This window comes from Neovison vison, chromosome X (genome assembly GCF_020171115.1).
Source record: "Neovison vison isolate M4711 chromosome X, ASM_NN_V1, whole genome shotgun sequence".
Lineage (NCBI taxonomy): Eukaryota > Metazoa > Chordata > Mammalia > Carnivora > Mustelidae > Neogale > Neogale vison.
Genome location: NC_058105.1, coordinates 81205514 through 81493871, shown reverse-complemented (window position 1 = coordinate 81493871; position 288358 = coordinate 81205514). Strand labels below are relative to the sequence as shown.

The 288358-nt window shown below is 39.9% G+C and overlaps 2 protein-coding genes across 8 annotated transcripts; one reads left to right on the top strand and one right to left on the bottom strand.

Moving 5' to 3' along the window:
* The first annotated feature begins 103056 nt into the window (after positions 1–103056).
* On the top strand, positions 103057–103290 carry LOC122897230 (signal transducer CD24-like). The gene has a single exon (XM_044235416.1). It carries the CDS (start codon positions 103057–103059, stop codon positions 103288–103290), a length of 234 nt encoding a protein of 77 aa, XP_044091351.1.
* Positions 103291–177051: 73761 nt separating this feature from the next.
* PHF8 (PHD finger protein 8) lies at positions 177052–276888 on the bottom strand. 7 transcript variants are annotated; one of them, XM_044234304.1, is made up of 22 exons: positions 276320–276888; positions 275121–275310; positions 251018–251103; positions 250543–250651; positions 246135–246295; positions 245373–245514; positions 243576–243762; positions 240178–240340; positions 232069–232156; positions 231598–231704; positions 229976–230067; positions 227398–227487; positions 225256–225558; positions 224415–224518; positions 219752–219930; positions 219368–219453; positions 218677–218810; positions 217752–218065; positions 195520–195615; positions 185241–185350; positions 180661–180997; positions 177052–179704 (listed from the first exon to the last, which is right to left on the bottom strand). In XM_044234304.1, exons 2-22 carry the CDS (start codon positions 275216–275218, stop codon positions 179616–179618), a joined length of 3075 nt encoding a protein of 1024 aa, XP_044090239.1. In that variant the 5' UTR covers positions 275219–275310; positions 276320–276888; the 3' UTR covers positions 177052–179615. The 7 variants fall into 7 exon arrangements, with proteins under 7 accessions (XP_044090239.1, XP_044090243.1, XP_044090246.1 ...); XM_044234308.1 differs by having other exon boundaries at positions 276353–276480; XM_044234311.1 differs by lacking the exon at positions 276320–276888 and adding an exon at positions 276234–276305.
* Between the last annotated feature and the right edge of the window lie 11470 nt (positions 276889–288358).

Genomic DNA, 288358 nt, shown 5'->3' with positions numbered 1-288358 from the left:
CGTTCCTCCCTCTGTATGTAAGAAGTCTCTTCCCCCAGCTGCTCTCAGAACTGCTTTCTTGCTTCTAGAATTTGCAAGTTTTACTCTTATATGTGGAGACATTGGACTGTTCTCCTTGATCTTGAGAGAGGTCCTCTTTGCCTCTTGGACACAAATGCTTTTTTTCTTCCCCAGATTAGAGAAGTTCTCAACTAGTATTTGCTCAAATATATCTTCTAGTCCTCTCTCTCCACTCCCTCAGAGATCCCAATAATGCTGACATTGCAACATTTCATGGTGTCATTAATTTCTGTCAGTCTGATCTCTTGGGCTTTTAGGTTTAAAAGGCCTCCTTGGCTTTCTTCTTTTTCTATCATCTTATCTTCTAGCTCACTAATTCATTCTTCTGCCTCATTTACCTTGTCAGGGTATCCAGTTTAGACTGCATCTCATTTGTAGCATTTTTAAGTTCAGCCTGGCTAGATCTCATTTCTGCCCTTAGAGATTCTGTATTGTCACAAATAATTTTCTCAAGCCTAGATATTGACCTCATAATTGCTATTCTGAAATCTTTCTCTGACATCTTGCTTATATCCATTTCCATTAAGTCTGTGGCAGAGGTCATAGTCTCTGGTTCTTTTCTTTGTTGGGGGTTCCTCCTCTTAGTTATTCTGTTGAGGGGTGGTTGAAGGAATGTACAGAGTCCAAAGTATTAACCACGACCCAAGCAAGATGCACCCGTTATTGGGTGCATCTTGGGTCCCCGTTATTGAGACCCTAGGGTAGTCATCCTCTTGTTCTTACAGCCTGTCTTCTGGGGGAGGGGCTTGCTGCACTGTTACTCAGGTAACCCTCCTTGGACAGAGTTGCCCTGCCCCTGTTGGGAGTGGGGTGGCTCAGTGGAAACCGCTTTTTTTTTTTTTAACTTTTGTTCTCTGGCAGCTTTCCCACGTCTTTTCTGAGAGTCAGAGCAGAAATGACTGCACCCAATCCTCTGACCGAGAGCAGAGAAATCATAGTCTGCTCTTCACTGAGCCTTCCAGGACACACAGTCTCCATTCCTGTCTATCTGCACTGCTAAAAACTGCAGCCTCCCATTGTGGTGTGCCCTGCAGGATCTCTCCCAGAGGCCAATCCCAGGGCCTGGCCTGTCTCTGCCTCTTGTGATTTTAAAACTGCAAGCTACCCTGGGTTTTCAGGTGAGCACCTGTACTTCCTGGATCCTGTCTGGGGGCTGTGCCAAAGCCCTTTCACTGCTGTTGCTGGCCTGTGAGTCTGTGCCTAGTTCCCAGTGTGGGATGATTTGCACTCCTGTATTACATTACCTTCCCTGAGCCAGCTTATGGTGGCCCCCTCCCCCTTCTGTTTATCTTCCAATATCTACTCACAGAATCATGACTCTGCCTTCATGACTGCCAGATAATTTCTGCTTGTAGAGATCCAGATATATAGTTTTACATCTCAGGCTGATTTTGTGGGTGTTCAGAATGGTTTGGTAGATATCCAGCTAAATTCAGGGGACCAGTTGAAATAGAGTCCCCTGCTCCTCCTCCATCTTGCCTCTGTCCACCATACATGGTTCTTAGTAAGTGCTCAATAATGCTAATAGTTATAGTTGTCATCACATATAAATCACATATGAGTCATATAATAGTTATAGTTATCATCACATATAAATCATCCCTTATAGTTATCATCACATATAAATACCCTAAACTCTTTGATCATCCTCCATCTCATGCCAACGTGTGTTGTTTACAGAACAAGGAGCCAAGAAGATGCAATCAAGAAAAGTCATTATCCTGGGGCACAGAATGGGATAGATATGGCTCAAGAGGATCAAATGGGGAATAATGAAGAGAGCCCAATACCATCATCTCCTGTGTTATCTTTGTTCTTGCTTGGGGGGACCTAGCCATCTGTCTTACATCAAGATCTGCAATAGGGCTCACATTACCTGGTGAGCTGGGTGCAGGACCACATTCACTGCCACAAAGTCTACTATCTTAGGAACATCCAAATCACACCCCACTTCATCTACTAATGCTGGTGCAGTGAGAGTGAAGTCAACCTCAGAGGTTGCATCAGAGGTTACTCTGGCCTCTCAACTTGGGGCAAACAGGTAGGAAGGGCACCATGCACCCCCAGGCACTGGTTGAGCTAGCCCAGGTGGGCTGTGGGTGAGTGGTACTGCCTGGGTCCTGAGGATGGAAGGACTCAGTGACAGAGTAAAAGCAGGTTCTGCTCACTTCCGTTCTTTCACCTAATCAGCCACTCAGTCTTGACCCATATTTGAATGGCTCCCATGTGCTAACAGCATCTGCACCTCTTTCAGCTTGGCGTTGGCACTTCAGGCCTGCCCAGTTCTGGCTGCTCCTCCAGCCTCATTACAGTGAGCACTCCTCACCTCTGCATGACTGGTTCCCCTCCTCTCCCTCTCACAATTCTGTTCCTTTGCTTCTGTAGTTTCTCCCACCTAGGCTGCTCTCATCTGTCAGCTGGTGACCATAACGTGCCCTGACAGCTGTCCTGATATGACCCATCCTTGAATCTATTTTCTCTCTTACTCAGGGCTGATGCCACAGCCCCCACACCCACTTCAGGACATCCCACTGTCAGCACTCATCCCCTACCAGTTACTGCTCTTTTCCTGTTCTCTCTCCTCCACCCCCTTGCAGGTGCTAGCTCCTGCTCCGTGGTTTGGTCCACGAAGACCTCTCCTGTCCTCTCCTGCTTTCCCAGGCATGTCACTGTGCCCTGGACTCCATCTCTCCCAGTTCTGGCCCACCTCTGACTATGGCATGAATCTCTTCTCTCCGCCAAGCATAGTAACCTGCACATTATGGGCATAGAATAAAATAAAAGCACACATTTTCCTTAGTGCTGGCCCTGTTCCTGGGCTTGTTAATATAGGTATTGTTTTTCCTGGGATGGTAGCTTAGGTAGAACTGATAGGAAATGGTGTACAGGATGGAGAGAGCACTCTTTTATTGGGCACCCGTGCACAGACACAGCACCATCTGCTTCCACATGTGTGGCCTCTTTCAATCTTCACAACAGATCTATGGGATGGGCATTACCATTAACAGTTTATGAAACCCGAGGAAGCTGAGGCCCAGAGAGGAGCAAAGAGCAACCCCAGGTCATGTAACCAGTAAAAAATAGAGCCAGGATTGAAAACCGGACCTTCTGGCCTGCCCCTCAGCATCCCCCCACTGTAGAGGTACTGGTGCCCTAGGCCAGGCACTGCACTGGAAGACCCATTCTCCCTTTCTGTCACTTTCAGACTGGTAGGCTTCCCTTGGTTTGAACTGTGACCTCTGACTTCCACCTCTCTTCCTCCTTAGAGCAGCATCAGAGGGTACCAGTGGCATTATCCTTGCCCCTCAGTCCACCTGCAGCCAAGGGTCTCTACGTTGCAGCCAGCCATGCCCCTAGTAGCACATCTTGGCACTCAGTTTGGATATGTGGCCAACCTCGCACAGTGTGCCTCCCTTGCACACAAATGTGCTCATGTACATCCACATGGCTGGCTCCAATCTTCATGCTCATGGGCGCAGTGCACCATACATGGTTTACAAAGCACTATGACATTAACTATCACCCACAATCAATTACAGTGGCTCTTACCTACTGTGTGCCAGGGATTGTGGGTGCTACTTGTCCACTTTCTAATGTGATGCTCACAGGACCAGGCTTTGTGAGCTAATGCTGTCCCCATCTTACAGACAGGAGATACAAGGCCATAGAGGGGCAGGAATGTGTCTCAAAGCACACAGAGACCATGTAAGGAAGCGGGGGTAGTTTAACCCCTGTCACCTACCTCCCAATCAAGGGCTCCTTCCACCAGAGCACACTGACTGCCAACTCATAATCCATAATTAGAATGTGTGTACACAGTGCCTGTATTTGGGCATACACATGTTTGCCTGTGTCTATGCATTTGTGCTGATGATAATCACACTCCATCTGTGATTGATAACATGTCTATATGCAGAAAAAAGAGTGAATCACTTGCTCATTTGGGTTCCCACAGCTCTTCATGGTTCCTCTCAGCACTAGCATTGTTTCCCTCATTGGATTAGTTGTATCTTAAAAAAAAAAAAAAGATTCATTTATTTATTTGAGAGCGAGAGAGCATGGGGGGAGAGGCAAAGGGAGAGGAAGACAGAGTCCTAAGTGGACTCTGCACTGAGCATGGAACCTCACACCAGGCTCCATCTCATGACCCTAAGATCACAACCTGAACCAAAACTAAAAGCTGATGTTTAACTGACTGTGCCACCCAGGCACCCCATGGACTGGTTATATCTTTCTCTTTCTTTCTTTCTTTCTTTCTTTCTTTGTCAGAGAGAGAGAGAAAACACAAGTGAACAGAGTGGCAGACAGAGGCAGAGAGAGAAGCAGGCTCCCTGTCGAGCAGGAAGCCCAATGTGAGACTCGATCCCAGGACCCTGGGATCATGACCTGAGCCGAAGGCAGTAGCTTAAGTGACTGAGCCACCAAGGCATCCCGGACTGGTTATATCTTGATAATGGGATACCTGGTACACAGGACAGGGCCATGAACACTAATCACAAATGAATGTTTGTTGAATGAATACGTAAATGTCTGAGTAAGTTGAGTGAGTGTCTGTGACAGATTGGGATGCTGTATGGAGCCTCTGACAAGCCCCAACTGGAGAATCAAAACACAAGCCTCTAGAGTTTTGGAACAAAGGTCATGTACTTTGTCAAATAATTACTCCTTTTGAGTAATAACTCCTGACTCCGATGACTAATTTAACAAGGTTACATAACAAATAGCATGGAGGACAAGGGGGGTTAGAGAGGAGAAGGGAGTTGAGAGAAATTGGAAGGGGAGGTGAACCATGAGAGACTATGGACTCTGAAAAACAATCTGAGGGTTTTGAAGGGGCAGGGGGTGAGAGGTTGGGTTAATACCCAGGTGGTGAGTATTAGAGAGGGCACAGATTGCATGGAGCACTGGGTGTGGTGCAAAACCAATGAATACTGTTACACTGAAAAGAAATTTTAAAAAAGTTTAAATTACTGGCCCTGGTAGAGTTTAAACACATAAGCAAGGTACCCCAAGTGACCCTGCAAACTGAGTAGCCCATCCTAGGCTTGGTGCCATCTGATCCACCAACCCAAAAAGTTGGGGAGGTAATAACAACACTCCATTACCAAAGGAAAGTGGTATACACAAAACCAGTATGGAGAAGGTTCTGGAAGAACAAGTGAGTTGAAGGAGGTTTACATTCCCATAGCACCTACTCCTGCTGTAGCTTGCTCTTTGTCAGCTCCTATTTCCAATAACCAGCTTAATGAAGAGGAAAAAACCCAAAAGCATGGTTTTCAGGTGCTGCTGCTTGGTAAGCAGGAACTAGGTGGAAGTTGACAAATGTGATGTTAATAGCCCCATTCAGGTATGACTCTGATGGGAAGTAAGGAAGAGAAATCCTCTTAGGAGGCAAAACTTGGAGCCATGTACCAATGGCTAGTTGGTACATGGCTGACCTCTGGTTGACCACTTTATCCAGAAAGTGACCTGAATAGGTGAACTGATCAATGCTAATTAGAAGTCTGGCCAGATAGTCAGAGATGGAAGGAATGAGATTGGAGAAATGATAGCAATAACAATAATGCAATAAAATACTTAGTGTTTATTATGTACAAAGCATAGTCTACTTGCTTTGCCTGTGTGTGTGTGTGTGTGTGTGTGTGTGTGTGTATGGAGTAAGTGAACAGATCTCTCAGGATGGGCTGAGTATGAGAAGATTTGCATCCCATGTGAATGCTTACCAAAGGGAGCATGATGACCCAATTTGTGGAAATCTCAACCTCTTTCTCCTAACATTGCAGGGCTTGTTTGATGCACCAATGAACAAAATTGCCATAGAAGATATAGATGTTATGCAGGGTTTCAAAATGGATTTATCTTCACTTAAATTGACTTGGCTACCAACACTGCTAAGTGCCCACCTTCTCAACAGCAGAAACCCAAATATGTCATCATTCCCTGGGAATACCAACAAGTGCTTGCGTGACAGAGGGATTACACTGAACTCCTTCCATCATGGAGTGGGCATCAATTTATCATTATTGAAATAATCACATATTCTGGAATGGATTTGTCTTTCCTGCCTGCAGTGTTTCTACTGGCACCATCATCTTTGGGTTTTCAAAATAGTTTATATGCTCTATACACCATTGAAATATCTCATACAATATTTTTTGTGGTCAAGGAACACATTTCACAGTGAAACAGGTAAGACAGTGGTTTAATCACTATGGGCTTCTCTGTTCTTATCCCATACACCATCATCCATAAACAAGTGTCCTTACAAAAGGGTGGACTAACTAAGGAAGATTTAGTTATAGTGCCAGTTAGGAAACAACACTTTGTAAGGTATGAGGGCCATTATACAGAACTCAGTGTATTCTGGGTGTTGAGTTTGGGGAGTTCTTTACAGATCTTGGATATCAACATTTTGTCTGTAATGTCATTTGTGAATATCTTCTCCCATTCCATGGGTTGCCTCTTTGTTTTGTTTACTGTTTCTTGCTGGGCAGAAGCTTTTTATCTTGATGAAGTCCTGAAACTTCATTTTCACTTTTGTTTCCTTTTCCTTTGGAGATGTGTCTTGAAAGAAGCTTCTGTGGCCCATGTCGCAGAGGTGCAATTGCACTCCTGGGAATTTACCCTAAAGATACAGATATAATGAAAAGAAGGGCCATCTGTACCCCAGTCTTCGTAGCAACAATGGCCACAAGCACCAAATTGTAGAAAGAGTCAAGATACCCTTCAACCGATGAATGAATAAAGAAGATATGGTACATATATACCCTGGAATATTATACAGCCATCAGAAAGGATGAGTACCCAACTTTTGTATCAACATGGCTTGGACTTGAGGAGATTATGTTGAGTGAAAGAAGTCAAGCAGAGAAAGTCAATTATCATATGGTTTCACTTACTTGTGGAGCATAAGGAATAATATGGAGGACATTAGGGGAAAGAAAGGAAAAATGAACTGGTGTAAATCAGAGGAGACAAGGCATGAGAGACTGCAGACTCTGAGAAACAAACTGAGGGTTTTGGAGGGGAGGAGAGTGGTGGGATGGATGAGCCTGGTGGTGGGTATTGTGGAGGGCACGTATTGCATGGAGCACTGGGTGTGGTGCACAAACAATGAATCTTGGAACACTGAAAAAAAATAAAATAAAACCAAGATGTTTTTAAAAAAAGAATTCAGTGTATTCTTTGAGTCAGCAAATATATGATTCTCCTCCTATAAACAGAACACAGGTCTAGGAGCCAAAGGGTGGAAATGTGGGTACCACCTCTCATCACTTGACTTAGTGAAACTCTTGCAAAAATTTGATTCACGGGAGTTGAAACTTCTATCTGGCTATTTGGAGCTCCCTGTGCCATTGAACCAATAGACAAAAAAGGGGTGTTTACTATGTGGCTGAAATGAGTGGCCATAATTTTCAAGGGAAAATAAGAAGTCTGCTACACCATGGGTAGGAAAGAACATGTCAGTGAATCCAGGAAATTCATTGAGTTCAAGGCAGATTAGAATAACCCAGTAAAGGTAGGACCTCCAGGAGTTCAGATTCCAGACAATCATTGTGGTGGCAACCTTAAGGTTTCCTTAGGACCATAACTCACAACTTAGCTCCTACAAGGTGTGCTCAGGATTGCTGGGCCCAGTGAAGCAAGGTTTAATCTATTTTCTATATGAGTATGAGTCCCAGGAAATCTTCTGAATTTTTTTTCATAGTCCTTGTTACTAAAATGAGAGGTCATAACTTCATGTGTCAAATCCAAAAATAATTGCCAAAACCAATATCTAGGAGCTTGCCATTTATGTTTTTTTTAGTAGTTTTATGGCTTCAAGTTTTGTGTTGAAGTCTTTAATCCACTTTTAGTTAATTTTTGTGTATAGTATAGGATAGTGGTCCAGTTTCATTCTTTTGCATGTGGCTGATCAATTTTCCCAACACTATTTATTGAAGACACTAGCTTTCCTTATAGTGTATTCTTGGCTCCTTTCTCATAAATTAATTGATCATATATGCATGGGCTTATTTCTGGGTTCTCTATTTTGTTCCCTTGATCTCTGTATCTGTTTTATGCCAATACTACACTGTTTTGATTACTATAACTTTGTAATATAGTTTAAATAAGGAAGTATAATGACTCCAGCTTTGTGCTTTCTCAAGGTTGTTTTGGCTATTTGGGGTATTTTGTGGTTCTATACAAATTTTATGATTGTTCTATGTCTGAAAAATTGCCAGTGGAATTCTGATAAGGATTACATTGAATCTGTACATTAATTTGGTTAATATGAACACTTTAACAATATGAATTTTTCCAATTCATGAGCTCAGAATATCTTGCCATTCATTTGTGTCTTCTTCAATGTCTTTCATTAATAACTTAAAACATTTTATATTAACTTTTAACTTAAATAATTTACTTAGTCTTTATTAACCCTGTATTGACATTTTACAGAATTAAGCTTACTATTTTATGTGTAAGGCACAAATATACATAGTTTTTTTAAAACTATGATATATGATCTATGTAGGGGATTCAAATTTTATAGGGGGATGATTAGAACAAAAATGTCTAAAAAGTTTTCTTGGGGGTAATAATGAAAAATAGGTGGAGGGTGCCTGGGTGGCTCAGTGGGTTGGGTCTCTGCCTTCAGCTTGGGTTGTGATCTCAGGGTCCTGGGATCAAGCCCCACATTGGGCTTTCTGATTGGCAGGGAGCCTGCTCCCCCCACTCTCTGCCTGCTGCTATGCCTACTAGTGATCTCTCTCTCTCTCTCTCTCTCTGTCAAATAAATAAATAAAATCTTAAAAAAAAAGAAAAAAGAGGTGGAGAAAAATGCTCTGGGGCTCTTTCCACTCCTAGCCAAAGAGAGAATACATGACACAATCTATACTTTTTTGAAATTTAATTAATGGCATGATGAAGGGAAAACTGAAATTGTGGGAGTTCATTCATAGCAGCAGTAGTCTCCAAACTCACAAAGGTGGCAAAAACCTGATCTGGAGTAGGTTCTTATTTCTTCTGCTACTTGATCTTCTCTGCTCTGCCTACTCCCACTTGCCTGGAACCAGACTTCATCTCTTCCTCTCTGTCCCACATGCTTTTAGTCCTGACATCAGGGGAACAACGTGCCAGGCCTTTTTGTAGGTACTAGAAACTAAGTGGTGAAGAAGAGCTCTCCTGGAGCTCACATTTTAGAGAAAAGATGACAGACACAAACAATCAAATACATAAAGAAGGTAATTTCAAAAAATCAGAAGTGCAATGAAAACAAAATAGAAGCAGTGTAAAGGCAGTGTGGCTAGGTAGGTATAGGGAACAAGATTAAATTGAGTAGTCAGAGAAATATTCTCTGAGGTGGTGACAGCTGAAACAAGATTGAGTGACAAGAATGCAGTCAGTTCATGAAGATTCAGAGGCACGGTATCCCAGGTAAGGTGAAACACAAGGACAAAGGCTCTATGGTGGGAACCAGCTTGGTATATTCAAGAGAATATATTGGAAAGAATAAGAGGGAAGATTGTACTAGTAGTGGCCAAAGAGTAAGGAATAGATGAGGTAGAAAAGAAGTACAGTAGTGACCATAGAGTAAAGAATAGATGAGGTAGAAAAGAAGTCTTGGAGCAAGCCTGTGTAGGGCCATAACAGCCATGGGAAAGTGTTAGATTTTAACCTAAGTACAAGGAAACTCCAATGGAAGGTTTTGAACTGGGAATGATATCGTCTGATTTATGATCAATCTATCTGATGCATTAAGAATGGATTATAGCAAGGATAAAACTAAAAACAGAACAGTTAGGAGGTTCAGGTTGGAAACCATGATAGCTTGGGCTAAAATAGTGACGGTGGAGAAAGATTAGTGGGCAGATTTAGAATATATTTACCTATTTAGAATATAAGACTGTAGTCAGAGATAAAGAAGGACACTACATCATTCTTAAAGGGTCTATCCACCAAAAAGATCTAACAGTTGTAAATATTTATGCACCCAACATGGGAGCAGCCAACTACATATACCAACTGTTAATCAAAATATAGAGTCATATTGATATGAATACACTAATAGTAGGGAATCTTAACATGCCAATTTCAGTAATAGACAGATCACTGAAGCAGAAAATCAATAAAGAAACAAGAGCTTTGAATGCCACATTGGGCCAGATGGACCTCATAGATATATACAGAACATTCCACCCTAAAACAACAGAATGCTCATTCTTCTTAAGCACACATGGAACTTTCTCCAGAAGAGACCACATACTGGGTCAAAAATCAGGGCTCAACCATTACCAAAACTGAGATTATTGCCTGCATATTCTCAGACCACAATCTTTTGAAACTGGAACTCTACCACAAGAAAAAGTTTGGAAGGAATTCAAACACTTGGAAGCTAAAGACCAGCCTGCTGAAGAATGTTTGGATCAACCAGGAAATCAAAGAACTTAAACAATTCATGGAAATCAATGAGAATAAAGACACATTGTTATAAAACCTCTGGGATACAGCAAAGGCAGTCCTAAGGGGGAAATACATAGCCATCCAAATATAGCCATCCAAGCCTCCCTCAAAAAAAAAAATCCCCCAATACACCATCTCTCTTTACACCTCTTTTTTTAAAATTTATTTTTTATTTTCAGCATAACAGTATTTATTATTTTTGCACCACACCCAGTGCTCCATGCAATCTGTGCCCTCTCTAATACCCACCACCAACCTCCCACACCCCACCCCTTCAAAACACTCAGATTGTTTCTCAGAGTCCATAGTCTCTCATGGTTCACCTCCCCTTCCAAATTCCCCCAACACCCTTCTCCTCTCTAACTCCCCATGTCCTCCATGCTATTTGTTATGCTCCACAAATAAGTGAAATCATATGATAATTGAATCTCTCTGCTTGACTTATTTCACTCAGCATAATCTCTTCCAGTCCCTTCCACGTTGCTACAAAAGTTGGGTATTCGTCCTTTCTGATGGAGGCATAATACTCCATAGTGTATATGGACCACATCTTCCTTATCCATTCATCCACTGAAGGGCATCTTGGTCCTTTCCACAGTTTGGCGACCAAATGGCCAAGTTTGGCCATTGCTGCTATAAACATTGGGGTACAGATGGCCCTTCTTTTCACGACATCTGTATCTTTGGGGTTAAATACCCAGGAGTGCAATGGCAAGGTCATAGGGAAGTTCTATTTTTAATTTCTTGAGAAATCTCCACACTGTTCTCCAAAGAGGCTGCACCAACTTGCATTCCCACCAACAGTGGAAGAGGGTTTCCCCTTCTCCACATCCCCTCCAACACATGTTGTTTCCTGTCTTGCTAATTTTGGCCATTCTAACTGGTGTAAGGTGGTATCTCAATGTAGTTTTTTATTTCCAATTTATTTATTTTCAGAAAAACAGTATTCATTATTTTTTTCACCACACCCAGTGCTCCATGCAAGCCGTGCCCTCTATAATACCCACCACCTGGTACCCCAACCTCCCACCCCCCGCCACTTCAAACCCCTCAGACTGTTTTTCAGAGTCCATAGTCTCTCATGGTTCACCTCCCCTTCCAATTTACCCAAATTCCCTACTCCTCTCTAACGCCCCTTGTCCTCCATGCTATTTGTTATGCTCCACAAATAAGTGAAACCATATGATAATTGACTCTCTCTGCTTGACTTATTTGAATCTCCCTGATGGCTAGTGGTGATGAACAATTTTTCATGTGTCTGATAGCCATTTGTATGTCTTGATTGGAGAAGTGTCTGTTCATATCTTCTGCCCATTTTTTGATATGATTGTCTGTTTTGTGTGTGTTGAGTTTGAGGAGTTCATTATAGATCCTGGATATCAACCTTTTGTCTGTACTGTCATTTGCAAATATCTTCTCCCATTCCGTGGGTTGCCTCTTTGTTTTCTTGACTGTTTCCTTGCCTGTGAAGAAGCTTTTGATTTTGATGAAGTCCCAAAAGTTCATCTTCACTTTTGTTTCCTTTGCCTTTGGAGACATATCTTGAAAGAAGTTGCTGTGGCTGATATCGAAGAGATTACTGCCTATGTTCTCCTCTAGGATTCTGATGGATTCCTGTCTCATGTTGAGGTCATTTATCCATTTCGACTTTATCTTTGTGTACGGTGTAAGAGAATGGTCGAGTTTCATTCTTCCACATATAGCTGTCCAGTTTTCCCAGCACCATTTATTGAAGAGACTGTCTTTTTTCCACTGTATATTTTTTCCTGATTTGTCGAAGATTATTTGACCATAGAGTTGAGGGTCCATATCAGGGCTCAAAACTCTGTTCCACTGGTCTATGTGTCTGTTTTTATGCCAGTACCATGCTGTCTTGGTGATCACAGCTTTGTAATAAAGCTTGAAATCAGGTAACGTGATGCCCCCCATTTTATTTTTGTTTTTCAAGATTTCCTTAGCGATTTGGGGTCTCTTCTGATTCCATACAAATTTTAGGATTATTTGCTCCAGCTCTTTGAAGAATACTGGTGGAATTTTGATCAGAATAGCATTAAAAATATAGATTGCTCTAGGCAGTATAGACATTTTAACAGTGGTTATTCTTCCTATCCAAGAGCATGGAATGGTCTTCCATTTTTTTGTGTCTTCTTCAATTTCTTTCATGAGTGTTCTGTAGCTCCTTGAGTACAGATCCTTTACCTCTTTGGTTAGGTTTATTCCCAGGTATCTTATGGTTCTTGGTGCTATAGTAAATGGAATCAATTCTCTAATTTCCCTTTCTGTATTTTCATTATTAGTGTATAAGAAAGCCACTGATCTCTGTACATTGACTTTGTATCCTGCCATGTTGCTGAGTTGTTGTATAAGTTCTAGTAGTTTGGGGGTGGAGTCTTTTGGGTTTTCCATATAAAGAATCATGTCATCTGCGAAGAGAGAGAGTTTGACTTCTTCATTACCAATTTGGATACCTTTTATTTCTCTCTGTTGTCTGATTGCTGTTGCTAGGACTTCTAATACTATGTTGAACAAGAGTAGTGAAATTGGGCATCCTTGTCATGTTCCTGATCTCAATGGGAATGCTGCAAGCTTTTTCTCATTGAGGATGATATTTGCTGTGGGCCTTTCATATATAGATTTTATGAAGTTCAGGAATGTTCCCTCTATCCCTATACTTTGAAGCGTTTTAATCAGAAACGGATGCTGGATTTTGTCAAATGCTTTTTCTGCATCAATTGAGAGGACCATTTGGTTCTTCTCTCTTCTCTTATTCATTTGTTCTATCACATTGATTGATTTGCAAATGTTGAACCATCCTTGTAGCCCAGGGATGAATCCCACCTGATCATGGTGGATAATCTTTTTAATGTGCTGTTGGATCCTGTTGGCTAGGATCTTGTTGACAATCTTAGCATCCATATTCATTAGTGATATTGGTGAAATTCTCTTTTTTGTTAGGGTCTTTGCCTGGTTTGGGGATCAGGGTAATGCTGGCTTCATAGAAAGAGTCTGGAAGTTTTCCTTCTGCTTCAATTTTTTTCCCAATTTATTTATTTTCAGAAAAACAGTATTCATTATTATTTCACCACACCCAGTGCTCCATGCAAGCCGTGCCCTCTATAATACCCACCACCTGGTACCCCAACCTCCCACCCCCCCCACTTCAAACCCCTCAGACTGTTTTTCAGAGTCCATAGTCTCTCATGGTTCACCTCCCCTTCCAATTTACCCAAATTCCCTACTCCTCTCTAACGCCCCTTGTCCTCCATGCTATTGGTTATGCTCCACAAATGAGTGAAACCATATGATAATTGACTCTCTCTGCTTGACTGATTTCACTCAGCATAATCTATTCCAGTCCCGTCCATGTTGCTACAAAAGTTGGGTATTCATCCTTTCTGATGGAGGCATAATACTCCATAGTGTATATGGACCACATCTTCCTTATCCATTCATCCGTTGAAGGGCATCTTGGTTCTTTCCATAGTTTGGCGACTGTGGCCATTGCTGCTATAAACATTGGGGTACAGATGGCCCTTCTTTTCACGACATCTGTATCTTTGGGGTAAATACCCAGGAGTGCAATGGCAGGGTCGTAGGGAAGCTCTATTTTTAATTTCTTGAGGAATCTCCACACTGTTCCCCAAAGAGGCTGCACCAACTTGCATTCCCACCAACAGTGGAAGAGGGTTCCCCTTTCTCCACATCCTCTCCAACACATGTTGTTTCCCGTTTTGTTAATTTTGGCCATTCTAACTGGTGTAAGGTGATATCTCAATGTGGTTTTAATTTGAATCTCCCTGAGGGCTAATGATGATGAGCATTTTTTCATGTGTCTGATAGCCATTTGTATGTCTTGATTGGAGAAGTGTCTGTTCATATCTTCTGCCCATTTTTTGATGTGTTTGTCTGTTTCGTGTGTGTTGAGTTTGAGGAGTTCATTATAGATCCTGGATATCAACCTTTTGTCTGTACTGTCATTTGCAAATATCTTCTCCCATTCCGTGGGTTGCCTCTTTGTTTTTTTTACTGTTTCCTTTGCTGTGCAGAAGCTTTTGATTTTGATGAAGTCCCAGAAGTTTATTTTCGCTTTTGTTTCCTTTGCCTTTGGAGACGTATCTTGAAAGAAGTTGCTGTGGCTGATATCAAAGAGATTACTGCCTATGTTCTCCTCTAAGATTCTGATAGATTCCTGTCTCACGTTGAGGTCTTTTATCCATTTTGAGTTGATCCTTGTGTACGGTGTAAGAGAATGGTCGAGAGATTGAAGGAGTGATCAAAAATCTCCCAAAAAACAAGAGCCCAGGACCTGACGGATTCCCTGGGGAATTCTACCAAACCTTCCAAGAAGAAATAACACCTATTCTCCTGAAGCTGTTTCAAAAAATTGAAGCAGAAGGAAAACTTCCAGACTCTTTCTATGAATTCAGCATTACCCTGATCCCCAAACCAGGCAAGGACCCTACCAAAAAGGTGAATTTCAGACCAATATCACTGATGAATATGGATGCTAAGATTCTCAACAAGATCCTAGCCAACAGGATCCAACAACACATTAAAAAGATTATCCACCATGATCAGGTGAGATTCATCCCTGGGCTACAAGGATGGTTCAACATTCGTAAATCAATCAATGTGATACAACAAATTAATATGAGAAGAGAGAAGAACCACATGGTCCTCTCAATTGATGCAGAAAAAGCATTTGACAAAATCCAACATCCATTCCTGATTAAAACGCTTCAAAGTATAGGGATAGAGGGAACATTCCTGAACCTCATCAAATCTATCTATGAAAGACCCACAGCAAATATCATCCTCAATGAGAAAAAGCTTGCAGCCTTCCCATTGAGATCAGGAACAAGACAAGGATGCCCACTTTCACCACTCTTGTTCAACATAGTATTAGAAGTCCTAGCAACAGCAATCAGACAACAGAGAGAAACAAAAGGTATCCAAATTGGTAATGAAGAAGTCAAACTCTCTCTCTTCGCAGATGACATGATTCTTTATATGGAAAACCCAAAAGACTCCACCCCCAAACTACTAGAACTCATACAGCAATTCAGCAGCGTGGCAGGATACAAAGTCAATGTGCAGAAATCAGTGGCTTTCTTATACACGAACAATGAAAATACAGAAAGGGAAATTAGAGAATCGATTCCATTTACTATAGCACCAAGAACCATAAGATACCTGGGAATAAACCTAACTAAAGAGGTAAAGGATTTATACTTGAGGAACTATAGAACACTCATGAAAGAAATTGAAGAAGACACAAAAAGATGGAAGACCATTCCATGCTCTTGGATCGGAAGAATAAACATTGTTAAAATGTCTATACTGCCTAGAGCAATCTATATTTTTAATGCCATTCCGATCAAAATTCCACCGGCATTCTTCAAAGAGCTGGAGCAAATAATCCTAAAATTTGTATGGAATCAGAAGAGACCCCGAATCGCTAAGGAAATGTTGAAAAACAAAAATAAAGCTGGCGGCATCACCTTACCTGATTTCAAGCTTTATTACAAAGCTGTGATCACCAAGACAGCATGGTACTGGCATAAAAACAGACACATAGACCAGTGGAACAGAGTAGAGAGCCCTGATATGGACCCTCAACTCTATGGTCAATTAATCTTCGACAAATCAGGAAAAAATATACAGTGGAAAAAAGACAGTCTCTTCAATAAATGGTGCTGGGAAAACTGGACAACTATATGTAGAAGAATGCTTCAATTTTTTGAAACAGCTTCAGGGGAATAGGTGTTATTTCTTCTTTGAAAGTTTTTTTTTTTTTTTTGAAAGTTTGGTAGAATTCCCCAGGGAATCTGTCAGGTCCTGGTTTCTTGTTTTTTGGGAGGTTTTTGATCACTGCTTCAATCTCGTTACTAGTATTGGTCTATTCAGGTTGCCAATTTCTTCCTGGTTCAATTTTGGGAGTTTACAGTTTTCCAGGAATGCATCCATTTCATCTAGGTTGCTTAGCTTATTGGCATATAACTGTTGATAATAACTTCTGATGATTGTTTCTACTTCCTTGGTGTTCATTGTGATCTCTCCATTTTCATTCATAATTTTATGTATTTGAGCTTTCTCTCTTTTCTTTTGGATTAGTGTCGCCAATGGTTTATCGAGCTTATTGATTCTTTCCAAAAACCAGCTTCTTATTTCATTGATACATTCTACTGTATCTCTGGTTTCTACGTCATTGATATCATCTCTAATCATGATTATTTCCCATCTTATGTGTGGAGTTGGTTTGATTTGTTGTTGATTCCCCAGTTCTTTAGGTGTAGAGACAGCTGCTGTGTTCTGGATTTTTCAATTTTTTTGAGGGATGCTTGGATGGCTATGTATTTCCCCCTTAGGAATGCCTTAGCTGTATCCCATAGGTTTTGGACCAAAGTGTCTTCATTCTCATTGGTTCCATGAATTGTTTCAGTTCTTCTTTGATCTCCTGGTTGATCCAAGCATTCTTAAGCAAGGTGGTCTTTAGCTTCCAGGTGTTTGAGTTCTCTTTACACCACTGACCAAACTAATCCAAAAATTTATCAAATTAATAAAATTATGAATGAAAGGGGGGAGATCAGGACTAACATCAAGGAAATAAAAACAATCCTCAGAAATTATTAACAGTTATATGCCAGTATGTTAAGCAACCTAGAAGAAATGGAGGCATTCCTGGAAACCTATTAACTTCCAAGACTGAATCAGGAAGAAATTGACAACCTGAATAGACCAATATCTAGACACAAGATTGAAGCAGTGATCAAAAACTCCCAAAAAACAAGAACCTAGGACCTGATTGATTCCCTGGAGAATTCTATCAAACATTCAAGAAGCGATAATACCTATTCTCCTGAACCTGTTTAAAAAAATAGAAACATAAGGAAAACTTCTAGAATATTATACCTGGACAGCATTATCAACAACTTGATTTCATTGGCATTGTTCACTCTAACAACAAATTGCACATTCTTTTCAAGCTTTTGTGGAACAGTCACGAAAATAGACCATATTCTGGGCCACAAAATATACCTCAATGAATTTAAAAGTGTAAGACTCATACAAAACATGTTCTTAGACCACAGCACAATTAAACTAGAAACCAATAAAATATTGCTGGAAAATTCCTAAATATTTGGAAATTAAACAACATAGAAACACAATGATCTCATGGCTTCATTCATATGTGGAACATAAGGAATAAATCAGAGGACCACAGGGGAAGGGAGGGAAAACTGAATGGGAAAAAACTCAAAGAGGGATACAAACCATGAGAGACTCTGGACTCTGGAAAACAAACTGAGGGTTACAGAAGGGAAAGGGATGGGGGGATGGGGAAACCAGGTGATGCGTGTTAAGGAGGGCACATGTTGTCATGAGCACTTAGTGTTATATGCAACTAATGAATTGTTGAACACTACATCAAAACTAATGATGTACTATATGTTGGCTAATTGAACATAATAATAATAATAAACAAAAAGCAACACATTTATAAGTAGAAGTAGTAAATAAACCAAAGATGTCTCAAGAAAACTAAAAAATGTTTTGAACTAAATGAAAATGATTATGGACATTGGGGAGGTTATGTGATATGGTGAGTCCTATGAAGTGTGTAAGCCTGATTATTTGCCCCAGGGCACAAAACTGTACCCCGGGGAAAATAATACATTATATGTTGATAAAAATAATTAATAAAAATGGTATGTAATCCCCCCATAAAATGAAAATGGATATATAACTACTTAAATCTGTGGGATTGTACAAAATCTCAAACTACCAAAAAAAAGTCTCCTAGAACTGATAAGAAAGTATACCAAGGTTGCAGGATATAATAAGATCAGTATGCAAAAACCAGTTGCTTTCTTATATACCAGCAATTAACAATTAGGATTTGAAATTTTAAAAATGTTAGTTGTAATAACAGCAAAACACAGTGAAATGCTAAGATGCAAGTATAACAAAATATGTACAGGATCTGAATGTGGAAAAGTACAAAACACTGAATAAAGAAATCAAAGGAGTTCTAAATAAATGGAGAGATTTTCCATGTGCATGGATAAGACTTAACATTAGGATGTCAATTCTTCCCAACTTAATATATATACTTAACAAAATTTCAGTCCAAATTCCAGTTAGTTGTGTTGTAGATATAGAGGAAATTATTCTAAAGTTTATGTGGAAAAGTAAAAGACCTAGAATAACCAAACAATACTTAAGAGAAAGAACAAAATTGGAGGATTCACATTACCTTATTTCGAGATAACTACAGTACTATAAGCCGCTGTACACAAGAGAATGGTATTGAAGAAAGAATGGACACATAGATCAATGGAACACACTTGGAGTTGTATCCAACAGAACTTGTTGATTGATGTACAGAGTGAGAAAAAAAGATCAAGAAGGACCATAGGTCCTAGAGAGTAGGAAGATTGGGTTAGAGAACATTTAAATTTTCTTCCAAACTTTGTTTTAATCAAATATTTTAACAGTCTGTGATTCCTTGACTGGTCCCACATATTTTCCCTAAGCCACTACAGCTATACTAGGGGTTGGGTTTTTCCTACTTACAGAAACAATACCTTCATGCTCAGGCCTCCCACTCCCTTTTCCTCTTCTATCAAGGAGTTGCTGAGGGCTCTCTGGGAGTGAGAGTCAATGAGCAGGGCAAAACTGCCTCTAGTTTTGGTATTAAGAGGCTCCAAGCTATGTGTGTTAAATATATTATTACCCTGTAAATAATATGTCAGTGAAGCATAGGGTAGAGTATGGGGAAGAGAGAGAGAAAGAACAGAATAAGAAAAAATGATACAGAGATTAAAAAGGAGAGATGGGGTAGGGAAGAAAAAGGGAAAGATTAAATGATTTTTTAGCAGAAATTGGGGAGAGGAGCAGGCCACAATAGCACGCAGGAGCCCCTAGGAACAGAGTACATCCAGCCCTGCTCTGCTCAGCCTATTTTCTAAGCAAGATCCCCTCCTTATTTGCAGCCCTAAGAGATCAAAGAGACTGTTACATAGAGAAATAACCCTCTTTAGTGACTACATCTGGTCATAGTGGAGGAGTGGATGAAGAGAAGTGGATGGAATTAGAGCAATATGATTAACTTTCTGTTGAGTCACAGACCTGAGAATGTGATGAAAGCTATGGTCTGCACACTCTCCCAGAAAAATGCTAATACACATGGGGGCTTAAGTGGGTAGGAGAAGAATCCATGAAACAAGACGGGATCGGGAGGGAGACAAACCATAAGTGACTCTTAATCTCACGAAACAAACTGTGGGTTGCTGGGGGGAGGGGGGTTGGGAGAAGGGGGGTAGGGCCATCTCCAGATATATGGAGTTCAGAAAAGAAATGTAGACAGGAGCTGTAGAATTGGGAGCCATCAGCATGTAGATGATTATCAGAGCCATAGGAATGGATGAGATCACCCACAGTGGCTGCACATACTGAGACAAGAAAAGGGCCTTGGGGGTGTGGTGATGCAACATGGGGGCTTAAGTGGGTAGGAGAAGAATCCATGAAACAAGATGGGATAGGGAGGGAGACAAACCATAAGTGACTCTTAATCTCACGAAACAAACTGTGGGTTGCTGGGGGGAGGGGGGTTGGGAGAAGGGGGGTAGGGTTATGGACATTGGGGAGGGTATGTGCTTTTGGGTAAATTGGAAGGGGAGGTGAACCATTAGAGACTATGGACTCTGAAAAACAATCTGAGGGGTTTGAAGTGGCGGGGGGGGTGGGAGGTTGGGGTACCAGGTGGTGGGTATTATAGAGGGCACGGCTGGCATGGAGCACTGGGTGTGGTGAAAAAATAATGAATAATGTTTTTCTGAAAATAAATAAATAAGTAAATAAATAACGCTAAAAAAAAAAAGAAAAAAGAAAAGGGCCTTGGACATAACTCTATCAGACACCAACATTTGTGGAAATGACACAGAGAGAGGGGCCCACAAAGGGGACCGAGGAGAAGTGGCCAAAGAATAAAGAGTAGAACCAGGGAAATGTGGTGTCACAGAAACTAAGGACAAGTGATCTTCCAAATGGAGGGAAGGTGTCAACATGTCAGATGTTACATGAACCAAAGTCTGAAAACCATCCACTAGATTTAGCAACAAGGTCACTGGTTCTTTTGCAGAGGACAGGGAATGATATGGGTGGATGGCAAATTACAATGGGTTAAAAAGGAAGGAGTGGAAGACAAAATGAGATGGGTTAAGAATTGACCCAAGGGGGGCGCCTGGGTGGCTCAGTGAGTTAAAGCCTCTGCCTTTGGCTCAGGTCATGATCCCAGGGTCCTGGGATCGAGCCCCGCATCAGGCTTTCTGCTCAGCAGAGAGCCTCCTTCCTCCTCTCTCTCTGCCTGCCTCTCTGCCTACTTGTGATCTCTCTCTGTCAAATAAATAAATAAAATCTTAAAAAAAAAAGAGAGTTGACCCAAGGATAAAAAGACAGATAAGAAAAAAGGGAAGAGGAGGTAAAGAAGTATGGACACAAGTGCAAACAACATTCTCAAGCTGTTTGCCTATGGCAGAGGATAAAGAAATAGGGCAGAAGTTAGAGTGTAATGAGTGGTTAAGTCATTGTTTTTGTTTTTAAGTATCCGTATTGAGGTATAATTACATAGCATGAAACTCACATGCTTTAAATATACAATTTAATGAATTTTAGCTTGTTTACAGAGTAGTACAGCCATCACTAAAATCCACTTTTAGAACATTTATATCATTCCAAAAAGATCCTCTGCGTCCATTTGCAGTCACACCCATCCCACTCCCAGCCCCAGAAAAACACAAATCTATTTTCTGTCCCTCTAAATTTACCCTTTCTTTGGGGGGGCAGGACAGAGAAATTTCATATAAATGGTACCACACAATGTGTGTCATTTTGTGTATATGTTTGGCTTCTTTCACTGAGCATGATATTTTTGAGATTCATTCATGACATAGCATGTATTAGTACTTTGTTGCTTTTTATTATTGAATTGTATTCCATTGAATTTATATACCATATTTTGTATAAATTATTAAACTAAATTTATTTAATTAAGTTTAAATTATTAAATTAAATTGAACTAAATTTGGGTTGTTTCCACCTTCTGGTATCTGAATAATGTTGTAAATATCCAAGAACATGACTTGGTGTGGACGTATGTTTCCATTTGTATAGGTACATAGGAATAGAATTGCTGGGTCACATGGTAGGTTTAATTTTGATGTTACAAGAAACAGAGAGAATGGACTTTCTGGTTTTTTCCCCTCCAAATTCAATTTGTTTAAAGGTTAAGTCAAATAAAGGGAAAAGTGAAGATACAGGAGGAAGCAGATAGATCAAGTTTCCTGAGGAGGTAGAGGGAAATGGGGCACAGAATTCCTATAGAAAGATTAGCCAATAAGGAAAAGGACACCTCCTGCACTGTGACAGGAATCAAAGAGCTAGGAGTGGTCAAGTGTGGATGCTTATAGGTTTGAAGGTAGTTTGCAACAAGGAGTTGAGAACAATGCTATTTGGGGTTTTCTGTTTTGAGTGTAGTTAGGGGTGAAGTGAGAGGGGTAGAGAGGGAAGAATAATAGGAAGGATGAGGAAATGGGGATTTCAAAAGGTGTCTTGGAGTCTTGGAGAACTGAGAAGGGAAGCTGGATTGCCAGAAAGTGTAGAGGACCTAGTAGAGGTAGGGGACCATGGCTTTCTAGTGGCTCCCATGTGAGCAATCATATGAACCTAGGATTGACATAAAAAAGTGGAAAGTTGTATTCATCTAGGGTTGGGGATATGATGGAAGGATAAAAACACACCTGATTAAGGTCATTATTGGCTAGAGAATAGAAGATTGTGCATATTTCTATTTTTCAGGTATGAGGCAAGTCAAGGAGGTGAAAGATCAGTCAGTAAAAATACCAGGGGACAGCAGGGTTCAATTGTAGTGGCAAATGTTAGCTGGCAATGGGGCAACAGACATCACTCTATCAGACCATTTCTGCAGCAAAATCTTTGCTATGTCATGCCATGCCACCCTTGTTTCCTGACCCTGCCCTGTTCTCCAGGCCTGTCTTGGATCCCATGGATTACTTTTGCAGTTTTCTGTTAGTTATGATAGGTAGATTATGCTTTGATGATAAATAACAACCAAATATCAATGACTTAACACATATGTTTATTTTTTGCTCATGCAAAATCTACTCCAACTTGAGGGGCTTTTCAAGACAGCTCCTTTCCAAGTGATAACTCAGAGATACAGGCTGACATCTTGAGGTTCTCTTTTCTACCACCTGAGGCATCCTTAGGTGTCACAACAGAAGAGAGTGCTGGAGGATTGAACTCCAGTTCTTAGCTGCACATCCTATTGACCAGAAGTAGTTACATCATCTCATGTAACTCTAAGAGTACTGGGTAGCATATAAATATTCAGCAAACAGTAAATAACTCTGTCAGGGCTTCCAATAATTTCATTCTCTGCTATAATTAAATAAAGTCATTGCTGATGTTTTCACTCAAGAACCCTGACTAGTAAAGGTTTCAAGGGTTAGAATATTTTAAATATGTATATTTGATTTTTTTCTGATTATAAAGTGATATGTACATGTTATTAAAATATGAATACTACATAAACATTTCATGTAGAAAATGCCCTTTGTCATCTCAAATCCCAAATAACTATTATCAATAGTTTGGTAAATATTATTTACATTTTTTTTCTCTGCTAATAGCAGTACATTTTTTTAAAAAAAATTATTGTCTTTTTTCCATGTTCCAAGATATATTGTTTCTGTGCCATACCCAGTGCTCCATGCAATACATGCCCTCCTTAATGCCCACCACCAGGCTCACCCATCCCTCTAACCCCTCCCTTCCAAAACCCTCCGTCTGTTTTTCAGAGTCCACAGTCTCTCATGGTTCTTCTCCCCCTCCGATTTCCCCCAGTTCACTTCTCCTTTCCTTCTCCTAACATCCTCCATATTATTCCCTATGCTCCACAAGTAAGTGAAACCATATGATAATTGACTTTCTCTGCTTGAATTATTTCACTCAGCATAATCTCCTCCAGTCCCATGTATGCTGATAGAAAAGTTGGGTATTCATTCTTTCTGATGGAGATGTAATATTCCATTATATATATGACCCATATTTTCCTTATTCATTTGTCTGTTGAAGGGCAATTTGGCTTTTTCCACAGTTTGGCGATTGTGGCCATTGCTGCTATGAACATAGGGGTACAGATGGCCCTTCTTTTCACTACATCTGTATCTTTGGGGTAAATACCCAGTAGTCCATTTGCAGGGTCATAAGGAATCTCTATTTTTAATTTCTTTTTAAAAAAATTTTTAATAAACATATAATGTGTGTTTTTTTAAAGATTTTATTTATTTATTTGACAGAGAGAGAAATCACAAGCAGGCAGAGAGGCAGGCAGAGAGAGAGGAGGAAGCAGGCTCCCTGCTGAGCAGAGAGCCCGATGCGGGACTCAATCCCAGGACCCTGGGATCATGACCTGAGCCGAAGGCAGCAGCTTAACCCACTGAGACACCCAGGCACCCATATAATGTGTTTTTATCCCCAGGGGTACAGGTCTGTGACTCACCAGGTTTACACATATCACAGCACTCATCATAGCACATACTATCCCCAATGTCCATATCCCCACCACCCTCTCCCGTCCCCACTCCCCCAACAACACTCAGTCTGTTTTTTGAGATTGAGTCTTTTATGGTTTGTCTCCCTCCTGATCCCATCTTCTTTCATTTTTTCTTTTCCTACTCCCCAAACCCCCCATGTTGCATCTCCACTTCCTCATATCAGGGAGATCATATGATAGTTGTCTTTCTCTGACTGACTCACTTTGCTAAGCATAATACCCTCTAGTTCCATCTATTTTTAATTTCTTAAGGAATCTCCACACTGTTTTCCAAAGCGGCTATACCAACTTGCATTCCCACCAACAGTGTAAGAGGGTTTCCCTTTCTCCACATCCTCTTGGACACTTGTTGTTTCCTGTCTTGTTAATTTTAGCCATTCTAAGTGGTGTAAGGTGGTATCTCAATGTGGTTTTGATCTGAATCTCTCTGATGGCCAATGATGATGAACATTTTTTCATGTGTCTGTTAGCCATTTGTGTGTCTTCTTTGGAGAGCTGTCTGTTCATGTCTTCTGTCCACTTTTTGATGTGATTATCTGTTTTATTGAGTGTTGAGATTGAGTTCTTTATAGAACTTGGATATCAGCACTTTGTCTGTAGTGTCATTTGTGAATATCTTCTCCATTTCTGTGGGTTGCCTCTTTGTTTTGTTGACTGTGTCTTTTGCTGTGCAGAAGCTTTTGATCTTGATGAATCCCAAAAGTTCATTTTGACTTTTGTTTCCTTTGCCTTTGGAGACATGTCTTGAAAGAAGTCGCTGTGGCCAATGTCAAAGAGGTTACTACCTATGTTCTCCTCTAGGATTTTGATAGATTCCTACCTCATGTTGAGGCCACTGGCATTTTTCAAAGTGCTGGAATAAATAATCCTAAAATTTGTATGGAACCAGAAAAGACCCCAAATCACCAAGGAAATGTTGGGGGGAAAAATCAAAGCTGGGGGCATCACGTTGCCTGATTTCAAACTTACAAAGCTGAGATCATCAAGACAATGCTGTACTGGCACAAAAACAGACACATAGACCAAGGGAACAGAGTAGAGAGCCCAGATATGGACCCTCAACTCTATGGTAAAACAATCTTTGACAAAGCAGGAAAAAATATCCAGTGGAAAAAAGATAATCTCTTCAATAAATGGTGGTGGGAAAATTAGACAGCTATATACAGAAGAATGAAACTCGACCATTCTCTTACACTATACACAAAGATAAACTCGAAATGGATAATAGCAGTACATTTTTATCAAAAATGAGGTCATACCATACATACTATTTTATAAGTGTCTGTTCACATAATACTATATATCTGACATTTTTCTTTATTTTATTTTACTTATTTTATTATTATTACTATTATTTTATTATGTTAGTAAACATACAGTACATCATTAGCTTTTTCTTTAATACTTTTTTTAATTTTTAAAATTTCTTTTGTGTTCCAGAATTCATTCTTTATGTACCACACCCAGTGTTCCATGTAATATGTGCCCTCCATAATACCCAACCTCCCACCCCTGCCCCTTCAAAGCTCTCAGATTGTTTTTCAGAGTCCATAGTCTCTCATGGTTCGTCTCCCCCTCCAATTTCCCCCAATTCCTTTCTCCTCTCCATCTCCACATGTCCTCCATGTTATTTCTTATGCTCCACAAATAAGTGAAACCATATGATAATTGACTCTCTCTGCTTGACTTATTTCACTCAGCATAATCTTTTCCAGTCCCATCCATGTTGATACAAAAGTTGGGTATTCATCCTTTCTGGTGGAGGCATAATGCTCTATAGTGTATATGGACCACATCTTCCTTATCCATTGGTCCACTGAAGGACAGCTTGGTTCTTTCCAGTTTGGCGACCCTGGCCATTGCTGCTGTGAACATTGGGGTACAGATGGCTCTTCTTTTCAATACATCTGTATCTTTGGGGTAAATACCCAGTAGTGCAATTGCAGGGTCATAGGGAAGCTCTATTTTTAATTTCTTGAGGAATCTCCACACTGTTTTCCAAAGTGGCTGCACCAACGTGCATTCCCATCAACAGTGTAAGAGGGTTCCCCTTTCTCCACATCCTCTCCAACACACATTATTTAGTGTCCTTTTAATTTTGACCATTCTAACTGGTGTAAGGTGGTATCTCAATGTGGTTTTCATTTGAATCTTCCTGATGGCTTGTGATGATGAACATATTTTCAGTTGTCTGTTAGCCATTTGTATGTCTTCTTTGGAGAAGTGTCTGTTCATATCTTCTGCCCATTTTTTCACAAGATTATCTGTTTTGTGTGTGTTGAGTTTGAGAAGTTCTTTATAGATCCTGGATATCAACCTTTTGTCTGTACTGTCATTTGCAAATATCTTCTCCCATTCTGTAGGAGAAGTGTCATGTGTCTTGTTGACTGTTTCTTTTGCTGTGCAGAAGCTTTTGATCTTGATGAAGTCCCAAAAGTTCATTTTCGCTTTTGTTTTCTTTACCTTTGGAGACATATCTTGAAAGAAGTTGCTGTGACTGATATCAAAGAGGTTACTGCCTATGTCCTCTTCTATGATTCTAATGGATTCCTGCCTTAAGTTGAAGTCTTTTATCCATTTCTAGTTTATCTTTGTGTATGGTGTAAGAAAGGGTCGAGTTTCATTCTTCTACATATAGCTGTCCAGTTTTCCCAGCACCATTTATTGACGAGACTGTCTTTTTTCCACTGTATAGTTTTTCCTGTTTTGTTGAAGATTAATTGACCATAGAGTTGAGGGTCCGTATCTGGGCTCTCTACTCTGTTCCACTGGTCTATGTGTCTGTTTTTATGCCAGTACCATGCTGTCTTGGTGATCACAGCTTTGTAGTAAAGCTTGAAATCAGGTAGCGTGACGCCCCCCGTTTTATTTTTGGTTTTCAACATTTCCTTAGCGATTCAGTGTCTCTTCTGATTCCATACAAATTTTTGGATTATTTGCTCCAGCTCTTTGAAGAATACCGGTGGAATTTTGATTGAAATGGCATTAAAAGTATAGATTGCTCTAGGCAGTATAGACATTTTAACAATGTTTATTCTTCCGATCCAAGAGCATGGAATGGTCTTCTATCTTTTTGTGTCTTCTTCAATTTCTTTCATGAATAGTAGGAGATCTTAACACAACTCTCTCTGAAATAGACAGATCATCGAAGCAGAAAATCAATAAAGAAACAAGAGCATTGAATGACACATTGGACCAGATGGACCTCAGAGATATATACAGAACATTAAACTGGAGTTCAGTCACAAGGAAAAGATCAGAAGGAACTCAAACACCTGGAAGCTAAAGACCACCTTGCTTAAGAATGCTTGGATGAACCAGGAGATCAAAGAAGAACTGAAACAATTCATGGGCACCAATGAGAATGAAGACACTTTGGTCCAAAACCTATGGGATACAGCAAAGGCTGTCCGAAGGGGGAAATACATAGCCATCCAAGCCTCCCTCAAAAAATTTGAAAAATCCAGAACACATCAGCTGTCTCTACACCTTAGAGAACTGGAGAATCAACAATAAATCAAACCAACTCCACACATAAGAAGGGAAATCATCAAGATTTGAGCTGAGATCAATGAGGTAGAAACCAGAGATACAGTAGAACGTATAAATGAAATTAGAAGCTGGTTTTTGGAAAGAATCAATAAGATTGATAAACCATTGGTGACACTAATCCAAAAAAAAGAGAGAAAGCCCCAATACATAAAATTATGAATGAAAAGGGAGAGATCACAACGAACACCAAGGAAGTAGAAACAATCATCAGAAGTTATTATCAACAGTTATATGCCAATAAGCTAAGCAACCTAGATGAAATGGATGCATTCCTGGAAAACTATAAACTCCCAAAATTGAACCAGGAAGAAATTGGCAACCTGAATAGACCAATATCTAGTAACGAGATTGAAGCAGTGATCAAAAACCTCCCAAAAAACAAGAAACCAGGACCTGACAGATTCCCTGGGGAATTCTACCAAACCTTCAAAGAAGAAATAACACCTATTCCCCTGAAGCTGTTTCAAAAAATTGAAGCAGAAGGAAAACTTCCAGACTCTTTCTATGAAGCCAGCATTACCCTGATCCCCAAACCAGGCAAAGACCCTAACAAAAAGGAGAATTTCAGACCAATATCACTGATGAATATGGATGCTAAGATTGTCAACAAGATCCTAGCCAACAGGATCCAACAGCACATTAAAAAGATTATCCACCATGATCAGGTGGGATTCATCCCTGGGCTACAAGGATGGTTCAACATTCGCAAATCAATCAATCAATGTGATACAACAAATTAATATGAGAAGAGAGAAGAACCACATGGTCCTCTCAATTGATGCAGAAAAAGCATTTGACAAAATCCAGCATCCGTTTCTGATTAAAACACTTCAAAGTATAGGGATAGAGGGAACATTCCTGAACTTCATAAAATCTATCTACAAAAGACCCACAGTAAATATCATCCTCAATGGGAAAAAGCTTGCAGTGTTCCCTTTGAGATCAGGAACACGACAACGATGCCCACTCTCACCACTCTTGTTCAACATAGTATTAGAAGTCCTAGCAACAGCAATCAGACAACAGAGAGAAACAAAAGGTATCCAAATTGGTAATGAAGAAATCAAACTCTCTCTCTTTGCAGATGACATGATTCTTTATATGGAAAACCCAAAAGACTCCACCCCCAAACTACTAGAACTCATACAGCAATTCAGCAACGTGGCAGGATACAAAGTCAATGTGCAGAAATCAGTGGCTTTCTTATACACTAACAATGAAAATACAGAAAGGGAAATTAGAGAATCGATTCCATTTACTATAGCACCAAGAACCATAAGATACCTGGGAATAAACCTAACCAAAAAGGTAAAGGATCTGTACTTGAGGAACTACAGAACACTCATGAAAGAAATTGAAGAAGACACAAAAAGATGGAAGACTATTCCATGCTCTTGGATCAGAAGAATAAACATTGTTAAAAAAAAAAAAAGAATAAACATTGTTAAAATGTCTATAGAGCGATTGCTCTATACTTTTAATGCCATTCCGATCAAAATTCCACCAGTATTCTTCAAAGAGCTAATCCAAAAATTTGTATGGGATCCGAAGAGACCCTGAATCGCTAAGGAAATGTTGAAAAACAAAAATAAAACGGGAGGCATCACGCTACCTGATTTCAAGCTTTACTACAAAGCTGTGATCACCAAGACAGCATGGTACTGGCATAAAAACAGACACATAGACCAGTGGAACAGAGTAGAGAGCCCAGATACGGACCCTCAACTCTATGGTCAATTAATCTTCGACAAAACAGGAAAAAATATACGGTGGAAAAAAGACAGTCTCTTCAATAAATGGTGCTGGGAAAACTGGACAGCTATATGTAGAAGAATGAAACTCGACCATTCTCTTACACCGTACACAAAGATCAGCTCAAAATGGATAAAAGATCTCTCCTCTAATCTTGATTATTTCCCTTCTTGTGTGGAGTTGGCTTAATTTGTTGTTGATTCTCCAGCTCTTTAAGGTGTAGAGACAACTGGTATATTCTGGATTTTTTAATTTTTTTGAGGGTGCTTGGATGGCTATGTATTTCCCCCTTAGGACCACCTTTGCTGTATCCCATATGTTTTAGACCAAAGTGTCTTCATTCTTATTGTTTTCCATGAATTGTTTAAGTTCTCTGATTTTCTGGTTGATCCAAGCATTCTTAAGCAAGGTGGTCTTTAGCTTCCAGGTGTTTGAATTCCTTCTAAACTTTTCCTTGTGATTGAGCTCCAGCTTCAAAATATTGCGATCTGAGAATATGCAGGGGATAATCTCAATCTTTTGGTATCAGTTGAGCCCTGATTTGTGACCCAGTATGTGGTCTGTTCTGGAGAAGGTTCCATGTGCACTCGTGAAGAATGAGTATTCTGTTGTTTTAGGGTGGAATGTTCTGTGTATGTATGAGGTCCATCTGGTCCAATGTGTCATTCAATGTTCTTGCTTCTTTATTGATTACCTGCTTGGCTGGTCTGTCTATTACTGAGAGTGGTGTGTTAAGACCTCCTACTATTAATGTATTCATACCAATATGACTATCTTGATTAACAGTTTTCTTATGTAATTGGCTCCTCCTATATTGGGAGCATAAATATTTACAATTGTTAGATCTTCTTGGTGGATAGTCTCTTTAAGAATGATGTAGTTTCCTTCTGTATCTCTCACTACAGCCTTTAGCTTAAAATCTAATTTATCTGATATGAGAATCACTACCCCAGGTTTCTTTTGGGGCCCATTGGCATGAAAGATGGTTCTCAATCCCTTCACTCTCAGTCTGGATGTACCTTTATGTTCTAAATGTGTCTCTGTAGTCAACACATGGATGGATCCTGTTGTTTTATCCAGTATGCAACCCTGTGCCTTTTTATGGGAGCATTTAGGCTGTTCACATTGAAAGTGATTATTGAAAGATAAGTTTTTATTGACATCATGTTGCCTGTGAAGTGCTTGTTTCTATAGATTGTCTCTATAAATTTCTGTTCTATGTCACTCTTGGTTTCTTTCTTCTTTTATAGGACCCCCCTTAATATTTCTTGTAGTGCTGGCTTCATGGTCACATACTCTTTTAAACCTTGCCAGTCTTGGAAGCTCTTTATCTCTCCATCCATTTTGAATGTCAGTCTTGCTGGATAAAGTATTCTTGGCTGCATGTTCTTCTCATTTAGTGCCCTGAATACATCTTGCCAGCCCTTTCTGGCTTGCCAGGTTTCTGTGGACAGATATGACATTATTCTGATGGGCTTTCCTCTGTACGTAAGGAAATCTCTTGCCCCTAACTGCTTTCAAAAGCTTCTGTCTAAAATTATTATTCATCATTTTCACAATCAGTGTCTCGAGGTCTTTCTAGAGTCTATGATCTTGGGGAAGACCCTTGTGACTCTAGTACATGAATGCTGGTTCCATTCACCAGACTGGGAAAATTTTCATGGAGAATTTGGTCAACTATATCTTCTAGTCTTCTTTCTTTCTCCCCCTCCTCAGGGATTCCAATAATTCTGACATTGGAATGTTTCATGGCGTCATTTATTTCCCTAATTCTGTTATCGTGACTTCTAAGCTGTTTGTTCCAGGCTTCCTCCTGATCTTTTTTCTCTGTCAGTTTGTCCTCCAGATCACTAATTCTATCTTCTGTCTCAGTTACCCTAGCTTTTAGAGAAGTTAGATTAGATTGGAACTCATTGAGAGCATTGTGAACAACAACCCTGGTGGCTTTCACTTCTGCCCTAATCAATTCCATTTTGTCATCAAAGGCTTTCTCCAACCTAGCTATTGCCTGGGAAATTGTTAGCCTGAATTCCCTTTCCAACATACTGTTTATGTCCATATCCAAAAGCTCTGATGGAGATGGCTCAGTCTCTGAATTTTTCTTCTGTTGGGCATTCCTCCTCCTAGTCATTTTGGTGATAGATGGCTGAATGGATGTGTAGCTGAATGTATCAACAGTGGTGTAGGCATGGTGCCCTGAGGAACGCTTCTGAGCAATCAAAGTCCCCACCAAAGAGAAAGAAGAAAGAAAGAGAGAGAGAGAGAGAGAGAGAGAGAGAGAGGAAAAAATAGAAAGATAAAATAAAAGAGAAGGCCCAGCCCAAATGGGTCCCAAACATAAGATTTATAAAGTATAGAAACAAAAACAGACCAACAAAAAGACCAACAAAGTAGATGACAAGAGAAAATCAATAAATCAATCAATAAATAAAAAAGAACCCTAAGTATAAGATTTATATACTACCAGGACAAAAACAAATACACAGAAACACTGAAAGAAGAAAAAGTTGGGAGGGTGGTTATAAATTCTGTGTGGATGAGGATGGTTATTTTGATTCTTCCTGGATGTATCTTGATATCTTTGTTAAAGGACTCAACTTTCCTGAGATAAAGGGGGATTAAAACAGGTTTACATATAGGGGTAACATTGATTGGAGAAAGGGGTTTACCTCGAAGGTTATCTCTAAATGAATATTTTTAAAAAATAATAAAATTAAGAAATTAAAAAATAGAAAAGCAAAAGAAAAACACAGGTATATGTATCAAAAAGTTCAGGTTTAAAGGTTATTATGGAATTTGATGTACTGAAGATCTCATTGTGATGGTAAATAAGTTAAAAAATTATATTAAAAAAGTGAAAACAACCAGAATAGTGGAAACGAATTAAAAAGTTGTATCTATGAAGTAGTAGTGGTTGTCCTCTTTTTTGTTGTTGTTGTTGTTGTTGTTTTGTTTGTTTTTTGGGTTTTTTTTGGCTGGCTTTCTGGGGGAGGGGCCTGCCGCGTGGTTTTTCAGGGAGTCTTGCTAGAGTGAAGTCCCCCTGCCCCCATCAAGGGGCTGGGCTCTGAGGAAACCAGTTTTTCAGGCTTTTGTTCTCTGGAGATATTTTTGTTTGTTTGTTTGGTTGGTTTTTCTCCCCTTGATGGCTTTTGATTATTTTTGGAGGTTTAGAGGAAAGCAAACTGCACCCAGACCTCCATCTCAGAGAAGCCTCAGTCTGTTCCCCTGTGGGTGCTCCAGAGCACATAAATTCCCCCTCTGCTACTGGCAGAATAGTCACGGACCCAGTCACGGTCTATGGGGTCACAGGAACTCCCACTTGTACCGAAAACCATAAGAAATACTAGCCGTGGCTGTCTGGGCAGGTCCGGGCACCAGAGAAGTCCCAACCAGAGATAGCACACAGAGATTTTCCACTGGCCCGTGTTGGGAGTGTTCAAACTCTCTGGATCCTAGAGAGCACCGGCTAGCGCCTGCATGGACCTCTCTCAGGGGTGGGTGTGGGGCGATACTCAGACCCCAGTTGCACAGCACACGTGCAGAGTGCAAAAGGCTGTGGTTTGGGGGTGTCTGGGTGGCTCAGTGGTTTAAAACCTCTGCCTTTGGCTCAGGTCATGATCTCAGGGTCCTGGGATTGAGCCCCGAATTGGGCTCTCTGCTCAGCGGGAAGCCTGCTTCTCCCTCTCTCTCTATCAGCCTGACTCTCTGTCTCCTTGTGATCTCTGTCTGTCAAAAAAAAAAAAAAATGTTGTGGTTCTGCCGGCTGGCATCCACCATAGACTCCCTCATGGGCGCTGCCACCCAGACGCTCTCAAGTGCACCAGTGGCTCAGGAACCAAGACCTGGCTTCTTTGCTGTGTTCTCTGCTCTCCTGTCCGCGGTAGCCATCCGGGGTCTGTGGACTAAGTCCCTGTCCCTAACCGCCAAATTCCACCAATTTCCCCCTAAGATCTTTTGCTCATTTTGAGTGCTTTCAACCAGACTCCAAGTTGATGCTGGTCCCCAATCACAGGGCACTCTCTTATTGGGGTATTACTTTCCAATGGGTCGCTTCTGGTGGCTTCCTCCCCCTTTTGTTTATCTTCCGATATCGGTCCAATGTTCCCATTCTGCTTTACCTGACCACTGGCATCTTCTGCCCCCATAGAGATCCAGAAGTGTATAATTCTAATCTCAGGCTGATTTCATGGGTGATCAGAGTTCTTTGGTAGGTAATCAGCTCACTTTAGGGGACAGGTTGAAATAATGCCTCTTACTTCTCTGCCGTCTTGTCTCCCCCTCACATCATTAGTTTTTTTGTTTTGTTTTGTTTTTGTTTTTCTATTTTTTATTTTTTTTTAATTTCTTTTAAGCGTAACAGTATTCATTGTTTTTGCACCACACCCAGTGCTCCATGCAATCTGTGCCCTCTCTAATACCCACCACCTGGTTCCCCCAACCTCCCCCCCCCTCCAAAACCCTCAGATTGTTTTTCCATAGTTTCTCATGGTTCACCTCCCCTTCCAATTTCCCTCACATCATTAGTTTTTGATGTAGAGTTCCAAAGAAATATGGATCTATATTCTTGTTTTTTCCCTTTGGTTTTTAGTTGCACTTACACAAGAAATACATGTGTATTCCTCATACATTTTTAAAGCTCTAACATTAGACTAAAGTTTTTCTTGTTATATCCTAATTCTTATTTCCTGTCTTTTACATACATTTGAATAACTGCACAGAATTTCATTATATGGATGCAAAATAATTTGTTTGGACAATTCGCTATTGATGGACCAAAAAACCTTTCTTTTTTTGTGGCTCGTATACAAATATTTTTTCCAAGTACATTATTTGAGTTTTCTAATAGTGTTATTCATTAATAAGATATTTTTAAAATTATTTAGGAGGGGAAGGACAGAGGGAGAGGGAGAGAGAATCCTAAGCAGGTTTCACACCCAGAGTGGAGCCCAATGCAAGGCTCAATCTTACAACCCTGAGCAGAAATCAAAAGTTGGATGCTTAACCCTATTTTTTTAAAGATTTTTATTTATTTATTTATTTGAGAGAGAACATGAGTGAGGAGAAGGTCAGAGAAAGAAGCAGATTCCCCTTGGAGTTGGGAGCCTGATGCGGAACTCAATGCTGGGACTCCGGGATCATGACCTGAGCCGAAGGCAGTCGTCCAACCAACTGAGCCACCCAGGCATGCCGGATGCTTAAACAACTGAGCCACCCAGACACCCAGGCACCCTGATGTTTAAATTTTTATACAGTTAAATTTACCTTTCTAAAATTAAATTTTATTTTAATAGAGTTATAGTTGACATATAACATAATACTAGTTTCAGGTGTACAGCATAGTGATTAGTTACATGTAGAAATTGTGAAATAGTGCAGTAAGTCTAGTTAACATCCATTACCACACAGTTACAAACTTTTTCTTGTGATGAGAACTTTAAAGATCTACTCTCTTAGCAACTTTCAAATATACAGTATTTACTACAGTTTATTTGTTTATCTATAGTTATATTGTGAAGTTCAGTAAAGTATGGCTAGCATGTTACCATTTGTATAATAAAGGAAAGAATAGGAATAAATATTTATATTTGCTTTACTAAAGAAACACTAGATGAATGAACAAGAAATTAATAAAAATGGTTATTTATAGGGCTCATGATGGAGCGAGTAGAAGGTACAGAGTGTGAGCAATACTTCTCAGTGTGCATCTTTCTATATATTTATATACATTTATTTATATAAATATTTATACAAATTTTATGTATTTATGTTGAACTGTAATGTATTAGTTTCGTACAGCTACTGTAACAAATTACTGGAGACTAAGGGATTTAAAACAACACAAATTTATTATCTTATAGTTCTGGAAGTCAGAAGTATGAAATGGGTCTTCTTGGGATGTGGTCCTTCTGGGTGCTCTAGAAGTGAATACATTCCTTGCCTTTCCACATTCTAGAGGCTGCTTATATTTCTTGGCTTGTATCCACTTCCCCTCTCTTCAAAGCCAACAATACAGCACCTTGAAACCTCCCTCCTCAGTGACTTCTGCTCCCATAATTTCCTTCTTTGGCTCTGACTCTGTCATTATGTTGTCTTCTGTCTCAAATCCTCTCTCCCTGTCATAAGGACTTTAGTGTTTACATTGAGCCCACACAGACAAATGATGATAATCCCTTCATCTAAACAACTTTAACCTTATTTTTTTTTGTTACCATTTTTTGTGTCTGTTGAGAGTGTTTAAGATCTACTCTTTTTAGCAAATTTCAAGTATATAATGCAATATTATTAACTATACTCACTGTCCCATACATTAGATCTCCAGAACTTAGTCATCTTTTAACTGAAAGTTTGTACTCTGACCAGCATCTCCCCAATTCTCTGCACCCACACTCCGGCAACCATTGTTCTCTCTGGTTCTATGAGTTTCATCTTTTTAGATTCTACATATAAGTGGGATCATGCAGTATTTGTCATTCTGTTTTTGGCCTATTTCACTTAGCATAATGTCATCCAGGTTCATTAATGTCACACAAATGGCAGGATTTCCTTCTTTCTTAAGGGTGAATAATATATTATTATTTATTTATTTATATCATATTTTGTTTATCCATTCATCCATCAACATGCAGAGGTTGTTTCTATGTCCTCTCTATTGTAAATAGTGCTGGAAATGGACATGTAGATGCAGATATCTCTTTGACTTGCTGATTTCATTTCCCTCAGATATATACACAGAAATAGGATTACTAGGTCATATGGTAGTTCAATTTTTAATTTGTTGAAGAATCTCCATACCATTTTTTGCAATGAATGTACTGACTTACATCTCCAACAAAAGTATACAAAGGTCCCTTGCCTCTACACCTCTGCTAACATTCACCTCTTGTCTTCTTGATTATAGCCATTCAAACAGGTCTGAGGTGACCTTATTGTGGTTTTGATTGGCATTTCTCAATGGTATTGAAATGGTGTTGAATGGTGTTGAATTGGTGTTGAAATGGTGTTGATTGAATACCATTTCATATACCTATTGGCCATTTATACATCTTTTTTTTTTTTTGAAAATTGTCTATTCAGGTCCTTTGACCACTTTAAAAAATTGCGTTTATTTATTTATTTATTTTTACTATTAAGTTGTGTAATTTCTTTATATACTTTGGGTATTAACCTCTTATAAGATATGGTTTGAAAATATTTTCTCCCATTCCATAGACTGCTTTTTATAATTTTAATGGCTTCTTTGGCTGTGAAGAAGCCTTTGAGATTGATTTAGTCTCACTTCATTCTTTCTTTTTTTTTTCATTCCAACCAGCTTTACCTATTTATTAATTTATTTATTTATATTATGTTATACTAGTCACCATACAGTACATCATTCATTTTTTTTCCAATTTATTTATTTTCAGAAAAACAGTATTCATTATTTTTTCACCACACCCAGTGCTCCATGCAAGCCGTGCCCTCTATAATACCCACCACCTGGTACCCCAACCTCCCACCCCCCCCGCCACTTCAAACCCCTCAGACTGTTTTTCAGAGTCCATAGTCTCTCATGTACATCATTCATTTTTGAGGTAGTGTTCCATAATTCACTGTTTGCGTTAACATCCAGTGCTCCATTCAATGCTTTTCCTCCTTAATACATATCCCCTCATCACCCTCCCATCTAAAACCCTCAGTTTGTTTCTCAGAGTCCATAGTCTCTCATGGTTCATCTCTTCCTCCGATTCCACCCCCTTCGTTTTTCCTTTCCTTCTCCTAATGCCCTCCATGCTATTCCTGATGTTCCACAAATAAGTGAAACCATATGATAATTGACTTTCTCTGCTTGACTTATTTCATTTAACATAATCTCCTCCAGTTCCATCCAGGTTGGTGCAAAATTTGGGTATTCATCTTTTTCAATGGCTGAGTAATATTCCATTGTATATATGGACCATATCTTATTTATTCATTCATTCATTGAAGGGAATCTCATCTCTTTCCACACCTTGGCAATTGTGGACATTCCTGCTATAAACATTAGGGTGTATGTGGCCCTTCTTTTCACAACATCTGTGTCTTTGTGGTAAATACCCAGTAGTGCAATTGCCAAGGCATAATGTAGCTCTATTTTTAGCTTTTTGAGGAGCCTCCACACTCTTTCCCAAAGTGGCTGTACCAACTTGCATTCCCACCTACAGCATAAGAGGGTTCCCCTTTCTCCACAACCTCTCCAACATTTGTTGTTTCTTGCTTTGTCAATTTTTGCCATTCTGACTGGTGTTCAGTGTTATCTCAGTGTGGTTTTGATTTGAATCTCCCTGGTGGCTAATGATGATGAACATTCTTCATGTGTGTGTTAACCATTTGTATGTCTTCTTTGGAGAAGTATCTGTTCATGACTTTTGCCTATTTTTCATCCGATTATTTGCTTTTTGGGCATTCAGTTTTGTAAGTTATTTTTTTAGATTTATGTATTTATTTATTTATTTGACAGAGATAGAGAGGAAGCACAAGTAGGTAGAGCAGCAGGCAGAGGGAGAGGGTGAAGCAGGCTCTCCACTGAGCAGGGGGCCCAATGAAGGCCTTGATCCCAGGACTCTGGGATCATGATCTGAGCAGAAGGCAGCTGCCCAGCTGACTGAGCCACCCAGGTGCCCCTTTAAGCTCTTTATTTGTCTTGGATACTAATCGTTTAACAGATATATCTTGTGCAAATATCTTCTCCCATTCCACTGACTGCCCTTTAGATTTGTTGATTGTTTTCCTCACTATGCAGAAGGTTCTTATTTTGATGTAGTCACAGTAGTTTATTTTTTCTTTTGTTTTCCTTGCCTCAGGAGTCATATCTGGTAAGATGTTCCTATGGCCAATGTCAAAGAGATTACTGTGCTCTTTTCTAGGGTTTTTATGGTTTCTTGTCTCATATTTAGGTCTTTAAATCATTTTTAAATTTTTTTTTTGTGTATGGCATAAAAGAGCAGTTGATTTTCCTTCTTTTGCATTTTGCTGTCCAGTTTCCCCAACATCATTCCTTGTTTAAATTAATTCCTGAGTATTTTATTGGTTTTTTTTGATGCCACTATAATTATTTTCTTCATTTTTTTCAGATAATGTGTTGCTACAATATAGAAAATCAACTGATATTATTTATTGATTTTATATCCTGCAATGTGCAATGTTAGTGAACTCACTTATTAGTTCTAACAATTTCTGTGGGGTCTTTAGAGTTTTCTATATATAAGGTCATATAATCTGTGAATAAGATAATTTTGCTTCTTCCTTTCTGATTGGAATACCTTTTTAAAAGGACTTATTTATTTATTTTAGAGAGAGAGAGCATGATGGGGAGGGGCAGAAGGATAGAGCAAGAGAGTCTTAAGCAGAATCCGTGCTGGGCTTGGAGTCCAGCATGGGGCTTGATCTCATGACCCTGAGACAAGGGCCTAAGCTGAAACAGAGTTGAATGCCAACCTATTGTGCCCCCCTGGTGCCCCTGATTAGAATAACTTTTATTTCATTTTCTTGCCTGCTTGCTTTGGGTAGGACTTTCAGTACCATTTGAATAGGGATAGTAAGAGTGGGCACCCTTAGCTTGTTTTCGGTCTTGGCAGAATAAATCTCAACTTTTCACTCTTGAGTATGATGTTATCTGTGGGTTTGTCATAAATGGCCTTTATTATATTGAGATATATTCCTTCTATACCTAATTTTTGAGAATTTTTATAATGAAAAGATATAGTTTGTCAAATGCTTTTTCTATTCTATTAAATGATTGTATAATTTTAAAAATTTCTGTAAAGATTTTATTTATTTATTCATCAAAGAGAAAGAGCATGAGGGGAGAAGAGAGGCAGAGAGAGAAGCAGGTTCCCCACTGAGCAAGGAGCTCAATACAGGACTTGATCCCAGGACCCTGGGGTCATGGCCTGAGCCAAAGGCAGACACTTAACCAAATGCATCCCTGATTGTATAATTTTTATCTTTTATTATATTAATGTGGTGCATTGCATTTATTGATTTACATATGTTAAATCATCTTTGCATCCAAAGGATAAATCCCATATGTTCATGGTGTGTGATCCTCTTTGTTTGCTCTTGAATTTGATTTATTAATATTTTGTTGAGGATTTTTACATCTATGTTCATCAGGGATATTGATCTGTAATTTGTTTCTTATAGTGTCCTTATCTGGCTTTGGTATTAGAGTAATGTTGGCCTTATAAAATGTGTTTGGGAGTGTTCTCTCCACAATTTTTTTGAAGTTGTAGAAGGTCAACATCTTCTATTTGGTATATCTGCAAAGCCCCATGTTCCTTATAAGGTAACATTTATGGGTTCTGGGGATAAGGACATGGATATCTGTGGGGAATCATTATTCAGCCCATCATACCATGTAAATATCTCACCTAGTCAATAAAAAAAAGCAAATATAACAAAATAAACTGAAATCTTCATCTATCTTTTCCTTTTTAGTTTCTGTGTTTTTTGACACAATAGAAAGCCCTTCCCCACTCTAGATAATAAAAATAGTTAATCATATTTTTCCAATATTTTATGAGTGTCATCACTAATTTTATTGAGGTATAATTTACATACAATTAAATGCTCAGCTCTTAAGTAAAAAATTCAGTTAGTTTTGACAAAACCATAAACCTTTGTCACCCTCTTCTATATCAAGATTTAAAATATTTTCATTAATCTGAAATGTTCCTTCATGACACTTCACATCATTCTTCTCACAAAAGTGTCACTGTTCTGAATTCCCTCACTATGGATTAGTCTTACCTCTTCCTAAACATTGTTTAAATAGGAGCACACAGTATGTGCTCTTTTTTGTCTGGCTTCATTCATTCTTTATAATGATTTTGAAATTCATCCATCCTGACTGAACAAGTTTAAGGAAAGAAAATGAAACTTCAAAACTAAGATATGGAAGCAACCTAAGTGTCCATCAATAGAGGAAAAGATTTAAAAATGTGATATGTATCTATATATAAATTGATAGTGACAACATGGATAGAGCTAGAGGGTATTATGTTAAGTAAAATAAGCCAGAGAGACAACAACAAATACCATATGCTATCATTTAAATGTGGAATCTAAAGAACAAAACAAATGAACAACAGCAAACAAACAGAAACAAACTCAGAAATACAGAGAACAAAGTGGTGGTTGCCAGAGGGGAAGGAAGTAAAAGTATTGGCAAAATAGGTGAAGGAGATTAAGAGGTACAAACTTCCAGTTAAAAAATGAGTAAGTCAGGGGGATGAAAATGTCAATAATATTGTAATAACATTTTATGGTGAAAGATGTAACCATGTTGATGAGCCTTTATATAATGTATAGCATGGTTGAGGGGTGGCCCGTGTAAGTGCCCAGCTCTTGGTTTCAGCTCAGGTCATGATCTCAGGGTCATGGGATCGAGCCCCATGTGGGTCTCTGGGCTCAGCCCGGAGTCTTCTTGATGTTTCTCTCTCCCTCTTCCTCTGCCCCTCCCACCTGTGCTCTCTCTCTCTAAAAATAAATAAATAAATCTTTAAAAATGTATAGGATAGCCAAACCACTGTTGTACACCAAAAACTAATAGAACGTTGTATATCAACTATACATCAATAATAAGAATAGTTTTAAAATTACAATACTCCGTAGAAATGTAAAAAAAAATGCAGAAAGGAATTCCCTAAGTATATCCATTCAATAGAATTTTTGTGGGCATTTAAAAGTTTGTGAAGAGTTCATTATAGATCCTGGATATTGCACTCCTGGGTATTTACCCCAAAGACACAGATGTCGTGAAAAGAAGGGCCATCTGTACCCCAATGTTTATAGCAGCAATGGCCACAGTCGCCAAACTGTGGAAAGAACCAAGATGTCCTTCAACGGATGAATGGATAAGGAAGATGTGGTCCATATACACTATGGAGTATTATGCCTCCATCAGAAAGGATGAATACCCAACTTTTGTAGCAACATGGACGGGACTGGAAGAGATTATGCTGAGTGAAATAAGTCAAGCAGAGAGAGTCAATTATCATATGGTTTCACTTATTTGTGGAGCATAACAAATAGCATGGAGGACAAGGGGCGTTAGAGAGGAGAAGGGAATTTGGGTAAATTGGAAGGGGAGGTGAACCATGAGAGACTATGGACTCTGAAAAACAATCTGAGGGGTTTGAAGTGGCGGGGGGGGTGGGAGGTTGGGGTACCAGGTGGTGGGTATTATAGAGGGCACGGCTTGCATGGAGCACTGGGTGTGGTGAAAAAATAATGAATACTGTTTTTCTGAAAATAAATAAATTGGAAAAAAAATAAATAAATAAATACTAAAAAATAATGAATAATGTTTTTCTGAAAATAAATAAATTGGAAAAAAAAGAAAATAAAAAAAAAGAGTCAGCTACCCATATTTACTATTTTTTAACCGAAAGTGCCCACTCAGGGTCTACAATTCTAGCTCTGGGCCTTCCAGAGCCAAACTCTACCCTTCCTTTTCAAAGTATAGCCCCCAGCAGTCCCTCCTGTTCTCCAGGATGTTCTCAGTCTGGCCCAACCCCTTGCAAAGCCATGATCTAATTTGCTTCAGAGCTTTGCTCGTCCCCTTTCTTTTTTTTTTTCCAATTTATTTTAATTTTTTTTTAAGATTTTATTTATTTGTTTGACAGAGAGAAATCACAAGTAGACGGAGATGCAGGCAGAGAGAGAGAGAGAGAGGGAAGCAGGCTCCCCGCCAAGCAGAGAGCCCGACGCGGGACTCGATCCCAGGACCCTGAGATCACGACCTGAGCCGAAGGCAGCGGCCCAACCCACTGAGCCACCTTTATTTTCAGAAAAACAGTATTCATTATTTTTTCACCACACCCAGTGCTCCATGCAAGCCATGCCCTCTCGTCCCCTTTCATTGTGGAGCCTGACACACATGCAAGTCCTGCCCTTGCTGCTTATTAGGTGGCTAAACCTGTGTAAGTCGCTTCCTCTCCAGGAGTCTCAGGTTTTCAGAGGTGAATGATGATATTAATAATTTCCATATAAAGGAGCTACTTCAAGTGTTAAGAGTTTATGTACAGAGAAACTTGAGCAGGTAACAAGCTCAAGAAATGTTCAAGCTCATTTTCCACCCCATCCCCCATTCCTCTTGATGTCCCCATAGCTTAAGATCACAGTAGGTGTTTAGGATATGACTTCTTCTTTCTTTGCTGCCTTGTCAATTGTTTCTCTAAGACCCGGGTTGGAGGCACAACTCCACTGTTAACTAGTACAAACCTGTTTTCCTAAGTGGATCATGGGAGATATTGGGACAAAGGGAAAAGAGACTTGGAGTTGAACAGAGTTGGAGTCACAGAATAACCATAGTTACCTGTGTGGCTTTGACAAGTCACCTGAGACTCTGTGTGCCTCAGTTTCTTTACCTATAAGGAAGTGGGAAAATAATAGCACCTACCTCAGAGGCCACCCTCACTTTCTATCTCACATCACACCTCTTCTCTTCCAAAATGCCTCACCTTCAGGTTCAGAACTTGACTAGTTTGACCTCATTCTGCAACATCTGACCTACTCCATGCCCCTTCACAGAGAAACCATGCCCTGGAGCTCAGAGGAACCTGCCAGGAACTAGTGATATCTCACAGGCCCTTTAGGCAAGAATGTGCAACCACAGGGCTGAACCCAAATTCCATTCCTCATCCAACCATTCATGCACCTGAATGCATGCAATGACTAGTCACTAACACTTCCTAGGGGGCCAGGTATTGGGCTTTGCTGGAGACAGAATTCCTGCCTTCAGGAAACTTCTGAGCTACTAGGAGAGAGAATGCTAGACATCAGTTCCACATGAGGGAGATGGGGGGAGTTCTGGGGGCTGTGGGACCCCAGAAGATGGGATCCAATCCCACTTGGGAATCAAGGTAGGCTTCTTTTTTTTTTAATTTATTTTTTATTTATTTTCTGCATAGCAGTATTCATTATTTTTGCACCACACCCAGTGCTGCATGCACTCCATGCCCTCCATAATACCCACCACCTGGTTCCCCCAACCTCCCACCCTACCACCACTTCAAACCCTCAGATTGTTTTTCAGAGTCCATAGTCTCTCATGATTCACCTCCCTTTCCAATTTCCCCCAACTCCCTTCTCCTCTCTAACTCCCCATGTCCTCCATGCTATTTGTTATGCTCCACGAATAAGTGAAACCATGTGATAATTGACTCTCTCTGCTTGACTTATTTCATTCAGCATAATCTCTTCTTGAAAGAAGTGACACTTGGAGTTCATCAGGTTTGGGAATTCAGTGTAAAGGCCTTCCATGGGAAGACACCTAGACAAGAGAGAGCCTGGTACATTGTAGTTACCACTTGTCATTAGTTCAGTGGTCAGAGCAGAGTGTGTGAGGCTAAGTGTGGCAAAAGATGAGATTGGAGAGGTTTGGTGGAGGTTGGAACTTTGGATGGCCTTAAGTGCCAAACAAGGAGCTAGAAATTTAATGCTACTTGGATGGGAGGATGTAAAGGAAGAAAGCAATGTGTTGGTTTCTCCATCACTACTCTCTCAATGCTGGTGTGCAAAATAGTAGGTTGAAGATGGCCAGTCTGGAAGCAAGAATCCAGGGAATAGACTTGAGGTTGCTCATATGAGGGATGTTGAGGCTGAATCAAGGTACTGGCAAAAGATGAGAAAAGGTGGGTTTGAGAGACAGAAGGGAGAATCATCTGGACTTGGTGAGGGGATTGGCTGTGATGAGAGAAGGGGGTTTGGGATGCACATAGGCAGAGGACACAGGGGAAATGTATTGTGCAAGTGCCAAGGGGATGATTAAGGCAAATATAATGGCAAGAGGAAGTGTGAGGACTGAGAAGTTAGTATGGGATAGAAAGGCAGAAACACCTTTTTGGACAAGGAGGGATTAAGGCTAAGACTCACCTTGTGACCTTGGCCAGTCATTTTATCTTCCTGGTTCTTTAGAATTCTACCTGCTGGGGGTGCCTATCTGGTTCAGTCAGCAGAGCATGTGACTCTTAATCTTAGGGATGTGAGTTCAAGCCCCACCTGTGGGCATGGAGTCTATTGAAAGAAAGAAAGAAAGAAAGAAAGAAAGAAAGAAAGAAAGAAAGGAATGACTAGATGTCTACCTGCTAACTCAGGAGACAGAGAATGATAATTGTGAGAAATGAATCACATAAAAGAATGTTCAGGAAGTGCCTAGCCCTGTGGGAGATTTGGAGGGGGAGGTGTGTGGCAGCTGGGTTTGGTCCAGGGAGGGCTGAGGCTGGGCTGCCATTTGTGCAACAGCATTGCCATTGGCAGTGGCCACACTGCATACCTGCATAAGAAGAAGGTGTGCAGGAAGGGGAAGTGTGATCTCAACACATGCATGTTGGCTTTGAGAGGGTCAAAGGCCAAGGCAGTCAAATGAATCTTACCCTGGGAGGCTGTATCTTGGCAGTCAGCACTGAAGAGCCTCTCTGAATCATGAACCCGAGAGAGCCACTTTCTCAGGAAGTATCCAGGCCTAGGAGGCCTGAGGCCTCTGGGTTCTGATATCAAGTCAGCGCCCAAGTTGCTGTGCGACCCTGAGTCATTTCTAACCCACTCTGGGTCCCAGGTTTCCCATATGAACAACAGTGAAAGCATGTGTGTGTTGGTGGAAAGGTGGATGAAATGTTTCCAAAGGTCCTCTCCAGGTGTGTTATGCTTTAGTTCCATGACCCTGAGTCCTTTTTTAAAAAGGTCGAATCCTGTTTCCATCCCTGACTTACTGTGTGGCATTGAGCCAGCTGCTGGAACTCTCTGGGTCTTTTTTCACATCTGGAATATCAGGAGATTGAGTAGGAGACCCTCCAATGTCCAGTGATTCTCCCTGGAGGACGTTCACCCTCATCTTCAGCAGAATGCTTCAGACAGATCAGAGGAAAGTGAGGCGCTGGTCACAGACGACCCCCCTTCCAAATCTTCTGACTTCTCCCACTGCCCTCCCCTCCCTACTGTCAGGAGCTTTCAGCACTGGCTCTCTTGCCAAACTTGTTGCCATGACAACGGGTTACAAATAACTCAGATGCAGGCGAAGATTTTAACCCAAGAGCTGCTGGTCCAAGGGCTTCTAGCTCCCTCCCCACACCAGGCTGGGGGAACAATCTGACATATTCTTTGGGTTCAAGTGACTTCCCTTATCACAAGCCTGCTAGGGCTCCTCAGCGTCACAAAAATAAGTCCTGGTGTCTGAGGCTCTCCTAAAACCTAATTCAAATCTTTCCAATCACATTTCCCACTTTAAAGAGACATCACTCCTATTTTGAACACCTACAGTCTGCGAAGGCCTATAGTGGATGCTTTACACACAGTAGCTAAGAAATCTTCCCAGAACTCTCTCAGATAGGCATTATTATTCCCATTTTTGTAGAGGAACAAATTGAGGCCCATGGATGTGACTTGAGTAAGGAGGTCAAAGAGTCAGAATTCAAACTCAAATGCATCAGATTCCCAAACCCAGGCTTTTTCCACTGCCAGTGGTTCACAAATGTTGGTCTACACACTTGGGGATTATCCAGATAATCTGGGGCAGCTAAAAATTCAGATTCTAACTTCCATTCAATAAGGTGGAACATGTCTGTCTCCTCTAATTCCCGAGACGCTATAAAATAAGAATAAAGGAATCATGTACAAACCCTCATATCAAAAAAAAAAAAAAAAGCCGGAGGAGGTCCCATTGATGCAGATGAGATTCTAACAACTTTCTGGGAGCAGAAAGGGGCTGGAATGGAGGTAACAGAAAAAGCAAGACAGAGAGGCACAGTCCACATATGGGAGGGGGAACCGCAAAGGAAAGGCCTGGTCTACCATACAAAATCCTGGTGAGACTCTGGCACAGGAGAGCTATCCTGATGGTAGGCATGAAATGTAGAGCCCCTAACAGGGGGACAATTGAAATTAATGTGTTGAAACAGTTGACATCCCCACCCTCCCTTTGCCCTTCCCCGCGTTTGTTGGCAGAAATTAGAAGAGCCAAGCATCGGCACTTAAACAAAATACAGAGCATTTCTTAAAGAAATCAAACAGTTCCAGAGCAAAGCCTCCACTTTCTGTCCTCTGGCAGAATATGTGGATCCCCACTCAGTCACCTTAAAGGAAAGTCTAATAGTGGACTTGACCAAACTCTGCATCTTACACAGGCTCCCAACCAATCAACTTTCTATTGGTTTCTTAATTCAACGGGCTGGCAGGTTGGAACATCTGTGAAAAAATAGGCTAATAGCGTTATGAACAAGCTGATGAAGCAAAGGGAAAAAACTAAAGTGTGCCCATCTCAAGCAAAAAAATAATACCAAGCAATTATTAAGTACAGGAACACACAAAAAAGCAAAATAAATCCAGGTCATTATAGTACATTTCTTGACTCTGTACCAACTACTGATATATTAGAAATTGGTATATAAACATGCTGAAAGAGTGAAGAGAGGGGATATAAGGATGTGCATGTGGAGGGGGATAAAATCCTCTTCTACTATAAGGAGAGTTGAGATAATGTCTCAGGTTGCTAAGTTAAGAAATAGTAATCATATAATATTGTATGTCAACTATACTTCAATAAAAAAGAGAAATAGTAATATAAGCATATTATATAGAAACACGGTGGTCTTTCAGTTAAAAATCCTTTCAGTTACAATCAACACAAAACCAAACTGACTGGTTTAAACACATATGGCTTTATTTATTCATTCACTTATTTATGTTTCAAGAAGTTAATTTATGACTAATATCAGTGTGGCATGAGTTCAACTGATCAATGATGCCATCAGGGAACCAGGCTCTAACTTTTTCTTTCGTCATGTGTTCCATCTTTATCCTCATGTTCATCCCCTCACAGTCACAAGATTGCTGTCATAGCTCCAGGCAACACGACTATAATCAAGATAGAGAGAAGAAGGAAAGGGACAGAGTCAGCTCTGCGTGTCTCAGAAAACAAATGCCTTTTCAGAGCCCCATCCCCCTGCCCACACTCAGCAAACCTTCCATGGCCATAACTGGGACACATACCAATCTCTAGCTACAAGGAAGCTTAAGAAAGTATCTGGCTCCTTAACCTCTGACTGAGAGATGACAAATGGGAAAGGGGTTGTGAGTGGTGAATGCCAGAAGAAACAGCCAAAGACTGGTACAATCCTTTCATGTAGTTACCTCTAAGAAGCCCGGACTTGCAGTGGGAGGAGACAGCATGTTGCTGGGTTTTCTTATGAGCTCCTAAGCACTACTGTATTTTTTTAACCATATGCAAGGATTATTTGGTGAAAAAATTAAAATTTAGAAATAAAGTGCTGGGATTTTTCTGAAAGAAATGCTTAAAAAAACAACTGTCTTTTTTTTTCCAATTTATTTATTTTCAGAAAAACAGTATTCATTATTCTTTCACCACACCCAGTGCTCCATGCAAGCCGTGCCCTCTACAATACCCACCACCTGGTACCCCAACATCCCACCCCCCCCCGCCACTTCAAACCCCTCAGATTGTTTTTCAGAGTCCATAGTCTCTCATGGTTCACCTCCCCTTCCAATTTACCCAAATTCCCTACTCCTCTCTAATGCCCCTTGTCCTCCATGCTATTTGTTATGCTCCACAAATAAGTGAAACCATATGATAATTGACTCTCTCTGCTTGACTTATTTCACTCAGCATAATCTCTTCCAGTCCCATCCATATTGCTACAAAAGTTGGGTATTCATCTTTTCTGATGGAGGCATAATACTCCATAGTGTATATGGACCACATCTTCCTTATCCATTCATCCGTTGAAGGGCATCTTGGTTCTTTCCATAGTTTGGCGACTGTGGCCATTGCTGCTATAAACATTGGGGTACAGATGGCCCTTCTTTTCACGACATCTGTGTCTTTGGGGTAAATACCCAGGAGTGCAATTGCAGGGTCATAGGGAAGCTCTATTTTTAATTTCTTGAGGAATCTCCACACTGTTCTCCAAAGAGGCTGCACCAACTTGCATTCCCACCAACAGTGTAAGAGGGTTCCCCTTTCTCCACATCCTCTCCAACACATGTTGTTTCCTGTTTTGTTAATTTTGGCCATTCTAACTGGTGTAAGGTGATATCTCAATGTGGTTTAATTTGAATCTCCCTGAGGGCTAATGATGATGAGCATTTTTTCATGTAAAACAACTGTCTTTTGAGCAGTTTTCTCTCTCCAGAAGAAAGGATATCAACTCACCTTGGAAGCAAACTTAGCAGAATAAGTTTGTTATGTAGACGAAAGCAACTCAGGTATCTGACCCCAATCTTAGAGAGAGTTGTTCTATCATCATTAACCATAACGCAACTGGTGGAAACCAGTACAGCACCATGTACCACTTACATGGGGGTGACTGTGGTTAGACAGTCCTGGTGCAATTTCCTGTCTGTCATTTATTAGCTCTGTGAACCTGAGTGAGTGACAACTGGAAACCTCACTTTCCTTCTTCATGAAATGAAGGTAATTCAAGTGCCAGGTACAGAGTAAGCATTCAGCACATGTTATCCACTCTTATTCAAATGTTGAATGTTCTGAGCAGTCACATAATTTGGGTGTCCTTTAACAGCATTATGCTTCCACTGAGTTCATTTTTTATCCCAAACATGGGTTTGGACTGGACTGTCCCTGAAAATTATTTGTTCCTGAGAGATGTGTGTGCATATTTTTGCCCAAGACTTTGCTCAGAGAAGATAACTCTGTTGGGACTACATCAAGAGAGATGCCAGGTTGGATTACTGTTGGCTCCTGTGGAAGGAAAGACTGTAAAAAAGGAACTAGACTGGATTGTCGTTTCCACTGTATATATTATTTAATGTTAAAAGCAATCCACTCTGTGAAATGTGCTGCTGACTATTATGATTTGCCTCATGTAGGCCTGAGAGTGGGGAATAGAACAATGACTTCCTTTCTTTGATGTCAAAGTGAGAGCTGGAGATCTGAGCACATGGCCAAAATTCATCCAGTTGTTGGATGATCATCTTGCCCTCAAATGGTATCAGTGCTAGAGGCTAAGAAGAGGGACATCCAATATGCAGCCCCATTCAGAGAGGCATGGGTGGCATTCTCTTGGAGAGGTAATATCTGATATTTATTTACAATTTTCCTTCCTAGCTTGGCAATTCTCATGTTCCCCAAGACTCCAGTAAAGCTTTATTAAATGTACACAGAAAGTATTGCATCTATAAAGTAGAAAACAGAAAATGTTGTTATGAGAAAGGTAATTTTGGAGAATAAGAGTGCTTTTCTCCAAAAGTACCAAAATGTACTTTTGGAGAATAATTTATTTTAGAAATTTAAAACAATTTCTAAAATAAAAGAGCTCATCCATCCATAGATGAATGGGAAAAGATGATGTGGTATACATATACAATGGAATATTATTAAGCCATAAAAATAATGAAATCTTGACATTTGTAGTGATATGGATGAAGATAGGGTGTATTATGCTATGTGAAATAAGTAAGCCAGAGAAAGACAAGTACCATATGATTTCAGTTATATGTGGAATCTAAGAAACAAAACAAAGTAACAACGAAAAAAAAAAGAGATAAACAAAATAGACTCTTAAATACAGAGAATAAACTGGTGTTTACCAGAGGGAAGGTGGGTGAGGGGATGGGTGAAATAGGTGAAGAAAATTAAGAGTACCCTTATTGTGATGAGTGAGATGATGTATAGAATTGTCGAATCATTATAGTGAATCATTAACTGTATGTTAATCATACTTGAACAAAAAAATAAATAAAATTAAAAATAAATTCCTCTCCCAACATGTTCAGTAGAAGATAAGGTCAAAAAAATGTTCCAGAACACAGAATAAAGAAGAAAGACAAGAGATACTTATATTTTCTTGTCTGGCATGTAAGAAGTTTGGAAGTCATCACTCCATACGTACAAGAAAAATGCTGAACAAACTGAAAATCAAACAATGAATCATGGGACACCACATCAAAAACAAATGATGTACTGTGAAGTGACTAACATAACATAATAAAAAAATGGGGAAAAATAAAGCTCCTCTTGGATTACTCAGAGAACTGTGGTCATAGGGCAACCTTGTGCCCCGCAAATAGAAGAGATAGCCTGACAAGTAAAGAAAATCACAGTTTATTGGACCAGAAACTCAGGATGAAAAAATTGCAGAAAATAGTGCCAAGAGAGGAAAACCTAAACTGTCATTGACTAATTTCTGAAGGTTTAGTGAGGATAAGTTTTATAAGTTAAAAACTCCAGGGCAACATAATAAAGGCCATATATGAAAACACTCATTCCTAATATCATCCTTAACTGGGAAAAACTGAAAGCTTTTCCTCTATGGTCAGAAGCAAGTTAGGAATGTCACCCATATCACTGTTACTTGATATAGTATTGAAAGTCCTCGCCACAGCAATCATACAACAAAAGGAAATAAAATGCATCCAAATCAGCAAAGAAAGAAAGAAATCAAACTTTCACTATCTGCAGGTGACATAATATTCTCCCAAAAGACTCCACCAAAAACTGCCAGAACTGATTCAGTGATAGCCCAGGATACAAATCAATGTACAAAAATCTGTTGCATTTCTGTACACCAATTATGAAGCAGCAGAAGGAGAATTTGAGGAACAGGTCCCATTTATAATTTCACCAAAAACAACAAGATAATTAGAAATGAATTGAATAAAAGAGGTGAAAGGTGTGCTCTGAAAAATACAAAATACTTACGAAAAAAATTGAGAAGTTAAGATGGCAGAGGAGTACAGGACCCTGTTTCTCTGGTCCCTCAAATATAGCTACATAGTTATAGATAATGTTGAACTAGATAGTTATAAAATCATGTCGAATGTGATTTCCCTGAGGGCCCCTGATGTCAGAAGCATGTTCGCTGGAGATTTCCACCAAATTCTCATGAGGTTTCTACCCAAATGGATATCTATTCTCCTGTTCTCCCGAGATTTGGACAGAGAAAGCAATCAGAAAACAGTGTGGAGATTCCTTAAGAAATTAAAAATAGAACTTCCCTATGACCCTGCAATTGCACTCCTGGGTATTTACCCCAAAGATACAGATGTCGTGAAAAGAAGGGCCATCAATACCCCAATATTCATAGCAGCAATGGCCACGGTTGCCAAACTGTGGAAAGAACCAAGATGCCTTTCAAAGGACGAATGGATAAGGAGGATGTGGTCCATATACACTATGGAGTATTATGCCTCCATCAGAAAGGATAAATACCCAACTTTTGTATCAACATGGACAGAACTGAAAGAGATTATGTTGACTGAAATAAGTCAAGCAGAGAGAGTCAATTATCGTATGGTTTCGCTTATTTGTGGAGCATAAGAAATAGCATGGAGGACATGGGGAGATGGAGAGGAGAAGAGAGTTGGGGAAAATTGGAGGGGAAGAAAAACCATGAGCGACTGTGGACTCTGAAAAACAATCTGAGGGTTTTGGAGGTGGGGGGGGTGGGAGTTTGGGTGAGGCTGGTGGTAGGTATTAAGGAGGGCATGCATTACATGGAGCACTGGGTGTGGTGCATAAACAATGAATTCTGGAACACTGAGATTAATTTTAAAAATTAATAAAAATTTTAAAAAATTTTAAAAAGAAATAGGAGAAAATAAATGCTGCAATTCTACAAGTAGTAAAGGAACCACTTTTTGGAAGGTAAGAGGTGCAGAGACTTGAGCCAGGGTGATATATCGGAGGATATGGGAAAGGAGAGGAAGCCTGCTTAAGAAGATTGCTGCAAGGGGCACCTGGGTGGCTCAGTGGGCTAAGCCTCTGCCTTTGGCCCAGGTCATGATTTCAGGGTCCTGGGATCGATCCCTGAATTGGGCTCTCTGCTCAGTGGGGAGCCTGCTTCCCCCTCTGCCTGCCTTTCTGCCTACTTGTGATCTCTCTCTCTCTCTCTCTGTCAAATAAAAAAATAAAAATCTTAAAAAAAAGAAGGTTGCTGCAAAATATTATTAGCATTGGAGGGCAAAGTCAGAACTTTTAGAAGTCTGCTATAGTGGGGTATGTCTCTGGCTTAAAGCTGCTGAGGTGGTGAAACAGGGCGAAATCCCAGTTGTGACAGCATGGTTTCAGGATCCCCAGGGTCACAAAAAGAACAGGGGAGCATGAGAGTAGCAGAGTTCCCAGGCATGGGAGTAGGGAAGCCAGCTGAGAACAGCGAGTCTAGGTGCTGACTTTCTGATCTATGCTGCCATAAAATATGAACTGCTGCATGATCATGTGACCACTATCTCAGGAGGAGTCCAGCAAAAAGCAGAAGTGTTACAAGAGCAACCTCACTCTCCTGTGAGGAACAATGTGGGTCCTTGCCTCAGGAGTTTATAAAATTTGGAGTTTTAAAACTCAGTGGTGAGCCTAAGATAAAAATCACTTGGTCACAGGCTGGGTGAACACAGCTCTGACAGCAACTGGGGAGACAAGAGTGATTGACTGTTTTTCTGTGAGGGTTCACCAAAGAGTGGGGGTTGTGAACTTTCAGCTCTGGGGCTGAAAGAGTTGGGTGAGCATATTCATCAGCCCATTGGTGCTGAAATGTTTCAGGGAGCAAAACATTGCTACATAGTGGAATGTGGAGCCACTTACACTTAGCCCTGTCTCTGCACAAGGGAGGCTCATTTGCCATAGGGCAAGTACCCTTTACAATCAGCACAACAGGCCTCTCCCCAAGAAGACCAATGCAAACAATTGGCTCACACCAAGTTTACATATCATAGAGGGCCATGAAGTTTCAGCTCTTGGGGAAAACAATATATAGCATTCTTTGTTTTTTTTACCCTTAGTCTTTCAGTATTATTTTGTTCAGTTATTATACTTTTTAAATTCTTTTTTTATTATTTAAAAATTTTTATTTTTATATATACATCATAGATATATAAAATTTTTTGTTTCTTTTCATTTAGTTTTTTTTCATATATATATGAATATATATATATGAATATATATATATATATATATATATATATACACACACACACAAGGCTTTTCTTTCTTCCTTATTTTGGGAACTAGTTTCTTTCTTTTTTTTTTTAAAGATTTTATTTTTATTTTTTTGACAGAGAGAGATCACAAGTAGGCAGAGAGGCAGTCAGAGAAAGAGGAGGAAGCAGGCTCCCTGCTGAGCAGAGAGCCCGATGCGGGACTCGATCCCAGGACCCTGAGATCATGACCTGAGCCGAAGGCAGCGGCTTAACCCACTGAGCCACCCAGGTGCCCGGACTAGTTTCTTTTAACAAGCAGGCTAAAACACACCCAAGGTTTAGTTTTTGTGTTTTGCTTTTGTTTTATTTATTTATTTATTATTTATTTTCAGCATAACAGTATTCATTATTTTTGCACCACACCCAGTGCTCCATGCAATCCGTGCCCTCTCTAATACCCACCACCTGGTACCCCCAAACTCCAACCCCCCGCCCCTTCAAAAACCTCAGATTATTTTTCAGAGTCCATAGTCTCTCATGGTTCACTACCCCTTACAATTTCCCCCAAGTCCCTTCTCCTCTGTAACTCCCCATGTCCTCCATGTTATTTGTTATGATCCACAAATAAGTGAAACCATATGATAATTGACTCTTTCTGCTTGACTTATTTCAGTCAGCATAATCTCTTCCAGTCCCGTCCATGTTGCTACAAAAGTTGGGTATTCATCCTTTTTGATGGAGGCATAATACTCCATAGTGTATATGGACCACATCTTCCTTACCCATTCATCTGTTGAAGGGCATCTTGGTTCTTTCCACAGTTTGGCGACCGTGGCCATTGCTGCTATAAACATTGGGGTACAGATGGCCCTTCTTTTCACGACATCTGTATCTTTGGGGTAAATACCCAGGAGTGCAATGGCAGGGTCATAGGGAAGTTCTATTTTTAATTTCTTGAAGAATCTCCACACTGTTCTCCAAAGAGGCTGCACCAACTTGCATTCCCACCAACAGTGGAAGAGGGTTCCCCTTTCTCCACATCCCCTCCAACACATGTTGTTTCCTGTCTTGCTAATTTTGGCCATTCTAATTGGTGTAAGGTGATATCTCAATGTGGTTTCAATTTGAGTCTCCCTGAGGGCTAGTGATGATGAACAGACACATAGACCAGTGGAACAGAGTAGAGAGCCCAGATATGGACCCTCAACTCTATGGTCAAATAATCTTCGACAAAATGGGAAAAAATATACAGTGAAAAAAAGACAGTGTCTTCAATAAATGGTGCTGGGAAAACTGGACAGCTATATGTAGAAGAATGAAACTCGACCATTCTCTTACACCGTACACAAAGATGAACTCAATATGGATAAAAGACCTCAACGTGAGACAGAAATCCATCAGACTCTTAGAGGAGAACATAGGCAGTAATCTCTTCAATATCAGCCACAGCAACTTCTTTTGAGATATGTCTCCAAAGGCAAAGGAAACAAAAGCGAAGATGAACTTTTGGGACTTCATCAAAATCAAAAGCTTCTGCACAGCCAAGGAAACAGTCAAGAAAACAAAGAGGCAACCCATGGAATGGGAGAAGATACATGCAAATGACAGTACAGACAAAAGGTTGATATCCAGGATCTATAAAGAACTCCTCAAACTCAACACACACTAAACAGACAATCATATCAAAAATGGGCAGAAGAGATGAACAGACACTTCTCCAATGAAGACATACAAACGGCTATCAGAAGCATGAAAAAATGTTGTTTTTTCTTTATTTATTCTTTTCTTTCCTGGAAAAAATGATGAGACAGAGATATTCACTCCAAAAGAAAGAACAGGAGATAATACTCACTGCCAGTGATTTAATCAATACAAATATAAGCAAGATACCCAAACTAGAATTTAAAACAAGATTATAAAGATACTAGCTGGGCTTGAAGAAAACATAGAAGACACTAGAGAATCCCTTACTGTAGAGATAGAATAAATAATATCTAGTCAGGGTGAAATAAAAATTGCTATTACTGAGATGCAGTCCCAAGTGGAGGCTATAAAAATGAAGATGATTGAGGCAGAAAAGCAAATCAGTGATATAGAGGATAAAATGATGGAAAATAAGGAAGCTGAAAAAAAGAGAGAAAGAAAACTATCAGATCACAAAAGGGAGACTTAGAGATTTCAGCAATTATATAAAGTGAAATAATATCTGAATAATAGGGGTCCCAGGAGATAAGGAATGGGAGAAAAAGGTAGAAGGTGTTTTGGAACAAATTATAGCTGAGAACGACCCTAATCTGGGGAAGGAGACAGGTATTCAAGTCCAGGTGGAACAGAGAACCCCCGCAAAACCAATAAAAGTAGTCCAACACCCTGGCATATAATAGTGAAGCTTGAAAATTTCAGAGATAAAGAGTAAATCATAAAAGCAGCTCAGATCAAGAGGTCCTTAACCTACAAGGGAGACACATAAGGCTGGCAGCTGACCTGTCCAGAGGGAAGTGACAGGCCAGAAAAGACTGGAATGATATAATCTAAGTGCTAAATGGGAAAAATATGCACCAAGAATATTTGGTCTAGCAAGGCTGACATTCAGAGTAGAAGGAGAGGTAAAGAGTTTCCAGGGCAAATAAAAACTAAAGGAATTTCATGAACACTAAACCAGCCCTGCAGGAAATATTAAGGGGAATCCTATGAGTGGAGAGAGGGCCCAAAAGTCACAAACCAGAAAGGCGCAGAGACTAACTATAGGAACAGCAAACTTACAGGTAATACAATGGCACTAAATTCATATCTTTCAATAATTATTCAGAAAGCAAATGGATTAAATGCTCCAATTGAAAGACAAAGGGTATCATAATGGATTAAAAAAACAAAAGGAACAAATATACAGTGGAAAAAAGACAGTATCTTCAATAAAGGGTGCTGGGAAAACTGGACAGCTATATGTAGAAGAATGAAACTCGACCATTCTCTTACACTGTACACAAAGATAAACTCAAAATGGATGAAATACCTCAATGTGAGACAGGAATCCATCAGAATCCTAGAGGAGAACATAGGCAGTAATCTCTTCGATATCAGGCACAGCAACTTCTTTCAAGATATGTCTCCAAAGGCAAAGGAAACAAAAGCGAAGATGAACTTTTGGGACTTCATCAAAATCAAAAGCTTCTGCACAGCCAAGGAAACAGTCAACAAAACAAAGAGGCAACCCACGGAATGGGAGAAGATATTTGCATATGACAGTACAGACAAAAGGTTGATATCCAGGATCTATAAAGAACTCTTCAAACTCAACACACACAAAACAGATAATCATATCAAAAAATGGGCAGAAGATATGAACAGACACTTCTCCAATGAAGACATACAAATGGCTATCAGACACATGAAAAAATGTTCATCATCACTAGCCATCAGGGAGATTCAAATGAAAACCACATTGAGATATCACCTTACACCAGTTAGAATGGCCAAAATTAGCAAGACAGGAAACAACATATGTTAGAGGGGATGTGGAGAAAGGGGAACCCTCTTCCACCGTTGGTGGGAATGCAAGTTGGTGCGGCGACTTTGGAGAACAGTGTGGAGATTCCTCAAGAAATTAAAAATAGAGCTTCCCTATGACCCTGCAATTGCACTCCTGGGTATTTACCCCAAAGATACAGTGTCGTGAAAAGAAGGGCCATCTGTACACCAATGTTTATAGCAGCAATGGCCATGGTCGTCAAACTGGAAAGAACCATGATGCCCTTCAACGGACGAATGGATAAGGAAGATGTGGTCCATATATACTATGGAGTATTATGCCTCCATCAAAAAGGATGAATACCCAACTTTTCTAGCAACATGGACGGGACTGGAAGAGATTATGCTGAGTGAAATAAGTCTAGCAGAGAGAGTCAATTATCATATGGTTTCACTTATTTGTGGAGCATAACAAATAGCATGGAGGACATGGGGAGTTAGAGAGAAGGGAGTTGGGGGAAATTGGAAGGGGAGGTGAACCATGAGAGACTATGGACTCTGAAAAACAATCTGAAGATTTTGAAGGGGAGGGGGTGGGAGGTTGGGATACCAGGTGGTGGGTATTAGAGAGGGCACGGATTGCATGGAGCACTGGGTGTGGTGCAAAAAACAATGAATACTGTTACACTGAAAATTTAAAAAAAAGATCAATTAATATGCTTCTCATTTTAAATGCAAAAACATCTCCAAATTGAAAGTGACAGAGTGGAGAACCATCTATGATGCTAATGGACATAAAAAAAAAAGCTGGAATAGCCATCTTTATATCACACAAACTGATTTTTTAAACCAAAAATTATAATGAGATGAAGAAGGGCACTCACTATATCATAATAAAAGGAACTATCCAACAAGAAGATCTAAAAATTATAAATATTTATGTTCCCAAATTGGAACAGACAAATATAGAAACCAATTAATAATAAAATTAAAGAAACTCATTGATAACATACAATAATAGGGGACTTTAACACCTCACCCACAGCAATGAACAGATCATCTAACCAGAAGATCAGTAAGGAAACAAGGTTTTTGAATGACACACTGGCTGGATGGACTTAACAGTTATATTCAGAGGATTTCATCCTAAAGCAGCAGAATACACATTCTTCTTGAGTGCACATGAAACATTCTCCAGAATAGATCATGTATTGGGTCACAAATAAGGTCTCAACAAGTACAAAAGAGTTTGAGATCATACCATGCGTATTTTCAGACAGCAATGCCATAAAACTTAGAGTCAATTACAAGAAAAATTTGTAAGGACCACAAACACATGGAGACTAAAGAGCATCCCACTGAAGAATGAATGGGTAGACTAGGCAGAAGATATGAACAGACACTTCTCCAATGAAGACATACAAATGACTATCAGACACATGAAAAAATGTTCATCATCACTAGCCATCAGGGAGATTCAAATTAAAACCACATTGAGATATCACCTTACACCAGTTAGAATGGCCAAAATTAACAAGACAGGAAACAACATCTGTTGGAGGGGATGTGGAGAAAGGGGAACCCTCTTCCACTGTTGGTGGAAATGCAAGTTGGTGCATCCTCTTTCCACACTGTTCTCCAAAGAAATTAAAGAAATTAAAAATAGAACTTCCCTATGACCCTCACTTGCACTCCTTGGTATTTACCCCAAAGATACAGATGTAGTGAAAAGAAGGGCCATCTGTACCCCAATGTTTATAGCAGCAATGGCCACGGTCGCCAAACTGTGGAAAGAACCAAGATCCCCTTCAACGGATGAATGGATAAGGAAGATGTGGTCCACATACACTACGGAGTATTATGCCTCCATCAGAAAGGATGAAGTATTATCAGAAATGATGAATCAGAAAGGATGAATACCCAACTTTTGTAGTAACATAGACTAGGGAATTAAAGAAGAATTTTGGGGAGTTGGGGGAAATTGGAAGGGGAGGTGAACCATGAGAGACCATGGACTCTGAAAAACAATCTGAGGGTTTTGAAGGGGCGCGGGTTGGGAGGTTGGGGTACCAGGTGGTGGGTATTATAGAGAGCACAGATTGCATGGAGCACTGGGTGTGGTGCAAAAATAATGAATACTGTTATGCTGAAAATAAAAAATAAATTAAAAAAATACATGGCATGGAGGACAAGGGGCGTTAGAGAGGAGTAGGGAATTTGGGTAAATTGGAAGGGGAGGTGAACCATGAGAGACTATGGACTCTGAAAAACAGTCTGAGGGGTTTGAAGTGGCGGGTGGGTGGGAGGTTGGGGTACCAGGTGGTGGGTATTAGAGAGGGCACGGCTTGCATGGAGCACTGGGTGTGGTGAAAAAATAATGAATACTGTTTTTCTGAAAATAAATAAATTGGAATATATATATATATATATAAAAATACATGGAAGCAAAAGAAAATGAAAACATGACAGTTCGAAACCATTGGGATGCAGCAAAGGTGGTCCTAAGAGGGGAGCATCTAGCAATACAGGCCTTTATCAAGAAAAGAGAAGTCTCAAATATACAAGCTAACCCTACACCTGAAGGAGCTGGAAAAAGAACAGCAAGTAAAACCTAAATCCTGCAGGAGAAGAGAAATAATAAAGATCAGAGTAGAAATCAATGACATAAAAATTAAAAAAAAAAAAAACAGTAGAACAGATCAACGAAACTAGGAGCTGGTTCTTTGACAGAATTAATAAGATTGACAACACCCTAGCCAGACTTATCAGAAAGAAAAGAGAAAGGACCCAAATTTAAAAATCACAAATAAAAGAGAAGCAATCACAACCAACACCAATGAAATACAAGCAATTATAAGAGAATATTACAAGAAATTATATGCCAACAAAATAGGCTATCTGCAAGAAATGGATACATTCCTAGACAGATATAAATAAATGACCAAAACCAAATGAAGACGAAATGGAAAATCTGAACAGACCCATAACCAGCAAAGAAATTGAATCAGTAATCAAAAATCTCCCAAAAACCAAGATTCCAAGGGCAAATGGCTTCCCAGAAAAATTCTACCAAACATTTAAAGAAGAATTAATACCTATTCTCCCAAAACTGTTCCAAAAATAGAAATGGAAGGAAAACTTTCAAACTCATTCTATGAGGCCAACAATACCTTGATCCCAAAACCAAAGACCCCACTAAAAGGGAAAATTACAAACCTACATCCCTGATGAACATGGATGCAAAAATTCTCAAGAAGATACTAGCTAATAGAATTCAACAGTACATTAAAATGATTATTCACCATGATCAAGGGGATTAATTCCTGGACTGCAGGGGTTGTTCAACAACTGCAAATCAATTAATATGATACACCACATTAATAAAAGAAAGAACAAGAACCATATGATCCTCTCAATAGATGCAGTAAAAGCATTTGACAAAATACAGCACATTTTCTTGATAAAAACTCTCCTCCAAGTAGGAATAAGGGGAACATACCTCAATATCATAGAAGCCATAAGTGAAAAACCCATAGTGGATATCATCCTTATTGGGGAAAAAACTGAGAGCTTTCCCCCTAAAGTCAGGAATAAGACAGGCATTTCCATTCTCACCACTGCTGTTTTTTTTTCCCAATTTATTTATTTTCAGAAAAACAGTATTCATTATTTTTTCACCACACCCAGTGCTCCATGCAAGCCGTGCCCTCTATAATACCCACCACCTGGTCACCACTGCTGTTTAACACAGTACTAGAAGTCGTAGGCTCAGCAATCAGACAACAAAAAGAAATAGAATGCATCCAATTGGCAAAGCAGAAGTTAAGCTTTCCCTCTTTGCAGATGACTTGATACTCTATGTAGAAAACCCAGAAGAGTCATAGGACATAATATCAATTTACAGAAGTTAGTTTCTTTCTATACACTAACAAGGAGAAAGAGAAATCAAGGAATCGTTCCCATTTCCAATTGCACCCAAACCCATAAGATACCCAGGAATAAACCTAAACAAAAAGGTAAAATATCTGTACCCTGAAAACTACAGAACATTCATGAAAGAAATTGAGGTAGACAAAAAGAAATGGAAAAACATTCTGTGGTCATGGATTGGAAGAAGAAATATTTTTAAAATGTCTTTGCTACCCAAAGCAATCTACACGTTCAATGCAACCCTTATCAAAATACCATCAGCATTTTTCAGAGCTGAAACAAAAAATACTGAATTTTGCATGAAAACAGAAAAGACCCCAAATAGCCAAAGAGATGTTCAAAAGAAAGCCAAAGTGGGAAGCATCACAATTCTGGACTTCAAGCTGTATTACAAAGCTGCAATCATTAAGGCAGTATGGTACAGACACAAACACAGACACATAGATCAATGGAACACAATAAAGAACCCAGACACGGACCCACAACAGCTTGGCCAAGTAATCTTCCACAAACCAGAAAAGAATATACAATGGGAAAAACAATCTCTTCAACAAATGGTGTTGGGAAATTTGGACAGCTGCATGCAGGAGAATGAAAAAGTACACTCAAATGGATGTAAGACTGAAGTGTGAGACAGGAATCCATCAAAATCATAGAGGAGAACACAGGCAGCAATCTCTTTGACCTCAACCATAGCAACTTCTTCTAGACACGTCTTCAAAGGCGAGGAAAACAAAAGCAAAAATGAACTATTGGAACTTCATGAAGATAAGAGCAATGGAAACAGTTTAAAAAAAACTAAAAGACAACCTGCAGAATGGACAGAAGATATTTGCAAATGACTTTTCTAATAACCAGCTGGTATCAAAAATCTATAAAGAATTTGTCCAACTCGGGGTGCCTGGGTGGCTCAGTGGGTTAAAGCCTCTGCCTTTGGCTCAGGTCATAATACCAGTGTCCTGGGATCGAGCCCCGCATCCGGCTCTCTGCTCTGCAGGGAGCCTGCTTCCCTTCCTCTCTCTCTGCTTTCCTCTCTGCCTACTTGTGATCTCTCTCTGTCAAATAAATAAATAAATATATAAATCACTCAATCAATCAATTAATCAAGGACTTGTCAAACTCAACACCTAAAAACCAAAATATTCAGTGAAGAAATGGACAGAGGGCACAAACAGGTATTTCTCCAAAGAAGGCATAGATATGGCTAACAGACACATGAAAAAAATGGTCCACATCACTGGGCATCAGGGAAATACAAAAGAAAACCACAATGAGATACCAGTTCACATCCATCAGAATGGCTAAAATTAGAGTCAGGAAATAACGGTTGTTGGAGAGGATGCAGAGAAAGAGGAACTCTCTTACACTATTGGTGGGAATGTAAACTCCTGCAGCCACTCTGGAAAATAATATGGAGTTTCCTCAAAACGTGAAAAATAGAGTTACCCTATGATCCAGCAATTGTATTACTAGGTATTTGTTCACCGGATACAAACATAGTGATTTGAAGGGACATATGCACCCCAACGTTGATAGAAGCAATGTCCACAATAGCTAAAATATGGAAAGGGTCCAGATGTCTATCAACAGATGAATTGATAAAGATGTGGTATATATACACAATGGAATATTACTCAGCCATCAAATAAAATGAAATATTGCCATTTTCAATGAATTGGAAGGAACTACAAAGTATTATGTTAAGTAAAATAATTCAATCAAAGAAAGGCATATACCATATGATTTCACTCATATTTGCAATTTAAGAAACAAACCAGACAAACGTTGGGAAAGGGAAGGAAAATTAAAGTAAGATGAAAACAGAGAGCAGCAAACCAGAAGAGACTCTTAACTGTAAGAAACAAATGGAGGATTGCTGGAGGGGAGGTGAGTGGGGGGATAGGATAATTGGATGATGAGCATTAAGGAAGGCACTTTATATAATGAGCACTGCAAGTTATAGGCAACTGATATACCACTAAATTCTACCCCTGGAAATAATAATATAGTACATGTTACCTAAATTGAATCTTAATAAAAAAATTTTTTAAAAGAAAATGAAAAGCTGGGTATTCGTCCTTTCTGATGGAGGCATAATACTCCATAGTGTATATGGACCACATCTTCCTTATCCATTCATCCATTGAAGGGCATCTTGGTTCTTTCCACAGTTTGGCGACCGTGGCCATTGCGAATACCCAACTTTTGTAGCAACATGGACGGGACTGGAAGAGATTATGCTGACTGAAATAAGTCAAGCAGAGAGAGTCAATTATCATATGGTTTCACTTATTTGTGGAGCATAACAAAAAGCATGGAGGACATGGGAGGTTAGAGAGAAGGGGGTTGGGGTAAATTGGAAGGGGAGATGAATCATGAGAGACTATGGACTCTGAAAAACAATCTGAGGGGTTTGAAGTGGCGGGGGGGGTGGGAGGTCAGGGGTGGGTATTATAGAGGGCACGGATTGCATGGAGCATTGGGTGTGGTGAAAATAATACTGTTATGCTGAAAATAAATAAATGAAAAAAAAGAAGTAAAAAAAAGAAAGAAAATGAAAAGCAAAGTTGGATGCATCATAATTCAATCTTTGTATTTTATTACAAAGCTGTAGTAATCAAAACAGTATCATTCTGTCAGAAAAATAGACACATAGATCAGTAGAAAAGAATAGAAAACCCAGAAATAAACCCACAAGTAAATGGTCAACTAATCTTTGAAAAAGCAGGAAAGAATATGTAAATGGGAAAAAGTCTGTCTCTCTAATATATGGTGTTGGGAAAACTAGATAGTAACATGGAAAAGAATGAAACTGGACCATTTTCTTACAACAAATACAAAAATAAATTCAAAATGAATTAAAGATCTAAATGTGACAGGAACCATCAAAATCCTAGAACAGTACACAAGCAGTAAGGTTTAAAAAACATTTTTAATTTAATTTTATTTTTTCAGTGTTCCAAGATTCATTGGTTATGCACCACATCCAGTGCTCCATGTAATACGTGCCCTCCTTGATTCCCATCCCCAGGCTCACCTCCCTCCCCTCCAAAACCCTCAGTTTGTTTCGCAGAGTCCATAGTCTCTCATGCTTCATCTCCCCCTCCAATCTACCCCAATACAGTATTCCTTTCTTCCTCCTGATGTCCTCCATGTTATTACTTATGCTCCACAATTAAGTGAAACCATATAATTGACTTTCTCTGCTTGATTTATTTCATTCAGCATAATCTCCTCCAGTCCTGTCCATGTTGTTACAAAAGTTGAGTATTCATCCTTTCTGATGGAAGCGTAATACTCCATTGTATATATGGACCATATCTTCTTTATCCGTTTATCTACTGAAAGGCACCTTGGTTCTTTCCACAGTTTGGCGACTGAGGCCATTGCTGCTATGAACATTGGCATACAGATGGACCTTCTTTTTACTACATCTGTATCTTTGGGGTAAATACCCCAAAGATCAATTGCAGGGTTATAGGATAGCTCTATTTTAAATTTTTTGATGTTGGCCAAAGCAACATCTTTCTAGATATGCCTCCTTAAACAAGAGAAACAAAACTGAAATAACCTATTGGGACTTCATTAAAGTAAAAAGCTTTTGCACAGTGAAGGAAATAATTTTTTTAAAACCCTAAAAGACAGCCATCGGAATGGTAGAAGATATTTGCAAATGACACGTCTGATAAAGGGTTAGTTTCCAAAATATATAAAGAACTTATAAAAGTGAACATCCCCCAATACAAATAATCCTGTTTAAAAATGGGCAGAAGTTGGCTTGCCTGGCTCAGTCTGTTATGCATCTGACTTTTGATTTTGGCTCAGGTCATAATCTCAGGGTTGTGAGACTGAGCCCCACATAGGGCTCTCCACTGCGCATGAAACCTACTAAAGATTCTCTCTTTCCCTCTCCTTTTGCCCCTCCCTCCTCTGAAAAGATGGGCGGAAGACATGAATAGACATTATTCCAAAGAAGTCATCTAAATGGCCAGCAGACACATGAAAAGATGCTCAACATCACTCAGCATTAGGGAAATACAAATCATCATCACTAGCCATCAGGGAGATCCAAATTAAAACCACATTGAGATACTACCTTACACCAGTTAGAATGGCCAAAATTAGCAAGACAGGAAACAACATGTGTTGGAGGGAATGTGGAGAAAGGGGAAACCCCTTACACTGTTGGTGGGAATGCAAGTTGGTGCAGCCACTTTGGAGAACAGTGTGGAGATTCCTCAAGAAATTAAAAATAGAGCTTTCGATGACCCTGCCATTGCACTCCTGGGTATTTACCCCAAAGATACAGACGTAGTGGAAAGAAGGGCCATTTGTACCCCAATGTTTATAGCAGCAATGGCCATGGTCTCCAAACTGTGGAAAGAACCAAGATGCCCTTCAACGGACGAATGGATAAGGAAGATGTGGTCCATATACACTATGGAGTATTATGCCTCCATCAGAAAGGATGAATACCCAACTTTTGTAGCAACATGGACGGGACTGGAAGAGATTATGCTGAGTGAAGCAAGTCAAGCAGAGAGATTCAATTATCATACGGTTTCACTTATTTGTGGGGCATAGTAAATAGAACGGAGGACAAGGGGAGATGGAGAGGAGAAGGGAGTTGAGGGAAATTGGAAGGGGAGGTGAACCATGAAAGACTATAGACTCTGAAAAACAATCTGAGGGTTTTGAAGGGGCAGGGGGTGGGAGGTTGGGGGAACCAGGTGGTGGGTATTATAGAGGGCAGGGATTGCATGGAGCACTGGGTGTGGTGCAAAAACAATGAATACTGTTACACTGAAAATAAATTTAAATTTTTTTTTTAAAAACTACAACAAGATATTACATCTCACCTATCAGTATGGCTAAAAGGAACAACACAGTAAACAACAGGTTGTTGGTGAGGATGTGGAGAAAGGGAACCCTCTTGCAGTATTGGTGGGAGTGCAAACTGGTGCAGCTACTCTGGAAAACAGAATGGAGGTTCCACAAAAATAAAAATACCCTATAACACAACAATTCTACTGCTAGGTATTTACTTAAAGAATACAAAAATACTAATTCAAAGGTATATGTGAACCTCCATGTTTATAGCAACACTGTCTACAGTAGCCAAATTATGGGAACAGCTCAAATGTTGGTCAATTGATGAATGGATAAAGAAGATGTGTTCTCTATGGAGTATTATGCCTCCATCAGAAAGGATGAATACCCAACTTTTGTAGCAACATGGACGGGACTGGAAGAGATTATGCTGAGTGAAATCAGTCAAGCAGAGAGAGTCAATTATCATATGGTTTCACTTATTTGTGGAACATAACAAATAGCATGGAGGACAAGGGCCATTAGAGAGGAGAAGGGAATTTGGGTAAATTGGAAGGGGAGGTGAACCATGAGAGACTATGGACTCTGAAAAACAATCTGAAGGGTTTGAAGTGGCGGGGGGGGTGGGAGGTTGGGGCACCAGGTGGTGGGTATTATAGAGGGCCCAGCTTGCATGGAGCACTGGGTGTGGTGAAAAAATAATGAATAATGTTTTTCTGAAAATAAATAAATTGGAAAAAAAAGAAGATGTGTTTTGTGTGTGTGTGTGTGTGTGTGTGTGTGTGTGTGTGTAATATTACTCAGCCATAAAAAAGAATGAAATCTTGCTATTTGCAATGACATGGATAGAGTATTATGTTAAGTGAAATAAGTCAGTTAAAGAAAGACCTGATTTCATTCATATGTGGAATTTAAGAATCAAGACAAGCAAGGGGGGAAAAGAGGGAGGGAAGGAAAGAGGGAAAGAGAGAGAGATAAGGAGAGAGAAAGGGATGGAGAGAGGGAAATCAAGAAACAGACTCTTAACTATAGAGAACAAACTGATAGTTACCAGAGAGGTGGTGGATAGGAAAAGGGGTTCAACAGGTGATAAGTATTAAGGAGTGCACTTGTTGTGATGAGCACTAGGTGTTGTATGAAAGTGCTGAATCACTATATTGTACACCTGAAACTAATATTACACTGTATTTTAACTAGCTGGAATTTAAATAAAATCTTACAAAAAATCTTCAGGGAAGCTTAGTGTTAGTGGTCTCTGACACTCCCTAGATTTAATTTCAGGCACCCTACCAGGTTCTCATTGTGAAGCTTGGGGGAAAATTCTCTCCTGCATCTGTTATGAGGAGAGAAATAGTGGTCATTTTAAATATGTTCACAACATTGTTCTCCTAAACAAGGCTTACTCTTAAGAGGAATGATTTTACCACAGATACTAGCTGATCTGATAGAATGAAAACACCAAATTCCAGCCCTTTGTAGTCCTCCTGTCTCACTTAGGGAGGAAAACAAAAACAAAACTGAGAATCACTTTTGAAGTTCACAGTCTAAGGGCCAGGTCAATAACAGAAGGAGATCTCACCCCTAGGAATACAGAACAATTCTCCTCACCTGACACCTTGGCACAGAACTCCATATAATAATAGAAGAATACAACTGACCAAACTGTACACCACATACATTACTTAAGAAAAGTTTTCAGGGGCACCTGGGTGGCTCAGTCCATTGAGTGACTGAATTTAGCTCAGGTCATGATCTTGGGGTCCCAGGATGGAGCCTCTGGGGGGGGGGGTCCTAGCTCAGCAGGGAGTCTGCACGTCTTTCTCCCTCTCCTTCTGCCTCTCCCCCTGCTCATGGTCGCTCTCTCTCTTTCTCTCTCAAATAAATAAAATCTACAAAAGAGAAGAGATTTCAAGGGAAAACAAAAGGCAACAGGGAGACAAAAAACATGAACAACAGAGGAAATTTTGTCTTCTGACTCCTAAAGCTGCAGGAAGCCCTGTAAGCACAGGTTAACCCCTTGCTAGGTAAACACAAAACTCACATTAAAGGCCTATTTATCTCAGTTCATTTTACTCAGTACATTATTTTGGCTTTCTACACACAAAAAAAATTCCAAGGTATACTAAAAGACAAAAACACTTAGAACAAACACAGCAGACATTGAAACAAGAATCAGATATAGTAGAGCTATTTGAATTATCAGACAAGAAAAATAAAATAACTATGATTAATATGCTAACAGCTTTAATGGAAAAATGGACAATGTACAAGAACAGATGGGTAATGCAATCAGAGAAAGTTTAAGAAAATGTAAAAGGAATGCTAGAAATCAAATACACAGAGATGAAGAATGCCTTTGATGGCTTATCAATTGACTGGAAATGGCTGAAAAAAGAATCAGGAGCTTGAGGAGATGTTAATGGAAACCTCCAAAACTGAAATGTAAGAGAGAATAAGTGAAAATATATAACAGATTATCCAAGAACTGTGAAACAATTAGACGTGGTGTAACATATGTGTAATGGGACTACCAGAAGGAGAAGACAGAGAGAAAGAAACAGAGGAAATACTTGGAGTAATAATGACTGACCAAATTAATATCAGACACCAAGCCACAGAACTGGGGAAATCAGAGAACACCAAGAAGTATAAATACCAAAAGCAACAAAACAAAACAAAAAAAAAGAACACCTGGACACAATAGTCACATTAAAGAAAATCAAAGACAAAAAAATCTTGAAAGAAAACACTGAGGGGAAATATTTATTAATAAAGACACAGTTGAACTGAATGCCACTGCATTTAACTGACATCTATAGACTATTTCCTCCAACAACAGTAGAATACATATTGTTCTCAAGCTGAAGAGGAACATTCACAAGATAGATCACATTCTGAGCTGTAACATATGTTGACAGACTTGAAAGAATAGAAATCCTACTAAATATGCCCTAGATCACAAGGAATTAATGTAAACATATCTGGAAAACCCCCAAATACTTGAAGATTAAACACCACACTTCTTGAAAGCACATAGGTCACAAGAGAAATTTTAAAGTAATTCAGACCAAATGAAAATGAAAACATACATTACTAAAATCTGTGGGTTGTAACAAAAGCTCTGAACACATTGTCATTTATAGCTTTGAATGCATATATCAGAAAATAAGGAAGATCTAAAATCAATCATACAAACTTCCACTTTAGGAAAGTAGAAAAAGCTGAACAAATGAAATCCAAAATAAGCAGGAAAAAAAAGAAAAGTTCTAAAAAAGAAAAGTTAAATCACAAATAAATTAAATTGAAAATTGTAAATCAACAATGAATAATCAATGAAAGCAAACCCAGATTCTTTGAAAAGATAAATAAAATTGATTATCCAAGAGGCACCTGGCTGGTTCAGTCAGTTAAGCATCCAACTCTTGGTTTAGGCTCAGGTCATGATCTCATGGGTCATGGGATTGAGCCTCACATTGGTCTCTACACTCAGGGGGGAGTCTCCTTGAAGATTCACTGCCTTTGGGCACCTGGGTGGCTTAGTTGGTTAAGCAATTGTCATCGGCTCAGGTCATGATCCCAGAGCCATGGGATTGAGTCCTGCATCAGGCTCCCAACTCCACAGGGAGTCTGCTTCTCCCTCTGACCTTCTCTGACCTTCTCTGACCATGCTCTCTATCACTGTCCCTCCCCCAAATAAATAAAAATCTTTTTAAAAATCTCTGCCTTTGAGGTAAAAAGATGGCGGGGGAGTAGGAAGAGGCACCTTTTCAGCTGGTACCCCAAAGTGAGCTGATTACCTACCAAAGAACTCTGATCAACCATGAAATCAGCCTGAGATCAGAATTATACACGTCTGGATCTCTACAGGGGCAAAAGACGCCAGTGGGCAGGTAAAGCGGAATGGGAATGGCGGACTGATACCGGAAGATAAACAAAAGGGGGAGGGAGCCACCAGAGGCGACCAGTTGGAAAGTAATACCCCAATATGAGCGAGAGTGCCCTGCATCTGGGGACCAGCATTAACTTGGAGACTGGTTGAAAGCACTCCAAAAGAGCAAAGGATCACGGGGGAAATTGTGGGAATCGGGGCGGCTAAACAGGGGCTTAAGTCCCCGGTCCCAGACAGCCTCCCCGGCGCTGAGGCAGAGAGAGTGCGGTGGAGAAACCGCTCTTGGTCCCTAAGCCACCAGCGCGCCCGAGAATGCGTGGGTTCTAGTTCCTGTGAGGGGATGGGAGCCGCGCCGGTCTGCAGAACGTGCGCTAGCCCTACCACAAAGCTCGAGATACGCGCGCACATCCCTCTGCTCCCCTGAGTTACAAAGGCCCGGCCAGCGCTCTTTGACCCGCGCCATTGTTTCAAAGCCTAAGCCGCGCACCCGAAAATCTTCCCCTGACAGAGGCGCGCAAAAGCCCAGCCTGGGGCTTACGGACCAGCTCCCCGTTCTCAGTGCCCCAGACGCGCACCCGACCCATAGCCGCCTCTGAAAAGAGGTGCGCGCAAGCCGGGCACTCCCAGCCCCGGCCAGCGGCAAAATCTCAGTCTGCGATTGCTGCTTGGAACCTCTCTGGCGGTCGGGAGCTCCCAGACAGCCGCCACTGCCTTGGCTTTTGGTACGAGCAAAAGATCCTGCGCCCCCAGGGTCTGCAACTTGGAACCTGCTCTGCCAGCGGCCAAGGGGGAACTTATTCAGCTTCTACACCCAGACTGAGGCTTCTCTCTGAGAGGGAGATCAGGGTGCGGTTTGATTTCTTCTAATACTACAAAAACCATCAAAGGCGGTCAAGGTGAGAGGAAAAAAAGTGAACAAGCATAAAAACCGCCAGAGAACAAAAGCCTGAAAAAAACCAGTTTCCTCAGAGCCCACCCCCTTGAGGGGGGTGGGAGGACTCAACTCAAGAAACATCATTGACTGATAACCCACGTGGCAGGCCCCTCACCCAGAAAACAAACCAAGAAAGGAAAAAAAAAAGACTACAAGAGAACAACCACTACTTCATAGGAAAACTTGTATTGTTCACTTGTTCCCACTATTCCGGTTCATATTTTTTTTTTTTACACATAGGTAATTTTTTTAACCTATTTACCATCACAGCGAGCTGTACAGTACCTCAAATTCCATAATACCTTTCTAACCTGAACTTTTTGATACATACACCTATATTTTTCTTTTGCATTTTTATTTTTTGGGAATTCCTTTTATAAAATTTTAGTTTAGTCTAGTTTATTCCTTTTTATTTTTATCCTCTAATATTCATATAGAGTTAAACTTCAAAGTAATCCCCTTTCCCCAATCAATACTACCCCTATAGGTAAAACAATTTTTTTTTCAATTTATTTATTTTCAGAAAAACATTATTCATTATTTTTTCACCACATTTTTTAATCCCCTTTATCTTAGGAAAGTTGAGTCCTTTAACAAAGATATCAAGATACATCCAGGAAGAATCAAAACAACCTTCCTCGCACACACTGAGAATTTATAAGAACTCTCATGCCTCCATCAGAAAGGATGAATACCCAACTTTTGTATCCACATGGACGGGACTGGAGGAGATTATGCTGAGTGAAATAAGTCAAGCAGAGAGAGTCAATTATCATATGGTTTCACTTATTTGTGGAGCATAACAAATAGCATGGAGGACATGGGGAGTTAGGAGAAGGGAGTAGGGGGAAATTGGAAGGGGAGGTGAACCATGAGAGACTATGGACTCCGAAAAACAATCTGAGGGGTTTTACGTGGTAGGGTGGGTGGGACGTTGGGGTAACCATTGGTGGGTATGGATGGTGGTGGGTATGTATGGTGGTGGGATTGCATGGAGCACAGGGTGTGGTACAAAAACAATGAATACTGTTATGCTGAAAATAAATAAAAATAAATTTTAAAAAACTTAAAAAAAAAAGAACTCTCCCATCTTCTTCCACCAGTGTTTCTGTGTTTGTCCTGATAGCATATAAATTTTACACTTGTGGTTCTTTTTGACGAGGTTCTTTCTTTATTTGCATATATATATATTTTTTCTCTTGCCATATACTTGTATCGGACTTTTTATCTCTTTTTGTTTGTCTACTTCATAATACTTACCTTGGGGCCCATCTGGGCTGAACCTTCTTTTTCATGATCCCTTTCTTTCCTCTCTCTCTCTCTCTCTCTTTTTTCTTTTTCTTTTCTTCTTCTTCTTTTCTTTTTTTCTTTCTTTTTCTTTTTCTTTTCTTTTGTCTCTCGTTTGGGTGGGGAATCCTGATTGCTCAGAAGTGTTCCAGGGTACACCTTGACTGCACCAGAGTTGATACATCCAGCTACATCTATTCAGTCATCTCCCACCAAAATGACTAGGAGGAGGAATGCCCAACAGAAGGAAAATACAGAGGATGGACCTTCTGCAACAGAGCTAACGGCTATCAACATAGACAATATGTCGGAAAGAGAATTGAGATTAACAATTATCCAGGCAATAGCTAGGTTGGAGAAAGCCACGGATGACAAAACACAATTGATTAGGGCCAAACTGAAAGCGACCAGACAGGATGTTCACAATGTTAGGGCGGAGCTTAAAGCTACCAGGGAGGAGGTTCACAATGCTCTCAATGAGTTCCAATCTAATCTAAACTCTCTCAAAGCTAGGGTAACTGAGACAGAAGATAGAATTAGTGATCTGGAAGACAAACAGATAGAGAGAAAGGATCAGGAGGAAGCCTGGAACAAACAGCTTAGAAACCACGAAAGCAGAATCAGGGAAATAAATGATGCCATGAAGCATTCCAACGTCAGAATTATTGGAATCCCTGAAGGGGAGGAGAAAGAAAGGAGTCTAGAAGATATCGTGGAACAAGTCCTTCATGAAAATTTTCTCAATCTCGCGAATGAAACCAGCGTTCATGTACTAGAGGCTGAACGGTCTCCACCCAAGATTATACATTCCAAAAAAAATCACAACACCTGATAGTCAAATTGAGGAATTATAATTGTAGGTATAATCTCTTGAAAGCCGCCAGGGCAAAGAGGCTCCTTACTTACAGAGGGAAGCCCATCAGAATAACGTCAGTCCTGTCCACAGAGACCAGGCAAGCCAGAAAAGGCTGGCAAGATATATTCAGGGCACTAAATGAGAAGAACATGCAGCCAAGAATACTTTATCCAGCAAGACTGACATTCAAAATGGATGGAGAGATAAAGAGTTTTCAAGACTGGCAAGGCTTAAAAGACTATGCAACCACAAAGCCGACACTGCAGGAAATATTAAGGGGGGTTCTATAAAAGAGGAAAAATTCCAAGAATAGCATTGAACAGAATACAGAAAGAAAGACTTCAAAGGTAACTCGATGTCAATAAACACGTATCTATCAATAATCACTTTCAATGTGAATGGCCTAAATGCACCCATAAAACGGCACAGGGTTGCAGATTGGATAAAAACGACAAAACCCATCCATATATTGTCTACAAGAGACCCATTTTGAACGTAAAGATACACGCAGACTGAAAGTGAAGGGGTGGAGAAGCATCTTTCATGCCAATGGGACTCAAAAGAAGGCTGGGGTAGCGATTCTCATATCAGATAAATTAGACTTCAAACTAAAGACTGTAGTCAGAGATATAGAAGGACACTACATAATCCTTAAAGGGGACTATCCACCAAGATGATCTAACAATTGTAAATATCTATGTCCCCAATATGGGAGCAGCCAATTACATAAGAAAACTGTTAATCAAGATAAAGAGTCATATTGATATGATACACTAATCGTAGGAGATCTTAACATGCCTCTCTCAGAATTAGACAGATCATCGAAGCAGAAAATCAATAAAGAAACGAGCATTGAATGACACATTGGACCAGATGGACCTCATAGATATATACAGAACATTCCACCCTAAAACAACAGAATACTCATTCTTCTCAAGTGCACACGGAACCTTCTCCAAAATAGACCACATACTGGGTCACAAATCAGGAGTCAACCAATACCAAAAGACTGAGATTATTCCCTGCATATTCTCAGATCACAATGCGTTGAAACTGGAGCTCAATCACAAGGAAAAGTTCCGAAGGAACTCAAACACCTGGAAGCTAAAGACCACCTTGCTTAAGAACGCTTGGATCAACCAGGAGATCAAAGAAGAACTGAAACAATTCATGGAAACCAATGAGAATGAAGACACTTCGGTCCAAAACCTATGGGATACAGCAAAGATGGTCCTAAGGGGAAAATACATAGCCATCCAAGCCTCGCTCAAAAAAATTGAAAAATCCAGAACACACCAGCTGTCTCTACACCTAAGAGAACTGGAGGATCAACAACAAATCAAACCAACTCCACACATAAGAAGGGAAATCATCAACATTTGAGCTGAGATCAATGAGGGAGAAACCAGAGATACAGTAGAACGTATCAATGAAACTAGAAGCTGGTTTTTGGAAAGAATCAATAAAATCGATAAGCCACTGGCTACACTAATCCAAAAGAAAAGAGAGAAAGCCCAAATTCATAAAATTATGAATGAAAAGGGAGAGATCACAACTAACACCAAGGAAGTAGAAACAATCATCAGAAGTTATTACGAAGAGTTATATGCCAATAAGCTTAGCAACCTAGATGAAATGGATGCATTCCTGGAAAAATATAAACTACCAAAATTGAACCAGGAAGAAATCGACAACCTGAATAGACCAATATCTAATAACGAGATTGAATCAATGATCAAAAACCTCCCAAAAAACAAGAGCCCAGGACCTGACGGATTCCCTGGGGAATTCTACCAAACCTTCAAAGAAGAAATAACACCTATTCTCCTAAAGCTGTTTCAAAAAATTGACGCAGAAGGAAAACTTCCAGACTCTTTCTATGAAGCCAGCATTACCCTGATCCCCAAACCAGGCAAGGACCCTAACAAAAAGGAGAATTTCAGACGAATATCACTGATGAATATGGATGCTAAGATTCTCTACAAGATCCTAGCCAACAGGATCCAACAACACATTTAAAAGATTATCCACCATGATCAGGTGGGATTCATCCCTGGGCTACAAGGATGGTTCAACAATCGCAAATCAATCAATGTGATACAACAAATTAATATGAGAAGAGAGAAGAACCACATGGTCCTCTCAATTGATGCAGAAAAAGCATTTGACAAAATACAGCATCCGTTCCTGATTAAAACTCTTCAAAGTGTAGGGATAGAGGGAACATTCCTGAACCTCATCAAATCTATCTATGAAAGACCCAAATATCCGCAATGGGAAGAAGAATGCAGCCTTCCCGTTGAGATCAGGAACAATACAAAGATGCCCAATTTCACCACTCTTGTTCAACATAGTATTAGAAGTCCTAGCAACAGCAAACAGAAAACAGAGAGAAATAAAAGGTATCCAAATTGGTAATGAAGAAGTCAAACTCAATCTCTTTGCAGATGACATGACTCTTTATATGGAAAACCCAAAAGACTCCACCCCCAAACTACTAGAAATCATACTGCAATTCAGCAACGTGGCAGGATACAAAGTCAATGTGCAGAAATCAGTGGCTTTCTTATACATTAACAATGAAAACACAGAAAGGGAAATTAGAGAATTGATTCCATTTACTATAGCACCAAGAACCATAAGATACCTGGGAATAAACCTAACCAAAGAGGTAAAGGATCTGTACTTGAGGAACTACAGAACACTCATGAAAGAAATTGAAGAAGACACAAAAAGATGGAAGACCATTCCATGCTCTTGGATCGGAAGAATAAACATTGTTAAAATGTCTATACTGCCTAGAGCAATCTATACTTTTAATGCCATTCGGATCCAAATTCCACCGGCATTCTTCAAAGAGCTGGAGCAAATAATCCTAAAATTTGTATGGAATCAGAAGAGACCCCGAATCACTAAGGAAATGTTGAAAAACAAAAATAAGGCTGGCGGCATCACCTTACCTGATTTCAAGCTTTATTACAAAGCTGTGATCACCAAGACAGCATGGTACTGGCATAAAAACAGACACATAGACCAGTGGAACAGAGTAGAGAGCCCAGATATGGACCCTCAACTCTATGGTCAATTAATCTTTGACAACACAGGAAAAAATAGACAGTGGAAAAAAGACAGTCTCTTCAATAAATGGTGCTGGGAAAACTGGACAGCTATATGTAGAAGAATGAAACTCGACCATTCTCTTACACTGTACACAAAGATCAACTCAAAATGGATAAAAGACCTCAACGTGAGACAGGAATCCATCAGAATCTTAGAGGAGAACATAGGCAGAAATCTCTTTGATATCAGCCACAGCAACTTCTTTCAAGATACGTCTCCAAAGGCAAAGGAAACAAAAGCGAAAATAAACTTTTGGGGCTTCATCAAAATCAAAAGCTTCTGCACAGCAAAGGAAACAGTAAAAAAAACAAAGAGGCAACCCACAGAATGGGAGAAGATATTTGCAAATGACAGTACAGACAAAAGGTTGAATCCAGGATCTATAATGAACTCCTCAAACTCAACCCACACGAAACAGACAAACACATCAAAAAATGGGCAGAAGATATGAACAGACACTTCTCCAATCAAGACATACAAATGGCTATCAGACACATGAAAAAATGCTCATCATCATTAGCCTCAAGGAGATTCAAATTAAACCACATTGAGATATCACCTTACACCAGTTAGAATGGCCAAAATTAACAAAACAGGAAACAACATGTGTTGGAGAGGATGTGGATCAAAGGGGAACCCTCTTACACTGTTGGTGGGAATGCAAGTTGGTGAGGCTCTTTGGAGAACAGTGTGGAGATTCCTCAAGAAATTAAAAATAGAGCTTCCCTACGACCCTGCCATTGCACTCCTGGGTATTTACCTCAAAGACACAGATGTCATGAAAAGAAGGGCCATATGTACCCCAATGTTTATAGCAGCAATGGCCACAGTCGCCAAACTATGGAAAGAACCAAGATGCCTTCAAAGGATGAATGGATAAGGAAGGTGAGGTCCATATACACTATGGAGTATTATGCCTCCATAAGAAAAGATGAATACCCAACTTTTGTAGCAACATGGATGGGACTGGAAGAGATTATGCTGAGTGAAATAAGTCAAGCAGAGAGAGTCAATTATCATATGGTTTCACTTATTTGTGGAGCATAACAAATATCATGGAGGACAAGGGCATTAGAGAGGAGTAGGGAATTTGAGTAAATTGGAATGGGAGGTGAACCATGAGAGACTATGGACTCTGAAAAACAATCTGAGGGGTTTGACGTGGCGGGGGGTTGGGTGGGAGGTAGTGGTATCAGGTGGTGGGTATTTTAGAGGGCACGGCTTGCATAGAGCACTGGGTGTGATGAAAAAATAATGAATTATGTTTTTCTGACAATTAATAAATTGGAAAAAAAACCTATGGGATACAGCAACGGCGGTCCTAAGGTGAAAATAAATAGCCATCCAAGCCTCCCTCAAAAAAATTGAAAAATCTAGAACCCTCCAGCTGTCTCTACACCTTAAAGAAATGGAGGATCAACAGCAAATCAATCCAACTCCACACATAAGAAGGGAAATCATCAACATTTGAGCTGAGATCAATGAGGGAGAAACCAGAGATACAGTAGAACGTATCAATGAAACTAGAAGCTGGTTTTTGGAAAGAATCAATAAGATCGATAAGCCACTGGCCACACTAATCCAAAAGAAAAGAGAGAAAGCCCAAATTCATAAAATTATGAATGAAAAGGGAGAGATCACAACTAACACCAAGGAAGTAGAAACAATCATCAGAAGTTATTATCAACAGTTATATGCCAATAAGCTTAGCAACCTAGATGAAATGGATGCATTCCTGGAAAAATATAAAGTGTCAAAATTTAACCAGGAAGAAATCAACAACCTGAGTAGACCGGTATCTAATAACGAGATTGAATCAGTGATCATAAACCTCCCAAAAAACAAGAGCCCAGTTTGGGGAAACTGGACAGCTATATGTAGAAGAATGAAACTCGACCATTCTCTTACACCGTACACAAAGATCAACTCAAAATGGATAAAAGACCTCAACGTGAGACAGGAATCTATCAGAATCTTAGAGGAGAACATAGGCAGTAATCTCTTTGATATCAGCCACAGCAACTTCTTTCAAGATACGTCTCCAAAGGCAAAGAAAACAAAAGCGAAAATAAACTTCTGGGACTTCATCAAAATCAAAAGCTTCTGCACAGCAAAGGAAACAGTCAAAAAAACAAAGAGGCAACCCACGGAATGGGAGAAGATATTTGCAAATGACAGTACAGACAAAAGGTTGATATCCAGGATCTATAATGAACTCCTCAAACTCAACCCACACGAAACAGACAAACACATCAAAAAATGGGCAGAAGATATGAACAGACACTTCTCCAATCAAGACATACAAATGGCTATCAGACACATGAAAAAATGCTCATCATCATTAGCCCTCAGGGAGATTCAAATTAAACCACATTGAGATATCACCTTACACCAGTTAGAATGGCCAAAATTAACAAAACAGGAAACAACATGTGTTGGAGAGGATGTGGAGAAAGGGGAACCCTCTTACACTGTTGGTGGGAATGCAAGTTGGTGCAGCCTCTTTGGAGAACAGTGTGGCGATTCCTCAAGAAATTAAAAATAGAGCTTCCCTACGACCCTGCAATTGCACTCCTGGGTACTTACCCCAAAGATACAGATGTCGTGAAAAGAAGGGCCATCTGTACCCCAATGTTTATAGCAGCAATGGCCACAGTCGCCAAACTATGGAAAGAACCAAGATGCCCTTCAACGGATGAATGGATAAGGAAGATGTGGTCCATATACACTATGGAGTATTGTGCCTCCATCAGAAAGGACGAATATCCAACTTTTGTAGCAACATGGACGGGACTGGAAGAGATTATGCTGAGTGAAATCAGTCAAGCAGAGAGAGTCAATTATCATATGGTTTCACTCATTTGTGGAGCATAACCAATAGCATGGAGGACAAGGGGCGTTAGAGAGGAGAAGGGAATTTGGGTAAATTGGAAGGGGAGGTGAACCATGAGAGACTATGGACTCTGAAAAACAGTCTGAGGGGTTTGAAGTGGCGGGGGTGTGGGAGGTTGGTGTACCAGGTGGTGGGTATTATAGAGGGCACAGCTTGCATGGAGCACTGGGTGTGGTGAAAAAATAATGAATACTGTTTTTTCTGAAAATAAATAAATTGGGAATAAAAAAAACAAGAGCCCAGGACCTGACAGATTCCCTGGAGAATTCTACCAAACCTTCAAAGAAGAAATAACACCTATTCTCCTGAAGCTGTGTAGGGAATTTGGGTAAATTGGAAGGGGAGGTGAACCATGAGAGATTATGGACTCTGAAAAACAATATGAGGGGTTTGAAGTGGCGGGGGGGGTGTGGGAGGTTGGGTTACCAGGTGGTGGGTATTATAGAGGGCACGGATTGCATGGAGCACTGGGTGTGGTGAAAAAATAATGAATAATGTTTTTCTGAAAATAAATAAATTGAAAAAAAAAATTGAAGCAGAAGGAAAACTTCCAGACTCTTTCTATGAAGCCAGCATTACCCTGATCCCCAAACCAGGCAAGGACCATACCAAAAAGGAGAATTTCAGACCAATATCACTAATGAATATGGATGCTAAGATTCTCAACAAGATTCTAGCCAACAGGATCCAACAGCACATTAAAAAGATTATCCACCATGATCAGGTGGGATTCATCCCTGGGCTACAAGGATGGTTCGACATTCGCAAATCAATCAATGTGTTAGAACAAATGAATAAGAGAAGAGAGAAGAATGACATGGTCCTCTCAATTGATGCAGAAAAAGCAATTGACAAAATACAGCATCCGTTCCTGATTAAAACTCTTCAAAGTGTAGGGATAGAGGGAACATTCCTGAACCTCATCAAATCTATCTATGAAAAACCCACAGCAAATATCATCCTCAATGGGAAAAAGCTTGCAGCCTTCCCGTTGAGATCAGGAACAATACAAGGATGCCCAATTTCACCACTCTTGTTCAACATAGTATTAGAAGTCCTAGCAACAGCAAACAGAAAACAGAGAGAAATAAAAGGTATCCAAATTGGTAATGAAGAAGTCAAACTCAATCTCTTTGCAGATGACATGACTCTTTATATGGAAAACCCAAAAGACTCCACCCCCAAACTACTAGAAATCATACTGCAATTCAGCAACGTGGCAGGATACAAAGTCAATGTGCAGAAATCAGTGGCTTTCTTATACATTAACAATGAAAACACAGAAAGGGAAATTAGAGAATTGATTCCATTTACTATAGCACCAAGAACCATAAGATACCTGGGAATAAACCTAACCAAAGAGGTAAAGGATCTGTACTTGAGGAACTACAGAACACTCATGAAAGAAATTGAAGAAGACACAAAAAGATGGAAGACCATTCCATGCTCTTGGATCGGAAGAATAAACATTGTTAAAATGTCTATACTGCCTAGAGCAATCTATACTTTTAATGCCATTCGGATCCAAATTCCACCGGCATTCTTCAAAGAGCTGGAGCAAATAATCCTAAAATTTGTATGGAATCAGAAGAGACCCCGAATCACTAAGGAAATGTTGAAAAACAAAAATAAGGCTGGCGGCATCACCTTACCTGATTTCAAGCTTTATTACAAAGCTGTGATCACCAAGACAGCATGGTACTGGCATAAAAACAGACACATAGACCAGTGGAACAGAGTAGAGAGCCCAGATATGGACCCTCAACTCTATGGTCAATTAATCTTTGACAACACAGGAAAAAATAGACAGTGGAAAAAAGAGTCTCTTCAATAAATGGTGCTGGGAAAACTGGACAGCTATATGTAGAAGAATGAAACTCGACCATTCTCTTACACCGTACACAAAGATAAGCTCAAAATGGATAAAAGACCTCAACGTGAGACAGGAATCCATCAGAATCCTAGAGGAGAACATAGGCAGTAATCTCTTTGATATCAGCCACAGCAACTTCTTTCAAGATATGTCTCCAAAGGCAAAGGAAACAAAAGCGAAAATAAACTTTTGGGGCTTCATCAAAATCAAAAGCTTCTGCACAGCAAAGGAAACAGTCAAAAAAACAAAGAGGCAACCCACGGAATGGGAGAAGATATTTGCAAATGACAGTACAGACAAAAGGTTGATATCCACACTGTTCTCCTCAAACTCAACACACACGAATCAGGCAAACACATCAAAAAATGGGCAGAAGATATGAACAGACACTTCTCCAATCAAGACATACAAATGGCTATCAGACACATGAAAAAATGCTCATCATCATTAGCCCTCAGGGAGATTCAAATTAAAACCACATTGAGATATCACCTTACACCAGTTAGAATGGCCAAAATTAACAAAACAGGAAACAACACGTGTTGGAGAGGATGTGGAGAAAGGGGAACCGTCTTACACTGTTGGTGGGAATGCAAGTTGGTGAGGCTCTTTGGAGAACAGTGTGGAGATTCCTCAAGAAATTAAAAATAGAGCTTCCCTGCGACCCTGCAATTGCACTCCTGGGTATTTACCCCAAAGACACAGATGTCATGAAAAGAAGGGCCATCTGTACCCCAATTTTTATAGCAGCAATGGCCACGGTCGCCAAACTGTGGAAAGAACCAAGATGCCCTTCCACGGATGAATGGATAAGGAAGATGTGGTCCATATACTCTATGGAGTATTATGCCTCCATCAGAAAGGATGAATACCCAACTTTTGTAGCAACATGGACGGGACTGGAAGAGATTATGCTGAGTGAAATAAGTCAAGCAGAGAGAGTCAATTATCATATGGTTTCACTTATTTGTGGAGCATAACAAATAGCATGGAGGACAAAGGGCGTTAGAGAGGAGAAGGGAATTTGCGTTAATTGGAAGGGGAGGTGAACCATGAGAGACTATGGACTCCGAAAAACAATCTGAGGGTTTTGAAGTGGCGGGGAGGGTGGCAGGTTGGGGTACCAGGTGGTGGGTATTATAGAGGGCACGGCTTGCATGGAGCACTGGGTGTGGTGAAAAAATAATGAATAATGTTTTTCTGAAAATAAATAAATTGAAAAAGAAGTTAATGGTGGCCTCATGGAATGAGTCAGGAACTTTTTTTTTCCTGTTTCTATTTTTTTAAATAGCTTCAGAATAATAGGTTTTATTTTTTCTTTGAATGTTTGGTAGAATTCCCCAGGGAGTACATCAGACCCTGGACTCTTGTTTTTTTGGGAGGTTTTTGTTTTAAATCTCATTACTGGTTATTGGTTTATTCAGGTTTATTCTTCTTGTTTCAATCTCATTAGTTTATAGGTCTCCAGGAAGACATGCGTTTCTTTCATGTTGCTTAATTTATTGGCATATAGTCTCTTTTTTTTCAATTTATTTATTTTCAGAAAAATAGTATTCATTATTTTTTCACCACACCCAGTGCTCCATGCAAGCCGTGCCCTCTTTAATACCCACCACCTGGTACACCAACCTCCCACCCCCCCCCGCCACTTCAAACCCCTCAGATTGTTTCTCAGAGTCCATAGTCTCTCATGGTTCACCTCCCCTTCCAATTTACCCAAATTCCCTACTCCTCTCTAATGCCCCTTGTCCTCCATGCTATTTGTTATGCCCCACAAATAAGTGAAACCATATTGGCATATAGTTTCTGATAATAATTTCTAATAATTGTTTCTATTTCTTTGGTGTTAGTAGTGCTATCTCCTCTTTCACTCATAATTTTATTAATTTGGGTCCCTTCTCTTTTCTTTTGGAAAAGTCAGGCCTGTGATTTATTGATCTTATTAATTCTTTCAAAGAACCAGCTTCTAGTTTTGTTGTTGTGCTCTACTGTATTTCTGGTTTCTAATTCATTGATATCTTCTCTAATCTTATTTATTTCTCTTCTTCTGTTTGGCTTAGTCTTTGTTTGTTGTTGATTCTCCAGGTTTTTTTAAAGATTTTTTTTATTTATTTTACAGAGAGTGAGATCACAAGTAGGCAGAGAGGCAGGCAGAGAGAGGGGGAAGCAAGCTGCCTGCTGAGCAGAAAGCCAGATTCAGGGCTCGATCCCAGGACCCTGGGATCATGACCTGAGCCGAAGGCAGAGGCCTTAACCCAATGAGCCACCCAAGTGCCCAGATTCTCCAGTTCTTTAGAGTGTAAAGTTAATTTGTGTATTTGGGAATTTTTTTTTGAGTGAGGCTTAGCTGGCTATGTATCACCCAAGTGCCCAGATTCTCCAGTTCTTTAGAGTGTAAAGTTAATTTGTGTATTTGGGAATTTTTTTTTGAGTGAGGCTTAGCTGGCTATGTATTTCCTCCTTAGGACTGCCTTTGCCATATCCCATAACTTTTGGACCAATGTGTGTTCATTCTCATTGGTTTCCATGAATTGTTTAAGTTCTTCTTTGATATCCTGGTTGACCCAAACATTCTTTATCAGGGTGGTCTTTAGCTTCCAAGTGATTGAATTTCTTCCAAATTTTTTCTTGTGATTGAGTTCCAGTTTCAAAGCATTGTGGTCTGAACATATGCAGGGAATAATCTCAATCTTTTGGAATTGGTTGAGCCCTGATTTGTGACCCAGTATGTGGTCTATTCTGGTGAAAGTTCTATGTGCATTCGAGAAGAATGACTATTCTGTTATTTTAGGGTGGAATGTTCTGTATATATCTATGAGGTCCACCTGGTCCAGTGTGTCAGGCAAAACTCTTGTTTCTTTGTTGATTTTCTGCTTAGATGACCTGTCTATTGCTGAGAATGGAGTGTTAAGGTCTCCTACTATTAATGTGTTATTATCAACATGTCTCTATTTTGGTTAACAGTTGGCTTATATAGTTGACTGCTCCCATGTTAGGTGCATAAATATTTACAACTGTTAGATCCTTTTGCTGGATAGACCCTTTAAGAATGGTATAATGTCCTTCTGTATCTCTAACTACAGTTTTTAGCTTAAACTCTAATTTGTCTGAAATAAGAATTGCTGCCCCAGCTTTCCCTTGAAGTCCACTGGCATGAAAAATGGCTCTCCATCCCTTCACATTCAGTCTGAATGTACCCTTAGGTTCAAAATGAGTCTCTTGTAGACAGCATATAGATGGGTCCTGTATTTTTATCCAGTCTGAAACCCTGTGCCATTTCATGGGAGCATTAGGCTATTCACGTTGAGAGTGATTATTGAAAAATAATTTTTATTGTCATCACATTGCCTGTGAAGTCCTTGTTTCTATAGATTGTTTCTGTATATTTCTTTTTTTCCCCCAATTTATTTATTTTCAGAAAAACAGTATTCATTATTTTTTCACCACACCCAGTGCTCCATGCAAGCTGTGCCCTCTATAATACCCACCACCTGGTACCCCAACCTCCCACCCCCCCCGCCACTTCAAACCCCTCAGATTGTTTTTCAGAGTCCATAGTCTCTCATGGTTCATCTCCCCTTCCAATTTACCCAAAAGCACATACCCTTCCCAATGTCCATAACCCTACCCCCCTTCTCCCAACCCCCCTCCCCCCAACAACCCACAGTTTGTTTCGTGAGATTAAGAGTCACTTATGGTTTGTCTCCCTCCCTATCCCATCTTGTTTCATGGATTCTTCTCCTACCCACTTAAGCCCCCATGTTGCATCACCACTTCCTCATAACAGGGAGATCATATGATAGTTGTCTTTCTCCGCTTGACTTATTTCGCTAAGCATGATACGCTCTAGTTCCATCCATGTTGTCGCAAATGGCAAGATTTCGTTTCTTTTGATGGCTGCATAGTATTCCATTGTGTATATATACCACATCTTCTATTCTATATCACTCTTGGGGTCTTTCTCCTTTTATAGAACTCCATTAGTATTTATTGCAGGGCCAGCTTAGTGGTCACATATTTTTTCAGTTTCTGCCAGTCCTGGAAGCTTCTTACCTCTCCATCCATTATGAATGACAGCCTTGCCAGATAAAGTATTCTTGGATGCATGTTCTTCTCATTTAGTACCCTGAATATGTCTTGCCAGCCCTTTCTGGCTTCCCGGGTCTCAGTGGAAAGGTCTGACTTTATTATGATGTTCCTCCCTTTGTATATAAGGAATCTTTCCCCCCTAACTGCCCTTAAGATGGTTTCCTTGTTTTTAAGAATTGTGAGTTTTACTACTACATGCCTTAACATTGGTTTATATTTCTTGATCTTGGGAGGTGTTCTCTCCACTTCTAGAACACAAATGCTTGTTTCATTTCCTATATTAGGGAAATTCTCAGCTAGGATTTGCTCATATCTATCTTCTAGTCCTCTCTTTCTCTCTACACCCTCAGAGATCCCAATAATTCTGACGTTGGAATGTTTCATGGCATCATTTATTTTCTAATTCTGTTTTTATGGATTCTAAGCTGTTTGTTCCAAGCCTCCTCCTGACCCTTCTTTTCTATGACTTTGTCTTCTAGATCACTAATTTGTTCTTCTGTCTTATTTACCCTAGCTGTTAGAGTATCTAGATTAGATTGGATCTCCTTGGTAGCATTTTTAAGTTCTGCCAGATAAGCTCTCACTTCTGCCCTTGAGAATCTATGTTGATGTTAATGGTTTTCTCCAACTCAGCTATTGTCTGCATAACTGTTACCCTGAAATCTAACTCTGACATCTTGCTTATATCCATATCCATTAGTTCTGTGGCAGAGGTCACAGTCTCTGCATTTTTCCTATGTTGGGGTTTCCTCCTCTTAGTCATTCTGTTGAGAGGTGGTTGAGGGAATGTACAGAGTCCAAATTATTGACCACAACCCAAGGAAGTTGCACCTGTTTTATAGGGACCTTAGGGTTGTTGGCCTTGATCTTTCAGCCTGTCTTCTCAAGGATGGGCCTGATGAGCTGTTACTCAGACAACCTTGTCTGGGCAGAGTTGCTCTGCCCTCTTGGAGGGGGATGGGCTCAGTGAAAACCGGTTTTGGGGGGGCTTTTGTTCTCTGGGTACTTCCCCTGGTGGCTTTCCATGTCTCTTCCAAGAGTCAGAGCAGAATTGACTGTATCCAAACTTCTGTCTCAGAACTGAGAGATCACAATCTGTTCTCCAGTGAGCCCTCCAGTCCTCACTGCCTCTCTTTTTGTCTCTGCTGCTAAAAACCACAGTGTCTTGTGTTGTGCACCCCCACATCAGCATTCTTACATCTCAGGCTGATTTTGTGGGAGTTCAGAGTGGTCTGGTATATACCCAGTTCAATTCAGGGGACCAGTTGAAATAGGAATCCCCTACTCCTCTCCCATGTTGCCCCCTTATTTTGAAAACCGGTTTGGGGGTTGTTTAGTTCTCTGGCGGCTTTCCCTGCAGCTTTCTGCATCTCTTATGAGAGTCAGAGCAGAAGTGACCATATCCAAACCTCTGTCCCGGAACAGAGAGATCACAGTCTGCTCTTCACTGAGCTTCCCAGGGCACAATGTCTCCATTTCTGTCTATGTTGCTAAAAACTGCAGGGTTGTGTTGACCCCACCCCCACCCCATAGCAGCACTCCCGGCCCTTGCTCCCAGGGCTGGGCATGTCTCTGCCCTTTGTGCATCTAATACTCCAAGCTATCCTTAGTTCATACGCACAAACCTGTAGCTCCAGGTTTCAGTCTGGGGAGATGCCCTAAAGTCTTTCCCCACTGCTACCTGTCTGTGAGTGTGTGCCTGGCCCCCAGCTCAGGAGGCTTTTGCTTTCCTGTTGCAAATTCATGGAGGTTTCCTCCCCCTTCTGTTTATCTTCTGATATCTGCCAGTAGAATCATGGCTCTGTTCTTCATACCTTAAGACCAACCACCAGAGATATTCTGTTTGTAGAGATCTAGATATATCTTTTTGCATCTCAGGTTGATTTCATGGGTTTTCAGAATTGTCTGGTGGATATCCAGCTCAATTCAGGGGACCAGTTCAAATAGGGTCCCCTACTCTTCCACCATATTTTCTCCCTCTAGAGGAAAGCTTCTAAATACATTTTATGAGGCCAACAGTATCCTGACACCAAAACAAAACAAAAAACACACAAAAAAAAAGAAAGAAAGAAAACTACAGGCCAATATCTCCAGGGAATATATATGCAAAAACTCTCAACAAAATACTAACAAGCTGCATCCAACTTTACATTAAAAAGATCATTCACCATGATCAAGTGGTATTTATTGCTGAGATGTAAGGATGGTTCAACATTCAGAAATCAAAAAAATCATGATACACCACATCAGCAAAATGAAAGATAAAAATCATCTCCACAGATGCAGAAATAACATTTGACAAAATTCAACATCTGTTCACATTAAGAACTGTCAACAATGTGGGATTAGGGGGAACAGATCTGAACATAATAAAGGTCATTTATGAAAAACCCACAGCTAATATCATACTCAATGGTGAATTACTGAGAGCTTTCAGTAATAAGACAGGAATGTGCACTCCTGCCACTTTTATTCAACATAGGACTACAAGTCCTTACCACAACAATCAGAGAAGGAAAAGGAATAAGGGACATCCATATTAGAAAAGATATTAAACTGTCACTATTTGTAAACGACATGATATTATACATAGGATCTCCTGAAGACTCTTCAAAAAAACCAGTAGAAATAGTAAGTGAACTCAGTAAAGTTGCAGGATACAAAATTAACACCCAAAATTTGGTAACATTTCCATACCCTAATAATGAAGTAGCAGAAAGAGATTCAAACCTAGAAACCAATAAATGTAGAAAAATTGGAAAATTCTGAAATGTAATAGTTAAACATACTTTTCAATAAATAGTGAGTCAGATAAAAAAATTGCAAGGAAAATTAGAAAAACCTTGAACCAAATGAAAACAACAAAACACACCAAAACGTACAGGGTGTAGTAAAAGCAGTGAGAAGAGAAAATTTTATACTGTAAAGCCATACCTTAAAAAAGAAGAATGGCCTGAAATCAGTAGCAGTTTTAGACCTTATGGAACTAGGAAAAGAAGAACAACCAAAGCCCACATCTTGGGGCACCTGGCTGGCTCAGTGGATTAAGCCTCTGTCTTTGGCTCAGGTCATGATCTCAGGATCTGGGATCGAGCTCCACATCAGGCTCTCTGCTCAGCAGGGAGCCTGCTTCTCCCACACCTGCTTGCTTCTCTGCCTGTTTGTGAACTCTCTCTCTCTCTCTTTAATAAATAAAAAAATAAATAAAAAAAATAAATAAAATCTTTTTAAAAAAGTCCATGTCTTGCAGCAGGGAGGAAATAATAAAGATTAAAGTGGAGACAAATAAAAAGAGAATAGAAAACAACAGGAAAAAATCAAGTATACTTAAAATTGATTCTTTGAAAATATCAATTATCTAAATTGATGAATAGAAAAGAGAGAACAATCAAATTACTATAATCAGAAATGAAAGTAGCAACATTACTATTAATTGTATAGAAGTAAATAGGATTTTCAGACTAAATAGAAATAAGAGATTCTATGACGGTACTGCAAACAGTTGTACACCAACAAATTAGATAATCCAGGTGACATGGACAAAGTCCTAGAGAAAATCAACCTTCCAAGACTGAATCATAAAGAAACAAAAGATCTGACTAAGGAGACTGAATCAGTAATGAAAAACTTCCAAAGAAAATAGCTAGACCAGATGGCTTCACTGGTGAATTTTATCAAACATTTTTAAAAAATTAGTAATTCTAGAAGGAATTAGAAAAATTGCAGGGTACAATTCTATAAATATTCAGCAAAGTTGTAGGATACAATTCTTTTCAAACACTTCCAAAAAACTGAAAAGGAGAGGAAAATTATTAACTCATTCGACAAGGCTATCATTTACCCTGCCACCAAAGCCAGAAAAAGACACTACAAGAATACTTCAAACCAGTATTCTTTATGTGTATTAATGCAAAAATCCTCAAAAATAATAAAAAAGTGAAAATAAACTTTTGGGACTTCATCAAAATCAAAAGCTTCTGCACAGCAAAGGAAACAGTCAAAAAAACAAAGAGGCAACCCACGGAATGGGAGAAGATATTTGCAAATGACAGTACAGACAAAAGGTTGATATCCAGGATCTATAATGAACTCCTCAAACTCAACACACACAAAACAGACAATGATATCAAAAAATGGGCAGAAGATATGAATAGACACTTCTCCAATGAAGACATACAAAAGGCTATCAGACACATGAAAAAATGTTCATTATCACTAGCCATCAGGGAGATTCAAATTAAAACCACTTTGATGGATTCCTGTCTCACGTTGAGGTCTTTTATCCATTTTGAGTTTATCTTTGTGTATGGTGTAAGAGAATGGTCGAGTTTCATTCTTCTACATATAGCTGTCCAGTTTTCCCAGCACCATTTATTGAAGAGACTGTCTTTTTTCCACTGTATATTTTTTCCTGTTTTGTCGAAGATTAATTGACGAATGGATAAGGAAGATGTGGTCCATATACACTATGGAGTATTATGCCTCCATCAGAAAGGATGAATACCCAACTTTTGTAGCAACATGGACGGGACTGGAAGAGATTATGCTGAGTGAAATAAGTCAAGCAGAGAGAGTCAATTATCATATGGTTTCACTTATTTGTGGAGCATAGCAAATATCATGGAAGACAAGGGGTGTTAGAGAGGAGAAGGGAGTTGGGGTAAATTGGAAGGGGAGGTGAATCATGAGAGACTATGGACTCTGAAAAACAATCTGAGGGGTTTGAAGTGGCGGGGGTGTGGGAGGTTGGGGTACCAGGAGGTGGGTATTATAGAGGGCACGGCTTGCATGGAGCACTGGGTGTGGTGAAAAAATAATGAATACTGTTTTTCTGAAAATAAATAAATTTTAAAAAATAAATAAATAAAACCACTTTGAGACATCACCTTACACCAGTTAGAATGGCCCAAATTAGCAAGACAGGAAACAACATGTGTTGAAGGGGATGTGGAGAAAGGGGATCCCTCTTCCACTGTTGGTGGGAATGCAAGTTGGTGCAGCCTCTTCGGAGAACAGTGTGGAGATTCCTCAAGAAATTAAAAATGGGGGGGGGACAAGATGGCGGGGAAGTAGGAGGAGGCGACTTTTCAACTTCTACCCCAAAGTGAGCTGATTACCTACCAAAGAACTCTGATCAACCATGAAATCAGCCTGAGATCAGAATTATACACGTCTAGATCTCTACAGGGGCAGAAGACATCAGTGGGCAGGTAAAGCGGAGTGGGAACGGCGGACTGATACTGGAAGATAAACAAAAGGGGGAGGGAGTCACCAGAGGCGACCATTGGAAAGTAACACCCCAATACGAGAGAGAGAGAGTGCCCTGTGTCTGGGGACCAGCATTAACTTGGAGACTGGTTGAAAGCACTCCAAAAGAGCAAAGGATCGCAGGGGGAAATTGTGGGAATCGGGGCGGCTAGGGACAGGGGCTTAAGTCCCCGGTCCCAGGACAGCCTCCCCTGGCGCTGAGGCAGAGAGAGTATGGCGGAGAAACCAGTTCTTGGTCCCTAAGCCGCCAGCGCGCCCGAGAGCACGTGGGGTTTCCTGTGAGGGGATGGGAGCCACACCGGGCGGCAGAATGAGAGAGCCCTGCTATAGAGCCTGAGATACTCCCCTGAGAGAGGTATAAAGGCTCAGCCGGTGCCCTTTGATACGCGCCATTGTTTCAGAGCCTGCACCAAATTCTCCCCCCAGAGAGGTGAGTGAAGGCCCAGCCTGGTGCTCTCAGACCTGCGCCCCGTTCTCAGAGCCTGAGACCCGCACACGAACCTCAGCCTCCCCTGAAATTGGTGCGCGCAAGCCGGGCGCTCTTAGACCCAGAAAGACCAGGCACTCCCAGCCTGGGCCAGCAGGAAAATCTCAGTGTGCGATTGCCACTTGGAACCTCTCTGGCGGTCTGGAGCTGCCCAGACAGCCGCCACTGCCTTGGCTATGGGTACAAGCAAAAGATCCTGCGTACCCAGGGACCGTGACTTGGAACCTGCTCTGCCAGCAGCCAAGGGGGAACTTATTTAGGCTCTGCAACCAGACTGAGGCATCTCTCTGAGAGGGAGATCAGGGTGCGGCTTGTTTTCCTCTAAAACTATAAAGACCATCAAAAGCGGTCAAAGTGAGAAAAAAAAAAAAGTGAACAAACATAAAAACCACCAGAGAACAAAAGCCTGACAAAAAAAAATTTCCTCAGAGCCCACCCCCTTGAGGGGGGCGGGAGGACTTAACTCAGGGAACATCACTGACTGAAAACCCACGTGGCAGGCCCCTCCCCCAGAAAACAAACGAAGAAAGAAAAAAAAAGAGAGAGAGAGAGAAAACAAAGGACTATAAGAGAACAGCCACAACTTCATTGGAAAACTTTTATTTTTCTTTTTTTTTTAATTTTATTTTTTTTCCAATTTATTTATTTTCAGAAAAACATTATTCATTATTTTTTCACCACACCCAGTGCTCCATGCAAGCCGTGCCCTCTATAATACCCACCTCCTGGTACCCCAACCTCCCACCCCCCCGCCACTTCAAACCCCTCAGACTGTTTTTCAGAGTCCATAGTCTCTCATGGTTCACCTCCCCTTCCAATTTACCCAAATTCCCTACTCCTCTCTAACGCCCCTTGTCCTCCATGCTATTGGTTATGCTCCCCAAATAAGTGAAACCATATGATAATTGACTCTCTCTGCTTGACTTATTTCACTCAGCATAATCTCTTCCAGTCCCATCCATGTTGCTACAAAAGTTGGGTATTCATCCTTTCTGATGGAGGCATAATACTCCATAGTGTATATAGACCACATCTTCCTTATCCATTCATCCATTGAAGGGCATCTTGGTTCTTTCCATAGATGGCGACCGTGGCCATTGCTGCTATAAACATTGGGGTACAGATGGCCCTTCTTCTCACGACATCTGTATCTTTGGGGTAAATACCCAGGAGTGCAATTGCAGGGTCATAGGGAAGCTCTATTTTTAATTTCTTGAGGAATCTCCACACTGTTCTCCAAAGAGGATGCACCAATTTGCATTCCCAACAACGGTGCAAGAGGGTTCCCCTTTCTCCACATCCCCTCTAACATATGTTGTTTCCTGTCTTGCTAATTTTGGCCATTCTAACTGGTGTAAGTTGGTATTTTTCTTTTTTTTTTTAAATAAATTTTTTTAATTTTTTATAAATATATATTTTTATCCCCAGGGATACAGGTCTGTGAATCGCCAGGTTTTCATACTTCACAGCACTCACCAATGCACATACCCTCCCCAATGTCCATAACCCTACCCCCTTCTCCCAATCCCCCTCCCCCCAGCAACCCACAGTTTGGTTCGTGAGATTAAGAGTCATTTATGGTTTGTCTCCCTCCCAATCCCATCTTGTTTCATTTATTCTTCTCCTACCCACTTAAGCCCCCATGTTGCATCACCACTTCCTCATATCAGGGAGATCATATGATAGTTGTCTTTCTCCGCTTGACTTATTTCGCTGAGCATGATACGCTCTAGTTCCATCCATGATGTCGCAAATGGCAAGATTTCATTTCTTTTGATGGCTGCATAGTATTCCATTGTGTATATATACCACTTCTTCTTTATCCATTCATCTGTTGATGGACATCTAGGTTCTTTCCCTAGTTTGGCTATTGTGGACATTGCTGCTATAAACATTCGGGTGGACGTGCCCCTTTGGATCACTACGTTTGTATTTTTAGGGTAAATACCCAGTAGTGCAATTGCTGGGTCATAGGGCAGTTCTATTTTCAACATTTTGAGGAACCTCCATGCTGTTTTCCAGAGTCGTTGCACCAGCTTGCATTCCCACCAACAGTGTAGGAGGGTTCCCCTTTCTCCACATCCTTGCCAGCATCTGTCATATCCTGACCTGTTGATTTTAGCCATTCTGACTGGTGTGAGGTGATATCTCATTCTGGTTTTGATTAGTATTTCCCTGATGCCGAGTGATATGGAGCACTTTTTCATGTGTCTGTTGGCCATCTGGATGTCTTCTTTGCAGAAACATCTGTTCATGTCCTCTGCCCATTTCTTGATTAGATTATTTGTTCTTTGGGTGTTGAGTTTGCTAAGTTCTTTATAGATTTTGGACATTAGTCCTTTATCTGATATGTCGTTTGCAAATATCTTCTCCCATTCTGTCAGTTGTCTTTTGATTTTGTTAACTGTTTCCTTTGCTGTGCAAAAGCTTTTGATCTTGATGAAATCCCAATAGTTCATTTTTGCCCTTGCTTCCCTTGCCTTTGGCGATGTTCCTAGGAAGATGTTGCTGTGGCTGAAGTCGAAGAGGTTGCTGCCTGTGTTCTCCGCAAGGATTTTGATAGATTCCTTTCTCACATTGAGGTCCTTCATCCATTTTGAGTCTATTTTTGTGTGTGGTGTAAGGAAATGGTCCAATTTCATTTTTCTGCATGTGGCTGTCCAATTTTCCCAATACGATTTATTGAAGAGGCTGTCTTTTTTCCATTGGACATTCTTTCCTGCTTTGTCGAAGATTAGTTGACCATAGAGTTGAGGGTCTATTTTTGGGCTCTCTATAATGTTCCATTGATCTATATGTCTGTTTTTGTGCCAATATCATGCTGTCTTGATGATGACAGCTTTGTAATAGAGCTTGAAGTCCGGAATTGTGATGCCACCAACTTTGGCTTTCTTTTTCAATATTCCTGTGGCTATTCGAGGTCTTTTCTGGTTCCATATAAATTTTAGGATTATTTGTTCCATTTCTTTGAAAAAGATGGATGGTACTTTGATAGGAATTGCATTAAATGTGTAGATTGCTTTAGGTAGCATAGACATTTTCACAATATTTATTCTTCCAATCCAGGAGCATGGAACATTTTTCCATTTCTTTGTGTCTTCCTCAATTTCTTTCATGAGTACTTTATAGTTTTCTGAGTATAGATTCTTAGCCTCTTTGGTTAGGTGTATTCCTAGGTATCTTATGGTCTGGGGTGCAATTGTAAATGGGATGGACTCCTTAATTTCTCTTTCTTCTGTCTTGTTGTTGGTGTAGAGAAATGCAACTGATTTCTGTGCATTGATTTTATATCCTGACACTTTACTGAATTCCTGTACAAGTTCTAGCAGTTTTGGAGTGGAGGCTTTTGGGTTTTCCACATAGAGTATCATATCATCTGTGAAGAGTGATAATTTGACTTCTTCTTTGCCAATTTGGATGCCTTTAATTTCCTTTTGTTGTCTGATTGCTGAGGCTAGGACTTCTAGTACTATGTTGAATAGCAGTGGTGATAATGGACGTCCCTGCCGTGTTCCTGACCTTAGCGGAAAAGCTTTCAGTTTTTCTCCTATGAGAATGATATTTGCGGTGGGTTTTTCATAGATGGCTTTGATGATATTGAGGTATGTGCCCTCTATCCCTACACTTTGAAGGGTTTTGATCAGGAAGGGATGCTGTACTTTGTCAAATGCTTTTTCAGCATCTATTGAGAATATCATGTGTTTCTTGTTCTTTCTTTTATTGATGTGTTGTATCACATTGACTGATTTGCAGATGTTGAACCAACCTTGCAGCCCTGGGATAAATCCCACTTGGTTGTGGTGAATAATCCTTTTAATGTACTGTTGAATCCTATTGGCTAGTATTTTGGTTAGAATTTTCGCATCTGTGTTCATCAAGGATATTGGTCTATAGCACTCTTTTTTGATGGGATCCTTGTCTGGTTTTGGGATCAAGGTGATTTTGGCCTCATAAAATGAGTTTGGAAGTTTTCCTTCCATTTCTATTTTTGGAACAGTTTCAGGAGAATAGGAATTAGTTCTTCTTTAAATGTTTGGTAGAATTCCCCCGGGAAGCCGTCTGGCCCTGGGCTTTTGTTTGTTTGGAGATTTTTAATGACTGTTTCAATCTCCTTACTGGTTATGGGTCTGTTCAGGCTTTCTATTTCTTCCTGGTTCAGTTGTGGTAGTTTATATGTTTCTAGGAATGCATCCATTTCTTCCAAATTGTCAAATTTGTTGGTGTAGAGTTGTTCATAGTATGGTCTTATAATAGTTTGTATTTCTTTGGTGTTAGTTGTGATCTCTCCTCTTTCATTCATGATTTTATTTATTTGGGTCCTTTCTCTTTTCTTCTTGATAAGTCTGGCCAGGGGTTTATCAATTTTATTAATTCTTTCGAAGAACCAGCTCCTAGTTTCGTTGATATGTTCTATTGTTTTTTTTGGTTTCTATTTCATTGATTTCTGCTCTGATCTTTATGATTTCTCTTCTCCTGCTGGGCTTAGGGTTTCTTTCTTGTTCTTTTTCCAGCTCCTTTAGGTGTAGGGTTAGGTTGTGTACCTGAGACCTTTCTTGTTTCTTGAGAAAGGCTTGTACCGCTATGTATTTTCCTCTCAGGACTGCCTTTGTTGCGTCCCATAGATTTTGCACTGTTGTGTTTTCATTATCATTTGTTTCCATGATTTTTTTCAATTCTTCTTTAATTTCCTGGTTGACCCATTCATTCTTTAGAAGGATGCTGTTTAGTCTCCATGTATTTGGGTTCTTTCCAAACTTCCTCTTGTGGTTGAGTTCTAGCTTCAGAGCATTGTGGTCTGAAAATATGCAGGGAAGGATCACAATCTTTTGATAGCAGTTGAGTCCTGATTTAGGACCGAGGATGTGATCTATTCTGGAGAATGTTCCATGTGCACTAGAGAAGAATGTATATTCTGTTGCTTTGGGATGAAATGTTCTGAATATATCTGTGATGTCCATCTCGTCCAGTGTGTTGTTTAAGGCCCTTATTTCCTTGCTGATCTTTTGCTTGGATGATCTGTCCATTTCATTGAGGGGAGTGTTAAAGTCCCCTACTATTATTGTATTATTGTTGATGTGTTTCTTTGATTTTGTTATTAATAGGTTTATATAGTTGGCTGCTCCCACGTTGGGGGCATAGATATTTAAAATTGTTAGATCTTCTTGTTGGTCAGACCCTTTGAGTATGATATAGTGTCCTTCCTCATCTCTTATTATAGTCTTTGGCTTAAAATCTAATTGATCTGATATAAGGATTGCCACTCCTGCTTTCTTCTGATGTCCATTAGCATGGTAGATTCTTTTCCACCCCCTCACTTTAAATCTGGAGGTGTCTTCGGGCTTAAAATGAGTTTCTTGGAGGCAACATATAGATGGGTTTTGTTTTTTTATCCATTCTGATACCCTGTGTCTTTTGATTGGGGCATTTAGCCCATTAACGTTCAGGGTAACTATTGAGAGATATGAATTTAGTGCCATTGTATTGCCTGTAAGGTGACTGTTACTGTATATTGTCCCTGTTCCTTTCTGATCTACCACTTGTAGGCTCTCTCTTTGCTTAGAGGACCCCTTTCAATATTTCCTGTAGAGCTGGTTTGGTGTTTGCAAATTCTTTCAGTTTTTGTTTGTCCTGGAAGCTTTTAATCTCTCCTTCTATTTTCAATGATAGCCTAGCTGGATATAGTATTCTTGGCTGCATGTTTTTCTCATTTAGTGCTCTGAAAATATCATGCCAGCTCTTTCTGGCCTGCCAGGTCTCTGTGGATAAGTCAGCTGCCAATCTAATATTTTTACCATTGTATGTTACAGACTTCTTTTCCCGGGCTGCTTTCAGGGTTTTCTCTTTGTCACTAAGACTTGTAAATTTTACTATTAGGTGACATGGTGTGGGCCTATTCTTATTGATTTTGAGGGGCATTCTCTGAACCTCCTGAATTTTGATGCTCGTTCCCTTTGCCATATTGGGGAAATTCTCCCCAATAATTCTCTCCAGTATACCTTCTACTCCCCTCTCTTTTTCTTCTTCTTCTGGACTCCCAATTATTCTAATGTTGTTTCGTCTTATGGTGTCACTTATCTCTCGAATTCTGCCCTCGTGGTCCAGTAGCTGTTTGTCCCTCTTTTGCTCAGCTTCTTTATTCTCTGTCATTTGGTCTTCTAGATCGCTAATTCTTTCTTCTGCCTCATTTATCCTAGCAGTGAGAGCCTCCATTTTTGATTGCACCTCATTAGTAGCTTTTTTGATTTCAACTTGGTTAGATTTTAGTTCTTTTATTTCTCCAGAAAGGGCTTTTATATCTCCCAAGAGGGTTTCTCTAATATCTTCCATGCCTTTTTCAAGCCCGGCTAGAACCTTGAGAATTGTCATTCTGAATTCTAGATCTGACATATTGCCAATGTCTGTATTGATTAGGTCCCTAGCCTTCGGTACTGCCTCTTGTTCTTCTTTTTGTGGTGAATTTTTTCGCCTTGTCATTTTGTCCAGATAAGAGTATATGAAGGAGCAAGTAAAATACTAAAAGGGTGGCAACAACCCCAGGAAAATATGCTTTAACCAAATCAGAAGAGATCCCAAATCGTGAGGGGAGAGAAAGGGGATAAAAAGAGGTTCAAAAAAAAAGAAAGGAAAAAAAAAAAAGAAAAAAATAGGAATTAAAAAAAAGAAAACGAAGAAAGAAAAGTATGAAAAAGAAAAAATATATATATTAGATAAACTAGTTTAAAAAAAGTTAAAAATGAAAAGGGTAAAAGTTAAAAAAAATTTTAAAAAATTTAAAAAAATTAAAAATTTTTTTTAAAATTTAGCAAAAGTAGAGAAAAAAATGAAAAAGAAAAAAATTACTTTAACTGCAAGACTAAAAAGTCACAGGGAGAAAGCCATGAGTTCCGTGCTTTGCCTTCTCTTCCTCTGGAATTCTGCTGCTCTCCTTGGTATTGAAACCGCACTCCTTGGTAGGTGAACTTGGTCTTGGCTGGATTTCTTGTTGATCTTCTGGGGGAGGGGCCTGGTGTAGTGATCTCAAGTGTCTTTGCCCCAGGCGGAATTGCACCGCCCTACCAGGGGCCGGGCTGAGTAATCTGCTGGGGTTTGATTTCAGGAGCTTTTGTTCCCTGAGCGCTTTCCGTAGAGTTCCAGAGGACGGGAATACAAATGGCGGCCTCCTGGTCTCCGGCCCGGAGGAGCTGAGAGCCCGGGGCCCCACTCCTCAGTGCGCCCTCAGAGAACAGCGCCCAGTAATTCCCATCTGCCTGACCTCTGGCCGAGCTCCGAGCTCACCGAGCCTACGGCCGGTTCAATGTAACCCCAAGCTGCGAGCTCACTGTCGGCTCTGTCTCTGCAGCCAGCTTTCTTGCTCCAATACCTGCAAGCTCTGCAACACTCAGACACCCCCGATCCTTCTGTGACCCTGCGGGACCTGAGGCCACGCTGAACCCGCGTGGGCTTCACCCCGGTTTAGCCTCTGGAGCGATGTCCCTCAGCGGAACCGACTTTTAAAAGTCCTGATTTTGTGCTCCGCTGCTCCGCCGCTTGCCGGGAGCCGGCCCCTCCCCCCGGGGTCTATCTTCCCGTCGCTTTGGATTCACTTCTCCGCCAGTCCTACCTTTCAGAAAGTGGTTGTTTTTCGGTTTCTAGAATTGCTGTTCTTCTTCTCTTCGATCTGCCAATGGATTTGCAGGTGTTTGCAATCTTTAGATAAGCTCTCTAGCTGATCTCCTGCTAGCTGAAGTAGTCTCAGCCTGCTACTTCTCCGCCATCTTGACTCCTCCCCTTTTTTTCGGAAAACTTTTATTTTTCATTCATTCCCACTATTCTGGTTCATTTTCTTTTTATATATAGGTAATTTTTAAAACCTATTTATTATCAAAGTGAGCTGTCCAGTACATCAAATTCCATAATAACCTTCTAACCTGAACTTTTGGATACATACACCTATGTTTTTCTTTTGCATTTCTATTTTTTGAATTCCTTCTTTTTTTTTCCTAGAAATTCTTTTTTTTATTTAATTTTTTTAATTTTTTATAAACATATATTTTTATCCCCAGGGGTACAGGTCTGTGAATCGCCAGGTTTACACACTTCACAGCACTCACCAAAGCATATACCCTCCCCAATGTCCATAACCCAACCACCCTCTCCCTCCTCCCCTCCCCCCAGCAACCCTCAGTTTGTTTTGTGAGATTAAGAGTCACTTGTGGTTTGTCTCCCTCCCAGTCCCATCTTGTTTCATTTATTCTTCTCCTACCCACTTAAGCCCCCATGTTGCATCACCACTTCCTCATATCCCCTATGACCCAGCAATTGCACTACTGGGTATTTACACTAAACATACAAACGTAGTGATCCAAAGGGGCACATGCACCCGAATGTTTATAGCTGCAATGTCCACAATAGCCAAACTATGGAAAGAACCTAGATGTCCATCAACAGATGAATGGATAAAGAAGATGTGGTATATATACACAATGGAATACTATGCAGCCATCAAAGGAAATGAATTCCTCCTTTTTTAAAAAATTTTAGTTTAGTTTAGTCTAGTTTATTCCTTTTTATTTTTATCTTCTAATATTCATATAGAGTTAAACTTCAAAGTAATCCCCTTTCCCCAATCAATACTACCCCTATAGGTAAACTAATTTTTAATCCCCCTTTATCTTAGGAAAGTTGAGTCCTTTAACAAAGATATCAAGCTACATCCAGGAAGAATCAAAACAACCTTCCTCGCACACACTGAGAATTTATAACCACTCTCCCATCTTTTTCTTCCACAAGTGTTTCTGTGTTTTTGTGTTTGTCCTGATAGTATATAAATCTTCACTTGGGCTACTTTTTGACGAGGTTCTTCCTTTATTTGCATATATTTTTTTCTCTTGTCATATACTTTTATCAGTCTTTTTGTTTGTCTGTTTTTGTTTGTCTACTTCATAAATCTTACCTTGGGGCCCATTTTGGCTGAACCTTCTCTTTCATCTTCCCTTTCTTTCCTGTCTCTCTCTCTATCTCTTTTTTTTTTCTTTTTGTTTTGCTTTTCTTTTGTCTCTCATTTGGGTGGGGAATCCTGATTGCTCAGAAGTGTTCCATGGTGCACCTTGACTGCACCACAGTTGATACATCCAACTACATCTGTTCAGTCATCTCCCACCAAAATGACTAGGAGGAGGAATGCCCAACAGAAGAAAAATACAGAGGATGGACCTTCTGCAACAGAGATAATGGCTATCAACATAGACAATATGTTGGAAAGAGAATTCAGGCTAACAATTATCCAGGCAATAGCTAGGTTGGAGAAAGCCATGGATGACCAAACAGAATTGATTAGGGCTGAGCTGAAAGGGACCAGACAGGATGTTCACAATGTTAGGGCGGAGCTTAAAGCTACCAGGGAGGAGGTTCACAATGCTCTCAATGAGTTCCAATCTAATCTAAACTCTCTCAAAGCTAGGGTAACTGAGACAGAAGATAGAATTAGTGATCTGGAAGACAAACAGATAGAAAGGATCAGGAAGAAGCCTAGAACAAACAGCTGAGAAACCATGAAAACAGAATCAGGGAAATAAATGATGCCATGAAACATTCCAACGTCAGATTTATTGGAATCCCTGAAGGGGAGGAGAAAGAAAGAAGTCTAGAAGATATAGTGGAACAAGTCCTTCATGAAAATTTTCCCAATCTCGCGAATGGAACCAGCGTTCATGTACTAGAGGCTGAACGGTCTCCACCCAAGATTATACATTCCAAAAAAACATCACGACACCTGATAGTCAAATTGAGGAATTATAATTGTAGGTATAATCTCTTGAAAGCTGCTAGGGCAAAGAGGCTCCTTACTTACAGAGGAAAGCCCATCAGAATAACATCAGACCTGTCCACAGAGACCTGGCAAGCCAGAAGAGGCTGGCAAGATATATTCAGGGCACTAAATGAGAAGAACATGCAGCCAAGAATACTTTATCCAGCAAGACTGACATTCAAAATGGATGGAGAGATAAAGAGTTTCCAAGACTGGCAAGGCTTAAAAGACTATGCAACCACCAAGCCGACACTGCAGGAAATATTAAGGGGGGTTCTATAAAAGAGGAAAAATCCCAAGAATAGCATTGAACAGAAATATAGAGACAGTCTACAGAAAGAAAGACTTCAAAGGTAACTCAATGTCAATATAAAAGATTACTATCAGGGCGCCTGGGTGGCTGAGTGGGTTAAGCCACTGCCTTTGGCTCAGGTCATGATCTCAGGGTCCTGTGATCGAGTCCCGCATCGGGCTCCCTGCTCAGTAGGGAGCCTGCTTCCTCCTCTCTCTCTCTCTCTGCCTGCCTCTCTGCCTATTAGTGATCTCTCTCTGTCAAATAAATAAATAAAATCTTAAAAAAAAGGTTTCTATCAATAATCACTCTCAATGTGAATGGCCTAAATGCACCCATAAAATGGCACAGTGTTGCAGATTGGATAAAACGACAGGACCCATCCATATGTTTTCTACGAGACCCATCTTGAACCTAAAGATACACACAGACTAAAGTGAAGGGATGGAGAAGCATCTTTCATGCCAATGGACCTCAAAAGAAGGCAGAGGTAGTGATTCTCATATCAGATAAATTAGATTTTAAACTAAAGACTGTAGTCAGAGATACAGAAGGACACTACATAATCCTTAAAGGGACTATCCACCAAGATGATCTAACAATTGTAAATATCTATGTCCCCAATATGGGAGCAGCCAATTACATAAGAAAACTGTTAATCAAGATAAGAGTCATGTTGATATGAATACACTAATCGTAGGAGATCTTAACACGCCTCTCTCAGAATTAGACAGATCATCGAAGCAGAAAATCAATAAAGAAACGAGCATTGAATGACACATTGGACCAGATGGACCTCATAGATATATACAGAACATTCCACCCTAAAACAACAGAATACTCATTCTTCTCAAGTGCACATGGAACCTTCTCCAGAATAGACCACATACTGGGTCACAAATCAGGACTCAACCGATACCAAAAGACTGAGATTATTCCCTGCATATTCTCAGATCACAATGCTTTGAAACTGGAGCTCAATCACAAGGAAAGGTTCCGAAGGAACTCAAACACCTGGAAGCTAAAGACCACCTTGCTTAAGAATGCTTGGATCAACCAGAACGTCAAAGAAGAACTGAAAGAATTTATGGAAACCAATGAGAATGAAGACACTTCAGTCCAAAACCTATGGGATACAGCAAAGGCGGTCCTAAGGGGAAAATATATAGCCATCCAAGCCTCGCTCAAAAAAATTGAAAAATCTAGAACACACCAGCTGTCTCTACACCTTAAAGAACTGGAGGATCAACAACAAATCAAACCAACTCTACACATAAGAAGGGAAATCATCAAGATTAGAGCTGAGATCAATGAGGGAGAAACCAGAGATACAGTAGAACGTATCAATGAAACTAGAAGCTGGTTTTTTGAAAGAATCAATAAGATCGATAAGCCACTGGCTACACTAATCCAAAAGAAAAGAGAGAAAGCCCAAATTCATAAAATTATGAATGAAAAGGGAGAGATCACAACTAACACCAAGGAAGTAGAAACAATCATCAGAAGTTATTATCAACAGTTATATGCCAATAAGCTTAGCAACCTTGATGAAATGGATGCATCCCTGGAAAACTATAAACTCCCAAAATTGAACCAGGAAGAAATTGACAACCTAAATAGACCAATATCTAGTAACGAGATTGAAGCAGTGATCAAAAACCTCCTAAAAAACAAGAGCCCAGGACCTGACGGATTCCCTGGGGAATTCTACCAAACCTTCAAAGAAGAAATAACACCTATTCTCCTGAAGCTGTTTCAAAAAATTGAAGCAGAAGGAAAACTTCCAGACTCTTTCTATGAAGCCAGCATTACCCTGATCCCCAAACCAGGCGAAGACCCTAACAAAAAGGAGAATTTCAGACCAATATCACTGATGAATATGGATGCTAAGATTCTCAACAAGATTCTAGCCAACAGGATCCAACAGCACATTAAAAAGATTATCCACCATGATCAGGTGGGATTCATCCCTGGGCTACAAGGATGGTTCGACATTCGCAAATCAGTCAACGTGATGCAACAAATGAATAAGAGAAGAGAGAAGAACCACATGGTCCTCTCAATTGATGCAGAAAAAGCATTTGACAAAATCCAGCATCCGTTCCTGATTAAAACGCTTCAAAGTATAGGGATAGAAGGAACATTCCTGAACCTCATCAAATCTATCTATGAAAGACCCACAGCAAATATCATCCTCAATGGGAAAAAGCTTGCAGCCTTCCCATTGAGATCAGGAACAAGACAAGGATGCCCACTTTCACCACTCTTCTTCAACATAGTATTAGAAGTCCTAGCAACAGCAATCAGACAACAGAGAGAAATAAAAGGTATCCAAATTGGTAATGAAGAAGTCAAACTCTCTCTCTACGCAGATGACATGATTCTTTATATGGAAAACCCAAAAGACTCCACCCCCAAACTACTAGAACTCATACAGCAATTCAGCAACGTGGCAGGATACAAAGTCAATGTGCAGAAATCAGTGGCTTTCTTATACACTAACAATGAAAATACAGAAAGGGAAATTAGAGAATCGATTCCATTTACTATAGCACCAAGAACCATAAGATACCTGGGAATAAACCTAACTAAAGAGGTAAAGGATCGCCCCACCTTGCCTGCGCCCGCCCGGAGCCAGCGGTTCTCCACTCACCCCGCATCCAGTGAGACGCACCGCGCACCAACGCCGACGTAGCGGACATGGGCAGAGGGATGGTGGCCAGGCTCGGACTGGGGCTGCTGCTTCTGGCGCTGCTCCTACCCACGCAGATTTATTCAAATACAACAAATATGACAGCTGCAAACAACTCCTCCCAGAGTACCTCGACTGCTCCCAATCCAGCTAATACCACCACCACACCAACTGGCGGTGCTCTGCAGTCAACAGCCAGTCTCTTTGCAATCTCGTTCTCCCTTCTACAGCTCTACTGTTAAAAGACTCGGGCCAAAAACATCTATACTTCCCCATCTTCTAAACCCAGTCCAAATGGCGTCTAGACATCCAGTGTGACAAGGAAAAACAGGTCTTCATCGTATCTGCTAATTCCACACCTTATTTTATTGACACTGAAAATGTTTGAGGATCCCAAATTTGATTGGTTTGAAGAACATGTAAAGGGTTTGACTAGATGATGAATGTCTATTAAATCTGCTGGAGTTCCATGTACAAGATGAAGAGACAACATCCAAGATTAGTTAAGAGATAATTTCTTTAAATGTGGCTTAAGAAGTATGGACATGTAAAATTCTACCTTGAAAACGAGACTAGATTTTATCTTACCTAGATGTAAAAGATGAGATGTGAACTCATTCAGTTTTCATTCGGTTCATTAAATCTTCAAGGCCATTGAAAACAGTTAATACAGAAAGCTTCCCTCATTCTATTTATTCGTACATTAGAAGGAACTTCCAGGAGTTACTGTAAATCCTCAATGCATTGTTTTAGCAGTACTAACTTAATGCCTGTGTACTCTAGATAAAAAGTTTTACCTTGTTAAGCTATCACTGTTTCTTGGGAACTGAACTCTTTCCTCTGAGTCTTTGAATTTGATATTGCATTTGATTTTTTTATATATTAATTGACATGTTTCAGGGCAATGATGGATTGGAATCTACCCCCCGATTAACATAATGAGTAAATTTTGCTTATATACTGATCACTTACTCGTATTCAAGAGTGCCAGAGTCATTTAACTAAACTGATTCCAAAGAGTAGAGGAACATTGACCTCCGCTAACTTCAAAATGCTTTTCATTTCTGCATATGTTGAATATTTTGTAATTTAAAAAATGATCTGTTTTGAAGGTAAAATCAACAAATCTTGAAATTAAAAAGGCAAAATGTGCGCAGAAGCCAAAATTGTAAATCAAGTATTTGGGAAGTGAAGACTGGAAGCTTACATTAAATTTGGGAAAATTTTATACTCTTTTCTGTAAATACTTTTTTTTTTTTAAACTCTGAATCAGAATACCCACATTTGGAATACTTTCTGCTAGTCAGTATCTTTAGATAGTTAGAACCTGGTCCTAAGCCTAAAGTGGGCTTGATTCTGGCAAGTAAATCTTTTTACAACTTCCTCGATGCACAGAACGCTTTTTAAAAATAGACACTCTAAGGTCTTTTGTTCGCATGGTCACACACTGATGCTTAGGTGTTCCAATATTTAATATGGCCGCAGTAGTCTTGATAACCAAAGTCATTTTTTCCCATCTTTAGGAACCTTTACCAGAACAACAATATTCAACTGATCACAAGCTACTGTGTGTGTGAATGAACATTCCATTTTGTTTCATACCTGAATGCTGTACATCTATTTTGGATTGTATATTGTGTTTGTGTATTTATGCTTTGATTCATAGTAACTTCTCATGTTATGGAATTGATTTGCATTGAACACAGACTGTAAATAAAAAGAAATGACTGAAAAAAAAAGAGGTAAAGGATCTGTACTTGAGGAACTATAGAACACTCATGAAAGAAATTGAAGAAGACACAAATAGATGGAAGACCATTCCATGCTCTTGGATCGGAAGAATAAACATTGTTAAAATGTCTATACTGCCTAGAGCAATCTATACTTTTAATGCCATTCCGATCCAAATTCCACCGGCATTCTTCAAAGAGCTGGAGCAAATAATCCTAAAATTTGTATGGAATCAGAAGAGACCCCGAATCACTAAGGAAATGTTGAAAAACAAAAATAAAGCTGGCGGCATCACCTTACCTGATTTCAAGCTTTATGACAAAGCTGTGATCACCAAGACAGCATGGTACTGGCATAAAAACAGACACATAGACCAGTGGAACAGAGTAGAGAGCCCAGATATGGACCCTCAACTCTATGGTCAATTAATCTTCGACAAAACAGGAAAAAATAGACAGTGGAAAAAAGACAGTCTCTTCAATAAATGGTGCTGGGAAAACTGGACAGCTATATGTAGAAGAATGAAACTTGACCATTCTCTTACACCGTACACAAAGAACAACTCAAAATGGATAAAAGACCTCAACGTGAGACAGGAATCCATCAGAATCTTAGAGGAGAACATAGGCAGTAATCTCTTTGATATCAGCCACAGCAACTTCTTTCAAGATACGTCTCCAAAGGCAAAGGAAACAAAAGCGAAAATAAACTTCTGGGACTTCATCAAAATCAAAAGCTTCTGCATAGCAAAGGAAACAGTCAAAAAAACAAAGAGGGAACCCAAGGAATGGGAGAAGATATTTGCAAATGACAGTACAGACAAAAGGTTGATATCCAGGATCTATAATGAACTCCTCAAACTCAACCCAAACGAAACAGACAAACACATCAAAAAATGGGCAGAAGATATGAACAGACACTTCTCCAATCAAGACATACAAATGGCTATCAGACACATGAAAAAATGCTCATCATCATTAGCCCTCAGGGAGATTCAAATTAAAACCACATTGAGATATCACCTTACACCAGTTAGAATGGCCAAAATTAACAAAACAGGAAACAACATGTGTTGGAGAGGATGTGGAGAAAGGGGAATACTCTTACACTGTTGGAGGAAATGCAAGTTGGTGCAGCCTCTTCGGAGAACAGTGTGGAGATTCCTCAAGAAATTAAAAATAGAGCTTCCCTATGACCCTGCAATTGCACTCCTGGGTATTTACCCCAAAGACACAGATGTCATGAAAAGAAGGGCCATCTGTACCCCAATGTTTATAGCAGCAAAGGCCACGGTCGCCAAACTATGGAAAGAACCAAGATGCCCTTCAATGGATGAATGGATAAGGAAGATGTGGTCCATATACACTATGGAGTATTATGCCTCCTTCAGAAAGGATGAATACCCAACTTTTGTAGCAACATGGACGAAACTGGAAGAGATTATGCTGAGTGAAATAAGTCAAGCAGAGAGAGTCAATTATCATATGGTTTCACTTATTGGTGGATCTTGTTGAGAATCTAAGCATCCATATTCATCAGTGATATTGGTCTGAAATTCTCCTTTTTGGTAGGGTCCTTGCCTGGTTTGGGGATCAGGGTAATGCTGGCTTCATAGAAAGAGTCTGGAAGTTTTCCTTCTGCTTCAATTTTTTGAAACAGCTTCAAGAGAATAGGTGTTATTTCTTCTTTGAAGGTTTGGTAGAATTCCCCAGGGAATCCGTCAGGTCCTGGGCTCTTGTTTTTTGGGAGGTTTTTGATCACTGCTTCAATCTCGTTACTAGATATTGGTCTATTTAGGTTGTCAATTTCTTCCTGGTTCAATTTTGGGAGTTTATAGTTTTCCAGGGATGCATCCATTTCATCAAGGTTGCTAAGCTTATTGGCATATAACTGTTGATAATAACTTCTGATGATTGTTTCTACTTCCTTGGTGTTAGTTGTGATCTCTCCCTTTTCATTCATAATTTTATGAATTTGGGCTTTCTCTCTTTTCTTTTGGATTAGTGTAGCCAGTGGCTTATCGATCTTATTGATTCTTTCAAAAAACCAGCTTCTAGTTTCATTGATACGTTCTACTGTATCTCTGGTTTCTCCCTCATTGATCTCAGCTCTAATCTTGATGATTTCCCTTCTTATGTGTAGAGTTGGTTTGATTTGTTGTTGATCCTCCAGTTCTTTAAGGTGTAGAGACAGCTGGTGTGTTCTAGATTTTTCAATTTTTTTGAGCGAGGCTTGGATGGCTATATATTTTCCCCTTAGGACCGCCTTTGCTGTATCCCATAGGTTTTGGACTGAAGTGTCTTCATTCTCATTGGTTTCCATAAATTCTTTCAGTTCTTCTTTGACGTTCTGGTTGATCCAAGCATTCTTAAGCAAGGTGGTCTTTAGCTTCCAGGTGTTTGAGTTCCTTCGGAACCTTTCCTTGTGATTGAGCTCCAGTTTCAAAGCATTGTGATCTGAGAATATGCAGGGAATAATCTCAGTCTTTTGGTATCGGTTGAGTCCTGATTTGTGACCCAGTATGTGGTCTATTCTGGAGAAGGTTCCGTGTGCACTTGAGAAGAATGAGTATTCTGTTGTTTTAGGGTGGAATGTTCTGTATATATCTATGAGGTCCATCTGGTCCAATGTGTCATTCAATGCTCGTTTCTTTATTGATTTTCTGCTTCGATGATCTGTCTAATTCTGAGAGAGGCGTGTTAAGATCTCCTACGATTAGTGTATTCATATCAACATGACTCTTATCTTGATTAACAGTTTTCTTATGTAATTGGCTGCTCCCATATTGGGGACATAGATATTTACAATTGTTAGATCATCTTGGTGGATAGTCCCTTTAAGGATTATGTAGTGTCCTTCTGTATCTCTGACTACAGTCTTTAGTTTAAAATCTAATTTATCTGATATGAGAATCACTACCTCTGCCTTCTTTTGAGGTCCATTGGCATGAAAGATGCTTCTCCATCCCTTCACTTTAGTCTGTGTGTATCTTTAGGTTCAAGATGGGTCTCGTAGAAAACATATGGATGGGTCCTGTCGTTTTATCCAATCTGCAACACTGTGCCATTTTATGGGTGCATTTAGGCCATTCACATTGAGAGTGATTATTGATAGAAACCTTTTTTTTAAGATTTTATTTATTTATTTGACAGAGAGAGATCACTAATAGGCAGAGAGGCAGGCAGAGAGAGAGAGAGAGGAGGAAGCAGGCTCCCTACTGAGCAGGGAGCCCGATGCGGGACTCGATCACAGGACCCTGAGATCATGACCTGAGCCAAAGGCAGCGGCTTAACCCACTCAGCCACCCAGGCGCCCTGATAGAAATCTTTTATATTGACATCGAGTTACCTTTGAAGTCTTTCTTTCTGTAGACTGTCTCTATATTTCTGTTCAATGCTATTCTTGGGATTTTTCCTCTTTTATAGAACCCCCCTTAATATTTCCTGCAGTGTCGGCTTGGTGGTTGCATAGTCTTTTAAGCCTTGCCAGTCTTGGAAACTCTTTATCTCTCCATCCATTTTGAATGTCAGTCTTGCTGGATAAAGTATTCTTGGCTGCATGTTCTTCTCATTTAGTGCCCTGAATATATCTTGCCAGCCTCTTCTGGCTTGCCAGGTCTCTGTGGACAGGTCTGATGTTATTCTGATGGGCTTTCCTCTGTAAGTAAGGAGCCTCTTTGCCCTAGCAGCTTTCAAGAGATTATACCTACAATTATAATTCCTCAATTTGACTATCAGGTGTCGTGATGTTTTTTTGGAATGTATAATCTTGGGTGGAGACCGTTCAGCCTCTAGTACATGAACGCTGGTTCCATTCGCGAGATTGGGAAAATTTTCATGAAGGACTTGTTCCACTATATCTTCTAGACTTCTTTCTTTCTCCTCCCCTTCAGGGATTCCAATAAATCTGACGTTGGAATGTTTCATGGCATCATTTATTTCCCTGATTCTGTTTTCATGGTTTCTCAGCTGTTTGTTCTAGGCTTCCTCCTGATCCTTTCTATCTGTTTGTCTTCCAGATCACTAATTCTATCTTCTGTCTCAGTTACCCTAGCTTTGAGAGAGTTTAGATTAGATTGGAACTCATTGAGAGCATTGTGAACCTCCTCCCTGGTAGCTTTAAGCTCCGCCCTAACATTGTGAACATCCTGTCTGGTCCCTTTCAGCTCAGCCCTAATCAATTCTGTTTGGTCATCCATGGCTTTCTCCAACCTAGCTATTGCCTGGATAATTGTTAGCCTGAATTCTCTTTCCAACATATTGTCTATGTTGATAGCCATTATCTCTGTTGCAGAAGGTCCATCCTCTGTATTTTTCTTCTGTTGGGCATTCCTCCTCCTAGTCATTTTGGTGGGAGATGACTGAACAGATGTAGTTGGATGTATCAACTGTGGTGCAGTCAAGGTGCACCATGGAACACTTCTGAGCAATCAGGATTCCCCACCCAAATGAGAGACAAAAGAAAAGCAAAACAAAAAGAAAAAAAAAAGAGATAGAGAGAGAGACAGGAAAGAAAGGGAAGATGAAAGAGAAGGTTCAGCCAAAATGGGCCCCAAGGTAAGATTTATGAAGTAGACAAACAAAAACAGACAAACAAAAAGACTGATAAAAGTATATGACAAGAGAAAAAAATATATGCAAATAAAGGAAGAACCTCGTCAAAAAGTACCCCAAGTGAAGATTTATATACTATCAGGACAAACACAAAAACACAGAAACACTTGTGGAAGAAAAAGATGGGAGAGTGGTTATAAATTCTCAGTGTGTGCGAGGAAGGTTGTTTTGATTCTTCCTGGATGTAGCTTGATATCTTTGTTAAAGGACTCAACTTTCCTAAGATAAAGGGGGATTAAAAATTAGTTTACCTATAGGGGTAGTATTGATTGGGGAAAGGGGATTACTTTGAAGTTTAACTCTATATGAATATTAGAAGATAAAAATAAAAAGGAATAAACTAGACTAAACTAAACTAAAATTTTTTAAAAAAGGAGGAATTCATTTCCTTTGATGGCTGCATAGTATTCCATTGTGTATATATACCACATCTTCTTTATCCATTCATCTGTTGATGGACATCTAGGTTCTTTCCATAGTTTGGCTATTGTGGACATTGCAGCTATAAACATTCGGGTGCATGTGCCCCTTTGGATCACTACGTTTGTATGTTTAGTGTAAATACCCAGTAGTGCAATTGCTGGGTCATAGGGGATATGAGGAAGTGGTGATGCAACATGGGGGCTTAAGTGGGTAGGAGAAGAATAAATGAAACAAGATGGGACTGGGAGGGAGACAAACCACAAGTGACTCTTAATCTCACAAAACAAACTGAGGGTTGCTGGGGGGAGGGGAGGAGGGAGAGGGTGGTTGGGTTATGGACATTGGGGAGGGTATATGCTTTGGTGAGTGCTGTGAAGTGTGTAAACCTGGCGATTCACAGACCTGTACCCCTGGGGATAAAAATATATGTTTATAAAAAATTAAAAAAATTAAATAAAAAAAAGAATTTCTAGGAAAAAAAAAGAAGGAATTCAAAAAATAGAAATGCAAAAGAAAAACATAGGTGTATGTATCCAAAAGTTCAGGTTAGAAGGTTATTATGGAATTTGATGTACTGGACAGCTCACTTTGATAATAAATAGGTTTTAAAAATTACCTATATATAAAAAGAAAATGAACCAGAATAGTGGGAATGAATGAAAAATAAAAGTTTTCCGAAAAAAAGGGGAGGAGTCAAGATGGCGGAGAAGTAGCAGGCTGAGACTACTTCAGCTAGCAGGAGATCAGCTAGAGAGCTTATCTAAAGATTGCAAACACCTGCAAATCCATTGGCAGATCGAAGAGAAGAAGAACAGCAATTCTAGAAACCGAAAAACAACCACTTTCTGAAAGGTAGGACTGGCGGAGAAGTGAATCCAAAGCGACGGGAAGATAGACCCCGGGGGGAGGGGCCGGCTCCCGGCAAGCGGCGGAGCAGCGGAGCACAAAATCAGGACTTTTAAAAGTCGGTTCCGCTGAGGGACATCGCTCCAGAGGCTAAACCGGGGTGAAGCCCACGCGGGTTCAGCGTGGCCTCAGGTCCCGCAGGGTCACAGAAGGATCGGGGGTGTCTGAGTGTTGCAGAGCTTGCAGGTATTGGAGCAAGAAAGCTGGCTGCAGAGACAGAGCCGACAGTGAGCTCGCAGCTTGGGGTTACATTGAACCGGCCGTAGGCTCGGTGAGCTCGGAGCTCGGCCAGAGGTCAGGCAGATGGGAATTACTGGGCGCTGTTCTCTGAGGGCGCACTGAGGAGTGGGGCCCCGGGCTCTCAGCTCCTCCGGGCCGGAGACCAGGAGGCCGCCATTTGTATTCCCGTCCTCTGGAACTCTACGGAAAGCGCTCAGGGAACAAAAGCTCCTGAAATCAAACCCCAGCAGATTACTCAGCCCGGCCCCTGGTAGGGCGGTGCAATTCCGCCTGGGGCAAAGACACTTGAGATCACTACACCAGGCCCCTCCCCCAGAAGATCAACAAGAAATCCAGCCAAGACCAAGTTCACCTACCAAGGAGTGCGGTTTCAATACCAAGGAGAGCAGCAGAATTCCAGAGGAAGAGAAGGCAAAGCACGGAACTCATGGCTTTCTCCCTGTGACTTTTTAGTCTTGCAGTTAAAGTAATTTTTTTCTTTTTCATTTTTTTCTCTACTTTTGCTAAATTTTAAAAAAAATTTTTAATTTTTTTAAATTTTTTAAAATTTTTTTTAACTTTTACCCTTTTCATTTTTAACTTTTTTTAAACTAGTTTATCTAATATATATATTTTTTCTTTTTCATACTTTTCTTTCTTCGTTTTCTTTTTTTTAATTCCTATTTTTTTCTTTTTTTTTTTTCCTTTCTTTTTTTTTGAACCTCTTTTTATCCCCTTTCTCTCCCCTCACGATTTGGGATCTCTTCTGATTTGGTTAAAGCATATTTTCCTGGGGTTGTTGCCACCCTTTTAGTATTTTACTTGCTCCTTCATATACTCTTATCTGGACAAAATGACAAGGCGAAAAAATTCACCACAAAAAGAAGAACAAGAGGCAGTACCGAAGGCTAGGGACCTAATCAATACAGACATTGGCAATATGTCAGATCTAGAATTCAGAATGACAATTCTCAAGGTTCTAGCCGGGCTTGAAAAAGGCATGGAAGATATTAGAGAAACCCTCTTGGGAGATATAAAAGCCCTTTCTGGAGAAATAAAAGAACTAAAATCTAACCAAGTTGAAATCAAAAAAGCTACTAATGAGGTGCAATCAAAAATGGAGGCTCTCACTGCTAGGATAAATGAGGCAGAAGAAAGAATTAGCGATCTAGAAGACCAAATGACAGAGAATAAAGAAGCTGAGCAAAAGAGGGACAAACAGCTACTGGACCACGAGGGCAGAATTCGAGAGATAAGTGACACCATAAGACGAAACAACATTAGAATAATTGGGAGTCCAGAAGAAGAAGAAAAAGAGAGGGGAGTAGAAGGTATACTGGAGAGAATTATTGGGGAGAATTTCCCCAATATGGCAAAGGGAACGAGCATCAAAATTCAGGAGGTTCAGAGAATGCCCCTCAAAATCAATAAGAATAGGCCCACACCATGTCACCTAATAGTAAAATTTACAAGTCTTAGTGACAAAGAGAAAACCCTGAAAGCAGCCCGGGAAAAGAAGTCTGTAACATACAATGGTAAAAATATTAGATTGGCAGCTGACTTATCCACAGAGACCTGGCAGGCCAGAAAGAGCTGGCATGATATTTTCAGAGCACTAAATGAGAAAAACATGCAGCCAAGAATACTATATCCAGCTAGGCTATCATTGAAAATAGAAGGAGAGATTAAAAGCTTCCAGGACAAACAAAAACTGAAAGAATTTGCAAACACCAAACCAGCTCTACAGGAAATATTGAAAGGGGTCCTCTAAGCAAAGAGAGAGCCTACAAGTGGTAGATCAGAAAGGAACAGGGACAATATACAGTAACAGTCACCTTACAGGCAATACAATGGCACTAAATTCATATCTCTCAATAGTTACCCTGAACGTTAATGGGCTAAATGCCCCAATCAAAAGACACAGGGTATCAGAATGGATAAAAAAACAAAACCCATCTATATGTTGCCTCCAAGAAACTCATTTTAAGCCCGAAGACACCTCCAGATTTAAAGTGAGGGGGTGGAAAAGAATCTACCATGCTAATGGACATCAGAAGAAAGCAGGAGTGGCAATCCTTATATCAGATCAATTAGATTTTAAGCCAAAGACTATAATAAGAGATGAGGAAGGACACTATATCATACTCAAAGGGTCTGACCAACAAGAAGATCTAACAATTTTAAATATCTATGCCCCCAACGTGGGAGCAGCCAACTATATAAACCTATTAATAACAAAATCAAAGAAACACATCAACAATAATACAATAATAGTAGGGGACTTTAACACTCCCCTCAATGAAATGGACAGATCATCCAAGCAAAAGATCAGCAAGGAAATAAGGGCCTTAAACAACACACTGGACGAGATGGACATCACAGATATATTCAGAACATTTCATCCCAAAGCAACAGAATATACATTCTTCTCTAGTGCACATGGAACATTCTCCAGAATAGATCACATCCTCGGTCCTAAATCAGGACTCAACTGCTATCAAAAGATTGTGATCCTTCCCTGCATATTTTCAGACCACAATGCTCTGAAGCTAGAACTCAACCACAAGAGGAAGTTTGGAAAGAACCCAAATACATGGAGACTAAACAGCATCCTTCTAAAGAATGAATGGGTCAACCAGGAAATTAAAGAAGAATTGAAAAAAATCATGGAAACAAATGATAATGAAAACACAACAGTGCAAAATCTATGGGACGCAACAAAGGCAGTCCTGAGAGGAAAATACATAGCGGTACAAGCCTTTCTCAAGAAACAAGAAAGGTCTCAGGTACACAACCTAACCCTACACCTAAAGGAGCTGGAAAAAGAACAAGAAAGAAACCCTAAGCCCAGCAGGAGAAGAGAAATCATAAAGATCAGAGCAGAAATCAATGAAATAGAAACCAAAAAAACAATAGAACATATCAACGAAACTAGGAGCTGGTTCTTCGAAAGAATTAATAAAATTGATAAACCCCTGGCCAGACTTATCAAGAAGAAAAGAGAAAGGACCCAAATAAATAAAATCATGAATGAAAGAGGAGAGATCACAACTAACACCAAAGAAATACAAACTATTATAAGACCATACTATGAACAACTCTACACCAACAAATTTGACAATTTGGAAGAAATGGATGCATTCCTAGAAACATATAAACTACCACAACTGAACCAGGAAGAAATAGAAAGCCTGAACAGACCCATAACCAGTAAGGAGATTGAAACAGTCATTAAAAATCTCCAAACAAACAAAAGCCCAGGGCCAGACGGCTTCCCGGGGGAATTCTACCAAACATTTAAAGAAGAACTAATTCCTATTCTCCTGAAACTGTTCCAAAAATAGAAATGGAAGGAAAACTTCCAAACTCATTTTATGAGGCCAAAATCACCTTGATCCCAAAACCAGACAAGGATCCCATCAAAAAAGAGTGCTATAGACCAATATCCTTGATGAACACAGATGCGAAAATTCTAACCAAAATACTAGCCAATAGGATTCAACAGTACATTAAAAGGATTATTCACCACAACCAAGTGGGATTTATCCCAGGGCTGCAAGGTTGGTTCAACATCTGCAAATCAGTCAATGTGATACAACACATCAATAAAAGAAAGAACAAGAAACACATGATATTCTCAATAGATGCTGAAAAAGCATTTGACAAAGTACAGCATCCCTTCCTGATCAAAACCCTTCAAAGTGTAGGGATAGAGGGCACATACCTCAATATCATCAAAGCCATCTATGAAAAACCCACCGCAAATATCATTCTCATAGGAGAAAAACTGAAAGCTTTTCCGCTAAGGTCAGGAACACGGCAGGGACGTCCATTATCACCACTGCTATTCAACATAGTACTAGAAGTCCTAGCCTCAGCAATCAGACAACAAAAGGAAATTAAAGGCATCCAAATTGGCAAAGAAGAAGTCAAATTATCACTCTTCACAGATGATATGATACTCTATGTGGAAAACCCAAAAGCCTCCACTCCAAAACTGCTAGAACTTGTACAGGAATTCAGTAAAGTGTCAGGATATAAAATCAATGCACAGAAATCAGTTGCATTTCTCTACACCAACAACAAGACAGAAGAAAGAGAAATTAAGGAGTCCATCCCATTTACAATTGCACCCCAGACCATAAGATACCTAGGAATACACCTAACCAAAGAGGCTAAGAATCTATACTCAGAAAACTATAAAGTACTCATGAAAGAAATTGAGGAAGACACAAAGAAATGGAAAAATGTTCCATGCTCCTGGATTGGAAGAATAAATATTGTGAAAATGTCTATGCTACCTAAAGCAATCTACACATTTAATGCAATTCCTATCAAAGTACCATCCATCTTTTTCAAAGAAATGGAACAAATAATCCTAAAATTTATATGGAACCAGAAAAGACCTCGAATAGCCACAGGAATATTGAAAAAGAAAGCCAAAGTTGGTGGCATCACAATTCCGGACTTCAAGCTCTATTACAAAGCTGTCATCATCAAGACAGCATGATATTGGCACAAAAACAGACATATAGATCAATGGAACATTATAGAGAGCCCAAAAATAGACCCTCAACTCTATGGTCAACTAATCTTCGACAAAGCAGGAAAGAATGTCCAATGGAAAAAAGACAGCCTCTTCAATAAATCGTATTGGGAAAATTGGACAGCCACATGCAGAAAAATGAAATTGGACCATTTCCTTACACCACACACAAAAATAGACTCAAAATGGATGAAGGACCTCAATGTGAGAAAGGAATCTATCAAAATCCTTGCGGAGAACACAGGCAGCAACCTCTTCGACCTCAGCCACAGCAACATCTTCCTAGGAACATCGCCAAAGGCAAGGGAAGCAAGGGCAAAAATGAACTATTGGGATTTCATCAAGATCAAAAGCTTTTGCACAGCAAAGGAAACAGTTAACAAAATCAAAAGACAACTGACAGAATGGGAGAAGATATTTGCAAACGACATATCAGATAAAGGACTAATGTCCAAAATCTATAAAGAACTTAGCAAACTCAACACCCAAAGAACAAATAATCCAATCAAGAAATGGGCAGAGGACATGAACAGACGTTTCTGCAAAGAAGACATCCAGATGGCCAATAGACACATGAAAAAGTGCTCCATATCACTCGGCATCAGGGAAATACAAATCAAAACCACCATGAGCTACCACCTCACACCAGTCAGAATGGCTAAAATTAACAGGTCAGGATATGACAGATGCTGGCAAGGATGTGGAGAAAGGGGAACCCTCCTACACTGTTGGTGGGAATGTAAGCTGGTGCAACGACTCTGGAAGACAGCATGGAGGTTCCTCAAAATGTTGAAAATAGAACTGCCCTATGACCCAGCAATTGCATTACTGGGGATTTACCCTAAAGATACAAACGTAGTGATCCAAAGGGGCACGTGCACCCGAATGTTATAGTAGCAATGTCCACAATAGCCAAACTATGGAAAGAACCTAGATGTCCATCAACAGATGAATGGATAAAGAAGAAGTGGTATATATACACAATGGAATACTATGCAGCCATCAAAAGAAATGAAATCTTGCCTTTTGCGACAACGTGGATGGTACTAGAGCGTATCATGCTTAGCGAAATAAGTCAAGTGGAGAAAGACAACTATCATATGATCTCCCTGATATGAGGAAGTGGTGATGCAACATGGGGGCTTAAGTGGGTAGGAGAATAATAAATGAAACAAGATGGGATAGGGAGGGAGACAAACCATAAATGACTCTTAATCTCACAAAACAAACTGAGGGTTGCTGGGGGGAGGGGTGTTGGGAGAAGGGGGTGGGGTTATGGACATTGGGGAGGGTATGTGCTTTGGTGAGTGCTGTGAAGTGTGTAAACCTGGCGATTCACAGACCTGTATCCCTGGGGATAAAAATATATATAAAAAACAAAAAAATTTATTTAAAAAATTTCCAAATTTTGAGTTGAAATTGATGTAGTGTTTTATCGCAACAGAACCTACCAATTTTTTTCCATTTATTTATTTTCAGAAAAACAGTATTCATTATTTTTTCACCACACCCAGTGCTCCATGCAAGCCGTGCCCTCTATAATACCCACCTCCTGGTACCCCAACCTCCCACCCCCCTGCCACTTCAAACCCCTCAGATTGATTTTTAGAGTCCATAGTCTGTCATGGTTCACCTCCCCTTCCAATTACCCAAATTCCCTACTCCTCTCTAACGCCCCTTGTCCTCCATGCTATTTGTTATGCTCCACAAATAAGTGAAACCATATGATAATTGACTCTCTCTGCTTGACTTATTTCACTCAGCATAATCTCTTCCAGTCCCGTCCATGTTGCTACAAAAGTTGGGTATTCGTCCTTTCTGATGGAGGCATAATACTCCATAGTGTATATGGACCACATCTTCCTTATCCATTCATCCGTTGAAGGGCATCTTGGTTCTTTCCATAGTTTGGCGACTGTGGCCATTGCTGCTATAAACATTGGGGTACAGATGGCCCTTCTTTTCACGACATCTGTATCTTTGGGGTAAATACCCAGGAGTGCAATTGCAGGGTCATAGGGAAGCTCTATTTTTAATTTCTTGAGGAATCTCCACACTGTTCTCCAAAGAGGCTGCACCAACTTGCATTCCCACCAACAGTGGAAGAGGGTTCCCCTTTCTCCACATCCTCTCCAACACATGTTGTTTCCTGTTTTGTTAATTTTGGCCATTCTAACTGGTGTAAGGTGATATCTCAATGTGGTTTTAATTTGAATCTCCCTGAGGGCTAATGATGATGAGCATTTTTTCATGTGTCTGATAGCCATTTGTATGTCTTGATTGGAGAAGTGTCTGTTCATATCTTCTGCCCATTTTTTTGATGTGTTTGTCTGTTTCGTGTGGGTTGAGTTTGAGGAGTTCATTATAGATCCTGGATATCAACCTTTTGTCTGTACCTTCATTTGCAAAATCTTCTCCCATTCCGTGGGTTGCCTCTTTGTTTTTTTGACTGTTTCCTTTGCTGTGCAGAAGCTTTTGATTTTGATGAAGTCCCAGAAGTTTATTTTCGCTTTTGTTTCCTTTGCCTTTGGAGACGTATCTTGAAAGAAGTTGCTGTGGCTGGTATCAAAGAGATTACTGCCTATGTTCTCCTCTAAGATTCTGATGGATTCCTGTCTCACATTGAGGTCTTTTATCCATTTTGAGTTGATCTTTGTGTACGGTGTAAGAGAATGGTCGAGTTTCATTCTTCTACATATAGCTGTCCAGTTTTCCCAGCACCATTTATTGAAGAGACTTTTTTCCACTGTCTATTTTTTCCTGTTTTGTCAAAGATTAATTGACCATAGAGTTGAGGGTCCATATCAGGGCTCTCTACTCTGTTCCACTGGTCTATGTGTCTGTTTTTATGCCAGTACCATGCTGTCTTGGTGATCACAGCTTTGTAATAAAGCTTGAAGTCAGGTAAGGTGATGCTGCCAGCTTTATTTTTGTTTTTCAACATTTCCTTAGCGATTCAGGGTCTCTTCTGATTCCATACAAATTTTAGGATTATTTGCTCCAGCTCTTTGAAGAATGCCAGTGAAATTTGGATCAGAATGGCATTAAAAGTATAGATTTCTCTAGGCAGTATAAACATTTTAACAATGTTTATTCTTCCGATCCAAGAGCATGGAATGGTCTTCCATCTTTTTGTGTCTTTTTCAATTTCTTTCATGAGTGTTCTGTAGTTCCTCAAGTACAGATCCTTTACCTCTTTAGTTAGGTTTATTCCAAGGTATCTTATGGTTCTTGGTGCTATAGTAAATGGAATCGATTCTCTAATTTCCCTTTCTGTATTTTCATTGTTAGTGTACAAGACAAGGATGCCCACTTTCACCCCTCTTGTTCAACATAGTATTAGAATTCCTAGCAACAGCAATCAGACAACAGAGAGAAATAAAAGGTATCCAAATTGGTAATGAAGAAGTCAAACTCTCTCTCTTCGCAGATGACATGATTCTTTATATGGAAAACCCAAAAGACTCCATCCCCAAACTACTAGAACTCATACAGCAATTCAGCAACGTGGCAGGATACAAAGTCAATGTGCAGAAATCAGTGGCTTTCTTATACACTAACAATGAAAATACAGAAAGGGAAATTAGAGAATCGATTCCAGGGTTTTTTTTTAAAGATTTTATTTATTTATTTGACAGAGAGACACAACAAGAGAGGTAACACAAGCAGGGGAAGTGGGAGAGAGAGAATCAGGCTTCCTGATGAGCAGAGAGCCCAGTGCGGGGCTTGATCCCAGTAACCTGGGATTATGACCTGAGCTGAAGACAGACACTAATGACTGAGCCACCCATGGGCCCCTTGAAAACCAGTTCTGACAGACATTTAGATGGGGTTCCTTGGGTTGTGAAGAGGATGCTCCAGTCAAAAGAAGATTTAGAAATAAGGCTGACCCTGTAGTTGGGCAAAGTCCATGGCCTAAAGATGGTTGCCTATCTGGGGACTGGGGAACACTTTTTACAAAAACAATTATTATTATGTTCAATTAGCCCTCCTTAATACCCATCATCTGGTTATCCCATCTCCCCAGCCTCCTCCCTTCTCTAACCCTCAGTTTGGTACCCAAAGTCCAGAGTCTCTCATGGTTTGTCTCCCTCTCTGACTTCTTCCCATTCAGTTTTCCCTCCCTTCTCCTATAGTCCTCCACACTTTTTGCTGGGATCTTCTACCCTGTTGAAACGTGCACTTTGGTGGTTTTTTTTTTTTTAATTTTCTGGCATTTGCATTTTTTTCCACATGCAAACTCTACCAAATATTTCTCTTTCTTTTTTAAGTACATCATAAGTTTTTAATGTAGTGTTCAATGATTCATTGTTTGCATATAATACCTAGTGCTCATCACAACACATGCCCTCTTTAATACCCATCACCTGGTTACCTCATCCCTCCACCACCCCCATTCTATAACCCTCAGTTTGTTTCCCAGGGCCCAGAGTCTCTCATGGTTTGTTTCCTCTCTGATTTCTTCTCGTTCAATTTTCCCTCCTTTCCCTTGCAGACATTTTTTTTCTTCTTTTAAATTTAAACTCAGTTGGGCAACATATAGCCCATTAGTTTCAGATGTAGAGTTTAGTAATTCATCAGTGGCTTATAACACCCAGTGCTTATTACATCATGTGCCCTCCTTAATGTCCATCACCCAATTACCCCATCACACCACCCATCTCCCTTCTAGCAACCCACAATTTGCTTGATCCCAGGACCCCAAGAAGACGAAGGCAGACATTTAACTGACTGAGCAATCCAGATTTCCCCTCTACCAGACATTTAAAGAGGAATTCATATTTATTCTTCTCAAACTGTTTCAAAAAATAAAATGGATGGAAAACATTGAAACTCATTCTATGAGGCCAACATTACCTTGATTCCAAAACCAGACAAAATTCCACTAAAAAGGAGAATTACAAAGATACAGATGTAGTGAAAATAAGGGGCACAAGCACCCCAATGTTCATAGCAACAATATCTAACTCATTCTATGAGGCCAAAATTACCTTGATTCCAAAACCAGACAAAATCCCACTAAAAAGGAGAATTACAAAGATACAGATGTAGTGAAAAGAAGGGGCACAAGCACCCCAATGTTCATAGCAACAATATCTACAATAGCCAAACTGTGGAATAAGCTGAGAGGTCCTTTAACAGATGAACAAGTAAAGATGTGGTCTGTATACCTACAATTACGATTCCTCATCAGAAGGGATGAATACCTACCACTTGCACTGACATAGCTGGAACTGGAGGGAATTATGTTAAGTGAAATAAGTCAAGAAGAGAAAGAAAATTATCATATGGTTTCACTCATATGTGGTATATAAGGAATAGTGCAGAGGATCACAGGGGAAGGGAGAGAAAGCTGGGAAGAAATCAGAGAGAGACAAGCCATGAGAGACTCTGGACTCTGGAAAACAAACTTAGGGTTACAGAAGGGAGGGAGGTGTGGGGATGGGGTAACAGAGTGATGAGTAGTAAGGAAGGCATGTGATATGATGAGCACTGTGTGTGATATGCAACTAATGAATCATTGAACACTACATCAAAAACTAATGATGTTGGTTAATTGAACATAATAAAAAATAAAAAGAAGAATTTCAGGCCAATATCCCTGATGAACATAGATACAGAAATCCTCAACAAAATACTAGCAAATCAAATTCAACAGTACATTGAAAGGATTATTCACCATGATAAAGTGGGATTTATCCCCAGGCTGCAGAGGTGGCTCAATATCTACCAGTTAATCAGTGCAACACACAACATTAATGAGAGAAAGGATAAGAACCATATGATCCTCTTCATGGATGAAGAAAATCATTTGACAAAATACAGCATCCTTTCTTGATAAAAACCCTCAATAAATTAGGGATAGATGGAACATAACTTAACATCATAAAGGCTATATACAAAAGACTCACAGCTAATATCATTCTCAATGGGGAAAAAACTGAGGGCCACTCCCCTATGGTCAAGAACAAGACAAGGGTGTCCACTCTCACCATTACTACTTAACATAGTACTGAAAGTCTTAGCCTCAGCAGCTGGACAACAAAAAGAAATAAAAGGCATCCAAATTGGTAAGGAAGAAGTCAAAGTTTCACTTCTTACAGAAAACATGATACTCTGTGTAGAAAACCTGACAGACTCCACCAAAAATTTGCTAAACCGAATAGAAGAATTCAGCAAAGTTGCAGGATGTAAAATACATCAATCAACATGTTGCATTACTATATGCCAATGATGAAGCAGCAAAGAGAGAAATCAGTGAATCAATACCATTTGCAGTTGCCCCCCAAGCCATAAGATACCTAAGAATAAACCTAAACAAAGAGGTAAAAGATTTGTACTCCAAAAACTATAGAACACTTGTGAAAGAAATTGAAGAAGCTCAAAGAAATGGAAAGATATTCTATACTCATGGATTGGAAGAGCAAATATTTTTTAAATATCTCTACTACTCAAAGTAATCTATACATTCAATCCAATCTCTTTCAAAACAACACTAGCATTTTTCACAGAGCTAGAACAAACAATTCGAAAATTTGTATGGAACCAGAAAAGACCCTGAATAGCCAAAGCAATGTTGAAAAAGAAATCCAAAAGTGGAGGCATCACAACTCTGGATTTCAAGCTATATTACAAAGCTCAGCATTGAGACAGTATAGTACTGGCATAAAAACGGACACATAAGTCAGTGGAACCCATAAATGGGCCCACAACTCTATGGTCAACTAATCTTTGACAGAGCAGAAAGAAAAATCCAATAGAAAAAAGACAGTCTCCTCAATAAATTGTGCTGAGAAAATTGGATGGTGATATACAGAAGAATGAAACTGGACCACTTTCTTACACCATACACAAAAATAAACTCATAATGGATGAGAGACCTAGATGTGAGACAGGAAATCATCAAAATCCTAGAGGAGAACACTGGAAGTAACCTCTTTGACCTTGGCTGTAGCAACTTCTTACTAGACATGTCACAGGAAGCAAGAGAAACAAAAGCAAAATTGAATGATTGGGACCTCACCAAGATAAAAGGCTTCTGCACAATGAAGGAAACAGTGAACAAAACTAAAAGACAGCCTACGATTCTTTCAAAAAAACCAGCTTCTAGTTTCATTGATACATTCTACTGTATCTCTGAGGTAGAAACCTCATAGATCTCAGCTCTAATTTTGATTATTTCCCTTCTTATGTGTGGAGTTGGTTTGATTTGTTGTTGTTCTCCAGTTCTTTAAGGTGTAGAGACAGCTGCTGTGTTCTGGATTTTTCAATTTTTTTGAGCGAGGCTTGGATGGCTATGTATTTCCCCCTTAGGACCGCCTTTGCTGTATCCCTTAGGTTCTGGACCGAAGTGTCTTCATTCTCATTGGTTTCCATGAATTGTTTCAGTTCTTCTTTGATCTCCTGGTTGATCCAAGCATTCTTAAGCAAGGTGGTCTTTAGCTTCCAGGTGTTTGAGTTCCTTCGGAACTTTTCCTTGTGATTGAGCTCCAGTTTCAACGCATTGTGATCTGAGAATGTGCAGGGAATAATCTCAGTCTCTGGTATAGGTTGAGTCCTGATTTGTGACCCAGTATGTGGTCTATTCTGGAGAAGGTTCCATGTGCACTTGAGAAGAATGAGTATTCTGTTGTTTTAGGGTGGAATGTTCTGTATATATCTATGAGGTCCATCTGGTCCAATGTGTCATTCAATGCTCTTGTTTCTTTATTGATTTTCTGCTTCGATGATCTGTCTATTTCTGAGAGAGGCATGTTAAGATATCCTACTATTAATGTATTCATATCAATATGACTCTTTATCTTGATTAACAGTTTTCTTATGTAATCGGCTGCTCCCATATTGGGGGCATAGATATTTACAATTGTTAGATAGTCCCTTTAAGGATTATGTAGTGTCCTTCTGTATCTCTGACTACAGTCTTTAGTTTAAAATCAAATTTATCTGATATGAGAATCGCTACCTCAGCTTTCTTTTGAGGCCCATTGGCATGGAAGATGCTTCTCCATCCCTTCACTTTCAATCTGGGTGTATCTTTAGGTTCATAATGGGTCTCTTGTAGACAACATATGGATGGGTCCTGTCATTTTATCCAATCTACAACCCTGTGCCCTTTTATGGGCGCATTTAGGCCATTCACATTGACAGTGATTATTGATAGATACGTTTTTATTGACATCGTGTTACCTTTGAAATCTTTCTTTCTGTGGATTATATCTATATTTCTGTTCAATGCTATTCTTAGGATTATTCCTCTTTTACAGAACCCCCCTTAATATTTCCTGCAGTGTTGGCTTGGTGGTTGTGCAGTCTTTTAAGCCTTGCCAGTCTTGGAAACTCTTTATCTCTCCATCCATTTTGAATGTCAGTCTTGCTGGATAAAGTATTCTTGGCTGCAGGTTCTTCTCATTTAATGCCCTGAATATATATTGCAAGCCCTTTTTGGCTTGCCAGGTCTCTGTGGACAGGTCTGATGTTATTCTGATGGGCTTTCCTCTGTAAGTAAGGAGCCTCTTTGTCCTAGCAGCTTTCAAGAGATTATACCTACAATTACGATTCCTCAATTTGACTATCAGGTGCCTTGATGTTTCTTTGGAATGTATAATCTTGGGTGGAGACCGTTTGGCCTCTAGTACATGAACTCTGGTTCCATTTGCGAGATTGGGAAAATTTTCATGAAGAACTTGTTTCACTATATCTTCTAGACTTCTATCTTTCTCCTCCCCTTCAGGGATTCCAATAATTCTGACCTTCGAATGTTTCATGGCATCATTTATTTCCCTGATTCTGTTTTCATGGTTTCTAAGCTGTTTGTTCCAGGCTTCCTCCTGATCCTTTCTCTCTATCTGTTTGTCCTCCAGATCACTAATTCCATCTTCTGTCTCAGTTACCCTAGCTTTGAGAGAGTTTAGATTAGATTGGAACTCATTGAGAGCATTGTGAACCTCCTCCCTGGTAGCTTTTAACTCCACCCTAACATTGTGAACATCATCTCTAGTCGCTTTCAGCTCGCCCCTAATCAATTCCGTTTGGTCATCCATGGCTTTCTCCAACCTAGCTATTGCCTGGATAATTGCTAGCTTGAATTCTCTTTCTGACATATTGTCTATGATGATAGCCATTAGCTCTGTTGCTCTGTTGGTGGGAATGCAAGTTGGTGCAGCCACTTTGGAGAACAGTGTGGAGATTCCTCAAGAAATTAAAAATAGAACTTCCCTATGACCCTACAATTGCATTACTGGGTATTTACCCCAAAGATACAGATGTCGTGAAAAGAAGGGCCATCTGTACACCAATGTTCATAGCAGCAATGGCCACAGTCGCCAAACTGTGGAAAGAACCAAGATGCCCTTCAACCGACGAATGGATAAGGAAGATGTGGTCCATATACACTATGGAGTATTATGCCTCCATCAGAAAGGATGAATACCCAACTTTTGTAGCAACCTGGATGGGACTGGAAGAGATTATGCTGAGTGAAATAAGTCAAGCAGAGAGAGTCAATTATCATATGGTTTCACTTATTTGTGGAGCATAACAAATAGCATGGAGGACAAGGGGTGTTAGAGAGGATAAGGGAGTTGGGGTAATTTGGAAGGGGAGGTGAACCACGAGAGACTAAGGACTCTGAAAAACAATCTGAGGGGTTTGAAGTGGCGGGGGGGTGGGAGGTTGGGGGTACCAGGTGGTGGGTATTATAGAGGGCACGGATTGCATGGAGCACTGGGTGTGGTGAGAAAATAATGAATACTGTTTTTCTGAAAATAAATAAATTTTAAAAAAACAATCTAAGGGTTTTGAAGGGGCGGGGAGTGGGAGGTTGGGGTACCAGGTGGTGGGTATTATAGAGGGCACAGATTTCATGGAGCACTGGGTGTGGTGGAAAAATAATGAATACTGTTATGCTGAAAATTTAAAAAAAAAGACAGCTTATGGAATGGGAAAAGATATTTGCATTGAGATACCTGATAAAGGGTTAGTATCCCAAAATCTATGAAGAATTTATTAAACTCAGCACCCAAAAACCAAACAATCCAGTTAAGAAATGGACAGCAGTCATGAATAGACACTTTTCCAAAGAAGACACCCAGAAGACCAACAGACATACAAAAATATGGTCAACATTACTCATCATCAGAGAAATACAAGTCAAAACCACAATAAGATACCACTTCACACCTGTCAGAATGACTAAAATTAACAACACAAGAAACAACAAATATTGGTAATGTGGAAAAAGGGGAACCCTCTTGCACTGTTGGTGGGAATGCAAACTGGGGCACCCAGTGTGGAAAACAGTATAAAGGTTCCTCAAAAAGTTAAAAGTAGAACTACCCTATGATACATCAGTTGCACTACCAGGTATTTACACAAAGGATACGAAAATACAGATCTTAAGGGGTATATGCACCCTGATATTTATACCAACATTATCAACAATATTCAAGCAATGGAAAAAGCCCAATGTCCCTTGACTGATGAATGAATAAAGAAGTGGTATATATATAATGACATTATAATAATATATGATATATATAATATATATAATGACAATATAATAATATAATATAATAACATAATATAATTATAATATGTGAGATATATAATATATATTCTGTATATATAATGGAATATTGATCTTATTATATCTATCTATATATAACAGAATATTAACTCAGCCATCAAAAAGAATGAAATCTCCCTTTCTCAAGAAACAAGAAAGGGCTCAGGTACACAACCTAACCCTACACCTAAAGGAGCTGGAGAAAGAACAAGAAAGAAACCCTAAGCTCTTCAGGAGAAGAGAAATCATAAAGATCAGAGCATAAATCAATGAAATAGAAACCAAAAAAACAATAGAGCAAATCAACGAAACTAGGAGCTGGTTCTTTGAAAGAATTAATAAAATTGATAAACCCCTGGCCAGACTTATCAAAAAGAAAAGAGAAAGGACCCAAATAAATAAAATCATAAATGAAAGAGGAGAGATCACAACTAACACCAAAGAAATACAAACTATTATAAGAACACACTATGAGCAACTCTACGCCAACAAATTGGACAATTTGGAAGAAATGGATGCATTCCTAGAAACATATAAACTACCACAACTGAACCAGGAAGAAATAGAAAGCCTGAACAGACCCATAACCAGTAAAGAGATTGAAACAGTCAAATCTCCAAACAAACAAAAGCCCAGGGCCAGACGGCTTCCCAGGGGAATTCTACCAAACATTTAAAGAAGAACTAATTCCTATTCTCCTGAAACTGTTCCAAAAAATAGAAATGGAAGGAAAACTTCCAAACTCACTTTATGAGGCCAGCATCACCTTGATCCCAAAACCAGATAAGGATCCCATCAAAAAAGAGAGCTATAGACCAATATCCTTGATGAACACAGATGCGAAAATTCTCACCAAAATACTAGCCAATAGGATTCAACAGTACATTAAAAGGATTATTCACCACGACCAAGTGGGATTTATTCCAGGGCTGCAAAGACGGTTCAACATGCGCAAATCAGTCAATGTGATACAACACATCAATAAAAGAAAGAACAAGAACCATATGATACTCTCAATAGATGCTGAAAAACCATTTGACAAATTACAGCATCCCTTCCTGATGGGGTTTGAAGTGGCGGGGGGGTGGGAGGTTGGGGTACCAGGTGGTGGGTATTATAGAGGGCATGGCTTGCATGGAGCACTGGGTGTGGTGAAAAAATAATGAATACTGTTTTTCTGAAAATAAATAAATTGGAAAAAAAAACTCTTCAAAGTGTAGGGATAGAAGGCGCATACCTCAATATCATCAAAGCCATCTATGAAAAACCCACCGCAAATATCATTCTCAATGGAGAAAAACTGAAAGGTTTTCCGCTAAGGTCAGGAACACGGCAGGGATGTCCATTATCACCGCTGCCATTCAACATAGTACTAGAAGTCCTAGCCTCAGCAATCAGACAACAAAAGGAAATTAAAGGCATCCAAATCGGCAAAGAAGAAGTCAAATTATCACTCTTTGCAGATGATATGATACTCTATGTGGAAAACCCAAAGGACTCCACTCCAAAACTGCTAGAACTTGTACAGGAATTCAGTAAAGTGTCAGGATATAAAATCAATGCACAGAAATCAGTTGCATTTCTCTACACCAACAACAAGACAGAAGAAAGAGAAATTAAGGAGTCCATCCCATTTACAATTGCACCCCAAACCATAAGATACCTAGGAATACACCTAACCAAAGAGGCTAAGAATCTATACTCAGAAAACTATAAAGTACTCATGAAAGAAATTGAGGAAGACACAAAGAAATGGAAAAATGTTCCATGCTCCTGGATTGGAAGAATAAATATTGTGAAAATGTCTATGCTACCTAAAGCAATCTACACATTTAATGCAATTCCTATCAAAGTACCATCCATCTTTTTCAAAGAAATGGAACAAATAATTCTAAAATTTATATGGAACCAGAAAAGACCTCGAATCGCCAAAGGGTTATTGAAAAAGAAAGCCAAAGTTGGTGGCATCACAATTCCAGACTTCAAGCTCTATTACAAAGCTGTCATCATCAAGACAGCATGGTACTGGCACAAAAACATACACATAGATCAATGGAACAGAATAGAGAGCCCAGAAATAGACCCTCCACTCTATGGTCAACTAATCTTTGACAAAGCAGGAAAGAATGTCCAATGGAAAAAAGACAGCCTCTTCAATAAATCGTATTGGGAAAATTGGACAGCCACGTGCAGAAAAATGAAATTGGACCATTTCCTTACACCACACACAAAAATAGACTCAAAATGGATTAAGGACCTCAATGTGAGAAAGGAATCCATCAGAATCCTTGCGGAGAATACAGGCAGCAACCTCTTTGGTCTCAGCTGCAGCAACATCTTCCTAGGAACATCGCCAAAGGCAAGGGAAGCAAGGGCAAAAATGAACTATTGGGATTTCATCAAGATCAAAAGCTTTTGCACAGCAAAGGAAACAGTTAACAAAATCAAAAGACAACTGACAGAATGGGAGAAGATATTTGCAAACGACATATCAGACAAAGGACTAGTGTCCAAAATCTATAAAGAACTTAACAAACTCAACACCCAAAGAACAAATAATCCAATCAAGAAATGAGCAGAGGACATGAACAGACGTTTCTGCAAAGAAGACATCCAGATGGCCAATAGACACATGAAAAAGTGCTCCATATCACTCGGCATCAGGGAAATACAAATCAAAACCACAATGAGATATCACCTCATACCAGTCAGAATGGCTAAAATCAACAGGTCAGGATATGACAGATGCTGGGGAGGATGCGGAGTAAGGGGAACCCTCCTACACTGTTGGTGGGAATGCAAGCTGGTGCAACCACTCTGGAAGACAGCATGGAGGTTCCTCAAAATGTTGAAAATAGAACTGCCCTATGACCCAGCAATTGCACTACTGGGTATTTACCCTAAAGATACAAACGTAGTGATCCAAAGGGGTACGTGCACCCGAATGTTTATAGCAGCAATGTCCACAATAGCCAAACTATGGAAAGAACCTAGATGTCCATCAACAGATGAATGGATAAAGAAGAAGTGGTATATATACACAACGGAATACTATGCAGCCATCAAAAGAAATGAAATCTTGCCATTTGCGACAACGTGGATGGAACTAGAGCGTATCATGCTTAGCGAAATAAGTCAAGTGGAGAAAGACAACTATCATATGATCTCCCTAATATGAGGAAGTGGTGATGCAACATGGGGGCTTAAGTGGTTAGGAGAAGAATCCATGAAACAAGATGGGATAGGGAGGGAGACAAACCATAAGTGACTCTTAATCTCACGAAACAAACTGTGGGTTGCTGGGGGGAGGGGGGTTGGGAGAAGGAGGGTAGGGTTATGGACATTGGGGAGGGTATGTGCTTTTGGGTAAATTGGAAGGGGAGGTGAACCATGAGAGACTATGGGCTCTGAAAAACAATCTGAGGGATTTGAAGGGGCAGGGGGGTGGGAGGTTGGGGTACCAGGTGGTGGGTATTATAGAGGGCACGGCTTGCATGGAGCACTGGGTGTGATGAAAAAAATAATGAATACTGTTTTTATGAAAATAAATAAATTGGGAAAAAAAATTATCCCAGCAAACAAGACTCTAGGGATGGATGGCTTCCCAGGGAAATTCAACCAAACATTTAAAGAAGAATTATTATCTATTCTTCTGGAGCTCCTCCAAAAAATAAAAATGGAAGGAAAACTTCTGAACTCATTCTATGAAGCCCCCATTACCCTGACCCCAAAATCAGACAAGGACCCCACCAAAGACAATAATTACAGACCAATATCCCTGATAAATATGGGTGCAAAAATTCTCCCCAAGATACTAGCCAATAGGATACAATAGTGCATTAAAAGGATTATTCACCATGACCAGGTGGGATTTATTCCAGGGCTGCAGGGATGGTTCAGCATTTGCAAATCAATCAATGTGATAGACTACATAAATAAAAGAAGGGACAAGAGCCATATGATTCTTTCTAGAGATGCAAAAGAAGCATTAGACAATATATGGCCTCTTTTCTTGAGTAAAACTATCCTTCGTATAGGGATAGAGGTAACATACCTCAACATCATAAAAGCCATCTATGAAAACCCCACAGCGAATATCTTTCTCAATGGTGAAAAACTTTAAGGTTTTTTACATTTTTAAACATTTTTAAACATTTCCTTTAAGGTCAGGAACATGACAGGGATGTCCACTCTCACCATTGTTGTTCAACAAAGTTCTAGAAGTCCTTGCCTCAGCAATTAGACAACAAAAAGAAATAAAAGACATCCAAGTTGGCAAAAAAGAAATCAAACTTTCACTCTTCACAGATGTTATGATACGTTATGTGGAAAACCCAAAGACTCCACACATAAATTGCTAGATCTCATACAGGAATTCAGCAATGTGGCAGAATATAAAATCAATGCACAGAAATCAGTTACATTTTTATACACTAAGAATGACAGAGAAGAAAATGAAATTAAAGAACTGATTCCATTGACAATAGCACCAAACACCATAAGATACCTAGCAATAAACCTAATTGAAGAGATAAAGGATCTCTACCCTGGAAACTATAAAATATTCATGAAAGAAACTGAGGGAGACAGAAAGAAATGAACTAATGTCCTACATTTGTGGATTGGAAGAACAAATATTGTTAAAATGTCTGTGCGTCCCAGAGGACTAGAAACCTTCAATGCAATTCCTATCAAAATACCACCGATATGTTCTCAGAGCTAGAACAAATAATCCTGAAATTGTTTGGAATCAGAAAAGACCTTGAATAGCCTAAAGAAAGTTGAAAAAGCAACTGGGTGATGGGCATTAAGGCAGACACATGAAGTGATGAGCACTGGATGTTATACACAACTAATAAATCATTGAACACTACATCAAAAATTAATGATGTACTGTATGTTAGCTAATTGAATTTAAATTTAAAAAAGAAGATAAAAAAGAAAACCAAAGCTGGTGTCATCACAGTTCTGGACTTCAAGCTGTAGTACAAAGCTGTAATCATCAAGATAGTGTGGTACTGGCACAAAAACAGACACATAGATCAGTGGAACTGAGTAAAGAACCCAGAAATGGAACCTCAATTCTATGGTCAACTACTCTTTGACAAAGCAGGAAAGGATATTGAAAGGAAAAAAGTCTCTTCAACAAATGGTGTTGAGGAAATTGGACAGCCACATGCAGAAGAATGAAATTGGACCATTTTCTTACACCATAAACATAAACATACTCCAAATGGATGAAAGACCTAAATGTCAGACAGGAATCCATCACAATCCTAGAAGAGAACATAGGCAGCAACCTCTCTGACCTTGGCCACAGCAACTTCTGTCTAGACACATCTCCAAAGGCAAGATGAACTATTGGGAGTTCATCAAGATAAAAAGCTTTTTCACAGCAAAGGAAATAGTCAGCAAAATCAAAAGACAACCCACAAAATGGGAGAAGATAGTTGCAAACATCTTATGAGATAAAGGTTTAATACCCAAAATCTGTAAAGGATTTATCAAACTCAACACCCAAAGAACATATAATCCAGTCAAGAAATGGACAGAAAAAATGAACAGACATCTCTCCAAAGAAGACATGCAAATGGCCAACAAACACATGAAACAATGCTCAACATCACTCAGCATCAGAGAAATACAAATCAAAACCACAATGAGATACCACCTCACAGCAGTCAGATGGCTTAAAATTAACAAGTCAGGAAATGGAAAATTTTGGCAAGGATACAGAGAAAAGGGAACCCTCTTACACTATTGGTGAGAATGCAAGTTGGTACAGCCACTCTGGAAAACAGTATGGAGATTTTTCAAGAAGTTGAAAATAGAACTTCCCTATGACCCAGCAATTGCACTATTAGGCATACACCCCAAAGATACAAAAGTAGTGATCCAAAGAGGCACCTGTACCCCAATGTTTATATCAGCAATGTTCACAATAGCCAAACTATGGAAGGAGCCCAGATGTCTATTGACAGATGTGGGATGGATACACACACACACACACATGCACACACACACACACACACACACGCATACACACACACATACACATACACACATGCATGCACATTGAAATATTTTTCAGCCATGAAAAAGGAAATCTTGCCATTTCCAATGATGTGGATGGAACTAGATGGTATTATGCTAAGCAAAATAGGTCAATCAAAGAGAGACGATTATCATATGATTTCACTTATACATTAAATTTAAGAAACAAAACAGAAGAGTATAGAGGAAGGGAGGGAAAAGTAAAATGTAATAAGACGTAATAAGAGAGGGAGACAAACCATAAGAGATTCTTAACTATAGGAAAGAAGCTGAGAGTTACTAGAGGGGAGGACTGTGGGGGGATGGGGTAACAGGGTGATGGGTGTTAAGGAGGACATGTGATGTAATGAGCACTGGGTGTTATGCACAAGTGATGAATCACTGAACTCTACTACTGAAACTAATAATACACTATATGTTAATTAATTGAATTTAAATTAAAAAAATAAAATTTATTGATCAAAATGTATGTGCTAAGCATTGTGGAAACACTGGGAAAACAGTCATGAGCCATGGTACCAGCTACCATAAATTAGAAGGGAAGGTAGATGTGTTGAAAGGAAACAGTATAGTGGTGCTATAGGAGATGTACGGGGGTACAGAAACATAGTTGTAGCAGGGATAGTCAGAAAACTGTTCCTGTAGGAACTGGCTGACAAACTTAGACCTGAAGCATCAGAATGAGTTAGCCAGGCAAAATAAAGGAAAGGGGGTATTTTCTGCTGAGTAAATGCCATGTATGGAGGCAAGGAGATGAGAAAGAAAAGGAAAGGTAATTAAATAAATTAAAGAATGAGTCTGTCTAGAAATGTATGATTATAGATATATCCTTCTAACATACTACAAAACTCCTGAACATGTTAGACAAAATGGAGCAAACATTCTTTCAAAATATAACTGAAGTCACAAACAGACTAAAGCATATATACAGAGGCTAAGAATAAAAGGAAACCAAAACACAATGCTGTAAGCACAAAAGCTGACACCATAGCTTCCCTGAGGGAGGTTAGTGATCCCAGTAACATAGCATTTGGGATTCAATGACCATGTGAAGATGAGAGACAAGGCCTTAAATGTACTCCCAGGCTGATGAGACTTTGGTCTTTTTGCCCACCAGGAGCAAACACAAAACTTCTCTGGAGGGGCATTCTCTATAGGACTCACAAGGCCCTGCCAAATAGAAGACCAAATTCTAAAATCACAAAACACGGGAAGAAAGACTCTCCCATGAGCAAGAGTCAACAAACACAACAAACAGCACAATTAGACCCCTAGAAATTTCAGCTAATAGAATGACAATATGGAGACTTAGAAATAGTGTATTTAAGTAAGGACATAAAAGAAGAAGTGTAAAAGTAAGAAAAGAGCAAATTATTATTTTTAAAAGATTGATGTGAAAAGAATCAAAAGAAGCTTCTAAAATTGAAAAATATAGTCATTGAAAATGAAAACCTAATACTCAGTTTAAACAGACCATAGCCTGGTTATGGGTATTAAGGAGAGCACGTATTGCATGGAGAACTGGGTATTATACACAAACAATGAATCATGGAACACTACATCAAAAACTGATGATTTATTGTATGGTGACTAACATAACATAATAAAATTTTTAAAATGGACCATTAACCTGAAAAGAGAAACAAAGACCTAGAAGATAGATTTGATATGCTTAACCAGAACACAGCAGAAAGAGTATAAAGAGGGATACAATGAAAGAGATGTGAAGATAAGTGGAAGGAAGACTTAGAAGGGCCAATATGCATCTAAAATATGTTCCAGAAGAGAGTCCAGAGAAAATATTTTAAAGGTTAATGGCTGAGAATATTTCAAAATTGCTGAAAGACATAAGTCCTTACATGAAAGAAGCACAAGCCCTAAGCTGGGTTTAAAAAAGGAAAAAAAAGAGAAATCTATAACTCGGTATATTGTAGTAAAACTACAAAACATCAAAGACAAGGCAGACAGAGTGATAATGGAGATTACCACTGTGGAATGACAATCAGACTGATGGAAGCTTTCAGGGGGAACAATAGAAGTCAGGAGACAATCTGGAAGCACATACGCTATAATATCATTTAAGAGTGAGACCAAAGTAGGAATTTAAAGCAAATAGGGATTGAAAGAACTTTTAAACAGATACTACTAGAGGAAAAAAGTTGTACCCAGATGCAGGAACAAGTGTTAAAGAAACAGAATGCACTAAAATTAATTGCAAACCATCATGTTTTATTTGTGTAAAGACAATTAAAAAAAAAAAAACTCTGGAGGTCTGTTGAAGAAAGAGTCTTTTGAATCACCATCCACTGAAATTTAGTCCCTGCCATGACTTACCCTGGGTCAATTAATAGACCTAGACTCCCTCACATTAAGGTAAATCCAGGGAATGAATGAAAATGTATAATGTGAGGGCACCTGGGTAGCTCAGTTGGTTAAGTGACTGCCTTCAGCTCAGGTCATGATCCTGGAGTCCCAGGATTGAGTCCTGCATTGGACTCCCTGCTCAGCTCTCTCTGACCCTCTCCCCTCTAGTTCTCTCACACACACACTCTCTCTCTCTCTCAAGTAAATAAATAAGATCTTTTTTAAAAATGTATAATGTGAACCATAATTCTAATATTTCTCCAAGGGACATTTAGATAAGTGTATATGCACTACTGAAGAGGAAATATTCACACTTTTTAATGCTTACTAGACATTGACTTACAGATGATATTAATGCCTTACAATGCAGAATGGTCCATCAGCCAGAGGGAAGCTAATGATGGCCAGACGATGAATTTTGAATGGGAAGAAATGGAAAAAATCTCCATGTTGCCTCTGTTGCACATGGAATAAGAGCTATTGTACTAAGAAGGGCTAAAAAGTAACTAAATTGTTCCCTCCCTAACAAGATACTAAATGAAAAGTGATATCACATGCTTGTAGAAATATCAGATAATTTGTGCCACCAACTGAGTATTATAAGATGCAGAGATAGTGATTTATATCTCATTCCGATTCTAATTTTATTCAGTGTAAGAGATGGATGGTCCTTGGAGCATGAGTGGGATTATCATAAATATAATCAGGTGGTGACTCCAAAACAGTTGCTTTCCCAGATGTGGCCTTCTTCCTGAAATAAACCAATCCTCTTTTCTAGACTGCAGTTAGCAGAGAACACTGAAAGCAGTTTGCTTTCTTGGGCATAGAAAATTCTATACTTATGTATATTGTATCTCCAAGTCTGAGCTCCAGTTTAGTCTTTGGAGATTTTAACTACACCACCATCCAATAGGAATTATGCTAGTCCATTTTTTATGACATCATCCTGATAGAATCTAGAGAGGATAAAGGAGCAAGTACCTTAGATACCTTGGAAAGGATCATGAGGTTCCAGAGGTTTTGAATCAAATCCCTTGAAATGATAGGATCCTACGTCTGTGAAATTGCTTAGGGGTCTATTGATTTAGATATGTCAAGTAATCCCTTCCAATGTGGAGGACAATTTGCTTCAATTTTTTTCCCTTATCAGTAATGAGGCACAATGCTTGCTGGGCCAACTGGAATTTTAAAGATAAAAATTGTCATATTCTGTAATGTGTCAGGATACAAAATTAATGCACAGAAATCAGTTGCTTTCTTATACACTAACAATGAAAATATGGAAAAAGAAATTAGAGAATCAGTTCCATTTACTATAACACCAAGAACCATAAGATACCTGGGAATAAACCTAACCAAAGAGGTAAAGGACCTCTACTCGAGGAACTACAGAGCACTCATGAAAGACATTGAAGGCACAAAAAGATGGAAAAGCATTCCGTGCTCATGGATCAGAAGAATAACCATTTCTAAAATGTCTATATTGCCCAGAGCAATCTATAGTTTCAATGCCATTCCAATCATAATTCCACTGGCATTTTTCAAGCTTCTGGAACAAACAATCCTAAACTTTGTATGGAACTAGAAAAGATGCCGAATAGCCAAAGAAATGTTGAAAAAGAAAAACAAAACTGGCAGCATCACATTGCCGGATTTCAAGCTTTACTACAAAGCTGTGATCACCAAGACAGCATGGTACTGGCACAAAAACAGACACATAGACCAGTAGAATAGATTAGAGAGCCCAGATATGGACCTGCAACTCTATGGACAAATAAACTTTGACAAAGCAGGGAAAAATATCCAGTGGAAAAAAGACAGTCTCTTCCTAAATTGTGCTGGGAAACTTGAAGAGCTATGTATAGAAGAATGAAACTGGACCATTCTCTTACACCATACACAAAGATAAACTCAAAATGAATAAAAGACCTCAACGTGAGGCAGGAATTCATCAAAATCCTAGAGGAGAACATAAGCAGTAGCCTCTTTGACATCAACCGTGGCAACTTCTTTCAAGACATGTCCCCAAAAGCAAAGGAAACTAAAGTGAAAATGAACTTTAAGGACTTCACCAAGATCAAAAGCTTCTGCATAGCAAAGGAAACAGTCAACAAAACAAAGAGGCAACCCATCGAATGATAGAAGATATTCGCAAATGACACTACAGACAAAGGGCTGATATCCAAGATCTATAAAGAAGTCCTCAGACTCAACAGTCAAAAAACAGATAATCATGTCCAAAAATGGGCAGAAGACACGAACAGACACTTCTCCAATGAAGACATACGAATGGCTAACAGACACATGAATAAATGTTCATCATCACTAGCCATCAGGGATATTCAAATCAAAACCACATTGAGATACCACCTTACACCAGTCAGAATGGCCAAAATTAACAAGCTAGGAAACAACAAGTGTTGGGAGGATGTGGAGAAAGGGGAACCCTCTTACACTGTTCGTGGGAATGCAAATTGGTGCAGCCACTTTGGAAAACAGTGTGGAGATTCCTTAAAAAATTAAAAATAGAGCTACCCTATGACCCTACAACTGCACTACCGGGCGTTTACCCCAAAGATACAGACGAAGTGAAAAGAAGGGTCATCTGTACCTTCAATGTTCATAGCAGCAATGAACAATCACCAAACTGTGGAAAGAGTCAAGATGCCCTTCAACAGACGAATAGATAAAGAAGATATGGTCCATATATACAATGGAATATTACACCTCCATCAGAAAGGATGAATACCCAACTTTTGTATCGACACGGACAGGACTGGAGGAGGTTATGCTGAGTGAAATAAGTCAAGCAGAGAGAATCAATTATCATATAGTTTCGCTTACTTGTGGAGCATAAGGAGTAACATGGAGGGAATTAGGAGAAGGAAAGGAAAAGTGAATTGGGGTAAATCAGAGGAGGAGAAAAAGCATGAGAGACTGTGGACTCTGAGAAACAAACTAAGGGTTTTGGAAGGGAGGAGGGTGGAGGAAATGGGTGAGTCTGGTGGTGGGTGTTAAGGAGGGCACTATTGCATGGAGCACTGGGTGTGGTGCATAAACAATGAATCTTTGAACACTGAAAAAATAAAATAATTTTTTAAATCCATATTAGGTTGTCCTGCTCTAACCCGTTTTGTAGATGACAAGAAAAACAGCCAGTACTGAGTGTGGCCCAGAGCAAATGAAGGCTCTTTGACTCTCTTGGGCTCCAAGTCAAGCAGCTCTGCCATTAAGCCCTTGTGACTCAAGAAATTGAACAGTGCTTGAAGCATCTATAGCAGATCATGGTGCCATATAGAGTCTGCAGTAATCCCTGGTAACAGAATTATATTAGTAGAGCCTAGAGTTGAAGTAAACCCATGGCTCCATCAGCAAGTAGCTATTGTTTTTTAAAGAAACTATTCCTAGCTTGCTATGGGCACTGGTAGAGACTGACCATGAGAAGAGAGGTGATTGTGTGACTTCAGTTCCCCAGCACACACTGGGTGTTGACTAATCTACTAAGCCATTAAGTCTAGTGTAGCTAGTAGGACTTCATCACCAAAGATAAATGGTATATACAAAACTGGGTTTTTATTCCTCTCTCTGCTGCCATCTGTTCCGCAACCCACATATGTGAGTTTAATGGGAGTCTCTCATGATCTGGTGACTGAGGAGAAAGACTCTGTAGTCTGGTTTAATGAAGGGTTCTATAAGATGTGCTGGAACCATGTGGATATAGGCTTCTGTGTTATTACAGTAATAATTAGATGTGGACCTAAGCACTGTGGGAGAAGGAAAATCAAAACAATGAGGGAAACTTTGATAAATGCATGATATGCATGATACTCTTTTTCCTGAAAAATACAGAAGTCTGAAATCAGGACTTGCACCGATGTATAGGGCTGTGGTTAATAATAGGAAGATGCAATAAGACTAGCGAAACTGTAAAAAGACTTGAGGAGTTGAGGGTCCATATCAGGGCTCTCTACTCTGTTCCACTGGTCTATGTGTCTGTTTTTATGCCAGTACCATGCTGTCTTGGTGATCACAGCTTTGTAATAAAGCTTGAAATCAGGTAAGGTGATGCCGCCAGCTTTATTTTTGTTTTTCAACATTTCCTTAGCGATTCGGGGTCTCTTCTGATTCCATACAAATTTTAGGATTATTTGCTCCAGCTCTTTGAAGAATGCCGGTGGAATTTTGATCGGAATGGCATTAAAAGTATAGATTGCTCTAGGCAGTATAGACATTTTAACAATGTTTATTCTTCCGATCCAAGAGCATGGAATGGTCTTCCATCTTTTTGTGTCTTCTTCAATTTCTTTCATGAGTGTTCTATAGTTCCTCAAGTACAGATCCTTTACCTCTTTAGTTAGGTTTATTCCCAGGTCCATATACACTATGGAGTATTATGCCTCCATCAGAAAGGATGAATACCCAACTTTTGCAGCAACATGGACGGGACTGGAAGAGATTATGCTGAGTGAAATAAGTCAAGCAGAGAGAGTCAATTATCATATGGTTTCACTTATTTGTGGAGCATAACCAATAGCATGGAGGACAAGGGGCGTTAGAGAGGAGTAGGGAATTTGGGTAGATTGGAAGGGGAGGTGAACCATGAGAGACTATGGACTCTGAAAAACAGTCTGAGGGGTTTGAAGTGGCGGGGGGGTGGGAGGTTGGGGTACCAGGTGGTGGGTATTATAGAGGGCACGGCTTGCATGGAGCACTGGGTGTGGTGAAAAAATAATGAATACTGTTTTTCTGAAAATAAATAAATTGGAAAATAAATAAATAAATAAAAGTTTCCTATGGAAAAAAAAAAAGACTTGAGGAGGAGGTATGTGAATGGAACCTCTCCAGATGGGCCCAGAATTTGAGAATATTTGTGTCCCATGTGAATGCTCATAGAAGGGCAACCACTGTAAAAGAGGCTCTTACTGATTAGGTGAATTATAGGGGACTGTCTCTCTTTTTTAAAAAGATTTTTTAAATTTATTTGAGAGAGAGATCACATGACCAGTGGGGAAAGGCAAAGAGAGAGGGAGAAGTAGACTCCCCACTGAGCAGGGAGACTGATGTGGAGCTTGATCCCGGGACCCTGAGATCATGACCTGAGTTGAAGGCAGATGATTAACTAACTGAGCCACCCTGGTGCCTCTTTTACAGGAGCCTCTATGCAAGCAAGTCAGCCTTTTTCCGAGGGCTTGAACAACACTGCAGTGAATACTTCTACATATCTCCTTTGACATGTGTAAAGAGATTCTGTAAGACAGTGTTTAATATTGTTAAAATATCTATACTATCCAAAGCAATCTACACATTTAATGCAATCCCTATCAAAATACCAACATCCTTTTTCATAGAACTAGAACAAACAATCCTAAAACTTGTATGGACCCACAAAGACCCTGAATAGCCAAAGCAATTTTGAAAAAGAAAAGGAAAGCTAGATACATCACAATCCCTGACTGCAAGTTATATTATAAAGCTGTAATGACACCCCTTCCCCCAGCAACCCACAGTTTGTTTCATGAGATTAAGAGTCACTTATGGTTTGTCTCCCTCCCTATCCCATCTTGTTTCATGGAATCTTCTCCTAGAAGGGGGGTAGGGTTATGGACATTGGGGAGGGTATGTGCTTTTGGGTAAATTGGAAGGGGAGGTGAACCATGAGAGACTATGGACTCTGAAAAACAATCTGAGGGGTTTGAAGTGGCGGGGGGGGTGGGAGGTTGGGGTACCAGGTGGTGGGTATTATAGAGGGCACGGCTTGCATGGAGCACTGGGTGTGGTGAAAAAATAATGAATACTGTTTTTCTGAAAATAAATAAATTGGAGAAAAAAATAAAGCTGTAATGATCAGAACAGTATGGTACTGGCACAAAAACAGACACATAAATCAATGGAACAAAATAGAGAGCTCAGAAATGGACCCTTAACTCGATGGTCAACTAGTCTTTGACAAAGCAGAAAAGAATATACAACGGAAAAAAGACAGTCTCCCCAACAAATGGTGTTGCAAAAACTGGAAAGTAAATGGAGAAAAATCAAACTTTCCTTCACCATACACAAAAACAAATTCAAAATGAATTAAAGATATAAATGTGATGACTGAAACCATAAAAAGTGCTAGAAGAGTGCACAGGTACTAATTTCTCTGACATCGGCCATAGCAACATGTTTCTAGATATGTCTTCTGAGACAAGGCAAATAAGAGCTAAAATAAACTATTGTGATTACATCCAAATAAAAAGCTTTTGCAAACATTTTTGACAGAGACCGCAAAAAGAAATACATTTTGTATTATGCCTTGGAAATCACAAATAGATATACACATACTTATTATACATATAAGGAGTCATATATGTGTATAAATGAAATAAAATCTTCATAAAACATTACTTATGCATTATGTATTGCATGGAGCACTAGGTGTGGTGCATAAACAATGACTCTTGGAACACAAAAAATTTTTTAAAATTTTTAAAGTAATTAATTAATTAAAAAACATTACTTATGCTTAGTACATGCAATGAAATCTGATATTTTCTATTCTGTTTTCCTCAAGTTAATTTAACAATAGTCACAACCCACTACATTAATTTCACAACACATTCACTAAAGTATTGTAGCCAGCAATTTGAAAAAGTATTGTTCTATGATATACACCTAAAAGTAGAATTTGCTGGATCATAGATCACGGGCATCTTTGACTTTACTAGGTTATTCTAAATACCTATAGTTATATGGTATATATCAATCATATATAATATTGTATATGTATATAATACATGTTCCTGATATGAAACAGAGTTTAAAAGTGGTTAAGAAAGTAAAAGAAAGCCAGTAATGCTAATCTGGAGATTGAGGAGGACCAAGGCTGAGATGAGACTAGAGAAGTAATCAAGGTTCACATCACTTAATGTCTTTTAGGCCCTGTAAGGAGTTTGGACTTAACTCTAAGTTAAGTAGGAAACCACTAGAGAGAATTAAGCAAAGGGATGGCCTTGATCAGATACATTTCTTTAGAAACACTATTGCTGGTTTTGGAAAAAGTACTGGAGATGTGCCAGAGGAGATGTGTTAAGAATGATTTTCAGTAGTCCAAGAGATAGATGCTGTGAAGTTAGACTGGAGAGGTAGCAGCATATATGGAAATATTGGAGAGATATTTAAGAAGTAGAATTGACAACATTGGGTAATAGGATATTGGGGTGTGTAGGTGCAGAAGATTCAAAGGAAACTCATGTGTTTCTGACTTAGACAACTGAATTGATGGTGTGAAAAGTTACTAAGATGGAGGAGACTGGGGCGCCTTTGTGGCTCAATGGGTTTAGAATCTGCCTTCAGCTCAGGTCATGATCTCAGGATCCTGGGATTGAGCCCTGCATCTGGCTCTCTGCTCAGTGGGGAGTTTGCTTCCCTCTCTCTCTCTCTCTCTGCCTGTCTCTCTGCCTACTTGTGATCTCTTTCTCTCTCTCTCTGTTAAATAAATAAATAAAATCTTTAAAAAAAGATGGAGGAGACTGAAAGAGTTTAGTGAAGAGAGGGGTGCCTTGGTGGCTCAGTGGGTTAAACGTCTGCCTTCAGCTCAGGTCATGGATGCAGGGTCCTGGGATTGAGTCCCGTGTTGGGCTCCATGCTCAGCCAGGAGCCTCTTTCTCTCTCTCACTCTCCCTCTGTCACTCTCCCTGCTTTTGCTCTCTCTGTGTCAAATAAATAAATTGAAAGTGTTCAAAAAAAAAGTTTAGTGAAGAGGATCATGAATTCACTTATGTTCATTTTGAGGAGTGGGCATCACCGTAATTCTTTCAGCTGCTGATACCAATGCAGATGCCAACAGAATGCCCAGTTAGGGGTAGTTGAAACAAACAAGACCTAAACTTTCACAAAATGAAAGGTCTTGTTGTGAAGATGGTTGTTGGAGTTGGTTCAGTGATTCAAAATGTCAATGCTGACATCCCTGTAATTCACTTGGCTTTTTTCCTCATGGCCACAAATGCTGTTCAAGCAGGAGAAGTTTTTCTTCCTTCAAAACTTCATCATTTTGTACAAAAAGGGAAGTTTCTCCCTGGAAAAATTCCTCTTGTATCACATTAGCCACCTTTGCATGCCCACCCTTAGGCCAATCAATAACTAAGAGGATTCTGAACACTATCACTCATTTAGATCAATTCTCACTTCCTCCTTGAAATCAAGGGATCTCTGTGAAATATCTGCTTCAAAAAGGTGAAGCAGGAAATTGTTGTGGGTAGGCCAAGGACAGTGGTTGCCACAACATAAAAGGGGGGATATTGATGACTCTATTAGTTATATGAATCCAAAGAACAAAGTGAAGTCCAGACTGGAAATATAAACTATGCCATCAGCTGCCAGGAAAAAACACGGTGGCATAGAGTCAAATCACAGAACTTCCCTCCTCCTATGCCTACTAAAGTGAACTCCAAAGAAAAATAGCAAAATCCAGCAAAAAGCACACAAGGCACAACAAAACAATGAAGGAAGATAACCTCATGCCATAAATTTGAAAAACGTTAGAGCCCCGACCCTCTGAGTGACTACTCACCACCACCACTATTACCACCATTCTGTGAACCCTTGAGCTACAGTGAGATGGATCAATAGACACACATCCTACAGTGTAGTCCTGAGAAGGGGGAGAAAATTTTCCAGATAAGCTAAATACGAGTGTGGGAGAATTGATCTACTGCATATCAGAGAAAATAGCAGACTGAACACGGCTTTCAATTTAAGTATAAGCATCATGAAAAGAAACAGGCTATTATGCTAACATAGTAAAATAAAAAAAAGTAAACAGGAACATAAAATGCAAAGACAGGTTTAAAAACACGTTTGAAGGAAAACACAACCCAAGGGACAAAAGATAATTGCCCACTAGTTCATTATCTTCTAGAACTTAATGACATTTTCTCATGCATTGGGAGATGTCTGAAATGATGTTCACCTGATGTTAACGATGGCTGATTTGGAGTGTGGCATTTTAAGGTGATTTTTTTTTTTGCTTTCTTCTTTGTACTCTTCTGTATTGCTTGGATTTCTTATAATACGCACTTTTTATCAGTACTCAGGTGGTACTTAGATCCATAGGTGTGTGAGAGATTTTTTTTAAAAGGGATAGTATAAAATGCAGAAGACTTTTAGGAGATATCTCTGAGGAATTTTTGTATTTAATGGTTACATATAGTGAAAGTTCATAGCAAAATAGGCTTAGAGTAGTAACCAGAGAACAAGAGGATAATGCAGTATGTTGTGGGTGATGTTTAGATGACAAGAGGGAAAGATAGGAGGATGGGGCAAATGGAAATAGGTTTATAGATTTAGTGGTAGAAGGTAAGTCTCATCTATGTTTTAGTATGTTTCAGTACTTCATCTGTTTTTATGTCTAAATAATATTCTATTGTATTGGTATAACGCATTTTTAAAACCCATTCATTCATTGATGGACATTTGGCCATTGTGAATAGTGCTGCTATGAATGTTCATGTATCAGTAGTTGTTTAAATACCTGTTCAATTTTGGGGGTTATATACTAGGAGTGGAATTTCTTTGTCATATCGGAATTCTATATTTAACTTTTTGAGGAACTGCCAAACTGTTTAATACACTGGCTGAACCATTTCACAGTCCCATCAGCAATATACATGAATTCCAATTTCTCTGTATCATTGGCAATAGTAGTCATTTTCTGTTTTCTGTGGGGTTTTTTAAAATTATTATAGCTATCCTGGGCTCCTGGTTGGTTCAGTTGGTTAAGCATCTGACTCTTGGCTTTGGCTCACATCATGATTTTATGTGTTGTGAGATCAAGTCCCACGTCAGGCTCCATGCTCAGTGGGGAGTCTGCTTGAAGATTCCTTCCCTCTGTCCCTTACCCCACTCACTCTCACTCTCTGCCTTAAAAAAATATTAAAAATATTATAGACATTCTAGTGGGTGTGAAGTGGCATCTTATTGTGCTTTGGATTTATAAAACCCCAATGACTAATATTTAGCATCTTTTCATGTTCTTATTGGCCATTTGTATATCTTTTTTGGAGAAATATCTATCTATTCAAGCACATATCTTAATAGGGGTTGTCTTTGTTGTTGGATTATAAAAGTTTTTTTTTAATATCCTGGATATTAGACCTTGTCAGATATATGATTTGCAAACATTTTATCACATTCTGTAGGTTTTCTTTTCACTTTCTTCATGGGGTTCTTTAATGTATAAGCTTTTAATTTTGATTAATATCATTTTATCTTTTTTCTTCTTTTTTTAATATTTTTTTAATTTTTTATAAACATATATTTTTATCCCCAGGGGTACAGGTCTGTGAATCGCCAGGTTTACACACTTCACAGAACTCACCAAAGCACATACCCTCCCCAATATCCATAACCCCACCCCCCTCCTCCCAACCCCCCTCCCCCCAGCAACCCTCAGTTTGTTTTGTGAGATTAAGAGTCACTTATAGTTTGTCTCCCTCCCAATCCCATCTTGTTTCACTGATTCTTCTCCTACCCACCTAAGCCCCCATGTTGCATCACCACTTCCTCATATCAGGGAGATCATATCATAGTTGTCTTTCTCTGCTTGACTTATTTCACTAAGCATGATACAGTCTAGTTCCATCCATGTTGTTGCAAATGGCAAGATTTCGTTTCTTTTGATGGCTGCATGGTATTCCATTGTGTATATATACCACTTCTTCTTTATCCATTCATCTGTTGATGGACATCTAGGTTCTTTCCATAGTTTGGCTATTGTGGACATTGCTGCTATAAACATTCGGGTGCACGTGACCCTTTGGATCACAACGTTTGTATCTTTAGGGTAAATACCCAGTAGTGCAATTGCTGGGTCATAGGGCAGTTCTATTTTCAACATTTTGAGGAACCTCCATGCTGTTTTCCGGAGGGGTTGCACCAGCTTGCATTCCCACCAACAGTGTGGGAGGGTTCCCCTTTCTCCGCATCCTTGCCAGCATCTGTCATTTCCTGACTTGTTGATTTTAGCCATTCTGACTGGTGTGGGGTGATATCTCATTGTGGTTTTGATTTGTATTTCCCTGATGCCGAGTGATATGGAGCACTTTTACATGTGTCTGTTGGCCAACTGGATGTCTTCTTTGCAGAAATGTCTGTTCATGTCCTCTGCCCATTTCTTGATTGGATTATTTGTTCTTTGGGTGTTGAGTTTGCTAAGTTCTTTATAGATTTTGGACATTAGTCCTTTATCTGATATGTCGTTTGCAAATATCTTCTCCCATTCTGTCAGTTGTCTTTTGATTTTGTTAACTGTTTCCTTTGCTGTGCAAAAGCTTTTGATCTTGATGAAATCCCAATAGTTCATTTTTGCTCTTGCTCTCCTTGCCTTTGGCGATGTTCCTAGGAAGATGTTGCTGCACCTGAGACCAAAGAGGTTGCTGCCTGTGTTCTCCGCAAGGATTCTGATGGATTCCTTTCTCACATTGAGGTCCTTCATCCATTTTGAGTCTATTTTTGTGTGTGGTGTAAGGAAATGGTCCAATTTCATTTTTCTGCATGTGGCTGTCCAATTTTCCCAATACGATTTATTAAAGAGGCTGTCTTTTTTCCATTGGACATTCTTTCCTGCTTTGTCGAAGATTAGTTGACCATAGAGTTGAGGGTCTATTTCTGGGCTCTATATTCTGTTCCATTGATCTATGTGTATGTTTTTGTGCCAATATCATGCTGTCTTGATGATGACATCTTTGTAATAGAGCTTGAAGTCCGGAATTGTGATGCCACCAACTTTGGCTTTCTTTTTCAATAACCCTTTGGCGATTCGAGGTCTTTTCTGGTTCCATATAAATTTTAGAATTATTTGTTCCATTTCTTTGAAAAAGATGGATGGTACTTTGATAGGAATTGCATTAAATGTGTAGATTGCTTTAGGTAGCATAAACATTTTCACAATATTTATTCTTCCAAACCAGGAGCATGGAACATTTTTCCATTTCTTTGTGTCTTCCTCAATTTCTTTCATGAGTACTTTATAGTTTTCTGAGTATAGATTCTTAGCCTCTTTGGTTAGGTTTATTCCTAGGTATCTTATGGTTTGGGGTGCAATTGTAAATGGGATGGACTCCTTAATTTCTCTTTCTTCTGTCTTGTTGTTGGTGTAGAGAAATGCAACTGATTTCTGTGCATTGATTTTATATCCTGACACTTTACTGAATTCCTGTACAAGTTCTAGCAGTTTTGGAGTGGAGTCTTTTGGGTTTTCCACATAGAGTATCATATCATCTGCAAAGAGTGATAATTTGACTTCTTCTTTGCCGATTTGGATGCCTTTAATTTCCTTTTGTTGTCTGATTGCTGAGGCTAGGACTTCTAGTACTATGTTGAATGGCAGCGGTGATAATGGACATCCCTGCCGTGTTCCTGACCTTAGCGGAAAACCTTTCAGTTTTTCTCCATTGAGAATGATATTTGCAGTGGGTTTTTCATAGATGACTTTGATGATATTGAGGTATGTGCCTTCTATCCCTACACTTTGAAGGGTTTTGATCAGGAAGGGATGCTGTACTTTGTCAAATGCTTTTTCAGCATCTATTGAGAGTATCATATGGTTCTTGTTCTTTCTTTTATTGATGTGTTGTATCACATTGACTGATTTGCGCATGTTGAACCGTCCTTGCAGCCCTGGGATAAATCCCACTTGGTCGTGGTGAATAATCCTTTTAATGTACTGTTGAATCCTATTGGCTAGTATTTTGGTGAGAATTTTCGCATCTGTGTTCATCAAGGATATTGGTCTATAGCTCTCTTTTTTGATGGGATCCTTATCTGGTTTTGGGATCAAGGTGATGCTGGCCTCATAAAATGAGTTTGGAAGTTTTCCTCCCATTTCTATTTTTTGGAACAGTTTCAGGAGAATAGGAATTAGTTCTTCTTTAAATGTTTGGTAGAATTCCCCTGGGAAGCCGTCTGGCCCTGGGCTTTTGTTTGTTTGGAGATATGACTGTTTCAATCTCCTTACTGGTTATGGGTCTGTTCAGGCTTTCTATTTCTTCCTGGTTCAGTTGTGGTAGTTTATATGTTTCTAGGAATGCATCCATTTCTTCCAGATTGTCAAATTTGTTGGCATAGAGTTGCTCATAGTATGTTCTTATAATAGTTTGTATTTCTTTGGTGTTAGTTGTGATCTCTCCTCTTTCATTCATGATTTTATTTATTTGGGTCCTTTCTCTTTTCTTTTTGATAAGTCTGGCCAGGGGTTTATCAATTTTATTAATTCTTTCAAAGAACCAGCTCCTAGTTTCGTTGATTTGTTCTATTGGTTTTTTGGTTTCTATTTTATTGATTTCTGCTCTGATCTTTATGGTTTCTCTTCTCCTTCTGGGCTTAGGGTTTCTTTCTTGTTCTTTCTCCAGCTCCTTAAGTGTAGGCTTAGGTTATGAACCTGAGACCTTTCTTGTTTCTTGAGAAAGGCTTGTACCGCTATATATTTTCCTCTCAGGACTGCCTTTGTTGTGTCCCACGGATTTTGAACCGTTGTGTTTTCTTTATCATTTGTTTCCATGATTTTTTTCAATTCTTCTTTAATTTCCTGGTAGACCCATTCATTCTTTAGAAGGATACTCTTTAGTCTCCATGTATTTGGGTTCTTTCCAAAATTCCTCTTGTGGTTTAGTTCTAGCTTCAGAGCATTGTGGTCTGAAAATACGCAGGGAATGATCCCAATCTTTTGATAGCAGTTGAGTCCTGATTTAGGACCGAGGATGTGATCTATTCTGGAGAATGTTCCATGTGCACTAGAGAAGAATGTATATTCTGTTGTTTTGGGATGAAATGTTCTGAGTATATCTGTGATGTCCACCTGGTCCAGTGTGTCATTTAAGGCCTTTATTTCCTTGTTGATCTTTTGCTTGGATGATCTGTCCATTTCAGTGAGGGGAGTGTTAAAGTCCCCTACTATTATTGTATTATTGTTGATGTGTTTCTTTGATTTTGTTATTAATTGGTTTATATAGTTGGCTGCTCCCACGTTGGGGGCATAGACATTTAAAATTGTTAGATCTTCTTGTTGGCCAGACCCTTTGAGTATGATATAGTGTCCTTCCTCATCTCTTATTATAGTCTTTGGCTTAAAATCTAATTGATCTGATATAAGGATTGCCACTCCTGCTTTCTTCTGATGTCCAATAGCATGGTAGATTCTTTTCCACCCCCTCACTTTAAATCTGGAGGTGTCTTCGGGCTTAAAATGAGTTTCTTGGAGGCAACATATAGATGGATTTTGTTTTTTTATCCATTCTGATACCCTGTGTCTTTTGATTGGGGCATTTAGCCCATTAACATTCAGGGTAACTATTGAGAGATATGATTTTAGTGCCATTGTATTGCCTGTAAGGTGACTTTTACTGTATATTGTCCCTGTTCCTTTCTGATCTACCACTTGTAGGCTCTCTCTTTGCTTAGAGGACCCCTTTCAATAATTCCTGTAGAGCTGGTTTGGTGTTTGCAAATTCTTTCAGTTTTTGTTTGTCCTGGAAGCTTTTAATCTCTCCTTCTATTTTCAATGATAGCCTAGCTGGATATAGTATTCTTGGCTGCATGTTTTTCTCGTTTAGTGCTCTGAAAATATCATGCCAGCTCATTCTGGCCTGCCAGGTCTCTGTGGATAAGTCAGCTGCCAATCTAGTATTTTTACCATTGTATGTTACAGACTTCTTTTCCCGGGCTGCTTTCAGGATTTTCTCTTTGTCACTAAGGCTTGTAAATTTTACTATTAGGTGACGGGGTGTGGGCCTATTCTTATTGATTTTGAGGGGTGTTCTCTGAACCTCCTGAATTTTGATGCTCGTTCCCTTTGCCATATTGGGGAAATTCTCCCCAATAATTCTCTCCAGTATACCTTCTGCTCCCCTCTCTCTTTCTTCTTCTTCTGGAATCCCAATTATTCTAATGTTGTTTCATCTTATGATGTCACTTATCTCTCGAATTCTGCCCTCGTGGTCCAGTAGCTGTTTGTCCCTCTTTTGCTCAGCTTCTTTATTCTCTGTCATTTGGTCTTCTAGATCACTAATTCTTTCTTCTGCCTCATTTATCCTAGCAGTGAGAGCCTCATTGATTGCACCTCATTAATAGCTTTTTTTATTTCAACTTGGTTAGATTTTAGTTCTTTTATTTCTCCATAAAGAGCTTTTAGATCTCCTGAGAGGGTTTCTCTAATAACTTCCATGCCTTTTTCGAGCCCGGCTAGAACCTTGAGAATTATCATTCTGAACTCTAGATCTGACATATTACCAATGTCTGTATTGATTAGGTTCCTAGCCTTCAGTACTGCCTCTTGTTCTTCTTTTTGTGGTGAATTTTTCCGCCTTGTCATTTTGTCCAGATAAGAGTATATGAAGGAGCAAGCAAAATACTAAAAGGGTGGCAACAACCCCAGGAAAATATGCTTTAACCAAATCAGAAGAGATCCCAAATCGTGAGGGAGGAGAAAGGGGATAAAAAGAGGTTCAAAAAGAAAGAAAGGGGAAAAAAGAAAATTAAAAAAAGAAAATGAATAAAGAAAAGTATAAAAAAGAAAAAATATATATCTTAGGTAAACTAGTTAAAAAGGAAAAGGTTAAAAGTTAAAAAAAATTTTAGCAAAAGAAGAAAAAAAAAGGAAAAAGAAAAAAATTACTTTAACTGCAAGACTAAAAAATCACAGGGAGAAAGCCATGAGTTCTGTGCTTTGCTTTCTCCTCCTCTGGAATTCTGCTGCTCTCCTTGGTATTGAAACCGCACTCCTTGGTTGGTGAACTTGGTCTTGGCTGATTTTTTGTTGATCTTCTGGGGGAGGGGCCTGGTGTAATAAGTCTCAAGTGTCTTTGCCCCAGGCGGAATTGCACTGCTCTTACCAGGGGCCAGGCTGAGTAATCCGCTTGGGTTTGCTTTCAAGAGCTTTTGTTCCCTGAGCGCTTTCCATAGAGTTCCAGAGGACGGGAATACAACTGGCAGCCTCCTGGTCTCCCGCCCAGAGGAGCGGAGAGCCCGGGCCCCACTCCTCAGTGCGCCCTCAGAGAACAGCACCCAGTATCTCCCATGTGCCTGACCTCTGGCCGAGCTCTGAGCTCACCGAGCCTGCAACCGGTTCAAGGTAACCCCGAGCTGTGAGCTTACTGTCGGCTCTGTCTCTGTAGCCGGCTTTCCCGGTTCCAATACCCGCAAGCTCTGCAACACTCAGACACCCACAATCCTTCTGTGACTCTGCGGGACCTGAGGCCACGTTGACCCCGCGTGGGCTTCGCCCCGGTTTAGCCTCTGGAGCGATGTCCCTCAGCGGAACAGACTTTCAAAAGTCCCAATTTTCTGCTCTGTTGCTCCGCCACTTGCCAGGAGCCGGCTCCTCCCCCCAGGGTCTATCTTCCCGTCGCTATGGATTCAGTTCTCAGCCAGTCCTACCTTTCAGAAAGTGGTTGTTTTTCTGTATCTAGAATTGCTGTTCTTCTCTTTGATCTGCCGATGGATTTGCAGGTGTTTGCAATCTTTAGATAAGCTATCTAGCTGATCTCCTGCTAGCTGAAGTAGTCTCAGCCTGCTACTTCTCCACCATCTTGACTCCTCCTCCTTTCTTTTTTTTTTTTGCGAGAGAGGGCACACACAAGAGTGGGGGTAGGGTGGCCGAAAAGGGAGAGAGAGAATTCTGAGCAGACTCTACAGTTAGGGCAGCGCCTGACACAGGGCTCAATCACACCATCCTTGGATCATGACCTGAGCTGAAATTGAGAGTTGGACACTTAACTGAGCTACCCAGGAGCCCCTCTATTTTTTTCTTTTGATGTTTATCTTTTTCGTGTCATATCTCAGACTCTATTGTCAAATCCAAGGTCATAAATATTTACTCCCATGCCTACATTTTCTTTTAAAAGTTTTATATTTTTAGTTCTTAAATTTAGTTTTTTGATTCATTTTAAGTTAGTTTTTGTATATCGTGTGCAACTTTATCTTTCTGCATGTGAATATTCAGCTGTCCAAGCACCATTTGTTAAAGAGTATTCTTTGCAGTTGAATGGTCTGGAAACTCTTATTGAAAATCAATTAACCATAGGGGTATGAATTTATTTCTAGACTCTCAATTTCAAATATTATTTATTTATTTATTTGATAGAGAGAGAGATCACAAGTAGGCAGAGAGGCAGGCAGAGAGAGAGAGGAGGAAGCAGGCTCCCTGCTGAGCAGAGAGCCCAATGCGGGACTCGATCCCAGGACCCTGAGATCATGACCTGAGCCGAAGGCAGCGGCTTAATCCACTGAGCCACCCAGGCGCCCATTTCATTGGCCTATATGCCTATATTTATATTATGTTTTAAAAATAGGAAAGTGGGGTACCTCGGTGGCTCAGGGGGGTCAGCCTCTGCCTTCAGCTCAGGTCATGATCTCAGGGTCCTGGGATCGAGTCCCACATCAGGCTCTCTGCTTGGCAGGGAGCCTGCTTCCTCCTCTCTCTCTCTGCCTGCCTCTCTGCCTACTTGTGATCTCTGTCTGTCAAATAAATTAAAAAAATCTTTAAAAAAAATAGGAAAGTGTGTATGTTCTGTCTTTGTTCATGTTAAGATTGTCCTGGCTATTTCTGGTCCCTTTCAATTCCATATCAAATTTAGAATTAGCTTTTTGTATTTCTGTTGAAAAGGTCATTGGGATATTTCAGATACTTCTGGAAGTGGTGATGAAAGGGGGGCTAAAAACAGACGAATTGCATGAGTGTTGGTTTAAGAAGCACTTAGATTTCCATATTCCCTTGTCATTCTGTGAACTAGGTGATTTATTTCCTGTGTCCTGACCAAAGACTGAAGAATTTTTCTTAGGAGAGGGTAAACCAGAGGGTCTCTGGAATGGGCGACTCTAGACAAAACTGAGGTTAGGAAACCTATATTGCAATAGGGAGTTAAGGGAACATGTTTAAGACTATCAGTCACTTGAGGAAAGTCTGAACATGAAAACGAGGGATGGGAAGAAACTTGAAGGAAAGTATGCAGTAAGAAGAAAGCTTTGTTTAAAAGCTATTAACCATTTCTCAGAAGTAAGATAAAATATTTATGAAACAAGAACAAAACACAATTTTTTAAACAACAAAATGTGCTCTTTGAAATTAAAAAATACAGTTGACCCTTGACTAACTCAGAGGTGGAGGACTGACCCTGGTGGGGGATATGAGTGAAATAGGTGATGGGTATTAAAAAGAACACTTACTGCGGGGCACCTGGATGGGTCAGTGGATTAAGCCTCTACCTTCAGCCCAGATCATGATCCCAGGGTCCTGGGATCGAGCCCTGAATTGGACTCTCTGCTCAGCGGGGACCCTGCTTCCTCCTCTCTCTCTGCCTACTTGTGATATGGGTCTGTCAAATAAATAAATAAAATCTTAAAAAAAAAAGAATACTTACTGTGATGAGCACTGAGTAATGTATAGAATTGCTGAATTACTGCATTGTACACTTGAAAATATCATAACATAGTATGTTAATTACACTAGAATTTTTTAAGTAATTAATAAATAAATTTTTAAAATCTGTATATGGGGCACCTGGGTGGCTCAGCCACTTAAGTGTTTAACTCTTGATTTCAGCCTAGGTCATGATCTTATGTTGTGAGATTGAGCCCTGTGTCAGGCTCTGTGCTGAGCATGAAGTCTGCTTAGAATTCTCTCCCTCCCTCTGTCCTTCCCCTCATCTGTCTCTAAAAAAAAAAAATCTAAATATAACTTTTGACTCCTCTGAAACTTAACTACTAATAACCTATTGTTGACCGGAAGTCTTACTGATAACATAAACTGTCAATGTATGTCACATATGATATATACTGTATTTTTATAATAAAGTGAACTACAGAGAAAGTTATTAAGAAAGTCATAAGGAAAATACATATATTATACTGTGCTGTATTTACCCCCCAAAATGCATATAAGTGGACCCCCACAGTTCAGACATTTATTTTTTAGGGTCAATTATATTAGCAGAAATGAAAAACTTGTTGAAAGGGTTGGCTGATACATTTGAAGAAATACTCAAGGAAGTAAATCCAACCAATTAATATGGAGAGAGAGAGAGAAGAAATAAGAGGTCCAGACCAGAAAAGCTAATTTCTAATTAATAGGGATTGCTGATAGAACAGGAGAAAGCAGAAAGAAAGAATCAAAAAATGAAGAAAAATCTCCAGAACCACGGGTTATAAATTTTTAGCTAGAGCAAGGGCAGGAGGAGCATGCATGGCAATTTTAAGGAACAGTAAGGAGGCCAGTGTGGCTAGACTAGCATGAACAAAGGGACAGTGGGAAAAAAGGTCAGAAAGTTGTTATGGGTGATATGGGAAGGCCTGACAAACTAAAGATTTGGACTTTTACTCTGAGTAAAGTGAGGAATCTTTGCAGGATTTGGAGCTGAGTAATGATATAATTTGACTTGCATTTTTAAATTTTTTATTTTAAAATTATATTTTAAGACCATTGCAGAGACAGTTTAAAGGAGTCCCATGTTCACCCTGTTTCCTTTAATGGATGGATTTTATACAATTATAGTACAATATTATATTGCACTATGTGTGTGTGAGTGTGTGTAACCGGGAATTTGATGTTTTTGTTGTGTTGTGTTGTGTATTATTCTGTTATTTTATCACATGTGTAGATTCAGGTAACCACCACAATTAAGACACAGCATTATTCCATCACCATAAAGATCTTCCTCATGCTTTCCCACTGTTATAGTAACACTCCCACTTCCCTTACAACCATCCCTAATCCCTGACAACCAATAATCCTTTTTTCCTTTTCTATAATTTTGTCACTTAAAGAGTATTATATGTCTCTTACACAGAGCAAAATTTGATTAAGTCCAATTTGTCAATATTTTTATGGACATGTTTTTGGTGTCATGTCTAAAAATTCTTCACAAAGCATTAGGTCCTGAAGATATTCCCCTGTGGTATAAGTTTTATAATTTTACATCTTACATTTAAATTTATTATCTATTTTGAGTTAATTTCTGCATAAGCTGCAAAGTCTAGGTTGAGGTTCACTTTTGCTTATAGATATCCAATTGCTCCAGCACCTTTTTTGTTGAAAAGATTTTTACCCCTACCAACAAACAAGAGTCCAGGGCCAGATATCTTCCCAGGGGAATTCTACCAAACATTTAAAGAAGAATTAATACCTATTCTTCTGAAACTGTTCCAAAAAATAGAAATGGAAGGAAAACATCCAAACTCATTCTAAGAGGTGAGCATTACCTTGATTCCAAAACCAGATTCCAAGCTCACTAAAAAGTAGAATTACAGAGTCCATAGTCTCTCGTGGTTCACCTCCCCTTCCAATTTACCCCAACTCCCTTCTCCTCTCTAACACCCCTTGTCCTCCATGATATTTGTTATGCTCCACAAATAAGTGAAACCATATGATAACTGACTCTCTCTGCTTGACTTATTTCACTCAGCATAATCTCTTCCAGTCCCGTCCATGTTGCTACAAAAGTTGGGTATTCATTCTTTCTGAAGGAGGGGTTTGAAGTGGCGGGGGGGTGGGAGGTTGGGGTACCAGGTGGTGGGTATTATGGAGGGCACGGATTGCATGGAGCACTGGGTGTGGTGAAAAAATAATGAATACTGTTTTTCTGAAAATAAATAAATTGGAAAAAATTGTAAAAAAAAGTAGAATTACAGGCTAATATCCCAGATGAATATGGATGCAAAAATTCTCAACAAAATCCTAACAAATCAAATTCAACAGTACATTGAAAGGATTATTCACCATGATCAAGTGGGATTTATCCCCAGGCTGCAGGTGTTGTTCAATATCTGCCAGTCAATCAATGTGATACATGACATTAATAAGAGAAAAGATAAATACCCTGTGATCCTCTCTATATATGCAGAAAAAAAATTTGACAAAATACAGCATCCTTTCTTGATAAAACCCTCAACAAAGTAGGGATAGATGGAACATACCTCAACATCAAAAAGGCCATATATGAAAGACTCACAGCAAGTATCATTCTCAATGGGAAAAAAATGAGAGCCCTTCTCCTATGGTCAGGAACAAGACAAGGATGTCAACTCTCACCTTTACTACTTAACATAGTACTGAAAGTCTTAGCTTCAGCAGCTGGACAACATAAATAAATAAATAAATAAATAAATAAATAAATAAATAAAAGACATCCAAATTGGCAAGGAAGAAGTCGAAGTTTCACTCCTTACAGATAACATGATACTCTGTATAGAAAACCTGACAGACTCCACCAAAAAATTGCTAGACCTAATAGAAGAATTCAGCAAAGTTTCAGGATGTAAAATACATCAATCAACCTGTTGCATTTCTATATACCAATAATAAAGCAGCAAAGAGATAAATCAAGAAATCAATACCATTTGCAGCTGCCCCCCAAACCACAAGATACCTAGGAATAAGCTTAAACAAAGAGGTAAAAGATCTATACTCTGAAAACTATAGAACACTTGTGAAAGAAATTGAAGAAGCACAAAGAAATGGAAAAATATTCAATACTTATGGATCGGAAGAGCAAATATTTTTAAAATATCTCTACTACCCAAAGTAATCTACACATTCAATCCAATCTCTAGCAAAACAACACCAGCATTTTTAATAAAGCTAGAACAAACAATTCTAAAATTTGCATGAAACCAGAAAAGACCACGAATAGCCAAAGTAATGTTGAACAATTCATGGAAACCAATGAGAATGAAGACACTTCAGTCCAAAACCTATGGGATACAGCAAAGGCGGTCCTAAGGGGAAAATATATAGCCATCCAAGCCTTGCTCAAAAAAATTGAAAAATCCAGAACACACCAGCTGTCTCTACACCTTAAAGAACTGGAGGATCAACAACAAATCAAACCAACTCCACACATAAGAAGGGAAATCATCAAGATTAGAGCTGAGATCAATGAGGGAGAAACCAGAGATACAGTAGAACGTATCAATGAAACTAGAAGCTGGTTTTTTGAAAGAATCAATAAGATCGATAAGCCACTGGCTACACTAATCCAAAAGAAAAGAGAGAAAGCCCAAATTCATAAAATTATGAATGAAAAGGGAGAGATCACAACTAACACCAAGGAAGTAGAAACAATCATCAGAAGTTATTACGAACAGTTATATGCCATTAAGCTTAGCAAACTAGATGAAATGGATGCATTCCTGGAAAAATACAAACTACCAAAATTGAACCAGGAAGAAATCGACAACCTGAATAGACCAATATCTAATAACGAGATTGAAGCAGTGATCAAAAATCTCCCAAAAAACAAGAGCCCAGGACCTGACGGATTCCCTGGGGAATTCTACCAAACCTTCCAAGAAGAAATAACACCTATTCTCCTGAAGCTGTTTCAAAAAATTGAAGCAGAAGGAAAACTTCCAGACTCTTTCTATGAAGCCAGCATTACCCTGATCCCCAAACCAGGCAAGGACCATACCAAAAAGGAGAATTTCAGACCAATATCACTGATGAATATGGATGCTAAGATTCTCAACAAGATCCTAGCCAACAGGATCCAACAACACATTAAAAAGATTATCCACCATGATCAGGTGGGATTCATCCCTGGGCTACAAGGATGGTTCAACATTCGTAAATCAATCAATGTGATACAACAAATTAATATGAGAAGAGAGAAGAACCACATGGTCATCTCAATTGATGCAGAAAAAGCATTTGACAAAATCCAACATCCGTTCCTGATTAAAACGCTTCAAAGTATAGGGATAGAGGGAACATTCCTGAACCTCATCAAATCTATCTATGAAAGACCCACAGCAAATATCATCCTCAATGGGAAAAAGCTTGCAGCCTTCCCGTTGAGACCAGGAACAAGACAAGGATGCCCACTTTCACCACTCTTGTTCAACATAGTATTAGAAGTCCTAGCAACAGCAATCAGACAACAGAGAGAAATAAAAGGTATCCAAATTGGTAATGAAGAAGTCAAACTCTCTCTCTTCGCAGATGACATGATTCTTTATATGGAAAACCCAAAAGACTCCACCCCCAAACTACTAGAACTCATACAGCAATTCAGCAACGTGGCAGGATACAAAGTCAATGTGCAGAAATCAGTGGCTTTCTTATACACTAAAAATGAAAATACAGAAAGGGAAATTAGAGAATCGATTCCATTTACTATAGCACCAAGAACCATAAGATACCTGGGAATAAACCTAACTAAAGAGGTAAAGGATCTATACTTAAGGAACTATAGAACACTCATGAAAGAAATTGAAGAAGACACAAAAAGATGGAAGACCATTCCATGCTCTTGGATCGGAAGAATAAACGTTGTTAAAATGTCTATACTGCCTAGAGCAATCTATACTTTTAATGCCATTCCGATCAAAATTCCACTGGCATTCTTCAAAGAGCTGGAGCAAATAATCCTAAAATTTGTATGGAATCAGAAGAAACCCCGAATCGCTAAGGAAATGTTGAAAAACAAAAATAAAGCTGGCGGCATCACGTTACCTGATTTCAAGCTTTATTAAAAAGCTGTGATCACCAAGACAGCATGGTACTGGCATAAAAACAGACACATAGACCAGTGGAACAGAGTAGAGAGCCCTGATATGGACCCTCAACTCTATGGTCAATTAATCTTCGACAACACAGGAAAAAATATACAGTGGAAAAAAGACAGTCTCTTCAATAAATGGTGCTGGGAAAACTGGACAGCTATATGTAGAAGAATGAAACTCGACCATTCTCTTACACCGTACACAAAGATAAACTCAAAATGGATAAAAGACCTCAACGTGAGACAGGAATCTATCAGAATCTTAGAGGAGAACATAGGCAGTAATCTCTTCGATATCAGCCACAGCAACTTCTTTCAAGATACGTCTCCAAAGGCAAAGGAAACAAAAGCGAAAATAAACTTCTGGGACTTCATCAAAATCAAAAGCTTCTGCACAGCAAAGGAAACAGTCAACAAAACAAAGAGGCAACCCACGGAATGGGAGAAGATATTTGCAAATGACAAATAGGTTGATATCCAGGATCTATAATGAACTCCTCAAACTCAACCCACACGAAACAGACAAACACATCAAAAAATGGGCAGAAGATATGAACAGACACTTCTCCAATCAAGACATACAAATGGCTATCAGACACATGAAAAAATGCTCATCATCATTAGCCCTCAGGGAGATTCAAATTAAAACCACATTGAGATATCACCTTACACCAGTTAGAATGGCCAAAATCAACAAAACAGGAAACAACATGTGTTGGAGAGGATGTGGAGAAAGGGGAGCCCTCTTCCACTGTTGGTGGGAATGCAAGTTGGTGCAGCCTCTTTGGAGAACAGTGTGGAGATTCCTCAAGAAATTAAAAATAGAGCTTCCCTACCACCCTGCAATTGCACTCCTGGGTATTTACCCCAAAGATACAGATGTCGTAAAAAGAAGGGCCATCTGTACCCCAATGTTTATAGCAGCAAAGTAATGTTGAAAAAGAAAAGCATTAAGGCTGCACCAACTTGCATTCCCACCAACAGTGGAAGAGGGTTCCCCTTTTTCCACATCCTCTCCAACACATGTTGTTTCCTGTCTTGCTAATTTTGGCCATTCTAACTGGTGTAAGGTGATATCTCAATGTAGTTTTTTTTTTTCCCCCAATTTATTTATTTTCAGAAAAACAGTATTCATTATTTTTTCACCACACCCAGTGCTCCATGCAAGCTGTGCCCTCTATAATACCCACCACCTGGTACCCCAACCTCCCACCCCCCCCGCCACTTCAAACCCCTCAGACTGTTTTTCAGAGTCCATAGTCTCTCATGGTTCACCTCCCCTTCCAATTTACCCAAATTCCCTACTACTCTCTAACGCCCCTTGTCCTCCATGCTATTGGTTATGCTCCACAAATGAGTGAAACCATATGATAATTGACTCTCTCTGCTTGACTGATTTCACTCAGCATAATCTCTACCAGTCCCGTCCATGCGATGTAGTTTTAATTTGAATCTCCCTGAGGGCTAGTGATGATGAACATTTTTTCATGTGTCTGATAGCCATTTGTATGCCTTTATTGGAGAATTGTCTGTCCATATCTTCTGCCCATTTTTTGATATGATTGTCGGTTTTGTGTGTGTTGAGTTTGAGGAGTTCATTATAGATCCTGGATATCAACCTTTTGTCTGTACTGTCATTTGCAAATATCTTCTCCCACTCCGTGGGTTGCCTCTTTGTTTTCTTGATTGTTTCCTTTGCTGTGCAGAAGCTTTTGATTTTGATGAAGTCCCAAAAGTTCATCTTCACTTTTGTTTCCTTTGCTTTTGGAGACATATCTTGAAAGAAGTTGCTGTGGCTGATATAGAAGAGATTACTGCCTATGTTCTCAAGAAATTAAAAATAGAACTTCCCTATGACCCTGCCATTGCACTCCTGGGTATTTACCCCAAAGATACAGATGTCGTGAAAAGAAGGGCCATCTGTACCCCAATGTTTATAGCAGCAATGGCCACAGTCGCCAAACTATAGAAAGAACCAAGATGCCCTTCAACGGATGAATGGATAAGGAAGATGTGGTCCATATACACTATGGAGTATTATGCCTCCATCAGAAAGGATGAATACCCAACTTTTGTAGCAACATGGACGGGCCTAGAAGAGATTAATCTGAGTGAAATAAGTCAAGCAGAGAGAGTCAATTATCATATGGCTTCACTTATTTGTGGAGCATAATAAAAAGCATGGAGGACATGGGGAGTTAGAGAGAAGGGGGTTGGGGTAAATTGGAAAGGGTCTTGAACCATGAGAGACTATGGACTCTGAAAAACAATCTGAGGGGTTTGAAGTGGCGGGGGGGTGGGAGGTTGGGGTACCAGGTGGTGGGTATTATAGAGGGCACGGATTGCATGGAGCACTGGGTGTGGTGAAAAAATAATGATACTCTTATGCTGAAAATAAATAAATGAAAAAAAAAGAAAAGCATTTAGGAGGGCACGTGTTGTGATGAGCACTGGGTGTTAATATGCAACTAATGAATCATTGAACACGACATTGAAAACTAATGATGTACTATATGTTGACTAATTGAACATAATAAAAAATAAACTTAAAAAATAATAAAGAAGTCAAGCAGAGAGAGTCAATTATCATATGATTTCACTAATTTGTGGCGCATAACAAATAGCATGGAAGAATTGGGGAGATAGAGAGGAGAAGGGAGTTGGGGGAAATTGGAAGGGGAGGTGAACCATGAGAGACTATGGACTCTGAAAAACAATCTGAGGGTTTTGAAGGGCGGGGGGGTGGGAAGTCAGGGTACCAGGTGGTGGGTATTATAGAGGGCACGGATTGCATGGAGCACTAGGTGTGGTGCAAAAATAATGAATACTATTATGCTGAAAATAAATTTTAAAAAATTTAAAAAATAATAATAATGAAGAAAAAAATAAATAAAATAGAGCTACCTTACATCCCAGCAATTGCACTACTATGTTTTTACCCCAAAGATACAGGTATAGCGAAAAGAAGCGGCACATGCACCCCAATGTTTATAACAGCAATGGGCACAATAGCCAAACCATGGAAGAACTGAGATGTCCTTCAACAGATGAATAGATAACGGTTTAGTTCAAAAGACTCCACCCCCAAAAGACTCCACCCCCAAACTACTAGAACTCATACAGCAATCCAGCAACGTGGCAGGATACAAAGTCAATGTGCAGAAATCAGTGGCTTTCTTATACACTAACAATGAAAATACAGAAAGGGAAATTAGAGAATGGATTCCATTTACTATAGCACCAAGAACCATAAGATACCTGGGAATAAACCTAACCAAAGAGGTAAAAGGATCTGTACTCAAGGAACTACAGAACACTTATGAAAGAAATTGAAGAAGACAAAAAAGATGGAAGACCATTCCATGCTCTTGGATCGGAAGAATAAACATTGTTAAAATGTCTATACTGCCTAGAGCTATCTATACTTTTAATGCCATTCCGATCAAAATTCCACCGGCATTCTTCAAAGAGCTGGAGCAAATAATCCTAAAATTTGTATGGAATCAGAAGAGACCCCGAATCGCTAAGGAAATGTTGAAAAACAAAAATAAAGCTGGCAGCATCACGTTACCTGATTTCAAGCTTTATTACAAAGCTGTGATCACCAAGACAGCATGGTACTGGCATAAAAACAGACACATAGACCACTGGAACAGAGTAGAGAGCCCAGATATGGACCCTCAACTCTATGGTCAATTAGTCTTCGACAAAACAGGAAAAAATAGACAGTGGATAAAAGACAGTCTCTTCAATAAATGGTGCTGGGAAAACTGGACAGCTATATGTAGAAGAATGAAACTCGACCATTCTCTTACACCGTACACAAAGATAAACTCAAAATGGATAAAAGACCTCAACGCGAGACAGGAATCCATCAGAATCCTAGAGGAGAACATAGGCAGTAATCTCTTTGATATCAGTCACAGCAACTTCTTTCAAGATACATCTCCAAAGGCAAAGGAAACAAAAGCAAAAATAAACTTCTGGGACTTCATCAAAATCAAAAGCTTCTGCACAGCAAAGGAAACAGTCAAAAAAACAAAGAGGCAACCCACGGAATGGGAGAAGATATTTGCAAATGACAGTACAGACAAAAGGTTGATATCCAGGATCTATAATGAACTCCTCAAACTCAACCCACACGAAACAGACAAACACATCAAAAAATGGGCAGAAGATATGAACAGACACTTCTCCAATCAAGACATACAAATGGCTATCAGACACATGAAAAAATGCTCATCATCATTAGCCCTCAGGGAGATTCAAATTAAAACCACATTGAGATATCACCTTACACCAGTTAGAATGGCCAAAATTAACAAAACAGGAAACAACATGTGTTGGAGAGGATGTGGAGAAAGGGGAGCCCTCTTCCACTGTTGGTGGGAATGCAAGTTGGTGCAGCCTCTTTGGAGAACAGTGTGGAGATTCCTCAAGAAATTAAAAATAGAGCTTCCCTACCACCCTGCAATTGCACTCCTGGGTATTTACCCCAAAGATACAGATGTCGTGAAAAGAAGGGCCATCTGTACCCCAATGTTTATAGCAGCAATGGCCATGGTCGCCAAACTGTGGAAAGAAACAAGATGCCCTTCAACGGATGAATGGATAAGGAAGATGTGGTCCATATACACTATGGAGTATTATGCCTCCATCAGAAAGGAGGAATACCCAACTTTTGTAGCAACATGGACGGGCCTAGAAGAGATTATGCTGAGTGAAATAAGTCAAGCAGAGAGAGTCAATTATCATATGGTTTCACTTATTTGTGGAGCATAACAAATAGCATGGAGGACAAGGGGTGTTAGAGAGGAGAAGGGAATTTGGGTAAATTGGAAAGGGAGTTGAACCATGAGAGACTATGGACTCTGAAAAACAATCTGAGGGGTTTGACGTGGCGGGGGGGTGGGAGGTTGGGGTACCAGGTGGTGGGTATTTTAGAGGGCACGGCTTGCATGGAGCACTGGGTGTGGTGAAAAAATAATGAATACTGTTTTTCTGATAATAAATAAATTGGAAAAAAATAATGAATACTGTTATGCTGAAAATAAATTAAAAATAAATTAAAATAATAATAATAATAATAAAGAAAAATTAAATAAAATAGAGCTACCTTACATCCCAACAATTGCACTACTCCGTTTTTACCCCAAAGATACAGGTATAGCGTAAAGAAGCAGCACATGCACCCCAGTGTTTATAACAGCAATGGGCACAATAGCCAAACCATGGAAGAACTGAGATGTCCTTCAACAGATGAATAGATAATAGTTCATATATGCAATGGAATATTACTCAGTTACCAAAAAGGATGACTACCCATCATTTGCATCGACATGGATAGAACTGGAGAAGATTATGCTAAGTGAAATAAGCCAAGCAGAGAAAGACAATTATCATATGGTTTCACTCATATATTGAACATAATGAATAGTCCAGAGGCCCACAGGGGGAGGGAGGGAAAACTGAATGGGAAGAAATCAGGGAGACAAACCGTGAGAGACCCTGGACTCTGGGAACAAAACTGAGGGTTACAGAAGGGAAGTGATTGGGGGGATCGGGTAACCGGGTGATGGGTATTAAGGAGGGCACATGTTGTAATGAGCATTGGCTGCTAAATGCAACTTATGAATTATTGAACACTACATCAATAACTAATGATGTGCTATATGTTGGCTAACTGAACATAAAAAGAAACCAAAACAGGAAAAAATATCCAATGGAAAAAAGTCAGTCTCTTCAACAAATGGTTTTGGGAAAACTGGATGGTGACACACAGAATCATCATTCTGGCCCAGAATGAAACAACCACTTTCTTATACCACACACGAAAATAAACTCATAATGGATTAAAGACCTAGATGTGAGACAGGAAATCATCAAAATCCTAGAGGAGAACACTGGAAGTAACTTCTTTGACCTTGGCTGTAGCAACTTCTTACTAGACATGTCACAGGAAGCAAGAGAAACAAAAGTAAAAATGAATGATTGGGACCGCATCAAGATAACTTCTGCACAATGAAGGAAACAGTCAACAAAACTAAAAGACAGCCTATGGAATGGGAAAGGATATTCGCATTGACATATCTGATAAATGGTTAGTATCCAAAATCTATAAAGAATTTACTAAACTCAACATCCAAAAAACAAACAATCCAGTTAAGAAATGGGCAGAAGACATGAAAAGACACAAAACAAGAAACAGAGAGGGAAGAAAACCATAGGCGAGTCTTAACTATAGAGAACAAATTGAAGGTTGCTTGAGGGGAGGTGTGTAGGGAAATGGGTTAAATGGGTGATGGGCATTAAGGAGGGCACTTGTTGTGATGGAGAACTGGATATTATATGTAAGTGATGAATCACTAAATTCTACCTCTGAAAACAACACTAACACTATATGTTAACTAATTTGAATTTAAATAACTTGGGGAAAAATGACTATCTTTCCTCCATTAAACTGCTTTTGCACCTTTGTCAAAAAATGAGTTGGCTATATTTGTTTGTACATAGTTTAGCTGTTTTTGAGTTCTTGTTTTATTGATTTCTGTGTTCATCTTTCTGCAAAACCGCACAGTCTTTATCACTGTGGCCATAAAATTTGTTGAAGTCAAATAAAATAATTCTTCCTAATTTTCTCCTTCCCCAGAATTGTGTTAGCTATTGTCTTAGCTTTCCATTATCTATTATAAGTTATCTATTACTGGCTTGGCCCCAACACAAATTTATTCTCTAACAGTTCTGGAGGTCACCTGTAGAGGTGTAGGGTTGCCCTCTCTCCAAGAGTGATAGTGGAGAATGCTTCCTTTCCTCTTTCAACTTCTGGTGGCTCCAGGTGTTCTTTGGCTTGTGACTGCATAACTTCAATCTTTGCCTCCATCTTCACATGCCTTATCCTTTGTGTTTTTGTCATCTCTTTTAAGGACAGTTGTCATTACATTTAATGTTCACTCAGATAATTCAGGATGATCTCAAGATCCATAGCTTAATCATATTTGCAAGGATCCTTTTACTGAATAAAGTCATATTCATAGATTTCGGATGTATATTTTAGGGGACCAACATTTTCAACCCATTTCAATTATTCTTGTTCCTTTGCCTTTCCATATAAATATTAGAATAATCTTATCTACAGAAAAATCTTGCTGGGTGTTTGGTAGGAATTCCATTAAATTTATATATCATTCTAGGAGAAAAAATACCCTTACTATGGTGTGTCTTCTAATCAATGAGCACAGAATGTCTCTGTTTATTTAGATCTTTGATATCTTTCATTAGCATTTGGTAGTTTTCAGCATACAAGTCTTATACATGTTTTGTTAGATTTACATATAAGCACTTTGTTTTTTAAGTAATTGTTCATTTTAAATTTATGTTTTAATTTATATAACCTTAATTTTATGCTAGTATATAAAATACAATTGATTTGGTTTTTGCATGTTGATCTTGTATGTAAATAAGGCCTAGCTGAAGTCAGTTTTCAGTTCCAGGAACTGTGTTCAACTGGGTCATTTCTATTCTATCTTCAGTTTCTCTGGTTATTCTCTCATTTGTTTTCATTCTGCTATTGCAACCATCCACTGTTTTTAATTTTAGTTATTTTATACCTTAGTTCTAAAATTTCCATTTGGTTCTCCATCCATGGTTGGTTAAGCATCTGCCTTTGGCTCAGGTCATGATCCCAGGGTCAGGGAATCAAGTCCCACATCAGGCTCCTTGCTCAGCAGGGAGCCTGCTTCTCCCTCTGCCTGCCACTCCCCCCTGCTTGTGTTTTCTCTCTCTCTGACAAATAAAATCTTTAAAAAATAGAACAGATCCCCCTAAAGAAATAGAACAGAGGAGCCTGCTTGGGTTAGTTGACAGAGCATGTAACTCCTGTCCCACACTGGGTGTAGAGCTTACTTAGAAAAAAAAAATGCCTGGACATTTTCAGTATTACTACATGAGACTCTGGACATTAGTTAAATCTTCTGTTTGAGCTGACCTCTTTGAGAAGGCTCTGGCAGGGGAAGGTGTGGTGTCAACTCATTACTGCCAGGTAGGGGTGGAAGTCCTAGTTCTCCACTTGGCTTTCTCGGATACTACCTTGATGATGGGTGGAGGGAGGTTGGAGACTCTGATCACAACCCAAAAAGTGTCTAGACTCTTCACTTGGTCTTTGTGGGAGGGTGTGGGGGTGGGGTGGGAGCCATAGCTTTTCTGTGGTTTGCTGCAGTAAAATAGTCATTCCTAAAAGTTTTCTATATTGCTAGGTTGCCCCTTTATTGGTCCTTTGACTAGAGAAAGCAGGATATTCTTGTCTGCCTCTGTTGGTGTTTGTGGGTTGCTGGCTTCTCCAGTATTCAGTTTAGGTTGTATAAGGCAAAAAGTAAACCAAGGAATTTACTACAGTGTTGTTCCTCAGGTCCCAATGCTCTAAATGGATCTGACTTCTACCATTCAAAGTCCTATACCTGTTTTCAGTATAATATCCAGGGGGCTTAGTTGCACTTAGTGGATGGAATAGGGAAAGGTATTATCTTCTTTATCTTCTCTGAAATAGAAGTCTCCCAACATTTTATTTATTTATTCATTTTTAGTGAGAGATCAAGTGAGCAGGAGGTGCAGGCAGAGGGAGAGGGGGGAAGAAAATCTTAGGTAGGTTCCATACCCAGCGTGGGGCCTGAAGTGGGGTGGGGGGGCTCAATTTCATGACCCTGAAATCATGACCTGAGCCAAAATTGAAAGTTGGCCATTTAAACAGCTGAGCCAACCAGTTGTCCCACCAACATTTAAAAAAAATATTTCTCTTGATTCTGTGTTGAGATTAGACTACAGGGGATAAAAATGGAGGAACAGCGAGATGAGTTAGTATGGTATTTGTAGTTTTCCAGGTAAGAAATGATGATGGTTCTGGCCAAAGTGACAGCAGTGGAGATGGTAAGAAGTGGTCAGATTCTGGAAACATTCTGAAGGAAATCCAACAGGATTTCCCTACAGCTTGGATACAGATTGAGAGAGAACGATGAGTCAGGGATTATCCAAGTTTTTGACTTGAGCAACTGGAAGGATGAAATTGCCATCTACTACTACTGCCATCTGTTATGAGGGAGGGCAGAGGAGAAGCAAGTTTGGGAAGGGGAGATCAGGAGTTACATTTTGGATATATTTCCAGGTGAAAATATTGAGTAGATGGTTGTACATTACTTTCCCCCCTTACCCCTATTTATTCCTTCTGCAATGCCAGTTACTCGTTTATGAGAACTTCTCATTGTTTTCCACATATTCTAACCTCTTACCTTCTTCCTCTCTCTTACTCTATGTGCCATTTGCTGAGTAATTTCCTAAGATCTGTCTCCCAGTTAAATGATCTATTCAACAGTGTCTGTTTAATTCATTCATTATTTAATGTCAATTATTGCATTTTTCACTTCCAGAAATGTTTTTATTCTTTTTTTGCATTTGCCTGTTGTTTTTAAATAGTGTTTTGTAGAGGGAAATTGGAAGGGGAGATGAACCATGAGAGACTATGGACTCTGAAAAAAAAATCTGAGGGTTTTGAAGGGGCGGGGGGTGGGAGGTTGGGGTACCAGGTGAGTGAGTATTATAGAGGGCACGGATTGCATGGAGCACTGGGTGTGGTACATAAACAATGAATTTTGTTATGCTGAAAAGAAATTTTTAAAAATAGTGTTTTGTTCTTTTATGTTTTTAACTTATTCTTTTATATCCATAATCAATTTTAACATACTTTATTGGATTCCTTTATTATCTGAAGTTCATGGAAGGTTAACTCTACTATTTGTTGTGTTTGCTCTTGCTTATTGTGAATTACCTTATGTTCAACTGAGTTGTATTCTTGTTCAACCTGGTTTACAGACATGTTCATACCGAGAAGTTTGGTGTTTGCTTTTGCCAGATGCCCCAGAGAGACCATTTTTTCTGTACATTTCATAAGTTGTGGATTCTGGAACCCCATGAGCAGCTTGAATCACAAACCTATGTGAAGCTTCATTACCTGATTAAGAATTCACATAGGAGGGGCACCTGGGTGGCTCAGTGGATTAAGCCGCTGCCTTCAGCTCAGGTCATGATCTCAGGGTCCTGGGATCGAGCCCCGCATCGGGCTCTCTGCTCAGCAGGGAGCCTGCTTCCCCCTCTGTCTCTACCTGCCTCTCTGCCTACTTGTGATCTCGCTCTCTGTCAAATAAAATAAGTAAAATCTTTAAAAAAAAAAAAAAAAGAATTCACATAGGAGAAAAATTTGTCCCCTTACAAAGCCCAGGCCAAGACAGACAAGCTACCTCATTGTGTCCATATGCCAGTGGGAAGTCTATTTTAGAGAATATACCTTTCCCTGAGGATATAGATCTTTGAGGACTTCCTCATCTCAAGTGGGTCCGTGAGCTTATCTCCTATGTCTTTTTTTTTTTTTGAGTATATAATACATGCACTATATTGATGAATTCAAGTAACATAATTTGAGACATAAATTTATAAACAGCAAGTTTTAACACAGAGGTTTAAATCAGTGGAGAAAGAAGAGAGCAATTTATTTTCTAAGAAATATGTTGGAAAATTCAGTGAAGAGGTGACACTTGGAGTGAGTCTCAAGGATGAAAGAAATTTTTCCTCTAAGACAGCAAGGCAGAGAATTAAGGGATTTCATCCACTTCAGGCCCTATAGTCCTTCCGTGCTCTGTTGAGACTGATTACAGACTGCAGACACTTGTTCAATCCTGTTTTGTGTAAAGCACTGTCAGATGTTTAAAAAAAAATCTATTCTTATACACACATGTTTACACAGAAAGCTACAGATTTTAAAAGCTTAGTATTATAGATACTGTTCCCTATTTGGTTACATTGATACTAATTTTATTACACAAAACAAAATATACAACAGTGGAGCTGTTACTTGGCAAAATTCACAAGTCAATTTGTGTGTGTGTGTGTGTGTGTGTGTGTGTGTTGTCCTAAACTGATTATATTATTGTTCCAATTTATTCTATTTATTATTGTTGTTCCTATTCTATTTGTCAAGCCATTGGCAGGAAATTTGGACTAAGATATTTTTAGGTAAATCCTCTCTCTCCCCCAAGGAGAAAAGCATATAGATTTTTCATCCTTTAATTACTGTCAATGGGTATTTACCCCAAAGATACAGATGTCGTGAAAAGAAGGGCCATCTGTACCCCAATGTTTATAGCAGCAATGGCCACAGTCGCCAAACTATAGAAAGAACCAAGATGCCCTTCAACGGATGAATGGATAAGGAAGATGTGGTCCATATACACTATGGAGTATTATGCCTCCATCAGAAAGGATGAATACCCAACTTTTGTAGCAACATGGACGGGACTGGAAGAGATTATGCTGAGTGAAATAAGTCAAGCAGAGAGAGTCAATTATCATATGGTCTCACTTATTTGTGGAGCATAACAAATAGCATGGAGGACAAGGGGCGTTAGAGAGGAGTAGGGAATTTGGGTAAATTGGAAGGGGAGTTGAACCATGAGAGACTATGGACTCTGAAAAACAGTCTGAGGGGTTTGAAGTGGCGGGTGGGTGGGAGGTTGGGGTACCAGGTGGTGGGTATTATAGAAGGCACGGCTTGCATGGAGCACTGGGTGTGGTGAAAAAATAATGAATACTGTTTTTTCTGAAAATAAATAAATTGGGGAAAAAAAAAAGAAAGTAAAATTTGCCATTGGCCAATTGCAGGAAAAAAAGTAACCTGTGACACTCTCCTATGTCTTTTGTGTTAAGATTCAATCCCCTAGGTGCTACTTATTATGCTTTTTGAACTGGGTAATGATTACACAGATGTGTTCGCTTTGTAACAATTCCTCAATCAGTACATTTGGAGTCTGTGCCCTTCTCTGTATGCATATTATATACTTCAATTAAAAATTATATAAAAATCTACAAGTATTTAAAAACCTGAAACATGTTAATTCTCTCCAAATTGATCTACAAATTTAATCCAATTCCTTTCAAAATACCAGCAAGGTATCTGTAGGCACAGAAAAGCTTTTATTCTAAAATATATAGGGGCCCCTGGGTGGCTCAGTGGGTTAGGCCACTGCCTTCGGCTCAGGTCATGATCTCAGGGTCCTGGGATCGAGTCCCACATCGAGCTCTCTGCTTGGCAGGGAGCCTGCTTCCCTCTTTCTCTCTCTCTGCCTGCCTCTCTGTCTACTTGTGATCTCTCTCTGTCAAATAAATAAATAAAATATTTGAAAAAAATTATATAAAAATCTACAAGTATTTAAAAACCTGAAACATGTTAATTCTCTCCAAATTGATCTACAAATTTAATCCAATTCCTTTCAAAATACCAGCAAGGTATCTGTAGGCACAGAAAAGCTTTTATTCTAAAATATATAGGGGCCCCTGGGTGGCTCAGTGGGTTAGGCCGCTGCCTTCGGCTCGGGTCATGATCTCAGGTTCCTGGGATCAAGCCCCGCATTGGGCTCTCTGCTCAGTGGGGAGCCTGCTTCCCCCTCTCTCTCTGCCTGCCTCTCTGCCTACTTGTGATTTCTGTCTGTCAAATAAATTTTAAAAATTTAAAATACATATAAAAAGGCACAGGGCCTGGGATAGCTTAACAATCTTGTAAAAGAAGAACAGAGTGGGAGGAATCACTCAACTTGATATTAAGGTTTACTATATAGCTACAGTAATCAAAACAGTGTGGTATTGGTAGAAGGATAGAAACATATGATCAATGGAACAGAACAGAAACTCCAGAAATAGACCCATACAAGTACAGCTACCTGATTTTTGACAAAGGGGCAAAGGGAATGGAATAGATAAAAGATAATTTTCTCAACACGTGTTGTTGATAAAATTGGATATTTCATAGGCCAGAAAAGAACCTTGACCTAAACATCTTACAAAAATTATCTAAAAATGGATCACAGATATAAATGTACAACATAAAACTGTAAAACTTTTAGGACACTGGAGAAAATTTTCATGACCTAAGGTTAGTCAAAGAAATTTTAAGCATGACAATTTATAAAATAAATAAAATTGATAAATTAGAATGTCAAAATTAAAAAGGTTTGCTCTACAAAAGATACTAAGAGAATAAAAGGATAAGCTACAGTCTGGGGAAAATATTTGCAAAGAATTTATATCCTAAATACATAAAAAGTTCTCAAAGTTCAATTATAAGAAAACAAACAGGCCAATTAGAAATATCAAAAAAACTTGAACAGGCACTTTCTACCCAAGAGGATATATAGATGGCAAATAAGCACAAGCAGAAGCAATGTGTTGTGTGCTGTCACCTTGTAACCATGAAGATGTATCCAAAGGCAAAGTTAATACACACATGAGGGCAGAACTGAGATAATCAGAACCAAAGCTCTGATTAAACTGTGCCTAAAATCCACATACTTCTAGACTTTGCAATTACATGAGTTAATGTTCCATGGTTGACTTTTCTGTTATTTGTAATTTAAAACATCTTTATGCCTACCAATCTTATTATCAAAGTAAACAAACTTCAAGAATTAACTCCTCTCACCTCCAGGAAAATTTTCATGGCTGCTAAATGCTCCTTTTCCCTTTTTTCTTTTGAGCTCCTCCAGTCCCAGGAGTGTAACATTCACCTTTTCTTTCCCTGTTTCCCGGTCCCCTCTCTTCTACAAACATATGCACATACACTGCAAACCCTTGTGGCATTTATGTTTTACCTCATTTTCCATTCTCTCCTGTTACAACACTGACCGCGGTGCAATGCAACATTCAACATTTGTCACACTGAATTGTGACCATGAGTGTTTGTCTCCCCCTGCAAGATTGTTAACTCCTGAAGGCTTGGCAGTCCCATGGCTCCACTCTTCTCTGCTTCACTCTTTCATGTACTGACCTATAAAGATGAGGCTCTGTAGGGGGATTGGAGAGGTAGCAAGGCATCCATTCAAGCCTGTTTACTAGTGCTCATTGCCTTATGACTTCACTGGAGAGGGAGCCACTCAGGCTCTCTCCACCTGGATCATCTATTTTCACACATTTCAAATCCTACACATTCAAACTCAAGGGCTATTCTGGAAGGGGGAAGGGCTATGATTGACTGGGAAGGGACATGTGGGAACTCCCTGGGTCAAGGATAATGTTCTGCATCTTGATAGGAGTGTAGGTTAATACACTTATCAAAACATATGAAACTATATTCTTAAGATAGCTGCATTTCATTTTATGGAAATTTTAGCTAAACAAATTACAAATGTACATTCAACTCTAGTTAATGACATGCATGCAGAAGTGTTCAGGGGACATATACAAATGTCTAATTTGAAGTACATAAAAAATAAGATGGGTTGATGGAGAGATAGAAGGATGAATATCATGCTAATTGTAAAATCCAGATGGTGGATATATATATAGGTATTCACGGAACAATTACTTTTTTGCCCAAAACTTTTATTTATTCAAGAGAGAGGGAGAGCACAGAGGAGTGAGAAGCAGATTCTCTGCTAAGCAGAGAGCCCGATGTGGGCTTGACCTCAGGACCCTGAGATCATGACCTGAGCTGAAGGCAGATTCTTAACTGACTGAGCCACCCAGGCGCCCTTACTTCAACTTTCTGAATGTTCAAAAATGTTCACAGTAAAATGTCAGGGGTAAAAAGGGAGTGTGGTTTAACGTCTCTGGTATCTTCACAGCCACTACCCTCGTTCAGACCTCATTGCATCTTAACTGGGATCTTGCAACACCTTTCACACTGGCCTCCACACTAATCCACTTCTGTCTCTCCTGCCCCAAGGATCACCAGAGAAAACATCCATGATCAGATCCCTGCCAACCGCCTTAGCCTCACTCCCTAACACTTGCCATCTTACTCTAGCCTTTACACCAGCCTACTCAAGGGCTTATAGCTCCACCCACACAACAGGCTTCAACTTTCCATTTTTGCTTATGCTATTCCTTTTGCTTGGAATGCTCTATTCCAATACATTCTTCTGCCTTCCCTTGCCTAGTGAATGCCCTTCTATATTCAACTCAGAATTTCTAAGTCTTGTCTGCTTCTCAGACAGGGTTTGATCTCCTTTTTTCATGCTTCAATAGCACCCCATATTTATTTGTAACATAATATTTATCCCAGCATGCTGTACTTGGGTTTCCAAGTCTGGGTACTAAAACTTTTGCTCCTTGAAGACCGAACCCTCCAAAGGCGTGCACAGGGACAGACACAAAAGGGTTTAATAAACCATTGTAAAACTGAACCAGTGATAATTGAATTAGCATGGATGATACTCTGGCACTTTTCACCAACTTCATGTCTTGGACTTAGTTGTATCTCCTCTACAGGAGTGTAAAGCTCGCCACGTTTATTGACTCAGTCATTTCTCTCTGTCTTTCAAGCACTTTCATATGAAGCCAACTCATTTTCCTGCCACGGTCTGGAATATTCTCTTCAATTCCTTTGAAGGCTTTTATATTTCTGTAATCTTTATAAGATTATAGGATTTATTGGGAAAATTTTAAGTGGGTAAAATTCACTGATCACCTGAGTGTCAGATGTTGAATTAAGTTCTTTAAAGAAACTAGGTAATTTAATTCCTCCCAACAACCCTGTGAGGTAAGAATTATATCTTTATTTTACAGATGATGAAACTGACTCAAGGAAATATAAAGTAGCTAGCTCAAGATCACATAGGTGGTAGAGCTGGAATTCAGTCATTGGTCTTTTCAACTTCCAGGCACATCCTTCTACCACAGACCATTGTCTTCAGGTTGGGCCAGGTTCTGAAAAGCCTTGAAACCCAGAAGGTATAATAAGCAGCAGGAAGCCAGGAATGCTCTTGTGCAGGATGGGATGATGAAAAGAGGACTTTCAGGAGATAACATTGAATGATATGAATGGAATGTGAGGGAGGCTTGCTGGGCTCCTGACAAGAAAAATATAAAATGGGTATTGTAGATCCCTTACCACATTCATAGGTGTATGCTGGCATTATGTTGTGGTCGTAAGGGGAAGGAGAGGGCCTTAAAGGGTGAGCTATTTTGAGAGCTAAAAAGCCAGAAGGGGGATAAAGGAGTGCAACTTCTGTCTTGTGTGTTGTATGAGTGGACAACTCCATGGGTCTGCCTCCTGGAAATAGCCTAGGATATCTGACCTTTATGAGATGTATAAGTCTAAAAAAAGGGTCAGAATTGACTTGACAGTCGGGTGAAGGCTACCTTAGGGAAGTGGCATTTTATGGGGCATTAGAAGATAAGATGGTGCCCTCCCTGCCCCTTCTTCAGTAACTTCCTCACTGGTCTTCCTGACTTCATCTTGCTTCCCCCGAATCCACTCCTGAGTTGACTGATAAAGGGATATTTTTAAAAAGCAAGTTGGATCGGGGCGCCTGGGTGGCTCAGTGGGTTAAAGCCTCTGCCTTCGGCTCAGGTCATGTCCCAGGGTCCTGGGATCGAGCCCCGCATCGGGCCCTCTGCTCAGCAGGGAGCCTGCTTCCTCCTCCCTCTCTCTCTGCCTGCCTCTCTGCCTACTTGTGATCTCTATCTGTCCAATAAAATAAATAAAATCTTTAAAAAAAAAGCAATTTGGATCATGTCATTTTCTGCTTAAAACCCTTTAGCGGTTCTGTTATTCATGGGATACAGTTAAATCTTTCGACTAACATCAAAATTACATCTCCTCCAATTACCTATCTGATATTAAAAATAAATATCATGCCTAAAAACTAATCAACTTTGATCATGTCTTCTCCAACTACACATTACCTCTTGGAGATTCTTCATGATGATCCCCCAGGTGAAAGTCACAGCTGCAGTTATACTAAATTGCTTGTCCTCTATACACACGTATGCCCCCCTCCCACCTGTTTTTATTCATGCTATTGCCTTGGCTTGAACTATTCTTCCCACTGTTCTCCACCAGACTGGCTAATCACTTTAAATGCTTCAGCTCAGGCATCACCCCTGACAGGAAGACCTACCTGCTTCCTGAATTCCCTGCTTTTCCTCAGGACAGATTCCCTGACTAGCATCCTGTGCTCATCTCTATCACCACACTGTACCATGTGGTGCTCTTCTGCTACATTCAGTTTAGTGGAGAGCAAATGCCATTTCAGTCAACTTGGCATGAACAGGGTCCTATTGGAAAGGGAAGGGGGTGTGTACTTGAGGCAGGGAATGCAATATGAACAAGCAGAATTGGGGATCTGTTTTGGTTTGAGAATCAACAGTATCCAGAAAGTTTGGGGGTGACCATGCTTCTAGAAGTTTTCATAGTTGAAATAATTCCATCTGGGCAATGTAGAAACTGAGATCCAGACAATGAGAAATATCACCCAAACTACTTGGTCACTGAGAAGGCAGGCTCTTAGTGACAAGTCCTATGTACTTTTCTACTCCATATTGGAAAGAGGAAAGATTGAAGTTGGGTGCTCTTGTTTTCCTAATTTTTAGACAGGAGCCTCTGATCTGGTGGCACTTCTGCCTAAATGAGAAGGTGACCAAGACTCTAGTTTATCCTTTAACCTGAGGCTGGTGACAGTGCTTTGGGTCCCTCCCTGGGAAGGGTGGGTTGGGAGCTGATGACAAGGGGAACCCACCCCACCATTCCTGCAAAGGCTCTGAAATCCCTCCCCTCTTTTCTGAAGCATTTCTACCAGAAGACACAGCTCCCCATGGCCCAGAAAAGCACCTTTGCTCTTTAGATCCTAATACAAAGATTCAGATTGAAAGAGTGGGAGACCATTTAGCCAGTAGGTGTCAAACCCAGAGAGTCATCCCAGACCCACAGTAGTAGAATCTCTAGGATAAAGAAATTCTCATTGGGTCCAAACTCCTTTTACAGTGAGTCTCAGACAGTAAGCAGTCTATCCTGGGTCACACAGAGTCAGGACGGTAATGGATCTAGAACTGAGGCTCCTGACATTATCCCAGTGGGCTCTTTTTGGGACATAATTCTCAATGCTACATTTTGCACACAACAGGTACTCAATAAACATCCGTTGGGTCATTGATCCGCAGAAGATTTTCTAAGACAGTGAGGGTAAAGAACATTAGTTTTGGAGTCAGACAGATCCTTCTGTGGAAGACCACTGGCAAACTTCAGTCTCCTTCACTGTAAAATGGGACTAACAACCATCTTAAAGGTTGTCAGTGAGAATTAAACGGGATATCCTAGTAAACCCCAAGCCCATGCCTGGCACAGAAAAGTCACTTAATAAATAGTAGTGGCTATCAGTAAGCTGTGGTATAGTGATAAGAACACAGACTCTGGAACTAGGCTAGCCCCACAACTTAAGATGTTTGATGCTGCAAGGTTTCTTTGCCTCTGTTTCCTGCATCTGCAGAAATGAGGATGTCAGTGAAGACAAAATGAATCAATATACACAGAACACTAAGAGTAGTGTCTAGCACAAGGAAACGAGCATGTCATGTTAGCTCTAATAATTCTATTCTATCCCTTGAACTGGATCTAAGCATATTAATCAAGTTTAGCCTGGAGGAGCATTTCAGAAAAAGAGAGAGGGAAGAAAAACAAAACCCCCAAACTCCACATTTAAAGAGGATACAGGTGTAGCTACTAAAAATAGCCCATGGGAGATATGGAAAGGCTTCCCAACAAACTTGTCAGGCCACTCTGAATTGTTTGCCCCCTTTGTTTTCTGTTCACTGTACTTCTTTTTTTTAAAAGACTTTATTTATTTGACAGAGAGAGAGAGATCACAAGTAGGCAGAGCAGCAGGCAGAGTGAGAGGGGGGAAGCAGGCTCCCTGCTGAGCAGAGAGCCTGATGTGAGGCTCAATCCCAGGACCCTGAGATCATGACCTAAGCCGAAGGCAGAGGCTTAACCCACTGAGCCACCAAGGCGCCCCTCACTGTACTTCTGATGATCTGTTTCTGGTGTGTCAACTGTATCTCTCATGAAGACTGGGATTCTGTCCCTTCCCCACCTCAGTTGTAAGTTTGTGCTGAGTTCATGAAAGGGAGGGACAGAGAAAATATAAAGAGAAGGTGGCACTCCTGGACCCATCCCACCACTCACCACCCACTACCCACTACCCACCACCACCACCACCACCAAAAAAGAATTCCAAGCAAAGCAATTGCCAAGATAAATCACTTTTATCTCTATAGGAAAGGGAGGATCTAAAAAAAATATAAATTACATTAGTAACACAATATAAGAAAAAAACAGGGGGGAAAAAACAACAGAGAAGTCTGTATGATGCTATTCTAACCTGTTTATAAAAAGGCCCTGCATCAGAAATTCACAATCCTACCCACTTCTAAAAATATATTTAGACATGTACAGAAGCGGTGGGCTTGTTTTTAAATTGTTTGCTTTTTTTGTAAAAATATATTAAAGGTGAATAGAAATCCTCTCTCCCTGCCCCCTATCCAACCCCCAGCTCTGTGCTGGGGATTGGAGACCAGAGGTAACTCTCACCATGTTCTACACCTTAGTTACTACCACTCCCAACCCCTCCCCAACTTACTTCATCACTTAGAACCTGATAACAGTAAAAAAAAAAAAAAAAAAAAAAAAAGCACACTAGCCTCTTTGGAAAAGCATAACTCTGAGGGTAAACTTGCTTTTCATTTAAAACACAAAACAACAAACAGGAGGCTCTGAGAGCCCATCTAAACTAAATGGAAACCCCGTCTAATGGAGGTTGGGTTTCAGCTCCACAGAAACTTCTAACAAAGAAACAGAGGGGAAAGAGGGCCGGAACCAGGGGGATTTGCTAGCAATTAGCTGCCTTTGAAAGATCAAGGGGGTGGGTGTTAATGGGCAGAAGGGCTGGGGTCCTGGTCTGGTTACAGCAGTCAGGGCCTAGTCAGGTAGTTGCCTACACAGGGACACAGGCTGCCCCCCTTCCCTCCCCTCACTACCCTCTGCTGCCTTGAAATCCCCAAGAAAGCAAAGCTGGGTGGAAACAGAGGAGAGGGGAGTGGGGACCTCACATGCTAGGGGGGAGGTAGCCAGGCTTTTTGCCTTTGGTGTGACTAGATGGAGGACTGCATGGCCCCTGGAGTTCCCAAAACTAAAAAAAAAAAAAATAAAAGCAGATGGTTTTAAGGGACCTCTGATTCCAAATAAGAAGAGCAGATGTGGGCTGTAGAGAAAAGGGAGACAAATTGGAGATACAAAGACGACATGGGAAGCCTCACATACTCCTGTGGCCTGCATGGTAGCTGTTAAGTTCCCCAGAAGCACTGGGCAAACTGGGGTGAGGTCGAAGTGGGGAGTAGAGGGCAAGGATGCGCTCTACTTGCGCAGTACCAAAATGGAGGGACATTCTCCATCCAGTCCAGGGTGCCAGGGAGGCAAGACAAGCAGAGGTGGAGGGAGTTAGGAGGAGAAGGAAGAGGGAGAGGGGTTGGGCATTGTCTGGACAACAGAGACATCCACAAGGGGAAGACAGGGAGTGGAGGATCAGAAGATCTGCTCCTTTACAGATGGGCATCACCTCTCCCAGGCTCAGGCTCCCGAGTAGTGTATCTGCACTCTGCTTGGGCGTTGACCTGATGTCTGGGAGCACAAAGGCCAAGAAGTGAAGATGTGAGTTCTGAGGTCTTCTTCAGACCAAGACCTCAGGTGGGGAAGGAAGCAGGGAGGCTCCTGATGGAGAACCCAGGGGTGAGCTCTCCTGTCACATCCTCTCCAGAAGGTCCTGACTGAGCTCTGTGGTACAGGTGAAGAGAGCAGGCTGTACATAGGGCCAGGGTTATCTGCTTAAGTGGCAGGAACTCTCAGACTTTTGGAAGATAGTTTTTCACCTGTTGGGGCCCAGCTACAGCCAAGTGGATAATGTTCTGTGGGACCTCAAAATCCAGGCAAATCCCTGAAGCTCACTCTGGGACAGGGGACCTCATCTGTAGCCACCCGAAAGTAGCTTCCTCCAATGGGCTCCAAAGTCATGGTCAAAGGCTTGGGTGTCAGTCCTCTCCCCACCTTGAGAAGTGATAGAAATCTCTCTTCTTCCCAAAGGTGAGTCAAGTCAGCCCATAACCTTTCAAGTCCACCTCTGAAAATGGCCCATGGTGGGGCAGGAAGGAGACTCTGGAATCTCCTCTTTATTTTCATGAAGCATTTGGCAAGAGGGGGCAGAGGCTAGACCCTTCTCTCAAGAACAAGTCTGGAATGGGACATGTCCACTAGGCTAGGGGGGAAGAAGGGGAAGGAAATATGGGCAGAGGGGGACAGGCTTCTGGAGACAGTGGGAGCTGCAGCAAGTGTTGAGCGCTGGGCATCCCACTTCATGACTAGGGAAAGAGCAAGGGACCCAGGCTCACTTTATGTCTCTCCTGATCCTGTCTTCCAGCTTTAAGTAGGGATAAGAGTAAAGGGCAGACAAGGCTGGTAAAAAGGAAATGGGCTGGAGCAGCAGAAAAGAGGGTTCTAGTCAGCCGAAACCTCTCCCATTCACTGCTACTCAGAGGTACGGAGAAGGAAGGCAGGATGCTTTAGTGGAAGTAGGGAAGGGAGTTAGGGGAGTTGGTGCAGGAGCCCGTTGGGGAGTCCGTGCCTTTGGTCAGTTCCAAGAAAGCAGGACAATGCGCCTCAGCACCTTGTCCGGGGCAGATAGGATCCAGGAGTGCCCCGAGAGGTGACAATGGAGAAGGCAATGGGGGTGAAGGGGTGAGGGGCAGGACACGAGGGGGCTCACAGAAGTAGTTTGCCATTTCTGTGGATTTTCAGGATACGGCCAAGTCTCTGCTTTGCTGTGGCCAGACCCTTTTTAGGACGCTTTCCTGTGAGGAAAAGAGAGGTAAATAAAAGGCTGTGTCACAGGCTTCAGTAGCAATTCCAGCATCAACTATCTTCAGTCTACCCCTCTCCTCTGTTCCTCTGCCCACAGAGTCTCCCCCACCCCTTACGCTGGCTCCAGCACATATTGGGCAAGAAGGCTTCCTTAACCACTTCCGTCCAATACCACATGCCTTGGTTCTTCCTATGACCTTCTGCAGCAGCTATCAACCCCCTGGTTAGTCTGTCTGGTTCCTTTTCCTCAGATTTCTTTGGTCCCAATCATTTTTCTTCCTAAATTCTGTGGAGCTGTGGTTATGCCTCCCTGTCCTCTTATCCTGAGCACTGTTATTAGTTAAAAGCCTGGTTAGTGATTATATTTGGTGTCCCAGAAGGTGCTATCCCCAAGGCCTTTTTTCATTAGAAACCCCCATCTTCAAAAAAAAGAAAGAAAACCTCATCCTCATTACCTAAGGCCACACTGACCTCACTACCCTTGAGCTGAATGTTCCAGGGACTGGGCTTTGAGGGCCAAAGTAAGGAAAAGGGGGGATTAAGCCCTCCTCCCATTGCTTCTTCCTCTCTCTCCACACATCAAATCACCTCTCAGGTCCCATGTGACCTCCTCCATATTTGATCAATTTATCCCCTCCCTCTCTGTTCCCTCTGCTATAGCCTCAGCCTCTCTTCACTGTAGCCTGAACCTATGTATATGCCTCCTCCCTAGATTTCCCACCTGCAGCCCATCCTCTGGTTACCAGAAGGCTCCTTCTAAACCCACACCTGAAATTCCTCTGTTTAGCACCAGTTAATGTCTCTTCATGGCCTAAGAGATCAAATCCAAGCATCTGAGGTTGGCCATCAGTATCCCTCCCAGGTATTACATCTACCAGAGTGCTTAGGGTTTGGAGCTGGTGACCCTAAGATCCTTCTCAGTTTTGCAACCATATGGCCATCATACCTTGTCCTGCTTGATTGCTCTGGGAGCCAACTGAAGGGCGCCGCTGGGTCAAGAAGACACCAGGGGCCATGGGTGTGGTGCTGCGGTTCGCCTGGGCCATACCAAAGGCATTGGGACGAGCAGTATATTCATGGTCAGCAAGACTCCCTGAGAGGGCCTCTTGTTTAGGCTCAGGAGGAGGAGGGGGCGAGGAGGAGGTGAGAAGCTGGGGTGTAGTGGCCAGAGTTGGAGCTGGTGCTGCCACACTGAGAATGGACTCCTGAGGGCGAGGCTGTTCTACCTCCTTCAGTAAAGGCTTCTTCTTGATATATTTCTTCTTTTGGGCTTTCTGCAGCTCCTGAAATACAAGCCAAGTGGAAGGAGAAAATTCAGAAGTGGAGAAAAGAAAAGAATTGCCCAGAAAGGAAACTAGACACTGGTCAATGTGGTACTGCAGCCCACCCCCACCCCAAGTCTAGCCTGGATGTATGTACACACAAGGCACAGGCCTTCTAACACCTAAGATCATCTCTTTGGTACCTTCCATCCTTAAGTTACCACTGCCATGAATCAGTACAGTGGTAACAAAAGGGTAAATGAATTCAGAGACTTGGGTTTTGGTCCTAGCACTGCCATTTATGAGGTGGAAAATGGACACTTCTAATAAGAATAGCTGAATTTATGACAGCAGCTAAGGCCCTTTGTACAGTTGACCCTTGAAAAACATAGGGGTTAGGGATACTGCTCCCCCATGTGGGTGAAAAATCCACATTTTAACTTTTGACATCCCTAAAACTTAACTACTAATAGCCTACTGTTGATTGGAAGCCTTACTAATAACATAAATGGTTGATTAACATATATTTTGTTATGTTAAATGTAATATTATAATAAGGTAAGGCAGAGAAAAGAAAATATTAAGAAAATCATAAGGGAGAGAAAATACATTCATAATACTACTATAATTTAAAAAATCTACTACTATAATAAAAAAAATCTATGTTTGAACCTACATAGTTCAAACCCATGTTGTAAAAGAGCTAACTGTATACTTCATTTATTCCTCATAGTAGCCATGAGAAGGAAAATCCCTCAGGTTATAGAGGAGAAAACTGAGGTACAAGGATAAGCCCAAAGCCTCACAGGTGAAAAGTTGTTGGGTCTAGGATTCAGCCAGGTCTATCTGAATACCCACCCTGCACACTTCTCAAAAATGGACCTCTGGGTGTGAAAGAGTAGTAGCTTTGGAATGAAAGAAACTTGGGTTCAAATCTAGGTTTGTGTTCCCTAAGTGGGATGACCCTTGTCAAGTTACTTACTAACCTTTGTGAATCTCAATCGCCTTATCTGTAAAATGGGCAAAATAAATCTGTTTTTTTAGGGTTGCCAGAAAGATTAAATAATGATGTAAAAACTTATAGCACATAATAAGTACTCAACAAATGGAAAGCTATTATTCTATGTTCATCTCTTACAATGGTTTCTCTTCCTCTTGCTGGTCTTTTCTTTTAATAGAGGACTTGGCAATCCTCCAGGTCACTGGGTCTTAAAAACCTCAATTCTGAATGGGAGGGATGAATAAGGAGTTGTGTCAATTCTCCCAATATCTTGGATTCCATCCATCCATTGCTTTATGGATCTACTATCCACTGTGTAGTGGGTACCTGTATAGTGGGCATCTGGAGCCCTTAGAACCTGGAAAGGTGGTGCTGAGAGCATGTGAACGACTTCACCTTCTGAAATGCTACACAGCCACACAGACCAACTCAGTGATTACATTTCCTTGCCTTGGCAACACGGGCCTACTCCTGCCTTCGGAAGATCTGACAGGCTGTGGCTATCATAGGAATTTCTGGGGGATAAGAATAATAATATTAGTAATACATGCCAAGTACTGTTCTATAATTTAACTCATTTAATACTCAGAAGTATGAGAAGAAAGAATGAAAATCCCATTTTTAGGAGAAGAAACTGTGGCACAGGGAGATTAAGTCATTTTTCCAAGGTTATAGGACCAATATGTGACCAAGCTTGGATTCAGACCTAAGCCATCCGGCTTCAGAATCTCTTTTCTCAACGACACTGCTATTCCACCCATACCAGAAAGTACATTTCTGCCCCCATTTCTCTCACCTGAATCCATAAATTATCTATTCACACCTCGATCACATAGCCTAAATTTTTCTATTGTCATTGCCAATCTCCTTGTATAATTTATCCAGATTCCCTCACTGAAGACTAGACCATCTTAGGACAGGACCACTTACACCTTGCCAATCCTTGCTCAAAAACCTGTTAGCATATCTGACATTCATGTTTGGTCATTCATACTTACCCAATCCATAATGATAACAAAGTACTAACACATCTATAGTACTTTGCTCTGCAGCAAGTGCCATGCTCACAGCTTTCCCACACATTCCCTCATCTAATCCTCAAAGTTTATGAGGATACTGAGGCACAGAGAAATCAAGTAATGTGCTAAAGTGGTAGAGTGAGGATTCGAACTTAGGCAGGCTGGCTCTATAGTCCCTTTTTAAATCTGAATCTATCTTACTCCAGTTTCCAACATGCAGCCTCCAACGCAGAAAGATCTGCTCATTCATTCATGCATCCATTCACTCACTCACCCAACACGGATTAAACACATGTTTAGTACAGTGGGGATATCAAGTTAAATTAGATATACCCCCACCCTTGAGGCACTCACAGTTTAATAAGGGACACAGGAAAGCATACTTACAAGTACCATGAGAGAATACTACAGAAGCATAGAAGGCCACTGAAATAAACTGGTGGTAGGTGGTATGAAAGAGTGTTAGGTAAGACATCTGAAAGGGATGATCCCCAATGGGCAGAGGGAACAACCTGTGCAAAGGCACAGAGGCATGAGACAGTGTGATGTACACAAGGTGAACTACAAGCACCACAGTGCAGTAGTATGGCTGGTGCAAAGCACGTGCATGAGGGGCTGGTAGGAGGTTAGGGAGGAGAGGTGAATACAGACCAAATTAATAGGACCTTGGGTGCTTTGCCAAGGATTTCCCTTCTCCTGGGATGCCTCCTGTTCCTTCTAAAAGCTGAGCCTGCCAAACCACTTCCAAATTTCAAATTCTCTTCTTTGAGGTCACCCCTGACCAAACCGAACAGAAGTGAACTCCTTAGGAGGCACTAGTAGTTTTGACACCTTTAATTAATTTATCTGTTTATTTAAAAGAGTAAAACCCCCCTCCCTCCCTTTTATCCCAAATTACATCTTAGACGGTACCAGGACATACATAACAGAAGTTCTGGTCAAAGAAGGCCTGCCTGGTCTGCTTGGTCTCTGCTGGCTCCCAACAACAGCCACTGAGACATTTCTAAGCAACTCTAGAGCTCCATATAACAGCATATTAAAAACATCATTTTATTAAATTTTACTTAAATAGGATATAATTATTAAATTATATAAACATTTAACTATTTTATTGAAGTAGCAAGTAACAGAAAATTTGAAGTTAGAGGATATGAGTTTGAATCTTGTCTCCTCCATTTACTGGCTGTATTATCCTGGACTAGTCACTTAAAGAGAGTCTCATTTTCTTCACCTGCAAAATGATGAAAATATCACCTATTGAACAGGGCCACTGGCAAGATTATACAAAACATTGTACATGAAAGTACCTAGCAGAAAGCAGATGCTCAGTAAATGCTCTACGCAATAGGATGTTGCCTAAGGGATGTTAATAAGGAGAGAATCAAAAAATTCAACTCTAACTGTTCCCAGGGTTGCTGAGTACAGTATACACATTAAAGAACTTTGCAAACTGTAACCTGCTAGGAGGTCATGTTGGTTCTAGTGAAGTGACCCCTTAAGACAAAAACCAGTGGGTGAAGTTTACTTGGAAAGTAGGGGGGTAAATATTAAGGTAGTAATATTTGGTATACTTTTAGTTCTTTCTTTTGTTGTGAATTCCTCCTTCTAGTCATTTTGCCCAGAGAAAAATGGCTGAACAAGAGAACAAAATAAAAAATGTCAACCATGACCAAGCAAAATACTCATACATGGATTATAAGAACTAGCATAGAGGATCATATAGGAAGGGAGGGAAAACTGAATGGGAAGCCATCAGAAAGGGAGAAAAACTATGAGAGACTCTTACCTACAGGAAATAAACTAAGGGCTGCTGGAGAGCAGTTGGATGGGGGAATGGGGAAATTAGGTAATGGGCATTAAGGAGGGTGTACATGATATGATGAACACTGGGTGTTAAACGCAGCTGATAAATTACTGAACACTACATCTGAAACTAATGATGTACTCTGTGTTGGCTAATTGAATTTAAACTAAAAAAATAATATTTGGTATAGAGGACAAGGAAAGCCTCTCCCCAAAAAACAAATTCTGATACTGATTGGGAGGCTGAGAATTCAAATATACTCAGCCGGTAACCTCCTCAGGGCTTCATCTGAAGGCAAATGTTCTCATTCAAGGACAGAGAGAAGTTGGCCTGCTTGGTCTCCGCTGGCTCCCAATGACAGCCTCTAAGACATTTCTAGTTTTTGTCCTAAAGGCAAACTGGGATCAGTAGCAGGGCCACTGCCTGGGTGTCAGCACCTACCTGCTGGGCTAGCTTCGCAGCTGCTGCAGCCAAGCCTGTCTCAATGGAAGCTACCCGGGTCCCCTCACGCACAGGACGGTCCTGCTTTGGTAGAGTTGGGGTCACACGGGCTGCAGAGGAAACAGGATGAAAACAATGATCTGAATGTCAAGCATATTCCCTACCTCTGAGCCTCCCCCAAAGGTGGTCTCATCTGTCTCCTAGCTTCTAGCTTTTTACAAAGTCTGATTTTGTTTCCCATCAGGTAAGAAGCTAATTTACAAATGCTCAAAGTATACAAAGCATACAGTGATTATAGGATAAAAGTTAAGTTTCCTAAACTGGCATTTAACGTTGTCCATGTCTTGCTCCTGGCTTACCCACCTCCTCAGCCTTATTTCTACATCCATACTCTCAGCTTTTCTAGACAGAATGGATTCCTTATTCTATCTTCAGAATATGTACAGCTCATCCTCTTTCTACTTTCATCCTCACCATCCACATTACCTACAGTACCCTCTTTCCTTTGGCCACCTCTTCAAAACCTGACTGTCCTTCAAAGGTAAGCTGAAATCAACCTTCTGTAAACAAACCTCTAGGACCTGTCTTGTTCACATTGGTCTCTCCCTCTCTGAACTTAAGATGTATACCAGTCACTTCATATATAGCACCACACCATCCTGTCTCATTCCCTAACTGTGAAGTGCTGTTATGCACATGTTATTTTGCCAGCCCAACAGGCTATGAGCTCCTGAAGAAGACTGTCTTCTTGTATAACCCTTTTATAGTGCCTTAGCAACCTTGAATCAAAAAGGAATTATTTTTTAAAAAATATTTATCCCACATTTTACACAGCAAGTATATTTTACCAAACAGCCCCAGATGATGAAGGAAAGCTGCTATTTACAGAAGAATGCCAGCTAATTAATGTAGAAAGAATGACAAAATTGGAAAATCACAGGTTTGTAAGCCCTAATAAAACAACTGATGCTATAGACCGGTATAGTAACACAATACCAAACTATTACATACATACTATTTGCTAGTCTCAACAAGGAAAAAACTAACTTTACAATGGTGAGATCATATCACCTCCTTAACTAAGTATTAACTTGATTATTACTAATAGTGAGACAGCTGACTTCATGCACTGCCTGATACAATGCAATATGAAATTCACAGCATCACCTTGGAAGTAGTTTTGCCAAAGATCTAAAATCAAATAAGTGGTTCATATCACTTCCAGTTTTGGGGAAACAGAGATAAGAGAAGGAGTTAAATGATACCATGAGAAAACAATCAGACATTCTACAAGATAACTGCCCTAGCTTTATTAAAAAGACAATGTCTCAAAGAAGTAAACAAATCTAGAAGGTGGGATGGGTCATTGGACAATTCTATTACTTTTTATAAGAAATAAATAGCACAAAACAAAAAAAGGGAGTATGCTCTAGATTAAGAGAGACTCAAAAGGCATGACAGCCAAATGCTATGCGAACTCTGCTAGAGCCTTATGTAAACAAATCCACTGTAAAAATACCTTATTATGGTTACACAATTGAGGAAATTTTATTATGGATTTAGGATTAGATAATGTGCAGGAATTATCAAATTATTGCTAATTTTTTTATGTATGATAACAGGATTGTGGTTATATGAGAAAATGTATTTTTTAGAGATGTACATTAAAGTACATTGAGAGCAGGGAATGACAAAATATGTAGGATATGCTTTAAAGAACAATTTTGATGTGGTCCATATACACTATGGAGTATTATGCCTCCATCAGAAAGGATGAATACCCAACTTTTGTAGCAACATGGACGGGACTGGAAGAGATTATGCTGAGTGAAATAAGTCAAGCAGAGAGAGTCAATTATCATATGGTTTCACTTATTTGTGGAGCATAACAAATAGCATGGAGGACAAGGGGCGTTAGAGAGGAGTAGGGAATTTGGGTAGATTGGAAGGGGAGGTGAACCATGAGAGACTATGGACTCTGAAAAACAGTCTGAGGGGTTTGAAGTGGCGGGGGGTGGGAGGTTGAGGTACCAGGTGGTGGGTATTATAGAGGGCACGGCTTGCATGGAGCACTGGGTGTGGTGAAAAAATAATGAATACTGTTTTTCTGAAAATAAATAAATTGGAAAAAAAGAAAAAGAAAGAAAGAACAATTTTGAAAAAAGGGAACTAATAGATGAGTCAAATGTGGCAAAATCTTGATAACTATTGTTAGTGGTGATTGTATGGGAATTTATTGTATATTCTATTTTTAATTAATGAAAAAAGTCAATGTCACAGGAAAAAAGAGGTGGTAGTGGTACCAACCTAGATTTGAAGATTCCTTGGTTGGTTAGCTGCTGCTGCTGCTGCTGCTGCTGTTGTTGCTATTGTTATTATTAAAATATTACTATTATTATTACTTTAATTATTAAAACCTTTCTGTATAAGTAGTATGCAGATTCTAGAATAAGCAATTCAGGAGGCTTAAGTCCCCTCTTTAAAGGCGGTATTTGTTCAAAAATGATCTGAAGCAAAAAGAACAAAGGGAAAAAGGGGTAGTAGGTTTGTTTATTTGAACAAATTATAGCTGAGAACTTCCCTAATCTTGGGAAGGAAACAGGTATTCAAGTCCGAGAGGCACAGAGAACTCCCTGCAAAATTAACAAAAACAGGCCATCACCAAGAAATAACAGTGAAACTTGAAAAATACAAAGATAAAGAGAGAATTCTGAAAGAAGGTAGGGATAAAAGCTTTTTAACCTACAAGGGTAGACACATAAGGTTATCAGCTGACAATGTCCACAGAAACACAGCAGGCCAGAAATAAGTGGCATGAAACATTCAAACTGCTAAGTGGGAAAAATATGCCAAGACTACTTTATCCAGCAAGGCTGTCATTCAGAATAGAAGGAGATATAGAGAGTTTCTAGGACAAGCGAAAACTAAGGGAGTTCATGAACACTAAACCAGTTCTGCAAGAAATATTAAATGGGACACTTTGAGCAGGAAAAGAGAGACTGAAGGCAACAAAGACTAAAATGGAACAAGAACATTACAGGTAATGCAATGGCAACCAAAATCTTATCTATCAATAATTACTCTGGATGTAAATAGACTAAATGTTCCAATTAAAAGACACAGGGTATCAGAATGGATTAAAAAAATTAAGAGCCATCAATATGCTCTTTACAAGAGACTCGTTTTAGAACCAAAGCTAATGGAAAGATGGAGTAGCTATCAGACAAACTAGATTTTTTTGGAGGAGGGGGAGGGACAGAGAGAGAGAAAGAATCCCAAGCAGGCTCCATGCCCAGCACAGAGCCCAATGTGGGGCTTGATCTCACAACCCTGAGATCATGACTCAAGCCCAAAATCAAGACTAAGTCACCAGCTCAACCAGGCATGCCCAGACAACCTAGATTTTAGACCAAAGATGTAATAAGAGATGAAGAAGGGCACTATATTACAATAAAGGTGTCTATCCAACAAGATCTAACAAATGTAACTATTTATGCCCCTAAATCGGGAGTAGCCAAATATGTAAGTGAATTAACAACAAAATCAAAGAAACTTACGGACAATAATGTAATAATATTAGGGGACTATAAACCACCCCACTCACAGCAATGGACAGATCATCTAAGCAGAAGTTCAACAAGAAAACAATGGCTTTGAGAGGCAGGCTGGACCAGGTGGCCTTAACAGATATATTCAGAGAATTCCATCTTAAAGTAGCAGAATACACATTCTTCTTGGGTACACATGGAACATTCTCCAGAACAGAGCAAACACTGCGTCACAAATCAACCTTCTACCAGTACAAAAAGACTGAGATCATACCATGCATATTTCAGATTACAACACTATGAAACCTGAAGACAAGCACAAGAAAAAATTTGGAAAGACCACAAACACATGGAAGTTAAAGAGCATCACACTGAAGTATGACTGGATTAACCAGGAATTAAAGAAGAAATTTAAAAATACATGGGAGCAAAGGGAAATGAAATCATGATAGTCCCAAACCTTTGGGACATAGCAAAGGCAGTCATAAGAGGGAAGTATATAGCAATATGGGCCATCCTCAGTAATAGAGAAAAGTCCCAAATACACAACCTAACCTTAAACCTAAAGGAACTGGAAAAAGAACAGCAAATAAAACCTAAGGCCAGCAGAAGGGAAATCATTAAGATCAGCGCAGAAATAAGTGATATAGAAATTTTAAAAAACTGTAGAACAGATAAGCGAAATGAGGATCTGGTTCTTTGAAAGAATTAACAAAACTCATAAACCCTTAACCAGGCTTATCAAAAAGAGGAAGGACCCAAATACATAAAATCACGAATGAAAGAGGAGAGATCACAACTAACACTGAAGAAATATAAACAATTATAAGAAAATATTATGAGGAATTATATGCCAACAAATAGGGTAATCTGGAAGAAATGGATACATTGCTAGAAACATATAAACTACCAAAAGAGAAACAGGAAGAAATAGGGAAGCTGAACAGACCCATAATCAGCAAAGAAATTCAATCAGTAATCAAAAATCTCCAAAAAAAAACCAAAAAACAAAAAACCAAAACACCAAATATCATATGATCTCCCTGATATGAGGAAGTGGTGATGCAACATGGGGGCTTAAGTGGGTAGGAGAAGAATCCATGAAACAAGATGGGATAGGGAGGGAGACAAACCATAAGTGACTCTTAATCTCATGAAACAAACTGTGGGTTGCTGGGGGGAGGGGGGTTGGGAGAAGGGGGGTAGGGTTATGGACATTGGGGAGGGTATGTGCTTTTGGGTAAATTGGAAGGGGAGATGAACCATGAGAGACTATGGACTCTGAAAAACAATCTGAGGGGTTTGAAGTGGCGGGGGGGGTGGGAGGTTGGGGTACCAGGTGGTGGGTATTATAGAGGGCACAGCTTGCATGGAGCACTGGGTGTGGTGAAAAAATAATGAATACTGTTTTTCTGAAAATAAATAAATTGGAAAAAAAAAAAAAAAAACCAAAACACCAAGAGTCCAGGGCTAGATGGCTTCCCAGGGGAACTGAACCAAACATTTAAAGAATTAATACCTATCCTTCTGAAACTGTTCCAAAAACCGGGGATCAAGGGAAAAGTTCCAAACTCATTCTACAAGGCCAGCATTACCTTGATTCCAAGACCAAAAACTCCACTAAAGAAGAGAATTACAGACCAATATCTCTGTTGAACACGGATGCAAAAATTCTCAACAAAACACTAGCTAATGGAATCCAGTAGTCCATTAAAAGGATTGCTCACCATGATCAAGTCAGACTTATTCCTGGACTACACGGGGTGGCTCAATATTCACAAATCAAGGTGATATACTGCATTAATAAAATAAAGCATAAAAAAACATACGATCCTCTCTATAGATACAGAAAAAGCACTTGACAAAACACAGCATCCTTTCTTGATAAAAACCCTCAACAAAGTAGGGATAGAAGGAACATACCTCAACATTGTAAAGTCTACATACAAAAGACCCACAGCTAATATTATCCTCAATGGGGAAAAACAGAGATTTCCCTAAGGTCAGGAACATGACAGGGATGTCCACTCTTACACTGTTGTTCAACATAGTACTAGAAGCCCTAACCTCTGTAATCAGACAACAAAAAGAAATAGAACACATCCAAACTGGCAAGGAAGAAGTCAAACTTTTACTCTTCATAGACAACATGATACTCTGTAGAAAACCTGGAAGACACCATCAAAAAATTGTGAACTGATACAAGAATTCAGCAAAGTCACAGGATATAAAAACAACATACAGAAATCTGTTGCATTTCTATACACCAATAATGAAGCAGGAGAAAGAGAAATCAAGAAATAATCCCATTTATAACTGCACCAAAAATCATAATGTAGCTAGGACGAAACCTAACCAAAGAGGCGAAGATCTGTATGCTGAAAACTACAGAACACTTATCAGAGAAATTGAAGAAGATAAAAAGAAATGGAAAAACATTCCATATTCTTGGATTGGAAGAGCAAATATTATTAAAATGTCTATACTACCCAAAGCAACCTACACATTCAATGCAATCCCTATCAAAATAACACCAGCATTTTTCACAGAGGTGGAACAAACAATTCTAAAATCTGTATGGAACCAGAAAAGACCCCAAATAGTCAAAGGCATGTTGAAAAGTAAAGCGAGAAGTATCACAATTCCAGACTTCAAGATGTATTACAAAGCTGTGATCATCAAGACAGCAGGGTACTGGCACAGAAACAGACACACAGATCAATGGAACAGAATAGAGAACCAAGAAATGGACCCACAACTGTATGGCCAAATAATTTTCAACAAAGTAGGAAAGAATATCCAATGGAAAAAAGAATGTAAAGAATGAAACGGGACCGCCTTCTTACACCATACACAAAAATAAATTCAAAATGGATGAAAGACCTAAATGTCTTTCAGGAAACCCTCAAAATCCTAGAGGAGAATGCAGGCAACAACCTCTTTGACCTCAGCTGCAATAACTTCTTAGTAGACATGTCTCCAGAGGCAAGGGAAACAAAATCAAAAACTAAGTATTGAGACTTCATCAGGATAAAAAGCTTCTGGACAGTGAACGAAACAACTGACAAAACTAAAAGGCAACTGACGAAATAGGGGAAGATCTTTGCAAATGACATGTTGTATAAAAGGTTAGTATCTAAAATCTACAAAGACCTATTCAAACTCAACACCCAAAAAACAAATAATCCAGTTAAGAAGTGGTCAGAAGACAAGAATACACACTTTTCCAAAGAAGACGTCCAGATAGCTAACAAACACATGAAAAGATGCTCAACATCACCCATCATCAGGGAAATACAAATCAAAACCAACTGTGCCCCACAAAATGTCTTTTTTTTAAATTTAAATTCAATTCAGTCCTTGAATAGAATCTGGTTTGAATAAGCAAATAAGATATTTTTGGTACAATTTTGGGGGGGGAATTTGAATAAGGATTTGGTACCAAATGATATGAGAAAATAAATGCTACTTTACTCAGGTGTCATAAAACGGTACTATGGTTCTAGAAGAAAATGTCATTTTCATATAAATGCATACTGAACTATTTAGTATGTTATGATGGATGACAACAGCAAAAATGACAAAGTTAAGGATCTCCAAACACTCATTCCTGAATTAAAACAATGAAAAATCTGGTAAAAAATGTCAGAATAAACTTTTTCAGAACTCTGGAAGCTAAAGGCTTACGGCAACCCTCCAGTGGAGAATTCTAGTGGGGAAGTGAAGGCTGTGGAACAGGGGTGAGAGGGAAAGATTTACCATATACCCACATATAAGTTTCGTCCTTTTGGAATTTAGTGGGGATCCATCCTAAAAATAATCAGAGAAACCAACACATATAAATATGTTCACCCCAAATGTGAACTTGGCAATAGACTAAATGCCTCACATTAAAGAAGTTAGGTAAATAAGGTATATCCACGGATAGAATATCTGGTGGCCATTAAAATATTTAAAACAATGGCATAAGGACATACTTATGAAATAATATTTAAAAGGCCAGGTATATGTATTGGTTTTCAACTTTTATAGTCAACCCCTAGTTAATATAAAGTATTAATCACAAGGCAATATAATGCTAACAACCTTGACAATGTAAGGGAAAATGTGCAGTTCACAGAAGGTCAGAAGAAAGAAAGAATAGTGTTCTAATGTCTGTATCTTAGAAAGTGGGTAATCAAGAGAGAGTGACAGAGCTGAGAGAAAGAGAAACAGAGACTAAGTTGATACATCAAGAAATAGTGGTATAAACCCTACCATCTTGAGTTTTGGAGGTAATGACCAGAAAAAAAAAAAAAAAACCAGAAGGTTGACTCTTAGGCATGGAATTGGAGGTGAGGAAAGCAGAAGTGAAGACCACTGCATTTCATCCTAAACTCCTCTGTGATATATGATTTGCTACCAAATGTACACATTAATTTGATTAAAAGTCAATAAAGCAAGATATAGGATTATATACACAACCATAAAAAGAGATACATAGGAAAAACAGATCTGAAGGAAACATGTCAAAACATTGACACAGGGGCTGCCTCTGGGTAGCAGAATCATGGGTGGTTTCTTCCTTATACATTCTTCTATTTTCTGTATTTTCCAACTCTTCTATTTTGCTAATCAGCCAGAAACTATAGGAAAAAATACAATAAAAAAATAGTGGGATGCCTGGGTGGCTCAGTTGGTTAAACGGCTGCCTTCAGCTCAGGTCATGATCCCAGCATCCTGGGATCGAGTCCCACATCGGGCTCCTTGCTCAGCAGGAAGCCTGCTTCTCCCTCTGCCTCTGCCTGCCACTCTGTCAGCCTGTGCTCACTCTCTCTGACAAAAAAAAAAGTAACATTTGCTGACTGACTCACTAAGAGAACACTTTCAAGGATTACCCTACCACCCCATTCCCCTGATCCCCAGCAAATAGCAGAAAGGCAGATAAGGATGGGTGGGACCACAATAGCCAAACTATGGAAAGAACCTAGACGTCCATCAACAGATGAATGGATAAAGAAGATATGTGTGTGTGTGTGTGTGTGTGTCATGGAATACTATGCAGCCATCAAAAGAAATGAAATCTTGCCATTTGCAATGACATGGATGGAACTAGAGGGTATTATGCTGAACGAAATAAGTCAATCAGAGTAAGATAATTATCATATGATCTCTCTGACAGGAGGAATTTGAGAGGCAGGGTGCGGGGATCATGGGGGATAGGGAGGGAACAAATGAAAAAAGATGGGATCAGGAGGGAGACAAACCATAAGAGACTCTTTTTTTAAAAAGATTTTATTTATCTATTTAACAGAGAGAAACAACCAGAGAGGGAACACAAGCAAGGGGAGTGGGACAGGGAGAAGCAGGCCTCCCACCAAGCAGGAAGCCCAATGTGGGGCTTGATCCCAGGACACTGGGATCATGGCCTGAGCTGAAGGCAGATGCTTAATGACTGAGCCACCTAGGTGCCCCCATGAGAGACTCTTAATCTCATGAAACAAACTGAGGATTGCTGGGGGGTTGTGGGGGAGGGATAGGGTGGCTGGGTTATGGACATTGTGGAAGATATGTGCCATGGTGAGTGCGGTGAAATGTGTAAGCCTGATGATTCATAGAACCCACCCTGGGGCAAATAAGACATTATATGTTAATAAAAAAATAGGATGGGTGGAATCAGCAGGGGATATCCTGGGGACCCATGGGTATGGAGGTACCAGCACCCTCTGCAGCAGACTGTTGCAGTAGTAGCTTTCAACTTGCTCACATCTCCCTACATGCAGAGGAGAGCTCTGCAGTTCCCTCTCTCGAGAGGTGTAATCCATACCTCCACCCCTGGAATTGAGGCTTGACCATGTAACTTGCTTTGGCTAGTGGGACAATGGAAAACATGACACCAGCAGAGGCTTGAAAAGTGCTTGAAAACTGGGGCTTTCCCTCTCTTGCTAATGGACATGTTTCTGCTTTCCTGTGAAAAAGTTTATGCTGGCTTCCTGGTGGACTAGGAGAAACCACATGGAGAGAGGCATTAGCCACCCCAAATTAGGTCTAGACTCCTGAAGATCTGTTTAGACCACCCAGCCCAGGCCAAGCCAGTCCAGACTAGAACAATAGCTTAGCCAACCTACAGAATAATGAGAAATGATCAGCTGTCATTGTTCTAAGCCACGAAGTTTGGGGTAGTTTGATAAGCAGCAAAGGCTAACGGACACGCCCTCCAATGTGAAAACCACCCAACCAGAGAGATGAATAAAATTCTTGTATTACACTCTAAATTCCACATTCAACTCAATGATCATTCTTTCTTCCCTCCTCAGAGCTGGCCTCTCAGGCAGTACATGTGACAGTCTAAGGAGCCTTGGGCCTTGTGAAGTTCAACAGTCAGCAGAATTTCCCTCATTTGGCAAAGTATTACCAAAGGTCTGGGATGATGGTAGCTTCTCAGAAGCCTCAGAGTGCTAAGTGGAATCTGCTCAAGGCCTTCTTTTCACCTCAAGCCATATAACATCAGAAGAAACATGCTCCATCACCTCTGACTTTGCTGAGCTGAGTGCATGAAATGTGTCTTATCCACTATTTTTGCTCCAGCACCTAACACAGTACCCTGGCACACAGGTGGTACTCAACAAATGTTTGCTGAATAAACAAATGAGTGACTGAATCATATCTTCTTATGTTATGTATCCCAACTACCCCCAGCCTATTTTCCCCAAACCATACCTACAGAGTTTAAGGACAGAATACTGGATCACCTTTAGGACTCCATGGAGCATCATCTGAATTCTTCTTTTTCTTGGGCCGAGATTTCAAAGCAGGGTCATCATCATCAGACTCCAGGGAAGGGTAAACTGCAATGAGAAGGAAAAGCAGGGTAAACTGATATTTCATCCAGAAGGGTGAAGACGGAATGATGCCTACACCTCAGCTCCTGCCACTCCCCCACCAGTAGACCCTTTACTTAATCCACACTCAAATGCATGAATCCCTGAATATGCCACATACTTTTCATGTCTTTCTACTTTTGTACCTTTGCTGCAAATGTCCTTCTCCAAGCATCACCTAATTCTGATTCACTCACTCAACATCCATTTAGTGAGTCACCTCATGAATTACTTTACTGACCTTGCAAAACTCAGCTCTAGATTCACTTCCTAAGAAGCCTTCCTTGTTCTAACCTGATTCAGATGGCTTCTCAACTCTCCAGAGTATCCTGGGTATACCTCTACTGGAGTTATTTATTATATAGTATTTGAGAGTTGAAAAGTAAATAAGTCACCCCTAACTTACTGTGAGGGCACGGATAAGTATTACTTGATTTCAAACTAACTAAGGGAGCCTAACACAATGCAGAGTAGGTACACAATAAATGTTGGCTGAAATGGAAAAAGAAATGCTATACACATTATCACACAAAGGGAACAAAAAGACCACTTGGGCTGAACTGACAACAAGATTACTGCAACTGAATGATCTGAAAGGCAAAACACACATATACAAGTATCTCAAGCTATACACATACACACAAACATCCAGTTTTATCACACTCTGCTCACAATCCAAATGTAACACCTATAGGATTTAATGGGATAATGATGTAGATAGATCCTACTGATGAAGTCAAATTCTGTGTCTACTGCTTCTAAACCTGAAAGAGAAGCAAGTGAGAGTGAAACTTCTTCCTAGTGATTCTACTCATCCAAATGACCATACTCAAATTTCTCTAGAATTATCCTTCATCAGAGGAATTCTAGTCACATACTTCCTTCTAGTAGGACCTCTTTATAGGAAAATGAGTTCATTTTTCAGGCCTTCTTTTCTTGAGCAAAGAGGTAAAACTCCTGCCTTCTGACTTTGAAAGAATCAAAAAGACGGGTCACTGATTGTCCCTCAAAAGAAATAGCTGCTGGTAACAATTGTTTGAGAAAGATCCCATCCTTAATAGTCCCAGTGGCTGTTAATATTATTTTGTTGGGTCTGAAAGGGTTTGCCATCTCAAGGAAAGTAGTATGGTATGGTAGAAAAACCGTGAGTCTAGGGATCAGATGTTACTTTGAAATCCTGGACTGACCCACTAGCTTTGTGACTTAGGAAAACTTCTCTAGGTTTCACTATCTTCACCCATAAAGTTGAAATAATACTACCTGCCTTTAAAAGTTGTAAGTATTGAGAGATTTAAGTAAGTGTAGACATTAAAAGAAAATAGAAGTTAAGATACACATATTAAAAATGTAAAGGTAGAAAGGAGTGATGTCCCCCAAACGGAGTTAGGAGCTCCAAGTATTTGTCCCTCCACTGCAGCAACTGTTGAGGTAGCAAAAACTGTAAGAATAAACATTTTGGGGACTCTGGAATACAATCAAAAACTTAGAAGGAAAATGCTTAACAACAACAAAAAAGTCTGCTTAGTTTGGCATTTAAGTAAATTTCTATCAAGAAATCTCAGTTGACCACTGAGGCTACAGAACAGATACTTCAGTGACCACATACTAAAGGACACTGTCTATAAAAAGCCTTTGGAAAGTCACTGAATAAACATAATTGTAGTTCACAGTAAGCAACAACAGAAAACTCTGGGGAGGGAGGAAAATATGACTTCCAGCGTTACCACATTATATAATATTCAAAATGTCTCAGCTTCAGAAAATCTTATGAGGCATGCAAAGAAACAAGTGTGTTTTACTCACAGAAAAAAAATTGATAAAAAAAACTCTCCATGAGGAAGCTGATATTGGAATTACTATACAAAGGACTTTGAATCAACGGTCCTATGTGATCAAAGAGAAGCATGTTTCAACAAAAAACAGAGTATCAATACAGAGATAGAAAATATAAAAAGGAACCAAATAGAAATTCTGGAGCTGAAAAGTACAATGTGGTTGTGAAAAATTCACTACAGGGATTCAGTAGCAGATTTTGAGCAGGGAGAAGAAATAATCAGTGAATGTGAAGAAAGCACAATTAAAATTATCCAGTCTGATGAGCAGAAAGAAAGAAGAAAAAATGAACAGAGGCAAAGGGACCTGTGGGATGCTAACAGGCTTACCAATGTATTCATATGGGAGTCCCAGAAGGAGAACAGCCAAAAAATTTCCAAACTTTATGAAATACATGAAGATAAACATCAAAAAACTCAATAAATTCCAAATAGGATAAACTCAGAGATCCACACTGAGCTACATTATATTCAGTCAGTAGATAAAAAGAATTTTGAAAGCACCAAGACACAAGCAATTTGTCATCTCACAGGATCCACAATAAGATTAACAATCAATTTCTAATCAAAAACAAAGGAGACCAGTGGGCAGTTAGGTGATCTATTTAAGACACTGAAATAAACAACTGTCAACCAAGAATAATATATTGGGTAAAACTGTCCTTCAAAAATGAAGGCCAATTAAGACATTCTCAAGTAGACAAAATCTAAGAGAGCTTGTCATTAGTAAACCTGCCCTTTAAGAAATACTGAATAGAGTCCATCAGGCTGAAATGAAAGGATGTTAGAGAGTAACTCAGTTACAAAGCAGGTAAAGAACGACAAAACCTGGGGTGCCTGGGTGGCTCAGTGGATTAAAGCCTCTACCTTCGGCTCCGGGCATGATCCTAGGGTCCTGGGATCAAGCCCCACATCGGGCTCTCTCCTCTGCGGGAAGCCTGCTTCCTCCTCTCTCTCTGCCTGCCTCTCTGCCTATTTGCGATCTCTGCCTGTCCAATAAATAAATAAATCTTTAAAAAAAAAAAGAATGACTAAACCCATCACCTCCTCAAGATAAAAACATTCAGAAAACTAGAAAAGGGTACTTCTTCAATATAGTAACAGGCACTTATGAAAACCCACAGCTAAAATCATACTTAAAGCGGGGGGTGGGAGGTTGGGGGAACCAGGTGGTGGGTATCGGAGAGGGCATGGATTGCACAGAGCACTGGGTGTGGTGCAAAAACAATGAATACTGTTACGCTGAAAATAAATCTAAATAAATAAATAAATAAAATTGAGTAAGCAAGAAAGAAAAAAAAAAAAAAGTTAAAGACTAGGGGTGCCTGGGTGGTTTAGTGGGTTAAATGTCTGCCTTCAGCTCAGGTCACAATCCCTGGGTCCTGGGATAGAGTCCGCGTCCAGCTCCCTGCTCAGCGTGGGGCGGGGGGGGGGGGGGGGCGAAGGGGCTGCTTCTTCCGCTCCCTCTGCTGTGACCCCCACTTGTGCTCTCTGTTAAAGAAATAAAATCTTCTTAAAGAAGAGACAGTGAGAGAGAGAATACAAGCAGGGGGAATAGGAGAGGGAGCAGCAGGCTTCCCAGTGAGCAGGCTGCCCAATGTGGGGCTCGATCCCAGGACCCTGGGATCATGACTTGAGCTGAAGGCAGACACTTAACAACTGAGTCACTCAGGCCTCCTAAATAAATAAAATCTTAAAAAAAAAAGAAGTGAAAGGGGCGCCTGGGTGGCTCAGTGGGTTAAAGCCTCTGCCTTCGGCTCAGGTCATGATCCCAGGGTCCTGGGATCGAGCCCCACATCGGGCTCTCTGCTCAGCAGGGAGCCTGCTTCCCCCCTCTCTGCCTGCCTCTCTGCCTACTTGTGATCTCTGTCTGTGAAATAAATAAATAAATAAAATCTTAAAAAAATAGGAAAAAAAGTGAAAGAATAAAAGCTTTCCCTGAAGATCAAGAATGAGGCAAATATGCCTACTTTCACCACGACTATTCAACAATGTACTAGAAAATTCTATCCAGAACAACTAGGCAAGAAAAAGAAATAAAAGGCATCCAAATTGGAAAGGAAGAAATAAAACTCTATTTGCAGATGATCTTATTCTATGTACAGAAAATCCTAAAGAATCTTCAAAAAACTATTAGAGCTAATAATAAAAATCAGTAAAGTTGCAGGATATGAGATCAATGTAAAAATCAGTCGTATTTCAGGATGCTTGGGTGGCTCAGTCAGTTAAGTGTCTGCCTTTCACTCAGGTCATGATCTCAGTCCTGGGATCAAGTCCTGCATTGGGCTCCTGGCTCAGCAGGAAGCCTGCTTCTCCCTCTGCTTGTGCTTGCTCTCTCTCTGACAAAAAATAAATAAAATCTTTTTAAAACTCAGTTGTATTTCTATACACTAGCAAAGAACAATCTGTAAAGAATACTAAGAAAACAATTCCATTTACAATAGCCTCAAGAAGAATTAAGCAAGTAAGAATAAATTTTAACCAAGGAAGTATGGGAATAATATACTGAAAACCACAAAACATTATTGAAATTAAAGCCCTAAATAAATGGAAAACCAGCCTATGTTCACTGACTGGATGTCTTACTATTGTTAAGATAGCAAGAATACCCAAAGCATTCTATAAATTCAATGCAATTCCTATTAAAATACCAATGGCATTTTTTGCAAATACAGAAAAGCTGACCCTAAAATTCTAATGGAACCCAGAATAGCAAAACAATCTTGAAAAAGAACAAAGTTGGAGGATTCCATTTCCCAATTTTAAAACTTACTACAAAGCTATAATGATCCATACCTTGTAGTACTGGCATAAAGATAAACATACAGATCAGTGGAATAGAACTGAGAGTCCAGAAAAAAAACCCTACATCTATAGTCAACTGATTATTTTTTTTTAGAGAGAGAGCAAGAGAAAGAGAGCCTATGTCTGCAGAGGGGTGGGGAGAAAAGGGCAGAGAAAGAGAGAGAGTGGGAATCTTAATCAGGCTCCAAGCACAGTGCAGAGCCCAATGAAGGGTTTGATCGCACGACTCTGATGTCATGATCTGAGGTGAAATCAAGAGTAGGATGCTTAACCAACTGAGTTACCCAGGCACCCCTAGTCAACTGATTTTTGACAAGGGTACCAAAACTATCCTATGGGGACAGGACAGTCTCTTTAAAAACTGATGTTATACAGGGGTACCTGGATGGTTCAGTCAGTTACAGTATCCACCTTCAGCTCAGGTCATGACCTCAGGGTCCTGGGACTGAGTCCCACACCAGGATCCCTGCTCAGCGGGGAGTTTGCTTCTTCCTCTGCCCCTCCTCCCTGCTTGTGCTCTCTCTCTCTCTCTCTCAATCTCAAATAAATAAATAAAATCTTTAAAAATAAACTAAAAAAAACTGGTGTTATACAAAGAAAAATAGTAAAATTTTAACTCAATTAATTAAAATCCAACATTAAAGTTTATTTAAACAATTCCAATGAGGGGGAGAAATGAGAAAGAGAGAAACAAAAAGCAGAGGAAACAAATATAAATGACATAATAGAATGGTAAGCCTTTATCTGAACATATCATTAGTTACATTAAATGTAAATGGCCTAAAAATAGATTATCAATAAGGATTTTTTCTAAAAAACGTAAGATTCAACTAAATGCTGGACACAAAAAACCCCACATTAAATAAAACCATACAGGTAGTTAAAAATAAAAGGATAGAACAGTCACTTAAATTTCCCCTGAAAAATATCTAGCATTGTGTGCATTTTTAATTTGTCAAAATGTCATTGTTTCTTAGTTTCTTATTCAGTGCTACATCTGAGATCTGTAGGTTTCTGTGTGTAAATCTAGCTCATTATTTCTGACTGTGCTAACATTTACCATCCTTGACTTCTCCTTCCCCCAAGGGATGGGCCTCAAGGACCCCTACAGGAATATTGGCATACTTATCTCCTGATGGATTTGTGGAAGACACTGTCTGGGCTACATGTTCCACAGTAAGATTTCACAATTAATGTTCCTCTCACCAGACTGCACCGGCCTGGTCCTACCACCTCCCCGCAAGCACCAAAGTCAGAATTTTTATGTGGTTGTATCCATCTGCATTTTCCCGCTGAAAAGTGAGGTATATAGGTGTTTCCTGACCTCCACTGAATGAGTCAGTTCAATCTTAGAAGCTTATTTTCCTTTCTTTTTTTCAAATAGTGAATACCAGTTTCCTCTTGGATTAGTTGAGAGAAATGAGGCCTCATCTTATTCTAAATTATTTCAGTGAATAGCACTGAGAACAGATTCAAGCTTTTCTCCCCTCTTTATTCTGTGTGAATGTGAATCGAGTATCACTTGGGAACCAAAGATGAATGACACAGACTGAGTTCTGGGCCATGATAAATATAAATTAATGAATGAATAAATGAACAAATAAATCAATGAGGATATAAAAAGATATACCATACCAACATTAATTTAAGAAAGCTGGATTGACTATTAAGTAACTTTACACCAAGGAAAATTACCTGGGATAGGAAATAACATACTAACATAATGACAAGAAGACATAACCATCAATCAACTTGATCTAATTGAAATTTATAGAACACTCAACCCAACACTAGTAGAATACACATTCTTCTCAAGTTCACAAAGCAAAATTATCAACACAGACTAAACCCTGAGTGATAAAACATGGTGGTAAATATTAAATAAAACCATAAGCAAGTCTTTTGAGAAGATTCATTAAATTGATAAAATGCCAGCAAGAAGGACAAAGAAAAAAGACAAGACACAAATCACTAATATCAAGAACAAAAAGAGAGATATGCTAAAGACATCATAGACATTAAAAGGATAATAAGGAGTATACTACAAACAACTCTGCACCCATAAATTCTACAACTTAGCTGAAATGCATCAATTCCTTGAATGACACAAACTATCAAAACTCACCCAAGGAGAAACAGATAACCTGAATAATCCTATACCTACTAAGGAAAATAAAACCATAGTTAAAACCTGAAAAAGAAATCTCTAGGCCCAGGTAGTTTCACTCACAAATTCTACCAAACATTCGAAAAAAAAAAAAAAAAAAAAAGAACTGCTAATTCTACAAAACTGCTTCTACAAAACAGAAGAGAAGGGAATACTTCCTACCTCATTCTTTGAGGCCAGCACTGCCCTGACACCAAAACTAAAGTCAGGGAGCAAAAGAAAAAATTACAGACCAATATCCATCATAAACATAGACACAAAATTCCTCAGTGAAATTCTAGTAAATAAATCCAGTAATATATAAAAAGAATAATATCTAAGGTCTATACTATAATTTTAAGTCTGGTTCAATATTTGAAAATCAATCAATATAACCTACCATACTGACAGACAAAAGAAGAAAAACCATGTGACCACACCCATTGTTAGAAAAAAACACTGGACAAAATTGAACACCCACTCATAAACAAACCCTTAGCAAAATAGTAATAAAAATGAACTTCCTTAATCTGATAACCTACAGCTAACATCGTAAGAGTGAAAAAACCGAATGCTTTCCTCCTTAGATTGGAAAGAGGTCAGGGTGTTCACTCTCACCCCATTTTGCTGAAAGTCCTAGCCAGAACAAAAAGGCAAGAAGAAATAAAAAGACTTACAGATTAGAATGAAATGAATAAAATTGTCCATGTTTGCACAGGACATGATCATCTATACAAAAAATCCCAAGAATATATTTTAAAAGCTCCTAGAATAAGTGAATATACCAAGGTTGCAGGATACAAGGTCAACATACAAAACCAAACACATTTATGTATCCTATCATAAAACAATCAGAAACCAAAAGTTAAAAAAGGTACCATTCAGATCTCCAAAAAATACAGAACTCTGGGATAAATCTAACAAAACATGTGCAGGATCTGCATGTAAAATCCATAAAATACTGATAAAAGATATTTTAAAAAGACTAAACACAAAGGGAATAACATACACATAAAACACTCAATATCTAAGATGACAACTGTCTTGAAGTTATTGTAGAAACAGTCTGATGATTTCTCAAAGAGTTAAACACAGAATTACCATACGACCCAGCAATGTGTCTCATAGGTAAATGCCCAGAATGAATGAAAACATGTCCACACAGAAACAGATGCAAATGCAGCATTATTCATAATGGCCAAAAGATGGAAATAACCCAAATGCCCATAAGCAGATGAACAGATAAACAAATTGTGGCATATCCATACAATGAAATAATATTTACCCATAAAATGGAACAACATACTAATATATGCTACAACTTATATGAACCTTGAAAACATTATGCTAAAGAAGAGAAGTCAGACACAAAAGGTCACATATTGCATGATTACTCTTATATGAAACATCTATAATGGGCAAATTCACACAGACAAAAAGCAGATTAGAGGTTACCAGAAAACAAGGAGGAGAGGGAGGCATGGGTAATAATCACTTAATGGATATAGGGAGTTTTTCCAGGGGTGAAAAAAAAATGTCTTAGAAAATGCATTAAGTGCCACTGAATTGTACACTTTAAAATGGTTAAACTACATGTTTTGTGAATTTTACCTCAACAAAAAATAAAGATGCCAATTCTCCCCAGATTGATGTATACATTTAAACACAATTCCAATCAAAATCCCAGTAGAAATTTTTTGTGGATTCAGACAAATCAATTCTAAAATTTACATGGAAAGGCAAAATTGAAGAACTCATACTAACTGATCTTAAGAATTGCTATGAAGCTACAGTAATCAAGACACTGAGGTACTGGCAAAGAGATAGATACATACATCAATGAAAAAAAAATAAAACAATCCAGAAACAGATCCACACCAATATGGCCATTTGATTTTTTACGAAGATGTAAATGTAAGTCAATGGGGAAAAGAAAGAGTCTTTTCAACAAATGGTCTTGGAACAAATAGACATCCATATGCCAAAAAAAGGGTAAACCTCAACCTAAACATACCTTATGAAAAACTTTAGCCAAACTATGTCATGGTTAGAAATGTAAAACAGGAAAACTGTTATGACCTGAGTTTACATAAAGAATTGTTAAATGAGACACAAAAAGCATAATCATTAAAAGATAAAATTGATACATGAGACTTTTTGGAAAATGAAAGTGCTTGCTTTAAGAAAGGAAGTGTTAAGAATGAGAGAAGCTCAGACTAGTAGAAAATAATATGTATCTGACAAGAGACCTGAACTCAGACTATATAAAGAATTTTCAAAGCTCAACATTTAAGTAAAAAAGAAAAAACAATTAAAAAATGGGCAAAAGTTGAAAGATGGAGGAGTAGGAAGTTCCTGAGCTCACTCTGTTCCAGATAACAGCCACTTACCCTGAAAATGACACAAAGACTGGCAGAACAGACGTTACAAGGTTCATTATAGACAGGAGGCCACACTGAAAAGGGTAGGAGGGATGGAAACAAAACTAACCTTAAACACAAGGGGACAATACAAGCACAAAGAAGTGAGAGGATGAGACCCCACTCTAGGCACCCCAGGCACAGAAGACCCACGCTGGGAAGACAAATTTCCATAACATTTGGTTTTGAAAACAAATGGGGCTTCATGTCAAGAGTTTTTCAATTAGCAGGGTTTATCCCTGGGTGCTTTAAAAATCAACAGGCTTAGATCCTAGAGAAGGCTTGGAACCTGGTAAGCTGGGGAACAACAAGGAACTGGGTCCCAGCCCTTTATGGGCCAGTGTTACAAATAACCCAGCCAAGATAAAGCAGAGAAACAGCAATCTGAAAAGCACCTGGGGTATACTGAAGATTTATTTACTAATCGCAGAACTTATGCTGGAGGGGCACGGGTTTTTAGGAGACCTCTCCAAGAACAAAACTGCCGGTGGGCACCATTTCTCTTCCCCAATCCCCAGCCTAGAGAGGCCACTTGTGGAAACCAGTACAAACACTGTCCACCTATCTTGCTAGCACCATGTGCCTTAACCCCATGCTCTCCTGCCACTCAGCCCATCCAACCTGCCCAAATCAGGAAGCAGGCTTCCCTCCAAAACTACTCCTGTCCCAACATACCCTGCAAGCAACCCCAGCAGGGAAGAGTGCCACTTCAAAGTAACTACTGCCCTGGGGAGAAGGGAAGATAACCAAACACATCAGAATGCCCTCAATACCAGCACCCAAACCTTATAACTGGCAGCACAGAGATAGTGCTCTGCCCATCAGTCCTGGAATGGAGGCAGGCATCTGGTCCGTCAGCCCCGCCAACCAATGAAAGCCTTCCAGAGTACAACATAAGAAGACTGCCATGCAGGTCAATGTGACTGCAGCCCCAGCAGATGGGCTGAGGGCAAGCAAGTGTCTAACTACTGATACCACCCAACTACAAGCTTGTAGCAACTCCAGACAGGCCCTTTAACATCACAGGAACCAAACTGTGCCCTTGTGCCCACCCAAAGTAGGCAGAGAGGGCTACTGCAACCAACTGGACTGAAAGCAAACACAGATTAACTACAACAGTAGGGCACATGCACCAACACAGGAGATACCCCTCCGGACGCCAATTGCCTGGTTCTGGTGAACAGGGGGCATTGTGCTACATGGCACTCTAAGATCTCTTCTTCAAAAGGCCACTATTTTCAAGATCAGGAGCTGTAGCCTTATTTCCTAATACACAGAAACAAAGACAGTCAGACAAAATGAGAAGACAGAGGAATATGTATCAAATGAGGGAACAAGACAAAGCCACAGCAAAAGAGCTAAATGAAATGAAAATAATTAATATTCCTGATAGAAAATGCAATGTAATGGTCATAAAAATACTCACTGGACTTGAGAAAAGAGTGGAGAATCTCAGTGAGGCCGTCAACAAACAGAAAATATAAAAAAGAACCAGTGAGACATGAAGAACTCAATAACTGAAATAAAAAAACACTAGAAGGAATCAATTATAGATTAGAGGAGGCAGGAGAATGGATCAGCAATTCGGAAGACAAGGTAATGGAAAGAAACCAAGCTGAACAGCAAAAAGAAAAAAAAAATGAGAATAGATTAAGGTACTCTGTGATATCAAGTGTGATAACATTTACATGAGAGGGATTGCAGAAGAAGAAGAAGAAAAGAGAGAGGAGAGGGCAGAAAACTTATTTGAAGAAATAATAGCTGACAACTTCCCTAATCTGGGGCAGGAAACAGATATGCTGATCCTGGAGGCACAGAGAGCACCCAACAAAATTAACCCAAGGAGGTCCATTCCAAGACACCTAGTAATTAAGATGGCAAAAACTGATGATAAAGAGAATTTTAAAAGCAGCAATAGAAAATAAAACAGTTACATACAAGAGAAACCCCATAAGGTTATCAGCTGATTTTTCAGTGGAAACTTGTCCAGCCAGAAGGGAGTGGCATGATACATTCAAAGTACTGAAAGGAAAAAACTTGCAACCAAGAATACTCTACACGCCAAGGATATCATTCACAATAGAAAGACAAATAAATAGTTTCCCAGCTAGGGCCATCCAGGTGGCTTAGTCGGTTAAGTGTCTGACTCTTGATTTCAGCTCAGGTCATGATCTCAGGGCTGTGAGATTGAGTGGTGTGCATCAAGCTCCTCACTGCACATGGAACCTGCTTAAGATTCTCCTCTTCCTCTCCCTCTGTCCCTCTCTACTCCCTCTCTTTAAAATAAAAGTTTCCCAGCCAAACAAAGGTTAAAGGAGTTCATCACCAATAAACTGGCCCTCCAAGAAATGTTAAAGGGAATTCTTGGAGTGGAAAGAGAAAGTCATAATCATGAGTGATCAAATGATGGGGAAATTTTTCACAGGTAAAATGCAAACACAAAATAAAAGTAGTACATGAATCACTTATCAAACCAATATGGAAGTTAAAGCACAAAAACGGTAAAATCAACTATATCTACAAAATCAGTCAAGGGATTCACAATAAAAGGATAAAAAGGATGACATTTTATACATAAAACATGGGGAGTGGTAAAAATTTAATGCTTTTAAATGGCTTCAAACTTTAGTGACCATGAATTCAATTCAGACTGCTATATGTATAACATGTCATTACGAACCTAATGGTAACCACAAATCAAAAATGTATAATACATACACAAAACATAAAGGGAAAGGAAGCCAAGCATAACATGAAAGAATGCAATTACGCTACAAGGGAAGCGAGCAAAGAAGTATAAAAAAACCTGAAAAATAACAAAATGGCAGTAAGTACATACCTACCAATAATTACTTTAAATGTAAATGGACTAAACTCTCCAAACAAAAGACACAAGGTGGTGGAATGGCTAAAAGAGTAATAAGACCTAACTGTATACTGCCTACAAGAGACTCGCATCAGACCTAACACATATGCAGACTGAAAGCGAAAGGATGGAAAAATGTTTACCACACAAATGGAAGCAAAAAGAAAGCTGGGTAGTTATACTGAAATCAAACAAAATAGACTTTAAAACTAAGACTGCACAAGAGACAAAGAAGGACACCACCTAATGATAAAGAGAACAATCCAACAAGAGGATAGAAATATTTATGTACCCAACATGGGAGCACCTAAAAACATAAAGCAACCATTAACAGACAAAAGAAGAAAGTGACAGTAATATAATACGGGACTTCAACACCCCAATTATGTCAATGAAAAGATCATCCACACAGAAAATCAAAAGGAAACAACAGTTTTGAATGACAAGTTTGACCAGATGGCCCTAACAGATATATTCAGACTGCTCCACCTAAAACAACAGAATACACATCCTTTTTTAAGTACATGTGGAACCTTCTCCAGAATAGATCACACATTAGGCCATGAAACAAGCCTCAATAAATTAAAAAAGCACAAAATTCTACCATATATCTTTTCTGATTACAACAGTATGAAACTAGAAATCAATCACAAGAATAACTCTGGAAAGAGCATGAATAAATGGAGGCTAAATAACATGCTACTAAACAATGAATGTGTCAACCAAGAAATCAAAGAAAAAATTTAAAAATACAGGGAAACAAGTGAAGATGAAAACACAATAGTCCAAAATCACCTGGATGCAGCAAAAGGTCTTTTAAGAGGCAAGATTCCAGAAATACAAGCCTACTTAAAGAAATAAGAAAAATCTCAATAAACATCCTAACCCTACACCTAAAGGAGCTAGAAAAAGAAGAACAAAGGCAAGCTGAGAAGAAGGAAGGACAAAATAAGGTGTAGAGCAGAAATAAATAAAACAGAGACTAAAAAAACAATAGAAAAGATCAATGAAACAAAAGAACTGGTTCTTAGAAAGCATAAACAAAATGGATAAACCTTTAGCCAGATCCATCAAGAAAAAAAGAACTCAAACAAAATCAGAATGAAGGAGGAGAAATAACAACCACACCACAGGAATACCATGGATTTTAAGAGAATTCTATGAAAAATTATATGCCAACAAATTGGACAGCCCAAGAAAAAAATGGATAAATGCCTAGAAACATATAACCTTCCATAACCGAATCAGGAAGCAATAGAAAATCTGAACTGACTGATTACCAGCAATGAAATTGAATCAATAATCAAAAAACTCCCAACAAACAAGTCTAGGACTAGATGGCTTCACGAGTGAATTCTACCAAACCTTTAAAGAAGTGTTAATACCCACCTATTCTTCTTGAATTATTTCCAAATTATTTAAGAGGAAGGAAAGCTCCCAAATTCATTCTACAAGGCCACCATAACCCTGATACCAAAACCAGATAAACACACTAAAAAAAAAAAAACCTATAGACCAGTATCTCTGATGAACACAGATGCAAAAATCCTTAGAATAGTAGCAAACTGAATCCAACAATGTATTTAAAAAATCATTCACAATGCTCAAGTGGAATTTATTCTCAGGATGCAAGGGTGGTTCAATATTTACAAATCAATCAACAGCATACATCACATCAATAAGATAAAACCATATGATCATTTTAATAGATGTAGAAAAAGCATTTAACAAAGTACAACATCCATTCATGATATAAATTCTCAACAAAACAGGTTTAGAAGGAAGATATACCTCAACACAATAAAGGCCATCTATGAAAAAACCACAGCAAACATCATACTCAATAAGGAAAAACTGAAAAAAAAAATAAGGAAAAACTGAGAGCTTTTCCCCTAAGATCAGGAACAAGGCAAGGATGTCCACTTTCACCACTTTTATTCAACATAGTACTGGAAGTTCTAGCCATAGCAGTCACACAAGAAAAAGAAATAAAAGGTATCCAAATTGGTAAGGAAAAAGTAAAAGTTTCATTATTTGCAGATAGCATAATACTATAAATAGAAAACCCTAGGGATGCCTGGATGGCTCAGTCAGTTAAGTGCATGCCTTTGGCTCAGGTCATGATCCCAGGGTCCTGGGATCAAGTCCCACATCCGACTCCTTGCTCAATGGGGAGCCTGCTTCTTCCTCTGCCTGCTCTGCCTGTTCTGCCTGCAGCTCTCCCTGCTTGTGCTCTCTCTCTCTCTGACAAATAAAATTTTAAAAAATCTTAAAAAAAAGAAAGAAAGAAAACCCTAATGACACCACCAAAAATCGATGAGAACTGATAAATGAATTCAGTAAAGTTGCAGGAAACAAAATTAAACACACAGAAACCTGTTGCATTTCTATATACTAAAAATTAAGTAGCAGAAAGAGAAATTAACAAATCAAGTTACAATTGCACCAGAAATAATAAAATGCCTAGGCGTGAACTTGATAAAGCGAAAGACCTATATTTAAAAAAAAAAAAACTATAAAACGATGATGAAAGAAACTGAAGATTACACAAACAAATAGAAAGATATTCTATGCTCATGGATTGGGAGAACAAATAATGTCAAAATGTCCATACTAACCAAAGCGATCTACAGATTTAATGCAATCCCTTTCAAAATACCAGTAGCATTTTCTCACAGAATTAGAACAAATAATACTAAAATATGCACAGGACCAAAAAAGACCCTGAATAGCCAAAGCAATCTTAAGAAAGAATAACAAAGCTACAAAACTGGAAGTATCATAATCCCAAATTACAAAATATATTATAAAGCTGCAGTAATCAAAACAGTATGGTATGGGCACAAAAATAGACACATCAATTAACCAGAAAGAATACAGAACCCAGAAATAAGTGCATACTCATACAGTCAATCAGTCCACAACAAAGGAGAAAGAATATACACTGGGGAAAAGACAGTCTCTTCAATAAATGGTTACAGGAAAACAGGACAGCTACATGCAAAAGAATGAAACTGGACCATTTTCACTGGACCATACACAAAAATATACTCAAAATGGATTATGGATCTAAATGTGAGACCTGAAACCATAAAACTCCTAGAAGTAAACATGGGCAGTAATCTCCCTGACATTGCAAGTAGGAACATTTTTCTAGATAAGTCTCTTCAGGCAAGGGGAACTAAAGCAAAATTAAACTATTTGGACTACACCAAAATATAAAGTTTTGCAGAGCAAAGGAAACCATCAAAACAAAAAGGCAACCTATGGAATGTGAGAAGATATCTGCAAATGATATATTCAGTAAGGGGTTAATATCAAAAAATATTAAAAATTTATATAATTCAACACCAAAAAAATAAATAATCTGATTTTTAAATGGGCAGAGGACCTAAAAAGACACTTTTCCAAAGAAGACATACAAATGGCCAAGAGACACATGAGATATGCTCAATATCACTAATCATCATGGAAATACAAATCAAAACTATAGTGAGATATCATCTTACATCTGTCAGAAGGGCAAAAATCAAAGACAAGAATTAACAAACGCTGGCAAGGATGCAGGGAAAAAGGGAACTCTTGTGCACTTGGTGGGAATGCAAAATGGTGTGGCCACTGTGGAAACCAGTAGGGAGGTTCCTAAAAATTAAATTACCACATGATTCAGTAACTCCACTACTGGGTATTTACCCAAAAGAAAATGAAACAATAATTTGAAAAGATATATACACTCCTATATTTATTGCAGCATTTATTTATAATAGCTATGATATAGAAGCAACTCATCCACAGATAAGTCCTTCCACAGATGAATGCATAAAGAAGATACAAGACAGATATGTCTATATATCTATCTACATACATACACACACGCACTAGACTATTTATTACTCAGCCACAGAAAAGAATGAGATCCTCACATTTGCACCAATGTAGAGGGACCTACAGGGTATAATGCAAAGTGAAATAAGTCAGTAAGAGAAAGACAAATACCCTATGATTTCAAGTATTTAAGAAACAAAACAAAGGAACAAGCAAACAAAAAAACCAGAATCTTAAATACAGAGAACAAACTGCTGGTTGCCAGGGGAGGTGGTTAGGGGGAATGGGTGAAATAGAAAAAGGGGATTAAGAGTACACGTATCTTTTTTAAAAAAGATTTTATTTATTTGACAGAGAGAGAGAGAGAGAAAACAAACAAGCTGGGGAGCAGCAGCCAGAGGAAGAAGCAGACTGCCCCCTGGGCAGGGAGCCTGATACACAGCTCGATCCCAGAACCCTGGGATCATGACCTGAGCTGAAGGCAGATGTTTAACTGACTGAGCCACCCAGGCACCCAAAAGTACACTTATCTTGATGAGCAATGAGTAATGTACAGAACGGTTGAATCATATACCTGAGGCTTATATAATACTCTATGTTAATTATACCTCAATAATAAATATAGTCGAAAGTCATTCAAAGTGTCTATTTAAAGACATCTCAGAAAAGAGGATGCATGCATGAACAGACAGTAGATACACCATTAGCCATTAGTCAAGCCATTAAATGAGCTATTCACTATATGCTTATTAGGATGGCTAAAATAAATACAATGACAATACCAAGTGCTGACAAGCATGTGGAACTGAAACTCACACATTACTGATAGGAACATAAAATGACACAACCACTCTGGGAAATACCTTTGCCATTTCTTATACACTGACCAGACAGTCCAGCAATCCGATTCTAAGGCATTTACCCAGAGAAATGAAAACTCATGTTTACACAAAAGCCTGCATGTGCATGTTCGTAACAGTTCAACTCATAATCACCCAAAGTTGGAAACCATCCAAATATCCTTCAGTGAGTGAATGGATAAAGAAACTATGGTATACAATGGACTACAGCAATAAAAAGTTACAATATATTCAAAAACAACAACATGGATGAATCTTAAGGGCATTATGCTGAGTAATTGAGGCTAATCTGAAAATATTACAGTATTGTGCAACTCCATTTACATGACATCCTGGCAAAGGCAAAAACCACAGGGATGAAGAGGACCTCAAGTGGCTGGCAGGCCTTAAGGGTGGAGGGAGGGCATGACTACTAGGGGACAACATACGCTCATTTTGGTGGTAGTTATTAGAATCTAAACGTGTATAACAACAAAGCCGATCTTATTTTGGGTTAATTTAAAAAAATAAATTTTAAAAAGCCCTTTATCAAAAGGGAAAACAGACTGAAAATAAAGGAAAAGAGCTTTCAATCTAAGATGTTATACAAAGAACACTTAGAGAAAGGAGTGAAATAAAACCAGAAATTAACAGTAAACAAACAAGATGATTAGTAATCAAATGAACTAAACAAAACTGCTAAACATTAGGATCAAGTACAGCCAATCCCAATACGGAAATGTCAACTCAAAAGCAGTAATTGTGGGACGTCTGGGTGGCTCAGGTCATAATCCCAGGGTCCTCAGACTGAGTTCCACATCTGGCTCCTTGCTCAGCAGTGAGCCTTCCTCTCTCTCTCTCTCTCTGCCTTTACCTGCCACTCTGCCTGCTTCTGCACACGCTCTCGCTCTCTCTGACAAATAAATAAATAAATAAATAAATAAATAAAATCTTTTTTAAAAAAGCAGTAATTCTTACTGTAAACCACCATTAACAAATTAACAGAGAAAAACTATGTATTTATAATCAAAAGATGTCAAAAACCATTTGCTAAAACCTAATTTCATTTCTGATTTAAAAAAAAAACCTCTCAAACTAGAGATAGATATTCCCCTGAAGTTCATGAACATAGCCTATCAGAGACCTACAGAGCCCAATGTATTAAGTGGGAAAACACTGGCAGCATTACCTTCAAAGTCAGAAACAAGACAAGGACTATTCAACACCCTAAGAAAACTAGAAAAATCTAGACATATGAATACCTGAAAGAAAAGGGGTATTATGAACGAATTCTGTCTCCCAACACCCCCCCCATTCATATGTTTAGTTCCTAACCCCCAGTACTTTAAAATGTGACTTATTTGGAGATAAGACTTTCAAAGAGATGATTAAGTTAAAATGAGGCCAAAAGAGTGGGCCCTAATCCAACTTGACTGTGTCCTTTTAAGAAGAGATTAGGATATACACAAGGACATCAGGGTCCTCTGTTCACAAAGGTAAGATCAGATGAGGAAGCAGCATAAGGATGGTCATCTGTAAGCCAAGGAGAGGCCTCAGGGGAACCCAACACCGCTAGCACTTTGATCTTGGACTTTCAGCCTCCAGAATTATGAGAAAATAAATTTCTGGCATTTAAGTCATCCAGTCTGTGGTATTTTGTTATGGCAGCCCTAGCAAACTTAAGGAACGTAGATCACCTCCTTCAATAGCCCAAGACAATTAACTGAAAAATTAATAGAACCAGTAAGAGTATATAGTAAGAACCAAGATGCCCTTCAACGGATGAATGGATAAGGAAGATGTGGTCCATATACACTATGGAGTATTATGCCTCCATCAGAAAGGACGAATACCCAACTTTTGTAGCAACATGGACGGGACTGGAAGAGATTATGCTGAGTGAAATAAGTCAAGCAGAGAGAGTCAGTTATCATATGGTTTCACTTATTTGTGGAGCATAACAAATAGCATGGAGGACATGGGGAGTTAGAGAGGAGGAGGGAGTTGGGGGAAATTGGAAGGGGAGGTGAATCATGAGAGACTATGGACTCTGAAAAACAATCTGAGGGGTTTGAAGTGGCAGGGCAGGTGGGAAGTTGGGGTACCAGGTGGTGGGTATTATAGAGGGCACGGTTTGCATGGAGCACTGGGTGTGGTGAAAAAATAATGAATACTGTTTTTCTGAAAATAAATAAATTGGAAAAAAAAGAGTATATAGTAAGGCAGTCTGATACAGGATCAAAATAGAAAACTCATACATTCCTCCATACTTGCAATAGCCAAATGGAAAATGTAATAGATAAAGTATACATACATTCCATTATAGCAGATAAGGCTTCTGATGAAAGATGATAGTTTCCATAAATTTATCTACAAATGCCATACAATCTTAATTAAAAAAATCCCAGGATTTTCCATGGAATTTGACAAACTGATTCTAAAATCCATCTGGAATAGAAAAAAACCTCAATAATGGCCTAGAAATTCTGGAAAAATAAGAATAAATAGGTTGGCATCTCCTTCTTATTAAACTGCCTTTCTCATGTCACTAGGCAAACCAGGAAGCTGAGGGGAGTAGTTAGACCAGGGGCAGATGTTTTAGCTGTAGGTTGATGCGACTGTCTGCTGAAGGTAGGGTGAGTAGCCAGAGGAACTTGGCATGCCCTTAAGATCAATCACAGCTCCATTCAGAGATGATGGGCTTGCTGAACACCTGTGATCTCCCTAGGTCTAATGCCAAGTTCTGCAAAGGGGATTTGCCCTACCAGATACAAGGCCTATAGTAAGTAACCAACGCAGTATCCCAACAGAAAGGGACAAATTTTATAGAAGAGAAAAATACTAATAATATCTAACACACAGCCCTTACCACGTGCTAGGCAATGTCCTAAGTGCTTTATGTGTATTGATTCATTCAATCCTTACAAAAACCTGTGAATAGGTACTGTTCTAACAGAGAAGCACAGAGAGGTTGCCCAATTCACATAGCTATTAAGGGACAGAGCTGGGAACAGAGTAGAAAAACAAATCCACATTCACATGGGAATTTACTTTATGACAAAAGAGGAACTTCAAACCAGGGGGATAATGATGAACTAGTGAATAAACGGTGTCAGGGAAAATGACTAACCATATGGAAAAAATTAAGTTAGATTCCTATCTCCCACAATTCATAAAACTTAATTCCAGAGAAAGAGGTAAAATTTTAATGTCTATATATACTTTTGACAAAAATATGAGTCTTCTTACACAAGACAAAATAAAAAAAATTGATAAAGGTAACTATGCAAAAACTGAAATCTACATGCTAAAAGATACCATAACTAAAATTAAAATATAAGCAGTAGATTAAAACATTTTGCAACATTTCCAGAATATATTAACAAAAAAACCCCCTAAGAAATCTATAATTTAGGGGCACCTGGGTGGCTCAGTGGTTTAAGCCTCTGCCTTTGGCTCAGGTCATGATCTCAGAGTCCTGGGATCGAGCCCCACATCGGGCTCTCTGCCCAGCAGGGAGCCTGTTTCCCCCCTCTCTCTCTGCCTGCTGCTCTGCCTACTTGTGATCTCTGTCAAATAAATCAATAAATCTTTAAAAACAAAAATCTAGAATATATAAAGAACTACAAATCAATAAAAAAAAATCACAACCATCCTAATAGAAAAAAATGGTTGAAAGATTGAATTAATTAATTCACAGAAAAGAAATAAAGAAGGGGTGCCTGGGTGGTACAATCAGCTAAGTGACTGACTCTTAATTTTGGCTTGAGTTGTGATCTCAGGGCTGTGGGACTGAGTCCCACATCAGATACCACACTCAGTGCACAGTCTGCTTGAGACTCCCTCTCCCTCCCTGTGCTCACTCTCTCTCTAAAATAAATAAATCTTTAAAAAAAGAAATAAAAAAGAGCCAATAAACAAATAAAACAAACTCAAACACCATTTTTTGCTATCAGAGTTCCAAAAATTAAGAAGACTGATAATATCCACTGCTGGTAAGGTTCATACACTGCTCATACACTGGCCCTTTCAGAGGGAAACTTGGCACTATTAACATTTATTTTGTACATACCCTTCAATCTAGCAGGTCTACCTACCCTAAAGAAATGTTAGCTGCCACATGGGCACAAAGAGTTATTTACAAGAATTTTCTTTACAGCGTTGTTAGTCAAACTATAAAATTAGAGACAACCTCAATGTTAATCAGTAAGGAATGGTTAAAAATACAATGGCACATCAATGCTATAGACTACTACACAACAGGTAGATTTCAGTGTGGTGATGCAATAGATAGATCTCTATGTAATGATGCTGAAAGATGTCCAAGCAAGTTGTAGAACCATGAACACTACACAAAACTGTATCTATTTGTGTCTACATGTGGTTGTAAGTACAAAATGAAAGTTATGTATCAACTGGTTAACACAATTTACCTGGTTAACACAATTTACCTCTGGGTAACCTGCCTCAGAGAAAGAAGAGTATTAGTCAAAGGGCACTTTTACTTTCTCTGTCTTGTTCAAATCTTAGTCAATGAGAATTAATTTAAAGGTGCTATATGCAACTAATGAATCATTGAACATTATGTCAAAAACTAATGATGGCTAATTGAATTTAATAATATGTTGGCTAATTAAAAAATAATATTAAAACCCACATTAAAGTCAGTTGCACTACACAAAAAGGTGCATTATGTAATGTAGTACTTAACAAATCTTAGCTTAAAAAAAGGTTATCTCTTAAATGCAAGAAGTCTGCCAAAAGATCATTATATACCTTTGCAAGGGATGAACCAAACAACAGAGAAGGAAATGGAAGTGACAGAAATAAAACAGGCAAGAGGGTTTGAAAAAAATAGTTTCTAGTAAAGAAGGTTAGACAATTTTAAAAATGGATGACAGCTGGGGCACCTAGGTGGCTCAGTCAGTTAAGCACCTGACTTTTTATTTCAGCTCAGGTCATGATCTCAGGGTCATGAGATCAAGGCCTGTGTTGGGCTCCACACTCAGTGTGGAGTCTGGTTGAGATTCTCTCTCCCTCTACCCCACCCCCACCACATTCTTTCTTTCTCTCTCTAAAAAATAAATAAATCTTTTAAAAAATGGATAGCTAATTATTTTCTGAGGGTCTTCCATACGTAAGACAATGTGCCAGGTGCTCTGTACAAGCACCATCTCTAATTCTTGCATCAACCTGTAGATATTTCCACTTTATAGATTAAGAAAACATGACTCAGAGAAACCAAGTATCAAGCTTAAGGTAAGGTCTTTGCTCATTATTGTCACAGGCTGTCCTGGACAGGGAGTGGGTTTGAGACTGGGGTGAGGGGGAGCACTTCTGGCCTGGACCCAAGTGCTTGGCGGCCCTTACTATACTCTGCATCCTTGAAGCATGCTCCCAAGCTGTCCTGTTCATCCAGACTGGCATTCTCTTCCTCCTCCTCACTCTCAGTTCTCCAGTATGCTGGCCGCTTGATGGGCCGCTTCCCTGGGGTGCGCTGGGAAGCAGGACTGCTGGACACTGTGCCCAGTCCACTGCTGGAGCTCCCACTGCTTCGGTCCTGGCCCCCAGTCCACCAGGCCTGCAGGCTGGAGGTAGCTGGTGAGGATGATGAAGACTGAAGGTTGGCCATGCACAGCATGCCCTGGATGGCCTCCTGAGTGCTGGGAGAGGCAGGGGCCTCGCTGCAAGGGACAGAAGAGAAATGCTTGAGGGAGTTCTCTAGCTGTCGGAGTAAACCAGTCATCAGAATAGTCAGGGAGAAGGGACAATAGCTACGGGAGTTAGGGTGGGAGGAAGGAGGAGAGGACAATTCCAGATAAGAAACCAGAAATTAAACCAACAGATCAAGATAGTACCCCAAAGGCTGTTTTCATGTAAAGGTCAGTCTTTCCTGCCCCAAGTCTTTCCACAGACAGCAAGGAAGGTGGCAAAAAAAGGGGTGCACTTCCTTCCCTGTTCACCCATGCCGAATTCTTCCAATTAAAAAAAAAAAAACAGGGCCAGAAAAGGCTCGGCTTTCCTTCCATGCCTCTTCTAGCCCCTCTTCCAAATCCCAACGTACCCAAAACCAATCCCCTTAAAGTTTATACATCTACTCTCCATCAGGTCTTAAGTTCCTCAGGACAGATTTCATGTCTACTTTATTCTTTCAGCCCGAATGCCCTTGCTAAGTGTTTGCCCCTTTAAATGGCTCAATAAGTATCTGTTGATTGGCTCATCTAACCTTTTAGGTGGGGGTGGGAGGGTGTGCTGTCTGATCGCCTGGAAAGGGGAGAGCAAAGCCAGTACTCACGTGAGGGCAGCATAGTCAGGTCCCCCCACCTGCCTGCTGGCCTTAAGCAGATCAAGAATTCCACCAGCACCACTCCCATTCCCAAGCTTGCCTTCGACCCCTTCCACCATATCCTCATCTGTTGTATAGTCCTCCTGTTGGGGAAAGAGGGTATCACCTCAGCTGCTGAGGGCTGGTCCGGTAAGGTCCCAGTACAATGTTGACATTTTCACTCTGGATGCTAGTATCTCCTGAGCACCAAGTACAGATCAAACACTAAGCAGAATATTCACTCTTTCATTTTAATCTCCACAGCATCTTTGTGAGGTAGGCATTATTATTTTGTGTGTGTGTGAGGTAGGTATTTTAATTCCTGTTTTACAAGTAAGGAAAGTAAGGTTCAGGAAAGTAACTAAGTTGTGTAAGGTCATAACCAGATATTCCAAATCATATACTCTTTCTGCTACATCACAATGCCTTTTATTCTACCCTGCATTAAAGGATTTTTAAAATATTTCAACTCAATTATGGTCTTCCAGTTATATGCTCAGGTGCACTGCCCTTAGCACATAATCATTCACTTAATAAATATTTTAGGAATTGAAGGCATAGGGTATCTTCCCCAACCCCCCACCCCCACCTAGAATGACAATCTGTCTCCTGTCTCTGTAACCAGAATGGCAGAAGACCAGACAACAGGGCAGGCTCCTACCTCAATGTCAAACTCAACTTCTCCTGGTTCACGAACTCGGTTGGGGTCAGAGCAAGGCTTCGCACGGGGTAACTTTCGGGGAAATTCTAGAAAATAATGAAATACACATATTGTGAAGATTAACATCTGAGCCAAACACCCAGGGGAAAAAAGTCAGAATATAATTTTCCTAAAAGTAATGACCACAGACACAGGCCACAACTAATTTAGGGAGGTTAGGAATTGGTTTATAAATAAATCTCTAGAGCAAAGAATACATGGAAGCCTAAAGAGCTGGTAAGTCAGAATGTCAACAAGCTCAGGCCTAAGGCCTTTGGTCTATCAGGAGGACCCAAAACAAATGTGAAATAGGCAGGAAAGGAACAAGAAAGAACAGGTACATACTTGGTCTTATTATCAGGGTTGCCTTCTCCTTTCCCAATCTCTCATCAATCTGCAGTTCGTCATCGGAATCCAAGTCAAATTCATCCTCCAACACCTGTTCTGCCACCAGCCTAGCCTTGTCTGCCTTCTTCGTGAGCTTGGCTCGCCGAGACTTGGATAAGGGTTTTACCCTCTTGGTACTAAAAAGAAAGAGAAGAGCATAAAGATAGTCACTTTCAATATTATTAAAATGGCAACTCCCCCCAAATTGGTCTATAGATTCAATGCAATCCCTATAAAAATCCAGCTAATTTCTTTTATAGAAATTAATAAGCTGATCCTAAAATGTATATAGGCACACAGAGGACTTAATATGGCCAAAAGAATTTTGAAAAAGAACAAAGTTGGAGGATTTATCTGCTAAATTTCCAAAATTTACTAAAAAGCAACAGTAGTCAAGGGAGTGTGATGCTAGCAAAAGATAGACACATACATCAATGGAACACAGCTGAGTCTAGAACCAACCCTTTAATTTACAGCCATTGATTTCTGCCAAAGATGCTAAGGCAGGGGCACCTGGGTGGCTCAATGGGTTAAAGCCTCTGCCTTCGGCTCAGGTCATGATCTCAGGGTCCTGGGATCAAGCCCCACATCGGGCTCTCTGCTCAGCAGGGAGCCTGCTTCCCTTTCTCTCTCTGCCTGCCTCTCTGCCTACTTGTGTCTGTAAAATAAATAAATAAAACCTTTTTTAAAAAGATGCTAAGGCAAATCATTTAAAGAAGAGTGAATCTGAGGGGTTTGAAGTGGCGGGGGGGTGGGAGGTTGGGGTACCAGGTGGTGGGTATTATAGAGGGCACGGATTGCATGGAGCACTGGGTGTGGTAAAAAAATAATGAATACTGTTTTTCTGAAAATAAATAAATTGGAAAAAAATTTAAAAAAAAATAGTAAATTAAAAAAAAAAAGATGCTAAGGCAGTTCAGTGGGGAAAGGATGGTCTTTTCAACAAATGGTGCTGAGATAACTAGATATCACATACAAAGAAATGAATGTGGATTCCTAACTCACATCACACACAAAAACTAACTCAAAATGGATCCTATATCTAAATGTAAAAAATAAAATTATAAAACTTCTAGGAAAAAATAAAGGAAAATATCTTTAATGACCTGGAATTAGGTAAAATTCAAAACATTTGTGCTTCAAAAGATACCACTAAGAAAATGAAAAGACAAGCCATAGAAAGACTGGGAGGAAATATTTGCAAATCATTTATTTGGAAAGGATCTGCACCCAGAATAGTTAAGTAACGGTTAGAACCCAATAATAAGACAAACAAGGCAATTTAAAAATGAGCAAAAGATCTGAAAAGACATTTCTCTAAAGATGATATACAAATGGCCAATAATCACACAAAAATATGCTCAATATCATTAGTTACTAGGGAAATGCAAATCCAAACCACAATGAGATACCACTTGATATCCATTAGAATGGCTATAATAAAAAAGACAGACAGTAACAACTGTTAGCCAGTATATTGCTGGTGGGAATGTAAAGTGGAATAGACACTTCAGAATAAATTTTGGCGGGTTCTCGAAGAGTTAAGTATAAAGTTACCATGTGACCCAAAATTTCACTCCTAAGTGAAAAACGGAAACATATCCTTAACAAAAACTTGTACATGAATGCTCATAGCACCATTATCCACCACAGCCAAAAGTGGAATCAATCCAAATAACTGTCCACTAGTTAATGTATAAACAAAATGTGGTATATCCATACAATGGTGTACTATTCAAAAATAAAAAGGAGTCAATTAACGATAAACACTACACCATGAATGAACCTCAAAAACATTATGCTAAGTGCAAGAAGCCAGACATAGAAGACCGCATGTTATGTTATTCCATTTATATGGTATGTCTAGAAAAGGCCAGTCTAGGGAGACAGAAAGTAGATTAGTGGTTGCTTGGGCCTGGGGAAGAGAACCAAAGCTGTAAGTGAGTATGAGTGATCTTGTGGTGATAGGAATGTTCTAAAATTGGACTCTGATGATAGTTGCGCGTTCTTTAAATTTACTAAAAGTCATTTAATTGTATACTTAAAGCAGGTTAAATGTATGGTATGTAAAGTATACCTCAAAAAAGCTGTTAAAAATATATAAAGGAAATGGGAAAAATTAAGAAATGGGCTTATGTAATCCCATTAGATATGGTAAGCAGTATTAACCAGTACAAACTGATGAAATAAACCTTATAGTTAAAAAAGAAACAAGCTTTTGGCAAATCAGTCTTCCTGATACATACATTCAGCAAGCAGTCATCTGGTGAACCGGCTTTCAGTAAACTGGCTGACATTAAACTGACCTGTGTTCTACATCACAGGGTTTTAGGAGGATTGAATGAGCTAATGCAGAAACTAACACATGGCAAGCGCCCAACAGTAGCTAACCTTATAATTAAGTTCTCTAGGCCTCAGTTTCCACATTAATAAAATGGGGATAACAACACTTACCTTTCAGGGTTGTTGTGAGGACTAAAGAAAATAATGTACTAAACAGCTAAGATAAAGTCTGATGCAGAGCAGGAGCTCAATAAATGGTAGCTATTTATACACTGATCTTTTATTAACTTTTAAATATGAAAAATGTCAAACATACAAAAATATAAAAGTATAACTAACTCTCATGTACCTTCCACCCAACTAAGTTCCAGCAATTATCAACATACAGCCAATCTTGTTTCATCTACACTTCAGTCCTTGCGAAACACTGGGTGATTTTGGAGAAAAGCCCAGACATAATGTCATATTGTCTGTAAATATTTCTATATCTTGTCTCTCTAGGTTCACTTAACTACAGTCTCTGGCAGCTGCAGGAGGTAACAGAAGCGGCATAAAGACTAGTGGGAAAGGGGAAAATGTCTCATGTCCTCAACAGCCGTTACAGGCTGGACCCTTCGGACTCTGAATTTTCTCCTCCCCAGGAGACCAACGATGGCCCAAGGCAATGCTCAACAGTTGCTCTACTATTGTTTAGTAACTAGGTCCGAAACCCCAAGAATAGCCGTGCTGCTTTCAGAATCTGCCCTACTCTCACACTCCCTTTTTTCCTTATCTCCCAGCCAGGTGGACCTACTGCACTTGCCCTTGGGATACAAAGACCTTTTCCCACAAAAAGGTTACGAAGGTATTCTTGGCACTTGTGTTCCTATACTATTGGTACTCTGCTTGACTCTGGACTGCTCCTGTCTGGTGCTCTGAGTGTCCAGATGATCACTCTCACTGTCTTCCTCTGCCTCTCTACATGTTCCAGGGTTTCTGATGATCCACTTAGCTTCTGGCTATACCCATACCATCTTCACCACCACTACCAGCATCTCCTTTCATCTTCAACATTTTAGTGAAAGAGCTACCACCAATTAAGCATTTACTATGTGCCAGGCCCTGTGATAAGCACCCTACATACATTATCTCATTTAGTCCTCCAACAACTCTAGGGTAAAAGCTTTATCTATAGAAGAGATATAATGAGGACACTGAGGTGCAGGGTTAATTAATCTGCCAAGGTCACACAATGAATTCGTGTCAGAGCTGGGACCCAAACTCAGGATTGTCTGCTTCGAAGCCTGTGCTTTTTGTGGTGAACGCTTAGATTTTATTCTTTAAGAAAATGTTCTGTTAGAAATTATTTTAAGAAAAGCAATACATGCTTATTGTACAAAATTCAAATGCTACTGAAGTGAAAATTTCCTCTCCTGGCTCCCTTTTCCTACTTTCCAGAGATAACTACTCTTACAAGTTTGGTGTGACAAGTATAAAATATATAACAAATACATTTATTTGCATAAATATGCATGATTATCCCTAGAAGAAAAATCATTGACACTAGTTGTCCATGGGGAAGGGAACTGGGGAACAGAGAGGGGTGGGAACAAAATTTTTCACTCTGTACTGTTGCATACTTTTTAAATTTTAAACTGCATATATTAAATTTTAAACCTCTTCGAAAAAGTTTTATTAAAAATAAAGAATCTATGCCACTTTTCTACACAAGCATACATACGCACATGCACACACACCCTTTTTAAAAATTAAAATACAACTATTACTATGTATTATTTTGTGACCTGATTTTTTCACTTAAGAATATATCTTGGACACCTTTCCATGCCAACAGATTTTAAACTCATTTTCTCTAACAGCTACAGGGTATTCTATTCATTTAACCAACTCTTATTGACAAACATATTTCTAATTACTTACTATTACAAACAACGATGCTATGAACACTGTACATTTCTCATAACACACCTTTGCAAATATTTCTGCAAAATTCCTAAAAATCTAATAGCAAAAGGTATATAAAAAACTAATGCTCTTAATCAGCATGCTATATTCCCCTCTTATTTCTGCCAGTGGTTCTGACCCACTGACTTTCTGAAATTTCTAAAACTCATATAAAATTTTTCTCAGACTGCCAATTAGATTCCAGGCCTCTCCCCCAATGCTACCATGGTTCTCTGAACTAAGCAATGAAACCTGATAATACCTGGGTATTTCCCCAAGTACAGTCCCTCCCCCACCCATTTCCAAGACCCAGGTCTCAACTCCATGCCCTGTTTCAGTGACATGTTGCCACTGACAGTCCCAGTTATCTCTGTGTTCCTTCTTCCCACCTCACCTGCCATTAGACATCAACAGGGCCAGCGGGCCCTCATTCCCATCAAGGTCCAAGTCTGGCGAGTCATCATCTGAGTCATTCAGGCAGGTGCCAGTGATGTTGAACTGCAGAAGGAGGAGGCTCAGTTGTCACCTGTCTGGGACTTGCAAGTGAATCCTGATGACCAGTTCCTTCCGGTTTCACTGGCTGAGTTCACTGTTAAAACCACCTGAACCAAGGCTTCCTGCTACACTGTCCCCCAGCCCCACCCCAAATGATCGCAAATGATCACAGGTTGAGAATGTATGGCTACCTCAGGGGAAACCTATCAATCTTGTAAAACGTGTTCCCTTTTGAAGAGGGAGAGCACCACAATCTTGAAGCAAGGTGGAACCCTGGAGAAGGGCTTTACTTAAAGACCTGTTCAAGACTCCAACCTGACACTCATATACCATGTTCTTAAATGTCATTCCCATCTAGCACTTCAAGATTCAGCTGAAGTGTCATGTCTTCTGAGAAGAACTGCTGACCATCACTCCTACCCAGATAAACTCATCCCCCCTCTGTGTCTGAGGGTCCCCCACACACCCTTGATTATGGCATCCTCCATACCTCATTGCACTCATTTGTTTTTATGCCTGTCTTTCTCACTAGCCTGCCAGTCTCTTGAGGGTAACATTCACAGCACCTATCACAGTGCCCAGCACAGACAAGGTCTCAATAAACGCCTGTTAAATGAGTGGTACTGGTAGCCAAACACCAGGGGCGCTAAGGGAGGTGGGAAGACAGGACAATCCTTTTGATCCCCTGATCTTCCAAGGGACCCAAAAGGGCTGGGCTGAACCCATGGGCCAGCACCCACCTTTGCTTTCTGGGAAGAGCCTGTCTTCAGTGCCTGATGATTGTATGGGTCCATGAGATTATAGCTCAATTGGCCAGCAGGCCCCAAGGCTGAGCTCTCCTTGCCCTTTCGCTCTGCCTTCTTGAAGAGTTCCTTGGGCTTCAGGCCTTTCTTCTTTGAACCACTTTTGGAGGGCAGTGACAGCCTGGACATGGATACTGAAGTGGAATGGACTGGCCTGGTTAAGGGAATGGAGCCAGCTGGGAAGATCCTCTGCAGCCCAAAGATATTGCTCGTCTTCCCAACGTTCTGTTGGAAGATATCCTACAAGAGTATTAGTACACGACGGGGTTAGCGCTTACTCCAGGGTTCTCTCTATGCTAAGAGCAGAGGTCTGTTCATGGCACTGGCAGTACTGCCATGGAAGTGTCTTACAGATGCTCCGCATCTAGATGCACAGCCTAGATTTTTCACAATGAGTCATCAGGAATTTACTGGGTGGCATTTCTTTACCCAGCCACTGACAAGTAAGGAGAAGACGAGCAGAAAAAAAGCCCAGCACTACTGTCAAAATTGGAGAAAAGACTCCAAATGCAGCTGGCATGAGAGAGAAAATACTTGAGTACTAAACTGTGTGGTCCCAACCCTAAGGACTGCAGGATTTGAGACAGGGTCTGGTCTGAAGTCTGTTGCTACTAGCTAGCTCTGTGACCTCAGGTAAGTGATCTGACTACTGTTTGTTCGACTATAAAATTAAAGGAGCAGACTGTAAAAGTGGTTGTCAGAGGTGCTCTGTGGCTCCTCTGAACTTCTTGGGAGGATCCCTGAAGACTGGAGGTAGGTGGAAGGCAAACAAGAGGAACATGTGGAAGTCGAAGCCTCTTGCCTTCCACCTTGTTGACAGCAGCTATCCTCTGATTGGTTGTATACTGACCTTCCAAGTAAGATTTCATTTGACAAAAAAAAAAAAGGTTCCATCACTTTAAAACACTTGAAAGCCAGTGGACCAGACATGATCCATCTCTCTAAGTCCTTTTCCAATGAACCCAGAGTTTTGTATATACAAAACTGGCTTAAGCGGAAAGAGCCAGAGAAAAGGTAGGCCTTGTAACTAAACCCTGAAGGATTCTGACAGATGGGAATGGAGGAAAGGGAGGTAGGAGGTGGACAATGTAAGCTATGGTGTAGGCAGTGAAACATGCTGCAGGCGGTGCGGCTAGAAGCCCAAACTCCCAGTAACTCACTCTGACCACCCTTTAGCTCAGACGTAGTGCCTATATCCTGAGTGCTAAATGGAAATTGACAGCTCCTGAGCTAAATGAGAGTTTAAGCTTCCTTAAGTCCAATTCTCCTCTGGTGCCTCTGCTACTTCACCAGCCCACACCAAGTTCTCTCTTTGCTGCAAAGTCTATTAAAAACAATGGCTCGCATTTATTGAGTACTTACTCTGCCAGGCACTGTGCGAGGGGCTCTACATACATTAGCTCTTGAGCCTAACAGAACTCTGAAAAGGTGGTGTTATTCCCCTTACAGACAAAGGTACTAAGGCTCTGAAAGGCTTGCAAGTGATGGAGCAGGAACCGAAATCCAAGTTTCTCTGAGTCTCTTACCATCTACACTTACTGCCTCGTGGTATAAGCCACCTGTTGAAAGATGGCTTTGTAATCAGGTTTAATCTGGGAGAACTGTCATTTTGTAGAACGCAGAGACTGAGTCAAAATATTAAATACAGCAACTACTACTATGACCTCCACCACCCACCACTACCATGACCCACCATCAGAACTTACTGAACACTTACTATGTGCCAAGTACCATTCTTAATGCTCAGCCTGTATTACCTTATTTAACCCTTTTAACAATCCCTGAGTAGGTATAATTATCCCCACTTTAGAAATAAGGAAACTGAAGTTCAGACAGTGGACTTTCCCCAGGGTCCTCTAAAAGATTTTGAGTTGTGGACAATAAATTATTTATGAATTATAAGCACCTAGCCTAATGCGAAGCACACTCGAGGCACATAATAATTATTTAAATTATTGGAGTCCTTGATGGGGTTTTCCCAACCCTTCCCCTGGACTCTCAAGCCAACTGAAGAAGCCTGACCTGCCACTTGAGCCTTGAGCCCTTCCCAAACGCCTCCCCTGCTCCCCTGCTTCTTACTTCCACCAGGCGGATCTCCCTAGCCAGATCTTTAATGAGCTGTACAGTCCGCACTGTCTCCGGAATCTCATCCTCGTGGTCTGGCAGAGCCTGTCAAACAAAAGGCATGAAGAATAGACCCACACATAAATAGACAACTGATTTTTGACAAAAGTACCAAGGTTATTCAACGGAGAAAGGGTAGTCTCTTTAACAACTCATATTGGACCAAATGGATACCCATATGTAAAAAAAGAAGCTCAATCCATATCTTGCACCACACACACACACACACACACACACACAAAATGGATCAAAAGCCAAAATGTAAACTCTAAAACTATAATCCCTTTAGAAGAAAACAGAGGAGAAAATCTTTGGAACCTTAGGTTAGACACCAAGATTTCTAAGGACACAAAAGGCATGAGCCTTAAAAGAAAAGTAAATTGGGCTTAATAAAAAACAAACACTTCTCTTTGAAAAACACTGTTAAGACAAACCAGAGACTGTGAGGAAATATTTGCAAAACCTGTCTTAGATAAAGGACAGTGTCAAGGCGTGTGAGTAACTCAGTGGTGGGCTTGGGCCATACCCCTCAAAAAGTCAAGAACCTGGAGGAGACCCCTGAGGACAACCTGGCCTCTCTACTTGTAAGGACAGAGCTCAGGTCTGAGAAGCTACAGGTCCAGTGCTAGCTCCACAGCAACCCCAGCTGAGACCTCTTGGGTGTCTCACTTTAAATTTATTTGCAATCTTTTTGAGTCCTCAAGATTTACATCTTTATGTAGACAGAGCTCTCAGGCTTTTCCCTTGTGATTTCTTCCACCAGTTTTCACTTCACTTCTGAAGAAGTTTTCACAAAACTTCTTCAGCATTACCTTATTTTTTTATTCTTTTTTCCTTTAATTCTTTTAAGCCATCTGGAATCTATTTTGGTGGCTGGACAGGGGTGGGGGTCTGAGAACCCATGTGATCCAGCTGGATAAATTTAATAGCTCCCTCCTCCTGGCCCAGGGGCTCTGGAAAGGTGAGGGAGCAAGAACCCCCCATAGAAATCATCTTCATTTCACAAAAGACTATGTCCATGAGATGAGAATGGGCTCCTCAGATCTGTGTTCTACTCTTCTCCAGCTCCCTCAAGCTATTTGGGGCCATCCTGGCTCACAGCATGAGTAATCAGGACTCACTCCCCTCCTTTTTGTTGTTCCTGGAGCAGAGTCACTCTAAAGTTCACTTCATTGAACTTTCATTGAACATTTTTAGAAATGAAACCTAAGGTAGCCACACCTGAGGGATATGGAGAAACAGAAGACTAGGCTAAGGCCCAGGTGTAGGTATGTTCAGGGAGAAAAGAAGGCCCAAAACATGAAGTCCAAGGATATCTCAGGGAAGGTCGGCAACGGGAATGGGGAGATTGTGCAAGTTAAGCCTACAATGGCTGAAAGGTCTCCTTAAGCCATTGTATGCAAGGGGATAATCTGTAAAGAATACCAAAAGCATAAGGAAATATATTGATATTTCTTCTTTTACTTTGTTGCATTTCTTAAAATTTTTTTAAAGTCAACATTTTGAGTAGGTAATCCATTTACATAGCTCAAAAATTGAACAATATAAAAAGATACACATTGAAAAGCCTCAAAATATATTTGTCCCTGCCATAAGTGTCATTACCCCACACCCACAGGTAACCACCTTTATTTCTGTCTTCTGCATACCTCCAGATTGTGTCTGCAGGCAAATACAAGCACATAAAAAATACTATTCTTGTTTTCCCCCCCACCTTTTAACACATAAGGTGGCACATCACACACATGGTTGTACACGTTTACTTGACAAATTCTAGAGATCTTTCCAAGTCAGTACAGAGAAAACTTCCTTAATCTCTTTTATAGCTGTTTCATATTCAATTGGATAGATGGATATTGGTGTTATTTCTAAAAAGCCATTTTGGCAGTATGCGTCAAGAGCCTTACATTTTTTCATATACTTTGAGTCAGTAATTGCTCTTCTAGGAATCTATCCTGAAGAAACAATCAAAAGATGAGGGACAAAGGTTGGTGCAAGCACACAGTCACTGCATGATTTGCTGTAACTACTCCCCCAAATAAATAAAGCAACAATAGACAAGTGGTGAGGTAATAAGGATGGTACATCCTTGCAAAAGAATATCATTTAACTACTAAATGTTTGTGGAGAACTTTGAGGACACAGGAAAATGAACATAAGCCAACAAACTCAGATATAAAACTGAATGTACAGAGTGATATCAATCATGTTTTTTAAATGCATAAAAAAAGACCAGAAGAAAATATAACCAAATGTTAATGTTAATTCCAAGTGTTAAAATTACAGGTGATGTTTTTCCCTCCTTATAATCTTCTTCATTTTTTCTAATTCTCTAGAATAAGCATGTGTTACTTTTTAAAATCAGAAAGAAAGGTTTAAAAAATGTTATCCGGGAGTCCTAGTTCAGTCCTCCATTCTAACCCCAGGAGCCCACAGGCCTCCCTGGTCTCTTCCACCTCCCTGAAGCATCTACCCAAAGCAAGCCTCTACTGAGGGCAGAACTCTAGAGGAAGTAGAGAAAAAGTGTATTTACTTCTTTCCTTGTCCAGGCTCTAAAGGCCAAGTTCAGAGCTTTGCCACCATGGACCAGATAGGATGCTGGGTGCCTCCTATTCTCTCGCAAACCTAAAAGGGGAAAAAGGAAGGCAGAAGGTCAATGAAGCCATGCGGGGAAGTGAAGGACTTGTTACTTTTTTTTCAGGCAACCAGATAAAGTACGCAACGTTCTAAGCACAACTCCAGATCTCAGTTCTTATAATAGTGTTCATTTAATAAATACCTACTATATGCCAGGCATTTAATATCTACTATCTCAGTGAATCCTTATACCCATCCTCTAAGCCAAGTATCATTATCCTCACTTTACAGTTCAGGAAACTGAGGCTCAGAGAGGCAAAGAGAATTAACCAAGGGGACATACCCAGTAAGAGCCAGAGCGAGGACCATGAATCTGAGGCCTGAATCTGAATCCTTCTACCACATTGGAAGTGCTCTGCCTGTTGGGTTTCAAAATGCAACCACACTCAGGAAGACCTTGATTGCCACCTACACAGAGCTGAAAGGCCATTAACAAATGCTCTTATTCTGAGTTACTCCAGGAGGAGGTTATAACAAATAGCTGGATTTCGGCTCAATACAGAATCTTCTACTGAACTGAGCTGTTCTGAACAGGTAATAACTGGTTAGTCATCTAGCCTCTGATTGAACACATAAGTGACAGCCTGTCTAGGTAGCAGAATAAGGGCATGAAGTAGTGGGTAGGAGACTGTACTCATTGGCCTCTGAGATCTTTTTTTAGATTTAATTTAACTTATTCATTTATTTGAGAGAGAGAATGTGTGTGCATGCAAGCAGGGAGAGGAACAGAGCGGGAAGGAAGGGGAAAGAATCTCAAGCAGACTCCACACTGAGCACAGAGCCGAACACAGGGCTTGATCTCATGGCCCTGAGGTCACAACCTGAGCTGAAAACAAGAGTCAGATGCTTAACCCGACCGAGCCACCTATGCACCCCTGCCCCTGAGGTTCTTGGTAACTCTAAAATACTGATTCCTCATGGCCAAGTTACCTTCAAGAATCTCAGGTCTGAGCAAGGGAGCTGCTCTAATTCAAAACAGACCAGAAAATCCCAGCAGTTTTGCTTCTATCTGGGCTGATACCTGGGAACCAACACAATGATGCCAGGCTGGTAAGGACTGGGCCTTGTCCCCATTCCATAGGAAGCACTTTCAGGAAACTCTGAGATTGTCCAGATTGAGTTTTACTTTAATTATCAGGAACTAGGGATAATTTCATTGTGATGCAATTTTCTTAGCCACCTTTGCTAAATAAAATTAAAATCCATTTTCTACCTTACATTATACTTAGTAAAAGAGCCAATCTTAAAAGTTCACACACTATAGGATTCCATTTTTATAGCACTCTTGAAATGACAAAATTACGGAGATAGAAAACAGATCAGTGGTTTCCAAAAGTTATGGATAGTGCAAGGGGAAAGAATGAGTGAGACGATAAAGGGGTAGCACTAAAGGGTCTCTGTGGTGATGGAACAGTACTGTATCTTCTTTGAGGTGATGGTTACATGCATGTACACACATGTGCATGTGCATGCTCAGGGAAACAGGCTAAAAGGGGCAGCTAGTAAAGGGATCCATACCTCGAAAGATGTCCAGGATGTGCTTTCCCACATACCAACAGATGGTCTCAAAGTTAGGAAACTTGAAGAGGTCTGCTGTGCTCAGCCGTTTCTCAATCTCATAGGCTCTAGAAGAAGTAGGCACAACAACAATGATGATAACAAGGATCCTGTTTACTGAGCACCTAATAGATATGGGGTTATGAATGCTTTGTACCCACTACCTATAATCCTCACAACTACCCTGTAAAATCCAACTTTGTGGGTTAGGGAACTGGAGCACAAAGATTATGTGACTTGCCCAAAGTCACATAAACAACTAAGTGAGGAAGGATTATTCATCCCCACACTGATCATTATAAGGAACCAGGATCTATTCCTTTCTGATCATCTTGCCTCCTCCAATGCTGCACTTCTCACTATAAAGGAGAACCCAAGGACTCTAGCAGATGGGAATGGTCAACTTGGGATCACAACAGCTTCAACACTCACTTGAGCTGCATTTCGATGTTAAGGCTGTGTAAGAAGTTCCCTCCAAAGGCAAGGCAGTCCACTGGGGTCAGCACAGCATGGATCCATCCTGTAGTATAACATGGAAAAATCAAAGCTGGCAGAGGGCCTTACTTCCTCTGGACATCACTGCCCCAACTCAGCTCAAACACAACTTCTCAGAACACCCAACCTGGCAGTGACTCAGAAAGTTCTAGTTCCTCTACTCTCCAAATATCCATTCTGCCACCATTATAACCCTGAACTGGACCAATTTATGGGGTTATTAAACTCCTTCTACTTCCTTCCTCTCAACTTCAAATTTCTCTGCTGTTTTGTCCATCTGCTCTCTCATCTCTTAGAAGGGCATTACCTCCTTGCCAAGTCTCCCCCTTCTAACTTTACTCTAGGTAAAACAAAGAGCTTTTGTGTTGAACAAACCTGAGTTTGAAGTCTGCCATTTTCTAGCTAAACATCTACTTCAAAGGTTGGTTGTGAAGTCTGCACCTAGTTAGAACTCAATTAGTTTCCTTGCCCTTGACTCTACACTGCCTTCTGAGACCTTCTAATTTTTCTTCTTAAACCTCTTTCATATTCATCTCCCTTTCCCCATCCATTCATTCTACCAATGCCTTGGTTCAAATCGCTCATTACCTGTCACCTAGGCTATTTGCAACAGCCTCCAAACTGGCTCCTCTATACCAGAAGTTCCCAAGGTATGGTTCAGGAAATCCTGGGGCTCCCTGAGCCTCCTGGAGAGCACGTGTAAGGTCAAAACTATGCTTGTGATGATACTAAGAAGCTATTTGTCTTTTTCACCCTCATTCTCTCACAGGTGTACAGTGTATTTTTCCAGAGGGTAAATGACATGATAACACAACATGCAGAAGCAGACTTGAGAATCCAGTTATTTTCTATTAATCCAGACATTAAAAAGGTTTGCAAAAATGTAACTGTCACTCTTCTCCCTACATTTCTTGATTTGAAAAGTTATTTTTCACAAAAATTATTATTCATGCTAACATGTAATGAGTTTATTACTTCTCAAATGAGTTAAACAAATATTTTTAAATTTTCTCAGTTTTCATTTATAATGTAAATATTGATGAATATAAACCACATAAATAAAAGCCTTGGGGTCCTCAATAATATTAAAAAGTATAAAGGGGTCCTGAGTCCAAAGTGCTTACAAACCACTGCTCAATACCAATCTCAATCTCTGAAGTCTATCCTCCACATCTTGACTCTAAAATACAAATCTGCCCATGTCATCCCTGCTCAAAATACTTCAATAAAATGTACATCCACAGGAGAATGGATAAATTGCCATATACTCATACAATGGAATATTGGAAAGTAAGTAAAATGAGTGAACAAGAACCAAAATGAATCTCACAATCACAGTGTTCAGAGAAAAAAGCAAGTTGGGAAGAATTACCTAATATGATTCCATTTATATAACATTCAAAAACAGTAAAACAATACTAACTATTGACTTGATGAGCCATGACCTGTATAATAAAGGAATAGAAATGCATGAGGATAATAATTGCCAACTTCAGAACAATGTCTAGCTCAGAGAGGGAAAAATGGGAATGGAATTGAGGAGAGGTATATGAGAGGCTTCAAATATATTTGTAATATTTTATCTTTTTAGTTGGGCTATAAACACATAAATGTTTATTACATTATTCTTTATATCTTTTGCTACATAAACAAATAAAACTTCAATGGTTCTCCAGTCACCTCTGGAGTAAGTTCAATCTGCCTATCTTTTCAGCTTCACTTCCTCCTTGACCTCTAGGCTCCTGTATGCATGAACTACTTCATATGGCCTTGCTTTGCTTATGCCTTTCTCTATGTCTGAGAGGACTCTTCTGCCTTTCTTTCCTTGGTCAGTCCATACTTACCTGTGAGGTGTCACTCCTCTGAGAAGATTTTCACAAACTTCCAGCTAGACTAAATGCTCTTCTCCACACTCCCACAGCTTGTGGTAAATGCCTCTATTATGGCTATTAAAACATGATACTGAAATGGCCTACTGACCTTTTGTCTCTAGCACCTAACCCCATGTGGGTGTACTCAGTAGACATGCAATACTTGTGGAACTAAGTAGAGTTTACCTAGTTCATGGAACTTCATACCAGTAAGTGAATTAATCCAACTCAAATCTCTGGTAGGCAAATTCAATTCATCAAACAGTTATTAAATGCCCAGTATAGAAAAGGTATTATATGACACTCTATTAGGCAAAGGATTAAAAGATTAATAAATGAATTAATAAATGCCTGGGCACAGAAAAGAGAAAAGTGGGTGGGTATGGGGGAAGGTAACGTGCCTCAGCACATATTAAACATTGTATATAAAATCAATGTAATCAAATCAACATGATAATTGATATATGAACAGATAAATAGCTCTGTGCAACAGAAAAGAAAATCCAGCATTATACAGTATCATATCAGACAAAGATGTGAGATCTATATGGCAGTCTTATTTTATTTTCTTAAAGATTTTATTTATTTGAGAATGAGCAAGCGTACTAGTGGAGGGAGGCAGAGGGAGAAGGACAAATAGATTCCCCATTGAGCAGGGAGCCCGACCTAGGGCTCGATCACAGGACCCTGGGATCATGACCTGAGTTGAAGGCAGTTACTTAACCAACTAAGCCACCCAGGCACCCCATCTGACAATTTTAAAGGAGCTATCATAAGAATGTTTCAGTGAACAATTATAAACATGTTTGCAACAAAAAAAAAAGAAAAAGAGAAGATATAAATAAGAAACAAATGGAAGTTTTAGAACTGGAAAGTACTGTATCTGAAAAAAATAATGAAAGAGATGGACTCAACAGAAGAATAAAGACAATGGAGAAAAGAATCAGAAAACTTAAAGACAGAATAGAAAGTATTCCACATAAACAAAAGAGAGAAAACAAAAAAATAAATTCAGGGACCTGTGGGATTACAAGAAAATATATATAGCATTCATATAATCAGAGACACAAAAGAAAAGAAGTTAGAGTATGGGACTGAAAAAGCATTAAAAAATAACAGCTAAAAATTTCTTCACTAATATGACAAAAAATATAAACCTACACATTCAGGAAGCTCAATGAACACATTTATTGTAAACCCAAAGGAGTACACGCCAAGACACATTATACTCAAACTGCGAGAAACTAAAGAAAAAAAGAAATAACAAATAGCAAGAAATGACACATATAAGGGAAAAAACAATTTGAATGACAGCCAAAATCTCATCAGAAACCATGGAAGTCAAAAGGAAGCAGCACAATATTCTTCCAAGTGCTTAAAGGAAAGAACCATGAACCCAGAATTCTATATCCAGCAAAAATATCCTTTAGGAATAAAAGGGAAATCAAGACATTTACAGATGAAGGAGAACCAAGAAAATCTATTGCCAGCAGACCTACCCTAAATTCTAAACAGGGATACCTGAGTGGCTCAGTTGACTAAGCATCTGACTCTTGATTTCAGCTCAGATTGTGATCTCAGGGTTGTGAGATCAAGCCCCATGTCAGGCTCTGTGTTGGAAGCCTGCTTAAGATTCTCTCTCCTCCTCTCCCACCTGTCACACTCTCTCACTAAAACAAAACAAAACAAAAACAAAAACAACAAAAAAACACATACACACACACTAAACAGAGAGGAAATGGTAAGAATCTTGGAACCCCAGGAAGAAAGAACAACAGAAAAGTAAAAATACAGATAAATACAATAGACTTTCCTTCACCTGGATATTAGAAATTATGTTTGACAGTTGAAACAAAGACTGAAACACTGTATGAGGGATCCCTGGGTGGCTCCGTTGGTCAAGCATCTGGCTTCGGCTCAGGTCATGATCCCAGGGTCCTGGGATCAAGCCCCACGTGGGGCTCTCTGCTCAGTGGGGGGCCTGCTTCTCCCTCTGCCTGATCCCCCCCCACTTGTGCAATTTCTATTTCTCTCTCTCTAATAAATAAATCTTTAAAAAATACTGTATGATACGGTTCTCAGTATATGTGGAAGAAATATTTAAGACAAATAAATATATTATAAATGGGAAGGGCAAAGGATGTGAACAGAGGTAAGGCTTCAACCCTTCCCCCCAACTGGTAAAATGTCAATTAAAATGTTAATACCAGTAGCTTACGATAAGATGTATCTATCTTATCTATTATACACATAAATTAAAACTAGAGCAACTACTAAGTATCTATACAAACCAGAAGCTACAAATTCATATGAAAATTCAAGGAGCCCAGAACAGCCATAATAATCTTGAAAAGGAAAAACCAAGTTTGAGGGCTGATACTTCCTGACTTCAAAATTACTACAAATGCATTTATAATGTATTTATTTGTCTTAAATATTTCTTCTGCACATACTGAGAACCATATCATATAGTGTTTTTTTTAAAGATTGTTTATTATATTAGAGAGAGAGAGAGTAATTGAAACAGTATGATATAAGGATAGACATACAGATCAATGGAACAGAATTCAAAGTCCAGAAATAAACCAATACATCTATGGTCAACTGATTTTTGAGAAAAGTGTCAAGACAATTCAAAGGTGAAAGAACAGCCTTTTCAAATCGTTCTGGGACAACTGGGATAGCCACACGAAAAAGAATGAAATTGGACCCTCACCTCACACTATATACAGAAGTTGACTTGAAATGGATAAAAAACCTAATGTAATAATCAGAACTACAAAACTCTTAGAAGAAAATATAAGTGTAAATCTTCATGACCTTAAATTATGAATTAGGCAATGGTTTCCTCTATATGACACCAAAAGCACAAGCAAATAAAGAAAAAAGTCGATAAACTGGACTTTCGTTCTTCATAGGACACTCTCACTAAAGTGACAAGAGAGAAAATATTTTCATATCACATATCCGACAAAGTCTAATGACCAAAATATATAAAGAACTCCTACAACTCAACAATTAAAAAAATAAATTACCTGTTACCCTGTTACCTGGGTAACAGTTTTGAATTCATACTCCTCCATAAAAAGATACACAAATATCCAATAAGCACATGAAAAAATGTTTAACATTAACAGTCATTATGGAAACACAAATTAAAATCTCAGTGAGCTACCACTTCACATGCACTAGGATGGTTATAATCACAAAGACAGAAAAGAACAAGTGTTGGGGAGGATGTGGAAAAATTGAGACCCTATAATGGTGGGGGTGCTTTAGGAAACAATTTGGCATTTCCTGAAGAAGTTAAAACACAGAGTTAATATATGACTCAGCAATTCTTTTCTTAGGTATGTTCCCAAGAGAAAAGAAAATATACATTAACACAAAAACTCGTACATGATTGTTCATAGTAGCATTATTCAGTATATTCAAAAAATGAAAACAACCCAAATATCTATTAAGATGATGAAAGGATAAACAAATGTGGTATATCCACACAGTGGAATATTATTCGGCCATTTAAAGAATAAGTACTGACAAATGCTAACACATGGATGAATCTTTTTTTTTTTAATATGGATGAATCTTAAAAATATTTTGCTAAATAAATTGGAAAAAAAATTAAAAAAAAATATTTTGCTAAAAAAATATTCTGTTGAGTGAAAAAGCCAGGTACAAAAGACCACATATTGAATGACAAATATGCAGAACAGGCAAATCCATATACAAAGAATGGACAAAAGTGGTTGACAGGGGTGGGAGAAGGAGTGGAAGGAATGAGGGGTGACTGCTAATGGGCACAGGATTTCTTTTTGAAGTGATGAAAATTTTCTGGTATTAGACAGTGGTGATGGTTACACAACCTTGTTTAAAAAAATGAATGGCACTGAGGCACCCAGGTGTCTCAGTTGGTTAGGTGTCTAACTCTTGATTTCGGCTCAGGTCATGATCTCAGGGTTGTGAGTGTTCTACACTCTGTAGGGTTCTACACTCTGTTCCAGGCCTGCTTCAGATTCTCTCTCTACAACCCCTTCTTCTCTCATTCTCCCTCTCTAAAAAAACAAAACTGAACTGCACCCTTTAACATGGTAAGTTTTTTTCTTTTTAAGATTTTATTTATTTATTTGACAGAGAGAGAGAGAGAGAGAACACAAGCAATGGGAGCAGCAGAGAGAGTTCAGAGAAGCAGGCTCCCCACTGAGTAGGGAGCCTGATGCGGGGCTCAATCCCAGGACCCTGGGGTCATGACCTGAGCAGACACTTATCTGACTGAGCCACCCAGGCGCCCAGTGGTAAGGTTTTTTTAAAGATTTATTTATTTATTTATTTTTAAAAAGATATTATTTATTTATTTGACAGAGAGAGACACAAGCAGGGGGAGTGGGAGAGGGAGAAGCAGGTTTCTCGTGGAGCAGGGAGCCCAATGCAGGGCTCAATCCCAGGAGCCTGGGATCAGGACCTGAGCTGAAGGCATATCCTTAACAACCGAGCCATCCAGGTGCCCAAAGATTTATTTTTTAAAAGATTGTATTTATTTATCTGTAAGAGAGAGAAAGAGAGAGAGCAAAAGCAGAGGGAGCATCAGGCAGAGGGAGAAGTAGGCTCCCTGCTGAGCAAGAAGTCTGATGTGGGATCTGATCCCAAAACCCTGGAATCATAATCTGAGCTGAAGGAAGATGCTCAACTGAGCCACCCAGGTACCCCTAAAGATTTATTAATTTGAGAGAGAGAGAGCAAGCACAGGCAAAGGTAACAGGGAGGGGCAGAGGGAAAGGGGAGAGAGAATCTTAAGCAGACTCCCTGCTAAGCACAGAGCCCAACTCAGGAGCTTATGATGCCGAGATCATGACCTGAGCCAAAATCAAGAGTCCAATGCTTAAAGGTGCTCGTAACATGGTAAAGTTTTACGGTGTGTGAATTACATCCCAATTTTTCTAAAAATACATTTAGCTAAATGAAAATGAAAACACAACATATCAAAATATGTGACACAGTTCAATCAGTGCTGAGGAGGAAATTTATAGCACTAAATGCTTACACTAGAAAAGAGGGAAATCTGAAATCACTAATCTAAGTTCCTGTCTCAAGACTTGAGAAAGGGAAAAAAAAAAAGACTTGAGAAAGGAGAAAAATATACCCCCAGCAAGCAGAAGGAAGGAAAAACAAAGATAAAAGCAGAAATCAATGAAACTGAATAAAAAGACAACAGAAAAACCTGTTGAAACAGAAAGTGGCTCTTTAAAAAGTTTGAAAAACTGGCAAACCTCCATCAAGACTGACACAGAGTAAGAGAAGGCACAAATAACTAGTATCAGGAATGAAGCAGAGGATATCACTAAAGACTTGGAAGGCATCAAAAAGATAGTAAGGAAATATTATGAACACCTGTATACATTTATAAATTTGACAACTTAGATAATATGGACCAATTCCTTGAAAACACAACTATCATAGCTCACCCAGTATGAAACAGATAATTTGAATAGCCTGCTAAAGTTTAAGGAAATTGAATGTTAATAAAAACTTCCTTAAAAATCTCCAGATCCATGTGACTGCACTAGAGAATTCTACCAAAGTTTTGAGAAAATTAAACATTAATACTGAAAGCAAAGAATGAAAATTAAATCAAGGAAAATCTAAATAAATGGAAAGACATACTGGGTTCATGGAAGACTCAACATGGTAAAAATGTCAACTTCCCCAAATTGAGACAACCGGGGGCACTTTTTCAAAACAAAAACTCAGATCCCACCCCAAACCTATAAATTCATAATTCAAGGGGTGAAGCCTAGGCATATATTGTTTTGAAATATATATGACCCAAGTCATTCCGATTTATAGACTGCAATGCCAGCCTCCAGTCACTATCCCTAGAGTCATGGGGTGGAAAGACCTATTCTCTCTCTGTCCACCAAGCTGACATCAGTCTAGTGCAAGGGAGTCCATTAACCTCTTCCTAGACCTTCCCATTTGCAGCTTCATGAAGTGACCATGATGCCCACTGGCCATCATGTGAATTTTCCTGTGGTCCAGTCTGAGTTACCAGTTGATATGAGAGGGATATCCCACATAATCAGATCAATACATCATGGAAAGGGGCTGACTCTGGTGCCACAACCTCCCTTCCACTTCCTGCCCTTCTGAAACCCTCCCAGAGGGGCCCACGGAAGACCTGTAGGAATGAAAAGTGTCTGTCCTTGCTTCACGGAACACTTATAGCACTTGTCCACCTGGTCCCCAAAGAACATCTCGTTCTGGTTAGAGGAGCTGCTCCAGCACTCAAAGAGAGTCAGGTTGGCATTTGTTGGGCGGATCAGGTAGAAGATCTTCTCACCCTGAAACAAAAAGAGGTTGAAGTGCCAAAAATATCAGGTTTTCCAGAAAAATATTCCACAGGATCTCCGAAAGGATATTCTCTCTCTCATGCTCAAGACCATGTAACATGACAGAATTCTTTTCCAACCCCATCCAAGAATCATTTTCACGTGGATTTGAAAAGCTTTAAAAGGTCCTTTTGAACTTTGTATTTTTAAGCTTCTATAAGATTGACAAAACGACTTGGAAAGGGCATCTCAAACAAAATTGTTCGGCTTAGGACAAATGTACACCAAAAGATCCTATTTTAGATGCAACCAGGCCAAATGAGAAATGGCCTCTATAGATGAGTAGATCAATACTAGTAGCCCTAAGAGAATTTAAGGCCACATTACTGATGAAAAGAAAATTGAATTTGCCTTTAAATGCCATTTACAAAGAGTGTTCCTTCTCACACCTGCAATCAAAGCTAATAAATGTTTAAAAGTTCAGTAATTGCCAAAGGACTTCTAGAAGATTATATGTTAGGCGATTATCTGTTAGAAAAACATTTTATTTCCTAATTATGTTCTGCCTGGACAATCACCAGATAGATTATTTGGCAGAAAAGAAACAAAAGCATACAAAAACATCCCCAACTGACACTTGATTAGTTTAACTGGTATTTCATGATAATAAATTTCAGTGTAGAAAAGCAACAACACTAGAAATTATCTACTGTAAAATTGGAAAAATTTGAATCAGATCAGTAGAGTAGATAATAGTATTATATATAAATCAACATTAATTTCCTGATTTTGTAACTATACTGTGGTTATATAAAAGAGAATGCTCTTATTTTCAAGAAATACACCTGATTACAAGATAAAGAGAAACCATGTCTGTAACTATTCTCAAATGTTTCAGAAAAAAATATATAGAGGAAACTATTTTATTATTTATTATGTTTACTTCAGAGGAAGAATATAATGAAATGGTAAGTAACATTAGGAAATCTAAGTGAAGGGCACACAGAAATTCTTCCTACCACTCTGCAATTTTTCTATAAAAACTATTTTATATATAAAATATATATGTATTTCTATAAAAATTATTTTAAAATAAAAGAGTTAGGGGCACCTGGGTGGCACAGTCAGTTAAGCGTCTAACTCTTGGTTTTGGCTCAGGTAATGACATTCATGGTCATGAGACCAAGCCCCACATCAGGCTCCATGCTCAGCACAGAAGTCTGCTTGAGATTCTCTCTCCCTCTTCCTCTGCCCCTCCCACTTGTGCTCGCTCTCTCTCTCAAATAAATAAAAGAAAAAAGTTAAACCTCACATTTGAGTAACAGTGATCTACATTCTCCAATTTCATGCTAAGCCAGTGGAAACAACTAGTTTAGGATTCACAATCATTTGGACAATAGCCACATCCAAGTTTTTGGCTCTTTCCTTGGCATTTCTGTTAAGAAAATTAAATAGCATGATGGTGAAAAAGAATCAAAATTATTTTCCAGACCTCAAAAGTCCTTCATAGTCACTAACAATCCATATGCTAATTACAAAAAAAATTTTTTTTTTAGAGATTTTATATATTTATTTGACAGAGAGAAATCACAAGTAGATGGAGAGACAGGCAGAGAGAGAGAGGGAAGCAGGCTCCCTGCTGAGCAGAGAGCCCGATGTGGGACTCGATCCCAGGACCCAGAGATCATGACCTGAGCTGAAGGCAGCGGCTCAACCAACTGAGCCACCCAGGCACCCCTAATTACAAAAATTTTACAACCACTAAATAGGAAACTACCCATAGGAACACTGACATTAAAAAAGAGTTGTTATAGGGGTGCCTGGGTGGCTCAGTGGGTTAAAGCCTCTGCCTTCGGCTCAGGTCATGATCTCAGGGTCCTGGGATCGAGCCCCATATCGGGCTCTCTGCTCAGCAGGGAGCCTGCTTCCTCCTCCTCTCTCTCTCTCTCTCTGCCTGTGTCTCTGCCTACTTGTGATCTCTCTCTGTCAAATAAATAAATAAAATCTTTTATAAAATAAAGACCTGTTATATATGCTCTATCGAATGGTAATGGCAGTTATGTGTCTACATATGACTGTCAAAACTCAGCAAACCACACACCTGGAATAGACTAATTTTATGGTGTATAAATTATATCTCAATAAAGATGGTAAGGGGGAGGGGAAGTTTCTCATGTTACCAAGAATTTCTACAGTAAATATGGACATTTCCATACACAGTCATAGGAGTATGGATTGGTTCAATGAAGATTAACAGTCAGAGAAAACCTTAGGTTATTAAAAAAATGTTAAGCATTGCTGCTATAAACATTTGGGTGCACGTGCCCCTTCGGATCACTACATTTGTATCTTTAGGGTAAATACCCAGTAGTGCAATTGCTGGGTCATAGGGCAGTTCTATTTTCAACATTTTGAGGAACCTCCATGCTGTTTTCCAGAGTGGTTGCACCAGCTTGCATTCCCACCAACAGTGTAGGAGGGTTTATAGCAGCAATGTCCACAATAGCCAAACTATGGAAAGAACCTAGATGTCCATCAATAAATGAATGGATAAAGAAGATGTGGTATATACACAATGGAATACTATGCAGCCATCAAAAGAAATGAAATCTTGCCATTTGCGACAACGTGGATGGAACTAGAGGGTATCATGCTTAGCAAAATAAGTCAATCGGAGAAGGACAACTATCATATGATCTCCCTGATGTGAGGAAGTGGAGATGCAACATTGGGGGTTAAGGGGGTAGGAGAAGAATAAATGAAACAAGATGGGATTGGACGGGAGACAAGCCATAAGTGACTCTTAATCTCACAAAACAAACTGAGGGTTGCTTGGGGGAGTGGGGTTGGGAGAAGGGGGGTGGGGTTATGGACATTGGGGAGGGTATGTGCTATGGTGAGTGCTGTGAAGTGAGTAAACCTGGCGATTCACAGACCTGTACCCCTGGGGATAAAAATATATTATATGTTTATAAAAAATAAAAAATTTTAAATTAAAAAAAAAGAAAGTTAAAAAATAAAGGCTATAACTTCTTTCGGATAAAAAAATATCTTAAGCATCAAAACTGTAGACACAGTTTATATGGCATATCCACTAAGTGCCCAACCCCAAGAGAGCAGTTATATGGATATGTCACCAAACAATCTGGGAGGTGGGTAGACCTTAGCAGCCTATTTTGTGCTACCACCTGACACAAAGAGGGAGGTTCAAGGCCAGGCTGCCTCTAGAAGTCACATTCGTTCCTACCTTGAGCACATGGTACCAGACCGAGGTGCCACCAAAGTCAATGTGAAAGTCTGTATAGCTATCCCGCACACTCATGAGGCAATACTTCTGCACATTGGGCCTCTCAAATATACACTCCTCTGGCCACAAGTTCTCCACCCACGAGAGCTTCCGAACAATCTTGGGAGTCTCCACAAGGTTAGAAAGCCTAGCAAGGAAGGGATGGAAAGCAGATGTCAGCTGATTGGGAATTAAAGGTTAAAGCCTGAATAAAATGTTCCCCATCCCAGTTAGAGTCAAGTAAGACAAAAAAGTTCTTTCCGCAGAATCCCTAAGGGCACCTAGCTCACTTATTCCTGTAAGTCTGGTCAGCATCCTCATTTCACTCAGCTCCAAAAGTCCTAAGTCCTAGCTCCACAGCATCCCCCAGTTAAAGGCGATGATTTCCTCCACTAAATGCTCATAACTCTCCCAACCTGGACCCACTCACTTGGTACTTGGTCAATAACAGTTTTTGTACTGTCCCCATCTCATAGGGTCTTTATGAGGAACCATTAGAGAAACTTCTCAAAGGCTCAGTTTCAGGTAAAGAAGTACCTCTCCCAAATACCTAGTTGTTTTGTCTTATGTAAAAACCACAAACCTTATAATACTGCACTTCCTTCCTTATCCTGACCTTCAGGAAATTTGCTTAACACTCTACAGTCCTTCTCTACCAACTATCCAGACACACATACACATATTTTGTGTGCAGATTACCCTCCAGATGCATCTTATTTACCCTTTATTTTCCTTTTGTTCCAATTTTTCCATTTTTTCCCTCTGTATCTCTGTAAGCCACTTCAAATAGTCTTTCAAGATGAAGTGAGGTATAAACAACCATAGTTTTTTTTAAATCCTCAGGTTTTTAAATTTGTATGTTAAAACCAACAGCAAGGGTTTTAATATTGTACTACAGTTATGTAAGATGTTGCCATTGATAGAAACTGGCTGAAGAATACACAGGACCTCCCTGTGTGTTTTTTTGCAACTTCCTGTAAATCTGTAATTATGTCAAAATTCAAAGTTAAGAAAGTAATCAGGGGTGCCTGGGTGGCTCAGTGGGTTAAAGCCTCTGCCTTCCGGCTCAGGTCATGATCTCAGGGTCCTGGGATTGAGCCCCACATCGGGCTCTCTGCTCAGCAGGGAGCCTGCTTCCTCCTCTCTCTCTGCCTGCCTCTCTGCCTACTTGTGATCTCTGTCAAATAAATAAATAAATAAAATCTTAAAAAAAAAGTAATCAGACAGTAAGCTTTCTAAGTACAAATGGATATGTTATATAATACTTTGGGAACTCCCACAGTTCTGAGCACAGAGAAGACTACATATATCTACTGAGTGCATGAGTCCACATAGAATCATTTAAAGGTTATCAGCTTTTTTTTTTTCTTTTAAATCTAAGAAACCTTATCCTTAGAGAAACTACTTGGGGTTAATTCAGTAAATCTATTTCCAGGGACAGAGGGCCTATCCTGAGAGTTAAACAGTGACCATGCCCCAACCTAAATACCAAAAACAAGGTCTAAGAAAGCTGCCCTAGCTCTTGAAGGAGACAAAAATTAACTAAAATAACTACTGCATATTCTATCTAACGCTAGAAACTGTAGAAGAGAAACACAATTTGGTTGTTAAAATGTGATCATCTACCCTAGAAGTATAAACCAGCTCATCATCCCAAAGGAAGAAACTACCAAGAGGAAGGGAAAGGAACACTTATACTCAGTATATCACAAGTTCCAAGGACTTTGTTTGTTTTTTACTTACCCCTGCCCTTCCTACCTGGTATCAGAGAATTCCAAACTAATGACATTGAGGACTTTCTCCCTCTTTCCACTGTAATAATATTTCACAAAATCACCGAGCTTCATCTTGCAGTCGGCCTGGCGGGTCACATCAATCACATCAATTTCCTTGTCAGAACCTGGAATAAAGAGATGGGTTCTGTACCAAGTGGCCTTGGACCAGGGAAGCCTCCCTCCCCTCCTCACCTGTCCCTACAATGGACTGGCACGCAAAACTTCTCACCTCAGACACACTGCATTTGTGTGTGCATGTTTTAGAGGTAGGGGTAGGAATCCCTCATACTCTCCTTAGATCTACATGCTGGGTCCAGGTTTGCTACAGCAACAGAACAGCCTGACATACAGCATCACTCACAGTACAATCCATGTGCCTGGGCCCTATTTCTTCACTTCTCTTGCTATCCCCAAAAAGTCATGGCCAGGAGACAACTGGCACATGAGGTCAAAAGTCAAAGGCTTTCTCGTCTCAACAGAAAAGAGACCACCATGATCCCTGGAATTCTCCAGGTAAAAAAAAAAATGGGGCTCAGCCTGGGTGTTTGTGGCCTACAAGGAGAAAAAGGAAAAGAAAAGCAGGATTTTGGTTCTAGTTTTACCAAAGAATGACTCTGGGTAAATCCCTTTGCCTCAGATTCCCAAGATGGCTAGAAAAGAAATGTAAAAGTAGACTGGAGGGGAAGGGTCATGGGACTTGATGAGAATAAACAATGTCACAGTTAAGAGGATCTATGGTGCTTACCAACATAGTGTTCCACATCCCTCACAGTGAATGATGGAGAGGGCAGTGTCATCCCCAATCCATCCTTCTTCAAGACTAGGATGGGCACACTGAAGCTATTCTCTTCCAGGAATTCCACGGTCAGCTGACTTCCAGTGGGCTTCAGAATCACTTCATCTGAGCTGTGGGCCACATGAGAGAAAGCCTGAGCCCCAGAGGCTCTGCCACAGAAGGCCTCACTTGATGCTGCTATTAACCCAAGGAGTGGGGCCTTCCTTAGTGGACCTTAATGTGGTGTAGAAGCTAATGTCATACACCTCATTTGCCAGGGAAGAAATGACATATCCTAGGCAAGAAGCCTGGTCATTGGCAGAGGTGAGGAGCTAAACTTAGGATATATTGTCAATAGGGTACTCTTCTCTGAATGCCAAAAAAAGAAATCAGCCAACAGCCTGTCCAGAAAGTAAAGATGTATCTGCAAATTTAGCTAATTCACTCTAACCCAGAGCAGCATCATTCATTTAAAACACTGGCAAATAAAGAGAAAAGACTGATTTTTGGATGACATATCCAATAAAGGGTTAGTATCCAAAACATATAAAGAACTTACACAACTCAACACAAAAAAAAACACAAGTGATACAATTAAAAAATGGTCAGAAGACATGTACAGACACTTCTTCAAAGAAGACACAGAGATAGCCAACAGACACATGAAAAGATGTTCAACATCATTCATCACCAGGGAAATGCAAATCCAAACTACAGTGAGCAATCACCTTACACTTATCAGAAAGGCTAAAATCAAAAACAAGAAACAAGTGTTGGCAATAATGTGGACAAACAGGAACTCTCATGCACTGTTGGTACAAATGCAAACTGGGACAGCCACTGTGGAAAACAGTATGGAGATGCCTCAAAAAATAAAACAGAACTGTCATAAGATCCAGTAATCACACTACTGGGTATTTACCCAAAGAATACGAAAACCCTAATAATTCAAAAGGATATATGCAGCTCTATGTTTATTGCAGTAATATTTACAATAGCCAAATAATGGAAACAGCCCAAGTGTTCAATAGTTAATAATAGATAAATGAATAAAGAAGATGTGGTGTACATATGCACATACACACAAATACACATACACAATGTGTATTATTCAGCCATAAAAAGGAATAAAATCTCACCATTTGCAATGACATGGATGGAACTACAAAGTATACTGGTAAGCAAATAAATGAGTCAGGGAAAGATAAATACCATATGATTTCACTCATATGTAGAATTTAAGAAACAAAACAAAGAAAAATAAAGAGACAAACCAAAAAACAGACTCTTAACTATAAAGAACAAACAGATGGTTACGAGAAGGGAAGTAGGTGGGGGGATAGGTGAAATAGGTGATAAAAATTAAGACTACACTTATCATGATGAGCACTGAGTAACGTATAGAATTGTTGAATCACTCTATATTGTATACCTGAAACTAATATAACACTGTATGTTAACTATATTAGAATTAAAATAAAATTAAAATTGTTTTTGATTTTTACAAGCACCTTCTCAACACATATACTTAGTTAACTAGAAAACTAGAAATCATGCTAGAGATAGACTATTTGGCCAAGTTGTATTGGAACAAACATCTGGAAAAATATTAAGCTCAATGTGTATCTCACTCTTTACATAATTCTAAATGGATCTAAGATTAAACTGAAAAACATGAAGTCACAGAGTAGTAGAAAAACATGGGAGAGACAGGCCCAGTAGTAATTAAAAAATAGCAATAAATAAATTTAACTACATAAAAATTAAAAATTAAAATCTCCTACAAGGAAACTTAGGGGTGCATGTATCTTTAGTGTTTTTCTCTTCTTTGGGTAAATACTCAGTAGCAGAATTACTGGATTATAGGACATTTCTATCTTTAATTTTCCACGGTGGCTGTACCACAGTGGCTGTACCTGTGCATAAGGGTTCCTTTTTCTGCACATCCTCTCCAACACTTGCTATTTCTTATCTTTTTTATTCTAGCCATTTTGACAGGTCTAGGGTCTAATAACCTCATTGTTTACTGTAGTATTATTTACAATAGCTAATACAGAGAAGCAACATAAATGTCCATTCATAGATGAATGGATAAAGATGTGGGTGTACATATACACATACAATGGAATATTACTCAACCATAAAAAAGAATGAGATCTTGTCATCTGGAACATGGATGGTTCTAGAGGACATAATACTAAATGAAACAAGCCAGAGAAAAACAAATACCATAGCATTTCATTCATGTGGATCATGATGATCATTGAGTAATGCATAGAATTGATCATTTATACCGTATAGTTGAAAAACTAATAAAAGACTCTATGTTAATTATACTTCAACAATAAATACATGCTTAAATAAAATTTTGTGCAAGAAAAGCTATTATAAATCAGTAAAAATGGGCAGTAACCCAATTGAAAAATTGTCAAATGACATAAGCAGGCAGTAACCAGAAAAAGAAATAAAGATGACTTATAAAAGCACAAAAACATATGTACCTTCTGTGAACCTGAATGTTTATAGTAGCAATGTCCACAATAGACAGACTATGGAAAGAACCTAGATGTCCATCAACAGATGAATGGATAAAGAAGATGTGGGGTGTGTGTGTGCATATATATATATATATATATATATAGAGTGGAATACTATGCAACCATCAAAACAAATGAAATCTTGCCATTTGCAGTGACATGGATGGAACTAGAGGGTAGTATATTGAGCAAAATAAGTCAATCCAAGAAAGACAATTATCATATGATCTCTCTGATATAAGGAATTTGAGAGGCATGGTGGGGGGTTGTAGGGGGTAGGGAAGGGAAAAATGAAACAAGATGGGATCAGGAGGGAGATAAACCATAAGGGACTCTAAATCTCATGAAACAAACTGAGGGTTGCTGGGGGTGGGGGAGTAGAGATAGGATGAAATTGCTAGACCAAAGAATATGTGCCTTAAAAATGTTTATAAATGGGGGCGCCTGGGTGGCTCAGTTGGTTAAGCAGCTGCCTTCGGCTCAGGTCATGATCCCAGCGTCCTGGGATCGAGTGCCACATGGGGCTCCTTGCTCAGCAGGGAGCCTGCTTCTCCCTCTGCATCTGCCTGCCATTCTGTCTGCCTGTGCTTGCTCTCCCCCCCCAATAAATAAATAAAATCTTTAAAAAAAATTATATAACCATACAACAGAATACTAAATGTTCATGAAAAAGAATGAAAAACATCTGCATATGCTATTATGGATTAATCGCCAAGATATGTAATTTTGGTTTTAAAAAAAGCAAGAAGCAGAATACAGAGTGTATTAATGCTTTTTCAGAGAAGCAAGACACACACACACATTTATATTAAAAAAAACTATTTCTTAATGAATGCACAAGACACTGGTTGACTGGAGAAGATCTAAGGGAGGAGAAAGGAGACTCACTGCCTCTGAACAAACAAATCAAAGAATATTAAGTTGAAGGAACACATAATCCTAAATAACATTTCAATTACAGGAAAGCTGAAAATGGTTGTGCAAATTAAAAACCAAGCAAAAGACAGCGCTTTATTCATTACTTTTTCTAACTCATTACTTCTATTCAAGTAATTTATTTTTAATAAGCCCATTAATATTTTTTAAAGGGAAAAAAAGCCACCTGGCTGGCTCAGTTAGTAGAACATGACACTCTTGATCTCTGGGTCATGAGTTCGATCTTCATGTCGGGCACAGAGTTTAATTTTGAAATAAAAATTTTTTAAAATTAAAAACAAAACAGATTAAAAGGGGAAAAATATTTTTTTGATTTAAAAGAAATGCATGACCACTCAAACATTTTTTAATTTTTAAAAAGTTTCCTTTTCTCTACAATGAGAGAATTAAACTTTCTGATTTTTAGACTCCTAGTTGAAGCATTCCTTGGGTGCATGTGAATATCCTCTCCTGAAAGGTAAAAACTGATTCCCAATCTACCAAAGGTTTTTACGAGCAGATGTTAACATATTCTGCATGTTAAATGAAACTCTAAGAATGTTTCTTAGAAAATGACTAAAACAGGGGTGCCTGGGTGGCTCAGTTGGTTAAGCTCTGCCTTTGGCTCAGGTCATGATCCCAGAGTCCTGGTATGGAGCCCCATGTCAGGCTGCCTGCTCAGCAGGAAGCCAGCTTCTCCCTCTCCCTCTGCTGGTCCCCCTGTTTGTGCTCTCTCCTATCTCTTTCAAATAAATAAACAAAATCTTTTAAAAAATGACTAAAACAGAAGATCCATCCCCAAAGGGAACACACAGAACCCTAAAGACATTCCCAAATGAGGGAGGCACCTAACAGGACAGCCAATGGGAAAGTTGGGAAGAGATGGATCCTAGCCTCCCAGAGCCCTGGCATTCACCAATCCTCACCTGTCAAAGGTCCTACTCCGGAGCTCTCGAATGAACGTAGGGCTTCCAGTCTTCACTGGCTTCCCCTTCTGTGTATCATGCCCTTTGGAAGATACACGGCGTTTTTTCACTAAGCCAGAAAAAGACATGAGACTGTGAGTCAGAATGGCCATGCACTATGGTTCCAGGAGCAAAGGATTCATTAGATCCTGCTTCTCTTCCAATCTAACAACTTCTTGGAACACCTGGAGTCAAGGAGGCCCTCACAAACTCAGGGAAAGCTCCTGGTGAAGCTGGTGCTTTCTCTGAGGAAGTCCCTAGGGAGATAAAGCTCTGCACTTCTGCCCTCTCAGTGGGGCAGCTACTAGCCTGAGGGGCCCAAACAGGCTTTTGCTATTTCCCAAGTATTCAGGCAAAGGCAATCTCCCTTCCAAGCTTCTTTTGCTTTGTCTCACCTCTGGACCATCTTCTCTTGGAAACCCCAAGATCTACTTACTAATGGAGGGCCCATGTAAGACTTCACAGTTGGGGCAGTGGTAGAGGTCAATGTCAGCAGCCTTTTCCTCTTCAACACCAACACAACTAGAAAAGAGAAAAATCAGTCAGGGTTTATAAGGAAATTTTATTTCTCATAAAGCATAGAACTGTGCTGTCCAGTACACATGCTATTTACATTTAAATTAATTCAAAACAGGGAGGAACAACCTTATCATACTAGCTACATTTCAAAAGCTCAGTAGCCACATGTGGCTCAAGTTACCATATTGGGCAGATTATCAAACATATTCATCAATACAAAAAGTTATACTGAACCACACTGGTCTAAAACAATTATGACAGAGCTAAAAATATAGACAGCAAAGCTTCATCAAGACTCAAAATGGTCAAGGGGTACCTAGGTGGCTCAGTCAATTAAGCATCCGACTCCTGATTTCAGCCCAGGTCATGATCTCTGGGGTCTGAGATGAGCCCTGCATCCGGCTCTGTGCTCAGCAGGGAGTCTGCTTTAGGTTCTCTCCCTCTCCATTTGCCCCTCCCCCCTCTCACACACACTCTCTCTCTCTCTAAAATAAATAAATATTTTTTTAAAAAAGACTCAGAATGATCAAAGCTAGAAGAGATTCTAGGACATGTTGTCCAATACAAATATAACGTGACCCAATAGCTGCATTAAAATTAATTTTAGTAATATTTATTTTAACCAATACATCTAAAATATTCTTACTTCAACATGTAGTCAAAAATTTAAACTTTATTAAGCTATTTTACTTGACTAAATAAAAATGACTGAAAAAGAGTATTTTATAATCGACAGTGCTGAGCGAAGGATCACAGGTAATCGTTTTTTTCCTCCTTATTTGTATTTTCTAATTCTCTACAATGAATATGTATTACTAATTTCATACTGTAACATCTAAAAAAGATTTATTTCATTTCAAAAATTTAAGTTTGCATGTATGTGAGGTGGAAATCTTACAAAATTAAACCCTTCTTCACCAAAGAAGTCACCAGCAGCCCTCCTAATAACTTCTGGCTAAGATCAAACTCCTGAATTACTTGGTCAGCATAAAAATAGGGCAGAACTCTGTAACTGTTTTGTCCAAGATCATGTTCGCAAACTGACTTCCTGGGATCAGGACCCCACAACCATTCCAACTGCTAATCCTATGCCCGTAAAACCTGCTGCATATCAATATAAATTGGGGATATCACCATCAACTAGGTAGAATTTTTTTTAAGGACTCAAGGAACATATATATAGTACTTAGACCATGAGCACAGAGAAGCACATGTCACCCTTCACCTGCCTAAACTTTCTTTAAATATATTCCCCAGACCTTGTAGCATTAACTCACTTCCTTGGACTTGTTTTCAGTCTCACACCCATTAGCCTGGGACACTGCTCAAGAAGGAACTGCTCCACTCGTTCCTCCTTCCTGAACTCTCATCCCATCAAACATCCACTGGTCATTGACATTCCTAACTTTTCTCTTGTACCCCCAGCAACCCCATTCCTTGGTAAGCAGACCTCTCTAATTCACATCCCCTTCAACAAACCCCTTCTTCACCTTCCTGGCTTAACTGATAGCAGTGTCTCCTAGAAGAAAGCCATTTTCCCTACACGAATGCCAGTCAGCTTGGTCCACAGACTACAGACCACAGTTTTGGTTGACAGCTGTTTCCCACAACTCTGTGGTAATTACAAAAAGTCAGAGTAAGCAATCAAAAAACTTACATGGCAATTTAGCTGAGTAATTTTATGTCTACTGTTGAATCTAACAATAAAAAAAAATCGGGGCTTGTATAGCTTTTTTTGTTCAACTATTTTTTCTAGTATTTCATTTTTGATTTTGCCAAATGACAGGTCCATTATGGATTGGAAAGTTAAACCAACCAACCAACCTGGCTTTTAGACACAGAAAGTCTAAGAAGCACTGTGCTAGAGCCCTGTCAGGCAGAAGCTGTGCCTTCTACCAGACCCTTTAACTCGGGGCTGCGCTGGGGAGTAGATATTCCCCTCACTTTCCAGTGAGACTTTGAGATCATCTCTCCTCTACTCCTGTATAAGATCTCTTACTACTTTGAGCTTCATATCATCTAGCCATGCCTCTTCCCACTCCTCTTCACTGCCAGCTACTCAACTCCCCAACATAACCCTTTCACTCATTAAAGAACCGGCTCGCAGATTTCTCTCCATCCCATGTCCTGCCAACATCCCACAAGACGTCAGTATTGATGCAGAGACCCAACATCCTGGCTCCTTAGTTCTTTGACCTTCTCATCTTCAGAGGCTACTCTGCCGACTCCCCTTTTAGCTATTTATTCTCATGGTCATCACTTGTCAAAACTTGCAATTGCTCCACATCTGGAATATGAAATTCACATTATCACACAATGTGACCACAAATGTAATCATCCAGCTCTCATTCATTATACCTGTTCTCTGCCCTCAAAAATCCCTTGATCCTACTTTTCACCTATTCTTAACTTTACCCTTCTTCCCCAGTCTACCTCAGATTCTAGCATTCCTCACTTCAGCCACTGTCGTACAGATATCCTCCCTTGCTCCACTGCCTTTCCATCACCCCACATGCAAATCCCAACCCTGACTCAATTCAACCATGTAACACTGGACCATTGGACATGGCTGGAGAAAAATCACCCACTGGACAGATGCCACAAAAAAATTCACACTATCCAAAATATTTGAGTCACAGAATAGCCAACACAATATCGAATGAAAACTACAGAGTTGGAAGACTGACACTACCTAACTTCCAAGACTTACTGTAAAACTACTGTAATCAGGGGCACCTAGATGGCTCAGTCAGTTAAGCAGCTGCCTTCAGCTCAGGTCATGATCCCAGGGTCCTGGGATCAAACCCCATGTTGGGTTCCCTACTCAGTGGGGAGTCTGCTTCTCCCTCTCCCTCTGCCCCTCCCTCTGCTCATGCACACACTCTTTCTCTCTCCCTCAAATAAATAAAATCTTTAAAAAACAAAAAAAGGGTGGCTGGGCTATGGACATTGGGGAGGGCATGTGCTTTGGTGAGCACTATGAAATGTGTAAGCCTGATGATTCACAGACCTGTACCCCTGGGGCAAATAACACATTGTATGTTAATAAAAATAATTTAAAAAAAAAAACAAAAAAGATCTGAAAAGAAAGTAAAGCTACAGTAATCAAGACAGTGTGGTACTAATGAAAGATAGAAAAACAGATCAATAGAACAGAATAGAGATCCCAGAAGTAGATCCACATAAATATAGTTAACTAAACTTTGACAAAAGAGCAAATGGGACAAAAAGATGGTCTTTCAAACAAATGGTACTAGAACAACTGAATATCCACACACAAATGAATCTAGACACAGACTTTGTACATACAAAAATGAACTGAAAATGGATCACAAATCTAAATGTAAAATGCAAAACTATAGCACTCCTAGAGGATAACATTGGCTAAATATCTAGATGAGCTCGGGTATGGCAATACTGACATTTTAGATGTAACACCGAAGGCATGATCCATAAAAGAAGGAAATGATAAAATAGACTTCATTAAAATTAAAAACCTGATCTTTGAAAGATACTGTCAAGAGAAGGAAAAGACAAGCCAAACACTGGGAGTAAATAGCTGCATGAGACTTATCTGATAAAGGATGTTATTCAAAATATACAAAGAACTCTTAAAAATCAATAAAACAAACCCAATTAAAAAATGCACCAAAAGATCTCTCTAGAAACCTCACCAAAGAAGATATGCAGATGGGAAATAAGCATATGAAAAGGTGCTCCGTATCATATGTCATTAGAAAATTGCAAATTAAAATAATGAGATATCAGAATAGCCCAAATTCAAAACACTGACAACACCAAATGCTGAGGAGGCAGAGTAAAAGGAACTCTCACTCGCTGCTGGTGGGAATGCAAAAGTGGTACAGCCATTTTGGAAGACAATTTGGCAGTTTCTTACGAAACTGAACATACTCTTAACATACAATCCATCAATCACACTCCTTGGCATTTACTCAGAGGAACTGAAAACTATGTCCACAAAAAATCCTAAATATGGATGTTTATAGAGGCTTTATTCATAATTGCCAAAATTTGGAAACAACTAAGATGTAGGTAAATGGATAAACTGTGGTATATCCAAACAATGAAATATTTATTCAGCACTAAAAATAAATGAGTTATCAAGCCATGAAAAGGCATGGAGGAAACTCAAATGCATATTACTAAGTGAAAGAAGCCAATCTGAAGAGTCTACACATTTTATGATTCCAACTAACGGATATTCTGGAAAAGGCAAAACCACGGGGACAGTAAAAATGTCAGTGATTGCCAGAGGTTAGGAGGGGAGAGAAAGATGAATAGGCAGAGCACAGAGAACTTTTTTTAGGGCATTGAAACTATTCTGTATGATATGAAAATGCTATAATGGTAGGTACATATCATTATACATTTGCCCAAACTCAGAATGTATGCTGCCAAGATGCAAACAATGAGTTTGGGTGATAATCATGTGTCACTGTAGGTCTGTTGATGGTAAATGCACCATTCGGGTGAGGAATGTTGACAGTGAAGAGGCTATGAATGTGCAGGCAATAGGAATATGAAAAATCTCTGTACCTTCCTCTCCATTTGACTGTGAACTTTAAACTCCTCTAAAATGTAGTCTGGGGGCGCCTGGGTGGCTGAGTGGGTTAAGGCATTTGCACTCGGCTCAGGTCATGATCTCAGGGTCCTGGGATCGAGTCCCACATAGGGCTCTCTGCTCAGCAGGGAGCCTGCTTCCTCCTCTCTCTCTGCCTGCCTCTCTGCCTACTTGTGATCTCTCTCTGTCAAATAAATAAATAAAATGTTTAATAAATAAATAAATAAATAAATAAAATGTAGTCTGTCGGGTCATGCTTCCTCACAATGCTCCTGTACTTGCCTGCTTCGGTCTCTCTCCCGTTATCCACAGTGACTTTCAAATCCTTGATTCCACTACCTCCCTCTTCTCTCTCAGAAAATGACACTGCCTGTTTCTTAGACAAAATGAAATAATAGGAAGAGATCCACCTCAACTTCCCACACTGAAACCACCTCCTTCTGCACCCATCCTTCCCTAGAAAGGACTATCCTTCCTCCTTTCTAAAGTCAGCTTTTCCACCTGGTTTACATCTTTTTGATCTTCTCAATCAATCAACTCTTTCTTCAGTATCTTCAACCTCTCCTGCCTTCCTTTCTTCCTTCTCCTTCACAACAGCATTTCAACAAGCCCACCTGGATCTTTACAGATGAAAAAGAGAAGGCACTCCCTCCTGTCTGCCCCTCTGCCACTTCACAGCCAAATATCTTCTTTGTTTAAACCTGTGCAGGTTCATAATGACTTGTTTGGATAAGTTGTCACTTACACATTGTACAAAACTCAAAAGGTAAAAAACTGTATACAGTGAAAAGTCCACCGACTTCTTGCCACCTGGTATTGTCCAGAGACGTTTAACCAGAGCCAAAAACCTGTAAGAGGTGTTCCAGAGTTGCTGTGTATACTTTCTCACCCACTGCTATGGTCTGATTTTAGTCCCCACCTTCTTTAAAACAGAGCTCATCAATATTCTGACCTTCTCAGTGATACAAGCAATAAGCACTTCTCTCCTTTATCTCACTTGATCTCTTAGTGGGATTATCACACAGTGCTGACCCTGTGCTCTCTCAACTTGACAAGCTCTCTACCTTTGACTTCCAGAACAACCCCTTTGCCTGATGTCCAGTTCTTCAGTTAATAGCTGATGAGCATCTGCCACGCCCTGGTCCAAGTGCAGGGGAGACAAAGACAGAACAAAGCATACAAAAATCCCTGCCTTCATGGAGCTCACATTCTACAGAGCAAACAAGAAACAAAATAAATCAATGTAATCAGTAAAATACATTGTATCACAGTGAGAAGAGCCAAGCAGAAGAATCCAGCAGGAAGAGGAATATATATATGCATGTGTATATAACTACACACAGACAGAGACACAAACACAGGCACACATGTGCACACACACACACACACACACACATACATTGGGGGGGAAGATGGCAACGGTGCTGAAATTTACATAAGAAAGCCGGTAGATACTAAAATTTTATGTAGCAACTCACTGACAAAATTACTTTTTAAAAAGATTTTATTTATTTATTTGACAGAGAGAGAGAGAGTGCACAAGCCTGGGGAGCGGCAGGTAGAGGGAGAAAGAGAAACAAGCTCCCCACCAACAAAGAAGTCCAATGTGGGGCTAGATCCCAGGACCCCAGGATCATGACCTGAGTTGAAAGCAGATGCTTACCCCACTAAGCCACCCAGGTACCCCAGAAGATGACCTTTGATTAAAGACCTGAGGAGAGGAGGGGAGGAGTCAAGATGGCGGAGAAGTAGCAGGCTGAGACTACCTCAGCTAGCAGGAGATCAGCTAGAGAGCTTATCTAAAGATTGCAAACACCTGCAAATCCATCGGCAGATCAAAGAGAAGAAGAACAGCAATTCTAGAAACAGAAAAACAACCACTTTCTGAAAGGTAGGACTGGCGGAGAAGTGAATCCAAAGCGACGGGAAGATAGACCGCAGGGGGAGGGGCCGGCTCCCGGCAAGCGGCGGAGCAGCGGAGCACAAAATCAGGACTTTTAAAAGTCTGCTCCGCTGAGGGACATCGCTCCGGAGGCTAAACCGGGGCGAAGCCCACACGGGGTCGGCGTGACCTCAGGTCCCGTGGGGTCACAGAAGGATCGGGGGTGTCTGAGTGTCGCAGAGCTTGCGGATATTGGAACGGGAAAGCCGGCTGCAGAGACAGAGCCGACAGTAAGCTCGCAGCTCGGAGTTGCCTTGAACCGGCCGCAGGCTCGGTGAGCTCGGAGCGCGGCCGGAGGTTAGGCAGACACGAGTTACTAGGAGCTGTTCGCTGAGGGCGCACAGGGGAGCGGGGCCCCGGGGTCTCGGCTCCTCCGGGCCGGAGACCAGGAGGCCGCCATTTGTGTTCCCGTCCTCCGGAACTCTACGGAAAGCGCTCAGGGAACAAAAGCTCCTGAAAGCAAAGCCGAGCAGATCACTCAGCCCGGCCCCTGGTAAGGGCGGTGTGATTCCGCCTGGGGCAAAGACACTTGAGAATCACTACAACAGGCCCCTCCCCCAGAAGATCAACAAGAAATCCAGGCAAGACCAAGTTCACCTACCAAGGAGTGCAGTTTCAATACCAAGGAGAGAGCAGCAGAACTCCAGAGGAGGAGAAAACAAACCACGGAACTCATGGCTTTCTGCCTGTGATTTTTTAGTCTTGCAGTTAATTTAATTTTTTTCTTTTTCATTTTTTTTTTCACTTCTTCTGCTAAAAATTTTTATAACTTTTACCCTTTTCTTTTTTAACGATTTTTAACTAGATTATCTAATATATATATATTTTTTTCTTTTTCATACTTTTCTTCATTCATTTTCTTTTTTTTTAATTCTTTTTTTTTCTTTTTTTTCTTTCTTTCTTTTTGAACCTCTTTTTATCCCCAAATCAGAAGAGATCCTAATCTCTTCAATCTTTTTTTTTCTTAATTCTTTTTTAAATTCTTGATTGAATTTTTAATTCAATCTCTTTTTTTTAATTCTTTTTTAATTTTTTTTCTTTCTTTCTTTCTTTTTGAACCTCTTTTTATCCCCAAATCAGAAGAGATCCCAATCAGAAGAGATTGGGAGATCCCAATCAAGGGAGATCCCAATCAGAGGAGATCCCTCACCCATCGTGAGGGAGGAGAAATCCCCCCTCACGATTTGGGATCTCTTCTGATTTGGTTAAAGCATATTTTCCTGGGATTGTTGCCACCCTTTTAGTATTTTACTTGCTCCTTCATATACTCTTAGCTGGACAAAATGACAAGGCGGAAAAATTCACAACAAAAAAAAGAACAAGAGGCAATACCAAAGGCTAGGGACCTAATCAATACAGACATTGGTAATATGTCAGATCTAGAGTTCAAAATGACAGTTCTCAAGGTTATAGCCGGGCTTGAAAAAGGCATGGAAGATATTAGAGAAACCCTCTCCAGAGATATAAAAGCCCTTTCTGGAGAAATAAAAGAACTAAAATCCAACCAAGTTGAAATCAAAGAAGCTATTAATGAAGTTCAATCAAAAATGGAGGCTCTCACTGCTAGGATAAATGAGGCAGAAGAAAGAATTAGCGATATAGAAGACCAAATGACAGAGAATAAAGAAGCTGAGCAAAAGAGGGACAAACAGCTACTGGACCATGAGGAGAGAATTCGAGAGCTAAGTGACACCATAAGACAAAACAACATTAGAATAATTGGGATTCCAGAAGAAGAAGAAAGAGAGAGGGGAGCAGAAGGTATACTGGAGAGAATTATTGGGGAGAATTTCCCCAATATGGCAAAGGGAACGAGCATCAAAATTCAGGAGGTTCAGAGAACGCCCCTCAAAATCAATAAGAATAGGCCCACACCCCATCACCTAATAGTAAAATTTACAAGCCTTAGTGACAAAGAGAAAATCCTGAAAGCAGCCCGGGAAAAGAAGTCTGTAACATACAATGGTAAAAGTATTAGATTGGCAGCTGACTTATCCACAGAGACCTGGCAGGCCAGAAAGAGCTGGCATGACATTTTCAGAGCACTAAACGAGAAAAACATGCAGCCAAGAATACTATATCCAGCTAGGCTATCATTGAAAATAGAAGGAGAGATTAAAAGCTTCCAGGACAAACAAAAACTGAAAGAATTTGCAAACACCAAACCAGCTCTACAGGAAATACTGAAAGGGGTCCTCTAAGCAAAGAGAGAGCCTACAAGTGGTAGATCAGAAAGGAACAGAGACAATATACAGTAACAGTCACCTTACAGGCAATACAATGGCACTAAAATCATATCTCTCAACAGTTACCCTGAATGTTAATGGGCTAAATGCCCCAATCAAAAGACACAGGATATCAGAATGGATAAAAAAACAAAACCCATCTATATGTTGCCTCCAAGAAACCCATTTTAAACCCGAAGACACCTCCAGACTTAAAGTGAGGGGGTGGAAAAGAATTTACCATGCTAATGGACATCAGAAAAAAGCAGGAGTGGCAATCCTTATATCAGATCACTTAGATTTTAAGCCAAAGACTATAATAAGAGATGAGGAAGGACACTATATCATACTCAAAGGGTCTGTCCAACAAGAAGATCTAACAATTTTAAATATCTATGCCCCCAATGTGGGAGCAGCCAACTATATAAACCAATTAATAACAAAATCAAAGAAACACATCAACAATAATACAATAATAGTAGGGGACTTTAACACTCCCCTCACTGAAATGGACAGATCATCCAAGCAAAAGATCAACAGGGAAATAAAGGCCTTAAATGATACACTGGATGAGATGGACATCACAGATATATTCAGAACATTTCATCCCAAAGCAACAGAATACACATTCTTCTCTAGTGCACATGGAACATTCTCCAGAATAGATCACATCCTCGGTCCTAAATCAGGACTCAACCAGTATCAAAAGATTGGGATCATTCCCTGCATATTTTCAGACCACAATGCTCTGAAGCTAGAACTCAACCACAAGAGGAAGTCTGGAAAGAACACAAATACATGGAGACTAAACAGCATCCTTCTAAAGAATGAATGGGTCAACCGGGAAATTAAAGAAGAATTGAAAAAAATCATGGAAACAAATGATAATGAAAATACAACGGTTCAAAATCTGTGGGACACAACAAAGGCAGTCCTGAGAGGAAAATATATAGCGGTACAAGCTTTTCTCAAGAAACAAGAAAGGTCTCAGGTACACAACCTAACCCTACACCTAAAGGAGCTGGAGAAAGAACAAGAAAGAAACCCTAAGCCCAGCAGGAGAAGAGAAATCATAAAGATCAGAGCAGAAATCAATGAAATAGAAACCAAAAAAACAATAGAACAAATCAACCAAACTAGGAGCTGGTTCTTTGAAAGAATTAATAAAATTGATAAACCCTTGGCCAGACTTATCAAAAAGAAAAGAGAAAGGACCCAAATAAATAAAATCATGAATGAAAGAGGAGAGATCACAACTAACACCAAAGAAATACAAACTATTATAAGAACATACTATGAGCAACTCTACGCCAACAAATTTGACAATCTGGAAGAAATGGATGCATTCCTAGAAACATATAAACTACCAAAATTGAACCAGGAAGAAATAGAAAGCCTGAACAGACCGATAACCAGTAAGGAGATTGAAACAGTCATTAAAAATCTCCAAACAAACAAAAGCCCAGGGCCAGATGGCTTCCCGGGGGAATTCTACCAAACATTTAAAGAAGAACTAATTCCTATTCTCCTGAAACTGTTCCAAAAAATAAAAATGGAAGGAAAAGTCCCAAACTCATTTTATGAGGCCAGCATCACCTTGATCCCAAAACCAGACAAGGATCCCATCAAAAAAGAGAGCTATAGACCAATATCCTTGATGAACACAGATGCAAAAATTCTCACCAAAGTACTAGCCAATAGGATTCAACAGTACATTAAAAGGATTATTCACCACGACCAAGTGGGATTTATCCCAGGGCTGCAAGGTTGGTTCAACATCCGCAAATCAGTCAATGTGATACAACACATCAATAAAAGAAAGAACAAGAACCATATGATACTCTCAATAGATGCTGAAAAAGCATTTGACAAAGTACAGCATCCCTTCCTGATCAAAACCCTTCAAAGTGTAGGGATAGAGGGCACATACCTCAATATCATCAAAGCCATCTATGAAAAACCCACCGCAAATATCATTCTCAATGGAGAAAAACTGAAAGCTTTTCCACTAAGGTCAGGAACACGGCAGGGATGTCCATTATCACCACTGCTATTCAACATAGTACTAGAAGTTCTAGCCTCAGCAATCAGACAACAAAAGGAAATTAAAGGCATCCAAATCAGCAAAGAAGAAGTCAAATTATCACTCTTCGCAGATGATATGATACTCTATGTGGAAAACCCAAAAGACTCCACTCCAAAACTGCTAGAACTTATACAGGATTTCAGTAAAGTGTCAGGATATAAGATCAATGCACAGAAATCAGTTGCATTTCTCTACACCAACAACAAGACAGAAGAAAGAGAAATTAAGGAGTCAATCCCATTTACAATTGCACCCCAAACCATAAGATACCTAGGAATAAACCTAACCAAAGAGGCTAAGAATCTATACTCAGAAAACTATAAAGTACTCATGAAAGAAATTGAGGAAGACACAAAGAAATGGAAAAATGTTCCATGCTCCTGGATTGGAAGAATAAATATTGTGAAAATGTCTATGCTACCTAAAGCAATCTACACATTTAATGCAATTCCTATCAAAGTACCATCCATCTTTTTCAAAGAAATGGAACAAATAATTTTAAAATTTATATGGAACCAGAAAAGACCTCGAATAGCCAAAGGGATATTGAAAAAGAAAGCCAAAGTTGGTGGCATCACAATTCCAGACTTCAAGCTTTATTACAAAGCTGTCATCATCAAGACAGCATGGTACTGGCACAAAAACAGACACATAGACCAATGGAACAGAATAGAGAGCCCAGAAATAGACCCTCAACTCTATGGTCAACTAATCTTCGACAAAGCAGGAAAGAATGTCCAATGGAAAAAAGACAGCCTCTTCAATAAATGGTGTTGGGAAAATTGGACAGCCACGTGCAGAAAAATGAAATTGGACCATTTCCTTACACCACACACAAAAATAGATTCAAAATGGATTAAGGACCTCAATGTGAGAAAGGAATCCATCAAAATCCTTGAGGAGAACACAGGCAGCAACCTCTTCGACCTCAGCCGCAGCAACATCTTCCTAGGAACATCGCCAAAGGCAAGGGAAGCAAGGGCAAAAATGAACTTTTGGGATTTCATCAAAATCAAAAGCTTTTGCACAGCAAAGGAAACAGTTAACAAAACCAAAAGACAACTGACAGAATGGGAGAAGATATTTGCAAATGACATATCAGATAAAGGACTAGTGTCCAAAATCTATAAAGAACTTAACAAACTCAACACCCAAAGAACAAATAATCCAATCAAGAAATGGGCAGAGGACATAACAGACATTTCTGCAAAGAAGACATCCAGATGGCCAACAGACACATGAAAAAGTGCTCCATATCACTCGGCATCAGGGAAATACAAATCAAAACCACAATGAGATATCACCTCACACCAGTCAGAATGGCTAAAATCAACAAGTCAGGAAATGACAGATGCTGGCGAGGATGCGGAGAAAGGGGAACCCTCCTACACTGTTGGTGGGAATGCAAGCTGGTGCAACCCCTCTGGAAAACAGCATGGAGGTTCCTCAAAATGTTGAAAATAGAACTGCCCTATGACCCAGCAATTGCACTACTGGGAATTTACCCTAAAGATACAAATGTAGTGATCCAAAGGGGCACGTGCACCCGAATGTTTATAGCAGCAATGTCCACAATAGCCAAACTGTGGAAAGAACCTAGATGTCCATCAACAGATGAATGGATCAAGAAGATGTGGTATATATACACAATGGAATACTATGCAGCCATCAAAAGAAACGAAATCTTGCCATTTGCGACAACATGGATGGAACTAGAGCGTATCATGCTTAGCGAAATAAGTCAAGCGGAGAAAGACAACTATCATATGATCTCCCTAATATGAGGGAGTGGTGATGCAACATGGGGGCTTAAGGGGGTAGGAGAAGAATCCATGAAACAAGATGGGATAGGGAGGGAGACAAACCATAAGTGACTCTTAATCTCACGAAACAAACTGTGGGTTGTTGGGGGGAGGGGGGTTGGGAGAAGGGGGGTAGGGTTATGGACATTGGGGAGGGTATGTGCTTTGGGGTAAATTGGAAGAGGAGATGAACCATGAGAGACTATGGACTCTGAAAAACAATCTGAGGGGTTTGAAGTGGTGGGGGGGTGGGAGGTTGGGGTACCAGGTGGTGGGTATTATAGAGGGCACAGCTTACATGGAGCACTGGGTGTGGTGAAAAAATAATGAATACTGTTTTTCTGAAAATAAATAAATTGGAAAAAAAAAAAAAAAAAGACCTGAGGAGAGTAAAGGAGCAAGCCATATGGATATGAGGGAAAACATCACAATTAGAGAGAACAGAAAGGACAAAAGCCCTATAGCAGGAGTGTGCCTAGATTATTAAAGCAATGGAGAGGAGAACAGTGTTCTGGAATAGAGTGGGGGTGGGGGACCGTGATAGGTCAGAAAAGTAATGGGTTCATGCAGTAGGGTCTTGTAGGACATCATAAAGGACACTGGCTTTGCCTGAGTGAAAAACCAGGTGAAATCCATGGAACAACTATGAGCAGGAATGTGATGTGATCTTAGTTATGTCTTTGGCTGCTGCTTCTGTTTCCCACTGCACTCTTTTTCTTCTGCCCACTCCTGAAAGGTTGATGTTTCTGCAGCCTTCTTGCCTAGGCATTCTTCTCCCCTCACTTCCCCTTGTTGATCTCACTGCCAGGACTCCATGTGCCCTCTACACCCATAAAACAGGGAGCCAGATCCTTCTTTTGAGTTTCAGACCCTTCCCACAAAATGCCTCCTGGTACTTCTACAGGATAGCCTCCTTACCTATTTCAAATTTCACATGTCAAAATTAAAACTCTCCTTCTGCCTGCACTCTAAACCTGCTCCCTCTCTTGGCAGTTGCCACCATAACCTCAGACTGCCTGAGTTATCCCGGCTGTCCCTGTTGCTTATTAGCTGTGGGATCTTGGGCATGTTACCTTTCTGTGCCTCAGTTTCCTCATCCCTAAAGTGGAAATAAAAACTGCACATACCTCATAAGGTTATCAAAAAAATGAGTTAATCCATACAAGATGTTTACAACAGTACCTAGTGCACAGTTAAGTGTTCTGTATGTGTTGCTACTACCATTCAAGTTATCATCACATCCTATCCTTCTATCTTGTAGCTATCTTGTAGATATCCTTAGCCCTATTCTCACCCTTCCTGCCCTTGCTCTAATCCAGACCCCTATTACCTCTAACTGGGATTACTGTTGTCTTCCTAACTGGGCTCCTGGCCTCTACTCTGTCCTCACCCAACTGGCTCTCCCCACTATAGCCGAAGTGATTGTTTAAAAAAACCTTGTTCAGGGGTGCCTGCGTGGCTCAGTGGTTTAAAGCCTCTGCCTTCGGCTCAGGTCATGAACCCAGGATCCTGGGATAGAGCCCCACTTCGGGCTACCTGCTCAGCAGGGAGCCTGCTTCCTCCTCTCTCTCTGCCTGACTCTCTGCCTACTTGTGATCGGTCTGTCAAATAAATAAATAAATAAATAAATAACCTAAAAAAAAATTTAAAAAAAACCTTGCTCAGCAATGTCCACAATAGCCAAACTATGGAAAGAACCTAGATGTCCATCAACAGGTGAGTGGATAAAGAAGATGTGGCATATATACACAAGGGAATACTATGCAGCCATCAAAAGAAATGAAATCTTGCCATTTGCAATGACAGGAATGGAACTAGAGGATATTATGCAAAATAAGTCAATCAGAGTAAGATAATTATCATATGATCTCTCTGATATGAGGAATTTGAGAAGCAGGGCGGGGGGTCGTTGGGGGTAAGGAGGGAAACAAGATGGGACCAGGGAGGGAGACAAACCATAAGAGACTCTTAATCTCACAAAACAAACTGAGGGTTGCTGCGGGGAGAGGGAGGGATAGGATGGCTGGGTGATGGACATTGGGGAGGATATGTGTTATGGTGAGTGCTATGAATTGTGTAAGACTGATCATTCACAGACCTGTACTCCTAAAGCAAATAATACGTTATATGTTAATAAAAATAAAATAAAGTAAAATAAAATAAAAACCCTTGCTCAAAACCCCTCACAGGCTTCCCAATTTTTTAAGGTAAAGTTTAAACTTACCACAGTCTAAAAGGCCTTGCCTCTCTACCCTGACCTCTGGCCTCTGACACACAGTGTCAGCTACATAATTTGTGATGGCTGGTGCAAACGAAAACCAGAAAAAAAAAAAGAAAAAAGCTTCCTTTCTTCTAGGTCTCTCTCTCAACTTGTCATAGAGCTTTTTGTTATTTATTGTCATGCTCCCTTAGCATGAGAATACTCAAGGGGAAGTATAGGCCACGTCCTATGCTCAGTGCACAGGATGTATGAACCTAACCCTGACTCTCTTGCACTTTCATTCAGACCTGGTACCCCAGGCAGCCAATTGAGAACCTGTTTAGGGAGTGGAGAGGCAGTAGGAGGGAAGATCACATGTGAGTGAAAGCTCGAAGTCCCTAGGACACACTGCATTGTCTAACTGGATTTCACATACAAAACACAAATTCAAAGGTAAAGTTATTAAGAATTTCAAGACAATAACCACAAAACATTAAACCTCAAGGATGGGGTCCCCTAATGAATATGAGGCTCTGTGTGACTGGTCACATTCCCATGAAGTCAGTCCTACTCTAAAAAGTCAGCTGCCATGCTTTTTCTGGTCTGGGTCTCACCACACATGGCTCTCTGTGCCGAGGACATTCCTGCTCTTCCCCTTCCCTGCCACCATGGCATGCCACACACACTATCCCTACTTCAGCACTCACCACGTGGACTTGCAACTGCTCATTTACTTGCTATCTGCCCCTACTACATTTGGTAGACAGCACTGATCTTGTTCACCAGAAATCTTTACCTAACTCATCTCCCAGTCCTGTTTTATTTATTCTTCAATTCAATTCAACAAACATTCATTGGGCTAGATAATTCCTCACATCAGGAAGAAAGACAGATGAAAATCAGACTTCTGGCTGCACTGTCTCAATAATTATCACCTGGGACCAAGTGTCCTAAATGCTAATTTGCTTCCTTAGTGAAGAGGCCAATTATCACAGCACCAGGTCTCAAGACTAAGATGACTTATCCCCACTGTGCACCAGAAAGCCTGGTACATGGTAGACAGCCAATCAGTATTTGTTAAAGGAGTGAATGCACAAATTCAATAAATATTGATTGAGAACAGCCACCTCCCTCATGGAGTGGACATTCTAGAGGGGAAGATGGACAAATGGTGCCAAAAGTTTCTTAAGTGGTAAAAAAGTAAAAGAGCAGGCTAAGGGGATGAGTGAGGGGAAAACAAGTGAATTTGAAGCTTGCATAGAGGAAACTGAGGAGAAAACTGAGCTATGAAATATAAATATATATATAAAATCACATTTAATCTCCACAATCAATCAGGACATTCTGTAAAGTATTCAGAGTTACTACAGCAGAGAGGTTAAAAATACAGAGCTGGGAGCCAAACTGCCTACGTTCAAACCACCCTGCCACTTACTGGATGTGTGAACTTAGATGGAGAGAAGAAGGCAACCTTACTGGAGCAGCAGGACCTGAAGTAGTGGGTGTCAACAGAGACCAAGAGACCTAGACTTCTACTCTCACCTGTCAGTAACTAAGTCACACCCCCTTCACCTGCCAATAAAGTGCCGTGTCTAAAGAGGCCTGCAAAAACAGAAGATATAATAATACCCAGAATCTAATAATAACCAAAATATCCAGGATATCATGAAAATAAGCACTCATTATATCAAGAACAAGGAAAATAATAACTTGAATAAGCAAAGGAAATCAATAATCTCAACGCTGAGAGGACATAGATGTTGGAATTATCTGGCAAGGATTTTAAAGGAATAATCATAAAAATGTTTCAATGAACAATTACAAACATACCAGAAACAAATGAATAGATAGAAAACGTCAGCAAAAAAAAAATGGAGACTTTCTGCAAAGTAGAAGATAAAAGAACCAATGGCACTTTTAGAACTAAACGCTGTAGTAACTTTAATGAAAATTCACTGGATGGGCTCAACAGCGAAATGGAGACAACAGAGGGGAAAAAAAAGACCAGTAAACCTGAAGATAAACAGAGATTACCCAATTTGAACAAGAGAAAGAAAACAGACTGAACTATAAACAACTCTACACCAACAAACTGGACAACCTATAAGAAATGGATAAATTCTTAAAAACAGAATCTACTAAGACTGAATCAGGAAAAAGCAGAAAATGTGAACAGATCAATTACTAGTATAAAGACCGCCTCAGCAACAACAACAACAAAAAACTTCCAGTTAAGAAAAGCCCAGGCCCAGGTGGCTTCACCAGGGAATTTTGCCCAAATATTTAAAGGCAAATTAATTACAATTTTTCTCAAACTCTTCAAAAATAATCAAAGAGGAAGGGAGACTCTCAAACTCATTTTAGTAAGCCAGCATTATCAAATAAAATAAATCAAAAGCCAAATAAAGACACTAAAAGACACTACAAGAAAAGTACGCACTAATATCACTAATATCCCTGATCAGTACAGATGAAAAAATTCTCAATAAAATACTAGCAAACTGAATTCAGCAGTAGATTAAAATAAGCATTTACCATGATCAAGTGTGATTTATCTTTTGGATGATCCTGGAGCCCCGCATCCTGGGATAGAGCAGGATCCCAGCTCAGCAGCGAGTCTGCTTCTCCCTATCCCTCTGTGATCTCTCTTGCTCTCACTCTCTATCAAATAAATAAATAAAATCTTTTAAAAAAAGACCTTTAGGAATCCAAGGGAAATCAAGACATTCTCATATGAAGGAACACTAATAGTATCTGTTGCCAGCAGACCTATCCTAAAAGAACGGCCAAAGGAAGCTCTCTAAAAAGGAAGATGACAAAGGAATCTTTGGGACAATCAGGAAATAAGCCAGAAAAGGGGAAGGAGTAAAAATATAGGTAAATTCCTTACCCTCTTGAGTTTTCTAAATCTGTTTGACAGTTGAAACAAAAACTGTAACACTATCTGATGTGCTTCTCAATGTAGGTAGAGAAAATATTCAAGATAATTATATTATAAACCTGGAAGCATAAAGGAGTTTAAAGGGTAGTAAGGTTTATACTCTTCACTCAAATTGGTAAGATGTCAATACTAGATGATTGTATGTATTATGTTAGTACCTAGAGCAAGCAGTAAATAAAGCTATACAAAGAGATATATTCAAAAACACAACAGATAAGTCAAGGTGGAATTCTAGAAAATTCCACAGGATGGTAGGATAAAGAAAAGAGAGAAAAGAGGAACAACCAGAAAATAAAACAAAGCAAAATGACAGACTTAAGCCCTAATATATCAATAACCACATTAAGTAGAAATGGTCTAAATATAACAATTAAAAGAGAGGCAGAGTGAATAAAAATGATACTAAATTAACTATATGCTATCTGCTACAAAAACTCACTTTATATACAATGACGTAAGCTGAAAGTAAAGGGACGAAAAAGGACATATGATGCAACCTTTAATCCGAAGAAAAGAGTGGCTATATTAATATCATAAAAAGTAGACTTCCATGCAAAAATTTACCAGAGACACAGAAAGACATCATAATAACAAGGTCAATCCACCAAGACATAGCAACCTTCAATGCATATGCATCAAACAACAAAGCTGCAAAGCTGAACTGAAAGGAAACAAACTGAAAGGAAACTGATAGAACTGAAAGGAAACAAACTGACACTTGTAACTGGACACTTCAATACCTCATTCTCAACACTTGACTGAACTAGATAGAAAATCAGCAAGGACAAGGAAAAATTCAGCAACACCATCAACCAACAGGAGTAAATTGACATTTATAGAAAACTCAACCCAGCAACAGCAGGATTCTTTTCATGTGACCATGGAACATTTACCAAGACAGAGCATATCCCAGGCCATAAAACAAACATCAATAAGTTTAAAGAAACTGAAATTATACAGAGAATATTCTCTGAGCACTATGGAACCAAAACAGAAATCAGTAACAGAATTAACAGGAAAATCTACAAACACGTGGGAACTAAACAACACACTGCTATGCCATCCATAAGTCAAACATGAAGTCTCTAAGGAAATTGAAAATTACATTGAACTAGAGGCACCTGGATGGCTCAGTCGGTTAAACATCTGACTACTGGTTTTTAGCTCAGGTCATGATCTGAGCCATGAGAATGAATCCAACATCAGGCTCCATGCTTAGCGTGGAGTGTACTTGAAGATTCTCTTCCTCTCCCTTTGCCCCCCGCCCTTTCTCTCAAATAAATAAATAAATCTTTAAAAAATCACATTGAACTGGGACGCCTGGGTGGCTCAGTTGGTTGAGCGGCTGCCTTCGGCTCAGGTCATGATCTCAGCGTCCTGGGATCGAGTCCCACATCGGGCTCCTTGCTCGGCAGGGAGCCTGCTTCTCCCTCTGCCTGCCTCTCTGTCTGCCTGTGCTCGCTCGCTCTCTCTCCCTCTATCCCTGACCAAAAAAAAAAAAAAAAAAATCTTAAAAAAAATCACATTGGACTACATGAAAAGGAAAATATCAAAATTTGTGGAACACAGCTATATCCATACTAAGAGGGAAATCAGAAAGACTAAATACTTACAGTAGAAAATGGGGAAAGTCTCAAATCAATAACCGAAGATCCCACCTCAAGAAATTAGGTAAAGAGGAGCAAAATAAATCCAAAGCAAGCAGAAGGAAATAATAAAGACATAAAATCAATGACATTGAAAACAGAAAGACAATAGAGAATACCAATGAAACAAAAAGCTTGTTCTTTGAAAAGATCAACAAAACTGACAAATGTCTATCAAGTCTAAGAAAGAAAAAAAGAGATGCAAATTTTCAGTATCAGGAATGAAGTATCACCACAAAGCTAGCCTGTGGGAATACTGTCAACAATTCTACACACTTACATTTGACAACTTAGATGAAATGTATCAGTTCCTTGGCAAGCACAAACTACCACAACGTACCCGATATTAAATAGATAACTTTAATAGTCCTAAAACTATTAAATAAATATAATCCATAATTTTTAAATGATTAAATTTTTAAAAGATTAAACCAAGTTAATTAGGCAAAGTATTTAGCATAGTGGTTGACACATTTGCTAGTACTTGGTAAACGAAGGCCATTATTTTTTTTTCATTATCATTTTATTTAAATCACAACCACTCTTGGGGAAACTAGGCTTCAGAGAGATGAAATCCTTTGATTAGAAGAGTCAGAACTCAAACCCAGTTCTTTTTTTTTTTAAAGATTTTATTTGTTTATTCGACAGACAGAGACCACAAGCAGACAGAGAGGCAGGCAGAGAGAGAGAGAGGGAAGCAGGCTCCCTGCTGAGCAGAGAGCCCGATATGGGACTCGATCCCAGGACCCTGAGATCATGACCTGAGCCGAAGGCAGGGGCTTAATCCACTGAGCCACTCAGACGCCCCTCGAACCCAGTTCTGAAGCTAGTGCCATTTCCTCCAGAGTTCAGAGTCACCCCTGGAGGCTGTGCCAACCAATACTTCCTTTGTAGACAGGAACACTGCAAAGGGGTGACGTTTTGCCAAAGCCCCAGACATCAATAAATGCTCACCAACTAACTCTCCGCCAGTGTACGACAATGATTCTTGGAAGTTAAGGTGCATCAGATTCTTCCTTTTTGTTAGAAATTGCTGGGTCCCAGCCCAAGAATTCACATTTTTAACAAATTTCGTTAATGAACCACACTTTGAGAACACTATATGATAAGGGTATGTTAGTTTGCCCATTCTCTCAACATCAGAAGCTGTCACACTCTGCAGAAAAGGGGAAGAACTGAGACAGAATAATGCTATAAATCAGGGATTCTGAGGTGGTCCCCACTCACCTACTAAATCAGAAACCCTGTAAGTGGGGCCTACCTACCTTGTCTTTTAACAGGTCTCCCACGTGATTCTGATGCACATTAAAGTTGGGAGAACCACTGCTCTACAAATCAAAGTGACTTGCAAAAACGCCCACCCTTTATAGTAGGAGAAATAAAGCTAATACCAAGTTTTTTCCACTTTTGAGAACCTGGGCTCTGGAGCCAGGTAATTCTAAGTTCAAATCCAGACTTTAGAAAGTAATTCCACGAATTATAGATTCTCACCAGCAAAACAGAATGGTCACCTTCCTTGTTATAACCTTTCCAGGAAGTAACGTGGCATTACTATTCCCCAGCCGGACTTGAAGAAATCTAGCCTCTGGAAGTCATCAGAAATGTGGACAGATTTATATCACCTACAGGCATTTGTGGGCTTAACTATTGTGAGCAATCATGAAAAGTCCACAATATCGAGTCATTTTCAATTGTGCTTAAGTACAATTGTATATGGAGCACTGTGAGCCTAGTGTATGTGCATGCATGTGCATGTACACAATGCACTGAGTAAGCAAGAGCGACCCAAGGACCTTATTCTCAGCTGGCTTCCTTGCTTTCTGCTAGCCCAGAGACAGATGCATGATGACACAAAAATTTGGTCTCTTTCATAGAAAAAAGAAATTAAGGCAATTTGCCTGTGTTGGGGTGTTTACAGAAACACAGGACTCACCATAGAAATGTGATTAAGGAGGAGCATAGCCCGTAAACCCATTTCCGTATTTGTAAATTTGGAATTCTTAAAGAACTCCGTGGCATTCATTATAAATGTCAAGTCTCAAATGTGCAACAATATTCACCATAAGTTTTTCTTTTTGTTTTAACCAGAACCCCGTATCAAAATGAAAAACATTTCCAGAATCCTCCAAGTTTCCCTCATATCACAATATTTCATTATAAAAAAGTAGAACTCATGTTAAGTATCCAACCACAGAGGAAATGACCAAGTAACTGATGACACACATATATGCTGGGATATCAGAAATGAAGTTTAGAAGAATATTTGACGACCTGGTAAAATATTCACATTATAATGTTCAGTAAGAATACAAATCAGGCTACAAAATGGTATTTATAATACAATCCTATTTTATAAAAATGCAATTTCATATTCTAAGTCAAAAGACAGGAGTTAATGCAACAAAACATTTAACAGTGGATTATGCAGGAAAGCAGATTCATAGATGATTTTCATTTCCTTCTTTATAATTTTTCTTTACTACAATGAGCATGTCTCACATATGCAGTCAGGAAAAAACTTTAAAAAAAAAAATCTAACTTCCAGGGTTGGGTGTGGATTGAAATAATTTATGCAAAGTCCCTGTCATGGGGCCTGGCATATGAGAGAGCATTTGGTCCAGTTTTCTGTCCCTAAACTGTGCAGTTGGGGTCTCTACATTGTAGGCAGGAAGGAATTTCTTCCCAAGTTTGAACCTACACACTTTTCACATAAACCAAAGCAAAGGCCATAGGCAATAGCTTTTTTTAAGAAGACACATTCATTCATTCATTTATTCATTCAAAAATGCACTCAATCTATGAAATGTTTAGCACTGAGCTAGGTTCTACAGATAGCAAAACTGAAAAGATGACATATCTGCCCTCAAGTAGCTCTGGCTAATGAGTAACACAGATGTATTTATGACTATGAGATGATGAAATAATTACTTTCAGTAAGGATGTACACAAAGTGCAATAGGAACCAGGAGGATGCAAGCCTTTTACAGAGGAGGTATATGCTATGAGTTGTAAAAGAGAGGACATTAGTAGGAATAGCACACACAAAGAAGAGGCATAAAGGAGTATAAAATTCTCCCAGAACTCTAAGTAGTTCAGTCTTGCTGGGACATAAAGAAGAACCAGAAGGAGGAGTGGCGGGAAATGAGACTGAACAAGTAGATCACAAAAGGTCTTGTCTATCACACAAAGGAGACTGAATTTCATTCTATAGGGGAACCACCAAAAGAATTTTAAACAGAGGAGTGACTTGATCAGCAGTAGCAAAGATACCAGGAATCATGAAAATCATCTTAATCCTGCTAATTTCCAGAGGAAAGGAAAATGCCCCACCCTATAGGTCTGTCCTCTCTTAAATGAAACAACATGAAGCAGCAAACAGAACTCCACACCTGGGGTGCCTGGGTGGCTCAGTTGGTTAAGTGACTGCCTTTGGCTCAGGTCATGATCTTGGAGTTCCAGGATCGAGTCCCGCATTGGGCTCCCTGCTCAGCAGGGAGTCTGCTTCTCCCTCTGACTCTCTCTCTCTCTCAAGTACATAAATAAAATCTCTTAAAAAAAAAGAACTCCACACCTGGCACACAGAAATACTCAATAAAGATCAGGTGAACATGAACGTGAATGCCCTGCAAGGGGCAATCCCTGCTGATAACAGAATTTTAGCAGTATCAGCACCTTCAGTCTGGTCTTGGGTGAAACAACAGAAACTCATTTGTAAGGGACTAGTGACAACTGAAAACTAGAATCTAACATGCAACAGGAGGCACCATATACTGTTCTGTTGTATTCCAGTGCAAAAACTCCTCTCATGGTTTTCTTTCCATAACTGGAATTTAAGTCCCAATTATGGGATAACATCAGTTTTTTCCCACACACTAACCTCTCTGGTATCCTGGGTGACAGGTGCTTATGAGCACACATGGTTAACGAGGAAATTCATTAGTGGCTTTATTCCTGCTGTTTTACCCAATATCTCTTCTGCTTAATTCAATTCAGTTGGATGGTTCTGCAGATAAATACTGAAGAAACAGAAATCCTATTGTATTTCTGCCTCCACTCACTGAGTGCATGCAAAATACTTTAAATAATCAGAACAGATGTATTAGATATATTAGATATATTTTATAGGCAAAGACAATGGGACTCAGCGAGGCAAAGCAACTTACCCAAGGACACACTGATATTAAGTTGCAAAGCCACAACTCAAACCCATGTTTGTTGGACTCAGTTATCTCAAGAATATAGTACTGTATCCTACAAAGCCTGAGTCTAAGGCAAAACACAACTGCCAGGGTACAAAAATGATACACTGTGGCTCAAAAAATATTTTGCAAATTAGATAAAGTCAAAAGGAGGCAAAGAAGAAACATATATGGGAAAAGAGAAAAAAGGGAGACACCAGAAGCCAATGTCAGCTAGGCCCTGGTCTGCAAGAAGGGATGAGAGAACCTGGGTCTGGGAGGTGGGTTGGAGGTAATTCTTCACTGGAGTGGGGGGAGGGGCGCGGGGTGCGGGTTGTTTTCTGAGCGAGAACCTAAAACAGGGCTGAGAAAGGAGCGAGCAAATGAGCACCTGCCCAGCATGGCCTGCCCTCCTTACCTGCCATGAAACCAGTCCTGGCACATGTCACACTCGATCATGAAGCGGGTCACATCATAAGGCAGCCGGCAGAGGCAATACACTGGCACCGAGGCCATCTTCGCCCGGCCTTGGAGCGCTCTGCGGCGGGCCAGGTTCGTAGCGTCAAGAGAAGCAGCAGGCAGCAGCACGCGTCCTTTCTGGACGATGGCTGGGCACAAACAACACTTTTTAACCTAGTGAATCAGGTCCCCCAGTGTACCAACCCTCAGTTCACGAATGGGCAGTTAGTGCTGCTGGGATGCAACACAGCTGGTGTGGCTGTAGGGGGCAATCGGAGAAAAGTCCACCGGCCTCCAAAATTTCCTTAACAAATAAAGGACGGCGTTTGACGGTCGAGGATTTTTTTGTTTTTTCCCTACCTCCTTCGGCCCCCAGAGTCGTGATAACTTCTTTCCGGGTTTCAGGGAAATATCTGACGCCTTCAGGAAGCTTCTTTGATCCCTCACTGTACCCTCTCCTTGCTCACAACCTTTTTCTTCCTAGGGCTCTATTATGACGCAAACGAGAGCCTAAAGAAATACGCTGGGGTACATCAGTAAAAGCCCCTACTCTCAATCCCCCACCATAGATAGGGGCAACTAGAGAGAGATGAGGGATCCCTGAAAGTTGGCTCAGATTACTCGACAATTACCTTGATGCCTTCAAGAACAAGGCAAACAAGACTAGGCGCCCAACTCAAATCACAGTTCTGGGTTATGTTGAGAGTTTAAATGGTCTTCTCCTTCACTCTCAAAATCATTCCATCCCCAACCAGTCAGCAGTATCATCACCCCAACAAATGAAAGAAATCTCAATTTCAGAACTGATCCGATCGTCCCCTACTTCAAAGACGAAAGGGTTCCCGTTGCACCCCCAAAACTAAAAAGGATCTCTTTAAACCCCTGAAACTGACTAGAATTTCTTCACACTCTTGCAACTAAGCAGGGATTCCCCCCCCCAACGATCAGAAACAGGCAGGCATTTCCTCACAGCCCCCTCAAAGTGACGAGGACTCCCTTGTCCCCCAAAACTGACAGAGATCTCACAAATCCCAAGATTGACAGGAATATTTTTGCAGCCCCCGAAACTTACGAGATCTCACGCCTCCCAAAATGACAGGAACCTCCTCACGCCCCAAACCTGACAAGAATGTCTTTCGTCCCAAGCCCTACAGAGACCTCCTCATCTGCAAAGCTGCAGGGATTGCTCACACTCGCGAAGTTCAGTTCCAGCGACCCGCCGGGAGCCGGGCTCGCTCTGGAGCACCTGGGCGCCTAGCTGAGCGGAGGATCGGCCAGCAGTTCCGGCCCCACCGGCTGCGCGCGCCGAATTCTGGGATCGTCACGGCAACGCTGCGAACCTTGCTCGCCTTCCCGCAGAACCACCCGCTGGGTCTCGCGGCCCCAGGCGCCGCGTAGTGCTTCAGGGCAGCTTTCCCCCACGGTTTTGCTCCGGGCCCGGCGTTAGGGCCTACTGGAGCCCGCGGTTCGGGCCTAGTCGGTGGCCGCCGGGTGAACAAGCAAACGGCGTCGTCGCTGGGCCAGCAGGAGACCGCTGCGAGGAAGCCAACCAGGAATTAGCTGCGCCTGCGGCCAGGTCGGAGAGAAAACTGCCTGAAAAGTCGCCGGGAGCAGCCCAGTGGCAGTGGTAGGCGATTCGAAGTAGTCAATAAAGTTTATTCAAAACAAGGAGGAAGTTGAAACGAAGAGGGGAGGAGAAATATGGGATAAACAGCTACCATATTGAGAGTGGCGGTGGCGCCGCGGGGAGGCTACCCGACCGCCATCTTATGAGGGCTGGGCACAGGAGGTAACCGCGGCAGAGGCGGGGAAGGGAAGCTAGTGGCTCCCGCGTGACGCCAGCAGAGGCGGGGCGCCACCTTGAGAAAAGGGGACGGGATTCGACTACCTTTGGTCCTGTTCGTTTCTTCTAGGTAACCAATCGAGACTGAGGACCTTAAGCCACCATCTTAGGCGAGGCAGTCGCTTGGCTCCATTTTGAGTGGGGCCAGAACCTTCCCAGTTTTCCTCCTCCTCGGGGTAAACGGGGAGTTAAGCACCACCACCACCCCCAACCCCCCGACGCCAACACATACACATTAACTCACACTCACTCCTCCTCCGCCTCCACTCCTTCCTTCCCTACCTCCCTCCCCTCCCCATCCTCAGCCTTCTCGTCCTATTAGGGGAGGTGAACTCAGTGACTGCAAACTGGCAAAACTAATGGGTGACAGTGGGGGCGGGCTTGGGCCAGGGAAGGGGTGTAGTACGCACAACAGCTTCTGGTCTTCGAGCACATTCAGTGGCTAGGCTGTTTTGCACCGTCTCCGAAGCGTTTATTCTTCACCCTGTAAGGGAAGCTCTTTTATTATTATCAAGTGACCACATGGGCTTAGGGAAGACACGTGGCTTGAATTTCAGAGCCGAGAAGTTGAACTTTGCACCCTCTACTATCCCCGTGTTCTGTCATTGGTCCCTCAATTGGTCCCTCAATCCTAGTTCCTTCATGAAGTTCATTTCTGGGTTGGGTGTCAGGAGTGGATAATGATGCCATTGACTGAACTAGAGTGCACAGAAGGAAAAGCAGGTTTGGTGGAGAAGAAACTAAGTTCAGTTTGGAGCATGTTGTGTTAAAGTGTGCGTGAGACATTAATTCACTGACCCAGAAATTCTTGAGCATTTATTATGCACCAGGCACCATGCTAGGTGCTGAGGATGTAGTGATAACCCAGAAAAGATCCTGGCCTCCATGGAGCTGACATTCTACTCGGGGATCAGTCAATAACCAAACAAATAGAGTTTCATTCATATATTTATTGAGCACGTGCTATATACCAGTTACTGTCCTAAGCACTGGGGACTCAAGGCAAACACAAAAAGACAAGGTCCCTGCCCTCCTGTGATTCACATCCCAGCCAGGGAAACAGACAATAAAGTGAGTCAAACATGAGAATTTCAGATTGCAGTGAGTGCTTTGAGGGAAATAAAACAAGTTATGAGATAGAGAAGGATTCAGGTAGAAGTTAGTCTGTTTTTAGATAGGGTACTCAAGGTAGGGTGCTTGGAGAAGGCAGTGTGTAATCTGAGATCTGAATAATATGAAGTGGCCAGGGACAGGGCAGAAGGAATAAAATGCGAAAGTCCTAATGTGGTGTGGGGAAGGGGGGCAGTTCAGGGTACCCTTTCAATAAAACACTTCCTGAGCATTTATGATGGACTGAGCCAGGTACAGGTGGTGACTGCGGTGGGGTCTCCAGCCATGAATAATAGACCCTGTATTTACCCTTTCCAAGTAAACAGTTTAATGAGAGAGTCAAAGTTCGATGAACACAAGGCCGAAAAAAGTCAAACTCCAAGTGCTGCTTAGGCAGGTATCAACAACATGTGTGGGAATAAAGAGCCACAGTTAATTCAAACATGTTCACTTGGTATGTCAGGAAAGCCTTCACAGGAGCTGGCATCTGACCCAGGTACAGTAGTACTCATCCCCCAGAGTTCCTCCCCGGTGTCCTTGGGCGGCAGGGTGGGCATGCTAAAGGCTAATGGGAAAGGCAAAGCCAACAGAGAGGTGAATCTGAGGCATATTCTGCGGACAAAGGAACTCTTGGCATTGCCATGGATAGGGGGCAGCTGGCTGCAGTCCTGGAAATGTGTTGTCTGGTTGTATCCCTCATAGCATCAGTGCATGATATGAACTGGCTGCCATAGAAGGAGGCTGCCCTGGAGTCTTTCCTCCCCTACCCCACCTCCCTTAGCAATTATAAACATTTCCTTTTAATTGCAGAAACAATAGTAAATGCATTCCCATTGTAAACATTCAAACAGGCTGAAGATACCCCCTGCCCACCACTCAGTCCCTGTCAACTTCCTTAGGGAGAACCTCAGTGGCCTCTTTTCCAATTCATCTCTCTGCATATGTTATGTACATTTAACTGGTTAGATGAAAAATGATAAGGGCTAAAGTGGACTATAAATTACAGGAGAAAGAGAGGGAAATGGAAAAATTACATGAGGAAGAACAGGCTTGCTCCAAAACAGACTGAGAAGTACAAGGACAGTGAAAACAAAAGTAATGACAAGTAGCATTATCTGAGGACTTTCGATGTGCTGAGCACTGTTCTAGGCTCCTTATATGCATGCATTAACTCACTCAATCCTTAGAGCAACCCTGTAAAGTAGGGACTGGTACTACCCCTATTTTAAGTATAAGGAATACAGGCATGTCTTAAAAATATGGTGGGTTCAGTTCCTGAACACTGCAATAAAGTGAATATCATGATAAAGTGGGTTAAATGAACTTTTTGGTTTCCCAGTGCATATAAAAGTTATGTTTACACTATACTAGCCTATTCAGTGTGCAACAACATTTTGTCTTAAAAACCAACATAGATACCTCAATTTAAAAATACTTTATTGTTGGGGCACCTGGCTGGCTCAGGCCGTTGAGCACATGACTCTTGATCTTGAGGCCATGAGTTCAAGCTCCATTGCTTAAAAAGTGCTAACAATCATCTGACCTTTCAGTGAGTTGTAATCTATTTGATGGTGCAGGGTTTGGCCTCAGTGTTGATGGCTGCTGGCTGATCAGGACGATAGATGCTGAAGGCTGGGGCGGCTGTGGCAATCTCTTAAAATAAGACAACAAGGAAGTTTGCCACATCGATTTACTCTTCCTTTATTGAGAAAATTATTTCTCTATAGCATGTAGAGCCATTTGATAGCATTTTATCCATAGTAGAACTTCTTTCAAAAGTGGAGTCAGTCCCTCAAACCCTGCAAATACTTCCTCCACTGAAATCTTAAACACCTCAAAGTCAAAAGTCACCCATGACCTTTTTTTTTTTTTTTTAGGAATAGAGTGCATTTTATTTAAAACCAACCAAGCACTGATTAAAAAATATCTATCATAGCAGCTGTGATTGCATAGCAAAACTTAACAGTAAGAACTGGGCGCTTAATTCATTCTTCCAATCATGTGCTGGGCCTGGCAGAGGGCACCCACCCCCATCAGAGCCTCAGAGGAAGAATGAAACCCTTGGTGGAGAGGGCTCAGGTGGCGGGCATCCTGCCTTTCTCCAAGCTTGTGAAGGGAAGGGGCCATGCAGGTCTGGTTGTCTGCTCTGCACTGCTCCTGGGCCACAGGGTTGATCAGCAACCCCTTAGTGGCAATGAGTGGAGGGAGAGGGGTGAAGAACTGTCTGGAGCTGTGCAGATGAGTTCCCCCATTCTCCTTCAGTGTGTCTGAAATCCCCCATGGATCTGATGACCATTGCAGGGTCCCAGTTGCAGGCACAAGGCTATGAAACAATCACCTTTTCTTTGGCTGAAGGGGGAAATCAGGGTTATGAGAGGGAAAACTTTGCTTGGAATCAACTTCTTAACTCTTGTTAATGTTGATATGTTGACTTCTTTCAATGAATCATGAATGTTCTTAATGGCATCTAGAATGGTGAATCCTTTCTGGAAGGTTTTCCATTTACATTGCCTAGGTTCATCAAAGAAATCGCTATGGCAGCTATACTGTTAGGAAAGGTATTTATTCAGTAATCACATGAAAGTTAAAATTACTCCTTGATTCATGGGCTAGAGAATGGATGTTGCATAGCAAGCATGAAAACAACATTAACCTCATTGTACATACATCTCTATCAGAAATGTTGGGTGACTGGGTACATTGTCCTTGGGAAAGGAGTCTTTTCTTTGAGCAGTAGGTTTCCATAGTGGAACTTAAAATATTCAGTTAGCCACATAAACAGATGTATTGTCATCCAGGCTTTGTTCCATTTATAGAGCACAGGCAGAGTAATTTAGCAGAATTCTTTTTTTTTTTTTTAAATTCTGGGGGCGTCTGTGTGGCTCAGTGGGTTGAGCCTCTGCCTTCGGCTCAGGCCATGGTCTCCGGGTCCTGGAATTGAGCCCTGCATCGGGCTTTCTGCTCAGCGGGTAGCCTACCCACCCACCCCCGCCACCTGCCTCTCTGCCTACTTGTGATCTCTGTCTGTCAAATAAACAAATAAAATCTCAAGCCATGAGAGACTGTGGACTCTGAGAAACAAACTGAGGGTTTTGGAGGGGAGGAAGGGAGGGGGTTGGATGAGCCTGGTAGTGGGTATTATGGAGGGCACATATTGCATGCAGCACTGGGTATGGTGCATAAACAATGAATGCTAGAACACTGAAAAGAAATAAAATAAAATGGGAAAAAATAAACTCTGTGTCCAATGTGGGACTCAAACTCATGACCCTGAGATCAAGAGTCACGTACTCTATCGACTGAGCCAGCCGTGAACCCCATTAAGGGCCCTAGGGTTTTCAAAATGGTAGATGAGCATTGGCTTCACCTGAAAGTCGCCACCTGCATTTGCACCTAATGAGAGTCAGCCTGGAGCCAGGGGCTGGCTTCTCTTCTCTAGCTATGAAAGTCCTAGATGGCGTCTTCTCCCAATCGAAGGCCGTTTTGTCTACATTGAAAATTTGTTGTTGAACATAGCCACCTTCATGAATTACCTTAGCTAGATCTTCTGGATAACTTGCTGCAGCTTCTACATCAGCATTTGCTGCTTCACTTTACACCTTTGTGTTTAGAGACTACTTCTTTCCTTAAACCTCATGAACCAACCTCAGCTAGCTTCAAACTTTTCTTCTGCAGCTTCCTCACCTCTCTTGGCCTTCACACAATTGAAGAGTTAGGGCCTTGCTCTGAATTAGGCTTTGGCATAAGTGAATGTTGTAGCTGGTCTGATCTTCTATCCAGGCCACTAAACTTCCTCCATATCAGCAATAAGCCTGTTTATTTTTTTTATAAAGATTTTATTTGTTTGACAGAGAGAACGAGCACAAGCAGGGAGAGCGGCAGGCAGACAGAGAAGGAGAAGCAGGCTCTCCACCAAGCAGAGAGCCTGACATGGGGCTTGATTCCAGGACCCTGAGATCATGACCTGAGCTGAAGGCAGATGCTTAACTGACTGAACCACCCTGGTGCCCCAAGGTTGTTTCACTTTCTTACCATTTGTGTGTCCACTGGAGTAGCAATTTTAATTTCCTTCAGAAACTTTTCTTTTGCATTCACAATTTGACTGTTTGATGCAAGAGGCCCAGCTTCTGCCCTATCTTGGCATTCAACATATCTTCCCGACTAAGCTTAATCATTTTTAGCTCTTGGTTTGAAGACCTGTAACTCTTCCCTTCACTTGAACACTTAGAGGACATTGTAGGGTTATTAACTAGCTTAATTTCAATATTGTGTCTCAGGGAATAGGGAGGCCTGAGGAGAATAAGAGAGAAGGGGAACGGCTGGAGGGTGGAGCAAACAGAACACACACAATATTTATCAATTAAATTTCCTGCCTTATGTGGCACAGTTCATGGTGCCCCAAAACAATGACAACAGTAACATCAAAGATTGTTAATAAGAGATCACCATAACAAATATAATAATAATAATAATGATATGAAAAAGTTTGACGTATTATAAGAATTACCAAAATGTGACAAAGAGATACAAATGACATCGGGAAAAAGGCACAAATAGATTTGCTGATGCAAGGCTGCCACAAACCTTCAATTTGTAAAAAAAGGAAAAAGAAAAAAACACAAAAAACAAAACCCTACTATATGCAAAGCTCAATAAAGCAAAGTACAATAAAACAAGGTATGTCTGAATAGAGACTTTAATCACTTGCTCAAGGTCATATAGCTAGTCCGTGGCCAAGATGGAGTTCCTGGTGATACAGGTCCAGAGTCTAGGCCCTTCGCCACTCCATTACTCCACTAGTTGGATTTAAAAACAACTGGTGTGGTGAGTGCTGTAAAGTGTGTAAACCTGGTGATTCACAGACCTGTACCCCTGGGGCTAATAATTCATTGTATGTTAATTAAAAAATAAAAAAAACTGGTGTTTCTCAGATGGGGGAAGGTTTTCAACCATTCTTCACATAATCTGAATCACAGAAACCAAAAGAGGGTTTATACTCACTTGGGATAAAAACTAGCAGAATGGTCCCTCAGGTACCGAACTACTAGGTTGAGGACACAAACCCACTCCTCCAGGCTTGTTTAAGAATGTGCCACCTGTGGGGTTGCTGTCTTGACATTCTTGATAATTTTGTCATTGAGGGGTTCCAGGGTGGCTCAGTTGTTAAGCACCTGCCTTTGGCTCAGGTCATGATCCCAGGGTCCTGGGATCAAGCCCCACATTGGGCTCCCTGTTTAACGGGGACCCTTACCTCTCCCACTCCCCCCAACTTGTGTTCCCTCTGTCTCTGTCTCTTTCTCTGTCAAATAAATAAATAAAATCCTTAAAAAATAATTTTGTCTTTGGACTTGTGTTTTGTAATTATAGTCCAATGTGACTATGGAGTGTACACGTAAGTGGTAGAGATACACTGGATCACAATGTGCATGGTAGGTTATATGCATGCTGAGCAGGTGGTCACGCCACCTGGTGTGCACCAGTGTATCTGGGGGAGCCTGGGGTGCCATGCAGCCCAGAGGGGAGACAGTGGGCCAGTGACAATGGTGCAGCAGCAGTAAAAAATAGAAGTGGTGGTGGGGTGGCTAGAGCCCTGAGAGAGGGGATGGCTTCTGCCTAGAGGCAGTGATGGGGCCTGGTGTGAGAGGCAATCTTGCCCTTCTATGCCCAGAGCCTGTCCTTGCAGCGTCTGCACAAATATTAACTCTGGCTTGAGCCCTAGGACAGGAACTTCTGGTGCTGGGGTAGAAAACTTTGTCAGTAAATGGTAACAAAATAAAAGTGTATCCATGACCATTGCAGTAAAGTACATCAGGAGTTACAATTCTTTGAAGAATTTAGAATCTCTGGTTTTCAAAACTGCTGCAACACTGCAACAAATAACAACAGACATAAAAATGGAAATTTAAAGATCATCACATTAGATACATTTGATGAAAGCTTCCGGTGCACTGATTATTAATCAGGAAGACAGTTTAAAAGTGTTTTCCTTGTAACTGAAGATACAGTGCTAAAATACATAAACAGGCATTTTGAGTTATAAATAAATTGTGAAGCCATTTTCCATTTCTTATATGAGCCTGTCTTAGTCTCTTTAAGCTGGTATAGCAAAATTTTATTTCTGGAGGCTAGGAAGTCCAAGAACAAGGTTTTGGCAGATTCAGTGTTGGGTGAGAGATACCCATGGCTATCTCCTTGCTGTGTGGTGGATGGGGTGAAGGAGCTCTTTGGGGTCTCTTTCATAAGGGCACTAATCCCAGTCATGAGGGCTCTGCCCTCAAGGCCTAATCATTTACTAAAGACACCATCTCTTAATACTATCACATGGGGGATTAGGATTTTGATACATAAATCTGGGGAGGGAGACACAGGAATTCAGTCTATAGCACACCTCCACAAGTTACATGAAATGTCAGAGGAAACACCAGATGCCATTGTATAAATTTATATTTAAAATTCGATTCAGACTTTCACAAAAGTGATTTGTATGATGAGCTAATTTTTTTAACTTGTTAACCAAAGATCATTATGTTTAAGGTCATTTTTTAAAAAAATCTCAAACAACTGAAGGGTCTAGAGTCATCCCCAGTAAATCATAAAAGACCTTGAGAGTTCCCAACACAGAATAGTGTTTGTCATATCACAGTGATCCAATGCCCCCCCTTGTCCAAGCCTTTATATGACCACCACATAATGAACTATGCCCACGAATAGTGGGCATAGATGTGAGAGAGGTGAGCCCATTTGAACTAAGGAGAGGCCAGTCAGGGATGGGGCTGGACAAGATTCCCAGAAGGTGGTTGAAGGGCCAGCAAGAGATTTGCATCTTATCAGCAAAAGAAGAAAATCCACAAGAGCTTAAGTGGAAGGCTCTAATATCAGTATCTGTGGAAATGGAGCCTTCCATGTATCTTGGATAGATGTAATTTAGAGGAGAGTCCCATGAAATGGTGAGGAAAAAAAGGGTGAGCCTGAAACCAAAGGGCAGAGTGCTTCTCTACATGGGCAATTTCGCCCTCTCCTCTCAGAGAACACCTGGCAATATAAAAATGTTTTTGATTTTCACACCCAGAGTTGGGGGGCGGGGTGACTGGCATCTAATGAACACCCGACAACACCAGCACAACTGCCTACAAGATGGAATGATCTGGTCAACAGTGTGGACAGCGCTGAGCTTGAGAGATGGCGCCACAGGGCAAAGGGCCAGGCACGGGATGGCATCCCCCTTAGGAAAACTTCATGGTTAGTCAAGAGAGGTGAAATTTTCTGATGTTGGCTCAAAAACTTCATCACATTGCTCTGCTTAAGATCATCAACCGATGTCCTATTATTTTTAGGAAAAAGTCCAAGATGTCTCACAGAGCCCAGGGCCCTGTGCCAATATTTTCCTTGTCTTGTGCAGCAAGGAGGAGGAGGCCGGAATTTAGGAAAGGAACACTGATCACATTACCCCCTCTTCCACCTCATGTTAGTCGAAAAGGTCAAAAAGGACAATTAAAAATGATCTGTCACTGGTATACCTGCAGAGAACAGGAGAGGGAGGGGATGGCAGCAAACACATTGCATCTGTAGACCCCACGAGGGTAATCAATAGATCGATTCTCAAAGAGCAACAAGTGTCCAATCTGTTTTCAGATACTTGGGGGTCACTAAAACAAAGACGAGAGAGGGGGACCATTCAGACACCCTTCCTCCCTCATTCTCCCTTTAGAGTCCAGACTTTGTTTTCCATGCAGCGGCTCCTGGGATTCAGGAAAATGAGGAAGGCGGATGAGGCTGGTGGCTCCCGACTTCAGCAGGGCTACAGGTTCTTCAGGAAAGGTACACATCACTCTTCCCAGCTTTTCTTTGGCTTTGGATTTGCCTTTCTTTGGCACAATGCGTTCTGAGACAGAACTGAGGGCTGCCCGGTTTCATCTGTGTCCCACATCGCTCCACAGCTGGCTCCCTGCCCTCCTGTCACCCGTCCCACTGGACTTCGTTCAGGACCTGGGGCATGCTGATTCCTCTTCCCACAAGTTCTGCCCTCAGTGTTGGTTCCAGGCTCTCCCTCTACTGCTTCTCTTATGCAAACAAACAAACAAACACACACACACCCCCATACATCCACCCAAAAAGACAATTCACACCCCCCCATATATCTATACACACACACATGCAGCCACCCAAACCCACACATGCCCGCACATCTACACATATTTGCACACATCCACACACATGTCCATACCCACATGCACACACGCACATCTATACACACACATCCACATACATACCCATCTACACACACACAGACACACACACCCATATATCTACCACACATCCATCTACCCAAACCCACACATGCCCACACATCTACACACATCCATACACCCCCCCCAAACATACCCATATATCTACACACACATACATACACACATAGATTCATACATACATATGCACACATGCATATACCCATATATCTATATACACATCCATCCACACATACAACATACACACATCCACATGTACACACAGACACACACACACACAACACAAACCCCACATTATTTATTCTTGCTCATTTTTCTGATGTCAAATAACATATTATTTTTGGAATGATTTTCCCCACTCTCTCTGACCTGGCTCCTTTTTTTATATATATTCTTGTGCCTCCCCTGTTACACTTATATATATTTTTTTAAACAATTTCAAGAGCCTTTATTGAAACCAACATTCAAATAGTATCTTAAGGGTGAGATTCTGTTTCAGCAAAGCCAGTTTAACAATTCCAAACATTATAAAAACATTTAGGGGTGCCTGGGTGGTGCAGTCAGTCGAGTGTCCAACTTGTGGTTTCAGCTCAGGTTGTGATGGAGCCCTGCGTTAGGCTCTGTGCTTAGCATGGAGTCTGCTTGAGTTTCTCTCTCCCTCTCCCTGCCCCTCCCATTTGTGCTCTCTCTCTCTCTTTAAAATAAATAAATCTTTTAAAAACCCCAACAAACATTTAAAAATTAATCTTGTTAAAGTTGATTCTTTCCCCTTTCCCCATCTCATCTGCTATACTTCATTGCATCAAATGAACAGGGAAGACTTGTTCAATCACTCCGCACGATGGTTCCAGGCTGTTTACACTTGCAGAAGCTGGGGCCTCCTGGCTATGTCCCGTGAGCAGGAGGAATCAGGCAACTGGAGGCGGGTCTACTCTGCTAGCCACGTCCAGAGGACACATCTCCCTCTGTTTGACTTTCCAGCACCTTCCCATGCACCACTTCCACTACAGGAGCCGTACACCACCTGAAGAGTTATTTTTTTTTAAAAATATTTTATTTATTTATTTGACCGAGAGAGAGCACAAGCGGGGGGAGTGGCAGGCAGAGGGAGAGGAAGAAGCAGGCTCCACGCAGAGCAGAGGGATCCAAGTGCTGGGATCCCGGGGCTCTGGGATCATGACCTGAGCCAAAGGCAGTCCCTTAACCAACTGAGCCACCCAGGCACCCAAGAGTTCATTTGTTTTTTGAAAAAGTCTTCTACAAGAATCATCTGCTCTAGATGCATTAAAATTTTTCTTTTGAAACAACTTATCAGAAATCCATCATACTCTTGCCACAGCCTACAAAAAACAGTCCCAGTAATAGTTGCACCAACAGAGTTCCCTTTCAAAATGAAAAGTTATCAAATACCATTTGCAACATTGTGACTTACGGTGCTTTCCATTATACTAGATGGAAATAAGGTTGCTAAATCTAAAAAACAAAAATAAATGAATAAGCAAAAAACGAATCAGACCTGTAACTACAGAAAACAAACTGATGATTGCTAGAGGGGAGACGGTTGGAAGGAGAGGCAAAAATGGGTGTAGAGGAATGAAAGATATGGGCTTCCAGTTATAGAATCAATAAGTCACAGTAGTAAAGGTACGGCTTGGGGAATATAGTCAGTGATAATGTAATAGCTCTGTATGGTGACAGATGGTAGCTACACTTGTGAGCACAGCATAATGTATGGAGGAGTTGAATTACTATGTTGTATACCTGGAACTAATGTAACATTGTGGGTAAACTATACTCAAATAAAAAAAATTTAAAAAAGAAAATGAGGTTCCTAAAAATATAATTTTTTAAAGATTTTATTTATTTATTTATTTATTTATTTATTTGACAGACAGAGATCACAAGTAGGCAGAGAGGTAGGCAGAGAGAGAGAGGAGGAAGCAGGCTCCACACTGAGCAGAGAGCCCAATGCAGGGCTCAATCCCAGGATCCCAGGAT

Bases quoted from the DNA above. Each gene is read 5' to 3' on its own strand.
- LOC122897230 (XM_044235416.1), top strand. From the start codon at position 103,057: ATGGGCAGAGGGATGGTGGCCAGGCTCGGACTGGGGCTGCTGCTTCTG.
- PHF8 (XM_044234304.1), bottom strand. From the start codon at position 275,218: ATGGCCTCGGTGCCAGTGTATTGCCTCTGCCGGCTGCCTTATGATGTG. The intron at 243,763-245,372 runs GTAGGAAGGGCA...CTTCCTTGCTAG, and splicing joins TTGGAATTCTCTGATACCAG to GCTTTCTAACCTTGTGGAGA. The intron at 219,931-224,414 runs GTGAGGTGGGAA...CTTTCTTTTTAG, and splicing joins CTGTTGATGTCTAATGGCAG to TACCAAGAGGGTAAAACCCT.